The sequence below is a fragment of the Heptranchias perlo genome, chromosome 7, assembly GCF_035084215.1.
Source record: "Heptranchias perlo isolate sHepPer1 chromosome 7, sHepPer1.hap1, whole genome shotgun sequence".
Lineage (NCBI taxonomy): Eukaryota > Metazoa > Chordata > Chondrichthyes > Hexanchiformes > Hexanchidae > Heptranchias > Heptranchias perlo.
The window spans coordinates 38,749,527-39,037,884 of record NC_090331.1 but is presented as its reverse complement, the minus strand read 5'-3'; the positions used below and the strand labels follow the sequence as shown (position 1 = coordinate 39,037,884).

The 288,358-nt window shown below is 41.5% G+C and overlaps 3 protein-coding genes across 4 annotated transcripts; 2 read left to right on the top strand and 1 right to left on the bottom strand.

Moving 5' to 3' along the window:
• Positions 1-13,355: 13,355 nt before the first annotated feature.
• ttc21b (tetratricopeptide repeat domain 21B) lies at positions 13,356-125,076 on the top strand. 2 transcript variants are annotated; one of them, XM_067987356.1, is made up of 29 exons: positions 13,356-13,461; positions 16,157-16,286; positions 16,404-16,514; positions 18,217-18,383; positions 20,829-20,951; positions 23,156-23,313; positions 26,046-26,130; positions 26,754-26,852; positions 30,112-30,304; positions 32,165-32,262; positions 45,618-45,818; positions 49,409-49,538; positions 50,081-50,238; positions 54,458-54,682; positions 55,100-55,338; positions 56,412-56,484; positions 64,518-64,628; positions 66,412-66,550; positions 67,347-67,453; positions 78,238-78,426; positions 80,498-80,608; positions 91,027-91,108; positions 92,876-93,026; positions 98,523-98,684; positions 99,223-99,418; positions 100,780-101,004; positions 115,032-115,152; positions 115,244-115,311; positions 121,706-125,076. In XM_067987356.1, the coding sequence occupies exons 1-29, from the start codon at positions 13,435-13,437 to the stop codon at positions 121,781-121,783; spliced, it is 3,957 nt and encodes a 1,318-aa protein (XP_067843457.1). In that variant the 5' UTR covers positions 13,356-13,434; the 3' UTR covers positions 121,784-125,076. The 2 variants fall into 2 exon arrangements, with proteins under 2 accessions (XP_067843457.1, XP_067843458.1); XM_067987357.1 differs by lacking the exons at positions 13,356-13,461; positions 16,157-16,286; positions 16,404-16,514; positions 18,217-18,383; positions 20,829-20,951 and adding an exon at positions 21,261-21,356.
• Positions 125,077-156,632: 31,556 nt separating this feature from the next.
• Positions 156,633-195,693, top strand: galnt3 (UDP-N-acetyl-alpha-D-galactosamine:polypeptide N-acetylgalactosaminyltransferase 3 (GalNAc-T3)). Its single transcript, XM_067986779.1, has 10 exons — positions 156,633-157,237; positions 158,906-159,078; positions 160,486-160,635; positions 161,750-161,984; positions 164,160-164,277; positions 169,490-169,690; positions 182,973-183,104; positions 183,559-183,660; positions 190,794-190,943; positions 194,716-195,693. The coding sequence occupies exons 1-10, from the start codon at positions 156,741-156,743 to the stop codon at positions 194,827-194,829; spliced, it is 1,872 nt and encodes a 623-aa protein (XP_067842880.1). The 5' UTR covers positions 156,633-156,740; the 3' UTR covers positions 194,830-195,693.
• Positions 195,694-208,721: 13,028 nt separating this feature from the next.
• Positions 208,722-277,584, bottom strand: csrnp3 (cysteine-serine-rich nuclear protein 3). The gene is made up of 5 exons (XM_067986778.1): positions 277,519-277,584; positions 235,018-235,190; positions 219,793-220,052; positions 211,479-211,775; positions 208,722-210,242 (listed from the first exon to the last, which is right to left on the bottom strand). Exons 2-5 carry the CDS (start codon positions 235,163-235,165, stop codon positions 209,157-209,159), a joined length of 1,791 nt encoding a protein of 596 aa, XP_067842879.1. The 5' UTR covers positions 235,166-235,190; positions 277,519-277,584; the 3' UTR covers positions 208,722-209,156.
• Positions 277,585-288,358: the final 10,774 nt, after the last annotated feature.

Sequence of the window (288,358 nt, the reverse complement as noted above, 5' to 3'; positions counted from 1 at the left end):
AGCAAATTTGTCAGACATGACTTCCCCTTCATAAAGCCATGCTGACTTTGTCCTATTAAATTCTGTTTATCCAAATGTTCCGCTACTGTCTCCTTAATAATAGACTCCAAAATTTTACCCACCACAGATGTTAGGCTAACTGGTCTATAATTTCCAGCCTTCTGCCGACTACCCTTTTTAAATAAGGGTGTTACATTAGCAGTTTTCCAATCTGCCGGGACCTTTGCCGAGTCCAGAGAATTTTGGAAAATTATTACCAAAGCATCCACAATCCCTACTGCCACTTCCCTCAAGACCCTCGGATGTAAGCCATCAGGTCCAGGGGATTTATCCGCCTTGAGTCCCATTAATTTACTGAGTACCAATTCCTTAGTGATTTTAATCGTATTTAGCTCCCCCCCCCCCCCCCCTCTAGAGCCCCCTGTTTGTCCAGTGTTGGGATATTCTTAGTGTCCTCTACCGTAAAGACTGAAACAAAATATTTGTTCAGCATTTTTGCCATCTCCATGTTTCCCACCATTAATTTCCCGGTCTCATCCTCTAAGGGACCTACATTTGCCTTAGCCATCCTTTTTCTTTTTATATAACTGTAGAAACTCTTGCTATCTGTTTTTATATTTTTTGCTCATTTATTTTCATAATCTATCTTCCCTTTCTTAATCAATCCTTTAGTTGCTTTTTGCTGTCTTTTAAAGACTTCCCAATCTTCTATCCTCCCACTAAGTTTGGCTACCTTATATGTCCTTGTTTTTAGTCGGATACTCTCCTTAATTTCTTTACTTAGCCACGGATGGCTGTCATTTCTTTTACACCCTTTTTTCCTCAGTGGAATATATTTTTTTTGAAAGTTGTAAAATAACTCCTTAAATGAACACCACTGTTCATGTACCGTATTACCCTTTAATCTATTTTCCCAGTCCACTTTAATCAATTCCGCTCTCATACTATCATAGTCTCCTTTATTCAAGCTCAGTACGCTTGTTTGAGAACCAACCTTCTCACCCTCTAATTGGATATGGAATGTAACCATGTTATGGTCACTCATTCCAAGGGGATCCTTAACTAGGACATTATTAATTAATCCTGGCTCATTACACAGGACCAGGTCCAAGGTTGCTTGCCCCCTTGTAGGATCAGTTACATACTGCTCAAGAAATCCATCCCTAATACACTCAATAAACTCTTCCCCAAGGCTGCCCTGCCCAATTTGATTTGTCCAGTTAATATGATAGTTAAAATCCCCCATAATTATAGCTGTTCCCTTATTACATGCCCCGACTATTTCCTGATTAATACATGATCTGCCTCTGCCCTCATATTTACTTTACCCTTTTGGCCACACTCGCTGTTGCTTCTCATCGTGCATACAATGATAAGCGACCTTAGACATCTTGAAAACCCTTCAACATGGCTAACCACATCCACTTTTCTTGTCGGAAAAACTGGTTCACAACAGAAAGGAGAGTATGAGAACAGGAGGAAGTCCTACCTTTTATACACATCCTGACACTAATGGAAGAGGTTGCTGTCAGTATCATTGGCAGATAAAGGAGGATTTATTGAAGATGGCTAGGCTGGAGGTCCGGCACTACAGAGTGTTTTGGCATCTACCCTTCCTTTTCTCTTCTACTTAACTCTCCCGTTCACATGCTCGCACACTTAGCATGACAACATGCTTGTGCATTGCACTGCTACTCATCTGCTACTGCTTACCTTTGCCATTACGTGCCAACCATAGTCCCTCTCCCCTTTTTCTAAGTCCATCAGAATTTCAGGCCTTGCAAATGCACAGACTGAGGGTGAATACCATCTCTACAGTCACTTGTTCTTACCCTTCCAAGTACCAGCAGAGAAATTTCACCCCGCTTGGTGTGGACATGACTTAGTGAGATCTGCACTGTATAGTGATGCTGACTTTAGGGGTCAAGACTTTAAAAGTGCTTTCTGTGCACCAGCAGTTGCTGAACGCATTAGACTGTCTACCAGGGAGTCTCTGCTGCATGTTGGAGGGTGTTTTCGAGTCCACTACCAACTTGTGTGGGATTCTGGCAAATGGGATGCTCTAATTAGGTACCATGTGGGCTGTGGGCTCAACCATCTCTTCTGCTTTGGACAGACTGGGTGGCCGAATAGGTAGGAGCTTCAGTTGTATCATGGATCTCTTACAGTCTGTCCTCCTGCAGATTAGCAGGAGTTCTTATCTGAAGGTCGATAGCGGCAGTTGTGCTATGGGAATGGAACATATTGATAGCAGGATGATAGCACATCTGGAACCTCATCTGATGTCCACTTTGGGCCAGTGGTGCCCATCCTCCCCTTGGTCTTGGAAGAGTCCACCCTCCGCTGAGCTAATTTTACATCCCCAAGTCCACCAGTGTCTATAGAAGTAAATTAATATACATAAAATCATATACTCAAGATAATCATTATGCTAAGCTTTTATATTACTCAAAGTAGCAAACAGTCTATGGTTGTCACGTGACTGTTTTAACCCTATCAGGACCCTGCGGCAAATGGCAATTGCATCACATGGGCCCTGCAATATTTGAGCAAAGTACTATCACTGGGTGTACCTCATGTTTACTTAAATATCTCAAAAACTCAATGCTACGGTAGTACTGCAAAGAAAAGTTGACTATCAATAACTGACGAACACACACAACCAATTTTGAAACTGAAAAAGGAAACTTTGTGCCAGTTAAAACATGGAAAAGCTTAATCTTATCAAAAATTTAAGTACATCTCAAAACATTTAATTATTCAATGGTTGTCTTTTTACGATGATTGAGATTAAAATAATCTTTGAAGTCTTCCTCTGTGTGGTATATTTTAAATCAGAGGTGTGCACATAAATTTAAGTTGCAATCAGGGCAGTTTATGTGCATCTGTTTGTTCTGGTTAAGCCTACACTCTGGACAAACAACACAGTCTAAACTTGCCGCTGTTAACAGAGAAATGCCGCTCAATATGGCCTGTAAATTGACCATCTTTTAGTGATGCCAACTTGCTTTGCATGTGCATTTCTAGTAGGAAATTAATGAACTACATTTGGAAATCAAGCAATATAATTGGCGATGGGCCTGGGTGGACTGGATCTCACAAAAGGACAGGGGATTCTTTGGGATTCTCATGGAAAAAGGGGGCATCAGTAGTATAGCACTATGGAACCACTCACGGGGGGGCCAGTCTGCCTCTGCTTTGTAAATGAAGTAAACAAAATGAAAACATTTGTCCATACCCCACCCCGCCACCGCCCCCCCCCCCCCACCACCCCCTCCAAGAACTCATGGAAGCGTTTCTCTTTCTTCTCCCCCCTTGTGAGCACCAATGCAAGCTAGCTGGGTCAGACTGCCCTGGCAGCTACCGAGTTGCTGCAGTCTGCAGCGAGGCCCTCTTGGGCCAGAGCTCCTAGAAGTCACCAACCATGAGCATCTCAAGACCCCATGACTGAGCCACAGTAATCTTCTACCTTCCAGGCTGATAATTAGGAATTTGTATAAGGCTGTAAAATTAAAATCCTTTTTGAATTCTTTGTGTGCAGAGTGTGTTCCTGGAGTAGCTGGTGACTTTGCAATGTTAATTGACATGAATATCAATGTTGGTCTTTGGACAGATGCAGTTCATTTGAGGGTGGTAGGACTGGGACATTACTAATGTCAGGAAGCAGGGATTGTTCAGTTGAAGTTCTCATCAATGTGCTGCTGCTGAAGAGCTCTATCTGCAAGCAATTGTTGGAGCCGTCCTGCTTCCTCTCAACCTCTGTCATCAGTATCTTCTCCCTCATGCTGACGGTCCTTGTTCCCTATGGTAACTCTATGTTGTCTCCATTGCAAAGCAAAGGTATAACGCAAACCACTATCATATGGGGCACTCTTTGTGGCCTGTATTGGAGGAAGCCACCAGACCAGTCTACTCAGTGTAATCATTGCTTTAGCACTCCAATGGTCTGCTTAATGAAGGCTCTCGTTGAGCCATGGATCTGATTGTAGTGTAGTTCGGCCACAGAGCATAGATTCTTCAGGGGATTCATGAGCCAAGTATGCAGTGGATAGCCCTTGTCCCCAAGCAGTCAGCCTTTAACTTGCTGTCCAGAGGCAAAGAGTTGGGGGATGGAGGATTGTCACAATATAAAAGCATCATGATAGCTGCAAGGGAAGTGGGCACAGATCTGCTTGATGCATTGTTGGTGATCACAACCAGTTTCCCTTGTGATTCATAAATGCAATAAAGTCATGTGAAGGAGCCTGCAGAGTGCTGTGGGTGTAGTCAATGATGCCTGGGACTTAGAGGAAGCCTGCAATTTTAAAAACCCCAGAGCCCTATCTTGCTGCTTTCAGATATCCAATTATGAAAGTGTTTGTTGTAGCAAACATGGCATCAGTCACTTGCTTACTGCAACCATGAACTGCAGATGGTTAGATGTTTCTGATAGCCCCCGTGGAAACCTAGAAGTTGAGAGCTGCAACATGTTCCACTGCACCTTATGTTTCTTTTGTCTCCCTCAGATACACCAAATATTGAAATGAAATCTGGTTCAGTTAATTGTGAGAATGGACTTAGGAACAAATCAATACCATGCATTTGCTTTCACTTAAGCTTTTTGAAACTATGGTGGCATCCTTGCGTTATATTATTCAAATACTATTAAATGAAATTTGTCCTTAAAATATTTTGTGTTATTGACTTTTTTCATTTCAAAGACACCTAAATCCCAAATGAATTCTAGTACCCAAAAAATTATTTTTTTGTTAAATTTGTCTTTAACCCCAATTTCAACCTAACCCACCTTTCAAGAAAGGGGGAAGTTTGAGTCTTTAATGGAGTGTAAAATTATGCAGTGTATAAATCAGGAATCTGACCTGAATATGCCCTGTTCTCTCCAGGCGGATTAGATTAAAATTTGAGTTTTGGTGCTTGCAATGGAAAACACCAAAAAATATCATTTCCAGGAATATGCTGTACTTCAACAACTTGCGTTTACATAGCGTCTTTAATGTAGTGAAACCTCCTAAGACGCTTCACAGGAGCATTATCTGACAAAGTTTGACACCAGGCCACGTGAAGAGATATTAGAAGGGGTGGCCAAACGCTTGGTCAAAGAGGTAGGTTTTAAGAAGCATCTTTGAGGAGGAGAGAGAGGTAGAGAGGTTTAGGAAGGGAATTCCAGAGCTCAAGGCCTCGACAGCTGAAGGCACGGCCACCAATGGCGGAGCGAAGGAATTCGAGGATGCGCTCGAGGCCAGAATTTGACAAGCACAGAGATCTCTGAAGGTTGCAGGGCTGGAGGAGGCTACAGAGATAGTTTACAAGAAAATTTTAAAAATAATTTCCTGTATAAGAGCACTTTTAGTGAAATGTCTCCAACAATGGTTTTCATTAGAGGTCTGTACCTCGCTGGAAGGCCTGGAGCACGATTTCAGCTTCCCAAAGCTATCACGTCATCAGCAGAATGAAGAGGCTGAACAAGGTGGCAGGCTAAAACTGCCATAATGAACCAAAAGCTCATTGGACAAAACATGCAGAATGAAACAGTATGACTCTCTGCAAGTAATCTGTATCTACAACTCCTAGTACTTTTATACCAGCAGGAAGGGGAAAATTACTGTGTGAAAGACATTAATATCATTCACATATGACACAAAATAAATTAATGAAGTGGTTGGACTGTGTTTGAACTTTGTTCAGAGAATTTATTTCTGATTGTGGAGAATTAAGTAGCAGTACTGCAAATGGTGGATGGTGCTCTGCTTCTGTTCCTGGCTGTCCCAAAGGTGTCACTCCCATCTGGTCTCATTTTCTTTGTGTGGCACAGATGATTATCTTCAAATGAAAGCATACTGGATGCTGCCTGGGAAGCAGGCATTGACTCATGATATAGTGTTGGTGATCACTGACCAGCTGCACACTGGTAGAGTAAAATCTCTTCTGTTCATTTTTTAAATTATTTGTTCTTGGGATGTTTGTACTGTGTAATATTAATCAGGGCCAGATTGATCATCTGGAATAGTTTCGATTACCTAAGGGTATTGGAGAGGAATTTTCATGATTCCCCGCCGCCCCCCCAATTGGCCTGGGTTTTTATTTGGTTTTCCACCTCTTCCATGGGGTTATGTGGCTTTTGGGTGGGGTTGGGAGTGTATATATTGTGATGCACAAAGCATTGCAGTTGTGTGGGACAGGCTAGATGGACCAGTGGGTCTTTTCCTGTCCTTTATTGTTCGTATGTGGGTGACACTGGCAAGGTAGCATTTATAACCCATCCCTAGCTTCCCTGACAAGGTGGAGGTGGGCTTTCTCATGAAATCATTGGTAGCAATTATTTTACAAATTATTTTACTGGCTTGCTAGGCCACTTCAGAGGTCATTAGGAATCAACCACATAGTGTGGAACTGGACTTGTATGCAGGCCAGACTGGTTATGGGTGGCAGGTTTCCTTCCCTAAAGGAAATTAGTGAACCAGTTAGGTATTTTTGACAATTTGGTATTTTTCATGTTAATATTTTCCTGGTGCCACCCCACAAATTACCAGATTTATTAAATTCAATTTCACAACTTGCCACGACTTCTGGGTTATTATTCCAGTACCATAACTACTACATTACCAAGTAGGCCAATACATTGTGCCAAGGGGCCTGGATGTCCACATGGATGCTATCAATGACTCTCTGTACTTTGGGAAATTGAACACTCTTTTAAAATTGAGCAGCCCTGTCTTTGCTGCTGTTTTGGTTGAGTGGTCAAGTAGATGAAGACGTTGGCCCTGCTGAACAACGCAACCATCATCAATTTAATACCTCTGTGGACAGCGTATTGGTTGATATTGCTCATATGCCCTGCACTGGTCTGGAAGAGGATGAAGGATAAAAATTGAAGGCCTTAGTCACCCTGATTCCCAATGGCAGTACCACAATAGGCTATCGATCTCCTTGAAACAGATTGCACATCTTATTGAATCACTAATAGAGCTGTTTTACAACTGAGTGGCTTGTTGGACCACTTCAGGTGTCATTAAAAGTCAACCAGATAGTATGGGACAGGAGTCAGGAGTAGGCCAGCTGGATAAGGGTGGCAGGTTTTCGTCCCTGGACTGCTTCCCTGCTGAACTGGAGCCTGTAAAGGCAGTGCTCCTGCTTCTTGCAAGGTAGCTGGGCCTGTAGATACAGTTTATGGCATATTGGCAGATGCCAACAGTGTGTCTGATATCCCTGACATTCCTTCTTTGTTGCCTTAAGTCACTTTCCATTGAATCAAGTGAGAGGAGAGCACTAAAACCAATCCCAATACCTTACAGGTTGTGTGACAAAAATAAATAAATATTGCAGTTTTAAGAAATCTATTCCTGCCATATGTGAAGTGAGCTGCCCTTACCACCCATCGGAAATGGGCAAGATTAGCACACTACACAAGCCACAGGCCCACAGATGGTTCATTAAGTGGGACAAAAAGATGTCCTGCCTTATCTGGATCTGTGTGCGACTCCTTATTTAGGAAAGAACTAAGGAGTTAATGAATAAACAAGCAATCTGGTATGTCTTGAACATCATCGAGGGTACCAACAGGACTCTGTGAGGTGATCGATACGAGGAGGGTTAAATTCTTCTAACGTCACTCAGATTGATCAATAGGATTGATGAAACTAAGGATATTTGAGGTAGTCTTTTTGACATTAAAGTTCAGTCCTCAGTCTCAGCTCTTAGTTTAATTCTAGTATTTTGGTTGTTCTTGTTTTTTTTAGTGAAAGGTGTGGAAGTTCTACATCTTGTATAAGTAGTAGGGTGCCTCTGTTAAATCGGAACTTGCATCTCCAACAGAAAGGTTATAGAAGTTATGGCTATACCAACTAGGTACAGGCAGATATGTGTATCACTTAGATATATAAGTTTCCCTGAGATCAAGGGAGGTGAGATTTAAACCAGCTACTCCAGATACAGCTATGAGCATGGAAGGTGAATTTAACCAGGAGCAGAGGATCCAGAAAGAATGGATAGTACCTCTACAGATGGAAGTTCATCACCTTGACATATCAGACGGATAACACCATCCTCCCAGAGGAAGGTAAGCTAACCAGTTCATCCATGCCAGCTCATATAAGTTCTGGAAACATTATAGAGGGTATAATTTCAAAGTTTGCAGATGACACAAAACTCGGAAATGTAGTCAACAATGTGGAGGACAGTAAAAGACTTCAGGAGTATATAGACAGACTGGTGAAATGGGCAGACACATGGCAGATGAAATTTAACGCAGAGAAATGTGAAGTGAGGCATTTTGGAAGAATGAGGAGAGGCACTGTAAACTAAATGGTACAATTTTAACGAGGGTGCAGGAACAGAGAGACCTGAGGATGCACATTCACAAATCTTTGAAGGTGGCAGGACAAGTTGAGAAGGCTGTTTTTAAAAAAAAAAATGGGATTCTGGGCTTTATTAATAGAGGCATAGAGTACAAAAGCAAGCAAGTTATGCAAAACCTTTATAAAACTCTGGTTAGGCCTCAGCTGGAGTATTGTGTTCAATTCTGGGCACCACACTTTAGGAACAATGTCAAGGCCTTAGAGAGGGTGCAGAAGAGATTTACTAGAATGGTACCAGGGATGAGGGACTACAGTTATGTGGAGAGACTGGAGAAGCAGGGCTGTTCTTACAACAGAGAAGGTTAAGGAGAGATTTGATAGAGGTGTTCAAAATCATGAACAGTTTTGACAGAGTAAATAAGGAGAAACCTTTTCCAGTGGCAGAAGTGTCGGTAACCAGAGGACACAGATTTAAGGTGATCGGCAAAAGAGCCAGAGGCGACATGAAACATTTTTTTATACAATGTGTTGCAATGATCCAGAATGCACTGCCTGAAAGGGTGGTGGAAGCAGATTCAATAGTAACTTTTAAAAGGGATTTGGATAAATACTTGAAGGGAAAACATTTACAGCACTATGGGGAAAAAGCAGGGGAACGGGACTAATTGGATAGCTCTTTCAAAGAGCCGGCACTGACACGATGGGCTGAATGGCCTCCTGCGCATAACCTACTATAACTACAAGCATGTGGGGCATTTTTAACTCTTTCCCCCCCCCCCCCCCCCAACCCCTGCCCGGCAGAAACCAGATGGGAAGGCAGTTAAAATGGAATGGTGAAATTAGCCACTCAGTTCCCACTTAGCTGTGATTTTTATCTACCTGATTTAGGTAGGAGCCTCGTACATTCATACAAGTCAGCGTACCATTACATCAATAGGACCCCTATGGCATATTAACCCAAAGGAATTGGGGCGTCTGCAGCGGCCGGCCTGACAGCAGCAACCGGAGCAGAGCGACAAAGCGGTCCTGTAAACTTTCCTTTGTGGCACCTTTGTGCTTCAACTGTGTTTTGATTGAACAGCATATTTATCTGCTAAAAGTGCAAAAATTAAGGCCTGCGGGTTGAATTGAGACCACGAGATCATCTTCTTTGGCCTGCTCTACTCAGTTTTTAAAAAAAAGTAATAGTGAATCTCCCATACTGTCATTCATGGTTTATATCGATTAAGTTTAAGGTGCAGCTGACAATTTGAAGTTTGGATAGGGAGCAGCTGGTCCTTTGGCTCCACCTGGTGGAACTTGCATTACTCTATTCTGGATTGGCATGTTATTATGGAAAATAATAATTGGACATTATTTAATCAATAAATGAAAAAGCCATTAAATAATTACATTTATATTGAAATGCAATGATGACTAATCAAATATAACAAGGCTTTTAAACTTTGATGTAAATAGATATGATTGATCTGTTGCTCGCTGAAATATTTCTGTTACAACTTATGGACAATCTAATTGAATTTTGATGTTTTGTTAAAATATAAAGTGAAGTTGAGGGGTAAAACTTTTAGGTAAATTCTCTCCATACATGCCAGTGATGAGGTATTGACATCAAGGCAGCATTTGACCAAGTGTGGCACCAAGGAGCCCGAGTAAAATTGAAGTCAATGGAAATCAGGGGGAAAACTCTCCAGTGGCTGGAGTCATACCTAGCACAAAGGAAGGTGGTAGTGGTTGTTGGAGGCCAATCATCTCAGCCCCAGGACATTGCTGCAGGAGCTCCTCAGGACAGTGTCCTAGGCCCAACCATCTTCAGCTGCTTCATCAATGACCTTCCCTCCATCATAAGGTCAGAAATGGGGATGTTCGCTGATGATTGCACAGTGTTCAGTTCCATTCACAGCCCCTCAGATAATGAAGCAGTCCGTGCCCACATGCAGCAAGACCTGGACAACATCCAGGCTTGGGCTGATAAGTGGCAAGTAACATTCATGCCAGACAAGTACCAGGCAAAGATCATCTCCAACAAGAGAGAGTCTAACCACCTCCCCTTGATATTCAACGCCATTACCATCGCCGAATCCCCCACCATCAACATTCTGGAGGTCACCAATGACCAGAAACTTAACTGGACCAGCCACATAAATACTGTGGCTACAAGAGCAGGTCAGAGGCTGGGTATTCTGCGGCAAGTGACTCACCTCCTGACTCCCCAAAGCCTTTCCACCATCTACAAGGCACAAGTCAGGACTGTGATGGAATACCCTCCACTTGCCTGGATGAGTGCAGCTCCAACAACACTCAAGAAGCTCGACACCATCCAGGACAAAGCAGCCCGCTTGATTGGCACCCCATTCACCACCCTAAACATTCACTCCCTTCACCACCGGCGCACCGTGGCTGCAGTGTGTACCATCCACAGGATGCACTGCAGCAACTTGCCAAGGCTTCTTCGACAGCACCTCCCAAACCCGCGACCTCTACCACCTAGAAGGACAAGGTCAGCAGGCACATGGGAACAACAACACCTGCACGTTCCCCTCCAAGTCACACACCATCCCGACTTGAAAATATATCGCCGTTCCTTCATCATTGCTGGGTCAAAATCCCGGAACTCCCTACCTAACAGCACTGTGGGAGAACCTTCACCACACGAAGGCGGCTCACCACCACCTTCTCAAGGGCAATTAGGGATGGGTAATAAATGCTGGCCTCGCCAGTGACGTCCACATCCCATGAACGAAAACAAAAAAATTTGATTTCAATGGACAGAAAATCATGGGCAGCGTGCTCTTGGTGAATGAGGTGCCCTACTGCCAGTGCTTACTCAAAAATAGGCTAATTAGATCTCAGGTTTAAAACTGTTAAAAAGACATATTGAGTACTACGTTAGATCTCCTATGGCATTGTTCATGGGTAGTTTGAGACTTGAAACGTGGCTTCTGATGTTTACTACAGTCCTGTAGTAGCCCAAGCACGACAGTGATTTGCCAATCACTGTAATACAGCAAAGTTACTGAAGCATTATTGACGCAATGTAAAAATCTAATATATTACTCTTACAGAAAGATACAAGACCTCATAGATATATTTGTAATACTAACCAGCAATAAAACTTGCTTACGGAACAACTAACTTTGTTCTTCTCCGAAACTACTTCTTGTTGATTATTTTTCATGTTTTTTGCTTCATGTCCCACAGTGGATTTGCAACATTTACTTAAGATCCAAATACTTAATTTTTTTAAATCTACCCTCCTAACCCCCCAAGATCTTTTGCCTATTTCTCAGTTTTAGCTGGCCATGATCCAAGTCTATTGGACCTGACTGCAGCTATAACATCTCAACTCAGTATCAAATGCCTCATAAAGATCACCTTCAGCCTTACTGCCTGTCACCATCAGTGACACAAAATAATCTTCATCCTAATAATACCATTAGCTCAGAATTTTTATTCAAATACCTAAACTGCATACATGCTGATAAAGTGAAACCTTTCTTATTTTTAATGTTTTTTTCTTAATTTGCACCTTACAGTTGTTATTTGTAAATTTTCCCCATGGTTGCCTTGTTGATTGTTGACACACACACACACACCCCCACACACTACATACAGGATTTGTCAACAGGAACTGTAATTCCCTTGCATCCAAGGCCCAGGTGAGGTTTCTTGATCTGGGAATAAAACACAATTCAAGCTCCAGGCCTCAGAGAGATTGGCATAGCTGTGAATGGGAAACTTCTTGCAGCATTTATAACATTAAATGACTAATTTTATGGGTAAGTTTACTGATTTTTTTCTTCAAAATTGTGTATTTATTCATGTTAACATCTATGTTATGTTACAAATATTTCTTTTAGCTGCATGTACTGACTTAAGGGTGAAAGGAAAAATAGCAACCGAAAGCAGTTTGATAACATTGCTTCAGTGACGTTTGCCAGTTGCTGATTCCTGGTCAGCAGCTTTTAAAAGAAATTGAAAATTTTCATTAGTTGTTTTGTATACATTGCTGGTTGCGATTAGTAGCTTTTTTCCACTTCTTTATAGTTTCATGATTGATAGCTTTTGCTACTTGTCTATATGTGAGCAAATGAGTATGGTTAACTTAACAGATAGTGATTACTTGAGGCAATGGAACACAATGTGATAAACACTTTGCAGGGTAAAAATTGTGGTCAGCTGAAACTGTTCTTGCAGTGGGAACTGGGCAAGCAAGAACTGGAAAATAGTGAGTTCCAAAATACGCCAGCTCCCTGCGTGCAACATTACACAACTGGTTTCCAGTTTCTCAACCCACAAAGTGTGCCAATGCTTCATTAGTGATTGATAATCCATGCAAAAGCCTCAGCTTTCCTATTTTTCCTGTAGAGTTCCAAGCCAGTGCCCATTTAAAGTGGCTATTAAAGGCCAGTCACGTTCATTCCGTTTGGCAAGGAGTTCTTTAAGGTACGGCGCCATATTTTTAAACTTGCATTTTATTGCCAGATATCTTCCAAAGCACACAAGATCTCATACAAAATGATTAGGGAGAGAAAAGATGGCATGTCAGGGAGATCAACTGACACCTGCGACACCATTACGCCAGAATCATATCTGCAGGCCCAGGCATAGCTACCAGTCAACAACTGAGGGCAACTTCCTCCAACAAATAATGGCAGACTATGTAGTCCAGTTACCAACAAAAACAAGTCATCATTAATCTGCTTTTGGCTTTGCAGCTAGTATTTGCCTGAGCCTGTCAATCTGCTACAGTGCCTCAATTCTTAAGTACTGCATTTTCTAGGAGTTTTAAATACATTGGAGAAAATGTCACTATATAAAGACTTATATTACTGAAGAAAAGTATTTTAATGTTCTAAAAAGAATAAAATTGTTTGTTAGATTTTGTTTGACAAAAACTAACTGCTATGAACATGAAATGTTCTTCTGAGAAATGTCACATGGTATACAGCTGGCTAGACATTAGCTGTCGATTGACAGTTGCAGGATAACTTTGGCGCCCCCTGGCGACGGCTCGGGGCATGTCTCGAGTTGGTGCTCGATTGCTTGTGTCTCGGTTGACGGCGCTTGTTTTTGGTAACCAGGAGACGAGCAGCCCGCGGCTCCGACCGCTCTCAATCCGTGCCCAGTGGAGCGGGGGATGGCGGAGCAGGACTCGCCGACTTTGGTAAGGGAGTGAGGGGCTCGGCTTCGGCCGCTCCCGTGTTTTTGTGAGAACCGCTGTCGGTAAGTGGATGCGGCCGGTGGCCCGGCCCCTGAAGATGATCAGGTTCAGATCATGGACAGACCGGCGGGACAGTCCCAGACCGGGACTCGGGAGCAAGTATAGACCCTGGGCCCGGCCCGGCCCGGCTCAGCTAGCGGGCGGGCGGGCGGCTGGGCGCCGTCTCGTTGATTTTGGTCTCAGAGTTTTGATTGACTGGTTTCCCCGACACCCGCTTCGGTCTCCGAGTGCGACCCCGGCACTCGCCGCTTCATCCCCTCCGTCCACCCTACTCTGACCGGCCTGTCCCTGGCCTTTCCACTCCGCTCCAGTAAAACTCAAGGCCAGCTCGAACAACACGCTCGATCTTCATACTTGGCAATTTGCAGCCGTCTGGCCTTATTGACGTTGAACAGCTTCAGACCTTCACTGGTAATAAGTGCTGGGGGTGGGAGGAGGGAGTAGGTGGGGGTGGGAGGGGGAGGAGGGTGGTCCTTGGGATAGGGATTGCTTCAACTCGAAAAGGGTGATTTTAACCCTATCCGCTTGGCAGAATGGCAGGCATTTAAAATCGGCCGGGTGATTAACCCGCTGATGTCCCACGCCGATGCCTCTGTCTTCTATTTTAACCTGCTCTTCTGAACAGGGTCTTTTTAAATATCCAGATCGGGATCCGATGCGGACATCGGGCCTGACTGCAATTTTAACTGTGGCCTGAGCGGGGAAGCCATTGTGGCTTTCCCACCAGGTCAAGACTGTGAGAAGATGACCAGAAAAGGGCTCAAACAGCTATGTGTATTTTTTTATTGTCCTTGTGGGGCTAGGAGGGGCAGGAGTGCCACAAGGAAAGTTTAGGCTTCATCTGCCCTGAATCTCCCCTCCCATGGAACCTTCCCGGAACTCTCCTTGCTGCGAATTACCTCGTTGCTGGTAACCGCTCCTTTGGTGTAGGCCAATGGCCTCCTAGTGACTGAAATGCTGCACCTGCCTGATGGCCAGTTGCTGCTTCATGTCCGTTTCGGGCAAGCAGCTGATCGGCGACATGCAGTTGATGGCCTTGACTTAAAATCATTTGTAAACAATTTTACAACACCAAGTTATAGTCCAGCAATTTTATTTTAAATTCACAAGCTTTCGGAGATTTCCTCCTTCCTCAGGCAAATGTTTCAAGAGCTCCTTGAAGCCTACACATTTATACATATAGAACAATACATGGTGTTTACAGACTGCCCCTGCAACTGCCCGTTGCCAAGGCAATCACCGTGTTCAGACAGAGAGGTGTCACCTGCAGAACCCCCGAATACACATTCTCTGTTTTTTTTCCCTGTTTGTTTTTTTGTTGAATGTGTATTCGGGGGTTCTGCAGGTGACACCTCTCTGTCTGAACACGGTGATTGCCTTGGCAACGGGCAGTTGCAGGGGCAGTCTGTAAACACCATGTATTGTTCTATATGTATAAATGCGTAGGCTTCAAGGAGCTCTTGAAACATTTGCCTGAGGAAGGAGGAAATCTCCGAAAGCTTGTGAATTTAAAATAAAATTGCTGGACTATAACTTGGTGTTGTAAAATTGTTTACAATTGTCAACCCCAGTCCATCACCGGCATCTCCACATCATAAAATCATTTGGGCCTCATGCTCGCCTCACCCTCCACCCGGCTGAGTCCTGATCCCCGTTAATATTAAGGATTAGGATTGAGACTGTGCAGCTCCTTCTGCCACTTTCTCCCCTGTTCCTGCTCCTGACCATACCAGCTCCCTTCACCCTATTTCCAATTCGTTTTCAGTTTATAGTATATCCCATTTCCCCCGTTGCGCTCTCCAAGCTCATCTTTTCCATGACACTCACTTCCAACTCCCTTGACCCCCCCCCCCCCCCCCCCGCAATTGCTAACCTCTCAATTACCTTTCCTGGCTCCAATATTTGCTGATGTTGATAATTGTCTTCGCTCAGATACTTCTCTTTTTCAATACCAATGATATCAACCTGTTCCTCAAAAATCATGCCTTTGATCCATCTGTCCTCTCCAAGTACAGCCCTCTATCCTTTCTTTCCTCGTTAGCCCTCCTTTTCTTGCTAAGGAAATGCCTGACCATCATTTGGCACTTCCCCCCCCCCCCCTCATGTTAAATGTTAGATTCAAAACTTGTATGATGAATTGTAGCTGTTAACCAAGGTCCCGTCTCTCTCAGTACAGATTGTTAGATGGTACGGCATGCCAGTGCGTTGCTGTGAATGGGGTCAAAAATCTGGAAATAAGTAGCTCTGCGGTACAGTGGCTGGGTGTTGTGTCATGCTATTAGCGGGGGGTATTCTGATTAGTACCAGTATTTTCCTAAATCATGAATCTCTGATATCATCCAGAGGTATACATGGAGGGGTTTTTCATCAAGGGATGAGAACTGATTGGAGTTAGTGTCCATTTGTGTTGCTTATATGCATTTCTTAGTATCCTGTTGCAGAACATTGTTAGTGGGATCCGGGATTGGGGCACTATCTGTCCTCTTGGTGTGAGGTCATGAGGTTGTGAAAGGCAATCGAACGGAAGAAAAATGTCACACAAAAAGAAGGGCGAGTGGAGGAGGAGCTAATACTTTAGAGAAGACTATATACTAAAAGCAGGCTTCATTGTATTTACTTCAATCTTTTTATTTTGCAGGCTCTAATAAACTATTACTGCCAAAAAAAATACTTCAATCATATCCAGATTGCAGCAGATGAGGGTCTCAAAAAGTATGGGAATGATGCTGTGTTCCTATTTTTCCATGCTTATGGGATCCTTATGGAAGGTAATTAAGTGCAATGAAAATGCTTAATGTACTTCAGACTTTCATAACATTTAAAAACCAACTAGTAACCAGACTTACTTTATAATTCCAAATTTTGTCGTTATTTTGCACAAGTAGATCGCATTCAAGAAGCTATCCGTGAACTTGAGGCTGTTAGGGAGAAGCAGGATGTATCGCTGTGCTCTATAATGGCTCTAATTTATGCTCATAAAAAAAGTTTAGCTCCAGGTGAGTACACATAGCATACACTACTTGGCAAGGAAAGAATTGCACCATTTGTTCTACAGTAAAAACTGCATAAAGGATGAAGTAGGACTCAGTTACCAATATGTTTGATTAATTTAGTCTAGATGAGATTGATAACAATACAAATGCAACAGTTTGTTTCAAGATAATGTACAGCTTCTACATGTCTCCTACATGATTTCTAATTGTTTGGTTTCCTTAAGTACGTTTGAAACTCTGGAGTCTGTCTGCTGTGCCTGTGTTTTCACCTTGGTTTCATGACAAATATAGGACTACCACATCCAATTATTGTAAAGAAAGATTAAACTGAATTTTTATATTTTTATCTTTTTCCATTGTATAATGCAAAATAAAGTCAGTCTGGGAATTCTGCTAAACCACTGAATGATCCCTGCTGTATCCATTGCACTGAAACTGATGGCCACTATGTTGCTTCATCAAGATAAAACCAAAAATATCTCTCTTCTGTGCGAGGCTCCCTCATCTAAGATAAATCAGGAGAAAATATTTCACTCTGGATAATAACTATTGTTTCATTGAAAATGTATCTGTAACAGCACTAAACCATACGGAACAGAAGGTTGTGGATTTAATTCCTGGTGTGTGGTGAGTCAGCTGGGGCAGCAGTTGGGGAGCAATAATTGGGCAGGTAGGTCTCTGCATTTGGCATTGCGTTAGAGGATTTTAAAAAAAGGTTTATGGAAATTGATGCAATATGGTCCCATGATTAATTATCATTGTTTTGCATTGCAGCTCTTGATTTGCCGAGCGCATGCTTAAAAGAGAGGCCAGAGAGCATACAAACTGTTCATTGGAGAGCTCCATCACTTAATTTTAGGTTGCTTTATTTGTGAAACTTGTATTCTGACCGATGTTTTTGACATGGCAAACTGAACTTCGTGTAATATAGTAGTGCATTTTTTCTTGCTGCTTACTGCTGTTTTCCTTCAATTCAGCACTCCTTTAGTGCACATCTCCCACTGCAGCATTCTTGCTGCCACCATTTGCCCCCCTCCCCTTCCCAAACTCTGCATGGGCCTGCAAATGGCTGTCCTGGATTTAGAGGAGGAAAAGGTGGCCAAGACTAAAATGCCCAGTCACTTGTTCTTGTAGTTATTGTCCTGGCTTTTTTCTCTCTCCATCTTGCCGTACCAATTTTCTGTTCTTCCTCCTTGCACCCTCACCCCACCCCTAGGCCATTGATTGCTTGGATTTCATGGGTGCCAAGCACCTGGAGCTACTCTGTCTAAATGGCCATTATTCATGTCAAAGCCTTTAGTAAACCTTGAAGCTGCATGTAGGCATCACAGCTAAGCCCTATAATAATCAGAAATGGGACTCCTAGCTGGACTCTCCCCTCCCTAACACAGATGCTGTAGCCAATTGCAGTCTCCCTACTACTGCTGGTGCAGCTGAGATCAGCTATCTCAGCACAGACTGGGGATTAAACCTGCAACCTTCCTGCAATGTATGATTTGGCTGCTCACTGGGTAAACAAACTTGGCATCTAAATAAAATGTTGTTTTGAGTAAGCCGGCGTTTTAGCTGCAAGATTCATACAGTATTTTCTTTAAACAAAAAGTGCCATAAAAAGTAAAATTAATTAGATCAGATAGATAAGCATTAAAAGTACTCAATTTAATTACAGAAATCCTGAAATAGATTATTTTTGCATTGTTAAAAGATCGTGATGCCATTCAAGAACTTGACAGCAAACTAAAAGAGGATCGCAAGACTGCAGGACAGATGGCGTTGTATTTTGCGGGCCTCTTCCTTTGGCATATTGGACGTCATGACAAAGCTCGGGAATACGTTGATAGAATGATTAAGGTTTCTAATGGAGCAAGAAAGGTTAGTATACTTTCCATAGATAATATGAAGCTCATTGTATGAGGATGTTGATAACGTCACTAAAGGCAGAGTTTACACAAATGGATGTCCCATACTGCCACTAACTAGCAATTTTAAAGCATATATAAAATGCTAACAAAGAATGACTGAGACACACCAGTGAATGTGAAGATATCTGTTTTTGAAACATTTAGGATTTATGGCAATTCAGTGGAATACAATTACCCTTTCAGTTGTGTATAATATGTCTCATGATGTGAAATTGTCCTTGTAAAGTTAGCGTTATCAAAATGAAAATTAAGTATATTGTAGCATATTGTTCTCAAATGAGATGAATTCCATACACTGGCCACAATTTACTTGATAACTATTATAGCTTTTTGTAACAAGCAAGTGCTTCATATGTTTTAAAACTGCTTGTTGGAGGCAGTATGAGACAACCATTTGTGTAAACTCTACCTATAATGAATTTGCTCACAATTTTAGTTTCTATTCATTATGCTAAAATTCATAAAGTAGAAAGAGGAAATGCTGGAAATGCACTGCATGTTAGTCAGTATTTTGAGATTTTATTTCAGATTTCCAGCATTTGCAGATTTTTTTGCACATTAGAATTCATTATGATTTATTTTAGAGTTCTCTGTGTGCATATTGCAAAGAAAAACATACGTCATCTAATTTTTAAATTTCATTTTTATTATTCTTTGTAATTGGATTGCAGAGAAGCTTAAGTGGTACCAAATGATTTGCAGTATGTCATATTCGTGTTAGAGTTTTCGTCATTCACGGCAGCAGAATTTTTAGCTCTTGGTAACAAGGAGCCTGATTTTGCTGTGAGCGGCGCTGTTAGACTTGCACTGGTCCGTAGAGGCACTATGAGCTTTTGCACACCATGTTCCTGTGAATTAGAGATCCAAAAAGCACGGCACCCTCTACAGGGCATCTGGGATCTGTGTGAACAGGGCAAGCAACTGTGTATTTCCTTAACCAATCAGATTGAAGCATCGTTAATGAGCCGTGCAGACTGAAGCAGGAAGCATTAGAATAGTGAATTCAATGTCAAATCAGGTACAGAAAGCAAAATAAAGAGAGGGAAAGAAAGATTGGATTAAGAGACAGAGTTAAAGGAGACAAAGGAAAAAGTAAGAACATTTTGTTAAAAATAAATTTCAAATGTCCAACAATAATTAAAAGCTGAAGGAATGAGATGCCCCACTTGTAAAAGTTAATTTTCAGAGCCAGAGAGCTTGTTTGGCAGTAATTAAGACCTAACTAGCTGATAAAATGGTATTTAGACTTGAAATGACTTGACAACATTTGTAGAGGAGTTTTGTCTGTATCTGCGACATCAGTACAGGAACTTCACGCCTTTCAATACATTCGAAAGGGGAGCCAGCCAGTGAGATGTTGTTTCGCGCAGCTTTTGGAGGAGCAGGGCATCTGATACAGCAGCTTCTGGATATCCACGTTTAACTGCGCGTGTGCGGTCGCCAGAAGTTGCTGTCCCATTTGCACGTGAGTAACGGTGAGCCTAACCTATCAGCCTAACCATTATTTTCACAGCAAAAGCCGGCCCACAGTTTAAGTTTAAAAAATTCAGAAGCATTTTGAAGTATTTACTCAGTGTTTGTTTAAATTAAAATCAGTGCTCCAGATGAACACATGTTTGATCCAAGCATAGAATTTCAGTGCAGGGTACACCAAATTACTTCCCTTCTAAAGAACAAAATTCTTTATCCAAGCATAAAATGTTTTCCAATTATCTGGCCTGTAATACTTAACAGACTGAATAGAATCAATCTGCTGCCAAATGCCATCTAGAGTCACTAATGCATTTTATATATGTAATCAATTCTGTGTGATTGTCCAGTGCTTTCTATTTCTATTTAGATTTCATTGCTGAATGAATGATTAAATGGGCTGCAGTGCAAAATGTGTAAGTGGTTATTTTTGTCCCCACTTTATAAAAACCACAAACCCAGTATGAACTGTGCTTATCAGGATTCAACTGGACAGGGCCATTCTACAATAGAAATTGTCTGATAATTTGCTTTAGGTTTTTTTTCTCTGTGGTGTTAACCACGGTTTTTCTTTTAAAGAAACTAGTAGATATCATGGTGTGTTGGTCACAGTGATTCAGAAGATATGATGGAGGGCCCAGCTTATTATCTATCTCTAACTGAAATAGTTGCTTTATACAAACCAAACAGTAACCAATTACTGCAACTTTATTAACCCTTTGAACACTGTGCTTAACAATAATTATTCAGCCTCGAACTGATTTGAGTGCAGCTGAAGGTACCAAAATGTTTACATTCCAATCAAAAGGGAGACTACACTGATGCCTGAGAACTTATACTTTGTTTTCCAAATTTAATTAGAATGTGTAATGACTTAATATACAGCACATTCATCCGTGTGATAATTAGTGTAATGTCATTCCAGGGCCTGATTTTGAAAGGATGGATCGAACTAACCAGTGGGAGAGACGCATATGCTAAAAAGGCCATTAAATATTTCGATGAAGGAATCCAAGATGGAAATGATATATTTGCTATGATGGGGAAAGTGAGTTTAAAATTGGAAATAAAAAGGGTGAAACTGGTTTTCGGCACTAGCACAGAATGGGCAATCACTAATTGGCAGCCCGTTTTGCACCCCGCCCGATTTTCCTTTGTATTGACTTCAATGGAAAAGAAAATTGGCAGGTATAAAAGGTCTGCCAATTTGGCAATGCCTGTTTTGCGTTATTGCTGAAGACCAATTTCACATCCAAATTGTTTTAAAAGCAACTGTTTCATGAATTTGTTCAGTAAACACTGTCCATTGTTTCTGGTAATGAACAATTCACTATAGAAGATAATGGAACAGTTGACTTGAATTCCGAGTTCTGCAAACAGTAGCTGTTCTCTGAACCTGACCCAGGTCCTCCACCTCTCCCTCCTCCCCACCTTAACAAAGGAAAAACGTCATGTGAGTTTCTTTTAAAATTTGTTTTTCTTTCTCTTTCATGTGCTCTCTTTCTCTTAGGCACTTTTTTTTTCTTGAATACTGCAGCATATTTTCCCGTTGCATATACTTCTACATGATTTATTTTGGTTGTAACACTCTTTCAAAGCACAAAGTCTCACTGCCATACACAGGAGTAGATTTTCCTTCCACTTAAATTAATGGAAACAAAGTTGACTCATAACTAAGGTCAGAGCATGTGGAATCAGGGGACAAGTAGCTGACCACTAAACAGCAAGCTGGCTACTAAACAGAAACCAGAGAGTAGGGGTTAAAGGTAGTTAATCAGACTGGCAAAAGGTGGGAAGTGGTCTTCTAGAAGGATTGGTACTGGGACCGCTGTTGTTCACAATTTACATCAATGATTTGGACTCGGGAATCCAAAGTAAAATTTCAAAATTTGTGGATGACACCAAATTGGGGGGGCGTAGTTAATACAGAGGAGGACTGTGACAAAGTACAGGAAGACATTAATAAACTTGCAGAATGAGAATGTAATTGGTGAGGTATTACATTTTGGTAGGAAGAATAAGGGGGACACATAATGCTTGGAAAATAGAGACTAAATGGGGTGGAGGAGCAGAGGGATCGGCGGGTACAGATAAACAAATCACTAGAAGTAGCGACGCAGGTTAATAAGGCCATAACAAAAGCAAACAAAGCACTGGGGTTCATTTCCAGAGGGATAGAATTGAAAAGTGGAGAAGTTACGTAAAACTTGTATAGAACCTCGCTTAGACCACACTTGGAGTACTGTGAACAGTTCTGGTCTCCATATTATGGAAGGATATAGAGGCATTGGAGAGGGTGCAAAAAAGATTCACAAGGATGACACCAGAACTGTGAGGCTATCCTTATCTGGAAAGGCTGCACAGGCTGGAACTCTTTTCTTGAGAAGAGAGAAGGCTCAGGAGTGACCTAACAGAGGTCTTTAAGATAATAGGGTTTGATAAGGTAGATGTAGAGAAAATGCTTCCCACTTGTGGAGGAGTCCAAAACTAGAGGTCATAAATATAAAATAGTCACTAATAAATCCAATAGGAAATTCAGGAGAAACCTCATTACCGCAAGAGTAGTAAGAATGTGGAACGTGCTACCTCAAGGAGTTGTTGAGGGAAATCGCGTAGATGCATTTAAGGGGAAGCTAGATAAGCACATTAGGGAGAAAGGAATAGAAGGGTTTCCTGATTGGGTTTGATGAAGTAAGGAGGGAGGTGGCTCGTTTGGAGCATAAACGCTGGCATGGACCAGTTGGGCCGAATGGCTTGTTTCTCTGCTGTAGTTTCGATGTAACTGTAACACTTAAATTGTGTTCCTGTCTTTGTTTGATATAACATAATTTTGTTTAGTGTTTAACTGATTCTCAAAAATTAGTTTGGTTGTCAATTTAGCTGAAAATCATCATAGATTTCCCTATTCTTTCATAATTTTGCCTCTAGAGTTTTTCAGAATATGTTACAATTTAAATAACTAAGTTTTGATGCTACTTTTAAGCAGTTTGGATTACAAGGTGAAATGTTTCCTGTGTGCCAGGTGTAACGAAATCATAAACCTATCCTTTATAAACGCATTTACAATTTCACTACACCTAGTGCATAGAGGAAATTTTCAGCCAATATTATAACATAGGATTGGATGAAGAAAGCTCTTCAGTCCAGTTGAACTTATCCTCTGAAAATTATAACACAATTAAGATATGTAGATATTGTATCTGCCCAAGTTTCAGTTTTAGCTCCAGAACATTCATTCATTCTTAATTATAGGCACAGTATCTTGAGATGCGTCAGAACTACTCAGGAGCTTTGGAAATGGTAAACCAGATAATAGTTCATTTTCCTGGCTTCGTGCCTGCTTTTGTAAAGAAGATAGAGCTCCAACTTGCCCTGCAGGATTGGGAACAGACAATTGAGACAGTATACAGGTAAAGAAACCACCTTAATATGAAAGCAACCGTATTACGTATTAACAGTGAGTGGATGATTAGGGCTGTTACAATAGGCCAGAATGTAGTTTTGGACCTGCATATTACATAGCTTGTTTACAAACAAAAGTGAAATCTCAGGCTGCACTTATGTCACAGCTACTAGTCTCAGATCAGTATGTGTGGAGTGTGATCACAGAAGTTCTATGCATGCATTCAGTGCAGATTTTTAAAGTTGCATGAGTATTGCTGTTTCCTAACCGTAAAAACATGAAAATGTAAGTTTACAAAATGCCCAAGAAGACCAAGGGATGTGGATTCACACAGGGATAGTTATAATCCACCTGATTGAAGCTCATATGGGTATGAAACGGCTTTCTGGAAAGGCGGCTCTGAAGAAGTAACCTACTTGACCTCGTCCTCATTAATCTACCTGTTGCTAATATGCCTGTCCATGAAACAATTGGAAGCTGTGTGGCACTACTGCTGTCCTAAGTGGGACAGACTAAGGACATATCTAGCAGCCCAGCATCTATGAGGCACATCAGGCCATCGCAGCAACATTGTATACTACCACAATCTGTAACCTTACGGCCCAGCCCATCATTCCCTACAGCACCGGGCTACCTGCATGCAAAATACAAAAGGCAGCAAACTATAGACAGAGCCAAGCCAGTCAACAGACCAAACCTCTAGCCCTACCACGTCGAGTTGAGAATGGTGGTTGATGTACGAATTAAGAGCAGGAGTAGGCCATTCGGCCCCTTGAGCCTGCTCTGCTATTTGATAAGATCATGGCTGATATGATTGTGACCTCAACCCTACTTTCCCATCTACCTACTATAACCTTTGACTCCCTTGTTAATCAGGAATCTATCTAACTCAGCCGTAAAAATATTCAATGACCCTGCCTCCACCGTTCTGGGGGGAAGGGAGTTCCACAGACTCACGGCCCTCTGAGAGAAAAAAATTCTCGTCATCTCCGTCTTAAATGGGAGACCCCTTATTTTAAAACTGTGGCCCCTAGTTCTAGTCTCTCCTACAAGGGGAAACATCCTCTCAGCGTCTACCCCTTCAAGCCCCCTCAGGATCTTACATAATTCAATAAGATCACCTCTCATTCTTCTAAACTCCAGTGTATACAGGCCCAACTTGTCCAATCTTTCCTCATAAGATAACCCCCTCATCCCAGGAATCAGTCGAGTGAATCTTCTTTGAACCGCCTCTAAAGCAATTATGTCCTTTCTTAAATAAGGAGACCAAAACTGCACACAGTATTCTAGATATGGTCTCACCAATGCCCTGTACAACTGTAGCAAAACAACCCTACTTTTATATTCCATTCCTCTTGCAATAAATGACAACGTTCCATTTGCCTTCCTAATCATTTGTTGTACCTGCATACTAACATTTTATAGGCAACTAACAGGAGAAAGAAACCTCATGAACTTTCTATCCTTAATTGTGGCAGAGCTCAACACATGAGTGTAAGAGTGTTTTCAAACATCATTGGCTCAAAAATGTAGTGGGAAATCTCACTCAGCCATCTCCCAGGATCCCCACTGTCATAAATACCAGAGTCTAGTCAATTTGGTTTATGTCACATGACATTAAGAAATGGCTGCGTGCAGTGGTCACAGCTTGGCCTTGACAACATCCTGGCTGTAGTGCTGAAGACCTGTGCATTGCAACTAGCAGCCTTCCTAGCCAAGCTATTACAGTGCAGCTGTGATACTGGGATCTGCGTGACAATGTGGAAAATTGCTCAGCTATGTCCTATCCATAAATGGCAGGACAAGTCTAACCTGGCCAATTACTGCCCCATTAGCCTCATTCCAACAATCAGAGAAGTGATGGAAAATGTCACCAACAGTGCCATCAACCAACATTTAATCCTTAGTATCCTGTTTGCTGACACCAGAACCTTTCAGCTCCAGACCTCGTCATAGCCTTGATTCAGACATAGACGCAAGAGCTGAGTGCCCGAGGAGAGGTGAGAGTAGCTGCCTTCAATGATAAGGCAGCATTTGATTGAGTATAGCATCAAGGAGCCCTAGCAAAACTGAAATCAATGGGAGTCTAAGGGAAAACCCTCCAGTGGTTGAAATCATACCTGAAACAAAGGAAGATGCTTATGGTTATTGGAGGCCAATCATTGCAGAATTAGGATATCACTGCGAGTTGCTTAAGGAAGTGTTTCTTTACCCAACCGTCTTTTGCTGCTTCACCAACGACCTTCCCTCCGAAATAGGATCAGGAGTGGGGCTGTTTGCTGATGATTCTATAGTGTTCATCTCCCATCGTACAGCGTACCCACAACCCGAGAACAAAAATATAACAAAATGAATTGGAAAGCATAATATGGTGGTAGGAAATTTTATTGCCCCCTCGTGCACTTCGTTTTCAGTGATAGAAGCGGAAATGCATATCGTGAATATGATTACCATACTATTTAAGTTATTTCTGCTATATTCACACTTTTGCTGCTACAAGAAAATAGAAATTGGTTTGTGGTGACAACATTATACATTTTGTGATGTATAGCATCAAATAATGCAATTCCTTAAATGCTAAAACAAATTTCAAGCAAATTCTCTGAGCAAAGTTTAGTACAATAAGAGTTTTTCAATAAATATTCATTTAATCTATCTGGTACAATTTAGAGATTAAGAATCCATTCATATGACTAATTTAGCACTGTAACTTAAAATTTATTCTAAAATCTATCACAGACTCATGCAGAAAGACGGTCATAATTCTGAAGCACTAATGATGCTGGCTCTGCATTCATTATGCAGAGAGGGAAATATTAAGGAGGTAAGAAAAAAGTTATAATAATGAAGCACTAGTTAATAAGTGTTCAATTATTTGTCTTGGCATCACTGATTAGTTTTACCCCCTGGTCAGTAGTGTAACTTGGTAAGCTTTTCTTAAATCTATTCATGTTCATCACTTGTGGCAACATTCAAAGTCAATGGTTTCAGATTCCTGCCTCCTTCAACAAAAACTTTCATGATATTAAGATTTAAATTAAACCCATTCTGTGCCATATAAAGTTATGTGCCATTCCCTTACTGAATTAGAATCTAAACCTGTGGCAATTTGTGAATGAAATGCATTTAAAGAGATCATTTTTGGATCTCTAAGTGGGGGATGTACTAGATCCTCTGTCATGAGTAAGAATGATGGGGTTATCCAAAATGAAAATTTATATCAGTTTTAAGATCATAAGTCCATAATATCTGTATTAAGGGCCTATGTTAGGTCAGAATTTAAATGTGTGCTATTACCAATTTTTTGTGTGTGAGGAGAGCAAAGGTAATTGAAACGTTTACCAAATCTATTCAAGTTTTACAATAGTACATAAGTAAAGATTTTTAAAGTAGTACCATTCAAAGTCTGTGAACTGGAATTCATATTAGTTATTAACATCTTTTCAGGCTGGCACTAGACTTGGTGATCTGATCAGTGTACTGGACCGTTTTGAACCCCACAATCCCGATCTCTTCTATAAAATGGCACTGGCTTTCAGTAGGATGGTAAGTTTGTTGATGATATTTTAAAATAAAAATGTGCTAGATTTTTCTCCGATGGCTTAGGCAGTTTGATCCACTGAGTAACTGAGCTGTAAGAACTATGAAAGGTTCAAGTTTGATCCTGGTCTATGCTGAGTCAGCTAATTTCTGCCAAAGTGGCAGTAAGGGTGCAACACTTCACCTCAGGAGACTTGGGTTATGGAGTGGGATTTTGGGCAAGGTTCTTACTCTTGACTGATAACGAGCAAGCTCTCCTGGAAGTGTGTGTGAATATTGGGTGTGGTAAGGATCAAGCTTGGCTATAATACCAGTCATAGTTTGGTAACTTGATGACACTGTTCAAAACCAGACATGAATATTGGCCCTTTGAGGGTAGGTACTGGAGGGGACCTGCCATTGGTGGAACCATATTCCTTCAAGTATCAACGCCTTGAGGAGTTGGATAAAATTGGCTGGGGATGAGGGTTGGGGGAGTATGAGAGAAGGTTTTTCTTTTTTATAAAGAAAATGGACCTGACATTTTATGGGTTTTCAGGTTTGTTCTTAAGTTTAGCACCAGTTTATTTGGTCATAGAATCATAGAAAGTTACGGCACAGAAGGAGGCCATTCGGCCCATTGTGTCCATGCCGGCCGAAAAAGAGAGATCCAGCTTAATCCCACTTTCGAGCACTTGGTCCGTAGCCCTGTAGGTTACGGCACTTCAAGTGCACACCCAAGTACTCTTCAAATGAGTTGAGGGTTTCTGCCTCTACCACCCTTTCAGGCAGTGCGTTCCAGATCCCCACCATCCTCTGGGTGAAAAAAATTCTCCTCGGCTCCCCTCTAATCCTTCTACCAATTACTTTAAATCTATGCCCCCTGGTCACTGATCCCTCTGCTAAGGGAAATAGATCCTCCCTATCCACTCTATCTAATCCCTTCATAATTTTATATACCTCAATTAAATCTCCCCTCAGCCTCCTTTTGTTCCAAAGAGAACAACCCCAGCCTATCCAATCTTTTCTCATAGCTAAAATTCTCCAGCCCTGGCAACATCTTGGTAAATCTCCTCTGTACCCTCTCTAGTGCAATCACATCTTTCCTGTAATGTGGTGACCAGAACTGTACGCAGTAACCAATGTTGTATACAGTTTTAGCATAACCTCCCTGCTCTTATATTCTGTGCTTCAGCTAATAAAGGAAAGTGTTCCATATGCATTTTTAACCACCTTATCTACCTGTCCTGCCACCTTCAGGGATCTGTGGACATGCACTCTAGGGTCCCTTTGTTCCTCTACACCTCTCAGTATTCTCCCATTTATTAATATCTTTTTGCAATCTACAGCTTTCCTCCTCAATATCAGCCACACGGCCAAATTTTGTATTATCTGCAATCTTCTTGATCAAGCCCCCCCACATTCAAGTCCAAATCATTATATATGCCACAAAAAGCAAGGGACCCCACTGGGAACAGCCTTCCAGTCGCAAAAACATCCGTCAACCATTACCCTTTGCTTCCTGCCACTGAGCCCATTTTGGATCCAACTAGCCACTTTCCCTTGATCTAATCTTCATTCTTTAAATTAGGTATTTGCTAATTACATATCCGTTGCCTTTCCAGATTATTGACTTTTACTAAAAATGTTATGCTTATAAGTAACTCAGCTTTATACATTCTGTGTGACTGTGAAAGCTTACATTACTGATTTCTATTAGGCTACCTATAAAGATATCAAACAATATGTTATGCACGTATGCTTATTAATGTAACATCTTATTCCAAGACTACTCTAACCATGTTATTGTATGACCTTTAGAAAAATGTTACATGTGTGATGACAATAAGGTGGAGTTGCATGGTTAGAGTTTTAGTCATTAATGCTACTGTTTGAACAGTTCTATTTGTAAAGCTAATAGGACACAAATCTGGAGTTCCCGGGTGGGGCCAAAGCAGCTGAAAGATCCGCCACTAATGGGTGAAAGAAGCAAGTACAGTCAGCGAATGAAGGTGCAGGAGTGATATAAGGCTTGTGGGAGGCTTAAGAGATAGGGATGGACCCTGGCTGTGGAAAGATGGCTATGAATAATTTCAATTTAATAAGGTAGGACACAGGAAATTGGTGTAGGTCAGCTAGGACAGAGGTGATTGGCTAGCAGGATTTAGTAAGACAGGATATGGGCAGTTGAATTTTGGATAAGTTGGAAGTTATTGAGGTATAGGATGGGATGGAAGACCAGGAAGGAGGGCATTGAAATAATCAAATCCAGAGGTGACAAACATTTAGCTATGGTTTTCAGTGGCAGCGAGACTGAAATGGGACAAGCAGTGTTATTCAAGTGGAAACGGGCAATCTTTGTGACAGATGGGATGTGGGGATTAAAGCTCAGCTTAGGGTCAAACAGGAACCAAGTTCTTGCAAGGTCTGATTCAGTCTGAGTGAGTGGTCGGGGAAGGAGGAAGGAATCAGTGAAATGATGGTTTCAGTAACCTAACGTTAAGTTGGAAGAGATATGGTTCATCCATTGATGCCGGACAGACAGTCTGATAGCATGGAGGTGGTCGCTGGGGCTAGATGGCTGGTGAAGAGCTGGGTTTCATCAGCATTCATGTGACAACTGACTGTTAGCTATCCCATTAATCTTGTGTGTATTATTTGGCATCTACTGTACTGGTTAAAAACTTTGGCCTAGAAATTCCTCGGGGCAATTATGCTGGGGTTGTACCAGCTGGTGTCCTCCGCTGCTGACCCTGCTGATGTATGCGGAGTCAGAGGGAAGTTACCTCGTTTAAATTCGGGTGCCCACGCCATTACTGCAACATTGTCTGTACTCACCTGCCCTGGGAGGCTGCAAAATGCAGCCTTGAAGTCTAGGCCACGACCCTGGCTTGGACTGCAAAGCTGGGCCTCACACTACCATTAAGGTAGATATGCCTTTTCCCAATGGCCGTATCAGCCTCCAGAGATGTGCCGACCTTCTACAAGACCAAGGTCTTGGGAACTCCCAGAATATGGAGTTTCTGCCTCTTATAAGGCCCCATATAGTGTATGGGTCCTGGCCTATTTTTCAGCCCTTCTGCTGCACTCCCACCAGTGTTATGGTGGTGGTGACAGTGCACCAGAAGGGCTGAGGAAGTTCAGCCCCATTGTGTTTAAATTTGGTTACATGGTTGCTAAAGTAATATAAAAGTTTACCATACAAAGTAAGAAACATCAATACCTGAAGTATTTGAATTACGATTTGCTCATTCGTATAAATTATCACTCTTGTATGTTAACATAGTGTGGACGGAATCAGATTATCCTTCAGCAGACCTACACCTTGGTTGAAAGAGCATTCGGCATCTCTTCACATAATGCAGAGATTGCAAATGAACTTGGCTATCAGATGGTATTACAAGGGAAAATAAAAGAAGCTGTAAGATGGTACAAAACTGCAATGTCACTGGATGAAACTAGTGTCCCTGCGTTAACTGGTATGACACAACTTTTATTTGTATCCTTTGAGGAAATATTATTTCTATTGCCTGTGTGAGGTACAGTGATTGTTAGCAGCCTTGGCTTTAGGAAAGAGAAGACAGATATTGTTGGCTCCTCTGATCTAATGATGGCTATACAGCTTGCTCCTCTGTAAGGCTCTTGGAAGAGATTTCAAAATCCACTGCATTCTCAGCATTGATACTACTATTTTGCCTATCTTGGGTCCTGGCTCAAGCTTTCTAACTTTCCTGCCAATAGTTTGCAGTGAGATTATTTTAAACTGCCTACATTTGTCTTAACTTAGTTTTCTGTCTGCCAATGACCTACTGACTAACTCCACCTTCACTACCCAAACAACAACACTGCTGCTGCCTCTACCTCTGCCTTCCTGATTGAATTGTTGCTCAGTTACTACTATGGTCCTCCATCTCATTACAGTGGCCCATGCCCCATCTCATACATGGCTGTGTAACTGCCAAATTCAACATTCAGCCTCTGAAGAAACATCATAACTGCTACTACAAACAAAGCAGGAAGGGGGCAGACCATAGAAGGTTAAATGCCCAATTCTCAACGTCAACCAGCCAAGCCCTTGACCTTCAACCATCACTAGTCTTTGGCCCTTCTTCACTGGCCACCAGGACCTGGACCACTTTCTTTCTTTGACTGTCACCAGGCCCTAGTCTTTCTTCATCCACTGCTCGATCCCTGACTACTTCTAGTTCCCTAACCACTCAATCACCTACAGGTTCTGTACTCTTTCATCTGGGAGCAAGCTCTGTACCTTGTTTGTCATGGTTGATGAACTATTTCTTGGACTTAAGCCATCTGGTTTGTACCTGTAAGCCAAAGCCTCTATCCATGTCGATCTCATGTACATTTTGGCTGCTGTCCAGGACCAAAGTTCCCTCCCCCTTTCCTGTTGATCTCCTTTCAGTTCTGCTTTGCCCTCTTCTTTTATCAACATCTGGATCCTGTTTCATCATGTCCCAGTCGGTATTAACCTTACCCTGACCTCACCAGAGTCCCAGGATTGAATTTATCCTAGATGGACATGTGGCATCCCTTTGCTCTAGCCTAAATATCCATTTTTTGCCCACCATGCTTCCTGCCACTGGGTCCCAAAGCAGCACTATGCACTCCCTATTCTCTTCAAAGAGCGTCAATGAATTATAATAATTAGGATGAGACAGTTGAATCACTTTTAAGTATAGAAAAAAGTCATCTTTTTAAACTTTGGGAAGGATGCTGCTGCTATTTATTTCATATAACCCTTCCCCCATCCCCACAAATTTTACAGTTTGTAACATTAATTTGAGGAAATTTTCCTGCCATTCCATGACATCATTGGGTTATATAGCCAGTCACCACTCCACAAATTACAATCCATTTAGAATGGTATGATTTGCATCCTCACTCATGCAAAGTTCTGCGTTCCTATCGTGAAAGTTTTCAGCAAGCTGCACTGGCTCCCCATGTTGAAGGGAATTGATTTTAAAGTCCTTGTCTTCCCTTTCAGATGTCTCCATGGCTTCGGCTCACCATGCGTCAGTGATTTTCTCTGGTTACATCTCCATGTACGCCCTAAACTCCAGCACTAGTTTGCTTTTTGTTCTTCATGCTTTCAGCCCTCCAAACCTTTCTGTTTTCATCTTTCCTTCCTTCTTAGTGTGTACTGTTTTCATCTTCCCTGTAAAGTGTTTTGATACATTCTGTACTTATGGAGAGCTATAGAATGCAAATATATTGAGAAGTTTGTAGTTGATTACCCAAAAATTCTTTAGCCAATATATATTAAATGGAAAGCACTTTTTTATGAATGGGAAAATGATTTTGAGTGTCTTTTGTAACTCAAGGTATTATAAGATGCCAACTAATCGAGGGGCAACTAGATGATGCAGAGCAACAATTGGAATTTCTCAATGAAATTCAACAATCTATTGGAAAATCCGGGGTAATTACATTTTTGTTCTTCTTGCTGTTAATTTCAATTGTAGCTAACCTCTTAAATATAACCAACCTTTTTTACAAGCCTATATTCCTGCTATCCAACATGTGGCCTTCTTTTGCGTACTTGAGCATCTAGCCTCCTATAACACCTCATGCCCATGCTGATAAAATATATATATCCATATGAATGTCCAACCAATTGTTCATCTTTATTATAAGCCGTTTTTACTCAAATGTTATTGCTTGAGAACTGGAACACATTGGTTGTTTAACCCTTTGAAGATTACAGTAACATTTCAGTTGCGTCTATAAAAAGTGCAAATATTTAATTGTTAATACCATATATTAAAGTATGATTCAATGCTTATCTTTTTTTCCTTTTCAACACAACCAAGTCCTATATATAATAGTTTTGGTAGCTATTCTGTCCAAGGATGTGCTCCAACAATTTTCACTAATTAGCAAGTTTGCTTTGCTGCACAGAGGCCGGAATTATGTGTTAGAACAGTAGAAGTTGGTGCACAAATGGGCTAGGGATGGAAAAGCAAAAGGTACAAATTAGTTTAGACTATAGTAGCTGCATATTCAAGGAGCAAAGGTGATAAAGTAGGTGTGAAAATGAAAAAAAGATAGCATTTTTACGTTCTCCTAATTAAAAGGGTGAAAAATAAAATCACTTGAATTTAGTCTTTAGCATGCAGTGGACGAGTATACTCACCTGGGCAGGTTGGATTGTATAGGCTACTCCCATTTATCACATTTATCTGTCATGACCAGATCAATTTTAAGGTCTGTTGTTTTCAATCAGCTAGGAGTTCTTCAGCATATCGTATTTTTTTTGTTGGTTGCTTCCACCTCCGTAACAAAAAAGACACTAACTTTCACAAAACATTGGGGAGTCAGACTGAAGTGTGCTGTGCGCAGTCAGATCTGAGTCACCCTGGGTTGGCGGCAGCACACACACACATTAAAATCTACAAATTCAATATTACTGCACATTCGGTAACAGATGGAGCAGCTCTGCGGATCATAGGAAATTTGATCTGCCGATTTAACTGTAAATGTGGACATAGAACCAGTTGGCCAGCCAAGAGCGATATTGGCTTGACCCAATTGCCTTTGCTCAGTCAGGGTGGATGAATGACCGCAACTTGCCAGCTGGCGGCCTCCATATCTGCGTGTGCAGTTAAAACAGTGAATTCAAATTTCTCAAGCTTGTGGGAGCCACAGTGATTGATGGGACAAATCCCTGAAATCTGAATCTGTTGATTTAACTGCAAACACAGACAAAAATTCATTAGCTGGCAAGTTCTGGCTATGAGCCTGCCCCAGTTGCCTTTGCTTCAGTCAGAGTATCTCTCGATACATAAACTGTGCAATTTTATCGCAAACAGGTTCCAAACAATAATGCTTGTTACACAGTTCTGTACGCAGCTGATAGCTAGAGCAAGTAATTTAACATCCTACAACAAATCTGCAAATTTCTATATTCGCTGATGACTGCAATTTTACTGAAAAAATAACACCTTTAATGTGGTAAAACATCCAAATGCACTTCATAGTGACAAGCAAGCGTTAGGAGAGGTGACCAAAGGTACGTTCAAAGAGATTAGTTTTCAGGAGGTTTTTTAAGGTGGGGAATGAGGTTACATGTTGGAGGAATTGATGGAGATAGTTTAGATTGGGGCCAAGGTGGCTGAAGGCCCCACACCAAAGGTGGACCAGGAAGAATGGGGGTACATGAAGGAGGTCAGAGTCTGAAAATGCCCATTTCTGAACAGATCTGAGCTGTAACAAATAAAGTGCCTTACCTATAGTGTGGCTGGAATAATTACAAAAACTTTTAGTCTCCTATTTCACCAGCACATGTATTGAAATAAAAAGTGAAAGTAATTGTGAAGCTATTCATTTAATTTTGAAGAGTTGATTATAAACCAGGCAGCAGTGAATCAGATTGCAAGTTCTGCCTCAAATATAGAACCTATCCAATTGGCAACCATTTCAAAGTTGTTTAAAAATTAAACTAAGAAAATAAAGAACTTGCATTTGTAAAGTGCTTTATCATATCTCTCAGAAAAATCCCAAAGCATTTAACATACAATGAATTGTTTTGAAGTGAGTCACTGTAATGTTAATGAAATTATTGTTTAACGTTATGCTAAATAAATGTTTAAAATGCAGTCCTTCTAATGAAGAATCAGCCACTTGGTTTTTTGAGAACCAATAAAAGATACTATACTTTCAGCCTTCAAACAACTGGACATCAGCCTTACTAAACTAAATTACAGTGGATACTTACTTAAAAATGCTGACTGTTTAGGTTGGCTTCATGCCAAGTATCCCACAAATCTGATTATAATAGCAACTTTACAGAATCAATAAGATACCATAATTTGTGAAAGTGGTTCACTCTTAAAAGTCCATCTCCAGTATTTTATTAAGCTAATTTCAGATATTGAATATCTTCATAGATTGAAAAGTGTTAGCAATTCAGTGTTCACTAACTCCAGATATTGAAGGAAATGCTTATTTTTTGAGAAATAATGACATATTCAATAATAGTTTGCATTCTAACACAAACATAGCTACTGCAATGTCCTCGTGTTACTCAAATAAAAATGGCATATTCTAAACTGAGTTAAAGAGGTGGTACTGTAGCCAAAATTGTTCTTTCAGATTACTGCATAAAAAATGAAAACACTTGGTGAAAAGTTTTGACAGGAAGATGTACTTCAAACGATATATATTCCAATTATTTCTATTGCAACTACAATACACACCATTGCCTTGCAATTGTAACCTGGTGACACAAATGTCAGTGTTTGCAGTTAGGTCAACAGTTTCAAATTTCCTGCAGTCCAGGGAGTGGTGGATGCAGTGATCCCTGGGATGTGGGAAATTTGAACCATTGAATCCGCTGGTTTCACTGCAAACAGGTGCCGTACAATAATGAGCGCATCTTGACCAAGGCAAAAGCAGTCACCTCAGATTTGAGGACAATTGCAACCCCTGTATTAAGATTGGGAGGGAACAGATGGTTCCTCTGCATCTTTCAAATCAGTGTCTAAGACATTGGATAGTGTTACTCAGAAGAATCAGAAACGTTCCTGGGCACCAGGATGAAACATTAGAGAGGGGAAACAAGGCTTACAGAGAATTAGGAGGGACAAACAGCACTAGAGTAAAGAATAGTTTAGAAACAGGAGGGGTCAGTCAGGGGGCAAATGCGAGGCAATCTAAGATGAGCTTAGAGTGCATGTGCGTAAACGTACATAGCATGGTAAATAAGGTTGGTGAGCTGTGGGCTCAAGTCGCCACATGGGACAATGATATAGTGGCAATAACAGAGACCTGTCAAAGAAGGGGAGGATTGGGTACTTAATACTCCTGGTTACAAGGTATTAAGAAAAGATAGGGAAGGAAAGAAAGGAGGGGAGGTGGCAGTATTGATCAAAGAAATTGTTATAGCACTGGAAAGGGATGATGTAGTTGAGGGGTCAAAGGCAGAATCTATTTGGTTAGAATGAAGGAACGAAAGAGGAGCTAATATGCTACTGGGTGTATACTATAGGCCAGCAAATAATGGGAAGGAGATAGAGGGGCAAATTACAGAAAGATGCAAGAACTATATAGTGATAATGGGGTCTTCAATTATCCCAATATAGACTGGGACAGTCACAATGTAAAGAGTAAAGAGGGGGAGGAATTCCTGAAATGTGTTCGAGAAGTTTCTGGAACAGTGTGTTTCCAGCCCAATCAGGAAGGAAAGTGTGATGGATCTAGTTCCGGGGAATGAAGTAGGGCAGTTGGAGCATGTTTCAGCAGGGGAGCATTTCAGGCAGTGTTTAGAATAGTTATGGAAAAGTACAAGGAACAATCAAATGTGAAAATGCTTAACTGGAGGAGGGCAAATTTCAATGAGTTATAAAGGGATCTTGCCCAGGTGGATTGGAATCAAAAATTGGTAGGCAATACAGTAATTGAACAATGGGAGGCCTTCAAGGAGGAGTTGGTTCGGGTACAGAGAAGACCCATTCTTAAGAGGGGGAAGGAAGGGCATCTGAAGCTAGAGCTTCCGGGATGACTAAAGATATAGAGATTAAAATAAAACAGGAAAAGAAGGCTTATGACAAATGTAAGATTCATAATACAGTAGAGAACCAGGCTGAATACAGAGAGTACAGAGGAGATCTAAAAAAGGGAATAAGAGAGGCAAAGAGAATAGATTAGCGGCTAATATAAAAGGGAACCCAAAAGTCTCTTATAAACATATAAATAGTAAAAGGACAGTCAAAGGAAGAGTGGGACCGATTAGGGACAAAAAAGATCTTCTTGTGAAGGCAGAGGGCATGGCTGAGGTATTAAATTAATACTTTGCATGGGTCTTCACTAGAGAAGAGGATGCTGCCATTGTAGCAGTAAAGGAGGAGGTAGTGGCGATATTGGATAGAATCAAAATAGATAAATAGGAGGTACTTAAAATTTTGGCAGTACTCAAAGTAGAAAAGTCACCCGGTCCAGATGGGATGCATCCTAGGTTGCTGAAGGAAGTAAGGGTGGAAATTGCGGAGACTCTAGCCACAATCTTCCAATTTACCTTAGATATGGGGACAGTGCTGGAGGACTGGAGAATTGCAAATGTTATGTCCCTGTTCAAAAAAGGGGAGAGGGATAAACCTGATAGGCTAACTGGCCTGCAACTAACGTCGATGGTGGGGAAACTTTTAGAGACAATGGGCTCGATTTTAGGGTCAGGTTACCTGCGGGTTTCCAGCGGGGGGGCCCCGAAAATCCCGATCTCCGATCACGTGACCGGATTCGGACGAAATCCCGGCCACTTCCGGGTACCGCGCTGACGTGCGGGGCTGCGCGCGAAAGCCCCGCTGGTGGGAATCCCGCAGGCAATTAAAGCCAGCGGGGTTCCACTTGAGAGTACTTAACTTGCTCGTTGTGGTCAGTTAATGAGCTGAAGCAGCTGTCAAAAGAGGAAGTGTGGGATTTTAGGTTCAACGCAGTCAGTTTCCCACACTGGGGGAAACAGTACCCTTCAAACCAGGCGTGTTGCAGCCAGCAGCCTGTGGCAGGTGCCAAGGTGCGCTCCACGGGGGAGAGCCCTCACCCACGCAGGAGGCCACCGCGTCACATAGGGCAACCCCTGCCCTCCACCAACCCCCGCCAAGCCAGAGGACAGACACGAAACCGCAGCCCCAGTCCGAGGACCCACCCACCTACCCTGCACAACCCCTCACACCAACACCTGCCAGATGGGTGGTGCGTTGACATCGTCAGAGGACGAACAGGATGACCAGCCCCAGCAGCCTCGCAGTCCACGCCGTCCGCCTCGGAGAGGTGGGGCCCCCCAACACGGTGCTGCGGCACACCCACCTGCACAGCAGGAGGAAGGGCAACCGCAGAGAGAGATGCGTCGCAGGAGGCACTACCCTCCGCACAGGGTGTACAGAGCGAGGCTCAGCTTCATGGACCTCTCCGAGGAGCAGTGCATACGGAGGCTCAGAGTCAATCACCAGGTAGTTGCCGACATCTGCAGCCTCCTTAACGACGAGCTGCTCCCTGATGGACCAAGCAGCATCTTCTTACCTGTCGCCGTCAAAGTCACCACTGCCCTCAACTTCTTCGCATCCGGTTCCTTCCAGGGTGCCACCGGGGACATCACCGGGGTCTGTCAGTCCTCTGCACACAAGTGCATAAGGCAGGTCACCGATGGGTTGTTCCGCAGGGCCTCCCACTACATCAACTTCGCCATGGACGAGCGCAGCCAGATGGAGAGGGCGGTTGGATTCCATGCCATGGCCGGCTTCCCACGGGTGCAGGGTGTAATCGACTGCACCCACATCGCAATACGGGCACCTCCGCATGAGCCAGGGCTGTTCATCAACAGGAAGGGGTATCACTCCATGAACGCCCAGCTCATCTGTGACCACCGCCAGAGATTCCTACACGTGTGCGCCAGATACCCCGGCAGCTGCCACGATGCCTTCGTCCTCAGGGAGTCCACCGTCCCGCCCATCCTGCAGGCACCCAACGCCGGCAACGGCTGGCTCCTCGGCGACAAGGGGTATCCCCTCCACACGTGGCTCATGACACCTCTGAGGAACCCCATCACCGAGCCGGAGCGTCGGTACAATGACAGCCACACTGCTACCAGGTCTACAATTGAGCAGACCATAGGGCTGCTCAAGATGCGCTTCAGGTGCCTTGATCGTTCTGGGGGAGCGCTCCAATACACACCATTCAGAGTGGGACGAATCATAGTTGTCTGCTGTGCCCTGCACAACATGGCCCAACAGAGAGGGGTGCCGCTGGAGGAGGCCCCATCCACACCCGCCACCCACATTGAGGAAGGCGAGGGCGGAGGCGGAGGAGGAGGAGGAGGCGGAGGAGGAGGAGGCGGAGGCGGAGGAGGAGGACGCGCCAGAGGATGTTGGACGACCCATGCGCCGAGCCGCGACTCACCGGGATGGTCGCCGGGCCAGGGACGCACTCATACGTCAACGGTTCTCCTAGAGTCACACACTGCGAGGCGCTCGCATCTCCTCACCTGCACAGGCGAGCGGCCATACCAGCCCCCTCCACTGAAGAGTGCTGCCAGTAATCCTGCACCCACAGCAGTGTGCCCAATGGGTGGCAGCAGGTGTTCGCCGTCATGATGGCCTCCACGGAACGCAACTATTGCACAAGCCGCGGAAGAATGGACGAGAGGTGGCAGGAGTGGTGAGAATAGACTATTTAATATCTGGAATGTGACATTATATAAGAAACAAAGTACAAAATAATAAACACCCTGGTGTATTCCCTTTGTGATTATAAGGCCTTTGCAATTCTTCTCCGGGAACCCCTACGTGGTGCTACCCCTGTGGCTCCAGCAGAGGTAGTGGCAGGTTGCTCGTCTTCTTGCCTTGACCGGGTAGATGCTTTTGGCGGACGGCCCCTGGGTTTCGGTGCCCGTGAGGGCACCTCCACAGACTGCTCCTCCTGCACCAGGGCAGGGGCAGACTCGGCCACCTGGAGAGGAGGCACCATTGCGGGTACTGGTTGAGAGGTGGGCGACGGGTGGGACGTGGGGACGCCTTGAGAGGCGTCCCCGCTTCCATGTCCCCGGTCACCATCATCCCTCTCTTGGCCTCGGCCCACATCACCCCTTCCACCCTGCTGGACGGCAGTTTGGATGGCATGTGTGAGGCCTTGCAAGGCCACCCCTAGTGTATCCCTCAGCCTGTTGGTGGCGTCGGAATGTTGCTCACCCTGAATCCGTACAGACGTTGTGAGGGCCTGCAAGGACTCGAAGTGGAGCTGTGCGTGACGCTCGAGGGAGGCCAGCCTGTCCTCCACCGCAGACAGTCCCGCACCTACCCGCGACACTGTGTCGCCGGTACCCTCCTGTGCCTGCGCCACCAATGCCCACATGCAGGAGGTGGACTCCTCCATCGCCTGCGCTATTGTGGACAATGCGCGCGGCACCTCTGCCAGCACCTCAGCAATTAGCTGGTGGCCCTCGACGACTCTCCTTTTCTCTGGTGGCCCCCTGGGTTCAGCATCTGGGTCCGGCTGAGCAGAGCCTGGAGATGAGTGCTCCCTCCGTCGCGGACCCTCCGCGGCTGCCCCTGCCACCAGGGTCTGCTCATGCTCACTCGTGCGCAGTGACTCACCAAGTGCTACCCCAACTAGTTGGCGAGGGGGACCCACCGAGGTGCGTGTCTCTGCGCTGGTGGATGGTTGGCTCTGATGTGACGATGCACCCTCAGAGACCGCCATGTCCTCTGAGGAATCGCCCTCCACGCTCGCTTGACCCAAAGACGGACCTGCAAGAGAACAGAGGGCACTTTGAGGCATGTGGACCAACTTGACAGTGCGCCTGATGGCAGGTGATGAGACGGTAACTCGCGATCATGGGTGTTGAGTGTCAGCTTTCCCTTACCGGCCGTTTCGGCAGCGACACACTCGCCATCGGCCACCGACAGGCAATGTCGCGTGCGGGCGAGGTCGAGCGCCTCCACCTCTGCGTCGGTGAGCTCCACCACTTGCGGCGGCCCACCTCCGGTGCGTGCCCTTTCCCTATTGTTCTTGCTTCTCTTCTGTGAAGGCAAAACACAGATGTGTGAGTGGGTGCGTCTTGCATCGTGAGACGCATCGAGCATCGGTGTGGTTGGGTTGAGCGTGGCGCGGAACGGATGGGAGGAAGCGTGGGCCACGTGCCCATCCCATTGCATGGGGATTGGGGTGTGTGGTAGAGTTCGGGTGGGGTCATGGACGGTGGGTACTTGCGTGCACGGCGAGGATGGTGAATGAGTGGCTGTGAGGATTGCTGATGGAGCGCAGTGGTGGCTGTGCAGGAGGGGGTTGTGATCTGCTTGGCGTGATGGTGGGGACGGGATATGGGAGGGTGCGTTGGTGTACTCACCTTGCCAGACCTAGTCAGGTCATTGAAGCGCTTGCGGCACTGCTCCCAAGTCCTTGGGGTGTTGCCCCTGCTGCTCACCTCCGCCGCCACCTCTGCCCATGCCTTCCTGGTTGCGGCGGCAGGGAACTTGCGCCCATCTTCTGGGAAGAGTGTTTCCCTCCTCCTCCTCACGCCCTCCAGCATCAGCTGCAGTGCCAGATCTGAAAAACGGGGCGCTGCCTTTCCCCTTTGTTGAGCCATTCTCCCAGACCTCTTGCTTGCAGCAGGAGGGGCTTTGGGAGACTGCCCCTTTAACTGGAGCTCCTACATCGCGTCGACGGTACTGCGCATGCGCAGCCGGCCGGCACGCAGCTGGGGAGCGCAGAACCCGGAAGCAGGGCTTAATGGGTCCAATTATCCCGCGATCGCGTGGGGGACGCACACAATTAGCCGTCCGCGTTTTCCACGCTCCCGGAGGACCACCCGCTGGGAACCCGCAGGCCTGCTAAATTCGAGCCCAATGAGAGGTTTACATAACATGGTTACATTCCTTATCCAATTAGAGGGTGAGAAGGTTGGTTCTCAAACAAGTGTACTGAGCTTGAATATAGGAGACTATGATAGTATGAGAGCGGAATTGATTAAAGTGGACTGGGAAAATAGATTAAAGGGTAAGATGGTACATGAGCAGTAGTGTTCATTTAAGGAGTTATTTTACAATTTTCAAAAAATATATATTCCACTGAGGGAAAAAAGGGTGTAAAAGAAATGACAGCCATCCGTGGCTAAGTAAAGAAATTAAGGATAGTATCTGACTGAAAACAAGGACATATAAGGTAGCCAAACTTAGTGGGAGGATAGAAGATTAGGAAGTCTTCAAAAGACAGCAAAAAGTAACTAAAGGATTGATTAAGAAAGGGAAGATAGATTATGAAAATAAATTAGCAAAAAATATAAAAACAGATAGCAAGAGTTTCTACAGTTATATAAAAAGAAAAAGGGTGGCTAAGGCAAACGTAGGTCCCTTAGAGGATGAGACCGGGAAATTAATGGTGGGAAACATGGAGATGGCAAAAATGCTGAACAAATATTTTGTTTCAGTCTTTACGGTAGAGGACACTAAGAATATCCCAACACTGGACAAACAGGGGCTCTGGGGGGGGGGGAGGAGCTAAATACGATTAAAATCACTAAGGAATTGGTACTCAGTAAATTAATGGGACTCAAGGCGGATAAATCCCCTGGACCTGATGGCTTACATCCTAGGGTCTTGAGGGAAGTGGCAGTAGGGATTGTGGATGCTTTGGTAATAATTTTCCAAAATTCTCTGGACTCGGCAAAGGTCCCGGCAGATTGGAAAACTGCTAATGTAACACCCTTATTTAAAAAGGGTAGTCGGCAGAAGGCTGGAAATTATAGACCAGTTAGCCTAACATCTGTGGTGGGTAAAATTTTGGAGTCTATTATTAAGGAGACAGTAGCAGAACATTTGGATAAACATAATTTAATAGGACAAAGTCAGCATGGCTTTATGAAGGGGAAGTCATGCCTGACAAATTTGCTTGAGTTCTTCGAGGACATAACGTACAGGGTGGATAAAGGGGAACCAGTGGACGTAGTGTATTTAGACTTCCAGTAGGCATTCGACAAGGTGCCACATAAAAGATTATTGCTCAAGATAAAGAATCACTGGATTGGGGGTAATATTCTGGCATGGGTGGAGGATTGATTATCTAACAGGAAGCAGAGAGTTGGGATAAATGGTTCATTCTTGGACTGGCAACCAGTCGCCAGTGGTGTTCCGCAGGGGTCGGTGCTGGGTCCCCAACTCTTTACAATCTATATTAACGATTTGGAGGAGGGGACCGAGTGTAACATATCAAAGTTTGCAGATGATACAAAGATGGGAGGGAAAGTGGAGAGTGAGGAGGACATAAAAAACCTACAAGGGGATATAGACAGGCTGGGTGAGTGGGCGGAGATTTGGCAGATGCAATACAATATTGGAAAATGTGAGGTTATGCACTTTGGCAGGAAAAATCAGAGAGCAAGTTATTATCTTAAAGGCGAGAAACTGGAAAGTACTGCAGTACAAAGGGATCTGGGGGTCCTAGTGCAAGAAAATCAAAAAGTTAGTTTGCAGGTGCAGCAGGTGATCAAGAAGGCCAACGGAATGTTGGCTTTTATTGCTCGGGGGATAGAATATAAAAACAGGGAGGTATTGCTGCAGTTATATAAGGTATTGGTGAGACCGCACCTGGAATACTGCATACAGTTTTGGTGTCCATACTTAAGAAAAGACATACTTGCTCTCGAGGCAGTACAAAGAAGGTTCACTCGGTTAATCCCGGGGATGAGGGGGCAGACATATGAGGAGAGGTTGAGTGGATTGGGACTCTACTCATTGGAGTTCAGAAGAATGAGAGGCGATCTTATTGAAACATATAAGATTGTGAAGGGGCTTGATCGGGTGGATGCGGTAAGGATGTTCCCAAGGATGGGTGAAACTAGAACTAGGGGGCATAATCTTAGAATAAGGGGCTGCTCTTTCAAAACTGAGATGAGGAGAAACTTCTTCACTCAGAGGGTAGTAGGTCTGTGGAATTTGCTGCCCCAGGAAGCTGTGGAAGCTACATCATTAAATAAATTTTAAACGGAAATCGACAGTTTCCTAGAAGTAAAGGGAATTAGGGGTTACGGAGAGCGGGCAGGAAATCGGACATGAATTTAGATTTGAGGTTAGGATCAGATCAGCCATGATCTTATTGAGTGGCGGAGCAGGCTCGAGGGGCCGATTGGCCTACTCCTGCTCCTATTTCTTATGTTCTTATGTTTAGATAGGAAAGCTGTAGACTGCAGGAAGATAACAATGGACTGGTCAGGTGGGCAGAAAAGTGGCAAATGGAATTCAATCCGGAGAAGTGTGAGTTAATGCATTTGAGGAGGGCATCCAAGGCAAGGGAATACACAATAAATGGGAGGATACTGAGAGGTGTAGAGGAAGAGAGGGACCTTGGAGTGCATGATCGCAGATTCCTGAAGGTAGCAGGACAGGTAGGTAAGGTGGATAAAAAGGCATATGGGATACTTTCCTTTATTGGCCCAGGCATAGAATATAAGAGCAGGGAGGTTATGCTAGAACTGTATAAAACACCAATTAGGCCACAGCTTGAGTACTGCATTCAGTTCTGGTCACCACATTACAGGGAAGATGTGATTGCCCTAGAGAGGGTACAGAGGAGATTTACGAGACTGTTGCCAGGACTAGAGAATTTTAGCTATGAGGAAAGACTGGAGAAGCTGGGGTTGTTGTTCTTAGAACAGAGAAGGTTAAGGGGAGATTTGATAGAGGTGTTCAAAATCATGAAGGGTTTTGATAGAGTAAAAATGAGAAACTGTTTCCAGTGGCAGAAGGGCCGGTAACCAGAGGACACAGATTTAAGGTGATCAACAAAAGAGCCAGAGGCGACATGAGGAAACATTTTTTTACGCAACAAGTTGTAATGATTTGTTGTGCACTGCCTGAAAGCTGATAGAAGCAGATTCAATAGTAACTTTCAAAAGGGAATTCGGTAAATACTTAAAGGGAAAAAATTTAGAGTGCTATGGGGAAAGAGCAGCGGAATGGGACTAATTGGATATCTCTTTCAAAGAGCCGGCACAGACATGATGGGCCGACTGGCCTCCACCTGTGCTGTACACACTATGATACTATGAAGCCATGGTTTAAAAGTTAGTTTTTTAATTGAAACAATTGGGTATGAATAGGTTGATTTTTAAAATTAGGTAAATTTAAAATTAAAATCGTAGCCAGAAAGTAGGAAAGAAAGAACATTAGAAATAAAAGGAAAAACAGGGCACGCAGAAGTAAAGTGCTTATTTTTTATTTAAAAATTGTACTTTGTATTCTTTTTAATTGTATTGGGTTAATAGTACAGAAATGAAGATTCTCATGATACTTATTTCAGCGTTAGGGAGAGCTGAAAATTTAAGAATATATCAACCTAAGAAGGCTGGAATTTCCTTGGACCTGCCGGCAGTTACAAGGGTTGAAATTTTCTTTATGAAGCTGATCAACAAAAATGTTGGTCAAAAATTGGGTGCTAGTTGTAGCAACAATATCTTGAAACTTTGCTTTACGTTTGGCTACTTAAGTAATTCTTTAATTACATTAATCATGGACCACTCCTGTGTTGGCAGTAGACTTGAGGACTGATTCTGCAATCGGTCTCCCAGCATTTGCTTGTCACAGTTCAACGGGGAGCATGCAGCAGAGCTGTCTTGTCATCCCTTGTAATTTGGAGCCAGTGCAGGATTGTTCCTTTGACGGATGTAGAAGTGTATCTCTGCCTATAGATTCTAGTAAGAGAGTATCAGTGGGTGGGTGCAGCGTGGATCTGATGCAGCCTGGCCCTCCCCCTGTTGGTGCTTCTCTTCCTTGATAAAACTACAGGGGGATTCCCTTAGGGAAATCCATTCTAGCATTATTGCAGCTGTTGGAGGGGAAAAAAGGCTGCCCAATAATAATTGGCACAAAGGTTTCTGCACACTTGAGTGGCACCAATTTAAAAAAAAGGGCTTGAGGACTGGCTTGAAAATTTGAAAACCACCTTCTATTATGGGACTCTTCAAATGAACTTTCATTTACTGCTCAGTACTAGGCAAGCTCATTTTATATGGACAGTTAGAGGACTCCATGCCATGCACATGCAAAGGTTGGGAAATTGCATGCTATTTTAGGCAGGAGCATCCTTCTCCCATAAGATACCCCACTGGAAATATGTGGAATGTGCAAAATGGGTGCAGATCTTGCTTGCTGGATCTCTACCCAATTTCCGATTGGTAACATCCACTTTGCATCTGAAAATCAGGCATTATTTGATGAGAAAATTTTGTGTCTTAAAAGGAAAGATTATTCAAGTAGAAAAAGAAAATTAAATCACTTAAACTTTTCTTTGCAGGAACTGTCTTTCTTGCGTGCAGTTTTGGCAGTGAAGAAGCACAAGGGACAGGATGAAATAATTAATTTGTTAAATGATGCTGTTGACAATCATTTCTCCTCATTGCAAGGCCTGCCTCTTGGAGTTCACTACTTTGAAAAATTAAATCCTGACTTTTTGTTAGAAATTATTCGTGAATATCTTGCCTTCTGTCCCACACAGGTAAAAATTCAATATTCAATTAATATTTACAGAAATATACTTGGAAACATAAGTAAGGTCTGTTTTAAAGGACAGCATAGTTGGATCTGCAACTGAAAAGGAGAAAAATTGCCTATGTGGAGTTCTGTTTACTGGTCCTGCTATGTAACTTTAAGAATGATTAATTACTTAAAACAATATGCTTTTACTATGAAACTAGTAGTTATTTGAGCTTGTTTTTGAAATAAGGACTTTCAATTGTTTAAAGTTGCCAAGAAACTGATGAAAATGTTATTTACAAAGAAGTGTGGCAGTTGGAAACTGGGATGACTTTAAACTATAGTTCAACAAATTGAGATGCTGTCTGTTGTGACAGGCAACTAACTCTGCTAATGTTTTATTCAGATTAGAAATAAAAGGATTTTTTGGCGTAGAGTTGCATGTATCTCCAGGTGTAATGGAAATTGAAAAACACTGGAGCGAAGTACCTTTTGATCTGTCAGTGGTAAATTTCTGAAGGGAATTGGATAAATGCTTGAAGGGGAAAAAAATTACAAGGCCATGGGGAAAGAGCAGGGGAGTGGGACTAATTTGAAAGCTTTCAAAGAGCCAGCACAGGCACAATGGGCCGAATGGTGGCCTCCTGTGCAGTATCGTTCTATGATTCCATATCATCTTATGTGCCCACAAAATTAAGAAGTACAAAAAAAAACAATTCTAGGGAGAAACTACTGGCTATTATGGCAATAAGTTTTTTGGTGGAGTTTTTACTTCTGTGCTATGATATTGAAATAAATAGATTGATGCAAAGTTCCTATTATTGTATGTATCCTAGAATAGAAGCTGTCAGCCGTACAATATTTTTATAGAGTTTTGAGTAGCTTTCCTGTAGACCCTAGAAGTTGGATATTTTATATTTTTCTTTTATTTAAGCCACAAATCAGAACAAATAATGGTAAAAACAAAATATAAACACAATAAGGTTCAAATATCCTTTTGAAAAATGCTAACAGCATAAAATATTAAGTACAGAATGATTATTCTAATACTTGTAATGTAAACATGCCCTGAAATGACATGACATGGGAAACCTAATGGAATTCATTCATAAGCAAGTGCTGAGTTTCCGTAAAACAAAAGCAATGATGGAAATCTGAAATAAAAACAGAAAATGCTAGAAACACTCAGCAGGTCAGGCAGCAATTGTGGAGAGAGAAACCGAGTTAACGTTTCATGTTGATGATGTTTCATCAGAACTGTAATCCACTTGACGTGCTGAGTGTTTTCAGCATTTTCTGTTTTTAATGCTGAGTTTCAGGGCCCGATGTTACCAGGGCTGCGGGTTCTCGGTGGGGGGGCTATCGCGCCCGGCGAAATCAGTCAGCTCCCCGCGCGATCGTAGCATAATTGGATTCACTTACCTGGTCTGCGCGTCGGGGGGGCTGCGCGTGCGCAGTAAGATCTGTCAGCTGGAGGAGCTCTATTTAAAGGGGCAGTCCTCCACTGACAGATGCTGCAACAAATAGAAAAAAATTACAGCATGGAGCAGCCCAGGGGGAAGGCTGCTCCCAGTTTAATGATGCCTCACTCCAGGTATCAATACACGGGGTGAGGAGGAGGGGGAGGACAGAGATCTTCCCCCCCGGCGGGCAGGAGGAAGCGGCCTGCCTCTGCCACCAGGAAGGCTTGGCTCGAGGTGGCAGAGGAGGTCACCTGCACCACCAACATATCGCCCACCTGCATACAATGCAGGAGGCGCTCCAATGACCTCAGTAGGTCAGCTGAAGTGAGTACACTTACTCTTTCCCCTACACTCCGTCTGCCACATCACCGCCCCCACCCCACATCTCCTTCTGCACTGCCAACACTACTCTGTCACATCACCCCTCATACCCACTCAAACCTCATCCTCATCCTACCTGCACCTACTCACCTCGCCAGTACTCATCCCGCCACTACCACTCAACCCAATCCTCATACAATCTCATGGCTCTATCTCATACTCACCCTCTCGTGCATCTCTTTAACGGTCAGCCTCACTCAACCTGCCACTACCCGTGCTGTAGCCACAGGGCATGCATCACATATGTGCAGTAGGCAACGTAAGGCAAACGTGTCGTGAGCATGAAGGGGATGCACAAGGGTGTTTGAGGGTTTGTCACGGTTGTTACTTATATTTAATTTCTGAGCAACTCACATCACATATTATATTGGCACCACTACTGCCATGTCTTCGCGAATCTTTTCTGGTTTGTGCAATAATGCCCTTTGCTGAGGATCACTATGAGGACCCACAACTGATGCCACCCATTGTGTCACTGCAGAGTGGGTGTAGGTGTATTTGCAGGGCTCTTTTGTGCAGACGGCTGAGAGACGTTGGCGATGTCCCCGGTGGCACCCTGGAAGGATGCGGAGGAGAAGTTGTTGAGGGCAGTGGTGACTTTAACAGCGACAGGTAAGAAGATGGTGCTCGGGCCAGCCAGGAGCAGCTCGGCATGAAGGAGGCTGCAGATGTCCACGACTACATGTCGAGTGACTCTGAGCCTCCGTGTGCACTGCTGCTCAGAGAGGTCCAGGAAGCTGAGCCTCGGTCTGTGGACCCTGTGGTGAGGGTAGTGCCCTCTGCGACGCATCTCTCTCTGCGATAGCCCTCCCTCCTGCTGTACAGGTGGATGTGTCACAGCGCTCTGTTGTGGAGCTCCACGTGTCAGAGGTGGATGGTGAGGCTGGTGATGCTGTTCGTCCTCCGAGGAGGTCATGACTGCAGTTACGGCGGCCCCCATCCGGAAGATGTACATCTAAGGGGGTCCGCAAGGTAGGTATATATCTGGACCCCGGGGTAAGTGTGCAAGTTGGTGACTTTGATTGTCAGGAGGAGGGTGGTGGAGGCCAAACTTTGTCCCAAGTGACAGAGTGGCCTCCTGCAATGAGTGAGGGTCTTCCCACCCCCCACCCCCCCCCCCCACCCCCCACCCCCCACCTGTCAAATGGACATTTGCAGCTGCCACAGGCTGACCGCTGCAACAGGTCCATTTCAACTGGGAGTGTTTCCCCCAGTATGGGAAACAGTCCCAGTTTGCTTTAAAATCCCACCCCTCCTCACATAATCCCTTAATCAGGTCAGTTAATGACCTGAACAAGCAAAATAAATACGTTCAAGTGGCATCCCGCTGGCTTTAATTGCCTGCGGGATTCCCACCAGCGGGGGCTGCGCGCGCACACCGGCGTGTCAGTGGGGAACCCGGAAGTGCGCGGGTTTGAGGCGGGCTCCGGTCCCGCTACGGGATTTCCCGATTTTCGGGGCTCCCCCGCCAGGAACGCACCCGACAGCGGGTGCTAAAATGCTGCCCTCAATGTTCAGATTTAATTAAAAGGCTGGGAACTTAAATACTGATTTATTCTTGCAGAGTTTTACATTTTGGTTAAAAAGAATACAAAATTCAATTTGAAGATCTAAAAAGGTAGAAACTATGCATGTTTTGAAAGTTACTAAGGAAATTCAGTTCTTAAATCTTCCTGGTTTGAATTTGTTTTGTATATTTTAGTGAGAAGCATTGGACACTTAGTATACTCATGTTTTCTCTCGCCTTGACAGCTTCATTTTTTTTCAGCCTGCAGCTCCTGGTCAGTCTCTCTCTCCATTGCTGAAACATTGTGCGTCAGTGCTGGAGACTGTAGTGAAAACAGTGCCAGGACTACTGGAAGCTGCCTTTCTAATGGCCAGGGTCAAGTACTTGGCAGGTATTTATATTGTAATGTTACTTCTAAAACAAAAATGTGTGGGTTTTATTTATATCACAACAGTAGTTTTTAGTTTGTCTTGGGGGGGCAATAAATATTGGATGTTCTGGTGCTCTATGTAACACCTTCATTCTGAGATCACTAGCATTTCATGTTGTGCAAAAACATGAAGCTTCTAGCTCCTATGTTTTTAAATTTGTGTCTAACACAAAGGATTGACAGGACTTTATAAATTCAGATATAAAGATCGACAGCCTGTAGTTTGTTATACATATCTACAAATCCACAGAGTATTAAGAGTTTGACTGTTGCTTGTATGTGGAATTAAAAATGATAGAAAAAATGTTCCCCACATAGTAAAAACATCTTTGTATTAAATGGCATGTAAATGCAAAGTAGACTTGCAGAAATAGTTAAGACGAAAGACACAATCTAGGACTGCTTGCACAATAGTCCTAACTAATTCTGTCTCTAGAACTGAAAATGTTACTGCATGAACTGGATTAGAACATCTACATTTTATGCTTTTTCGTCTTTAAAAGGTGACGTTGATGCTGCCGAAAGCCATCTACAGCATTGCTTAGAACAGAATCCTTCATATGCAGATGCCCACCTACTGATGGCTCAGGTTTACCTGTCTCAAGAAAATTTTAAACTCTGCTCACATTCTCTGGAACTGTGTTTGAGTTATAATTTTGAGGTGAATTTAATAAAGCTCACTAAATAGTGTTTATAATATTTTCAAGAAGTTTAAATTGTATCAGTGCAGATTTTTAGTTTTTATCCAACTTTCCTTTTATTCTTAAAACACACAAGTACATGAAAATTAATTTAACAAGAATTTGAATTTTTAAAACTGATCGCTGACATCATGTCACTCTTTATAAAAAATTTTCCTCCTGCACCACCCATCGCACTAATAATTAGTAGAATGTCCTTATTAAATAAAGCAAATACAAGACGTATTAAGATTCTGTTATGTTAGCGACAGATATCATAACATGGTGTTACATCTAACAGTCCAGATGAGAACTGAACAAGCTCACCTCAAAGTAAACTGATAATCTTTTTTTTCTGTGCATATTTACTAAATTCTATAACCTGGATCATCATCTCATTCATTGTGACAGTGTAACTGCAGCGTGGCAGGACCACCACAAGGGTGTATCCCTGACCCAAGAGGATTTTCTGGCTTGAGAGTCATTTGAATTTTCCACGCAAGATCCCCATTCTCCCTGGAGCTCGAGATTTGCTGTGGCACAATGTGATTGATTGCATTGGCCTCTTGGCCATTTAAATTTTCATGAGCCATTCTGCTGCTAACCTAATCCACTTAGTTCCACATAATAGTCATCTTTTTCAAGCAACTATCTAAGGCCCTTTTAAAAGACTATATGGACTCTGTTTTAATAATGATATTTGGCAGAGAATTCCACATTATAACCACCCTCTGTGTGAAGCAATGTTTTATAACCTCTTCTTTAAGTCTTTTTGTGCTTATCTTATGTTTGTGCCCTATTGTTGTTTCCTCTAGTCAGTGAGATGTAACCTATTCCTAACTTCTATTCGGTCACCCTTTAACCTTCTCAACTCTAATGAAAAAAACTCTAATTTCTCAACTCTGTCTTAATACTACTGCAACTTTTCCTTTTGCTTTTATATTTTGTTGTATTTATTTGTTCTCAGAATGTAACAGTAACAGTTTCAGAAAGGAGAAGACTTTTGGTCCACCTAGCCCAACAATGTGGGTATCACTGGTAAAGCTACATTTGTTGCCCATCCCTCGGTGCCGAGAACATGGTGGTGGGCCTTTGTCCTTGAATTACTGTAGTCCTTTGACGGTGGTGCTCCCACACTGATGTTAGGATGGGAATTCCAGGGTTCTGAACCAGTGACTATGAAGGAACAGCGATTATATGTTGAGGTCAAGATGGTGTGTGACTTGGAGGGAAACTTGGAGGTGATGGTGTTCCCATAACATTCTTACCCTTGTCCTTCTTGGTGATGAAGGTCACAGGTTTGGGTGGTGCTGTCAAAGTAACTTTGGTGAGTTGCTGCAGTGCATCCTTGTAGTTTGTGCATACTGTAGCCACAATGTGCTGGTGCTGGACGGTGTTGATTTTGCAGGGGCACCGATCAAACGAACTGCTCTGTCCTAGATGGTGTTGAACCCCCGGGGGTTCTGTAGGTGACACCTCTCTGTCTGAACACGGTGATTGCCTTGGCAACGGGCAGTTGCAGGAGCAATCTGTAAACACCATGTATTGTTCTATGATGTATAAATGCGTAGGCTTCAAGGAGTTCCTGACAATTACCTGAGGAAGGAGGAAGCCTCCGAAAGCTTGTAGATTTCAAATAAAAATCGTTGGACTATAACTTGGTGTTGTAAAATTGTTTACAATTGTCAACCCCAGTCCATCACCGGCATCTCCACATCATGGATGTTATCTAGTTCTGCTGTGGACTGACATGAGCTGCTTCATTATTAGAGAATTTTTGAATGGAGCTTAAGTTTGTAGAATTGTCAGCAGAGACCCCCACTCCTAACCTTGTGATGCAGGGAAAGTCATTAATGCAGCAGCTGAAGATGGTTGGGCCAAGGACACTTCCCTGAGGAACTTCTGCAGCGATGTCCTGGGTTTGTGATGACTGGCCTCTGACAACCACAACTATCTTCCTTTGCTCAGCCACTGGAGAGTTTTTCCTTTGACCCCATAGGTTTCAGCTTTGCTGGAGCTCCTTGGTATCATACTTGATCGAATGCTGCCTTGATGTCGAGGACAGTTGCTCTCGCCTCTCTTCTGGCATTCAGCTCTTGCGTCTATGTCTGAATCAAGGCTGTTGCTATCTGGAGCCAAGTAATTCTGATGGAATCTGAACTGAGCGTTGGTGAGTGGATGTTGCTCGATGGCACTATTAATGACGCCTTCCTTCACTTCACTTATGATTGGGAGGAGGCTGATCGTTCTGTAATAGGCCGGGTTCGATTTATCTTTTTTTTTTCTCAATAGGACATATCTGTGCAATCTTCTACCTTGTGGGGTAGATGCCAGTGGTCATTGCTGTTGAACAGCTTGGCCTGGGGACAGTTAGCTCTTGTGCACGGGTGTTCAATATGACAGCTGGGGTGTCGGCAGGTCTACAGACCATACTGGGGTCCTACATTATCTTGTGCATAAAGTTAGGGAAAGAAAAGGCACAGAAACTTGGTGGGGAGGGTGCGGAAAAGAGTGAGAGGCTTGCAAACTCTCTCAGCGAGGTGTGGGCGAAGGACCCTTTCCCACCAACAGGCCAGTGTTGTCTTCCAAGCCATTGGGTGGGGTGTTGTGTCCAATGCTCTCAGACACTTGTTCATGTCATGTGGGGTGAACCAAATTGGCTGGAAACTGACATCAGTGATGGTGGTGACCTTTGGACGAGGCCAAGTAGCATCTTCCACTCAGCACTTTTGGCTGAAGACACTTGCGAAAATACTTCAGCCTTATCACTTGCACTTGCGTGCTGGACTCCACCATGGTTTAGGATGGGGATTTTCATGGAGCCTAGTCCTCCTGATAGTTGCCTGATTGTCCACCATTCTTAACAGTGCGGTAGGGCTACAGAGCTTTGCTCTGATCTCTTGCTCATGGCACCACTTAGTGCTTTCAAACCTTTTATATCCTTCCTATAATAGGGTACCCAAAACTGTACACAATAATCCAGCTAAGATCTTGTCAAATTTAAGCATTACCTGCTTGCTTCTACATACAAAACCAAGTATTCAATTTCCTTTTTTAAGGCCTAATCTACTTTAATGATCTGTACACCAAGATCCCTCTTTTATTCTAATTTAAAATCCTACAATTTAAGATGTATTTATTTTCCCTAGTCTTTCTTCTAATATGTACCATGTCACATTTTCTGCACTGAACTACATCTGCCACCTCTCATCTGCCCATTATGCTAGACTATCTATATCCTTCTGTGGTCTTTCACAATTTGCCATACCCTCCAATATGGGCAAGGTCTTTCTCTGCGTTTTGTGTAAAAACATCGTAAGCTTGATCTTTAGTAATGTGATTTTAATTTTGTTAACTTACAGTAGAAATCTTCACACACACACACACACACACACACACACCTCAATGGGTCAGCACATAGGGCTTTATCGTTATTTTTTTTTTCTTTTATTTATTTCTGTTCCTTTTGAGGATTTAGGCTATCATAATTGCTTCCTCCAGATAAGTTCCTGTCGCTTTCTATTGACAAGTCTGACTATTGTCTTGTATTGGTCTGGTCATCTCTCTTTTCCTTCTGGTTTCAGGACAGGCTCTTTTTTCAGTAGGGGCAGAATAATGGAGGGCAAACATGTCTCTTTATTTCTATATTGTGATGTGGAGATGCCGGTGATGGACTGGGGTTGACAATTGTAAACAATTTTACAACACCAAGTTATAGTCCAGCAATTTTATTTTAAATTCACAAGCTTTCGGAGGCTTCCTCCTTCCTCAGGTAAATGAGGAAGGAGGAAGCCTCCGAAAGCTTGTGAATTTAAAATAAAATTGCTGGACTATTTCTATATTAATTACTGTTGTGGGCCAGATGCCCTTTTACTGTCTTTAAAAAATTTTATATTCTAGATATAGAAATTTCAACACACAAATATGAATGTAATAGATTATATGGTGAATGAAGGTTTACATGGGAAGTAAGCCTTTTTTAAACTTTGAAATTTTAAGTGTCCTTTAAGTCCCAGGACATTGCTTTTTAAAATCACGAGGGAACTATAATAGTTGAAGTCCATTAAATGCTCTTTTGACTAGATACATTTGGTGTATATTATGAGTTATCGGCAGTAGGAGAAAGACAAATAATAAGCTGAAGAGAATTGGAAAAACCTTGATCTTGTTTCTCTTAGTTCAAATGATTTTCCATTCCAGATTCGTGAACAGCCCCTGTATCATTTGATTAGAGCCCAAACTCAGAAGAAAATGGGCGATGTTCAGGAAGCCATTAAGACCTTGCAGACAGCTGCAGGTTTACCTGCAATGAAGAAAACTGGAAGTGCAACCAAATCAAAAAGCAACAAAATTGAATTTAGCGCAACTGATCGTGTTTCTGTTTTTTTGGAGCTAGCAGATGCTCACCGTATGAATGGAGAACAGGTAATGGAAGAAGTAATTTTTATTGGTAGGAAGCACATTGCAACATGAAAGGTGATATATAAATGCAAGTATTATAATGAAAGTATTATTTGGATTTAACCTATTTGTAATTTCTATGGTAAAGTTATTGTAAAGTTAACTTCATGGATACTGGAATATTGATAAAACCAGCCTGTGTTATTACATCAATAAACATAAATATCTATTGAAAGCTTTATATTTACATAAAGCTGCTGTATTGGATTATTATTTGTAAACATTAAAGCATCCTCTACAGACCATACTGAGATCCTACATTATCTTGTGCATGACACATAATTTATCTGCAGCTGTTTCACTAGTAAATGTTATTTATAATATGTTATTGTTGATGATTTTCTGATAGCAATAGAAAAGCCTTTCTTTGTGTCTCTGCAGCATGAAGCTGCCAAAGTAATGCAAGATGCCATCAATGAATTTTCAGGCACCTCTGAAGAATTACGTGTTACAATTGCAAATGCGGACCTTGCTGTTGTACGTGGGGATATAGAGCTGGCACTCAGTATGCTTCGAAATGTCACACCAGAACAACCTTATTTTATTCAAGCGAAAGAGAAGATGGCCACCATATACCTAAACCAGAGGAAAGATAAGCAGTTGTATGCAAGCTGCTACAGGTGAAAGATTTTTTATTAGTACCATGAAACATTTTCTTTATTTATCTTTAATATATTAAAATGGGAAGTGGCTTCAGCATTCTGTTTGTATTTCACTTGCAGGTAGCACTGTGAGGGTGATGTTATTTGACTCATTAAATGCACTGGGGTCAAATAGTTATGTGACAGACCCACTGTCGTTGTCTCTTCCCTGTACTGGTAGTTAAAGAAAGTTAGACCTAGAGGCTCTCCCCACTGAGCAGGAAAGTAACTCCAAGCCAACTAAACCCTCTCTCTCCTGACAACAAAAATCGCCCAAGGCCCTCCCACCACCGCTCCCCCTCCATAGATGTCAGGAAAATCTTTTGGCTAACTCCCTGCCTACTGTCACACCTGAACAACCTTATTTTATTCAAGCGAAAGAGAAGATGGCCACCATATACCTAAACCAACCATTAGATACCACGATTCTCTCTTCCTCCATTCAGAGAAAAGTGTTGCCCTCTCTCCACCCATTGGCTTGGAAGACAACACTGGCCTGTTGGTGGGAAAGGGTCCTTCGCCCACACCTCGCTGAGAGAGTTTGCAAGCCTCTCACTCTTTTCCGCACCCTCCCCGCCAAGTTTCTGTGCCTTTTCTTTCCCTTTTATCCTCTTGTCCTCTTCCCGACATCCTCTTTTCCCCACTCTCTCTTCTCTTCCCCCTCTCTCCCCTTTATTGCTTTCCCCATTCCTATCCTCCTCCTCTCCTCCCCTGTCCCCGTTTCCCCTTACCCTACCTCCTCTTTCCCTCTCTCTCTATTTGCACCTTTTCTCCTCTCGCTGCCCCTTCTAACCCTACCACCTGCCTTTTCCCATCTGGATCCAGTTGACCCCACCCTCTAACCCTGCTTGTCCTGAATACTGCATTTTGTCTTGATTTACCCATGTGCAACATCATGAGAGGTTGACTAATACTCTTATTGTGTTCCTTAGATGAACATTTTAACATTATCTTGTTATAGCATTTACATAGTATAAAGATGGAGGTAAATTCAGCTAGAATGAATCTGACAGAACTATAACTTAAGTATAATTTTACACTCTTGTTTACAGAGACTTGGTTGACAAACTGCCTGGACCTCACACTTACCTTGTGTTAGGTGATGCCTATATGAATATTCAAGAGGTGAAACATTTCTTATTTTTACTAGTAAATTTTTGTTGGAATTGTTCATGGTCAGGTGATATTTATATGTATTTTTTTAACCAGATGGCAATGTTCTTGTGTAAGTGTGAATTTCCTGGCAACCTTACCATTATAAATTCCGATGTCAACGTTAATATTGGAAACTGCTTATGTAAACTTGTCAAGCAGTAATTATGCCCTCCCATCATTGGTGGTGTTGTAATGTCTCAGTTTTTTTTTCTCTCAGCCTGTACAGTACAGAAATTCCTACATTTCAACCAACTTTACTTTCCAAATTGCAGTTAAGTTTCCTGTTTAACTATAAGTAATATAAAATCAAAGTATTATACAAGAAAGAAGGGCAGAATATATGATGTGAAAATGGGGACTGAATTACACCTGTGTGTCTTGGTTCAATTATCCCTTGCCCTCTAATCCTATTTCACCCAAAGACTACACTTGGTCTTGACTTCCCATATCCAATACTATGAGGGATCGACTAGTATGTATGTATATTTAATAAACCTAAAGAATCTTCTGGTTAGTTAAGTTAGAACAGTATATTAAGTACAAAATATTTGACATCTGTTTGTCACCAAATATTTAATACAGAACAGAATGAAGTATTTCTGTTGAGACTAGAGAAAGTTTAACTTTGATGAATATGGAATTCAAAAATAGACTCTCAAAGGGATGTGAATGTTGAGCTAACCTTGGGTAGCCTCCACTGCAGTGTTCCTTTACTGCACTATTATTGATGTGACAGTGCTTCCGTTCATTTTATAGCATTTACTGAGATATCTATATTTAATATATTAACACTCTTGTATGTGCGCGTACTTTCTATCCGCAAAACCTTACTTCTGGTTGTCACGTTTGTATGTCAACATAGTCCACTGTAAATTCCTTCGTTAGCATTTATAATGGAAACCGCCTATGTAAATTTGTTATGCTGTAATTACCACCTCCAACCAGTGATGGTGCCATAACGCCTCAGTTTTGCATCTGTCAGCTCTTAAGCCAACATTACAAAGAAACTACAGCGCTCTCACCAATTCTTCTTATTCCCAAATAGCTGCAACTTTTGCTATTTATCGATAAATAAAATAAAATCAAGGCAATATCTATCTATAATATATTTAAAATCTTGCTTCTGTAGGTGCGTAACTGCATAATTTAACTTCCTGTTTTCATGTTTTTGTCAACCTTGTATCAACATTTCCCCATTATAAATTCCTACGTCCACATTTATAATGGGTTTTGTCAGCATAAATTTGTGGCTCTGCACAGTCTGAACACTGAATTCCCACAAATTGCTCAAAATTTTCCTGAAAATAGTTTTCAACGTCATTTTGATCTCAGTAACTAATATTTTCAATGACCAAAATAAGGATTCAAACAAAATAATAACTCTGCAACTGCAAGCAGAAGGCTCGAAGGCTGTGTTGCCTGCCTAGTGCCAGGGTTAAGGATATTTCCTTGTGGCTGGAAAATAACTTGGAGCATAAGGGGGAGGATCCAGTTGTCGTGGTCCACGTAGGACCCAACCACATCGGTAGAAGTAAGAATGAGGTTCTGCTGAGGGAGTTTGTGGGGCTAGTATCTAAATTAATAAGCAGAACCTCAAAGGTGGTAATCTCTGGATTATTACCTGAGCCAAGCGCAAATTGGCAGAGGGTTAAGCGGATCAGAGAGTTAAATGTGTAGCTCAAAGAGTGGTTTGGGAGAGAGCGGTTTCAATTCATGGGGCACTGGCACCAGTACTGGGGAAAGAGGGAGCTGTTCCGTTGGGATGGGCTCCACTTAAACTGGGCTGGGACCAGTGTCCTGGCGAATCGAATAATTAGGGCTTCAAAAGAAGGGGTGGGGGAGAGGGGTCAAGTGAGGAGAAATTTAGAAATCTAAAGAGAAAAGTCAAGGCAACAGAGCAGTGTAGCAATTTGGGTAAAGATAAGCAGAGTGTGACAGGAAAGGACATAGAGTTTAACGGTAATAGTGCATCAGGGAAAAATGGTTAAAAAGTTAAAATTAAAGGGGGTTCATCGTAACAAAATAGGCGAATTAGTGGCACAAATAGAAGTAAATGGATTTGATCCAATAGCCATTACAGGGACGTGGTTGCAAGGTAACTAAGGTTGGGAACTAAATATTCCAGGTTACTTGATGTTTCGAAAAGGAGAGGGGTAGCTCTGATAATAAAGAATGACATAAGGACAGTAGTGAGAAAGGATCTTGGCTCAGAAGGCCAGGAGGTAGAATCAGTATGGGTGGAGATGAGAAATAATAAGGGGCAGAAAACACTGATGTGAGTAGTTTATAGGCCCACTAACAGTAACTATACAGTTGGATGGAGAATAATTCAAGAAATTATAGGAGCTTGTAACAAAGGTAATGCAATAATGGTGGGGGACACTAATCTTCATATCGACTGGACAAATCAAATTGACAAAGGTAGTCTGGAGGACGAGTTCATGGAATGCATTCGAGACAGTTTCCTTGAACAATACGTTGTGGAACCAACCAGGGAAGAGGCTATTTTAGATCTTGTATTGTGTAATGAGACAGGGTTAATTAGTAATCTCATAGTCAAGGATTCTCTGGGGAAAAAGTGATCATAATATGTTCGAATTTCACATTGAGTTTGAGAGTGACATACATAAGTAGGAAACTAGAGTCTTAAACTTAAATAAAGCCAATTAAATGGGTATGAGGGGCGAGTTGGCTAAGGTAGATTGGGAAATTAGATTAAAAGGTATGGCGGTAGATAAGCAATGGATATAGAATAATAATTAAAGAAATATTTCAAAATTCTGAATGAATATACATTCCATTGAGAAATAAAAACTCCACAGGAAAAATGATTCATCCGTGGCTAACTAAAGAAGTTAAGGATAGTATTAGATTAAAAGAGGCTTATGTAGCGAAGAAAAGTAGTAAGCCTGAGGATTGGGAGAGTTTTAGAAACCAGCAACGGGTGACCCAAAAATTGATAGAGAAAATAGAATGAGAGTAAAGTAGCAAGAAATATAAGAACAGATTGTAAGAGCTTCAACAAGAATGTAAAAAGGAAAAGAATAGCAAAAGTAATAGTTGGTCCCTTAGAGGCTGAGACAGGAGAAATTATAATAGGGAATAAGGAAATGGCAGAGACGTTAAACAAATATTTTGTATCTGTCTTCACAGTAGAAGACACAAAAAGTATATCAGAAATAGTGGGGAACCAAGGGGCTAATGAGAATGAGGAACTTGAAGTAATTCATATCAGTAGAGAAAAAGTACGAGAGAAAGTAACGGGACTAAAAGCTGGAGCTGGACCCTGGAGCTGATGACCTACATCCTAGGGTTCTAAAAGAGGTGGCTGCAGAGATAGTGGATACATTGATTATGATCTTCCAAAATTCCCTGGATTCTAGAATGGTCCCAGCGGATTGGAAGGTAGCAAAAGTAACACTGTTATTCAAGAAAGGAGGGAGAGAGAAAACAGGGAACTTCAGGCCAGTTAGCTTGACATCTGTCATTGGGAAAATGCTGGAATCCATTATTAAAGGAGTGGTAATAGGGCACTTAGAAAATCATAATATGAGAGTCAACATGGTTTTATGAAAAGGAAATCGTGTTTGACAAATCTATTAGAATTTTTTGAGGGTGCAACTAGCAGGGTAGATAAGGGGGAACCAGTGGATGTCGTATATTTGGATTTTTAAAAGACATTCGATAAGTTGCCACATAAAAAGTTGCTACACATGGTAAGGGCTCATGGGTTGAGGGTGATATATTAGCATGGATAGAGGATTGGTTAACGGACAGAAAACAAAGAGTAGGAATAAACGGGTTGTTTTCAGGTTGGTGGTCTGTAAATATAGACAGGTGAAGTGAGTGGGTGAGAAGGTGACAGATGGAGTATAATGTGGGGAGGTGTGAGATCATTCACTTTGGTAAGAAGAATAGAAAAACAATATTTTTTTAAATGGTGAGAAACTATTAAATGTTGGTGTTTAGAGAGAGTTGGGTGCCCTCGTACAAGAAACACAGAAAATTAGCATGCAGGTACAGCAAGCAATTGGCATGTTGGCCTTTATTACAAGGGGGTTGGAGTACAAGAGTAAGGAAGTCTTGCTACAATTGTGCAGAGCTTTGGTGAGACCACACCTGGAGTACTATGTACAGTAATAGTTTTGGTCTCCTTATCTAAGGAAGGATATCCTTGCCTTAGAAGCGGTGCAATGAAGGTACACTAGATTGATTCCTGGGATGAGAGGGTTGTCCAATGAGGAGAGGTTGAGTAAAATTGGCCTATATTCTCTGGTGGTTAGAAGAATGAGAGTTGATCTCATTGAAAGTTATAAAATTCTTACAGGGCTTGACAGGGTAGATGCTGAGAGGATGCTTCCCCTGCTCGAGAGCCTAGAACTCGAGGTTGTAGCCTCAAGATAAGGGGCCATATAGGTCCGAGATGAGGAAAAATTTCTTCACTCAGCTGGCTGTGAATCTTTGGAATTCTGTACCCCAGAGGTTGTGGATGCTCATTCGTTGAGTATATTCAAGGCTGAGGTACATGGATTTTTGGACTCCAGGAGAATCAAGGGATATGGGGATCAGGTGGGAAAGTGGAGTTGAGGTTGATGATCAGCCATGATTAACAAAAAAGGGTGGGGGCTGGCAGTATTGGTTAAGGAAACAATTACAGCTGTGAGGAGGGATGATATGTTAGAAAGATCATCAAATGAGGCCATATGGGTTGACCTAAAGATCAAAAAAAGGGGCAATCTCACTGCTGGGAGTGTACTATAGACCCCCAAACAATCAGAGGGAGATAGAAGAGCAAATATGTAGGCAAATTTCTGAGAAGTACAAAAACAATAGGTCAGTAATAGTAGGTGATTTCAACTACCCTAATATGAACTGGGATACAAGCGGTGTGAAAGGTTTAGAGGGTGCATAATTCTTCAGTTGCATTCAGGAGAACTTTTTTTAGCTAGTACGTAGCAAGCCCAAGGGCTGGGTGGCTGGGTGGCTGGGTGGGGAGTGGTGGTGGTGGTGGTGGTGGGGGGGGGGGGTGGGGGCGGTGGGGTGCAGTTCTGGACTTAGTTTTAGGGAATGAAGCTGGGCAGGTGGAAGGAGTATCAGTGGGAGAGCATTTTGTGATAGTGATCATAATTCAGTTAGATTTAGCACAGTTATGGAAAAGGACAAAGATAGAACAGGAATAAAAGTTCTCAATTGGGGAATGGCCAATTTTACTGAGCTAAGAAGTGATTTAGCAAAAGTGGACTGGAAACAGTTCCTTGAGGGTAAATTAGTGTCACAGCAGTGGGAGGCATTCAAGGGAGAGATTGTGAGGGTTCAGAAGAAACATGTTCCCATAAAGAAAAAGGGTGGGACTACCAAATCAAAAGCCCCCTGGATGACAAGGAGCCCACACGGCAGAAAACCTGGAGGAGTATTGAAAGTGCAGGGATGAAATTAAAAAGAAAATTAAGAAAGCAAAGAGAGGGCATGAAAAAACACTGCCAAGTAAAATTAAGGAAAACCCAAAGATATTTTATAAATACATAAAGAGCAGGAGAATAACTAAGGCAAGAGTAGGGCCTATTAGAAACCAAAGAGATAATCTATGTGTGGAGGCAGAAGATGTGGGTACGGTTCTAAATGAATACTTTGCGTCTGCCTCGTCCCTCTCTTTAGTGAAGACAGATATTGTAGTTGAGCAAGAGTGTGAAATATTGGATGAGATAAACACTGAGAGAGGAAGTATTAAAGGGTTTAGCATCTTTGAAAGTAGATAAATTGCCAGGCCCGGATGAAGTGTATCCCAGGCTGTTAAGAGAGAAGCATGGGAGGAAATAGCAGAGGCTCTGACCATCATTATCCGATCCTCCCTGGCTACAGGCATGGTGTCGGAGGATTGGAGAACTGCTAATGTTGTACCGTTGTTTAAAAAGGGAGAAAGTGATAGACTGAGTAATTATAGGCTAGTCTTGGTGATGGGCAAATTATTGAATCAATTCTGAGGGACAGCATAAATCGTCATTTAGAAAAGCACAGGTTAATAAGGGACAGTCAGCATGGATTTGTTAAGGGAAGGTCGTGTTTGATTAACTTGATTGAATTTTTTGAGGAGGTAACAGGGAGGGTCGATGAGGGTAACGTGTTTGTAGTGTACGTGGATTTTAGCAAGATTTTTGACAAGGTCCCACATGGCAAACTGGTCAAAAAAGTTAAAACCCAGGGGATCCAAAGGAGAGTTGGATCCAAAATTAGCTCAGTGGCAGGAAGCAAAGGGTAATGGTTGACGGGTGTTTTTGTGACTGGAAGGCTGTTTGCAATGGGGTTCCGCAAGGCTCAGTACTCGGTCCCTTGCTTTTTGTGGTATATATCTGGACTTGAATGTGGGGGGCTTGATCAAGAAGTTTGCAGATGTTACAAAAATTGGCTGTGTGGTTGATAGCGAGGAGGCAAGCTGTAGGCTGCAGGAAGATATCAATGAACTGGTCAGGTGGGCAGAAAAATGCAGATGGAATTCAAACCTGAGAAGTGTGAGATAATGCATTTTTTGGAGGACAAACAAGGCAAGGGAGTACACAATAAATGGGAGGATACTGAGAGGTGCAGCGGAACAAAGGGACCTTAGAGTGCATGTCCATAGATCTCTGAAGGTAGCAGGACAGGTAGATAAGGTGGTTAAGAAGGCATATGGGATACTTTCCTTTATTAGCCGAGGCATAGAATATAAGAGCAGGGAGGTTATGCTGGAACTGTATAAAACATTGGTTAGGCCACAGCTTGAGTACTGCGTACAGTTCTGGTCACCACATTACAGGAAAGATGTGATTGCACTAGAGAGGGTACAGAGGAGATTTATGAGGATGTTGCCAGGGCTGGATAATTTTAGCTATGAGAAAAGGTTGGATAGGCTGGGGTTGTTTTCTTTGGAACAAAGGAGACTGAGGGGAGATTTAATTGAGGTATATAAAATTATGACAGGACTAGATAGAGTGAACAGGAAGGACCTATTTCTCTTAGAGGGAGGGTCAATATCCAGGGGGCATAGATTTAAAGTAATTGATAGAAGGATTAGAGGGGAGCTGAGGAGAAATTTTTTCACTCAGAGGGTGGTGTGGGTCTGGAATTCACTGCCTGGAAGGGTGGTAGAGGCAGAAACCCTCAACTCAATTTGAAAAGTACTTTGAAGTGCTGTAATTTACAGGGCTACGGACCAAATGTTGGAAAGTGGGATTAAGCTGGAAAGCTCTTTTTCGGCCGGCATGGACGTAATGGGCCGAACGGCCTCCTTTTGTGCCTTAACTTTCTATGATTCCATGAATAACAATCAAGTCACTGATTTACAATTTCCACACACATATGCACAGAATCATAGAATTCAAGCCATAAAATTTCACTGACTCCAACAATCACCTGTAATAAAAAGATAATTTGATTTATTCAATCACTGTAAGTCAAGGGCCACCACAGGTGATCTGTTCCTAATGCTGTAATTATAGCATAGGTGGAAGTGTTTACATAGGCAGTTTACATGGGAAGTTATAATGGGAAAAGTTGGCACAGATGTAAGATTTTTAATATATTAACAATAGATAAGATCAAATCAAACCATTACACCAAAATAAGGACAGAAGGTATGACTTTAAAATGGGGAGTGAATTAGGTGTGTGTGCCCTGGTCCAATTATCCCCCACCTTCCAACCTATGTCTTGATTCCCCACATGCAATAACACGAGATGTAATTATAATTTTTACTGAACTTTTGTGTCATCCTCTGTATTGCTATCATATAAAGATATTTGCAATTCCACAAAGTATATGAAAGATGAAGTAATTCTAGGTGAGAAATTAATGAAATGGTTAATGTGTACAAAATTTAAGGATAGAGTAATGCATCTACCAATTCCATCCATGTAGATAACTTAACATGCATGTAACATGAAGTTTAATTTGATATTCTGTTATAAATTTAATTGTCTTTTAATAGAAATTATAATTCTATGAAACTGATATTTTCGATTCCATTGCAGCCTGAAAAGGCCATTGATGTATATGAACAAGCTCTAAAGAAAAACCCAAGAGATGGAACTTTGGCTAGCAAGATTGGAAAAGCTCTAATTAAAACACATAATTATGCTAAGGTCTGTTATACGACTTATTTTTTTCTGAATTAGACTAGAATCTTCCTAATGGAATTCTTATTGCAAGCTATGTTTTTTTATTGTTCAGTCTTTGCGAATGGAAATCCGTTTCCAGTGGTGTGCCACACGGCTCAGTGTTGGGTTCCTTGCTGTTTGTGGTATATATTAATGATTTGGACTTGAATTTAGGGGGCATGATTGGCAAATTTGCAGATGACACAAAAATTGGCCGTGTAGTTGATAGTGAAGAGGATAGCTGTAGACTCCAAGAAGATATCAATGGGTTGGTGGAGTGGGCGGAAAAGTGGCAAATGGAGTTCAACCTGGAGAAGTGTGAGGTAATGCACTTAGGGAGGGCAAACAGTAGAAGGGGAATATGCAGTAAATGGGAATATATTGAGAGGGGTAGAGGAAGTGAGAGACCTTGGAGTGCATGTGCACAGGTCCCTGAAGGTGGCAGGACAGGTAGATAAGGTTGTGAAGAAGGCATACAGAATGCTCTCTGTTATTAGCCAAGGTATAGAATACAAAAGCAGGGATGTAATGATGGAACTGTATAAAACGCTGGTGAGGCCATAACCGGGGTATTGTGCGCAGTTCTGGTCACCACATTACAGGAAGGACGTAATTGCTCTGGAGAGAGTGCAGAGAAGATTTACAAGAATGTTGCCAGGGCTTGAAAATTGCAGCTACGAGGAGAGATTGGATAGGCTGGGGTTGTTTTCCTTGGAGCAGAGGAGGCTGAGGGGAGACTTGATTGGGGTGTACAAAATTATGAGGGGCCTAGATAGAGTAGACAGGAAGTACCTGTTTCCCCTAGCGGAGAGTTCAAGAACTAGAGGACATAGATTTAAGCTGATTGGCGGACGGATTAGAGGGGACATGAGGAAAAACTTTTTTACCCAGAGGGTGGTGGGTGTATGGAATTCGCTGCCCGAATTGGTGGTAGAGGCAAGGACCCTCAACTGTTTTTTAAAAAGTACCTGGACCTGCACGTAAAGTGCTGTAAGCTGCAGGGCTACGGACTGGGTGCTGGAAGGTGGGATTAGAATCGGCACCTGAATTGTTCTCCAAGCCGGCGCGGACACGATGTGCTGTATCTTTTCTATGGTTCTATAGTTGTTCCTACTAGACAATTAGAGTAAATTGTGTGAAATAATAAATTGTCTCCTGATCAAATGTTCCCATTCAGTAAATGTTCATCCATTGACTGCTGTTTACAGTAATGTGAAAAGATCAGACTATAATAAATCAGTTTAAAAAAAATTAATTAGCTGACCTCCCCAAATGATTTAGCAGGTAAAAACCTAGAACAGTACTGAGACACGCAAGCCAGGAAGGTCGCAGAACGTTTCAGGTTTGATACCTGTTCTGCATTGATCTCACCTAAGGTTGGGGTGGTGGTGCTACAGTTTGTCTCTACTACTGGGCTAGGGATGGGAAAAAATCAACTTGCGCTTCAGCTTCTGATTGGTATCTAATGATTCTCCCTGTAAAGAACACATGTCGATATCTGAGAAGGACAGGATAAAATTTAATTGTGATGTCCCCACAATTGAATAGCCCATCACCACTCACTATCTAAGATCACAAATAGCTACTGTGTAAGGTTCTTGAGGGCTCCTGTTATCTGTGGAACCCTACCTTGGCATGTGTTATGCCTTCACCGGAGGAGAAAAGGGGAGGAAATGGGGGGAAACTGACATAATGAATAATGCATTCGATTCCTGGCAGCAGCATGGGTTTCAATTAAGACCATGTCCATTTTATTTTATTCTCACAGGCAATTAATTATTATGAAGCAGCGGTGAAGTCTGGCCAGCAGAATTTCCTACGTTATGACTTAGCTGAGCTCCTTCTTAAGCTTCGACAGTATGAGAAGGCAGAAAAGGTTCTACTACAGTCATTAGAACATGATCATGGTAAGATGTTTTTATGAGGGGGTGAATTGTCCGCTTTCATTATTTGAGTTTAATAATGAAAGGAAATGATTTAAATATATTTAACTTTATAACTTCAAAGATTTACTTTTCATATGTTGCAAAAACAACCTGTTTATTTTATGCTGGAAGGGGGCGGGACTGCCCCCTTCTACTATATCTGACAATTTTTTAATATTTCAGTTGCTATAGATTGGGAGTTTAAAAGTCCCAATTGGTTGTTTTCAAAAATCATGAAAATGCAATTGCAAATTACAAAAATTCACAAATGCCCCTTTTTAATTGACTACTGGGGTAGATTTTCAACATACAGCCCAAGCATAAACTGGCATTGCAGAATGGCTACCTATTATAGAAACTGCCTCATTTTAATGGAAATGGAAAATCACGTGGTTTCTACAACAGGAAGCCAATCCGCTACAGCAGTTTTATGCCTGAGCGGCAGTTGAAAAACAACCCATGATTTCGCTAAAATACTAGATTCACAAACATTTTTCTATTAGACTTTAATAAGTAGTAAGTGATCAGTAGCCTGTCGTGTTCACAACATTCTTTTCATGATTTATTGCTGAATGGCACAAAAGTAGATACCTTCAAGACAAGCAGTTGCAAAGAAGGTTAAATAGGTGGTTAAAGGAAAAGGCGATTAAGGGAAATGGGATAAACATAATGTTTAATAAAATTTACAAAACATAGACAACCTCTGTTAGTGCGATTGTAAAAGAACGGAAATTCTTTTTATTTCGTATTTTAGATCTTTTTCTCCAATCTTTTACAGTAAGTGACCTTCAAGCTTTGATGGAAGATGCACGATATTTAATGCTTCTGGCAAAAATAAATAGTAAGAAGGAGAAGACTGATGATGCCATCCTTGCATTGCAGAGGGTGAATAGGCTTTCTTTTTGTTTTTATTTATTTCTTTGAGTATTGAAAGATAGAATCGTAGAGTGAGGCCATTCGGCCCATCTTTAGATTTTAGCAATTTCTGTTCAGTGGCTTTTCTTCCAATAATTTTGAAAAACAAGGACAAATCTCAAAAGCTATTAAATTTGATATTGTTGAGGCAATTTTAACCCTACCTGCCCACTAAGCAACCCACCCACCGTCCAATAATCCCACACCCCCACCACTGCCATCCCAGTATTGCCAAAGTCCAAATACATCTTTCCACCACTGCCATGCCCAACGTCCCTTTTCCACTCCTCCCGCAACTTGGGACACCCCATACTAATTGCTATATCTTGACACCTCGCCGAGCCTCCTGCCAGATCCTGGTGCTTCTTTCCTACAGCTCCCAAACTGCTTCAGATTGTCCCTCCCGTGCTCTTACATTCTGAAACCCTTTTGTCAATTCTCACAGACCTTCACACCCCGCTGCCCCCAAACAATGGTTCCAAACCATGACCCTTGCTCCCAAATTCCAACACTAACATTCCACACAGCCCCTTCTACTCTCCATTACTGATATATGCAGTTCCTGCAACCTAAATTCTACCTACCTGCAATCTGGAAGATCTTCCCCACTCTCTGTCTCCTGGACTTCAAAAACGTCCGGCTCTCTGTAAGAGCGATCCAGCTAGTCCCACTCCACTGCCCTATCCCCGTAGCCCTGCAAATTTTTTCCCTTCAACTACTTATCCAATTCCCTTTTGAAAGCCACGATTGAATCAGCCTCCAACACCCCCAAGGCAGTGCATTCCAAACCATAACCACTCGCTGTATACAAAAAGTTTTTCTTCATGTCGCCTTTGGTTCTTTTGCCAATCACCTTAAATCTGCATCCTCTGGTTGTTGACCCTTCCGCCAATGAGAACAGTATCTCTCTAGTCATTCTGTCTCGACCCCTCATGATTTTGAACACCTCTATCAAATCTTCTCTTAACCTTCTCTGCTGTAAGTAGAACAACCCCAGCTTCTCCAGTCTATCCACTTAACTGAAGTCCTTCATCCCTGGAACCATTCTAGTAAATCTTTTCTGCACCCTCTCTAAGGCCTTCACATCCTCCCTAAAGTGCGGTGCTCAGAATTGGACACAATGCTCCAGTTGTGGCTGAACCAGTGTTTTATAAAGGTTCATCATAACTTCTTTGCTTTTGTCCTCTACTCCTCTATTTATAGAGCCCAGGATCAGGGGGAAAACTCTCCAGTGACTGGAGTCATACCTATCACAAAGGAAGATGGTTGTTGGAGGCCAATCATCTCAGCCCCAGGGCATTGCTGCAGGAGTTCCTCAGGGCAGTGTCCTAGGCCCAACCATCTTCAGCTGCTTCATTAATGACCTTCCCTCCATCATAAGGTCAGAAATGGGGATGTTCGCTGATGATTGCACAGTGTTCAGTTCCATTCGCAACCCCTCAAATAATGAAGCAGTCAGAGCCCGCATGCAGCAAGACCTGGACAACATCCAGGCTTGGGCTGATAAGTGGCAAGTAACATTCGCGCCAGGCAATGACCATCTCCAACAAGAGAGAGTCTAACCACCTCCCCTTGACATTCAACGCCATTACCATCACCGAATCCCCCACCATCAACATCCTGGGGGTCACCATTGACCAGAAACGTAACTGGACCAGCCATATAAATACTGTGGCTACAAGAGCAGGTCAGAGGCTGGGAATTCTGCGGCGAGTGACTCACCTCCTGACTCCCCAAAGCCTTTCCACCATCTACAAGGCACAAATCAGGAGTGTGATGGAATACTCTCCACTTGCTTGGATGAGTGCAGCTCCAACAACAGTCAAGAAGCTCGACACCATCCAGGACAAAGCAGCCCGCTTGATTGGCACCCCATCCACCACCCTAAACATTCACTCCCTTCACCACCGGCGCACTGTGGCTGCAGTGTGTACCATCCACAGGATGCACTGCAGCAACTCGCCAAGGCTTCTTCGACAGCACCTCCCAAACTCGCGACCTCGACCACCTAGAAGGACAAGAGCAGCAGGCATATGGGAACAACAACACCTGCATGTTCCCCTCCAAGTCACACAACATCCCAACTTGGAAATATATCGCCGTTCCTTCATCGTCGCTGGGTCAAAATCCTGGCACTCCCTTCCTAACAGCACTGTGGAGAACCTTCACCACACGGACTGCAGTGGTTCAAGAAGGCGGCTCACCACCACCTTCTCAAGGGCAATTAGGGATGGGCAACAAATGCTGGCCTCACTAGCGACTCCCACATCCCATGAATGAATTTTAAAAAAGCCCAGGATCCCGTATGCTTTTTTAACTGCTTTCTCAACCTGCCCTGCACATGTACGCCCAGGTGTCTCTGTTCTTGCACCCCCTTTAGAATTGTATCCTCTAGTTTATATTGCCTCGCCTCGTTCTTCCTACCAAAATGTATCACTTCGCACTTCTCTGCATTAAATTTCATCTGCCCTGTGCCCATCCATTCCACCAGCCTGTCTATGTCCTCTTGAAGTCTATCACTATCCTCCTCACTGTTGACTATCTTTCCAAGTTTTGTGTCATCTGCAAATTTTTAAATTGTGCCCTGTATACCCAAGTCCAAGTCATTAATATATATCAAGAAAAGCAGTGGTCCTAGTACCCTCCCCTGGGGAACACCACTGTTTACCGTCCTCTGGTCTAAAAAAAACCGTTCACCACTACTCTCTATTTCCTGTCACTTAGCCAATTTCGTCACGGAAGAAGACACAAAAAACCTCCCAGAAATACTCGAGAACCAAGGGTCTGGTGAGAATGAGGAACTGAAAGAAATTAGTATTAGTAAAAAAAATAATATTAGAGCAATTAATGGGACTAAGAGTCGATAAATTCCAAGGAACTGATGATCTACATCCCAGGGTTTTGAAAGAGGTGGCTATAGAGGTAGTGGATGCATTGTTTCTCATCTTCCAAAATTCTATAGATTCTGGATTGGTTCCTGCAGATTGGAGGGTAACCTCACTATTTAAGAAAAGATGGAGAGAGATGGTTTTTTAGACCAGTACGTTTTCCAGGGAACAGGCTATCCTAGATTGAGTATTGTGCAATGAGAAGGGGTTAATTAACAATCTTGTTGTGCAGGGTTCCTTTAGGGAAGACTGACCATAACATGATAGAATTCTTCATTAAGAGGGAAAGTGAAGTAGTCCAATCTGAAACTAGGGTTCTAAATCTAAACAAAGCAAACTACGAAGGTATGATGAGTGAGTTGGCTATGATAGATTGGGAAGCTTCATTAAAGGGCTTGACAGTGGATAGGCAATGGCTAATATTTAAGGAACGAATGCATGAATTGCAACAATAATACATTCCTTTCTGGTGCAAAAACACAAAAGGAAAAGCGGCCCAACCATGGCTAACAAAAGAAATTAAGGATAGTATTAGATCCATAGAGGAGTCATATCAAGTTGCCAGAAAAAGTAGCAAGCCTGAGGATTGGGAGCAGTTTCGAATTCAGCGAAAAAGGAACAAGAGATTGATTTAAGAGGGGAAAAGTAGAGTATGAGAGTAAACTTGCAAGTAACATAAAAGTGGAATGTAAAAGCTTCTACAAGTATATAAAAAGAAAAAGATTAGTGAAGACAAATGTAGGTCCTTTACAGTCAGAAATGGAAGAATTTATAATGAGGAACTGGCAGAGCAATTAAACAAATACTTTGGTTCTGTCTTCACAGAAGAGGACACAAATAACTTCCCAGAAATGCTAGGGAACCAAGGGACTAGTAAGAAGGAGGAATTAAAGGAAATTAGTATTAGTAAAAAAATAGTGCTGGAGAAATTAATGGGACTGAAAGCCGATAAATCCCCAGGGCCTGATAATCTGCATCGCAGAGTACTAAAAGAGGTAGCCATGGAAATAGTGGATGCATTAGTTGTCATTTTCCAAAATTATACAGATTATGGAACAGTTCCTGCAGATTGGAAGGTGGCAATTGTAACCCCATTATTTAAAAAAGGAGGGAGAGAGAAAACATGGAACTACAGACCGGTTAGCCTAACATCAGTAGTGGGGAAAATGCTAGAGTCTATTATAAAGGATGTGATAACAGGACATTTAGAAGCTATCAACGGGATTAGACAAAGTCAACATGGATTTATGAAAGGGAAATCATGTTTGACAAACCTACTGGAGTTTTTTGAGGATGTAACTGGTAGAATAGATAAGGGGGAACCAGTGGATGTGGTTTGTTTGGATTTTCAGAAGGCCTTTGATAAAGTCCCACATAAGAGGTTATTGTGCAAAATTAAAGCACACGGGATTGGGGGTAATATACTGGCATGGATTGAAAATTGGTTAACAGACAGGAAACAGAGAGTAGGAATAAATGGGTCTTTTTCGGGGTGGCAGGCTGTGACTAGTGGGGTACCGCAGGGATCAGTGCTTGGGCCCCAGCTATTCACAATATATATCAATGATTTGGATGAGTGAACTAAATGTAATATTTCCAAGTTTGCTGACGACACAAAACTAGGTGAGATCGTGGGTTGTGAGGAGGATGCAAAGAGGCTTCAAGGCGATTTAGACAAGTTGAGTGAGTGGGCAAATACATGGCAGATGCAGTATAATGTGGATAAATCTGAAGTTATCCACTTCAGAAGGAAAAACAGAAAGGCAGAGTATTATTTAAATGGTGATATATTGGGGAATGTTGATGTACAAAGGGACCTGGGTGTCCTTGTACACCAGTCACTGAAAGCAAATATGCAGGTGCAGCAAGCAGTTAGGAAGGCAAATGTTGTTGTTGGCCTTCATTGCTAGAGAATTTGAGTACAGGAGTAAGGATGTCTTACTGCAGTTATATAGGGCCTTGATGGGACCAGACCTGGAGTATTGTGTGCAGTTTTGGTCTCCTTACCTAAGAAAGGATATACTTGCCGTAGAGGGAATGCAGCGAAGGTTCACCAGACTGATTCCTGGGATGGCAGGACTGTCGTATGAGGAGAGATTGGGTCGACTCGGCCTGTATTCACTCGAGTTTAGAAGAATGAGAGGGGATCTCATTGTAACATATAAAATTCTGACCGGGCGAGACAGGCTGGATGCAGGGAGGATGTTTCCCCTGGCTGGGGGGTCCAGAATGTGAGGGGTCACAGTCTCAGGATATGGAGTAGGACATTTAGGACTGAGATGAGGAGAAATTTCTTCACTCAGATGGTAGTGAACCTGTGGAATTCTCTACCACAGAAGGCTGTGGAGGCCAAGTCACTGAATATATTTAAGATGATGTGGAGATGCCGGTGATGGACTGGGGTTGACAATTGTAAACAATTTTACAACACCAAGTTATAGTCCAACAAATTTATTTTAAATTTCACAAGCTTTCGGAGGCTTCCTCCTTCCTCAGGTGAATGTTGTGGAAACATTCACCATTCACAACATTCACCTGAGGAAGGAGGAAGCCTCCGAAAGCTAGTGAAATTTAAAATAAATTTGTTGGACTATAACTTGGTGTTGTAAAATTGTTTACAAATATTTAAGATGGAGCTAGATAGATTTCTAGACACAAAAGGCATCAAGGGGTATGGGGTGGGAGCGGGAATATGGTATTGAGATAGAGGGTCAGCCATGATCATATTGAATGGCGGAGCAGGCTCGAAGGGCCGAATGGCCTACTCCTGCTCCTATTTTCTATGTTCCTATGTTTCTAAAACAGGGAACTACAGACCTGTTAGCCTGACATCAGTAGTAGGGAAAATGCTAGAATCAATTATAAAGGATGTGATAACAGGACACTTAGAAAATAATAACAGGATTTGGCAGAGTCAACGTGGATTTATGAAAGGGAAATCATGTTTGACAAACCTATTGGAGTTTTTTGAGGATGTAACATTCAAAACAGAGATCGATAGATTTCTGGATATTAAAGGCATCAAGGGATATGGGGATGGTGCAGGAAAATGACGTTGAGGTGGAAGATCAGCCATGATCTTGTTGAATGGCGGAGCAGGCTTAAGGAGCCGGATGGCCTACTCCTGCTTCTATTTCTTATGTTCTTATACCCATACTACCACTGCCCCTTTTATTCCATGGGCTTCAACTTTGCTGACAAGCCTATTATGTGGCATTTTATCAATCGTCTTTTGGAAGTCAAGTATACACCACATCAACCGCACTGCCCCAGATATATTAAGCTTTCAAAATTTGCACATCTTCAAATAATGTCTGCAAAAGTGATTATATACAGTGAAACAAGGCATCATGGCAGCGTTTGACCGAGTGTGGCACCAAGGAGCCCTAGTAAAATTGAAGTCAACGGGAATCAGGAGGAAAACTCTGCAGTGGCTGGAGTCATACCTAGCACAAAGGAAGATGGTAGTGGCTGTTGGAGGCCAATCAACTCAGCCCCAGGACATTGCTATAGGAGTTCCTCAGGGCAGTGTCCTAGGTCCAACCATCTTCAGCTGCTTCATCAATGACCTTCCCTCCATCATAAGGTCAGAAATGGGGATGTTCGCTGATGATTGCACAGTGTTCAGTTCCATTCGCAACCCCTCAGAAAATGAAGCATGCCTGCATGCAGCAAGACCTGGACAACATCCAGGCTTAGGCTCATAAGTGGCAAGTAACATTCGCGCCAGACAAGTGCCAGGCAAAGACCATCTCCAACAAGAGAAAGTCTAAACACCTCCCCTTGACATTCAGTGGCATTACCATCGCCGAATCCCCCACCATCAACATCCTGGGGGTCACCATTGACCAGAAACTTAACTGGACCAGCCGTATAAATACTGTGGCTACAAGAGCAGGTCAGAGGCTGGGTATTCTGCGGCGAGTGACTCACCTCCTGACTCCCCAAACCCTTTCCACTATCCACAAGTCACAAGTCAGGAGTGTGATGGAATACTCTCCACTTGCCTGGATGAGTGCAGTTCCAACAACACTCAAGAAGCTCGACACCATCCAGGACAAAGCAGCCCGCTTGATTGGCACCCCATCCACCACCCTAAACATTCACTCCCTTCACCACCGGCGCACTGTGGCTGCAGTGTGTACCATCCACAGGATGCACTGCAGCAACTCGCCAAGACTTCTTCGACAGCGCTTCCCAAACCCGCGACCTCTACCACCTAGAAGGACAAGGGCAGCAGGCACATGGGAACAACACCACCTGCACGTTCCCCTCCAAGTCACACACCATCCCGACTTGAAAATATTTCACCGTTCCTTCATCGTCGCTGGGTCAAAATCCTGGAACTCCCTACCTAACAGCACTGTGGGAGAACCTTCACCGCATGGACTGCAGCGGTTCAAGAGGCAGCTCACCACCACCTTCTCAAGGGCAATTAGGGATGGGCAATAAATGCTGGCCTTGCCAGCGACGCCCACATCCCAATGCGGTAACGGTGTCTCTTTCGTAGCATAATTTTGCTTTGCTCAAATTGGAATGCATCACTGGAGTGCATAAAGTACTCACATTAAAATAAATATCAGAAAAAAAATTACTTATTTATTATTTGACTACAATATCTGGCTTTTGTACATTTTAGTTGCTATCGATATCATACAGCACAGGAGTCCATTTGGCCCACCTTGATTGTGCTTGCTCTTTGAACGAACTATCCAATTGGTTCCACTCCCTAGCTCTTTTCCGATAGCCCTGCAAATGTTTGCTTTTCAAGTATATATCTGATTCCCTTTTGAAAGTTACTATTGAATCTGCTTCCACCACCTTTCAGGCAGTGCATTCCAGATCATTACAACTCATTGTGCAACATATTTCTCCTCATCTCCCCTCCGGTTCTTTTGCCAGTTACCTTAAATCTGTATTGTCTGGTTATCCACCTTCCTGCCAGTGGAAACAGTTTCTCCTCTGTGCTCCATGATTCTGTGTACACCAGTGGCTCGCTACAACATCTATATCCTCTTTCACCAATATTGCTGCTACTCTTTTCTTGTTTTGTCCCTCCTACAAATATTATAGCACAATATGTTTATTTTCCACTTCTGCCCTGTTTGCAGCCAAATTTTTGTTAGTGCTATTAAATCTATGTCTTCCTGGGACATAATTGCTTCTAATTCCCCCATTTTATTTCTTACACTTCGAGCTTTGCAATACATGCTATTTTTTGTTCATATTTAACACTATTCCATTTCTGTTGGGTTTTTTTGCCCACACTAACACCTCATTCTTTTTGTCTTTTCCCTGCTTATAACTGTCCAATTTGTCTGTCCTCTTTTACACCCTTTATTCCTTCTGAATGCTATCCTCTTTTCTAAATTCTTTATTTGTATACTAACCATAGCTATTTCTACCTTCTCTACTTGCTCTTACTGATTGCTTTCATTTTCCCTGCTCCCTTTCTTCCTAGTTTAAAAGACTTTTCACTTTCCTATTTATCAATTTTGCCAGTTCATTAGCTTCCTTCCTATTCAGATGTGGCCCATCCTTGTAGAATGGCTCCTTTTTCTGATGCCATCCATTTCAGTTATGTGTTGAGCTCCATAATCTTCCAATCATTTCCCTGTTTTAGCAGCATTAATACCCTTGAAGTCCTGCTCGTAAGGAACATTGGAACAGGAGTAGGCCATTCAGCCCCTCAAGCCTGTTTTGCCATTCAATTAGATTGTGGCTGATCTGTATAAATATCTTATATCTGTAAGCCTGCTTCCTAATCCTCTAAACTCCTTTTGCAGGACTTCAGGCCTTTCCATTCCTATGTTGTTGGTTCCCACATGGACCATGATGACTGGTGGTTGCTCTTCCTCCCCTTCCATTATCTTTTCCAGTCTTTCTGAAATGTCCCTTACTCTAGCACCCGGGAGGTAACAAAGCATCTGGGTCTCTTGGTCTGGACTACAAAATATAGTGTCCGCTCCTCTAACTACGCAGTATCCTAAAGGGAAGTGGAGAAATGGCAGGGGAAAGTGACTTAGTGGCTAGAAAGAATGAAAGAATTTGCATTTATATTGTGCTTTTCAAGACCTCAGGTCAATGAAGATGGTTCATTTTTGATTTGGATAACCTCAGCTGAGTTTTCTGTAACCTAGAATTCTCTCTCAATACTTTTACATTTCCAGGTAAGTCAACCAAGTCCATTCCTAAATTTCCGAGCTGTCTAAAACACTCCTGACCTATGATTGCTAATAGCCTCCTTGCTGGAAGCAACTATCATGTTCTAGAATACCGATTACCCTGGTGTTACAGATGCTTCACTACTTAAGGAGCTTATAGAACTTATCATTGTATTTATTGAACAGTTGTTCCTCCTGAATCCTGATTTCTGGACATGCAAATTCGCAATAAAGCCAAAATAGCAAACTTTAAACAAAATGTCAGCCAATGAGTTAGAGGAAGGGCAGGACTTACAGCAAACAAAATCTATTTACTCATCAAACAGCAAAGCAAACAGTCTATTTACAGAATCTATTTAAAAAGCGTTTCTACGAACTACAGCAAACAGAACTCATGAGCAAAACTACAGCAACGTCTCCTGATAAAAGCAGGGTGATTTCTCCAGCAAAGTGGGGGATAGTTACATAATACAAATTGTGTGTAAAATCAATCCCATTCACTTACAGCAGTGCGGTCTCCAGAAGTGATTGACGGAAGAATTACCCAATCATCTCCATTATAGCCAGGAATAGTGGTGTCACTATATGCAGCCAACTTTAAAAACCCATATAAAAGAAATTGCGCAGTAGATAGTCAAAGCTCAGCCCTCAGGTGATTTCAATTCAAAGATATGATCTGACTTCAACCTACTTACAATATGGGAGGGATGAGACGAGAGGCAATATTGACAAGATTAACAACAGGGCCGTTGGAGCAGAGTCAGGTAGGAGAGAGCAGCAGTAGCAACAAAATCAAAGATAAAATTTATTTCATTCTTGCAGTACGTGTCTGGTCTGGGCATGTGTGGTATGAAGTTGGCAGAAGCAAGTGTGAATCTCTGGAGATCTAACAACCAATGAAAAAGGACAACATGGGAAATCTCACTGAAAAATTAAGCATAAGTAGCTTGTCAGACAAAGTACAGCATTCTAGACCACTTTAACCTGTGTCTGCTGGTTGTTAAAATAAATCTTTACAAATGAACCCACAACCAATAATTCCCCCTGCATGGGACCCAAACAGGTACTTCTCATACCCATGTATATAGTTAGTTGGAGTTCATAGTTATTTTGGATCTCAATAGTATTCTGGAATCTGCATGGGTGTCCCTCTGAATTTTTTATTCCACAGTTCCATTGCTTACATTACCTATGTTATTTAGAGTACTTGTATCTTTATTTGGTTAATATAAATATGACTGAAGCTAAAGAGTAATCTACCTTTCCCTCTATAACCTCCCAAAAAGTTTTTGTTTATCAATAAGAATTGAAGGTTATTGTTACTTGCACCTCCTTATTTCCTACATTTGCTTGACTTTACTCTGCTTGACGGTATACTTAATAGCATGCTTTTAGAAAAATGATGACAGCATTGAATCTGCTTCAAATTGTAATTATTTCTGTATGTTATATTGAAGTGGATCTTTGTTTACAGCAGGCATTTGTTATTCTGTGTGAAAAATACCTATCGTTTACAATAGCCAATGTGTCTCACATCATAGATTTAGTATCCCACGTGCTTAGCAATTAAAATGTGAACAATGAGAATATTTTTGCGTGTATTTTATCTGTGTTCGAAGTATACTATCAATTTTATTTTCTGCCATTTTAGAATTTGACAACTATGCCACTCATTTTTTTGTTCCCGCCATTTTCTGAACAGGCACGGGAGGTCCAGGCTCAGGTGTTAAAACGAGTTCAGTTAGAACAGACTGAAGCAGTGCCTGCCCAGAAGCAACTTGCAGCAGAGATTTGTGCTGAGATAGCAAAGCATTCTACAGACCAACGCGACTATGAAAAAGCAATTAAGTTCTACAAAGAGGCACTTGTCTATTATGAGAATGATCACAAGGTTAGTTATGCAGTTGCTAGGTTATTGTATGCGGTGACTTCAAAAATCCTGGACTATACTTTCATTTCACAGGGGAAGAATGTGCTTGTTTACATAGTTATCCTGGAATATGAAGATTGTGATATCAAACACTGCTTTCAGAGATAATTAGAAAGCTTGAGTAAAGATTATTAAATATTCTACCTGATGCTACTAAAATGAAGTGCTTTAAAATAGTTTTGAATATATGAGATGAACTGTGCTTGTGAAAGCAATCAATTTTTTGTTTAGACCAGAGGAACAGCACTAAGTGAAAAATAATGACAGGCCTATAAAGCAGGTTTCTTTCCTCATCATTGTAAACCTCTAAATGAAATTTCTTGACCAAAGTAAAGGTGCTGAAAGCAATAATTAATATCAAGCCTTTGGTGGCTTTTATTTGGTCCTAATTGAAGAAACTAAATCTGAGATGTGGTCTATCTCTGATGTTTTGCATTTCTAAATTCTTTTTATATTACAGGTCTTTACCAGCTCCTGCAGTAGTTGTGTTTATGCTAATCATCAATAGAGTTTTAGTAGTTGCTTTTGTAGCATTAATAGGACCGGGGAGAAGAAAAATCAATCAGTCAGGGTTCCCACTTCTTATCACTATTCAGTGATCCTTACTGGAAAGCATGTGTGTCTTTATATTGGGTGAGGATGGGATTGACTCAGCTGTTATACCACCACAGTTGAATACTCTAATAATATTCATTTGCTTGGAGAGTGCCACTTGGGTGAGGTACAGGAGCAGCACTCATGGAAGTTTGAATCATTGCCTTCCGGAAGAAGAGAATGGGAGAAAAATCAGGAGGAGAGAATCCAAAAATGGACAGGGGGAAGGTGATGGGTGCATCCTCAGTGCACATTATCTCCTGTTCAGATTACAATGGGGTGGGGTTTCTGGTCTCTGGGCTGGGCTTGGCTGTTACTGGGCCTTGGTTGGCATACAGATTTTTTTTTTCCTTAATTTTCCATGATGTTGCAACATCTATGTATAATCGACATTACAATGAACACTCAACAGAGTGTAGTGATTGGAAAACTGCCATTCAAACCTCGCCTTTTGAATATATAAATAAACCTGGATTTCATGTGCTGGATTGGAGTCGTTTACCATCTTCTAATGAACTACTGAGGCAAAGTGTTCTACTTTATTTGCTTGCTTCCTGAGACCAGCACCCAGATATTTGTCTGTAATCTGAATGGGTACGAGTGGTGTAGAGAGGCCAATCTTCCTAATTCCTATACAAAAGAAAAAAGTGTTGTAAAATGCCTAGAAATTAAGAGGATAAAAGACAAATACTTGGCTGAAAATAACTGCTGTCTGTTTGTGTAGGGAGGGCATGCTGACTGCAGGCAGTATCACACAGGAAATCATATCCTACTGAAATCCTACGTATGTGTGGGAATTCAAACTAGAATCTCAGCGAATCTGTAGGAAATCTCAGCATCTCCAAAGTGAAGAAGTTGGTAATTTGGAAACATGGGGTCTTTAAGCTCACAGGTGGCCCTGAAAACCAGGCCACATGCTCTGAAATTAGATCTTTCCTGTTTGATTTAAAAAAAACACAACTGCCAAAAAAGAGGTGACTCTCGGAAGTTAATTTTTTCTAAAATCCATATTTTGGTACACTGTTGTATTTGAAATGACACATCATTTCACAATTACCACAGCAAATGCAACAATCCCAATTGGAAAATATGATATATGTACACTGATATTTTTCACTGGCCTCATTGTTGATTATTATTTTTGTTATATATAGAAAAATAAAAATCAGTGATGTTGACAGAAGATCATAAACTTGAATTTCATTAAGGGCCTTCTTATGAACCATCTAACAAGAAAAAGCAGTAAAAGGTATATTCCATAATTAAATGTTCCGATATATCCAAAATACAATTAATTACATTTTCTAGAAAAGAATAGTAACACCGTTTCCCCAAATGAGGCTTGAGAGCTACGGTCTTCCATACTTGTGGAATAATGTATCTTCCAAATATTTTGTAGTGTTATGTCATGCTGAATCCTTATTGTCTCCTGTGATAGGTGATGCTGGAGCTTGCTCAGTTGTATCTTGCCCAGGATGATATTGATGCCTGTCAGCATCAATGTGCAGTTCTGCTGAAAAGCGACCAAGATAATGATGCAGCTACCATGGTTAGTAAAAATGAAAGCGTAACGTAATAGGTAATGGAGACCTTTATGTCATTGCTGTTAACTGATTTTTTAAGTGTTGGAAGGTTCTCTGCCAATTATGTCACTAAATCTCCAGTGTTCATTTATTTTTGTTGCTACACATTTATTTGTGTGCCATTGAGTATCTTTCAGGACTCCCCTCTGATTCAATTTAATGGGAGAGGAATGAGAAAGGGATGCCATGGATGTGAGATGGCACCAGGTATGGCTGCCCACACCTATACTATGGCACTACAAGAAAATTGAGATTGATACCCTGACAAGAACATTCATCAAGGGCATCAGACGAATCCATACACCTTAACTCCTCGTCAAAAAAACCTCTGGGGTTTACCACTTAGCTTATGCATAGAAGTTAATGATGCCTAAATTTGGTTCACTGAACAGTCTTGCATTAATCAGTTCGGATTATATTAGCATTTACATTATCAACTTACCAACAGGATCTGCATAAGCTACTGAATTAACCCTTTCTTGCCATTATCAAAGGAAGTCAAACAACCAAGTCATGAACCAACAATTGTTAATCTTAGAATTATAGGTAGCACCACTAAAACATTGAGTATGCAAATAATTAGTAGTGGGGACAGAAAAGAAAATAACATTTGAGATGCAAGCTGGAGCTCATGTTTGAGTCATGCTGCAATATGGCTATGCATGGTAAGCACTAGAGCACTAAGGTTGTTATGAATAATTTGGATGTGATATCAGTAAAAGGATACCAGATTATGAGGAAATGCTGTGGAATGTGTACGTGGGGCAGCTATTTGACAGAAAAGCTGTTTGATGTCCTTACCATGCCAGTTTTCTTCAGGTCTGCCATCTTCTGGCACATATGGATCCTGGTCATTTGAATGTTGTTCACCCTGTTGGCTATTACCTGCCAGCCTAGCTGCACTTGTTGTTTCTGTGGAGTTGCCCTTCAGTGCAAAGGAGGACAGGCCTCTTTTCCCTCACTTCCTATAGCATGAGCTCCAGTGCAGCATCTGGTGGTGAATGGTTGAGAAAATTCCATTGTCCAGGAATTTGACAGTTTAAACACTTTCTTTTCAGTTGCAGTTGAGAATGCTGTAGTTTAGATGGTTGCTTGAACTATTTACATCAGCCTCAGCTGTTGACCTCATGAATGGTTCCTTAGGTAAGCAACCTGTGAAGGGGAGCTCACACGGAATGCATATTGCACAAATCCTAAATACCGTGAGTAGTCGCCATGCAAGAGCAATCATGGAAACCAATCGCAGCAAACAATTTATCCAAAATTAGTGCGAGAACAGGACTTTCCAGGCATGTCTTGAATTAGCTATGCTTAGAGGTCATTTAAGTGTTAAATGTTGCTCTCCACTTGTGCTGCAGTCTAATCTTCCTGATTGCTAGTCTGTCATTTTAGTGAGTCATCTTATAAGAACATAAGAAATAGGTGTAGGAGTAGGCCATACGGCCCCTTGAGCCTGCTCTGCCATTTAGTAATATCATGGCTGATCTTCTACCTCAACTCCACTTTCCCGCCCTATCCGTTGATTTCCGTAGTATCCAAAAATCTATCGATCTCAGTCATGAATATACTCAACAACTGAGCATCCACGGCCCTCTGAGGTAGATAATTCCAAAGATTCACCACCCACTGAGAGAAGAAATCTTTCCTCATCTCGGTCCTAAATGGCCGAACCCTTACCTTGAGACTATGACCCCTAGTTCTAGACTCTCCAGCCAGGGAAAACAGCCTCTCAGCATCTACACTATCAAGTCCTCAAAGAATTTTATATGTTTCAAAGAGATCATCTCTCATTCTTCTAAATTCCAGAGAATATAGGCCCATTCTACTCGTAGGACAATCCTCTCATCCCAGGAATCAATCTAGTGAACCTTCATTGCACCCCCTCCAAGGCAACTATATCCTTCCTCAGGTGAGGACACCAAAACTGTACACAGTACTCCAGGTGTGGTCTCACCAAAGCTCTATATAATTGCAGCAAGACCTCCTTACACTTATATTCAACCCCCTTGCAATAAAGGTTAACATACCATTTGCCTTCCTGATTGCTTGCTGTACCTGCATGTTAACTTTCTGTGATTCCTCTGAATACCAACAATTCTTGCTATCACCTTTCAAAAAATATTCTGCTTTTCTATTTTTCTTACCAAAGTGGATAATTTCACTTTTCTCCACATTATACTCCATCTGCTACCTTATCGCCCACTTACTTAACCTGTCTATATCCCTTTGCAGCCTCTTTGCGTCCTCCTCATAACTTACTTTCTCACCTAGCTTTGTATCATCAGCAAACTTGGAAACATTACACTCGGTCCCCTCGTCTAAGTCATTGATATATATTGTAAACAGCTGAGGCCCAAGCACTGATCCTTGTGGCACCCCACAAGTTACAACCTGCCAACCCGAAAATGACCTGTTTATTCCTACTTACGGTTTTCTGTTTGTTAACCAATCCTATATCCATGCTGATATGTTACCCCCAATCCCATGAGCCCTAATCTTGTGTAACAACCTCTTGTGTGGCACTGTTTCAAATGCCTTTTGAAAATCCAAATATACTACACCCACTGGTTTCCCCCTTATCTACCCAGCTAGTTACATCCTCAAAAAACTAATAGATTTTCAAACACAATTTCCCTTTCATAAAACCGTGTTGACTCTGCCCAATCATGTTTTGATTTTTCAAGTGCCCTGTTACTACGTCCTTAATAATAGATTCTAGCATTTTCCCTACTTCTGATGTCAGGCTAACTGGCATATGGTTCCCTGTTTTCTCTCGCCCTTCTTTCTTGAATAGTGGGGTTACATTTGCTATACATTTGCTACCTTCCAATCCACAGGGACTGTTCTAGAATAGGGGATTCTGGAAGATCAAAACCAATGCATCCATTATCTCTGCAGCCACGTCTTTTAAAACCCTAGGATGTAGGCCAACAGGTCCAGGGGATTTGTCGGCTTTTACTCCCATTAATTTCTCCGGTACTTTTTATTTACTAATATTAATTACTTTAAGTTCCTCCTTCTCTTTAGACCCTTGGTTCCCCACTATTTCCGGTATTTTTTTTGTGTCTTCTACTGTGAAGACAGATACAAAAGATTTGTTTAATGTCTCGTCATAATTTCTCCTGTCTCTGCCTCTAAGGGACCCACGTTTACTTTTGCTAATCTCTTTCCTTTTACATACTTGTAGAAGCTCTTACAATCTGTTTTTATATTTCTTGCTAGTTTACTCTCATTCTATTTTCTCCATCAATTTCTTAGTTATCCTTTGCTGATTTGTAAAACCTTCCCAATCCTCAGGCTTACTCTTTTTGGCAACATTGTAAGCATCTTCTTTTAATCTAATACTGTCCTTAACTTCTTTAGTTAGCCATGGTTAGATCACTTTTCCTGTGGAGTTTTTATTCCTCAAGGGAATGTATATTTATTGAGAATTATGAACTATTTCTTTAAATGTTTGCCATTGCTTATCTACCTTCATATATTTTAATCTAACTTCCCAATCTACCTTAACCAACTTGCCTCTCATACCTACATAATTATGTTTTTTTTAAAAATAAGACCCTAGTTTCAGACTTAACTACATCACTCTCAAACTAATTATGAAATCCTATCATATTATGATCACTTCTCCACATAGGCTCCTTAACTATAAGACTACCATTTGACCCTGTCTGATTACACAATACTAGATCTAAAATAGCCTGTTCCGTAGTTGGTTTCTCAACATATTGTTCTAGAAAACTGTCTTGAATGCATTCCATGAACTTGTCCTCCAAACTACTTTTGCCAAATTGGTTTGCCTAATCTATATGAAGGTTAAAGTCCCACATGAATATTGCATTACCCTTGTTACATGCTTCTCTAATTTCCTGATTTATACTCTGTCCAACACTTTAACTACTGTTAGGGGGCCTATAAACTACTCCCACCAGTGTTTTCTACCCCTTATTATTTCTTAGCTCCACCCATACTGATTCTACAACCTGATTTTCTGAGCTAAGATCCTTTCTCACTAGTCTCTTTATCTCATCCTTTATTATCAGGGCAATCCCTCCCCCTCCCTTTTCTATTTTGCCTATTTTTTCTAAAAGTCAAGTACCCTGGAATATGTAGTTCCCAACCTTGGTCACCCTGCAACCACGTTTCAGTAATGGCTACTATATCAAACCCATTTACCTCTATTTGTGCCATTATTTCATCTATCTTGTTACGAATGCTTTGTGCATTTAGATATAGTGCCTTTAATTTTAACTTTTTTTACTATTTTTCCCTGATGTGACTTTAGTCACTAATGCCCTATTGCCTTTGTTAAACTCTCTGTCTCTTCCTAACACACTCTCCTTGCCTTTACCCATATCGCCTCTCTGCTCGACAGCCTTGACTTTTCTCTTATAAATTTACCTTTGCCTGAACCCTCCCTCTCCTTATTAGTTTAAAGTCTTATCTACCGCCCTAGTTCTTCAATTCACCAGGACACTGATCCCAGCCCGGTTTAAGTGGAGCCTGTCCCAACCTCCTTTCCCCAGTATTGGTGCCAGTGCCCCATGAATTGAAACTCCTGCTTCCCACACTACTCTTTCAGCCACGCATTTAACCATTTAATCTGTTTGTCCCTATGCCAATTTGCACGTGGCTCAGGTAGTGATCCAGAGATTATTACCTTTTGAGGTTCTGCTTTTTAATTTGGATCCTAGCTCCTCAAACTACCTCAGCAGAATCTCATTCCTAGTTCTACCTATGCCTTTGGTTCCTACGTGGACCACGACAACTGGATCCTCCCCTTCCTGCTTCAAGTTCTTCACCAGCTGCAAGGAGATGTCCTTAACCCTGGCACCGGGCAGGCAATACAGCCTTCGGGACTCCCGGTCGCGGCTGAAGAGAACAGTATCTATCCCCGACTATACTATCCCCTAACACAACCACATTCCTTTTTGCTTCCTCCACTTGAATGGCCTTCTGTACCACGGTGCCCTGGTCAATTTGCCCATCCTTCCTGAGTCTTTGTTCTAATCCACACAGGTAGCAAGTACCTCATACCTGTTGGACAAAGGCAAAGGCTGAGGCCCCTCCACCACTGCATCTGGGGTCCCCTTAACTGCTGACTCACAGTCACATCCTCGTGACCACTAATCAAATCTAAACCACTACCTAACCTAAGGGGTGTGACTGCCTCCTAGGTCACAGTGTCGAGGTAACTCTTCCCCTCCCTGATGCATCGCTATGTCTGCACCTTAGACTCCAGCTCAACAACTCTGATCCGAAGTTCCTCGAGTTGCAGACACTTACTGCAGATGTGTTAAAGGAAAATCGTGTTTGACTAACTTGATTGAGTTCTTTGCTGAAGTAACGGAGAGGGTTGATGTGTATATGGACTTTCAAAAGGCATTTGATAAAGTACCACATAATAGACTTATTAGCAAAATTAAAGGCCGTGGGATTAAAGGGACAATGGCAGCGTGGATACAAAATTGGCTAAGGGACAGAAAGCAGAGAGTAGTTTTTCAGACTGGAGGGAAGTATACAGGGGTATTCCCCAGGGGTCAGTATTAGGACCACTGCTCTTTTTGATACATGTTAATGACCTGGACTTGGGTATAGAGGGTATAATTTCAAAGTTTGCAGATGACACGAAACTCGGAAATGTAGTAAACGATGTGGAGGATAAAAACAGACTTCAGGAGGACATAGATAGACTGGTGAAATGGGCAGACACATGGCAGATGAAATTTAACACCGAGAAGTGTGAAGTGGTGCATTTTGGTAGGAAGAATGAGGAGAGGCAATATAATCTTAATGGTGCAATTTTGAAGGGGGTGCAGGAACAGAGAGACTTGGGGGTGCACATACACAAATCTTTGAAGGTGGCAGGACAAATTGAGAAGGTTGTTTCAAAAGCATATGGGATCCTGGGCTTTATTAATAGAGGGATAGAGTATAAAAGCAAGGAAGTTATACTAAACCTTTATAAAACTCTCGTTAGGCCTCAGCTGGTGTATTGTGTTCACTTCTGGGCACCACACTTTAGGAAGGATGTCAAGGTCTTAGAGAGGATGCAGAAAAGATTTACTAGAATACTCAATAACCATAAAAACACTAACCAATGAATTAAATGGGGTACGGTAGCATAGTGGTTATGTTACTGGACTAAAATCCAGAGTTATGAGTTCAAATCCCGCCACGGCAGCTGGCGAATTTAAATTCAATTAATTAAAATTTAAAAAAAATCTTGAATTAAAATACTAGTATCAGTAATGATGGCCATGAAACTACCGGATTGTTGTAAAAACCCATCTGGTTCACTAATGTCCTTTAGGGAAGGAAACCTGCCGTCCTTACCCGGTCTGGCCCATATGTGACTCCAGACCCACAGCAATGTGGTTGATTCTTAATTGCCCTCTGAAATGGCCTAGCAAGCCACTCAGTTGTAAAATCTCGCTACGAAAAGTCATAATAAGAAAAAAACCGGACGGACCACCCGGCATCGGACCACTAGGCACCGGACACGACAACGGCAAAACACCAAGCCCAGTCGACCCTGCAAGGTCCTCCTTACTAACATCTGGGGACTTGTGCCAAAATTGGGAGAGCTGTCCCACAGACTAGTCAAGCAACAGCCTGACATAGCCATACTCACAGAATCATATCTTTCAGCCAACGTCCCAGACTCTTCCATCACCATCCCTGGGTATGTCCTGTCCCACCGGCAGGACAGACCCACCAGAGGTGGCGGTACAGTGATATACAGTCAGGAGGGAGTGGCCCTGGGAGTCCTCAACATTGACTCTGGACCCCATGAAATCTCATGGCATCAGGTCAAACATGGGCAAGGAAACCTCCTGCTGATTACCACCTACCGTCCTCCCTCAGCTGATGAATCAGTCCTCCTCCATGTTGAGCACCACTTGGAGAAGCACTGAGGGTAGCAAGGGCACAAAATGTACTCTGGGTGGGGGACTTCAATGTCCATCACCAAGAGTGGCTCGGTAGCACCACCACTGACCGAGCTGGCCGAGTCCTGAAGGACATAGCTGCTAGACTGGGCCTGCGGCAGGTGGTGAGCGAACCAACAAGAGGGAAAAACTTACTTGACCTCGTCCTCACCAATCTACCTGTCGCAAATGCATCTGTCCATGACAGTATTGGTAGGAGTGACCACCGCACAGTCCTCGTGGAGATGAAGTCCCGTCTTTGCACTGAGGACACCATCCAACGTGTTGTGTGGCACTACCACCGTGCTAAATGGGATAGATTCAGAACGGATCTAGCAGCTCAAAACTGGGCATCCATGAGGCGCTGTGGGCCATCAGCAGCAGCAGAATTGTATTCCAGCACAATCTGTAACCTCATGGCCCGGCATATTCCTCACTCTACCATTACCAACAAGCCAGGGGATCAACCCTGGTTCAATGAGGAGTGTAGAAGAGCATGCCAGGAGCAGCACCAGGCGTACCTAAAAATGAGGTGCCAACCTGGTGAAGCTACAACTCAGGACTACATGCATGCTAAACAGCAGAAGCAACATGCTATAGACAGAGCTAAGCGATTCCACAACCAACGGATCAGATCAAAGCTCTGCAGTCCTGCCACATCCAGTCGTGAATGGTGGTGGACAATTAAACAACTAACGGGAGGAGGAGGCTCTGCAAACATACCCATCCTCAATGATGGTGGAGTCCAGCACGTGAGTGCAAAAGACAAGGCTGAAGCATTTGCAACCATCTTCAGCCAGAAGTGCTGAGTGGATGATCCATCTCAGCCTCCTCCCGACATCCCCACCATCACGGAAGACAGTCTTCGGCCAATTCGATTCATTCCACGTGATATCAAGAAACGGCTGAGTGCACTGGATACAGCAAAGGCTATGGGCCCCGACAACATCCCAGCTGTAGTACTGAAGACTTGTGCTCCAGAACGAGCTGCGCCTCTAGCCAAGCTGTTCCATTACAGCTACAAAACTGGCATCCACCCGACAATGTGGAAAATTGCCCAGGTATGTCCTGTCCACAAAAAGCAGGACAAATCCAATCCGGCCAATTACCGCCCCATCAGTCTACTCTCAATCATCAGCAAAGTGGTGGAAGGTGTCATCGACAGTGCTATCAAGCGGCACTTACTCACCAATAACCTGCTCACCGATGCTCAGTTTGGGTTCCGCCAGGACCACTCGACTCCAGACCTCATTACAGCCTTGGTCCAAACATGGACAAAAGAGCTGAATTCCAGAGGTGAGGTGAGAGTGACTGCCCTTGACATCAAGGCAGCATTTGACCGAGTGTGGCACCAAGGAGCCCTAGTAAAATTGAAGTCAATGGGAATCAGGGGGAAAACTCTCCAGTGGCTGGAGTCATATCTAGCACAAAGGAAGATGGTCGTGGTTGTTGGAGGCCAATCATCTCAGCCCCAGGACATTGCTGCAGGAGTTCCTCAGGGCAGTGTCCTAGGCCCAACCATCTTCAGCTGCTTCATCAATGACCTTCCCTCCATCATAAGGTCAGAAATGGGGATGTTCGCTGATGACTGCACAGTTCCATTCGCAACCCCTCAAATAATGAAGCAGTCCGAGCCCGCATGCAGCAAGACCTGGACAACATCCAGGCTTGGGCTCATAAGTGCCAAGTAACATTCGTGCCAGATAAGTGCCAGGCAATGACCATCTCCAACAAGAGAGAGTCTAACCACCTCCCCTTGACATTCAACGGCATTACCATCGCCGAATCCCCCACCATCAACATCCTGGGGGTCACCATCGACCAGAAACTTAACTGGACCAGCCATATAAATACTGTGGCTACGAGAGCAGGTCAGAGGCTGGGTATTCTGCGGCGAGTGACTCACCTCCTGACTCCCCAAAGCCTTTCCACCATCTACAAGGCACAAGTCAGGGGTGTGCTGGAATACTCTCCACTTGCCTGGATGAGTGCAGCTCCAACAACACTCCAGAAGCTCAACACCATCCAAGATAAAGCAGCCCGCTTGATTGGTACCCCATCCACCACCCTAAACATTCACTCCCTTCACCACCGGCGCACTGTGGCTGCAGTGTGTACCATCCACAGGATGCACTGCAGCAACTCGCCAAGGCTTCTTCGACAGCACCTCCCAAACCCGCGACCTCTACCACCTAGAAGGACAAGAGCAGCAGGCACATGGGAACAACACCACCTGCACGTTCCCCTCCAAGTTACACACCATCCCGACTTGGAAATATATCGCCGTTCCTTCATTGTCGCTGGGTCAAAATCCTGGAACTCCCTTCCTAACAGCACTGTGGGAGAACCGTCACCACACGGACTGCAGCAGTTCAAGAAGGCGGCTCACCACCACCTTCTCGAGGGCAATTAGGGATGGGCAATAAATGCTGGCCTCGCCAGCGACGCCCACATCCCGTGAACGAATAAAAAAAAAATTTTTTTTTAAATACTTACTGACCTACCCTTGGCACTCCTCGTCTTGTGACGTCACTTTTTTTTACTTGATTTTTGACTCCTCGCCCAGCTCCCTTTATGCTCCGCTCAGTCTTGGTCTGTAGTTCTTTGGTTTAAATCACTTAGCACATCCGTCCCTCTTTGCACCTAATTCCCATACTCACCAAATTCCCAGTTGAACGTCCTCACTCTCTTTGCACTTCTCTCCGTCGGAGGTTCACTCTCTATCTTTCCCAAGCTCTGTGCTTTTGCAAAGATCCTTGTACTATATAGCTTTCCGACACACGCTGGTTACAGTTGGTTAGTGAACTTCCAGCCACAATCATTAACACCAAGTCAGGAATCGACTTAGAGCTGATTGTCTGTTAACTACTGACTTGCAGCTTTTTGAAGTTTTTAAACTAAGTTAAATTTCAGTTTAAAATAAAACACATTTACTACTTACCAATGAATTCCCACACTCCTGAAATTCCCAATTCAAAGTCCTCAGTCTTAGCACTTCACTGTGTTAAAGGTTTACTCTCTGTCTTTCCCAATCTCTGTGCTCAAGCTCTTAAGTATGACAAATATGAACCTGAAATAGATTTTGCAGTACAGTTCTCAACAATGATGTGCAATTTCTCCTGTACAGCATAAAAATGGAGAGCCACACAGTGATCCCCTGATGTCAGATGTCAGAAACATCTTAAAGCAGTAATGTTGTTGTGATTCTCCTTGATTCTCCCTGGGTTTACACCTGGTAGTATGTAGAGGATACCTGCATTCAAAGAACAGATAATGCCCTCCAATGTCTTACAGCCTCACTATTCTCATGAAATAAGTCTAAGCTTCGTTATTATGGACGAGATTACTGGCAAACATCTTTTATAGCACTTTTTTTTAACAAATCTTATCTACTACTGTTTGGCACATTTCTGTGTATTATTTATTCTAATTCGAGTAATTTTGATATGTTATAGATGATGGCTGATCTGATGTTCAGAAAGCAGGATTATGATCAAGCTGTATTTCACTTTCAACAACTTTTAGAGCGCAAACCAGGTAAACGTAGCTGTTTACTGCTTTACATTGATAACGCCTTGTAAGCAGGTGACCTTGCAAACATGCCAAAGAATATTTGGATCAGTAACCTAATACTTGTCATTATTTATCTATTTTGAAAACACTGGAATGAAAAATATCAAATATTTCTGACCAGCTAATATGTGAATTTCACCAAGGGGGTAGGCCTAATTGGCACCTGCATTGGATTTAATAACTGAGCAATGCATGTTCCATGTGAGTGCTACAAATTTGGGTCTGCCACTGATATCTAATCTGGCACAGTGGAGTCTGCTGCTCCCCTGGTCGCCATCATCTTCTCTATATCTAATGGAGTAGTTACAGGACCTGGGAGTGTAACAATGAGACGCCCGTCTGTTATGGACCAGATCTCTGTGTCTTACACAAGTGTACTCGTTCATTCTCTCCCAAGGAGGACCGAGTTATCATTAGGTAAGATGCCACTTGATTTGGTAGATCATACAGACAGAACACTGAATATGATTGTGAAACACTTGGTACAACCAGTATGACTTCTGTTCATGTCCTATTACAAAAAAATAAAGAGCACACATATGCTAGTCCACTTTGGTGGACCTTTCATGTGAAAGCATGAATTTGCCCTGACTGGGGCAGAGGTTGACCCCTTGCAGTCTGTTGCTGCCTGACTGACTTTCTGGTGTCCCTAATTTTATAAGCTGCTATTCCCTCATCAAACTGGTTTGTCAGCAGCTAGGTTCTAGATGTCTTCCAGAATAACTCGACAACAAATTGGCCATTGTTTGGAAGCTGTGCAAAACAACTTACCATCCTGCATTTTAAATACCTCTCAGCTGACGGGGCTGTCATTTTGGGCAAATTTTGCTCAGAATACATTGGGCCAGAAATCACGCAGAGCAGCGAGGCAATGCTCACCACAGCTCCTGTGAATTTAATTAACGAAAATACTTACTGCGGGATCTGTGGCGTCCAATTGCTTGAACTTGAAACAAAATGTGCGCTTTCAACCCAGCCTCTGAGCAGCGTGAGTTGCCACGCGGCTGGAAACGTCTGAGGAGAAGACACACACATAAAATCTGTCAGGAAGAGAAGTCACGCCCACAGATTCAGACTGCATTGCTCAAGCAGGCAAGCAGACTTCATACATTTAAAGATAGTTTTGTGGATGTCATAAAAAAAAAATATTTTTTTATAAAAAGCCAAAGAAATAATTGAATTAAATTGAAGAGACAGAGGGGAAAATAATTTAAATAAAAATTTTAATTACATTTTTTAATGACCAAAAACTATTGAAATAAGGAGTAATATGAAACTCCACATTTTTGAAAGTTAATTTTTAGTTGTTTGGCAGTCATTAAGACTAACCGCTGTTAAAACTTAGTTTAGACCTGGTATTTTTAAGCGTTCCTGTTTGGTGGCGTAATTAGTTACTTTCCAGCTAGGCAGATAAGCAAGTTGGTGTTTTTACAATGATTTCCCTGATTGCAGCGTGTAATATCCCTTTAATTCAAAGTTGTCATATCACTGGCGAACCACTATGAGCAAGTTCCCGATTTCCGCGTTTTTACTGCACATGTGCAAACACGGGAACTTGCTCCTTCAATTCACCACTAAAAACTGAGCGTGCTGTTGAGCTCCTCCGTTATTTTGGGAGCGATTTCTGGCCCAACTTAAGATAATTTCTGTCCAAGTCTTTCCTATGGGGAAGATGGCCAAAGAATCTCAAACTGTGACAGTTAGCATTTATACAGTTTTTTTTTTGTTTAGATAACTTTATGACATTAGCACGTTTGATCGATTTGTTGAGGAGAGCTGGAAAACTTGAAGAAGTTCCCAGATTCCTTGACATGGCTGAAAAACACACTCCAAGACCAACTTCTGAGCCTGGTTTTAATTATTGCAAAGGATTGTACCTCTGGTAAGTTGTCCTATAGCTATGACAATTATTTAAAAAATAAATGAACACTGATGGCTCATAGAACAAATGCACTACATGATGTGACATTGAGTTACAAAGACCAGGAAGATTCCAAATTTGATCTGATCTGTGCTGAGTTAGTCAGTTACTGCCAGGGAAGTAGTAAGAGTACTAAATTGGTCTTCACTTTCCTGAATGAAGTGGAGGGTGAAATAAGCTAGGATACCAGTTCTCATTTTCATAAAACATGTATGTGAATGACAGTAAATTTTTTTTAATTATTCGTTCACGGGATGTGGGCGTCGCTGGCAAGGCCGGCATTTATTGCCCATCCCTAATTGCCCTCGAGAAGGTGGTGGTGAGCCGCCTTCTTGAACCGCTGCAGTCCGTGTGGTGATGGTTCTCCCACAGTGCTGTTAGGAAGGGAGTTCCAGGATTTTGACCCAGCGACAATGAAGGAACGGCGATATATTTCCAAGTCAGGATGGTGTGTGACTTGGAGGGGAACGTGCAGGTGGTGTTGTTCCCATGCGCCTGCTGCCCTTGTCCTTGTCCTTCTAGGTGGTAGAGGTCGCGGGTTTGGGAGGTGCTGTCGAAGAAGCCTTGGCGAGTTGCTGCAGTGCATCCTGTGGATGGTGCACACTGCAGCTACAGTGCGCCGGTGGTGAAGGGAGTGAATGTTTAGGGTGGTGGATGGGGTGCCAATTAAGCGGGCTGCTTTATCTTGGATGGTGTCGAGCTTCTTGAGTGTTGTTGGAGCTGCACTCATCCAGGCAAGTGGAGAGTATTCCATCACACTCCTGACTTGTGCCTTGTAGATGGTGGAAAGGCTTTGGGGAGTCAGGAGGTGAGTCACTCGCCGCAGAATACCCAGCCTCTGACCTGCTCTCGTAGCCACAGTATTTATATGGCTGGTCCAGTTAAGTTTCTGGTCAATGGTGACCCCCAGGATTTGGGTTTGGTTGTGATGGCCTCTATGGTAGAATAGTTCAACAAAATATAGGAATGAGAGAGCTATTGTAGGGCTACTGTTGTGGAACTATCCCCATGATCATTTCTACTTTCAGGAGAAAAGGGACAAGGGAAAAAAAATTGGAGAGCCCCTCGTGCCTGTTGTGCCGTTCTATTAGATCATGGATGATTTGTACCTCAACTCTATTTACCCACTTTTTCTCCATATCCCCTTGAAACCCTTACCCAACAAAAATCTATCAATCTCAGTTTTGAAAATTTCATGATGTGGAGATGCCGGTGATGGACTGGGGTTGACAATTGTAAACAATTTTACAACACCAAGTTATAGTCCAGCAATTTTATTTTAAATTCACAAGCTTTCGGAGGCTTCCTCCTTCGTCAGGTGAACGATGTGACACATCGTTCACCTGACGAAGGAGGAAGCCTCCGAAAGCTTGTGAATTTAAAATAAAATTGCTGGACTATAACTTGGTGTTGTAAAATTGTTTACAATTGAAAATTTCAATTGACTTTGTATCCACAGCCTTTTGGGGGAGAGAGTTCCAGATTTCCACTACTCTTTGTGTGAAAAAATGCTTCCTGATTTTATACCAAATGGCCTAACTTTAATTTTAAGATTCTGCTTCCTTGTTCTGGATTCTCCCATCATAGGAAATAGTTTTTCCATGTCTACCCTATCGAAACCTTTTTATCATTTTCAACACTTCAATTAGATCACCCCTCAACCTTCGAAACTCGAGGGGAAAAAAAGCCAAATTTATGCAACCTGTCCTCATAATTTAACCCTTTTAAGCATTGGTATCATTCAGATGAATCTGCACTGCACCCCCTCCAAAGTCAATATCTTTCCTAAGATACGGTCCCTAAAACTGAATGCAGTACTCCGGATGGGGTCTGACCAAGACTGTGTGCAAATGAAGCATCACTTCCTCCGCTTTGTATTCCAACCCTCTTGAGATAAAGACCAACATTCCATTTCTCCCTTTGATTGCTTTTTGTACCTGTGTCTAGCTTTTAGTGATTTGTGTACATGGAAATCTAAATCCTGTTGCTCTCCATGGCTTCTAGTCTCTCCCCATTAAGAAAATCTTCTTCCTTCTTGGATTCAAAATGGATGACCTCACACTTTCACACATTGAACTCCATCTGCCGTAGTTTTGCCCACTCGTTTAGTCTGTCTATGTCCCTTTGTAACTTCCTGCTCCCATCTACACCACTTACTGTGCGTCCTAACTTAATGTCATCTGCAATCTTTGATGTACACTCTCTATTCCTTCATCCATGTCATTGATGTATATGATGAAAAGCTTAGGCCATTGTACAGATCCCTGAAGAACAACATTTGTTACATCCCACCAGTCAGAGAATTTTCCCATTATCCCTACTCTCTGTCTTCTACCTCCCAACCAATTCCGAACCCATGTCAGAAGGTTACCTCCAATTCCTTGTGCATTCATAAACACATACAAAAATGACGGACAATTCATTTTTGATAATCTATTGTGCGGAACCTTGTCAAATGCCTTCTGAAAGTCCATATAGACAAAACTCATAGATACTTCCGTATCCACGTTAGTGATCTCAAAAAAATTCAACTAGATTAGTCATACATGACCTACCCTTCACAAATCCATGCTGACTCTCTTTGATCGCTTGATACTTGTCCAAGTGTTCAGACACTCTGGTCCTGATGATAGATTCCAATAACTTCCCCACAACTGATGTTAAGCTGACAGGTCTGTAGTTACCTTATTTTTCTCTCCCTCCCTTCTTAAATAATGGAGGGACATTTGCAATTTTCCAATTCATAGGCACAATTGCTGAATATGGAGAGCTTGGAAAACTGATGACTAACACATCTACAATTTCTTCCCCTATTTCTTTTAACATCCTGAGGTGGAAACCATCAGCTCCTGGAAATTTGTCTATCTTAAGTCCCATTATTTTCTCCATTACTATTTTCTTACTTATATTAAATCCACTAAATTCCTCCCTTTGACTTATTTTTAGGTATCTTTATACCGCAGGCATTTTGTCCTCTTTCTCACTCTGAAAACTGATACTAAGTATTTATTTAACAAATCTGCCATTTCCTTATTGTCCAATATAATTTCACCTGCGTCTGTGAGTTTGCTTAGTTTTTCTCCTCAGTATATTATATTCCTAAATCATGGCTGTTCATCTAGAGACTTCCCTCTTCAGCCAGAAGTTTGGACTCTATGGACGATTTTTACTTGGAGCTGGGTACTCAGCGGGTGGGTAGATTTTCGCTAGGGGAGGTTAGGCTGTGGAGAAGATCGGGGGGGCGGGGGGGGGGAGGTGGTGGAGGGAAGGGAGTGCACCGTGGAGTGGTTCGGCAGGGAGATGGTGGGGGGGGTGGTGGAGTGCTGGTTGGGCCGGGCCGTGGAGAAGATCAACAGGTGAAGGGGGGGGGACTTGGAGAAAATTGGCGGGGTGTCGGGGGGCTTGGAGAAGATTACAGGGTGGGGGTGGAGAACACTTGGAGAAGGTTGCAGGAGCGGTGGGGGGGACCTTGGAGAAGATCACGGGCAGGGAGGTGATTGGGTCAGGCATCGGATGAAGAGTTCTTACTCCCAGGTATATATATAGTACCTTTAACGTAGAAAGTCGGCTCAGGGTGCTTCAAAGAGGCATAATCAAAAAAATGCCACTGAGTCAAAGATAAAGATATTAGGAGGGGTAACCAAAAGTTTGATCGAAGAGTTGGGTTTTAAGCAGGGTCTGAAAGGAGGAGAGAGAGGTGAAGGGATTTAGGGAGGGAATTTCAGAGTGTGGGACCTCAGTGGCTCCAACAGAGGCCAGCAACAGAGGAGCAGAAAGTTCTGGAGAGTTTGTAGGGTTGAAGCAGGTTATAGAGATAGGGAGGGGCGAGGCCATGCAACGATATGAACACTCTGATATCAGTGATGGGTGAGGGGACTTGGTGTGGGATAGGATACTGGCAGCAGAGTTTTGGATGTGCTGAAGTTTATTTAGGATGGTGAATAAGAGGCCAGCCAGGTGAGCATAAGAATAGTCAAGTCTGTGGGTCTGTAGGTAACAAAGGCAAGTATGAGGGTTTCAGCAGCAGATGGACAAAAGAAGACTATTTTACAGAGATGGAAGTTGGCCGTCTTTATGATGGAGAGGATATGGGTTTGAAAGCTCAACTCAAGATAAAACAGTCTGCTTCTGCCTGAGACAACAGCCATGAGGAAGACAGAATTGGTGGCAAGAGTACAGACATTGTGGCAGATAACAAAGACGATTGCTTTGGTCTTCCCAATGTTTAACCAGAGGAAATTGCAGTTCATCCAAGACTGGACATCGGACAAGCAGTCTTGACAACACAGAGCAGGTGAAGAGGTCGAGAGAGGTAGACGGCATCAGGGTACAAGTGGAAGCCGACCCTACGTCTGCGGATGATGAATCCGAGGGATAGCATGTAGATGAGGAAGAGGAGAGGCCAAGGATGGATCCTTGGCGGGGGCTCCAAAGTTAACTGCAGTGGGGGGAAGAGAAGCCATTACTGGAGATTCTCTGACTACGATCAGATAGGTACAGTGGAGATAATTGAAGGCAGTGCCACTTAGCTAGACAATGGAGGAGAGGCGTTGGAGGAGGATAATGTGGTCAGTTGTGTCAATGGTTTCAGAGTGGACGAGGAGGGATAATGCAGCAGTCACAGAGGATATTATTTGTCACTTTGATTGGGGTTGTCTCAGTGCTGTGGCTGAGGTGGAAACTTGATTGGAGAGATTCAAACAGTGAGTTGTGAGAATGTTGGGCATGGATTTGGGAGGCAGCCAAGGTCTCCAAATCATCACAGTCAGCTGTGCAGTGTTGTGCAGCTATGCAAAGAGAACTGAGCATACAGCAGGATGAAAAGGTGGCCTGTAGAACTGCAGGTCCACAGAAATAATGTGGAAGGGAAGGAGGTTAACATGGACGTAACTGAGGTCCAGACCAGGAGTTTGGTACGGCTCTCCGTGATAAATACTTCCAATAATTGGCACATCTGATTCCCAAACAACATTGCAATGAAACCCCATACATAGTTCCCCAAAAAACAGATCACTTTACCCTCTATTGGAGCTGAACTGCCATCTTTCTGCTCCGTCACATCATGTTATTCTTCCCTGACCCTTTCCAACAAACACTGCCTGCACGAAGGAGTAAGAAAATGATCACAAGATAATTACGGATATGGAAGGCAGTTTGACCCATCTTAATTCATCCATCCAGAAAGAACCTACAGTCTGGGCGCAGGCCTCCTGCCCCAGATTTTTGAGAGTTGCAGCAAACGATTTTCAAATGTCTAATGAAAAGAACTGAGAAGTCAAATCAAGATGTAATTTCCCAGTTAAAATACCACTTTGGCATCAGTGTACAGACAATGCCACTTACCATCAATAAAACATTGGCAGTTTATTGTACCCTTAAAGCTTTGTAATCATGTCTTCAATATCCACTCTCAATTTCGTCATGAAGGCATGTTTGTAATGCTTCTCTTTTTTGTAGGTTTACTGGAGAACCAAATGATGCACTCCGACACTTCAATAAGGCTCGTAAGGACAGTGACTGGGGACAAAATGCAATTTATAACATGATAGAGATCTGTATGAATCCAGATAACGATACTATAGGAGGTGAAGTCTTTGAGAACCTGGATGGGGATGTGCGGTGAGAGCACACTGCTATTGAATATTAGTCTTGTATTTTTACTTGAAAAGCTAGGAATAAAACATAATGTTAATTGATTTTAAATTGCATATTCAATTTTGCTTTATTATCGCTTTTAATTCTTATATAATCTGTAAATTATTGTATCAAACCTTTTGCTTTATCATGGTTATGCCTGTTCTAAAACCAAAATCTGTAACAAAATGAAATACATTTTTCCCAGTTCAGGTTAGGCTTGTAGGGGAAAATACTGTAATTTTATTTTAGTTTTCCCCTTGCACAGTTTAATTTTTGCTGTGTAGGATTTAGAGTGCCAAGTCATGAGTAAGTTGTCTGTAGGCAGATTACTGGTTGACCAGTGTAATTTATCAGGATTGGGTATGTTCGGATACCTTGTACATACTATTGAAATTGCATGTAAAGCTATCTTGCATTTGAAAAAAATATTTGTTAATGTAGTATAATTCTAAGACTTGGTCAGCAGGGATCAAAATCAGGCAAGAAACTTTTTTTTTCACATGTTTTCTGTTACCAATAGAAACTCAACTGAAAAGCAAGAGTCAGAGCAGTTGGCTGTGATGACAGCAGAAAAACTCCTGAAAGAACTTAAACCTCAGACTATTCAAGGCCATGTCCAGTTACGCATAATGGAAAGCTGCTGCCTAATGGCAACAAAGCAAAAAGCAAATGTGGAACGAGCTCTCAATGTCTTCACTGAAATAGCAACAGCTGAGGTTAGTCTTGTAATAATCACAAGATAATTATGGATGAGGAAGGTTTTTTGGCTCATCTAAATTCATGTTTCTGAAATTATTTCAAGGTTTTTGCCTCCATCACTATATCTGGAAGTCCATTCTGCATGCTAATCATACTTTGAAGCACTTCATATCAGTTCTGAACTTACTTCATACTAATGTGAACCTCTATTCCCTTGCCCTACTCTCATAATTCAAAATAATAGTCCAGATTTATTTTTCCCATTACCTTAACTATCTTCATGCTTCTATAAGATCACCTTTCAGATACCTTCTTTCCAGGCTTAAAAGAGCCCCAAGTCTCTCCAAACTTCCCTCATACACTAGGGATCAGCCTTGTGGCTCTCCTCTACACTGCTTCCAGTGCTTGAATTTGTTTCTTGGTTCTTGGCAACTAGAATTCGACAGAGTAATCAAAGGCATGGTTTGACCAGAGCACTGTACAGTTGGACATATTCTGTGTTGAGTCGACTAAGACTAGTATCCACTTCATCCTTATCTATTTCAATACCATTCATGAAGTACAGGAGTCACCTATTTGTCCTTCCTATGTGCAGTATTTTATACTTGTCTGCGTTACATTTTAACTGCTATTGTTCTGTACACATGCACATTTTATCTAACCTCATTTTGTAATTTTAAAGCCCCGATTCCACTATCTCTCCTAGTTCATCATCTGCAAATCTCTGAGTTTCAGAATGTAAATGAGGAACTGTATTCATCCAGACACCGTGCCCTGGGACACCATGCTCACTGCTTACCTCTATCCTGACATAACAAGTACCTGTTGTTTTCTACCTATCAGCCAATTTCTTATTCATTCCCACAATTTACCAGGAATCCCCAAAGCTTTGAGCTTAACTAATAGCCTTTTATGTAGAACTTTGTCAAATGCTTTTTGGAAAACCACATTGTAGGCTTTTTCACAGTCCACTTGGGTTCCCATTTTCTCATGATGTGAAGGACTTCGGTCAAGCAGAATATTCTTCTGAATCTACGTTCACTATTTATTTGATACATTTCTCCACAGCTTATAAAGATTTTAGCAACCAGCAGTTGAAAGAGCACAGGTCACATGCACTGTATTTTTAGGAGTCTCTGCAAAATATTTTCAGATGTCCAGGGGAAAAAAAAATCTGAAATGTAGTGCTGAGATAATAAATATGTTGCAAAATGAATTTGTTGGCAGATGCTTCATGCTCAAATTTCATTTATCTAAGCTCAGTTCAGTCCTGTGCAAGCCCCCAAGAAATTATTTTGAAGGCATCTGCAGGAGAACTACAATGTATTTTTTGAAGCACTAATGTGGTACAACTATTTTTAATTTTTTTTAAATACAGAAGGACCACATTCCTGCACTATTTGGAATGGCCACAGCATACATGATTTTAAAGCAGACTCCTCGTGCAAGAAATCAGCTGAAACGCATTGCAAAATTAAATTGGAATGCAATTGATGCAGAGGAGTTGGAAAAGAGTTGGTTGCTTCTAGCTGATGTTTACATTCAGTCTGGAAAATTTGATATGGCAGTTGAACTTCTGAAACGCTGTTTACGGCACAATAAGGTAAAAGCAGTTAATGATTCCAGTAGTGTGCCACTTAGAAATTAATAATGGACTAGACATGCATTGCATTTTCTGTTTACAGTCCATTCTTATTTTAACATGTGTAGTTCGTGCTAGATAATGATCATTGGGAGAACTCAAAAGAGGCACTGGGGTAAATTTTCGTCTTCACTGCATGAATAGCAATCTGTTGAAGCAGGTTACCCGCCTATTATAGAACCCGCCCAATTTTCATTCCACTGAAATCAATGGAATGAATGAAAATCGGGCGGGTTCCATAACAAGCAGGCAATCCACTCCGCCAACTTTACCACTCATGCGGTGAAGATGCAAATTTACCAGCCATTCATTTTAAGCCTATTCCTACTGTTAGTTTCATAAGAACATAAGAAAAACCGGAGAGACAAAGAGACTATTTGGCCCATCAAAACTCCTCCTTTTTATACCTTAATTTTCCCATTACAACATCCAATGATTTCTTGAATAACCCCAATGTTTTTGCCTGTACTACCTGGCAGACCATTCACTACAGAACAATTAAGAGGTTCTCCTAATGTATATAGGTTAAATTTACATTTAATTAATTTCCATTTCTTCCCTCTGGTCCTACTTTGCTGCTTATTTTGAACTAATCTGAGTAGATAAATCTATATTATTTAATTATATATATTTCAATGAAATGCTCCCATTATCACATTCCTTTTAGACTGTATAGCTTAAGCTTCTTTAATCTTTCCTTATAGCTTATCCCCTTCACACTTGAGATCAGTCTTATTGCTCTTTGCTGGAAGCTTTCAAATGAATCTGTGGCCCAGAATTTGCTGTCAAAATAATGGTGAGGCTATCGGCGCTCATCGTTATTTATGTGCAAATGGTACAGCAACTTCAGGCGAGGGCAGATGTGCGATTAAACACGGAAATCCAGAAATTGCTGTCTGAGTTGCGCCGCTCCACCAGTAGCTTCATGAAAAGAGCATCTTGCTGTGCCGAAATGCATTGAACAGCGTAAAGTTCCTGTATTTGTGTGGTAGATACGAACTAAACTCGCCACAAAGTTGTTTCAAGTCTAAGTATCCTTTTAACAATGTGATAAGTGTTAATTACTGCCAGTCAACCTCTCTGGCACTGAAAATTAACTATTACAAGTGTGGAGTCTCATTCCTTCACGTTTTAATTGTCCTTGGAGATTTTTTTAAAAAATTTAATTAGAAAAATATTTTTTTTAATGTCTTTTTTTCTCACTCTTAATCCAATCTTCCTTACCCTCTCTTTATTTTTCTTTCTGTACCTGATTTGACATTGAATTCACCCATTCCAACTTACACTTCCTTCTCAGTCCTTCCACTGTTAATTTCACAATCCTTCGATCTGATTGGTTACGGAGATACTGAGGTCGCAGATGGCCTGTAGAGGGTGCCGCACCATTTCCATCTCGCACTTCCAGCAACTTCCAGCACAAAATATCATTGAGATTTAAACGGGCAAGGGCCAATCTAACTAACAGCTGGCACTGTTCGTTGCCCTGCTGCAGCAAATTCTGGGCCTATATGTTTTTATGTAAAAGTGTGGTTAATCAGTGCATTTCAAAGCTTTGGTAAAACATCTGTAGACTTGTATCCTATTATTCTGGCTATATATTATAGTATGAGTTGTGGTATTTTATAGCATAGAAGGAGGCTATTCAGCTCATTGGCCAATTTTCCAAATATGTTATCTACTTAGTCCCATTTCACTGCCCTTTTGCCATATTCTTTCAGATTTTCCTTTTCAAATGTTAATACACTGCATTTTTAAAGGTTATGAGTTCTGATGGGGCATTTATCTCTCAACCAACACCATCAAATCATATGATCTGGTTATTTATCTCATTGCTGTTTGTGGGCCCCTGCAGATGAAAGACACAACATAAAAGCAAAGTTTTTCTTTTCTTACTTTCCAACTCCCACAAAAAATTTACATATCTAACCAGGTATCTCTAATATCTCCTCTCTGACATCAGTCAGCAGTCTAGGGTGACCTGGTGACTTGAACACTTTGAGTTCTCCTAATTTTTAAGAACCATGTCCTTTTCTACAGCTGTCTGACAATTTTTCTACATCCTCCTCTAGACTTACTTCTTAGACTTTTATCATCATTTGTAAACACTGATACAAAATATTTATTTAATATCTTTTCCACTGCCTTCATCCTCCACAACTAGATTTCCCCCATTGATTCCTCCGCGGTCCTGCCATCTCTTAAATTAGTCTGTTACTTTTAATATGCTTAAAAAGCCCTTACTATTTCCTTTAATATGAACTTCTATATGTTAATAACTTGCACTTAGGTATACAGGGTATAATTTCAAAGTTTGCAGATGATACGAAACTCGGAAATGTAATAAACAGTGAGGAGGATAGTAACAGACTTCAGGAGGACATAGACAGACTGGTGGAATGGGCAGGCAGATGGCAGATGAAATTCAATGTAGAGAAATGTGAAGTGATTCATTTTGATAGGAAGAATGAGGAGAGGCAATATGAACTAAATGGTACAATTTTAAAGAGGGTGCAGGAACAGAGGGACCTGGGGGTGTACCTACACAAATCTTTGAAGGTGGCAGGACAAATTGAGAAGACTGTTAAAAAGGCATACAGGATCCTTGGCTTTAGAAATAGAGGCATAGAGTACAAAAGCAAGGAAGTTATGCTGAAGCTTTATAAAAGACTGGTTAGGCCCCAGCTAGAGTATTGTGTTCAATTCTGGACACCACACTTTAGGAAGGATGTCATGGCATTAGAGACGGTGCAGAGGAGATTTACTAGAATGGAAACAAAAAGGAAAGACTTCAGTTACTTGGAGAGACTAGAGAATCTGGGGTGGTTAAGGGGAGATCATGGGCATGATTTTAGCCCGGAGCCAGGAAGGGGGCGCGGTTGTGGAATTCCTGAAGGGAAACCCGGAAGTACCGGTTTCCTGGAATGTAAGGACGTCCTTTTTTTTTGCTGGTTTCCCACCAGACAGGCCAGTCTGATTGACAGGACAGCCTGATTGACAGGCTGGCTCTCAGTCGGACGGGAGAAGAGTCAGGAAGCGGACCTGTTCAGGTAAGTGTTAGATTGGGGGGGGGGGCAGGGAGGGTGGGGACATCGCAGGGTTGGAGATCATGGGCAGGTCAGAGATCATGGCGAGGAGGGGGGGGTCGCTGCAGGTAAGCTTGTTGGGCCTGGGGGAAGCACTCCTGCTCCTCCGGGTCTACAAGTTGTGCTATAAAGGCACTTACCTGCAGTTTTGGGCCTTCTTACCTCCTTTCCCATGGGTCAGTCATGGGGGGGTTTTAGATTATTGTAATTGTTACTGCCCCCCCCACCCCCAACCCACCCGTTTTTCCAGACTAAAATCATGCCCAATGTATCCAAGTTTGCTGATGATACAAAGCTAAGTGGGAAAGAAAGCTGTGAGGAAGGTAGAAAGAGTCTGCAAAGGGATATCGACAGGTTGAATGGGCAAGAGGTGGCAGATGGAGTATAATGTAGGGTAATGTGAGGTTATTCACTTTGGAAGGAAGAATAGAAAAACAGACTTTTTTAAATGGTGAGAAACTATTAAATGTTGTTGTTCAGGGGGATTTGGGTGTCCTTGTACAAGAAACACACAAAGTGTGTTTACTGTGCAGGTACAGCAGGCAATTAGGAAGGCAAATGGCATGTTGGCCTTTATTGCGAGGGGTTTCGAATACAAGGGTAAAGAAGTCTTGCTGCAATTGTACAGGGCTTTGGTGAGACCATACCTGGAGTACTATGTGCAATTTTGATCTCTTTACCTAAGGATGGAAATACTTGCCTTAGAGGCGGTGCAACGTAAGTTCACTAGATTTATTCCTGGGATGAGAGGGTTGGCCTATTAGGAAAGATGGAGTAGAATGGGCCTATAATTTTTGGAATTTAGAAGAATGAAAGGTGATCTCATTGAAACATATAAGACTCTAAGAGGGCTTGACAGGGTAGATGCTGAGAGGATGTTTCCCCTGGCTGGAGAGTCTAGGACTCGGGGACATAGTCTTAGGATAAGGGGTCAGACATTTAGGACTGAGATGAGGAGGAATTTATTCGCTTAGAGGGTGGTGAATATTTGGAATTCTCTACCCCAGAGGGCGGTGGATGCTCAGTCGTTAAAAGTATATTCAAGATTAAAATAGATAGATTTTTGGGGCTAGAAATTTGGCCGTGTAGCGCCTGTTGCTTCGGCTGCACACCCACGTTTCTAGCGTGACGTGCGCCGGATGTTATCTTTGGTATAGGTAGTAGCACATGCGCAAATACCGAACGCGGGCAGCATGTAAAGTAAGGAGAAAATGGATACAATCAGTGCGCAACGCTGATTTAAAGTGATAAGTTCCAAAATGTTGTCTAACACTCAACGCACAATCTTTACCACGACCATCTGAACATGTCTTAGAGTGCCTGGAGGACCCCCCACCAGGGCTATTTATAGGGACCATGCAGGATTTACAAGTTAGTGGCTGGATTAATGCTTCTGGCTGCTGATGCATTTGTAACTGTTTTTGGAGGTCTCCTATACTTGAATACTAGGACGCGGGGACATAGCCTAACATTTAGAGCCAGGACATGCAGGAGTGAAGTTAGGAAACGCTGCTACACGCAAAGGGTGGGAGAAGTTTGGAACACTCTTCTGCAATCGGCAGCTGATGCTAGCTCAGACTGATAGATTTTTGTGAACCAAGGGTACTAATGTTCTTATAGTAAAGGGAATTAGGGGTTATGGGGAGCGGGCAGGAAATTGGACATGAAGCTGAGTTCGGATCGGTCAATGCCCTGTGGGTGGCGGAGAGGGCCCAGGGGCTATGTGGCCGGGTCCTGCTCCGACTTCTTGTGTTCTTTAGATTTGTGGTTGGGATCAGATCAGCCATGATCTTATTGAATGGCGGAGCAGGCTCGAGGGGCCGATTGGCCTACTCCTGCTCCAATTTCTTATGTTCTTATGTTCTTAAGGGATATGGGGCTAAGGCAGGTATATGGAGTTCGATCACAGGTCTACCATGATCTCATTGAATGGCGGAATAGGCTCGAGGGGCTAAATGCAACTGCCACTTGCTGCCTCCTGCTATGCGCCACCTTCTCCTGCAAGAAAGTGGGACATGTGTCTGGGTGATGTGCCCGTCATGGCTGAATAGTTCAGTTTGTGTGGCCTGTGAGTTGTGGGTGGACAGCTTGCAACAGTGGTAATGTATAAGGGTGAGAAAAAGCATCCGATTGGAAGAGTTGAGTACTGACGGAAAGAGTTTGTTGTTATGGGGGATGTAGTGCATGGAGCAGTTGATTTAAGCATTGAACTTATTCCTGCACTATATCCATGTTCATGGAGCTGTATGCCTGGCATTGACTTTGTCCACTACTGCCTCCCACTGCCTTTTGGGCATATGTCTGGAGGGCCTCGTGTCCCATCCCCACAGATATAGGATGTCCCTCCTTCTGTCCACCTCCTGCACCAAGGCCTTTAGTGCATCAGCAGAGAACCTTGGAGCACGCACTCTCACAGGCATGGTACAAACTCAGATTGGCAGATTGCTGAGGTCTGGCATGCAGATTGGAGGATGTGGGATTTAGTAGTGCGCAACCTTTATTCAATGTTTTAACATAACTCATCAGTTTGTAAACATAGCGACGAGACCTGCATCTGTGTTTTACGTGTGCAATGTCTGATCTCTGGTCTGACTCTGTGCAGACAGCAGACTGTTATTTTTAGCAAAATAACAGTCTGCTGTTATTTTGCTAATAACAGGTACCGGCTACCTTTAAGAGATTTTAAGAAACATCCTCCCTTTAAGAGATTGGGGCTTCCCCTGCTAGTGAAAAGTGTGCATTTACTTGAATCATCATATTAGGCCTAGTTTTTAACGCTGCTTGAAGGTAAGTCCACAGGCAGGAAGAATATCTTGTCCTGCCTACGCAGGAAGCACCGGGTGTGGGTTAATCGCAGATCGCGATACCCGCGCCCGGTTTTGGGGGTTATCCAATTTAACCCCCTTGGACTGTTAGGGAATCGAGGGATATGGGGATCAGGCGGGAAAGTGGAGTTGAGGCCAAAGATCAGCCATGATCTGATTGAATGGCTGATCTTTGGCCTACTCCTGCTCCTATTTCTTATGCTTCTAATGTTTCTTATTTGATAGAGGTGTTCAAAATCATGAAAGGTTTTGATAGAGTAAATAAGGAGAAACTGTTTCCAGTGGCAGAAGGGTCGGTAATCAGAGTCCACAGATTTAAGGTAATTGGAAAAGAGTCAGAGGCAATGTGAGGAAAAACATTTTTACGCAGCAAGTTGTTATGATCTGGAATGCACTGCCAAAAAGGGTGGTGGAAGCAGATTCAATCGTAATTTTCAAAAGGGAATTGGATAAATTCTTGAAGACAAAAAATTTGCAGGGCCGTGGGGAAAGAGCAGGGGAGTAATAGGATAGCACTTTCAAAGAGCTGGCACAGGCACAATGGGGGTCCTTCCGTGCTGTATCGTTCTCTGATTCTAGCATTTTTTATATTCCCCTTTTAGTATCTCTTTTTGCCTCCCCCATTAAACTATCCATATTCTTCAAGGTTTATTTCATATTGTTAACCCTAGTTTTATCATGTTTCTCCTTTTTAAGTTTGTTTAGTTTTAATTGCTGTTTATCCACAGAACTCAATCCTTTGATGTATCCCCTTTTTGCTTTTATAAGAATATATTCATTTTATACTGTATATATCTCAGATTTGAAGATTTTTTTATTGCTGATCTACTGTCACATTTGGTGACTCTTCTGCGCAGATAATTTGGGCATATCCCTTGTTATCCCATTGAACTGTGCCTTTTTCTAGTCCAGTACACTTAGCTTTGACTTTTCATTCTCCTTTTCTTTTTTTCACATTGAACCTAACTATGTTGTCGTCATCATTTCTAAATTGTTCTCCTACTTATACTTCAGTTTTTTGTCTGCACTCATCTCCAAGAATTAATTCAAGCAGTGGTTTTTTTCTTTATTGGACTAGAAACATCGGAAGCACTTTTGCATGCATTCTGAAAAGTGTTCCCCATTTTGATCACATGCATTACCTTTATCCCACTCTTGTGCTGATTAAAACCATGTGGAAAAGATAGAGTAGGGGGAGATGAGAGAGAATACAAAGTGACGGGATTCGGGATGTGGTGAGTATGGGGCTACAAGTTGGTTAGAAGGAAAGGGAGGTGGCAGCAGGGGTAGCTGCACCAATGGTCTCAATCTTAAGAGTAGAAGTTGATATTGCAGGCGAGGATGGAGGGAGTGGGGTTAAGGGGGGGAAAAAGCAGTCGTCATGGCGAAAAGGAGGTGTGGTTTGTCCTTGCCCTCCAGGATAATCATGTAATAAGAACATAAGAAATAGGAATAGGCCATAGGGCCCCTCGAGCCTGTTCTGCCATTCAGTAAGATCGTGGCTGATCTTCTACCTCAACTCCACTTTCCTGCCCATCCCCATGTCCCTTGATTCCCTTAGATTTCAAAAATCTATTGATCTTAACCTTGAATATACTCAATGACTGAGCATCTGCAGCCCTCTGGGGTAGAGAATTCCAAAGATTCACAACCCTCTGAGCGAAGAAATTCCTACTCATCTCAGTCCTAAATGGCCAACCCCTTATAAGAACATAAGAAATTGGAGCAGGAGTAGGCCAATCGGCCCCTCGAGCCTGCTCCGCCATTCAATAAGATCATGGCTGATCTGATCCCAACCACAAATCTAAAGAACACAAGAAGTCGGAGCAGGACCCGGTCACATAGCCCCTGGGCCCTCTCCGCCACCCACAGGGCATTGACCGATCCGAACTCAGCTTCATGTCCAATTTCCTGCCCGCTCCCCATAACCCCTAATTCCCTTTACTTCTAGGAAACTGTCTATTTCTGTTTTAAATTTATCGAATGATGTAGCTTCCACAGCTTCCTGGGGCAGCAAATTCCACAGACCTACCACCCTCTGAGTGAAGAAGTTTCTCCTCATCTCAGTTTTGAAAGAGCAGCCCCTTATTCTAAGATTATGCCCCCTAGTTCTAGTTTCACCCATCTTTGGGAACATCCTTACTGCATCCACCCGATCAAGACCCTTCACAATCTTATATGTTTCAATAAGATCGCCTCTCATTCTTCTGAACTCCAATGAGTAGAGTCCCAATCTACTCAACCTCTCCTCATATGTCCGCCCCCTCACCCCGGGATTAACCGAGTGAACCTTCTTTGTACTGCCTCGAGAGCAAGTATGTCTTTTCTTAAGTATGGAGACCAAAACTGTATGCAGTATTCCAGGTGCGGTCTCACCAATACCTTATATAACTGCAGCAATACCTCCTTGTTTTTATATTCTATCCCCCTAGCAATAAAAGCCAACATTCCGTTGGCTTTCTTGATCACCTGCTGCACCTGCATACCAACTTTTTGATTTTCTTGCACTAGGACCCCCAGATCCCTTTGTACTGCAGTACTTTCCAGTCTCTCACCATTAAGAAAATAACTTGCTCTCTGATTTTTCCTGCCAAAGTGCATAACCTCACATTTTCCCATATTATATTGCATCTGCCAAATCTCCGCCCACTCACCCAGCCTGTCTATATCCCCTTGCAGGTTTTTTATGTCCTCCTCACTCTCTACTTTCCCTCCCATCTTTGTATCATCTGCAAATTTTGATATGTTGCACTCGGTCCCCTCCTCCAAATCGTTAATATAGATTGTAAAGAGTTGGGGACCCAGCACCGACCCCTGTGGAACACCACTGGTTACTGGTTGCCAGTCCGAAAATGAACCATTTATCCCAACTCTCTGCTTCCTGTTTGATAACCAATCCTCCACCCATGCCAGAATATTACCCCCAATCCCGTGATTTTTTATCTTAAGTAATAATCTTTTATGTGGCACCTTGTCGAATGCCTTCTGGAAGTCTAAATACACTACGTCCACTGGTTCCCCTTTATCCACCCTATACGTTATATCCTCGAAGAACTCAAGCAAATTTGTCAGACATGACTTCCCCTTCATAAAGCCATGCTGACTTTGTCCTATTAAATTATGCTTATCTAAATGTTCCGTTACTGTCTCCTTAATAATAGACTCCAAAATTTTACCCACCACAGATGTTAAGCTAACTGGCCTATAATTTCCAGCCTTCTGCCTACTACCCTTTTTAAATAATGGTGTTACATTAGCAGTTTTCCAATCTGCCGGGACCTCTCCTGAGTCCAGGGAATTTTGGAAAACTATCACCAAAGCATCCACAATCCCTACTGCCACTTCCCTCAAGACCCTAGGATGGAAGCCATCAGGTCCAGGGGATTTATCCGCCTTGAGTCCCATTATTTTACTGAGTACCATCTCTTGAGTGATTTTAATCGTATTTAGCTCCTCCCCCCCGAGAGTCCCCTGTTTGTCCAGTGTTGGGATATTCTTAGTGTCCTCTACTGTAAAGACTGAAACAAAATATTTGTTCAGCATTTTTGCCATCTCCATGTTTCCCACCATTAATTTCCCGGTCTCATCCTCTAAGGGACCTATGTTTGCCTTAGCCACCCTTTTTCTTTTTATATAACTATAGAAACTCTTGCTATCTGTTTTTATATTTTTTGCTAATTTCTTTTCATAATCTAACTTCCCTTTCTTAATCAATCCTTTAGTTACTTTTTGCTGTCTTTTGAAGAATTCCCAATCTTCTATCCTCCCACTAAGTTTGGCTACCTTATATGTCCTTGTTTTTAGTCGGATACTATCCTTGATTTCTTTACTTAGCCACGGGTGGCTGTCATTTCTTTTACACCCTTTTTTCCTCAGTGGAATATATTTATTTTGAAAGTTGTAAAATAACTCCCTAAATGAACACCACTGCTCATGTACCGTCTTACCCTTTAATCTATTTTCCCAGTCCACTTTAATCAATTCCGCTCTCATACCATCATAGTCTCCTTTATTCAAGCTCAGTACGCTTGTTTGAGAATCAACCTTCTCACCCTCTAATTGGATATGGAATTCAACCATGTTGTGGTCGCTCGTTCCAAGGGGATCCTTAACTAGGACATTATTAATTAATCCTGACTCATTACACAGGACCAGGTCCAAGGTTGCCTGCCCCCTTGTAGGATCAGTTACATACTGCTCAAGAAATCCATCCCTGATGCACTCAATGAACTCGTCCTCAAGGCTGCTCTGCCCAATTTGATTTGTCCAGTTAATATGATAATTAAAATCCCCCATAATTATGGCTGTTCCCTTATTACATGCCCCGACTATCTCCTGATTAATACTTCTTCCAGCAGAGTTGCAACTATTAGGAGGCCTATATACTACGCCCACTAATGTTTTTTTTCCCTTATTATTCCTTATCTCCACCCAAACTGTTTCATTATCTTGATGCTTTGTCCCAATATCATTTCTCTGTATTACAGTGATTCCTTCCTTTATTAACATAGCCACCCCACCTCCCCTTCCTTCCTGCCTGTCCTTCCTGATTGTTAAATACCCTGGCATATTTAATTCCCAGTCGTTGTCACCCTGCAGCCATGTTTCTGTAATGGCCACAAGATCATACCCATACGTAGTTATTTGTGCCGTTAACTCATCCATTTTATTACGAATGCTACGTGCATTCAGATAAAGAACTTTCAAATCTGTTTTGTGACGCTTAGTTCCTGCTTTTTCCTTTTTTAACACTTTACCTATTACTCCATACCTTCTGTCCCTTCCTGTTACGCTTTCCTCTCTCTCCCTGCTCAGGTTCCCAACCCCCTGCCACTTTAGTTTAAACCCTCCCCAACAGCACTAGCAAACACTCCTCCTAGGACAGCGGTCCCGGCCCTGCCCAGGTGCAGACCGTCCGGTTTGTACTGGTCCCACCTCCCCCAGAACCGTTTCCAGTGTCCCAGGAATTTGAATCCCTCCCCCTTGCACCATTCCTCTAGCCACGTATTCATTTGAAATATCCTCCTATTTCTACTCTGACTAGCACGTGGCACTGGCAGCAATCCTGAGATTACTACCTTTGAGGTCCTATTTTTTAATTTACCTCCTAACTCCCTATATTCTGCTTTTAGGACCTCATCCCCTTTTTTACCTATATCGTTGGTGCCTATGTGCACCACGACAGCTGGCTGTTCGCCCTCCCCCTCCAAAATGTTCTGTAGCCGCTCCGAGACATCCTTGATCCTTGCACCAGGGAGGCAACACACCATCCTGGAGTCTCGGTTGCGGCCGCAGAAACGCCTGTCTATTCCCCTTACAATTGAGTCCCCTATCACTATAGCTCTGCCACTCTTTTTCCTCCCAGCCTGTGCAGCAGAGCTACCCGTGGTGCCAGGAAGTTGGCTGCTGCTGCCTTCCCCTGATAAGTCATCCCCCCCAACAGCATCCAAAGTGGCATATCTGTTTGAGAGGGGGATGGACACAGGGGACCCCTGCACTACCTGCCTGCATCTCTTACTCTTCCTGGTGGTCACCCATTCACTTCCTGCCTGTATACCCTTTACCTGCGGTGTGACCAACTCGCTAAACGTGCTATCCACGAGTTTCTCTGCATCGCGGATGCTCCACAGTGAGTCCACCCGCAGCTCCAGCTCCGAGATACGATCGGTCAGTAGCTGCAGGAGGACACACTTCCCGCACACATGGTCGGCAGGGACACTGGTAGTGTCTATGACTTCCCACATCTTGAGATCATGCCCCCTAGTTCTAGACTCTCCAGCCAGGGGAGATAGCCTCTCAGCATTTACCCTGTCAAGCCCTCTTCGAATCTTATATGTTTCAATGAGATCACGTCTCATTCTTCTAAACTCCAGAGAGTATAGGCCCATTCTACTCAATCTCTCCTCCATAGGACAACCCTCTCAGCCCAGGGATCAAACTAGTGAACCTTCACTGCACTGCCTCTAAGGCAAGCATATCCTTCATTGGTAAGGAGATCAAAACTGTACACAGTACTCCATGTGCGGCCTCACAAAGCCCTGTACAATTGCAGCAAGACTTCCTTACTCTTGTACTCCAACCCCCTTACAGTAAAGGCCAACATACCATTTACATTCCTAATTGCTTACTGCATGTTAACTTTGTGATTCCTGTACAAGGACACCCAGATCTCTCTGAACACCGTCATTTAATAGTTTCTCACTATTGAAAAAATATTCTGTTTTTCCAGTCTTCCTACCAGTGAATATCCTCACATTTCCCCACATTATACTCCATGTGCCACCACCTTGCCCACTCATTTAACCCGTCTATATCCCTTTGAAGACTCTTTGGGCTCAATTTTAACATTGAAAAACGGGTGGGTTGGGGGTGGGGAGGCATTGAAAATTGTCACCATTTCAGACCCGCCCCCAACCAGGGGTGGGCGATCAACCCGTTCCCAGGAGGCGGGTCGGGCCTTAAAATCTTTCAAGAAGGCTTGGGGCCTCCATTTTTCTGGACTTCCTGATTTCAACCCCGGAGGGCAGGGATTCCCGTGCCTTCTGTTTTATGTCTTGTGAAAGGAGGCAAGAAGGCCCGAGACTAACAGGTATGTGCCTAGAAAGACACAGCTTGTGGGCCCGGAGGAGCAGGAGTGCTTTCCCCAGACTCAACAAGCCAACCTGCACCGACCCCACCAATGATTGCGGACACCGGACCACTTCTCCCCCTTCCTCCCCCCCCCCCCCCCCCCCAGATCGTGGACCCGCAGCCACGATCCTCCCTCCCCGCCCCCCCCCCCCCCCACTCCGATCCTCTGACCTCCAATCATCCCCCCCCCGATCCCCGATCCTTCCCCTCAACGATCGCGAACCCCTGCATTGACCCCCGATCCCAATAGCCCCCGTGACTGACCCCCAATCCCATCCCCCATGACTCACGACCCCTGTGCCAACCTATGCCTACCCAAGCCAACCTATACCTACCCAAGCCAACCTGTGGCCCCCCCCCCCCCCCCACACAAACAAAATCGTACCTGTAGACCTACCTGAAGGCATCCTCACCCTAGCTGGTCTCCCGTCCGTCTAAGACCAGCCTGTCAATCAGGACGGTCAGACGGACGGGAAACCAACAAAAAAAATAAAAGACATCCTTATTTCAAATTCGTAAGGACATTCGGGAAACTTGTACTAATGGGTTCCCCGACCTCAATCTGACCCTCTGCCCCCTTCCTATCTCAGTTTTAAAGCTGAGCCCTTTGTGTCCTCCTCACAGATTACTTTCCCACCCAGCTATTGTCAGCAAACTTGGATACATTACACTCAGTCCCTTCAACTAAGTTATTAATATAGATTGTAAATAGCTGTGGCCCAAGCACTATCCTTGCGGCACCCCACTAGTTACAGCCTGCCAGCTTGAAAATGACCTGTTTATTCCTACTCTCTGTTTTCTGTCCTTTAACCAATCCTCTATCCATGCTAATATATTACCCCCAACCCCATGAGCCCTTGTTTTACAACTTTTTGTGTGGCATACTACATCCACTGGTTTTCCTTTATCTACCCTGCTAGGTACATCCTCAAAAAAAACTCCAGTAGATTTGTCTAATAATAGAAGGATTTGGCTGAGTGTGAAGCACGGTAGAGCTTAACATACAGTCTTATTATGGAGTCATCAGCAAATTTGAGAGGGCCAGGACGCATTGTATCCAGGCCTAATCATTGGGATTCTCGGATGGCCTTTTGAGGCAGAACCTCTGCCCACCCCAAATAAAGCCATCGGTATAAGAGGCGCTGGGGTTAGGTCTCCTTATGCCAAGGGTTCTATATCTTTGACCCTCAGAAGGACCTGCGTGAAGGTGAGAATAGGCCAAAGGGAAGATTTGAATTTCTGAAGAAAAGGTGTGAAATTTTTAAATGGCACCTGCCATGGTCATGTAAAACAAGGGGATGCCCCATACCTCATGAACTTTGAGGAGGACTGCGGTGGTAGATCTCACTGGGCATATCTTGGTCCCAGTACATTTTTAGAAATTTGTGTCCTCAGTTCATTAGTTCTTTCTTATGTCTCTGAATCTACTAACAGATGTTTGTTTCCTTAGTCCTGCTGCAAAGCGTACGAATATATGGGATATGTTATGGAGAAAGAACAATCTTATAAAGATGCAGCCATTAATTATGAGATGGCTTGGAAGTATTGTAACCAGACAAATCCAACAATAGGTAAGTTCAGAATTATTGGTACATGCCATGAACAGATATTATCATAGATTCTGAAATGCAATGAAACTTGATATTTATTTTCATTTTACAGGATACAAGCTCTCCTTTAACTACTTGAAGGCAAAACGATATGTTGATGCTATTGACATTTGTCATAAGGTAATATTTTTTAATTTAAGATTTATTGTTGGTTTCAGAATTTTAGCAGAACAATTACATAGATATTACAACACAGAAAAAGCTGTTTGACCCAACCAGCCTATGTTAGTGTTTATCCCCTACACAAGCAGTAGTTCTAATCCCATGTGACCGGCCTATTCCCATATCCCTTCGTCCCCCTTATCTAACCTATTTTTAAATGTTGACATGATCTCTGCTTCAATCAACAGTTCTAGTGGTGCATTCCACAGCCTCATAACCCTGTGTAATAAGGAAAGTGTATCCTGCTTGCTGTCCTAATCTTTTACATTTATGTCCCCCCGTTCTTGTTGCGTCAATCACTGGAAACAGTCTTTTGCTACCTACCCGATCCCATCCCTTCATAAACATCTCTATCAAATCACTCCTTGATCTCCTCAGTTCTAATGAAAACAGCCCCAATTTTTCAGCCCTTTCTTCGTGTTTATATTTCTTCATAGCGGGCAGCATCCTAGTGAATCTGTACTGTATCCTCTTTATTGCCTCAACATCCTTCCTATCATGTGGAGCTCAAAACTACACACAATACTCTTAACTGCAGTCTTACTAAGGTTTTATTTGGACTCATCATTGCATCTCTACTTTTATAGTCTTTACCTCTCGTCATAAAACCCAGTATTCCATTAGATTTTTGTGGCCTTATCCACTTTATATGTTGCATTTAATGTCTTGTGACCCTGAACTTCCAAATCTTCTGTTTTCCAAATCAACAGCCTTTCCCATCCAAAGTCTAATTATTTTACTTTTTCTAACCAAAATGTGTCATCTCACACCTCCTGACATTGAATTCCATGTGCCACTTTTTTGCTCATTCTACCATCTTATAAATATCTCCTTGCAGCTTCCTTTGGTTCTCAGAATTCAGAATTATTTACTATGCATCATTATTGTAATATTTTCTGTAAATTTGGACATCACTCCTAGTTCTTAATCCAAATCATTGATGTAAACAGTGAACAAAAACTGTCCCAGAAAGGAATCCTGTGGAACATCACTCTTTACTGCCAATCACTCTGAGAAACTGCCCTTAACTCCTACTTTCTAACCAACTTTTAATCCAATGTTGGCATCTAATCTCATTACATCTAATCTTGTATCTATGGCCCCTTGTTATTAACCCCTCAACTACTGGTAATCTGAAAGCAAACATGCAGGTGCAGCAAGCAGTTAGGAAGGCAAATGGTATGTTGGCCTTCATTGCAAGAGGATTTGAGTAGAAGAGCAAGGATGTCTTACTGCAGTTGTACAGGGCCTTGGTGAGACCACACCTGGAGTATTGTGTGCAATTTTGGTCTCCTTACCTAAGAAAGGATATACTTGCCATAGAGGGAGTGCAGCAAAGGTTCACTTGACTGATCCCTGGGATGGCTGGACTGTCATATGAGGAGAGATTGGGTCGACTCTCTGTATTCACTCGAGTTTAGAAGAATGAGAGGGGAGCTCATTGAAACATATAAAATTCTGACAGAGCTAGACATACTGGATGCAGGATGTTTCCCCTGGCTGGGGGGGGGTCCAGAACGAGGGGTCACAGTCTCAGGATATGGGGTAGGACATTTAGGACTGAGATGAGGAGAAATTTCTTCACTCAGAGGGTGGTGAACCTGTGGAATTCTCTATCGCAGAAGGCTGTGGAGGCCAAGTCACTGAATATAATTAAGAAGGAGCTAGATAGTTTTCTAGACACAAAAGGCATCAAGGGGTATGGGGAGGGAGCGGGAATATGGTATTGAGATAGAGGATCAGCCATGATCATATTGAATGGCGAAGCAGGCTCGAAGGGCCGAATGACCTACTCCTGCTCCTATTTTCTATGTTTCTATGGTTACATCAGTGCTATTTTAGCTGTCAACCTTTGTAGCAGTTGGTAGGAGGTTCTTTCGAATCACTTTTCACTTTGGGAACACAAAAACAACTTTAATTTTAAGTAACATAAATCAACTATAATAATTAAGTGATACTTAGTACTTGATGTTTTTACTTTAATTCCTAATTAAAGTCAAATTAATTCATTACATAGAAGTACATAGACAACACTGAAACGGGCCATTCGGCCCAACTAGTCAATGTTGGCATCTACTCTCGTTAGCAAATGGTTCTAATCACATTTACCCACCCTGTTCCGATATCCCTCCAACCCCTTTTCCTTCATCCATCTATCCAATCTAATCTTGAATGGTGATATTGTTTCTGCTTCAACCACTAACCCTGGAAGTGAATTCTACAGCTTCACAACTGTGTGTAATGAAATTTCTCCTGCCCTCTGTTCTAAATCTCATTACATTTAATCTTGTATCTATGGCCCCTTGTTATTAACCCCTCAACTACTGGAAGCAGCCTGCTTCTATCTACCCTGTCCCATCCTTTCAAAATTTTAAACACTTCTATTATATCGCCCCGTAATCTGCGTTCTAATGGAAAAAAAGGCCCAATTTTTTAAATCTTTCTCGTTAGTCTCATCAGGCAACTTTCTGAAAAAGGCGCTTGGTTGTATCCCTTCTGAGCTATATAATGGATATTTATTCAACAAGTAGTTTCCTTTTTATTGACCATTTTTAAATCTGCCAAGATGAATCTGCAATATTAGTATTTTTAAGGCATAGTAAATACCAGGAACAAATTTCAAAACGTGATCTTTTTTTTATTGTTATAATAAAGCAGTGTGTATATAGATGTATATCATTTTCAAACACCGATCCATTTAAGAATTGTACAGGAGTTACAGTTCCTGTTGTAGTAAATTAAATGTAGTGTAAAGTTCTATTCCAAACTGATACATTTTTGCATTGAAGGACTGGAACTTCAGTACATTCTAGTTCTTATTTCTAACCATTGTGAGTGCATGCATGCATGTGCGATGCACCAAGGAATTCTGTAGAAATTTTTGAGACTTGGGGTGTAATTTTTAATCCCTAAGGAGGAGTAGGTTGGGAGCAGGTGGGAAAGTAAAAATTGTAATAATGTAAAACCCGACCCCAACCTGCCCACTTCCATTTTTTTTAATCGGAGGCGGGTCGGGGAGCGGGCGACCAACCCGTTCTCAGGAGGAGAGTTGGTCAGTAAAATCTTTTAAGGAGGCTGCGTACCTCCATTTTAATAGCTTTTTTATTTTTAACTCGTGGGGGCTGGGATTCCCGGACCTTCTGATTCACCGTCACGTAAGAGGAGCCAAGTAGGGCCAGATCAATAGGTAAGCACCTTTATTGCATTGCTTGCGAGCCGGGAGGTCAGCACTCCACGATCGAGACCCAGCCCCATGACCGACACCACCGGTGTCCGACTCCTCTTCCCCGCCCCCCCCCCCCCTGGTACTGCTCTGTTCCACCCCCCCCCCCCGATGTCGGACCCCCCCCCCCCCCCCCCGATGTCGGACCCCCCCCCCCCCCCCCCGGATATCTGACCGCCCTCGCCCCTCCCCGATGTCAAAACCGCCCCTCCCCTCCCCTCCCCTCCTCCCCCCCTCCTCGATGTCAGACCCCAAGCTTCCGATGTCAGACTTATCTTGTGGCATCTGCTCCCTGGCCGTTTTACGTCTGACAAACTGGCTGGTTGTAGCGCGGGAAACCTGCAGAAAAAATTTAAAAGACGTCCTTGCGTCAAAATTTTAAGGACGTCCGGGAAACTCATACTTCCGGGTTTCTCATCTGGAAATGCTCCCCCCTGCTCACTCCATGGCTCGGAGTGAAAATCCAGGTCTTGGTGTATGCTAACATTAATTCTTTAACTAAAAGTCAGAGATATTTGAAATGTAGGCAAGGATTACAAGTCAGTCATCGTGAATTTTTAGCTTCAGAGTACTACATATATTGTAGGCTCATTCTTGCTCTCTCCTGATTTTATACCTTTAGACTAAAACAGTATAGACTGCCTGAAGAGGAAACACAACATAAAAGTTAGTTTTCACTATTGCCTGAGAATTAGAATCTACAGGCTTGAACTCCAATTTATAACATCCAGTAGATGTATCACCTTAGCTCTAGAGAATTTGTGCAGACTTACCATTCTTCTGAAATTTAACAAGAAAATTTAATATAGACATTTACCACATTATCCATTATAGTAAAACAATTTTTCTGCAAGTACACTACAAAGGATTCTAGACTTCCATTATTTAATGCATAGCAGCTCAGTGAATAGTTGATATAATGATTCTTCTTTGTGTAATCTTTTATCACAGATTTCAGTTTTTATCTCACTGAAATGCTGGTGATTTGAACGTCTCATTTTAAATATATATGCCTTGTACTAGAACTTTTGAGCTGTAAAATATAGTACCAATGTATTTAAATATTGTCCACGATGTGGAGATGCCGGATGGACTGGGGTGGACAAATGTAAGGAGTCGTACATCACCAGGTTATAGTCCAACAGCTTTATCTGAAATCACAAGCTTAAGGAGCAAAGCTCCGAAAGCTTGTGATTTCATATAAAGCTGTTGGACTATAACCTGGTGTTGTTACGACTCCTTACATTTAAATATTGTAAAATTGAAATCCATTTGTAAGAAATTTCCTCTGTGTAAAAAATTTATGTACTATATTCCATATCAAATATATTCTCTAGTATTTTCAGTTCCATGAGACATTTAACTTTGCATTATCTAGTCAAGTCTATAATTATCATAATTTGTACTCCCCTTAGGGGTAAGGATTACTGTAAAGTTTTTGATCAGTTTGTTTGAATGGACACCTTTTATAGAAGAAAAACGCTGCCTGGTTCTTACTAGTTTTTTTTAGAAAAACAAATATATGTTAGTCTCCAATTGCACATGATAAGTCTGGGCCTGTACAGTCTTGAAAAGTTTTATGTTGATGTTCCCAAATAATGACATTAAGCCATATGCATTACAACTTAGAACAAATGGATACGGATGTACATTGCAGCTATGTATGCACTACTGAATTAATAAAATAATCGAGCAGTCAGCACCACTTAATAAGTTCATAGAGTGCTGGGGACCAGAAAATTGGTAAACTAAGACAGCAGTGGACACCAACCAATCAATACAGCACAAGGTGCTAGTGAAAAAAAGAGAGTTGTGAGCAGCAGTGAATTAGTAAATTCATAAACCAGAGTGTATGTCAACAAATTAATTAATGAAGCAGCAGGTGCAGCAACTAATGAATAATGAATGGAGCAATGGGCACCAGTGAATTAATAAAGTCACAGATTAACAGGCATACCAACAAATCAAATATATGAAGTAGCAGGCACTCGTGCATTTATTCGTCAACGAGGCAGTGGGCATACCAAAAAATCAATGAGGGGTACACCAACAAATCAAGAAATTAATGAAGCATTGGGCACCAATGAATTAATGGAGCCTTCAACAGTGAATCAATAAATTCATAAAACAGCAGACACACCAACATATACCAGAGAATTAATACCTTAATGCAGCAGTGGACACACCAATATATTAAGAAGTTAATGGAGCAGCAGTCACAATTGATTTAATAAATTCATAGAGGAGTGGGCACCAGTGAATTAATACTGTCTTCCAACCGTTGCTGGCCTTTTGTAAATACATTGCCTGGATCTTAAAATAAATACAATAATGCCTACAATTGTTTTCCTACTTTATAAATAAAAGGCCAGTAGTGGGCATGTAATTTATAGGCATCAAGTTAGGCGCCATTGGTTTTCAAAGAGCAGAACTTGGAGTGGGTCGTGCAGTAACAGAGTTTCACCTGAGCAGAGCCTAGAGGATTGGGGCCTGAAGAGCTGGACTGGGTGATGGGCAGGGCCCACTGACAGATTGGGAGACACCTGGAATTCCCCAGCATGGAGTAAAACAGTGGGGCCTGAAGAACAGGGCTGTGTTGGTGAACAGGACCTGTCATTAATTGGGCAGCAGCTGGTATTCCTCAGAGCAGCACTGGGGATGAAAAATAAATAAAATTGATCAGTTTGCAGCTTTCTGCTGAGTGGGGCTGCAAACTTGAAAAAAGAGGTAAACGTCAGGAAGGAAATACATTTTATAAAATTTAATGTAATATGAATATGTAACCTACCTGACTTGGGAATAAGAAAAATTAAGTGGTGGGTTGACATGGGTGACTTGTTACAGTGTCACGCATGGTGGGAGGACTGAATAGCAGGAGATTAGTGTTACTTATTAGAAGTAATGGCAGCAAATGTTATAGTTACACTGTCGCTTATTACAAATTGGAACAGGCATTACTGTTGCACATTAGGTGTAGCTGTAGGTGTTAAGTAATATTCTAAAAGTGTTACCAAGTTATGATAACCAGAAATAGACATGACTAAGAGGAAGATTCAATCATTTTAATGTATTGTAGATATATATATATATATTTTCAAACTGCTAAATTATTTTGTTTTCCTTTGGCAGGTACTAGGAGCCCATCCTAATTATCCAAAAATGAGGAAAGATATTCTTGACAAGGCTCGAGCAGCTCTACGTTCTTAAGAGACATTTGATGCCAGCTTTTCTTTAGAAGATTTCTAAAGATGTGTATGTTGTTTGACATGTCAACCTTCCATTATGTACAATAAGTTCTAATTTATAATTAGTAGTTAGAAATATAACTTTTGTATGCTTTATAGTTCAAATGGTAATTTATATACAAAGTACTGTAACAGTATTTCATTGTTTTTACAACAATGTTATCCATTTTAAAATTACTAGTACTGTGCATATAAAATCGTTTATGTATTATCCCCTTTAGTTTTCTGCCACATCATCTCTAGTAGTATGGGAATTCAGTACCTGTCAATGATGTATTGAACAATCATTTATTTTAGATGATCCCCTCAAGGAGCTAATCTTTCTAGCCTCAGAATTTGAAGTCACCACTTGAACATGTGCTTTTGAGTATATTTTAAATATTTTGAGCACAAATTAATTTGAGATGTCTGTGTTTTTCGTCTTGAGCTTTTGGGGAGGGGTCAGTCTATTCTCAACGATTTAAGCTAATAAGTATGTAGTGAATCACGGTATCTGTAAATAAATTTTAAATACAAGAAGGGAAACTAAAATGGATATTTTACATTCCTGTAGTTGTCACTTATAATACATTCTATGAACCAACAAAACATACTGATTTTTTTCCATGGCATGCAACTTGGTTAAATTGGTAGCTATGCACAGTCAAAAGATTGACACAAACACATTTTCCACTTCAAAAATAGTGCTAGATTTTTAAAAGCTTTCACTTTTCAGTCCAATTTTTCTGCACTCTTGTTTTTGATTTTTTAAAATATTATTGCAAGTTACTCTATAAACATTTAGTGGAGTGGAGAGGATTTCTGTGATTGATGCTTTCTACATTTGGTGGTTGTAGTAATTCTTGTTTTTCAGGAAAGATACAATCACAATAACTGCTTTATTTCAGAGCAGATATCAATAAATAAGCAATATTTAACTTTTTCCACTAAATTTCAGATTAGTGTAATACGTAGATATCATTTTGCTTATACTATATAACTTGGGGTAAATTTTAACTCCAAGAACGGGTAGGTTGAGGGCAGGTGGGAAGGTAAAAAATGTAAAACCCTACCCGCCCACTTCCTGTTTTAATGGAGGCGGATTGAGGGGCGGCCAACCAACCTGCTCTCAGGAGGCGGGTCAGTCAGTGAAATCTTGTACAAGAGGCTGTATGCCTCTATTTTAACAGCATTTTTATTTTTAACTCCCGGGGGCCTTCTGATTTACGCCACAAAGGAGGAGGCAAGAAGGCCCGGATCAACGGGTGCCTTTATTGCACTGCTTGTGGGCCAGGAGGAGCATGAGTTTTTCCCCCAGGCCCAATAAGCTTAACCTGTGTGGGATAGCGGCAGGTATCGGCAGACCCCCACCCCCCCCATACACGTTGACCGCTCTCCCCCACAATCTCCGACCCCAACGATATCCTCCCGCCCTGATGACCGGCCCCAAGCCCCTGATGTCAGACTTACCTGCTGGTATCCGTTTCCTGGCCGCTCTCCCGTCCAACAGACAGACAGCCTGTCAATCTGGCCGGCTATCGCGCGGGAAACCTGTACTTTAGAATGTAAGGACATCCGGGAAACCTGTACTTCCAGGTTCCCTTCCGGAAATCAACCCCACCCCCCCTGCTGTCTTCACGGCCCAAGTAAATATCGGGGTTCGTGTCTAGCATGTGCCCATTGCACTTCAAAGTATCATACTTTGTTACAAGTACAAAGTAATATTTTGCAAAAAAAAAAGAGAATGGTAGTCATTTCATATTGAATTCTTCTGGCCTGGAGCCAGCAACTTATAAGCAGTTACAACTGCCCTGTGACTGACCAAGAGGTTAGAAGCAGTTATAATTATCGGGATTTGCCTATTTATACCATTTTCCCTCAGGGTGTGCATGAATAATGACCCTAATAGGACAGGCAAAGTAGTAGCCACATATCACAGCCATGGTCCAGACTATCCGTGCGCAACCTCACTAAAGATCAGTTGGTATATTAAAAATTTTGTGTGTCTGAAGTATTAATCACACCTCAATCGCCATACTTCAGCTGTCATACTTCAACTCCGCAATATTTTTTTAAAAGACAATTATTTGCTAGTTTTTCTGACCTTGCAGGAGTAAGTGATCTACAAGCCATAGCCACTACTGAAACTTCCCCCAGCAATTAACTTCTAGTTGGTCTGTTTAGACCACTTCCACAAAGGGAGTACATAAGCAATGCCTTTAGAAAGATAAGCCAGGTTAAATGTAGTTCCATCGTAGCAGCTCCAGACCCCACGACTGACCAACTATAAGTATAACTTATGTCATTGCTCACTGTGATTCAGAGGATCTATAAGAACAGGGATGCTTTGCCAATTATTTTCATTCATTAGCACTGGGATCGGAGAGCACTAGTAAAGAGGTCTGACATCTGGAAGTACTACATTGAGTTTTGTGATCTGGCAATACTTTGGGGGAGGAGGTCCCATATTCTGTTGAACTTCAGAAAGGGGCTCTTGGAGCACTAAGGCAGATCCTGAGAGGGAGCAGCATCATGGGCATTCCTGGAGTTTGAGAACACTGGAAGGGTGTTCTTGGAGTTTGTGACTACTGGGCTCGGGTCCTGGGAGGATAGTCCTTCAGTTCAGAAAGATTGGTGGGCCAGGGTTTGTCAATAATGGGTGATTCTGGGGTCTGGCATCTTGGGAGGGAAGAGGCTCAGGTCAATAAGACTTGTCTTTGTCAGGCACCCTACCCCCATGGTGTTACTGCCCCTAAGCCTCTTTTCCTGACCAGGTGCAGCCTCTTTTAGGCCACCATGTACCTTTCTCACTTTATCCATTGTTAATTGGTTCCTGCTTGTAAATTCCTCCCTTAATAGGATATATTCGTGTGCTCGGTGACTTATGGTCTTGAAAGAAATATCTACTTCCAGAAACAAGTTCATTACTTACAGTGTCCATGCTTTCATCTAGAAAATAATTTACCTTTAACCACCAAAAATGATTTGCTGTCCTTTTCAGAAGAGAAAGATTTATTTTAACTGAATTTGGAACCAAAATGAAAGGGGTTGGGTTTGCCATGAATGAAACACGTCAGGAGAAAGCCAATAATTCAGTAATTTAAAAACTGAAATCCTTTTCACTTTTAAGAAAAATCCATTCTTGATAACCAATCTTTTTGCTTTTTATATGTCAACAAAAGGATGCATAGGTTTAGTTTGATAGATAAAATGTGAGCATTTCATAATGGAAAAAGAGCAGTTGTTAATATTTTAAATATGAAACATGCCTGAAATAAAGCTTTGAAAATTCAATCACCAGTTTGTTTCAAAGTGTTTTGGAAAAAGCAAGGAAACTCTCAAATCCCCCTCAGGGATTAACTCAGAGAAACCTGATGTATACTGGGAATTTCTACAAACAGCACATGGTGAGAAACTATTAAATGTTAGTGTTCAGAGGGATTTAGGTGTCCTTGTACACGAAACACAGAAAGTTAACATGCAGGTATAGCAAGCAATGAGGAAGGCAAATGGTATGTTGGCCTTTATTGTTCGGGGGTTGGAGTACAAGAGTAAGGAAGTCTTGCTACAATTGTACAGGGCTTTGTGAGACCGCACATGGAGTACTCTGTACAGTTTTAATCTCCTTACCTAATGAAGGATAAACTTGCCTTAGAGGCAGTGCAATGAAGGTTCACTAGATTGATTCCTGGGATGAGAGGGTTTTCTTATGAGGAAAGATTGAGTAGAATGGGCCTATATTTTCTGGAGTTTAGAAAAATGAGAGGTGATCTCATTGAAACGTTTAAGATTCTGAGAGGGCTTGACATGGTAGATGCTGAGAGGCTGTTTCCCCTGGCTGGAGAGTCTCGAACTAGGGGGCATAGTCTCAGGATAAGGGGTTGGCCATTTAGGACTGAGATGAGGAGGAATTTCTTCACTCAGAGGGTTGTGAATCTTTGGAATTCACTACCCCAAAGGGCTGTGGATGCTCAGTTGTTGAGTATATTCAAGGCTGAGATAGATAGATTTTTGGACTCTAAGGGAATCAAGGGATATGGGGAACGGGCAGGAAAGTGGAGTTGAGATAGAGGATCAGCCATGATCTTATTGAATGGCAGAGCAGGCTTGAGGGGCTGTATGACCTACTCCTGCTCTTACTTCTTATGCTCAAAGTGCAGAGATGTGGTTGGTAACTCCCTTTAACTATTGTGATAGGTTGAGGCCTAGAAGTAAAAACTTTAATGAATGCATTACAGGACACAAAAGGTAAGCTAGAAGAGCATTGGAAAAATCAAGTTTGCAGGTGAGAAAGGCATGGATAAGGGTTTCAGTGGCAGACAGGCTGAGGTTGGGGTGCAGATGATCAATGTTACAGTGCAGAAGTCAGCAGTCTTTCTGATGGAGAGAATGTGGGGTCAGAAGCTTAGATCAGAGTTAAACAGGAAGCTGAGGCTGTGAGCATTATGGTTCAGTCAGGAAAGGGGATGGAGTTTGTGGTGGGAACCAAAGATGATGGCTTCGGTCTTCCCAAAGTTTAGCTGAAGAAAATTATATTTCATTCAAGATTGGATGTCGAACAAGTAGTCTGGCAGCACAGAGGTAGAGGGGGGGGGGGGGGGGGTGTCAAACGTGATGGTGGGGAAGTAGTGCTGGGTGTGGTCAGCATTTATGTGAAAGCTGACCCTATAATCTGTCGACAATGTTGCCAAGAGTAGTGAGGAAGAAGATGGGGCCAAAGATGGATCGTTGAGAGATTCTGGTGATGAAGGCATGAGGGTAGCAAGAGAAACCATTGCTTGAGATGCACAGCATTGAGAATACACCTTCCCCACACCAAACTCCTGCACTTCTTTCCTGAAATTGCTAGGGTATAGTGCCATGGTACCAACAGCCTTGAGTATCTCATCCATGTGACAATTCTGAATGTATGAGCTTAGACAGTGAGTGTTGGTAGGCTATTTTATCATGGAAGTCATCACACACAACCTGATCCTATTCTTACCAGATTACACTTGTGCAGTGCATTTTCCAGCTGGAGTCACCAGAAAGCAATCAGAAGCATCCATTGGTTTCAATGATATGTGCACTAAAATTATTTTGGTTTTTCTTTCTGAAGCATAGTTAACTTCATGCAATTGACACAGCTGTGACTAACTTGTAATAGCTTTCAGTTTAATAGGACAACCATCTTGCTACATCATGTTGTAACATAAGAAATAGGAGTATGAGTAAGCCATATGGCCCCTCGAGCCTGTTTTGCCATTCAGTAAGATCATGGCTGATCTTCCACTTTCCCACCCTATCCCATTATCCCTTGATCCCTTTAGTGTCCAAATATCCATCAATCTCAGTTTTGAATATACTCAATGACTGAGCATCCACAGCCCTCTGGGGTAGAGAATTCCAAAGATCCACAACCTGAGTGAAGAAATTTTTCCTCATCTCTGTCCTAAATGGCCAACCCCTTATCTTGAGACTATGACCCCTAGTTCTAGGCGCTCCAGTTAGGGGAGACAGCCTCTCGGCTTCTACCCTATCAAGCCTTGTAAGAATTTTATATGTTTCAATCAGATCACCTCTCATTCTTCTAAACTCCAGAGAATATAGGCCCATTCTACTCAATCTCTACTCATAGGACAACCCTCTCATCCTAGGAATCTGTCCAGTGAACCTTTGTTGCACCACCTCTAAGGCAGATAAGGAGATCAAAACTGTAAACAGTACTCCAGATGTGGCCTCACCAGAGTCCTATATAATGGTAGCAAGACCTCCTTAATCTTATACTCCAACCCTCTTGCAATAAAGACCAACATACTATTTGCCTTCCTAATTGTTTGCTGTACCTGCATGTTAACATTCTGTGATTCGTGTACAAGGACATCCAAATCCCTTTGAACACCAACATTTCTTAGTCTCTCACCTTTTTAAAAATATTCTGCTTTTCTATTCTTCCTACCAAAGTGGATAATTTCACATTTCCCCACATTATACTCCATCTGCCAATTTCTCACCCACTCACTTAACTTGTCTATATCCCTTTGCAGCTTCCTTGCATCCTCACAGCTTACTTTCCCACCCAGCTTTGTATCGTCAGCAAACTTGGATACATTATACTCTGTTCCCTCATCTAAGTCATTGATCTAGATTGTAAACAGCTGAGGCCAAAGCACCAATCCTTGCGGCATCCCACTCGTAACAACCTGCCAGACTGAAAATGACCCATTTATACCTACTATCTCTTTTCTGTCTGTTAATCAATCTTCAGTCCACACTAATACATTGCCCCCAATCTTGTGTAACAACCTCTTGTATGACACCTTATTGAATGCCTTTTGAAAATCTAAATATACGACATCCACTGGCTCCCCCTTATCTACCCTGCTAGTTAAACCTCAAAAAACTAATAGATTTGTCAAACACGATTTCCCTTTCATAAAACCATGTTGACTCTGCCTAATCATATGATTTTCTTAGTGCCCTGTTACGACGTCCTTAATAATAGATTCTAGCATTTCCCCTATTACTGATGTCAGGCTAACTGGCCTATAGTTCTCTGTTTTCTCTCTCCTTTTTTGAATAGCGAGGTTACATTTGCTACCTTCCAATTCAGGGGGACCGTTCTAGAATCTAGGGAATTCTGGAAGATCAAAACCAATGCATCCACTATCTCTGTAGCCATCTCTTTTAAAATATTAGGATGTAGGCCATCAGGTCCAGGGGATTTGTCAGCTTTTCATCCTATTAATTTCTCCAGTAGTTTTTCTTTACTAATCTTAATCGCTTTAAGCTTCTCACTTTCATTAGACCCTTGGTTCGCCACTATTTCTGGCATGTTTTTTGTGTCTTCTACTGTGAAGACAGATACAAAAGATTTGTTTAATGTCTCTGCCATTTCCTTATTGCCCATTAAAATTTCTCCTGTCTCTGCCTCTAAGGGACCCACGTTTACTCTCTGCCTCTAAGGGACCCACGTTTACTTTCGCTAATCTCTTCCTTTTTACATACCTGTAGAAGCTCTTACATTTAGAAGTTCTTATATTTCTTGCTAGTTTGCTCTCGTATTCTATTTTCTCCCTTTTTATTTCCTTGGTCATCCTTCGCTGATTTCTAAAACCGTCCCAATCCTCGGGCTTACTACTCTTTTCGGCAACATTGTAAGCCTCCAATGTAAGGAATGTCCAAATGTATAGACTGCGTAGTTGTAGTTTACATAGACTTGAAAAAAATGCACCCTTTAAATCAAAGTTTTGGATGCAATACATTGATGGTGTATATTCACTTTAGTATATGTAGTGTACTTGAGGTCAGTCAGTTATATGACTATTTCAAGTGATACATTCAACAGATTCCGTACATTTTTGGAACTTTTATTTTTAGGTATAACAACAAACTAACTTCCATGGTTTATAGATGAGCCTGATTCCTAGTATCTATATATGATTTCAACAAATCCTAATGTGTTATGAAAGATGATCACATTTTTTTCTACATAAATTGTACATTCCTACAACAATTTGAGGGAGTTGTTGACAGTTGGTTTGAATAATATTTTAATTATAGCTAAACTTGCCCTTCCTCCAAAATAAGTTTACAATGGCCAAACAATTGAGCTTGTCTTAATAACTTTAAAATATAGTTGTAATCTTATCAACTTCTATCCTCCATATTGATCATAACAGCAGTAAAATCTCTTAAAATCTATTGCTCGTATTTACTTATCTGACATGCTGAGTTTATGAAGATGGTGCACCACCTATGTATCTAATGCAACTGTAAGTTCAATGTCTTAATTTCATGAACCATCTGCCCTGATTATAGTTCCTTGAGTTGCACTCTGTTGCAATTCCATTACACACAAATAACAATTCTTGCATTTATATTACACCTTATCTCAAAGCGCTTAATAGTTAATTGCTTTGCAAACAGTGACATCCCAAAAACAGCAGTGAGATGAATGGCAAGTTAATTTGTTTTATTTTGCAGTATTGTTTGAGAGAGGAATATTATATAGAGAAATTAAAACACGTAAACGGGCCATTGGGCCCCAATCAATCCATGTTGGCATTTACACTCCACATAAGCAAATAGTCCTGATCACATTTCCCACCCTGTTCTCTTATCTCTTCATTCCTTTTTACTTCTTTCACCTATCCAATCAAATCTTGAATGTTGAAGTAGTTTCTGCCTCAACCAGTGACCCTAGAAGTGAATTCTCCTGCCGTACAACTTTCTGTGTGAAGAAATTTTTCCTGACCTCAGTTACAAATCTCTTACATTTAATCCTATATCTATGGCACTTCGTTCTTGACTCCTCAACTACTCGAAGTAGCCTGCTTCTGTTGACCCTGTCCCATCCTATCATAATTTCGCTCATCACTTTCTGAACCATTTCAGGATTCATCTCCTCTCTTATATCCTAAAGAAGTAACGACCAATGCGAAGCACATATTAAATACCTCCACTATTTTTTGATTATTATGTACAAATTGACAATCCTCTCCTCCTCACTTAATAATTTTCTTTTTACTGGTATACGTTACTGTTCCTTTTGATGTTTTTTGAATTTTGTTCCTCATCCTCCCTCTTAGCTTTCCTTATCTTAACCTCTTTACTTATTTTCTCCTTTAGTTTTTGTTTTAATTATTTTTTTCCCCTATAGTCCTCATGGGCCCCCTTCAATTTTAATTGGTTTCTGACTTTTTTATTCATAGCATCCTTAAACCACTTGTAGTTTCCTTCATTTTTAACAGTATATAGTTTTTTGTACCTTTGAAAATACTCAACTGTTGCTCCACAGTCCTGTGTGCCAATTTATCCTTCCACCTCACCTCACCTCAGCTAGCTCACTACTCCTCTTCCTAAAAGTTGCCCTAATCCAATCTAGTGTTCTAGTTTTCGTACTGACATTTTTCTTTATCTAGTTGGATCTTAAACCTTATCATATTGTGGTCTCTGCTCCCAAGGTGCTCACCCACATCTGGCTCACTGTCCTGATGTATTCCATAACTCTTAACCAGATGTAGAAATGCCTGAGCCCTTGAAGGCCTACTAACATATTGCTGGAAGAAGGAGTCCTATACACATTTTAAGAATTCCATTCCCCCTCTGTCTCAATGGACAAAGGAATAATTAAAATCTCTCAATACTATTTTTATTATTCCGACTCATCTCTCTAATCTGACTGCAGGTTTTCTCTTCCATTTCCTTCCCACAATTTGACGATCAGTAATACATGCCTAATATGCAACAAGCCCTTTTTTGTCTTTGAACTCCAACCATTTTGACTCTGTCTATACTCCTTTCTTGTCAACATCAACCCTGTCTACAGCATGAATTCCCTCTTTTACCAATACTGCCACTCTGTCTCTTTCCTATCCCTCCTAAATATATCCCGATATTTTCCATTCTCATCCAGTTTGCAGCCAGGTTTCTACTAATGCTATCAAGTCTAGATCTGCCTGCAAAATAATTGTTTCCAGTTCCCCCAGTTTATTTCTCACACTATACATTGCATTATATGTATTAACCTTTTTTCTTTTTTTTAAACACTCTTTTTCCCTTAAGATTTTTTGCCTAGGCTGCCTCCTACCTTTATTTTCCTCGTTTATAATTGGTCATTTTGATTTTATTCCTCTACTCCATATACCTTTTGCTAAATTATTTTCTACATGAATATTATCCTCATCTATTTCTCCCTTCACTATTAACTAATCTAGTTGGTTTAATTTTCCCAGACCCCCCTTCCGAGTTTAAATATCTTGTAACTGACCGATTTAACCATTTTGCCAGTACATTAATACCCTCCCTGTTCAGATGTATCCTATCCTTGCGGAATAGCTCCCATATGTCCCAGAACTGGTGCCAATGCCCGACAACATGAAATCCCTTTTCCTGACAACACACCTTTAGCCATGCATTGATTTTCCTAATCTTCCTGGTCCTTTCCTATTCTAGTGTATGACCAGGACACCTGGAGAACTCCTTACTCTTTTTTGAATAGTGTTTTAGGATACTTAATATGCAGCTGAATGAACAGACAAACCTCAATTTAACATCTCATCCAAAAAATATTCCCTCAGTACTGCACCAGAGTGCCAGCTCAAATTAACTCTAATCCATGGTATGGGATTTGAAACCACGACATTCTGACCCAGAGGTTAGAGCACTGTCAATTGAGCCAGGCTGACACCTAGCTTAAATAAGGTTTTCTTGCTTCATAAACTATATGGGTAAATATTACAAATTAGTACTTCTGGCATTGAGTGCCATGCGGCAAATACACATATTGGGAATTTGAATACAGAGGTCAGCGAGTCCCGCAAGGTTTTCCACGCGTTAGTTTTAATCTACCCTTCAATTCCTGCCTGATTCCCTCTACATATCTTTTATATAGTAATTAGTTCTATCTTGGGACCATAAAGAGAATACAGTATATATGTAAACAGCACAAAGTTCTTATGGAAGGGAATATGTTTTGTAAATACTCTAAAGAATCACTGGATTGGGGGTAATATTCTGGCATGGGTGGAGGATTGGTTATCTAACAGGAAGCAGAGAGTTGGGATAAATGGTTCATTCTCGGACTGGCAACCAGTAGCCAGTGGTGTTCCGCAGGGGTCGGTGCTGTGTCCCCAACTCTTTACAATCTATATTAACGATTTGGAGGAGGGGACCGAGTGTAACGTATCAAAGTTTGCAGATGATACAAAGATGGGAGGGAAAGTGGAGAGTGAGGAGGACATAAAAAACCTACAAGGGGATATAGACAGGCTGGGTGAGTGGGCGGAGATTTGGCAGATGCAATACAATATTGGAAAATGTGAGGTTATGCACTTTGGCAGGAAAAATCAGAGAGCAAGTTATTATCTTAATGGCGAGAAACTGGAAAGTACTGCAGTACAAAGGGATCTGGGGGTCCTAGTGCAAGAAAATCAAAAAGTTAGTATGCAGGTGCAGCAGGTGATCAAGAAGGCCAACGGAATGTTGGCTTTTATTGCTGGGGGGATAGAATATAAAAACAGTGAGGTATGGCTGCAGTTATATAAGGTATTGGTGAGACCGCACCTGGAATACTGCATACAGTTTTGGTGTCCATACTTAAGAAAAGACATACTTGCTCTCGAGGCAGTACAAAGAAGGTTCACTCGGTTAATCCCGGGGATGAGGGGGCGGACATATGAGGAGAGATTGAATAGATTAGGACTCTACTCATTGGAGTTCAGAAGAATGAGAGGCGATCTTATTGAAACATATAAGATTGTGAAGGGGCTTGATCGGGTGGATGCAGTAAGGATGTTCCCAAGGATGGGTGAAACTAGAACTAGGGAGCAAAATCTTAGAATAAGGGGCTGCTCTTTCAAAACTGAGATGAGGAGAAACTTCTTCACTCAGAGGGTAGTAGGTCTGTGGAATTTGCTGCCCCAGGAAGCTGTGGAAGCTACATCATTAAATAAATTTAAAACAGAAATAGCCAGTTTTCTAGAAGTAAAGGGAATTAGGGGTTACGGAGAGCAGGCAGGAAATTGGACATGAATTTAGATTTGAGGTTAGGATCAGATCAGCCATGATCTTATTGAATGGCGGAGGAGGCTCGAGGGGCCGATTGGCCTACTCCTGCTCCTATTTCTTATTGCCTTTTTTCTCCCCTCCCAGCTATCTTTCAGGAAGGATCTAATACAATTATATTGATTATTTTGTCTGTACTCATGCTTGTAGAGGTACATTATTTTGAGAGCTCCTTTCTCAAGAAAATAAAATATCTTACTGGAAACAAAATATGGATGCTGGAGTCTTTTATTAGGAAAGACTGCCCATAGTGACCTACCTGTAGGCAATAAATTCTTAATTGGGGAGCTTGTAGTTTTGGCATATAATTATTCAAAGATTTCTGGTCTGATTATGAAAAAAGTCAGCAATTTTCCTAGCTTCTGCCAGTTCAAATACCTTAAGTTGTGCTGGCCAAGGTACAATTTGGCTTCTAATGAAAGGCAGTTAAAAGACAATCCCTTTAATTGAATAAGTGTTTACGCATTCCAGACCAGAGGGTTTTATAAGAAGCCAAGAGGTTACTGTTCTGGCAAGGACTTTAAAAGCAGAGTATGTTTCCCCATGAATAAGTGTGTGTTTTTGGAATAGTTGGTTCAAGCACAGAAGATTTATTGCTGTTCTGTTAAGTAATAGAATCTACATGGTTACTTCTTCAATTACTTTGTTGAGGGATATTCCATTGTTGAACTTGAGTCACAGTGTTTTGCTTTGGCATATGCAATTGGATAAACTATTTGTTCTGCTAGAAAAGCATCTTGCTAGAAACTTTTGGTGCAGGCTTTTAAAGAGAAAATAAAAGACAGAAAGGAGTATGTTGCATGGAAATAAACAACGAAGCATGATTGTCATGCAGTAAATTAATGAGATGCTATCAACTTCAAAAGTAAAATTTGATCAGATTATAATTCTAATCTGACCCCCAAAATAAATAATAACCTTGAAATTATTCGAGGACTTTAATCATTTGTATAATATATAGATACTGAGAGGTTCATGGATATTCATGGTTTAGTTTTTGGCTTACTTTTTGATTGATGTCAGCTATTCTGGTTGGAAAGATGACTAGTGTGTACCTTACTGCTGATATATGATGGCATCCACATTGATTAAGATGCAATAAATTAAAATGTTTTTGAGTGATAATGGTTGATTAATAGGAACAATATAGATATATTATCATTCAGTTATAATTCATTTGAAGAAAGCTCACACAGTTCAGACAGTTGTCTGTACTTTGAATTGGTGAATACATTTCCAACCAGGATTATTTTTTAGAAGTTTTTTTTCACTAATTTGATCTTTCTCATTGAAGCTTTAGCATTAAAATCCATGCCCATTATTATCACCATTATCACTAGTTAGTTAAGTATCACAGCTTCATGTCAGCCATAGCTATAATAGGCTAAGCTTACAGGCCAAGAATGCCTGACTAAAAATGAAAATGTTCTGTTTCAACAAAGGTATGTTATTTCTATAGACGTTTCATATGTACAATAAGGGTTAAACATTTATTTTCCTAATCCCTTTTCTCCTGATCATGGGTGGGAGATGAATACATCTCTTTAAATCTTCATGAATTGATGTCAGGAATTTGAGGCACTTGACATTGTACAGGAACTATTTGACTACTCCTAGCACTTCCATTTTATGTATGATTTATTTTTTCCACTAGCAAGGTCTTGCATCAACAAAACAATCTGTCAATTATGTCAAAACATTAAAAGCCACTTTTTGTTAGATGATATGTTGTTATTTTAAAAGTTATAATACTGTAGAGTATCATTGATACTTGAAAATTCTTGTGTGCCCCATGAGCCTGACACTTAACACATTTTCAACTATTTTAAAAATATAGGCTTGATCAACATATCAACATTATTTATTTAAAGACTAAAGAGAGCAAATTTTAACTCCTGGCAAGAGTCGTGTAGACGTGGGCTGAGGCAGAGGCCGAGGCTATGGGCAGACCATCAGCCCTCCGCAGCGTGAGGCCCAGGAGATATTGACTCCCGGGCCTTGTCTGCTTTGGCCCTGACAGTCTCTCACCTGCACCTGACTGGAAGCGCTAGCTGGCCTGCGGGTGGGAGGAGGCCGCTGCTGGGGACCCAAACAAAACAGTCCTCAGCACTCGGGTAAGTGGTTGCAAGGGGGTCTGGAGAGGGATGCCTAGGGCAGGGGAGGCTCAAGTTTTCCTTGTGGGGCCTGGAGGAGCACTCGTGGGCTTCTGACCCAGTCTCCTCTTGCCGCCAGGTTGGTTTCCCAGCGCAGGCCTCCAGTTAAAATAGGAGTCGGGCCACGATTACATCATATTTAAAGAAGGACTGCAATACCTTCTGTCCTAATCGACTGCTCAAAAGAGCAGGTTATGATCAGAACCAGTGGGAAGATAGCAGGACTGGTGCAGGTAAGGCCCATACACCATTTTAACTGCCTGTCTGCTGGGTAATTGTAAACAATTTTACAACACCAAGTTATAGTCCAGCAATTTTATTTTAAATTCACAAGCTTTCGGAGATTTTCTCCTTCCTCAGGCAAAATGTTCCCAGGTGCGCCTCATTTTGCACTGAGGAAGGAGAAAATCTCCGAAAGCTTGTGAATTTAAAATAAAATTGCTGGACTATAACTTGGTGTTGTAAAATTGTTTACAATTGTCAACCCCAGTCCATCACCGGCATCTCCACATCATGTCTGCTGGGTGAGCAGGGTTAAAATTGGCAGTATAAACTTTTAGTTGGTTTCTGAGGAACAAATGTGTTTCAGCAGATTTTGTTTCTCAATTATCTTCTGGGGAAAATAAAACTATCATGCCAAATATTAAAAAATAAAAGATATTTTAAGATGATGCACATTAAAGCTGTTAATAAGGAACAATTTTTAGGTCGTTATTAGCACGGTTGGCAGAAGTGGACCTCCTGAAAAGAATGCAGCATTTATAGTATTTTACAGAATTTCTCTTTCACTATAGACATGCAAATGTGTCATTGAAGTATATACTATCTGAACCCTGTAGTGCCTTTCATTTTGGCTAGCCAGGATAAACCAACACAGATCAGCTCAGATCAGTCTGGGAAAATGTTTTGGAAGTTATCTGCTGTTTGCTAGGTCAAACTATTTTTTTTTGTGGTGATAGTGCTAATGAATGTAACATTTTGATACGCATTTGATACCCATGAAAGGCTGTTTCCCCTGGCTGGAGAGTCTAGAACTAGGGGACATAGTCTCAGGATAAGGGGTCAGCCATTTAGGACCGAGATGAGGAGAAATTTCTTCACTGAGAGGGTTGTGAATCTTTGGAATTTTCTACCCCAGAGGGCTGTGGATGCTCAGTCGTTGAGTATATCCAAGGCTGAGATCGATAGATTTTTGGAATCTAAGGGAATCAAGGGATATGGGGATAGGGTGGGAAAGTGGAGTTGAGGTTGAAGATCACCCACAATCTTAATGAATGGAGGAACAGGCCTGAGGGGCTGCATGGCCTACTCCTACTCCTGCTCCTGCTCCTAGTTCTTATGTTCTAATTCCCACATAAGATATAGTACAAAACAAATGCAAAATTAAGCTTTTTCTTAGCCATGTTCATGCCATCCCAGTGGCTGGTCTTAGAAAATCCTGCAAGTTTACTATGGGGTTGCCATCCATTGCACAAGATCCACCATCGAAAGCCAGTTACACTGATATGGCAGTTCGTCATGTAAAAAGTATCTTAAAGTTCTCTCCATTCTGGCTCAAAAGTACATTAATCTACCTTAAAGGAGCAGCCCCTACAACACCAGTTTGACATTTCAATTTCCTGAACTGTCCATTCTAACGGCCTCCCTGAGTGAGTTTGCCAAATTTTGTATTTAGTAGTACAAAATCTGGGTAGTTTTGTGCTGTGGAACTATGCACATTAGGGAACTGGGTTGAAATCGCCGAAGTATATTTCACTTAAAACTCTTATAAGCAACAGGGAGAAGGAACTTTTGTTCCACCGGCTTAGATCACAATTCAATCTCCATTGTCTAAGCTTACCGAAATGTCACTCTTAGTCATGGTAAATGAACATTGTAAAAGACTAGTGCAGATTTTTGAACCTTGATTTTGTGCTCCCAGAAAAATCGATGATGGGAATGGCTGGCAGCGTAAAGCTAGCCAATAGCATACTGAGGTGACTGTGTGCAACTTTGTAGGATCAGGTCTTTTTAATTTCAATAATTAGCATAAGCTCCCAGCACAGTTTTGGCCTTGCACTGACAGCTAGCCTAACGATGCTATTATATTTTTAGGATTTTCTAATCCATTTATCCAAGGTTATTTTGTCTCTTAGTTCACTCTCATAGGGTTAGTCCCAACTCCCTATAACTTCAAAATGTCTAGTGCTGCCTTGAGATCTAGGTAAGCTTTTAATAATGTGCCCAGAAAAATGAACGTAATCCTGTCTGATAATTGCTCTTGGCTACTAGATATATCTTATGCCTCCATATGCTCTCACTTCAGTTTTCAAAAGTGGGAAAGCACACATCAGACCTCATTTAAAAAATATTAAACGCAAGTTAAAGTCATGTAATTTAGTTATTTGTTTACAATAGACTTTCACCCAACTGAGTGGATAAAATAATAAAAAGATTGCAACTCTTAGAAATAAGCTAACTCCTTATAAATCATTTTAAATAATAGTGTTCCTTCTTCTTGAATTTCTTACCACAATGAGAGCCTAACTAATCCACACTGACTCTTTGATTTGAACGTAATTCCTTTTCATATCCCAGAAAAGAATTACTAGGATTTACTGGATTTTAAATCTCTGAATATTCAAATTTAAAAAGGAACTGTCAGTTATATACAAACTGAATCAAACAGACAAAACAATTTAGTCTGTAACCAATGACACTTGCAACAATATATTGATGTAAGTTTGGTACAGGAATTTGAACCATAGTCAATTTTAAACTCTTTATGTACTCTGGCTAGATTTAAAGGGACAATCAGACTTAGACAAAAATACCATACTTTAATCACAGATATATCTGGAAAATCTGGTCAGCAGCTCAATGTAATGGAATGTGCCCAATTAATATCTATCCATCCCTACTGAAACTCATATCCATGCATTTTTCACCAACTTGATTTGACCTTATGCATTCCTGAGCTTCTCTATACGTATATTCCAACTTGTCTAAAACTCCACCACCTACATCCTATCTCATACTAAGTCCTGCTAACCTATAACCCTGCCCTCTCCACTGGCTTTCCATTTCCCATCTTCAAAATTCTTGTCCACATTTACAAACCCGTTACGGTATCACGTCCTAGCTCTATATCTCAAATCACGCTGTCCAGTCTTACAACTCTGGCCTACTATGTGTTCCACTCTCCCTCCCATTGGTTGCAAGGCTCCTTCCATCAAGCCCCACCACTAGAATTCTCTTCCTAAACCTTTGCACCTTGCAACATTTCTCCCCACTTTCAAATCTCCCTTGACTATAACTTCCGTCACCTCCCCTAACTCTTGCTTGGTGTCCGTTTCTTGACTCTTCCCAATCCCCTCCCAACTTTATGAAGTATCTTGGGATGTTTTGCTACATTAATGATGCATTATAAGTGCAAGTTTTATTGTTGTTATTGCTATATAGGGATTATCATTTTCTGGTTATATCTTTCAACTGCAATAGCACCAGCTGCATTTAAATGGACAGTATAATAACAGAAAACTGCAGTAAAAGACACTTTTTTGGTAAAATGGTTTATGCTAACACCTCCATGTTTTACTATAAGAATGTGCAATTTATAAAAATACAATTCTCACAGGATGTTAGAGAACAAAGTACCTTGTAGATTATGTTAAATTTTCATGTTCTTATCCTATATGTTTTTAAAATATTTCCACTGGAAATTTCCTCTGGGTTCCTCCCGATCAGCTGCAGTAACTTCAGCGGAAGGTTGGTGCAAACCCCGTTGCATTCGTAAGTGGGATTTCTGACGAGCTTGTGGCGGCCAATCAGAAGAACCCCCGAGGAAATTTCCAGCATTTATTTTTATTTACGAAATGCACTTAATTAATTCTGCTGCTTTTAAATAAGTTAGAATTCTTGAACTGGTAATTCTTCACCAGTTTACCAATGTTAGCTATTAACCAGTGCCTAAAATTAATGATGTAGCATTACTAATATTGCAGCATAACTTATTGTTTTAAACACTTGTATTCAACACACAGACCTGGACACAATCTGTTCTCTGTCTTTGGACTAAATTAGCAGCATATCCCTGGAGAATTACTGCAGTATATCTTAAAGATAAGATCTGTTGGCAGACAGGCAAATGTGAGAATGGTTTTAATTTTTTTCTACAAAATTGTGTTTTTTGTGCATGGCATAAATCCATGCCAGAATTTTATTTTCCTTGTCACATAATTTAACTCAATATTTAATGTCTTGCATAAATGCACAGCAGCAACATTTATTTGCAGTTCACTTAGCTGTTTCAGTATAATCCAGTCACTAAGAGGCCAAGGAGGTATGCGGTGGTCACTGCAACTGTTGATTTAACGCTGCATGGGGGAGTGGAGGTGGGGTGAGTGGACAGAAACTCCCAATAAGCTGTGGCTTTTCACCCCACTGACCACTATATTTCAGTCTTTTACTTTCAACTTCTTGCTTTCTTTGTTAATGCAAGTTGGTATGTCTCTGACAATGTGCAAAAATTTGAGCTATGATTCAGTTACCGATGAAGTTTGGTAAGTCATTAAAAGACTAACAATTGTTGCTTTTCATAGGGGTCTGTAGAATACTGGAGAACTGAACGGGAGCTAATTCCATTTGTAAGATATCAGATGTAAGAAGCCCATGGTGTTTTAATTATCTAGCTTAACGAATAATGTGGTGTTTAGCTGCAATGCACAGAAGTAGAAGCCAGTACTGCAGCTTATGCTTCTCAGTTTGAAAAATATAAAGATTAGTTTCTTTCTTAGAATTTTGTATGTTTAGTGAATACATTAAAAGACATACGGCAGCAGTATGTTTGGTATAAAACTGAGTTATATATGATTATGAGGTTTTTTAGCAGATTTCTCTCCATGTACAAAGAGGCACATGGAACATTAGCTTAAAGCTAAGGCCAAGCAGTTCTGGTTCACAACCTCACTCTCAACAGTGCTGAATAAATATAGAAAAATGGTACAGAAAGTCAGCAATATGTAATGAGGGCCTTTTTAATACATTGATTATATTAAGAATTGACAAAATTAGATATTTTGAATGTGATCCCTTTTCAGCAGTAGGAAGTTCTATTTAGCAATCTATTCATTTTAATTGATTTAGTAATATAATTGTCAATAAATTAAAACAAATATTCTAAGTTTTTTGTGATAATTTTAAATCATGGGTGAAGATTTAAGATCCGTTTAAAGTTAAGAAATTCAAGGTTCATTTCTGCTGTGATGTCATAGTGAGGTCTGATTATGGTTAGAATGACATCTTTGTAAGAATTTTAAGGGCCTTGTGATTGTTAATGGAGAACTGTGTCTGCATAATGACTTACAATTATTATTAGAAACTATTGGTACATGCTTTAAAATCGTTTTGTATATGTTTTACGGCTGTAATAAAACAATTTTCTCCTGCAGGCATTTGTAATTCTGTTTTTTGTCACACCACAGCAGGAGATAGCCTAAGAATGAAATGGGCTTACATAGAAAAATCCCATTACATCAGTTCTGTTGCTGCTTAAAGGTCTTTTAGTATAGAACGCGGTAGCTTGTATTAAATTAATTCCTAAGAGTTTGAAAATGCATTACATAGGGATGTCATATGGTTATGTGAACAGGTTAAGCAATTTTCTGCAAATATCACCGAGAGTAATTTCTAACCCTTAATTTCTTTTACTTTTAATGCTGTTTTGTTTCAAGTTTTTATAATTATTTCTGTGGAAACTGCATTTGAAGAGACAATTTTTTTGTAGTTGATCACTAAACTCATTTAAGATTTGAGAATACATTCTTAAAACATCACTGTTGATTTTGTAATAAACACAGTAAATATGTCCATTAATGGCACTTACAAGTTAATCCCTAAAGTCAAACAGATAGGTAAATAATATTCTGGCCAATAACTAACTTCTTTAAAAGTTTCAGGGTAAAGTAGAAATGTAAAAGACAACATACACTGAACACTATTGCAAGACACATCAGTAGTCTGTTATACTACAAATAACAATTTTTAATCTGACTACACTAGGGATTACATTATAGTGCTGTCTATTATTAAGCACGAATTTGTCACCTCACTAGTTTAACATCATTTGCAGTCAACATTGGATGCCCCTCAAAACAACATACTTCACAATATCTTTTGAGTAAATTTTCCACAAAGATTGTGAAATGGACAGGAATGGAGCAGAGTGGGATTTGTATCCGTGCGAATGGATGATCCCATCAAATCTCCTGACGGCGGGCCTGTTAAAAAAAAGTTATATCAAGTTCCCAGCCGATATTGGATGCTTGCCAAAGGATAAGTGGCCACATATATGGGCCTAGATTTCAAAAAATGGCTAACAAAACCAATAGTAGCCAAAATAAATGTGGAAGCAGGATACAGAGTCTGTGAGCATGTGAAGGAGTGGTGCAGCACTCAAACACGCTGTTTGATGACTGGTGAAGTAGAGGTGCTTTTGCATGCAGTGAGTAAAAGGAGGGAGGGTTTGCCACTCCATTGCATCCTCCCCAAACAGCAGCATGCCTGGCAGGGGACGGTGACCAAGTTTAATGGAATGTTCACTACCCACAAGAACTAAGAACAGATGCAGAAAAAGATATCACATCTGAAGGAGGCTGCCAAGATAAGAATCAATGGCACAAATATGCATGCCATAAAGTGTTTCCTGCCAGCTTGTGAACTATGCCAAGTCCTCATGGAGCCTCTTTCATTGCTGACCATGCATACTCCATTCAAGCTGCAACTTAAAATTGAAAAACATGACATACACACATCTTTAAAGACTTTCATATAAATCCTACCTAGCTGTAGGATAAGGAATGGAATTTTGAACACTGGTACTGATGAAAGAAAATATCACATATCCTGTTTGAGAGTCAAGAATCATATCCATGTGTATTAACACAGAGAGAATAACCCTACACAATACGTTGGTGAAACACATTTAAAACAGCAATAGGGATGGGCAATAAATGCCGGCCTCGCCAGTGACGCCCACATCCCATGAACGAATATAAAAAAAATTACACAGCATAAAGATAATCATCAAAAATGATTTATTACAGAGACTTCAATTCCCAAGCAGCCTATTATTCTGCTACATATAATACATAACTTGTAATAAAAGTTTCAAGATTTATGGGTAAATTAAAACCTGATAATCGGAATTATTGTTTTACAGTGACTAAATGAGTTAAATTCTGTACTTATTACATGGGATTCTGGACGTTTACTGGCATTTTGAAGTGTGCATACTCTAATTCAGTCCATTTTTCCACAAAAACGGAAAACAACGTCCATATCTATGAGGTTGCTATTCCTTATAATCATGGTCACCAATGTATGATGGCTCAGTAAGGTAGACTTTCCCATTCAAGTGAAGTTCGGTCTAGAATGGATAGGAACTAGTGCAAAACTTGTCAGATGTACACTGAGCTTGTTACATACAATTTTCTATGGTCAGCTTGTTCGTATGATTATTCATTGCTCCATGTGCAGTTTTGTCCTTGTGCGGGAAACTAGACTAATAGAAGGAGCGGAAAATACAGCTTTTGGTGAAATTTAAAGTAATGCAGCTGCTTAAAGTAAGTGGCTATATAGGGCCCAAAAATAGTTCCAGCCTTTGGAAAGACTCAAAAGGCTATGCTTCAAATAAACAATTCAATAACCATGAAACATTTTGGAATATCTTGAGCATGCAGAAGACGCTATATAAATGATGAAGTAAGTCAAATTTTGTTTTTAATATATGGGATTCTGGATTTTTACTGGCATTTTGGAGTTTGCATACGACAGTTCTATCCATTTATAAGTCCACATCCGTAAACAGCAAGGTCCCTGACAACTCTGGACATCTATTTTGTGTGTGTGGGGGGAAGGAAGAACAAGCAATTCAGGAGTTGAATCTTGATGCATTTTATCTTAACTGTGCCAATATAATTTTCATTTTATACAGTCCTCCAAAAGAATATTCACTTTTTACAGCATCTTTTTGTTTACTAAAACCTTTATGTCTTGGACATACTTTGAAGACTTCAATGGTAACTGTCTGATTGTTCTATACAATGAAGCATCAAAATATGCATGTAATTTAGTTTATATTTGTCTGTTTTATAATGATTCTATATATACTGTAGCATTCCAAACATGATCAGTGGGAACCAAAGATATGGAAAGTACCAACATTACTTTGCAATTTTCTATTAAGATATAGATACTTGTTATAATAGGAATAATAGGACTGGAGAATTGCAAATGTTACACCCTTATTCAAAAAAGGGTGTAAGGATAAACCCGGTAACTACAGGCCAGTCAGTTTAACCTATTATTCCTATTACTTGTGAATTCAAACTTTAAAACAAATTCTCCATCTTGATAAAAGGGTAGGGCTGATTAGGGACCAAAAAGGAGATCTACGCATGGAGGTAGAGGGCATGGCTGAGGTACTAAATGAGTACTTTGCATCTGTCTTTACCAAGGAAGAAGATGCTGCCAAAGTCACAGTAAAAGAGGAGGTAGTTGAGATACTGGATGGGCTAAAAATTGATAAAGAGGAGGTACTAGAAAGGCTGGCTGCACTTAAAGTAGATAAGTCACCCGGTCCGGATGGTATACATCCTAGGTTGCTGAGAGAATTACGGGTGGAAATTGCAGAGGTGCTAGCCATAATCTTCCAATCTTCCTTAGATATGGGGGTGGTGCCAGAGGACTGGAGAATTGCAAATGTTATACCCTTGTTCAAAAGAGGGTGTAAGGATAAACCCGGCAACTACAGGTCAGTCAGTTTAACCTTGGTGATGGAGAAGCTTTCAGAAATGTTAATCCAGGACAAAATTAATAGTCACTTGGACAAGTGTGGATTAATAAAGGAGAGCCAGCACAGATTTGTTAAAGGCAAATCATATTTAACTAACTTGATTGAGTTTTTTGATGAGGTAACAGAGAGGGTTGATGAAGGCAAAGCAGTTGATGTTGTGTACATGGACTTTCAAAAGGCGTTTGATAAAGTGTCACATAATAGGCTTATCACCAAAATTGAAACCCTTGGAATAAAAGGGGCAGTGGCAGCATCAATACAAAATTGGTTAAGCGACAGGAAACAGACAGTAGTGATGAACGGTTGTTTTTCGGACTGGAGGGAGGTGTACAGTGGTGTTCCACAGGGGTCGGTACTAGGACCATTGCTTTTTTTGATATTTATTAATGATTAGACTTGGGTATACAGGGCACAATTTCAAAGATTGCAGATGACACAAAACTTGGAAGTGTAGTAAACAGTGAGGAGGCTAGTAATAGACTTCAAGAGGAGAGACAGGCTGGTGGAATGGGCAGACACATGGCGGATGAAATTTAACACAGGGAAGTGCAAAGTGATACATTTTGGCAAGAAGAATGAGGAGAGGCAATATAAACTAAATGGTACAGTTTAAAGGGGGTGCAGCAACATAGAGACATGGGGGTATATGTGCACAAATCTTTGAAGGTGGCAGGACAGGTTGAGAAAGCTGGTAACTACAGGCTAGGGATTTATAAATAAAGGCATAGAGTACAAAAGCAAGGAAGTTATGATGAACCTTTATAAAACATTGGTTTGGCCACAGCTGGAGTATTGTGTCCAATTCTGGGCACTGCACTTTAAGAAGGATGTGAAGGCCTTAGAGAGGGTGCAGAAAAGATTGACTGGAATGGATCCAAGAGTGAGGGACTTCAGTCACATGGATAGACTGGAGAAGCTGGGGTTGTTCTACTTAGAGCAGAGAAGGTTTAGAAGAGATTTGATGGAAGTGTTCAAAATCATGAAGGATTTAGATAAAGTAAATAAAGAGAAACTGTTCCCATTGCCAGAAGGGTCAAGAACCAGAGGACACAGATTTAAGGTGATTGGGAAAAGAACCAAAGATTATGTGAGGAAAAACTTTTTTTACACAGCGAGTAGTTATGATCTGGAATGCGCTGCCTGAAAGGGAGGTGGAAGCAGATTCATTCGTGGCTTTCAAAAAGGAATTGGATAAATACTGGAAGGGAAAAAAATTGCAGGGCTACGGGGAAAGAGTGGGGGAATGGGATTAACTAGATTGCTTTTACAAAGAGCCGGCAAGGGCTTGATGGACCGAATGGCTTCCTTCTGTGCTGTAACCATTCTATGATTCTATATACCATTACATTTGTATCCAAATTTTACTGCAATCTTCAAGTTACATCAAAATCAATCTATAGAATTAAAAGTGTTGAGTATGACTGATAACACATTAAATCTGTGGTGTAGCAAATTAATTGTAATAGAATAAATCAAGTGTCATGATTTTCTCATTGGCTGAGATTATTACCCTAAGGTATCGATTCATTGAAATATACATCACCGATCTGACAGAAAAGCAGTCACTTAAAAGGCTGCAATTTCAACCAATCTATTGCTGCACTAATTCCTAAAAATGTTATAATAACCCCACAAATCACAACAATTGCCCATATATTTGTCTGTATGGTATTCTATATTTTTTCCTAACTTTTATACTCAGAGGCTTGCCTGTGTCGGGGGGGGGGGGGGGGCTTGAAGCTCACTTTTCTTCTTTGCACGCAGTTTGATTTCTTTCTTTTGTTCCCTGTTTTTTTTTTGCATTGCATTTGGTTCAAATGCACATGCTAAATTACATTAGTTAAACAAAAGTTTCCCTTTTTGTTGTCTCTCTTTCTGATGTTGCACTGTGATCATTGATTTCCCACATTAATTTCCCTTTTTTTCTCTCGCCATTGAAATTTTGTGCAATCAAGCTCAACCTTTGTGACCTTCCATGCATATGCGTGCCTATTCCTGTTCTTTCTACCCATTAGCAATGCCAATGGACATTGTCTGGGAGTCCGATTATTGTTTTACTAGCCAGCTGAATTTAGCAGCTTCACAGGTTATATGCAGCTGAGAGAGAATAGCAGAGTTCGATTCCAAAGTTTTGGGACTACTTAAAATTTCTCACAGGAATTGTATGTGTTAAAGCATCAATGTCTCCTGCTTTTAAGTTCACAAGTCTTAAATCAATTAACTGCTCTTTTTTCTGTGGGGTGATATAACAAGACAATCAATATTTTCAAGAACTCCCAGCGCCTGGAATTTCTGAGCTTGGCAGTGATGAACTGATGACATCATTACCCTCAAACAAGATCCAACTCATAAGATGCCATTCCTTTCTGCATTTTAGTTGTAGCCACAAAAGGGTACAAATAATTTGACTTTGTGCTGACGTTCTCAAAACTAATTCCTGAAAGCAGTAAGTGCAACCTAAGTCTTACTCATTATCGTTCTACAAATTTACAGCTTATATTCTCAGTAAAAGGTGTTAAACAACATGACTATTTATTTTGATCCTAGGTAACATAGCTCCCATCTCTTGATAATGAATTTAACACTGATGACGTTAGATAGTATCAGGCTGAACTTCTTGTTCTTCAAATTTTGCGAATACTGAGAATTAGTGTCTCCCGCCAAAATAAAAAAAACAGAAATCTCATCACTAATATAAATATTGTTTCATTAGAGTACCCTATAAAAATAAATATAAAAGTCATCCTAATAAGCATCAAAGTTTATAATTGTTGTAACTAAGTTTTAATCAGCAGTAACCAAAAGGAAAAGAGTAAACTGCCCGTGCAGGCAATTTGAATTTTCTGTGATTATTGTATCCAAGCAACGCTTCAGCGAGACGGCTGAATGCACAGGACCCTGACATCAGCATACTATCCTGCTGCTATTCAAATAAACCATGGCAACTAAGCCTTTCAATCTCAATAAAGATATTTATATATAATACTAGTCAATCTCCTGTGGCATTGCATATGGGGAGTCAAGAACAAGTGCGCTAATTTTTTACTGGACCTGGTTTAATATCATAAGTGGCGCTCTTCATGCAGCGACTGTCGTGCAATTCAATTCACTACTTCACAAAGCGTCGCAGTAATTCCCACATTTTAATGTACCCGTTCAACAGGTGCATCAATCTGCATACTCCAGAAATTACTTTCACCTTCGTACACATTTATTCTCCTATTTCACATTATGATAACGAGTTCAGAAAACACTTAACCGATTCAAATGCAAGTTTCCCCATGTTACACACATGAATTTAGATGTGATTTGTTTTGTTATGGATATTACATTGTAACTTTTGGCCGTGTTTAACGTTCCCGGAGGGGGGGGGGGGGATTTTCAGCTGGGGTGGTGATGCCCCTTTAAATTTCCTGCACAGTGTAAACTCACCTGGAATTAGGGTTGGCGCATGCGCGCACAGGCCCGCGCCCACCTTGAATGAACACACCTGTTTCCAACGAGGCGGAAGTTGTTGCAGGGAGTGAGTCCGAGAGCGGTCCCGGGTGCTCGGGGGGACTGGAGGCGGAGTGAGGAAGGGGAGGGGGGCTGCGGGAATCTTGAGCCGCGGAAAATTCGACTGTGCCGCTTGAGGAGGGCAAGTTGGTCACAGCAGGCTGAGCGTATCACAAAGTTACACGGTTCCTTTTGTAGTCACAGGAAAGAGTGCTCTAAGTGACAAGTTGTGAGTGATGTCTGACGCTGAGACTCCTGCTTGCGTCACGGTATCGCACCGCCCTTGTGTCCGCAGGCAGTGAAATATGATTTATTTCAGTCGAGTTCTCAGTTAATTTCAAAACTGGTGAGTTAATCACAATCTGATGTTTAATTTTACGGGAAAAGAACCCCCCCCCCCCCCCCCCCACGTCCTCCCCAGGTATTGTATGCACGGTAATATCTTTAAGATCGTCTCCAGATCTCTTTTGAACTGAAGGCTGATTCCAAGACCGGTTATCCTGAGAGCATTACTGGGCTCAGGTTTTCGGTGGAATCACTTCGAAAGATCGTGGTGACTAGCCATTCATTCACCCACAAGTTATTCAGGCACTTCCAGAAACAAGCACGTGGGGTAAGCCACTTTTTACTCTTGTCAATTAAACATTAAAAAAGTTAAATCTATTTAATGTTTTTTAATACTGCACCACTGATGTTTAAAGGTATATTTATAGTTCAACTTTAAGCAGCTTCCACTTTGCTGTGATGCTAGAATTGCAATATAATTACAGTGTCAAGTTTGCGCTCAAAAGAAGTTGTGTGGGACATTGCTTGGGTTTGACGTTGCATGGAGTATAACAACATCAAGGAAAATAACTCAACATCATTAAAACATTTGACCCAGTTTAGCACCAAAGAGTTCCAGCAAAACTGAAGTCAATGGGAATCTAAGTGAAAACCCTCCAGTAGCTGGAGTCATACCTGACACAAAGGATGGTTGTGGGTGGTCAGTAATCACAGCCTCAGGACATCACTGCAGGAGTTCCTCAGCAAAGTGCCCTCAGACCCAACCATCTTGAGCAGCTTCATTAATAACCTTTCCCCTGTCATAAGGTCAGTAGTGGGGTTATTTGCTGATGATTCTGCCGTGTTCAGCTCTATTCACAACTCCTCTGTTAACAAAGCAACCCATGTTATCCTACAGCAGGACATGAATAACATCTAGACTTGAGCTGCTGAAGGACAGGTAACACTTGAGCTATGTAAATGCCAGGTAATGACACTTGAACAAGAGCCAGCCTAACTGTCTCCCCTTGACCTTCAATTGCACCACCATTGAGACCCCATCATCGTCTTGAGGGTCACATTTGACTTGGCTTCACTGCGTCAGTTGTATCAACACCATGGCTACAAGAGCAGAACAGAGGCTCTGTGACCAGTGGCTCACTGCCTGACCTCTCAAAAGCCTATCTATTATTTACAAGGCTCAAATGGAATACTTGCCTGGATGGGTGTGGCTGCAACAACGCTCGAGAAGCTCAACACCATCCAGGTCAGAGCAGTTTGCTTGATCAGTGCTCCACTGTGGTTGTAGTATATACAGCCTACAGGACACACTGCAGCAACTCACCTTTGTTACTTTGATAGCGCCTCTCTCCTCTGCGCCCTCTACCACTGAGAAGGACAAGAGCAGCAATGCTGTGGGAATAAAATCCTCTCCCAAGTCATGCACCATCCTGATTTGGATGTACATTGCCATTCCTTCATCAGTGCTGGGTCAATATCCTAGAATTCCCTACCTTGCGCAATTATGGGAGCACCATCAGCATAAGGATTGCAGTGGTTCAAGGAGAATGCCCATCACCACCACCTTAGGGCGACTAAGGATGGGTAATAAATGTTGCCTTGCCAGTGCTGTCCTTGTCTGGAGAAAAGTTTTAAAAAAAACTTTCGTATGGTGTCAAATTTGGTTTAAAAACTGTTCAGAAGTCCCACTAAACGTTTTGAGCCCTGTTTATACTTAATCAGAATTGATTTAAATGCTTAGAGAGTGCAGACACTTCTGCCTGTGCTCTCAAAACATTTAAATGATAATGGTCGGGAGAGGAGCTTAGCACAAGGCTTTGAATACACTTGCACAGAGTTCCTCTCCTGGGTAGAAAAATTGCAGTGTCACCCAGGCAGTATAAATGGGTAACTGCCTGGCTATCACCACCACTGCTACCAGTTTTTGATTGATTAACTACAATCTAATACACTGTTAACTTTATTACTGTGTTTATAGGAATTGATTTATTTTTGTGTAGAGGTGCTGTTTAGTACACTTAAGCAGTAGCTAAAACTTTCAGCATTGGAATTTCAGCACAAGTTGAAAATCATTCTATATTTTACCTTTACCATTGCCAGTGAATTGCATTTGTATTAAAGGTAACAGCTGTTTGAAAATCTGGTCACAGTTTGTTCCTTTTTATTAGACCAAAAAGTGACCCAAAGTGTACATGATGTCAGCTGTGGCTCAGTTGTAGCACTCATGCCTCTGAGTCATAAGGTTGTGAGTTCAAGCCACACTCCAGAGACTTGAGCCCATAATCTAGGCTGACAGTGCAGCACTCCCTCCGTATTGCAATGAACTGTCGGAAGTGCTGTCATTCAGATGAGACGTTAAACCGAGGCCCCGTCTGCCCTTTTTGGTGGATGTTAAAGATCCCAACGCACTATTTGAAGAAGAGCAGGGGAATTCTTCCTGGTGTCCTGGCCAATATTTGTCCCAAAACTAACATCACTGAAACGGATGGTCTGGTCATTATCTTATTGCTGTTTGTGGGACCTTGCTGTGTGCAAATTGGCTGCTGCATTTCCTACATTACAACAGTAACTACACTTCAAAAGTACTTCATTGGCAGTAAAGAGCTTTAGGATGTCCTGAGGTCATGAAAGGTGCTATATAAATGCAAGTTCTTTCTTTACGTGATCTATATTAAAGGAGCAATATTTTTTTTAATTCATTCATGGGATGTGGACATCGCTGGCAAGGCCAGCATTTATTGCCCATTCCTAATTGCCCTTGAGAAGGTGGTGATGAGCTGCCACCTTGAACCGCTGCAGTCCGTGTGGTGAAGGTTCTCCTGCTGTGCTGTTAGGAAGGGAGTTCCAGGATCTTGACCCAGTGATGATGAAGGAACGGCGATATATTTCCAAGTCGGGATGGTGTGTAACTTGGAGGGGAACGTGCAGGTGATGGTGTTCCCATGTGCCTGCTGCCCTTCACCTTCTAGGTGATAGAGGTCGTGGATTTGGGAAGTGCTGTCGATGAAGCCTTGGCGAGTTGCTGCAGTGCATCCTGTAGATGGTACACACTGCAGCCATGGTGCGCCGGTGGTGGAGGGAGTGAATGTTTAGGGTGGTGGATGGGGTGCCAGTCAAGTGGGCTGCTTTGACCTGGATGGTGTCTAGCTTCTTGAGTGTTGTTGGAGTTGCACTCATCCAGCAAGTGGAGAGTATTCCATCACACTCCTGACTTGTGCCTTGTAGATGGTGGAAAGGCTTTGGGGAGTCAGGAGGCGAGTCACTCGCTGCAGAATACCCAGCCTCTGACCTGCTCTTGTAGCCACAGTAATTATATGGCTGGTCCAGTTAAGTTTCTGGTCAGTGGTGACCCCCAGGATGTTGATGGTGGGGGATTCGGCGATGGTAATGCCGTTGAATGTCAAAGGGAGGTGGTCAAACTCTCTCTTGTTGGAGATGGCCATTGCCTGGCACTTGTCTGGTGTGAATGTTACTTGCCACTTATGAGCCCAAGCCTGGATGTTGTCCAGATCTTGCTGCATGTGGGCATGGACTGCTTCATTATCTTTATTTATTTATTACATTTATCTGTCTATCTATCTATCACATTTTATAGATAATTTTTATATCAATTTTGAACGTGATCTGTGTGTAGTAAATACTCCATTTGTTTTTACTGGAGACTTAGTATATGGTCAAGCCCAGCTGATGTAAGTGAATTAGTATCCGTACCCGTTAATATTGTTAAAATTTGATATTATGCTAGGTTAAATTAGTCAGTGTTTCAGTATTTAATACTGCACTTGTGTGGATTGTATAATGTAAAAACAAGCTAATTCATTTGGTGTCAAAGTATTGTCAATCAGCCATATAATGATTATTAAAGAAATTTACAGCAGTCAAAATTTACCGTAATAGTGTAAGCTCTTTATAACCTTATGTTTTTGAAATATTAAAACTTTTTTCTCCTCTGACCGCCCCCCCACCCCCCCCCATTTTTTTTCTCACCACCTAACAGCTGAACTCTCATTTCATGCAGTGCATTTACCAATATAGCTGTTGGAGGGAGACTTCAAAGTTCTTGTACTAGGTTTTAAATTTTCCTACTGAGCTACATATGTTTCACATATGTCTTATTCACAATGTGTTCCACTGTTAATTATGCACAGAAATAAATGGCAGTAGTAACTGAGGTTTACATTATCTTGAGACATTTTGTTTAAAACTGTGAGGTTTACATTACCTTGGAGGCAGTTTGTTTGAAACTGCATGCAGATTTGGTCAGTCATGGTGTTTTTCATTAAATTTAGATGCTGTAAAGTAGAGGGGAAAACAATTTATATTATGTCTCCTGAATCAGATTCAGGAGGGGAAGAAATGTCAAGGAAATGTGTGCATATATATTTTTTGGAAAATACAATATCAACTTGATTCATGTAGTTGCAAACAGATCAAAGTCAGTATTTTTATGCGACAAACTTTTATGCTTCTCTGTGCTCTAACCCGGACCTATGTCATACAAAGAACATATGGACAGAACATGGAAACAGTAAGGTTCCGTTTCTCGTCCCTCCAGATCATTAGCTATGTAATAGTGAAGCACCAAGTAGACACTAAACATCATCTAAAAACAGCACAAAAATCGAGTATGGTGCCCCAACTGGTTTTGCATTCCTAGTTGTCAGTTCTGAGTAGCATTGGTTGAGATCTAGGGTATATTTGGTATGTGGCCTGGAAATCAGGGGGACTTTGTATATCAAACAACGACTTGCATTTATATAGTGCCTTTAATGTAGTAAAACAGACCAAGGTGCTTCACAGGAGCGTTATCAAACAAAATTTGACACCAAACCACATAAGATGATAGGACAGATGATGTTTTAAAGGAGAGGTAGAGAGGTTTAGGGAGGGAATTTCAGTGCTTAAGGCTTAGGCAGCTGAAGGCACGGCCGCCAGTGGTGGAGTGATTAAAATCGGGGATGCGCAAGAGGCAAGAATTGGAGGAGCGCAGAGAACTCGGAGGGTTGTAGGGCTGGAGGAAGTTAGAGATAGGGAAGGGCGAGGCCATGGAGGGATTTGAAAACGAGGATGAGAATTTTTAAAATGGAGGAGCTCCCAGACCGGGAGCCAATGTAGGTCAGTGAGCACGGGTGATGGGTGAATGGGACTTAGTGAGTTAGGATACGGGCAGCAGAGTTTTGGATGAGCTTAAGTTTATGGAGGGTGGAAGATGGGAGGCCTGCCAGGAGAGCATTGGAATAGTGAAGTCTAGAGGTAAGAAAGGTATGGATGAGGGTCTCAGCAGCAGATGAGCTGAGACGGGTGGGAACGTGTGATGTTACAGAGGTGTAAGTTGGTGGTTTTGGTGATGGCGTGGATATGTGGTTGGCAGCTCAGCTGCAGGTCAAATAGGATGCCAAGGTTGCGAACGGTCTGGTTTAGTCTCTCAGTGGCTAGGGAGAGGGATGGAGTCGGTGGCTAGAGAACTGAGTTTGTGGCGGGCACTGAAGACAATGGCTTCTGTCTTCCCAATATTTAGTTGGAGGAAATTATTGCTCATTCAGTACTGGATGTCGGACAAGCAGTGTGCCAAATCATACAGTGGAGGGGTTGAAAGTGGTGGTGGTGAGGTAGAGTTGGGTGTTTTCAGCATACATGTGGAACCTGATGTTGTGTTTTCAGGTGATGTCGGCGAGGGGGAGCATATAGATGAGAAATAGGAGGGGGCCTTGGATAGATCCTTGGGGTACTCCAGAGGTAATGGTGTGGGAGTGGGAAGAGAAGCCATTGCAGGTGATTCTCTGGCTACGCCTGGATAGATAAGAATGGTGCCAGGCGAGTGCTGTCCCACCCAACTGGATGATGGAAGAGAGGTGTTGGAGGAGGATGGTGTGGTCAGCCATGTCAAAGGTTGCAGACAGGTCAACAAGAATGAGGAGGGATAGTTTACCCTGGTCACAGTCACATCGGATGTCATTTGTGACTTTGGCCATTTCAGTACTGTGGCAGGGGCAGAAACCTGATTGGAGGGATTCAAACATGGAATTGCAAGAAAGATGGCCACGAGTTTGGGAGGCGACAACACTTTCAAGAACTTTGGAGAGGAAAGGGAGGTTGGTGATGGGGCAGCAGTTTGCAAGGACAGAGGGGGTCAAGGGTGGGTTTTTTGAGGAGGGGGTGATGATGGCAGATTTGAAGGGGAGGGGGACAGGACCTGAGAAGAGGGAACAGTTAACATGGGGTCCAGGAAGGGAAGTTGGGTGGTCAGTAGTTTGGTGGGAATAGGGTTGAGGGAGCAGGAGGTGGGTCTCGTGGTCAAGATGAGCTCGGCGATGGCATGAGGGGAGATAGGAAAGAAACTATTAAAACAAATCTAAATTATCAACTTCTAGCTGTAAATTATAGGACTAAAAGCAAAACCAGTATTTTCCATAAAATATTTCTTTGAAGTAGCAGAAAGTTGACTGAATTTCACACTCTGTATTTGAGTTAGAGATTTGCATTTGCACTCTCTCAAAGCACTTCACACACAATGAACGATATGGAAGTGCAGTAATTTTATATAGGCAAATGTGACATTTTGTGTGTGGTAAGATCCCACAAGTAGCAGTGAGTTAAATAAGCAGTTGATCTGATTTTGGAGATATTGATTGAAGGAGTAATGTTGGTCGGGTAACTGGGAGAACTCCGTTCTTCACACAGTGCTATAGGATCTTTAATGTCGACTTGAACCACTGGGACCGGGGGGTTGGACTGGCAATGCAGTGACAAAGCATGAAAACTCTGAAAATGCAAGTCACAGGGTGAACAATTACCAGAGATACACACTGGATAAATGTCAATGCAGCCTTCTTGGGCCGAACAGCCTTTTTCCATTTCTGTATTTTCTGTGTAATTTTTTGTATGTGTAATTCCACGTCAGTGTGAAGCAGTTGTAGCTTCTCCCTGATGCTAAGCTGTATAGTGTAAATCAGATGTTAAGTCCTGACTCCAAAGCAGAATGGGACATCTTGGAGGAATTTCCCTCCACTCCAGGAAGTCTCATTCCATATTGCTCCAGTGTCAAGCTGGACCCTGATTGTGGATGCAAAATTGCTTCATGTTGGTACTGCAATTGTGGTGTAAATGCCGCCTTAGAGTAAATAATTGTAGAGGATACACTCCATTCACTTGGGTGTATACAGGACATGACTCATTCAACTGAAGTGTTTAATCCAAAACTCTGTTGGCGTAATTAGTGGGAGTGGCCAAAAGTGTGTTATATTTAAGATTTGTATGATTTTTCAGAGGCATATATCTATCCAATGCAGGGAAATTATGATGTTAAAACCAAAATTACAACTTTTATTTTTTTATTCAAAATTTACAGAAGAATTTTGTTAAATTTTGTGAGACACAAGTATCAAGAGTGCCACATCTCTTGCAGTTAAGCCAACGGTGTTTGGTGGAGTAAGTTTTCTTTTTTTTGAAAATCCTCCCATCTCCATGAATTTCTATATGTAAATAGGAATTAATTCCTAAAATTATGCTCTTCTGTAGATTTTTGTTGCTTTCCGAAATGCTGGGGGAAACTTGATTTTCGTGGCAGCATCAGTGACTGAACCAAATACTTTAGATTATGGCAACAATATAGGAAAATGTGTGCTCGTATCAGCAGATACAGAGAATGGATCTTTAAATTGTGGGTTGTAATGTTACATGATACCATCTTTCAGTATGCCCTCTTAATTGGAGAAATGCATTATTATACATGTTCTTCAGGCAAAGGAGGGGATAAAAGACTAAGAATAGACTTGAAAGAAATGAAAAATGATGAGGGAAAGGGCTGCAAGCAGACACATAAGCAAAATATAAATAACAAGGAGCAAAATAATAGAAAAAGGAAGTAGTGTGAAACTCTGCTTTAGATTTTGATTGCAGTGGTATTACTCTTAGTTGGTGCTTATGAATTTCCACTCTGCATTCAAATAGATTTTCAGGATTTAAGCTGGATAAAAAAGAATCTTTTAATTCTTGTAATTGTAATTAACTCCACTTAAAGTTTATTAACAAAATCATTCCCAGAACTTTTGTATAAACACAATACATATGAAGTATAACAGAATACATACTGGAGCATAATCAATTTATTAAATCTGCTAAGCCATTAATTGGCCACAGAAGTGTTCCTCATTAATGGAATGTTTTTTTCCACTGTCCTAAAACTCATTAACTTCTCGATCACATGCACAACATTCCTGATACTTTTACTTATGATTCTCTTTCTTCCTTCCCTCTTTTTCAGTATTAAGAGGCCCTCTTATTTTTCAGTTTCCAGTTCTGACAAAGGATTTACACCCAAAATGTTGATTTGTCCTTTCTCTTTACAGATAGTGATGGATTGGTTATGTTTTCAATTTTTTTTGCTTTTCTTGCAGATTTCTAGCATTTTCAGTTTTCATTTTTATCTGTAAAAAAAAATTAGAAAAATATTCAGAATTGGGCCTGAATTGTACCTGAGGCTAGCATAATATTTATTGACACTTTATTTTTCAGATTTAAGATTTTACTACTTCATGAAAGTTTGCGCAGGTCTCTTTGCTCCGGGGAGCTGGATGTTCTTATAAACTTTAAAACAACATTTCTGGAGTGGATTTTTCAAAATAAGAATGCCTGCAATTAGAAGGCTCTTAAGAAGACGTTACTTGCCCTGGAAACTTATGTTTGTAGCTCTTGTTTTTATTACATTTTTATTTCTGATGCAAAGGGAAGTAGTCCGGACTGCTACACAAGAGCCATGGCTGAAAGAAATGGCAGTAAAGAAAGACAAAATGTTGTACATGATGATAGGAGCAGTGAACAATTTAAGAGATGCAATTCCAAAAATGCAGATAAGAGCACCTAATAGACAGCAAGTCTCTATGGACGTCAAAAAGCCCTGTTTGCCAGGACATTACACTGCAGTAGAATTGAAACCTTCCATGGAGCGGACACCTCAGGATCCAAATGCCCCTGGAGCTTCAGGGAAGCCATTTCATACTGATAATCTGTCTCCAGAGGAGCAGAAGGAAAAAGATCAAGGAAATGAGAAACACTGCTTCAATGCTTTTGCAAGTGACCGAATTTCTTTACACCGAGACCTTGGACCTGACACACGACCACCTGAGTATGCTTAATGTTTGCATCTAATTTCAAGCAATCCATAGCTTTTGTGAATTATGGTTTACATACCTACATTTAATTTGAACTTGACATTAGTGTTCACATTTGATAAGGTTAAAAGCAATTTAAATATTTTTAAATGAATCTGAAATTAGGTTGTAGGCTGAGCATGTGTACATAAGAGTGGCCATGTGTGCGTCAAACTTGTTAGAGAATGCATTTACATTGCAAGTTTAGCATCATTGCCAATTTAGCATTGCTTTGCAGTGTAAATCAGGGGTCAGAGCCCAACCTAACACTGCAGTGATGTGGACTGAAACTCCACATCACTTTGGTTTGACACCGTATAAGAGTGTAAATCCAGTGTGGAGTTGATCCTTGTTTGCAAAGTGTTCAGATGGTCTAAATGACCTTAATTCATATGTTTAGAATGCAGAGATTCTCCCCATTCTGTTCTCCAGATGTTTACTTTTCTATCTTTTGGGAGACACCTCTGTCCATTCATGAATTCAGGGATATGAAAAGCTCTCCCCTAAACAGGACAGTTAAAGTTCCAGCAGGAGCCAAAACTGCGTTCTGCCTGAGTGGAACCTGAACTGCAGCTATTGGTCTTGGATCGGTGACTGCAGTTAAATGCACTCTTGTGTATCACTTGAATATAATCTGATCGCCTTCCAAAGTTCTGTACACTTACAGAATTCATGTAAGTCCTTTAATAGAGTAATCCATTTAAGACTATTGATGGAGTCTAAAGATTTTAGTTAACTTAATTCAAAGTAACATTTTATTATTCAGTTGGATATCTAAACAGCTAAATATTTAATTTACATAATTGATTTTACAGTTTGTATTAATAAGGCTTAAAGGATTGTTTGTTTTAAATGTACTTTTTATTATAAAAATTTGCACTTTTAAGAAGTTATATTCCATTCCCCACTATGAATCAAGACTAATTCTGAATTGTAAAGACCTTGTTTATAGAGTTCAAAGTTATTGTACAGTACACTGAATTTAGTTTCTATTTAAGAACTCAAAGTATGTATATATTGATCCAATAAGATATCAAGTATTTTCTTTCCTTAAAAACATATAAAAGTAACTCACTACTGAACACTAAATATTCTTTTCATAAGTGTAAGAAACCCAGAATAGTCTTTAACATAAATATAAACAGTCATCCAGAGCTGAGCTGTAGCTATTCCATAGTATTTTTACGGTTAGAATGGATGGAAAGTTTGGATGCAAAATAATTTTCCTCTGGTTGTAAAAAGTAGGTAGTGTATGATTGATATTATTTTGAGCTTTAGAAATAATAGTAAACTGTTGTTTATTTCCAACTGTTGCATAGATTATAATCTCAATATTCCATTTAACTGGAATCTGTCCAAGATTATATGTTGTTCTGAAGGTCTGCAATGAGAAATTAACAAATAAATGAACCATCAATCACTGTTGCTCAGCAGCAGCTATTAATGGAGCTTGCTTCAGACTAGATATACTAAACATAGGATGAAATATTTGACCTTTTCCTGCAGTTGTGCTGGATATAGAAGTAAAAGGACAAATAAGGTGAAGACTCTAGTGTAATAAATATGTAGCCGAGAATAACATTTTTGTCTTCATGAATTTCAACAAGTCTTCAAAATCCTTATTAATTTTTTTTTCTGTCTAGATGTATTGAGCAGAAATTTAAGAGATGTCCTCCCCTGCCCACTACTAGTGTGATTATAGTGTTTCACAACGAAGCTTGGTCTACGCTACTCAGAACTGTTTTCAGTGTAATGCATACTTCGCCTGCTATATTTTTAAAAGAGATAATTATGGTGGATGATGCAAGTACAGATGGTAAGTACAAGCTGCCATCAATACTTTTATTTCAAATGAGTGATTTAAAATGAAGCATTTTTGTGCTATCCATTCAGTGGCTCAGTAATTTACATCGTATATATGGCCAAAATAGCTAAACTTCTACTTCTGTTTTTAAAATAATATTTGAGTATAATTTTGAAAAGATTTAAACTGACTGTGTATATCCTGAAAATGTGAGTGAATACTACTAATTTGAGATTAATCTTTAGATAAGTGTTTGCATCAATTTACTTAAAATATTTTTGTGACATAAATGGTCATCATAATAGTAACATTCAAACACTGAAATTAGAAAGTTTTACATTTATTTTGTAAGAAAAAAAAATTGCAAAATGAGACCATTTTGTATTTTAGGATCATAGGATCATACAGCACAAAAGGAGGCTATTCGGCCCATCGTGTCTGTGCCGGCTCTCCAAAAGAGCTACCAATTAGTCCCATTCCCCTGTTCTTTCCCTACAGCCCTGCAAATTTTTCCTTTTTTAAGCAGAGATCCAATTCCTTTTTGAAAGTTACTATTGAATCTGCTTTCACCAGCTTTTCAGGCAGTGCATTCCAGATCACAATAACCTGTAAAAATATTTCTCCTCATCTCCCCCTGGCTTTTTTGCCAATTATTTTAAATTTGTGTCCTCTGGTTAATCCTCCTGCCAGTGGAAACAGTTTCTCCCTATCTGCTCTCTCAAAACCCCTCCTGATTTTGAACACCTCTATTAAATCTCCCCTTAACCTTCTCCGCTATAAGGAGAACAACCCCAGCTTCTCTAGTCTTTCCAGATAACTGAAATCCCTCATCCCTTGTACTATTCTAGTAAATCTCCTCTGCATTCTCTCCAAGGCCTTGATGTAATTTCTAAAGTGTGGTGCCCAGAATTGGACACAATACTCTAGCTGAGATCTAACTAGTGATTTATAAAGGTTTAGCATTACTTCCTTGCTTTTGTATGCCTCTATTTATAAAGCCAAGGATCCCATATAGCTTTATCAACTTGCCCTGCCACCTTCAAAGTTTTGTGTATGTGAACCCCCAAGTCTCTGGAGCTCTTTTTAAAATTGTACCATTTTGTTTGTACTGCCTCTTCATTTTTCCTTCCAAAATGCATACCAATTCAAGGCAAGTTTCCTGATTGACATTCCAATTCCATTATGATCGCGTTAAATCTATTCAGACAGTGAGTAATCTCGTGAGAGTATATATATTTTTTTAAAAAGACTACATTTCTTTCCCTAAGTGTTTTTAGATTCATGAAGTAATAACTTTGGATGTAGAATAAATGTCTTTGTTCAATGCTTGTAGTTGCATCCATTAGTTTTTTCAACTGATGGTGCTCCTTGAAATGAATGCAGTGGGAATGTAAGGTAACAAAATATTTCTATCTACAGATTACTTAAAAGATCAATTAGATAATTATGTGAAGCCATTTCAAATAGTTAAAGTTGTTCGTCAGCGGGAAAGGAAGGGGTTAATTACTGCAAGATTGCTGGGAGCCTCAATAGCCACAGGAGATGTTCTGACCTTCTTGGATGCCCACTGTAAGTTGACCAGTTTTGACTTAGTAAACTGATTATGATTATTGTTCATGAAATTGTTATAAACATTACCTTTTTATCTGAGAAAGTAAGTTGCAATTTGAGCTATGTTTGTTTAGACTAATCCTTATTAAAGAGTGCACAACCTTAGACAGGCTTTCAATTTACAAATATCATTGATATAAATTGCCTGCAGGAGGTTAGCAGCCTCACTGGGCTAATACAGTTAAACTTTACAATGCTAGTTATCATAATCCATGAATTATATTTTCTGGCAACTATGACCATTCCAAGTTACTCTTTTTTTGGTGGTGATACAAAAGCTCCTAGTCCAACAATACTCCCAAGAGTAAAGTGAACTCAAGTATTAAAATTAAGTGAAGCGAGGAATAAAGTAAGAGGGGTCAAAAGACAAGTCATATAAGTTTGATTTTTCTTTTGACATATTATACTGAAAATAAACTGAATTTATTATTGACTTAATTGACCACATTTACTGTTCTAGTCTATATGATCACTGCCATTTAAAGATTGGTTATAATACCTATGGGGCACTCTGCTTATGGAAATTGTGGCCAAGCCATTTACACAAGGAAAAAATGTTCAGAAAAGCATTAACCATAAGAGATTAAATGTAAAATTGCATCTAATGGGAAATCTCTTAACTTTTTTTCTTTTCACTTGTTTATGCTAATCCAATCCAAAATTGAAGGGGATGGGAGAAGAGTATGTTATATTGAAAGTACTTCTCTTCCTCTCTCCAAATGATTTACATCTTTCATATGCTAAGATGTGTTTTTTATTGAACTTAATTTCCCACTAGTTTATATTTCAGTGTGTAATATATATTATATCATATGATGTTGTTAAATAATGAACATCTGTAGAGGAAAACAAGAAATTTGATTTTTTTTTAAAAACTATTCATAATTAAGAAATCTGCAGAGAGCAATGAAGTGTCTTAGAGTTGAAAATTGATTTGTTTGATTCAGTATTCTGAGATGGCTTAAAAGTGTAAATGATGGTAAGTCAATTGGAATTATTTGGACTCTGCCAGATATTTACCTAGAATCAATGTAGCACAATCATTGATTTGATATTAACTTTTTTCTGTTAGGTGAATGCTTCAATGGTTGGTTGGAGCCTTTGTTGAGCAGAATAGCTGAGAATTACACAGCTGTGGTGAGCCCTGATATCTCCAGCATTGAACTCAATACATTTGAAGTGATGAAACCAAATCCCTATGGACAAAATCATAATAGGGGTAACTTTGACTGGAGTTTGTCATTTGGATGGGAATCCCTTCCAGAACATGAGAAAAAAAGGAGAAAAGATGAAACTTACCCCATCAGGTAAGTTTACATTTTCAAAATTATCAGTTAATATTATACTAATACACTGCAATGCAATAATTACAAGGTAATTATTCTGATAGATACTAGTCGATTTCCCCCACGGCATTACATAAAGGGAGTTAAGACTCTTGCAGTCTGGAAAAGTTCTTGATCTTAAACAAAATGATGACCGTGTACCGTAAAACAGAAGATAACAGAAATTAACAGTAGAATAAGATTAAAAACAAACTGAATAAATTGGAAAACTTGAATCACATATTTTGGTTTATGTGATTCATGTTATAGCAGGAAAATGTAAAGATTTATGGAAATGTATAGAACCACATGGATGACAACCTATTTAGAGGAAAAGGTGAACATTGCAGAACAGTGTAGGAATAAATTAATGAGGATTGGCTACTATTGAATGAATGAATAAATTGATAGAGTAGGAAACTAATAGAGCAGTAGGCACAGCAGGAAACTAAAAGATTAATGGAAGTTTAACAAGTAGCAGAAAATTAGTAAGTTATTATAACATGAGCACAATTTAATTATTGTGATGGAACGATGCGCGGTAGTGAATTGAAGACTTAATACAGTACCGGGTACATATAAATTAATGGTACAGGGGGCACCAGTGAATGAGTAAATCAATAGGGAAGTAGTAACATAGCTTTTATAACATTTATGCTAACATTGAATAACCATAGCACTTCCATATAAAATGTTATTTTGATATCTTACACAATTTCAAATTCAATGTAGAAGTTCTTTGCATTAATAAAAACATGCTTGGGTCGCATTGATGCAGAAGAACTTGTAGAGGGCCATAACAAGGATTTCAATATCCCATCCAAATGAATTTCAGTTCAAAAATTTGAAGATTGTTTTTATTAAAAAAAAACTGGTTCCATCTTGTATGTTTTCAATTTCCTGCGTGTATATAGGGAAAATAACAAAGTAGATCTTGTGTAGAAAATATTTTTGTTGTGGATCCCAATTACATGTTGTGAAAACAAGTTTCTACTGCATGCACAGTGATATCGTCAATTAATTCACTGACTGATATGCAAAATCAATGCTATATTATTTTGTACACATTCTTTCACCTGATACCTGCCTTGAAATACCCTCTCTTTTTCTCCTCTCCCTGCCCCAACCCCCCCCCCCCCACCCCCCAAATTTGTCTGTCTAGTGATTATATTAAGGAGGGAAGTGCAGGGACTTGGAAATGTACTAATTAACTTTTGAATTTGTTTCTTCAACTCTGATGCTTCAATATTTTCTTTGTGTAAAGATTTGTTACCATCAGCTTTCTTTCAACTTATTTCTAACCATACATAGTGATTTTTGTTTTAGGTAATATAACCCTCCACATCACCCAAAGAAGTATTGAGGATGGAAATTACTTGCATAATTTTTAATGTATTTATTTTCACGTCAATAATGTCTGGAGCTTCTCTTCACGTTTCAGCTGGCTAAGGCAGTGAATACCTGAGCCATACAGACCAAGAGGCCCCAAATTCAATCCTCAATCTGAGTTAGTTTATCTCGGCCAAGTGCATTTTGCATCTGTATTCCCAAATTTGGGAGTTGAAAAATCAGCCGGGGTTCCTGCTCCTGATCGCATTCAGTATCTTCGCCATGAATGTAGATGTCAGTGCATAAGATTGGGTTTTACTGTGATGCTCTACGGTGAGATACAGGAGGCACCTGGTGCTGGTGGAATTCTACCTCATAAGTAGTCAAAATATTCAGAAGTAGTGGAAGGGAGAGAGGAAAATTGTTGGACCAAGGAGAAATAAGTAAATCATTAGTACCATCTTTTAGCTGGTTCTCTCTAAAGCTTTCGTCCAGATAGCTGGTGGTCCCTACTACTTTATCTATCTCATGTATATAACACCATGGTGGGAACACTACCACCACAGGGACTGCAGCAGTTCAAGAAGAAGGTCTGCCACCTACTCATGGCACAAAAATGCAGTCTTGCCAGTCGCTCACATCATGATTGTTTCCTTATTAATGCTATCAAGAGAACTGTCTCTAATTTCACCACAGATAATGCACAAACTAAATGACATTTCATTGGACACAATTTTTTTTTGGAGTGGAAGATGTCTGAATCTTGGCAAAATAAACTTCATAGCCTACAAGATACTTAATATAATATCTCTTATTCTTATTTTGCAGGTCACCGACATTTGCTGGTGGGCTATTTGCTATCTCCAAACAATACTTTCAACTCATAGGTAGTTATGATGACCAGATGGAAATCTGGGGTGGTGAAAACATAGAAATGTCTTTCAGGGTAAGTGTTGGTGTTTTTTTTTGCAAATGCTGTGCATGCAAATTCTCAAATTAGAATATTCAGGTGGCTTTTTAATGCTGTTCCAGTTTAAAAGCTGCTGTGTCCCATAATTTTAATCTGTTAACATATTGCACCTTGTATGTCAGTTTGCTAAAATTTATGTGCGTTAACCATTTCTTTTTTCCACTTGCATCTCTTTCTTCTAAGGAGGTTAGAACCACCTCCCTTGACCCCTCCACTGTCTGATTTGTCACACTGCTTGTCTAACATCCAGTACTGGATGAGCAAAAATTTCCTCCAACTAAATATTGGGACGACTGAATCCATTGTCTTCAGTCCCCGCCACAAACTGCGTTCTGTAGCCACTGACTCCATCCCTCTCCCTGGCCACTGTTTGAGGCTGAACCAGACTGTTCACAACCTTGGTGTCCTATTTGACCCTGAGATGAGCTTCTGACCACATATCCACTCCATCATCAAGACCACCTACTTCCATCTCCAAAACGTCACCCATCTCCGCCTCTGCCTCAGCTCATCTGCTGCTGAAACCTTCATTCATGCCTTTCTTGCCTCCTAGACCACTATTTCAATGATGTCCTGGCTGGCCTCACATCTTCCACTCTCCATAAACTTGAGCTCATCCAAAACTCTGCTGCCTGTATCCTAACTCGCACCAAGTCCTGTTCACCCATCACCCCTGTACCCACTGACCTACATTGGCTCCAGCTCCGGGAATGCCTCGATTTTTAAAATTCTCGTCCTTGTTTTCAAATCCCTCCATGGTCTCGCCCCCTCCAGACCTACAACCCTACAAGACCTCTGCGCTCCTCCAATCCTGCCTCTTCCGCATCCCCAATTTTAATCACTCCACCATTGGCGGCTGTGCCTTCAGCTACCTAGGCCGTAAGCACTGGAATTCCCTCCCTAAACCTCACCGCCTCTCTCTCCTCCTTTAAGATGCTCCTTAAAACCCTACCTCTTTGACCTCTTTTGGTCACCTCCTAATATATCCTTATGTGGCTTGGTGTCAAATTTTGTTTGATAATGCTCCTGTGAAGCGCCTTGGGATGTTTTACTAATTAAAGGTGCTATGTAAATGCAAGTTGTTGTTGAGGTTAGTCTGGAGTAGGGTTTTCCATAGCACTCATCACTGGGGACTGCGTTCAGTCAGCAAAAAGTGAAATTTGAACACGGTGAGATGACCACTCGGAGCATCTCACCAGCAAGTGGATGGTTGGGACAGGCACTGAATTAAATTCAGAGCTATAAGTAATCTGGGCTGGGATGTTTTTGCTTTACGTGTAGATGTACAGGTTTTGTTTATTATGGGCCTTTCATTTTGGTTTGGTTTGGACTGTCTTCCTTTTGTATTAATTAAATCTTAATTGTAGTATATTTGCTGAAGATTTCAGCCGAATGTATTGTACACATCACTCAGGATAACTGGTGCAGAACAAATTTGATTTGCAACCTCATAACTATACAGTGGAAATTTTATTTATGTGCAGCTGAATAACCATAGTGGAATGGCTGTTTTACAATATTGTGCAGCATGTAATGTACTACATTAACCTTGGTCAGGCATGTGCACAGGGGATATTATATAATGCATTACACTTTTTTTTTCCATTGCCATACTGTAACCTATAACATTCACCACAACAACTACTTGTATTTGCACTTTCGACATAGCAAAATGTTCCACGATGCTTCACAAAGGAAGTAGATAAATATTTGAAGGAGGCTTTTGAAGGAGCAGGAAGTTTGTAGCAAGGTTAATGGGTTTGGAAAGAGCATTCTGGAGTGCAAAGATTGTGACAGCTAAAGCTTTGATACCAATCGTGGAATGGAAAGGGCAGGATGCACAGTAAGCCAGAATTGGAAGAGCAGAGGATGCAAGTTGGGAAGGGGGAGTTTCCAGATGTAGGATAGGGCGAGACCATTGAGGGATGAAGCTTTTTAAAATGAATGTTTTGGAAGATGGGTAACCAGTACAGGTGGGCAAGGACAGCATGATAGGTGAGTGGAATAGGTCAGCTGAGAGAGATGTGGGTGAGTGGGTTTGAAAGTGGGTTACAGAGTTTTGAACAAGTTAAAGTTTGCGTAGGATGGAGGTTGTGAGGAAAAGTATTAGGAAAGTTGAGCCTGGAGGTGAAGAAGGTATGAGTGAGAGTTTTAGTAGTAGTGGGGGAAAAAGTAGGGATGGAGTAGAAGATGTTAGAGATTGAAATATGCAGTCTTAATTATGGTTAGGATGTATACTGGGGTTATGCACTGTGGTTCAGCCTGAGTGAACAGCCAGAATGGGGATGGAATCTTGGGTGATTGTGTGTGGTTTCTGGTGGGAATTAAACAGAAAGCTTTTGGTCTTGTCATTAAGTTGGAGAGTTCTGACTCGTACAAGATTTGACGTCAAATAAGGCAAAAGCATCAATACCAATTTTTGAAAATATAATTTTCTAAAACTTTTGTGAATTATATTCTTTAAAACACACAATCTACAATTGTGTAGGTGGTATTGATATTGAAACTGAAACCAATCGTACAACCTAATGTGCAAGGCTCCTTAGACCACTAGGCAATAAAGATGCAGACACATTATTAGACACTTTCCTGCAGACTTTAGACAAAATGTTTCCAGGTGGGGCATACTTGTTCTCTTGCAAAAAAAAAAAATAATGGGAGTTCTGGCATTAAGTTCCAGCTGAGTTGTGGCCAATTGCCTCTCATGTTATTCAAGGGAGCATTGTGGTGTGCAAATCTTCAAAAAATCTAAATGGCATAATTGGAAAAGATTTCCATTGTGGTGTGATAATTTTGAGGTTAAACTTCACTCTATGAAGTGGTTGAAATCCTGAACTGCTTGATAACGTTTACATTATCAGAATGTGTGCTGTAGCTTTGTCCACTTTTCAAATACCTTCAGATAAGGCCATTGGATAGAAACACCTAATCATCTGGTTAATTAAAGAGGTCTGAATAATTCAAAATCCTTGGCTCCTGTATGAGACCTAAACGCAGTACTACATAAACTATCGAATTCTGTTCTCCCTTTGCATCTGAAAATATAATCAATCTCAAGTTAATATCCTAGAAAGGCTGACTTCTTCTTGGCTCTAGTCCTAGATTAGCAAGTGAACTGAGTGCTCTGGTTGCTGAATCACCCTATTCGACTTGGTACATGATTCTTTATTCAGATCTAAAATTCTTTCTCAAGCAATTCTTTCTCTAAATCTGCCTGGCTCAGGAAGTTTTATTATCCTATCCTGCTTCTGAGGGGTTTCAGAAGGAACATAATTTCTACGATGTAGTTGTGAAGAAGGAATCTCAATTATGACACAAAAGCTATGAGTATGGGATGATAGTTACAGTATCCTACAAAGCTTTATATACATTTATGTTGAAACTTGGACAAAATTATTGGTTGTTTGATTGTCCATTTAAAATGTAATACCTACTCAATTGAATTGTTTTTAATTGGAACTATTTGGTTCTATTCCTAAAATTAGCCAGCGGCAGTTAAAATAGTATACATTTATTGCCTAAACCATGGATTATTTATTATATTTCAGTATATTAAGTGCTTGGTCCTAACTAACATTGCAGTTGAAAGAATTGCACATGGCTACAAAAACTGGGTGTTTTCATCAGATGTAGTGTAAGAACTAGTCATCTTCTGTTTTGTAGAACACTTAAATATCACTGACTGTTGTTCACATCAGATTAGTAATGTTAATTCTGGATTTGGATATTAACATTTGTGATTACTATAACATCAACTTGCTTTTATATAGCGTCTTTACAGTCACCCGAGCTATCTTCCACTTTGTCTGGAGGTCCAAGGTTGAATGCGTCCGCAGGACCACCATGCACGAGACCCCAGACGAAGTGGGGAAGAGCGTCCCAAATGCCACTCTGATCCTGATGGCCACCTTTGTGTGGTTGCCTCAGGATATGTGTAGAGCCCCAGTATGCGAACACCAAGTGTCGCTACGTGCTGGGTTTCTACCTGTTCAATACAAAAGGCTGGGTCTGGCCATGTTGGCCGAGCAGGCGAAAGACGTCCCGTCCAGCTGGACCGTGTGTTTCCCCCCCCCACCCCCCCCCATCCCCCCATCCCACCTGTCTCAGATGGAGAAGTTCCTGAGGAGGAACCCCTTTGACTACAAGGCCGTCAGGCAGTGGTCGACACAAAACGTTCAGAGTCCTGTAAGGAACTGAGGGGGAGGACTCGATCGGCTTCTTCCCCGACCAGACAGTCGATGCCATTTGGCAGAACGTCTTGTTGCTGGAGCTGATCAACAGGCATCAGGATGTAGCCTGGATGGTGGTGAGAAAGGCCCTCCCAGTGCGGTCCTTCCTACAGGCACAGAACTTCAGCGCCACCGCAAGCTGTCCTCAAGGCTGTGGCGGGGAGGAGACAGTCTCCCAGCTCCTGATGGGCTGTCCCTTTGCGCAGAGGGTATGGAGAGAGATGTGTTGGTATCTGTCCCGGTTCATCCCATACATTTTGGTAACACAGGACGCTGTGCTCTATGGATTGTTCCCCGGGACGCATACTGAGACAGACATCACCTGCGACTGGAAGACCATCAACTCGGTGAAGGAGGCCCTTTGGTCCGCCCGAAATCTGTTGGTCTTCCAGCTGAAGGAGCTGTCAACAACAGAGTGTTGCCACCTGGCACACTCTAAGGTGCAGGAGTACGTACTGAAGCGAGGCGCTATGGGGAAAGGCCACTGTTTAGAGCCCTCCCGCCATTGTAGAGAGGGAGGCTGGAATCGGGGGGGAGAAACCCCCTCGGGCAGAATGTAAAATGATAAATGAATGTAATGCAATGTACTGTATCTGTAACCTGTAATGACCTGGGCTAGGTCACCTTTAGGGTGCCATGAACTGTATGTACAATGTATGGTGCGTGAGTGTTGAATTGTACTGTATGTACTGTTGCAAATTGTATGAATAAAGTTTATTTTGAAATATGAAAAAAAGTTTGGGCTTGAACCAAACAGCGTTGTGATTCAGGTGAAAGTGCTACCAGCTTAGGCATAAATTGATCTAATAAATTACTAACTTTAGTAACTAGTGAACAAATAATTTACATTGCTTAGCTGTTTCCAGTTATCAATCATGTGTTAGCTGACAGTTAAGTGCAACGATCTCTGCTTAGTTTAAGATTATTTATATGTCAATGCCTCCTTTTTTTACTAACAGGTTTGGCTATGTGGTGGACAATTGGAAATTCTGCCATGCTCTGTAGTAGGTCATGTCTTTCGCACCAAAAGCCCACATACGTTTCCCAAAGGTACTCAAGTGATAGCCCGCAACTTGGTCCGTTTGGCAGAAGTATGGATGGATGAATACAAACAGATATTTTACAGACGAAACCAACAGGCAATGCAGATGGCTAGAGAGGTAAGTGGCATTGTTAAAATGAGTACTTACAGAATACCTTAAATTATAGCAGTTTATAAAAATTTGCCTGCCAATTGTTTTAGCTTCATTCATTTTTGGGGTTTCGAATTGTTTGAAGATTTTCAAATAAAACGGGTAACAAAAATACTTAGAGAAATGTTTAATACATGTACTCACAAAAATACATTTTCTTAATAAAATGATTCCTTGCTTGACCTTTTGTGCTTGAAATGAAGTTCAAAACATGCTGTATGAAGCACAATGGAGAAATAACTGGATAGCGGCAGTAATATTGTAGGATTAGATTGTTTTTGGGATCTGTGTACGTTTTTATTAAAGGTTCAAATAAGTGCATAGCTGCAGCTAACTGAATTTATGTGTCATACTATAATTTCTGTAGCATCACAGCCTTTATTCATATTTTAAATCTTGTATTTGAGTTGCCATCCATTTTGATTAGAACATGTAAAAGAATTGCAAGTTTTACTGCTGGAGGAAGCTGGTTCAAATTTCTATTTGGATTTTTGGTTTCAAAATTTCAAGCTACTATTTGTCTTTCCATTTGAGAAAGTATGGAATTGCTTCTCTCGAGGGAAGGGAAGGAATGGAGTCTTCCTTGTATTGTAATGTTTCACTAGATTCAGAGTAGGTTCAGCAAAGTCTGCAAAGGACTGCGAAATGAACTGAAGTTTACTACTCTCTTATAAAGGTTCTCATTTGAGATCTGTACAATTGATAAGATTTTTAATATATTCCAAATGGCAATGGCGTAGGGAGGAAGAATTCATAAACTTGCTCCACTGAGCTACATAGTGGCTAGAGCCTACACTGTTGGCTGAAGGCAGGTCCGGCAGTATGCAGTTTCCCAGAATGCACCATAGCATTTAAGCTAACCAAAATTATCGATTTTTGTTGGAGAGAAGCATTCTTTGTTTTCAAAATTATTTGAAGAAAAACTAGAGGACAAATTTCAATTTTCTTCAGGCATTGTATTTTTTTTAAAACAGGCTGTGTATGTACATGTGGCAGAGAGAAATAAGTGTATTGATTACACACCTGTTGTAGCTTTTATTTTGTGCTCTAAGCTTCAAAAAGCATCTTTAGCTGAGAATCTTTCCTTATCCTAATTTTAGTTCATTGTTTTTAAAATGAGTTGTATTTTGAAGCTCGACGATTTTGCGACGAAAATCGTCGAGCAGAAATTGATAGCCAAGTTCTGCCCCCATGAGAACGGCCGACGGCCTCAACCGGGATCTTGGGTTCATGTCACACTACACGTAACCCCACCAGTGAAAAGAGTTATCTGTTTTTAGTACAACTGATCATTCTCTCTCTCTCTTTCTCTCTCTTCCTTTCGGATGTCTGTCTGTCTGTCCCATTTGTATATTCAGTAGTCCTGTATGTAATGTCTCCCTGTCTGAACACTATTCGACTCCTTTGATTGCCTTGACAACGGGCAGTTGGAAAGATTATCTGCAATCATCAGGCATTGTTCTCTGACTATATATGTGGTACCTTCCATGGAATCCCACACTCACCTGACGAAGGAGAAAGCCTCCGAAAGCTTGTGATTTTCAAATAAAACTGTTGGACTATAACCTGGTGTTGTAAGATTCCTTACATTTGTCCACCCCAGTCCATCACCGGCATCTCCACATCAACTCTTTTTTAAAGTGATGGATTGGCATCCTATAAATCATACTGTTATTCATATCTATCATTGAAATTAAACACACATCTAAGGCTGGTGGTTTACACAAATAAGATACTTAGTGAGTGCTGCAGGTATGAGTGAATTATGTCAGTGGGTTATTTTCTGCAAACTGCCAGCTTCCAACACATAATATGCATGGAGGATTGCATGTCTGAACTCAAGTGGTTTAATTCTGGTAGACTATTAAACTTGGCTTTTTCTCAATTCCTGACATCACATGATGCCCACACACACACACCCATATTAACTTTAACTTTTTAGCTGCCCTATTTCATATTGATTTATAAATTATGGATTTCAGAACTTGAGCTTCTCGGCATTGTAGCAAGAGCCATTAAAACATCTTTTTACATCACATTGCATAGAGTCTTCAGTGATATCTGAGAAGTCATAAAATAAAGCATAAGGTTCAAACAGCAGTCAGCAGAAACTACTACAATGCATATTACTGTAATATTTAATAGTTATAATGAAAACTCTTCCGATCACATTCCAGAAATTTAAGAACATGCAGGGTTATGGGGAAAGAGCAGAGGAGTGAGACTAAGTGGATAGCTCTTTCAAAGAGCCAGCACAGGCACAATGGGCTAAATGGCTTCCTCCTGTGCTCTATGATTCTGTTATTTAGAGGAACGGAAACTTTCAAAAAGAACCATAAGAAATAGATAAATTACAAATTTCACAATGGAGAGAAATTGCCCAAATAATGAGTACTCATACGAACAGTGATGGACAGGAGAAGACCCTCTGGTCCACCCAGCCTGTCCCATGCAATTGTGAGACCTTGTGTATCACAATATATATGTGATCTCCTGGGAGAGGCGAAAAACCAGATTAAAAACCCAGGCCAATATTGTGGGGGAAACATCTGGAAAATTCCTTTCTGACCCTTTTGGTGATCAAAATTAGTCCGGCAGATCACTCTGCCCCTGATAATTCTATGCATTTTGTAGGGTATTCTTACTTCCTGTGATTCTTGGAACTGGACGAATAGTCAAGCAAAGAAAGTCACCCTCATGGTAGTTTCGTTAATCAAAAATAATTATTTAATATTCATATGAGCATTCATGAAGCAAAATCAAACCATACATATGACTTTCCTCAATAAAATCCTGTTATACACTTAATGATTCACAGTGTTGTTATGTAATGACTTAACAATTCATACACAATTCAGGCAAATCATGTAATGTATATAATCTTTAAACCAAGGCTTTTACTCATCCAGCTTCTTGTGTCTTGAGGTCCTCTTCTTATGTGGTGATCGACTGCATTGTGCATTGCTTGTGACTGCCATGTCGTGAAGAGACTGTTCTGTCTTTTTATATGATTTTTACCAATAGGACGTAGGATTGAGGCGTGCCATTCATTTTGTCCAATCGCTCCCTGTTGCTATTCCTTAATCATTAACATAACTCAATGATTGACAGTTTAGGCTGTGATCATATGACTAGAGACCCTTTGATGTAGAAAAAACCACGTGCTCGCACCATGGAACGTAAAAGGCCCCTTTACTATTTCTGTTTATGGCCTTTCATGTAAAGATAGCCCCTTTCATTTCTATGCACAGACAGTCTTAATGGTCCTGATGTCTCCAATTTTGATTGCTTCACTGATTTCAGATCCATTCCTTATGCCATTTAATCATATGCTGGATGTAATACTATTTGATGTTTTACAAATCCCAGTTTTTTGAACAGATTACCAGATAGGAATGAGAGGCTTATGCCCTTTTCGCACCTATCATTGCTTTCCCGATCCGAAGCCTTTGATGCATGCCTTTGTTGCCTTTTCTTACCTTACTCCATGCTGTGTTGAAAAGCTTGTGTTTACAAAAGACTGTGTATTAAAAGCCTGACAACGCTTCAAGCTCAATATCATCCATATCGCTTATTTATTTAATAATCTAGGTATTTATCCGCATTACATAAGAACATAAATAGGAGCAGGAGTAGGCCATGCCACCCCTCGAGCCTGCTCTGCCATTCAATAAGATCATAGCTGATCTTCGACCTCAACTCCACTTTCCTGCCCGATCCCCATATCCCTTGATTCCCTTAGAGTCCAAAAGTCTATCGATCTCAGCCTTGAATGTACTCAATGACTGAGCATCCACAGCCCTCTGGGGTAGAGAATTCCAAAGATTCACAACCCTCTGAGTGAAGAAATTCCTCCTCATTTCAGTCCTAAATGGCCAACCTCTTATCCTGAAACTATGCCCCCTAGTTCTAGACTCTCCAGCTAGGGGAAAGTGCCTCTCAGCATCTACCATGTCAAGCCCTCTCCGATTCGTATATGTTTCAATGAGATCACCCCGCATCTAAACTTAAGAGAATTTAGGCCCATTCAACTTGATCTCTCTTCATAGGACAACCCTCTCATCCCAGGAATCAATCTGGTGAACAATGTCTTCGATCCTGAAACTCATACTTCTCCAATGCCATCAGCGTAATTGAGGGAAAACAGTTTACTACATTACTCTGTTGGCAGATTTTCAAATGTCTTTGTTTAAAAGGGGCACGGTTAATCCTTTCCTTCAAATGTCTTTTGTCACAAAGGCGTTTTGAACCCCACAATTACATTATCTACCTTTTTTATAAGAGGTGATCTCTTCCCCAGCAGAAACAGGTCCAGCTCTTCCTTGTATCCCTCACCACTCGCATCCCTATCACCCTTCCAACCCTTCTGTGTCCTCACCTGGGGGGGAAAAAAAGCTCTCCCGAAAGTCACTTAGTGACACTTTCAAACTCTGAACTGTCTAGCCTTTGGCCCTCCGTTCACCATGATACTTCTGCAGCTGTCGATCTGCTCAATCATTCCCTCACCTCTGCTTTTGATGCCCTTGTCCCCATTAAAACTCTTACTCTCTCCTATCCAGGCTGTTCCCCCTAATACGGCCGCCACCTTTGCTCCCTTAAATCTAAGAGGTGCGTTCTTGAACATATTACGGTGCACAACTGGTTTAGCCATTCATCGTCAGTGCTTAATGTGGTCCAGTCAGATCTATCAGGCCTTGCTCTCCTCTGACAAAACTGCTCTCTACTCCAGGATCATCCTGGAATGCAAAGATAACCACCACTCCCCACCCACACTTCTTTTCTCCACTATCAACCGGTTCCTTAAACCCCTCTCCCCTGCCTCCTCCACCTTTTGCAAGTTTGAGGAGCTCATGGATTTCTTTGGCCCCTGCCACAAACTTCATTTCCTCGCCACCGATTCCATCCTCCTCCCCGGCCACTTTCTCGGGCTGAACCAGACTGTTTGCAACCTCAGCGTCCTATTTGATCCTGAGCTTCTGGCCCCATGTCTTCTCCATCACAAAGACTGCCTACTTCCACCTCCATAACATTGCTTATCTTCACCCTTGCCTCAGCTTACCTGTTATTCAAACCTCATCGATGCTTTTGTTACCTCTAGACTTGACTATTTCAGTGCTCTCCTAGCCGGCCTCCCATCTTCGAACCTCCATAAACTTAAGCTCATTCAAAACTTTGTTGCACGTATCCCAACTAGCACCAATTCCTGTTTACCCATCACCCGTGTGCTCGCTGACCTACACTGGCTCCTGTCCACCAACGCCTCGATATTAAAATTCTCATGTTCAAGCCCCTCCCTATCTCTGTAACCTACTCCAGCCATGCCTTCAGCCATCTAGGCTCTCAGCTCCAGAATTCCCTTCCTAAAGCTCTCTGCCTTTCCACCTCTTTTTCCTCCTTTTAAGACCCTCCTTAAAACCTACCTCTTTGAGCAAACTTTAGTCACCCTTCCTAATATCTCCTTTATTGGCTTGGTGTCAATTTGTGTCTGATCACTCCTCCTGTGAAGCACCTTGGGATATTTTCCCACATTGAAGGTGCTATGTAAATTTAAGTTGCTGCTGTTGCAAACAATGATTAGAACTCAAAATTTGCAACAAATCCTACAAGGCAGTCAGCCAAACAAGTAAAACCATACAAAAGGTGTTGCTGATTCATAAAGCAGTGCAATCACAACAATACAGGCAGTTTCTCCAATACTGTAGTCAACCAAAAACAAAACACAGCAACTGCCTCAATTCAAACATAGTAAAGATGACGTAAGTCTCTTAACAAAGAAAAGGGGCAAAGCATTAGCACAGCAACTTAACTTGGAATATTTTGGTAATAGTATATCTTGGTAATAGTATATCTGTGGATCAGATTCTGTCTCAACACACTTCACTGCTTCACATATTGCCATTATATCAAAAAAAAATTATGGTTTTGAATGTGAACCTTTATTACTGGCTGGAAAATAGAATAATATCATAGACATTTAAAATTAACAGTTCTCATATTTTCAAAGAAGTATTCTTAGTAAGACTGGATACTATAAGATGAACTTCCTTAAGTTATCAAATTACCTGCTTAAATGTTAAATATTGAACTACTGAAATGAGAGCTTTTCACCGGTTAATGTACAGTAAATAATTTGAAATGTTATAATGTGTATTTGTTGGATAGAGAAGTGTTAAATTATAAATATTATCCTGATATTGCAAAGTTTAGAACATTTCCAATCGATCCCAATCTTTTGAATACAGGAAACTCATTGAATATGATTCATTACCATTTGGATTGCTGTAAACAGGATTTTCAGCTGGCAAAAGTACAAAGGAACACATTGTGCTTCAAACCCTCTGTTGGCAAACAGTTTCTATTGGGATTTGAGAAGAGGACCTGGCAGTCCAAGTTGTGGTGGGTCAAGTGACCCCATTTAAAAAAAATTTTAGCCAGTCAATACTGAGATTGAAAATATTCTTTTAAAAATTGTTTTATATGGTTTTAAATAGGGTAACACCGTGTATAAAAATTGGATCATCCAGCTGTTATTATGATGTCTTCATGAAATTTCCTTTGTTCTTTGACAAAATTTTAATCTGGGAATGATCTTGTGGCTGGCTGGAATGCAATAACCTTAAAACACTGTTCACTTATCACTTTGTGTTAAATGTTCACCTGAGCGATTTGCCCTTTGATTTCATTAAACCATATCAGTTTATTCATTATTGGACGTTTGACCTAAATTATTGTGTTATGTCCATGTCTGGCTGCTAAAAACATAGGCCATTGTTTGGTTCCGTGGAATCCTCTAAAGGGCTATTTTGCATGAATTCATCCTGGTAATAGCAATCTAAAAATGTGTAGTTATCCACTGTTATTGTTTTTTTTAAAAAATAGACCAGATGAAGTGTAGGAATTACATTGTGAAGAGACAGAATTCTTAGGTCATTATCCCATTGTTTTCTGAGATGTTAGTTTGTTCATATTCTGATTTTTAAAGTTGTTCATCCACAAGGCTCCTTCTACACCAAACAGTCAGGCTTAATGACCATTCTTTAAGTTCTATTCATTGTTGCTTTTAAACATATGAAGGATGGCTAGAGCTCCGTAGGTTGCATAAAATCACCAGAGATTGTTTTTGACAGAGTTTGCTGAGAAAAACTCAAAGAACTAGATTCTGTCAACCCAGTTATTAGGTAGTGTAAATTGCTGATTGTGCTGTATAGTATCTTGCCTATCTTTTTGCACCTGTGAATTATTTTCTTAAGTAAATCTGGACAATATTTTAGTCTGTATAAAGTGGTTTAATATTTTCCACTATCTTGAGATGGTGGGCATTCTACATATTCTCCAGTATGCAATTTAGTCTGATGTGGGTTCATTGTTAGACCAGGGTTGCATTAACTAATTGTGGCAGAGAATTAAGATGCTGGTTTCAGTTCATTGGAAACTTGGTCTGCCTACAGAATTTGGCAGCAATATTTTTGGTTCCTGCTCCATTCTTGCTGTTGTCAAGGGGTGGGTTGGGTAGAGAGGAGGAGCCATAACTGGAAAATGTGACCATCCTTCTTCCTAAACTATGCACAGTTTTAAAAAAAAGTATCTGACAGGATCAATCGTCCATGCAATTTCCCTGCCCTCTCTTCTCCCCCCCCCCCCCCCCCCCCCCCAATAAGTGGCCCTGTAATATAAAAGGGCTGTTTCATGTACAGGCAATATGTGCAGATTTTCATTTGATCTTTTTGGCCTGCATCTGAACCTGTAGTGAAAATTCAGCGTTCTAGCTGACTTGTGCTTACAAAATAGAATGATTAGCGCTGTATAACTTGCACTCCATAAATGCTTGTTGCACAGGTGATGTTGCTTGTTTTTTCTGCTTTTTAAAATATATATGTTATAAATTAAATTGTTCTGGATAATTGAGAAAGCAGAGCTTTCATCCTGCGTTGAATGTGGGAAATGTTTTTTTTATGACTTTTTAGGTAGGTTAGATGTGACTTTAAAAATTGGTTTCAGCTAGTTTTGTCTGTCAGGTCAACACATGAGACTGACCGAGTTGAGATGGGTACTAACTTTTCTTATGCTACTTCAGGATGGTGGTCTGGAGATAAATTGACCAACTGACTCAGACCAAGTTCTTTACATGTATATTAGGATGAAGAAGCTTTGGTCGAGAGGCTAATTAAATTCTACATGATGAAAGCATTATTAGATATGGAAGATCAGGATGAGGTGTGGACATCTCATTTAGTGATTATATGCACAGAAAGCTCCATTCTGGATTTGAACTTGAGTGATTGACAGCTTTTGATTTGGAGGCGTATGGACTGGGATAAATTCTGAAGATTTTCCTCATCCAGTTCAATTTGTTTGCAAAGTTGAACTACATGGGATTAATCTAAGCAGTCCCCACATTCAAGTTCAAGATTCTCACTATCCTTGTGTGAAAAAGTGCTTCCTAATCTAACTCCTAAATGGCCTAATTTTAGATTCTGCCCTCTTGTTTTTGATTCCCCAGCCAGAGGAAATATGTATGCACCCTATCGAATCACTTAATCATTTTAGACACCTCGATTAGATCACTTCACAACATTCTAATGTCCAGGGCATACAACCAAAGTTTATGCAACCTGTCCTCATAATTTAACCCTTTTAAATCCTGGTGTCATTCTGCTGAATCTTTGCTGTATCCCTTCAATGGCCAATATATCTTTGAGATTTGGTGCCCTAAACTGAATGCAGTACTCCAGATGGGGTCTGACCTATGTTCTGTACAACTCAAGCATCACTCCTCACTTTTGAATTCCAACTCCCTTGAGATAAGGGCCAACGTTCTATTAGCCCCTTCGATTACTTTTTTTTAACCTGTGCACCAGATTTTAGTGATTTGTATATGTGGACACCTAAATCCCTTTGCTCTTCCACAGCTCCAAGTTTCAGCATTAAGGAAATATCCCGATTTTGTCTTTCTGCCATCCAAAGTGGATAACCTCTCACTTCTGCACATTGAACTCCATCAGCCGTAGTTTTGCCCACTCGATCTGATTTCTGTACTTGGACTCCTAAATCTCTCTGCTCTTCCATATTTCTTAGCTTCTCGCCATTTAGAAAACACTCTGATCTATCTTTCTTGGGTCCAAAGTGGATGGCCTCACACTTGCCCACATTGAGCTCCATCTGCCACAGTATCGCCCATCACTTAATCTATGTCCCTTTGCAACTTCCTGCTCCCATACAAACAACTTACTGTGCCTTCTAACATAGTGTCATCTGCAAACTTGGTTATGCAACTCTCTATTCCTTCATGTAAGTCATCAATATATATGGTGAAAAGCTGGGGCCCCAATGCAGATCCCTGGGGAACACCTCTTGTCACATTCTGCCAATCAGAACGAACCCTTTATCCCTACTCTGTCTCCTGCTGCGCCATATCACAAGGTTACCTCTAATTCAGTGCACTCTCATTTTGCCTATTAATCTCCTGAGCAGAACCTTATCAAATGCCTTCTGTAAGTCCATATAGACAACATCCATAGAAACTTGTCTATCCACCATGCTACTGATCTCAAAAAAAAAAAAAAATTCAAGTAGATCAGTCAGACATGAACTACCCATCACACGTCCATGCTCCTTGATCAGTTGATATTGTCCAAGTGCTCAGTCACTATCTCTGATAGATTCCAGTAACTTAACCACAATTGATGTTAAACTGATAAGTCTGTAATTACCTGGTTTCTTCCTCCTCCCTTTTTAAATAAGGGAGTGGCATTTTAAATTTTTTAATCCTAAAGCAGAATTCCTGAATCTAGAGAGTTTTGGAAAAATATGACTAGCAGATCTGTAATTTCCTCACCTATTTCTTTTAATACTCTGGAATGGAAACCAGCAGGTCCTGGTGATTTGTGTATCTTAAGTCACATTATTTTCTCCATTACCACTTTGTACATATATTAAATCCACTAAATTCTTGGCCTTGAGTTATTTTTAGGTTTCCTTGTATTCCCAAAATACCACTGGTATTTTGTCATCTTCCTCCACTGTGAAAACAGATACACAATTCGCATTTAACAATTATGCCACTTCCTTATTATTCATTATAGTCTCGCCTGCATCCATATTTAATGGGTCCACATTCCCCTTTACCATTCTTTCTCATCATATTTATAAAAATGTTTGCCGTTAGCTTTGATATCCCTTATAATTTTTCTTTCATATTCCCTTTTTTGTGCCTTTTTTATTACTTTCTTTGTAACCCTGTTTTGCTTTTTGTAGCTCTCCCAGTTTGCTGGATTTCCACTTTTGCGTACATTTGTGTAAGCCTTTTAGTTTAGCTTGATACTGTCTCTTAACTCATTTGTTGGCCATGGTTGCTGAACCATACAAGTGGAGCCTTTGCATTTTGCCACTGGCATTGGCATTGGCATTGGCCTTTCCTGCCCTACACTATCCAGGATTTGTGGACGGGTTTAGCAAGCAGCCGTGTAAGGAATCTAAGGAGTGTGCCATTTGTCCTGACTAAACTATAGTTGGTCAGCTAAGTATTAAATGGATGTATTTACATATTATATGATTGAGTTGGTTGCAAAAGAGAGAGCATAGATATGCAATTTGATGCTGCATATGAACTACAGACTCATTTAATGTTGCTGTATACAATGGACAACTTAATGCAATAGTGTGAGTGAATTATGCTTATGTTGCCCTGTAAAATAGTGGGTTTTACAGGTCCACCATTGTGCTAATCCAGTTTCCTCCACCACTCTGCCTCCAGGTACATATCACCACTGCATGTGGAATGGTGTTTTGAGGAAATTGGAGCACCTAGTATTTGAGTGCTCATTCCACCTGTCTGTACTCACTAAAATCTACTTGTTAGTATAATTCTACCAGCCCAGAGGCCATTTGGGTAGAGTTTCTCCTTCTACTAGTAAGTAGATGACTGGGTTGCTAGCCACATCATTATGCATATTCGTTTCTAGGCCATGGAGTCATCTTCTCCAGTTATATTGGAGCTGATACATAACGAATGTGTGGTCAGACTACCACTTTACCTGGGTCTGACTAGCATCAGTAAAGGAGCACCAATTTGTAATGCAGTGGTAGACTATGATTTTTGGGACCAAAGGTACACCGTATACACAGTATGTATATGACATCCTTCTTATAACAGCATAAATAAAACATTTTTCTTTCCAACATATACTTCGAAGTGGGCCATTCAGCCAGCCAGAGAGATGAATGGGAGAGGCAATTTTGAATTTTGAACATCTGTTTGCCTGTATTGCATACATTTAAATGGTGTAGATCTCATATTTTAAGTTGTACATTACATTTATCAACCCATAAGTGTTGTATTAAAATCATTTTTGAATATTCTTATCCATAAAAATGTCTGCAATTATGTTTCTTTTTTTTTAAAAAAGGGAGAGGGATAAACCCGGCAATTACAGGCCACTCAGCCCAATGTCAGTGGTGGGAAAAGTAATCTGGGACATAATTAATTGGCACTTGGAAAAGTATGGGCTAATAAATGAAAGTCAGCATGGATTTGTTAAAGGAAAATCATGTTTGACTAACTTGATTGAGTTCTTTGATGAAGTAACAGAGAGAGTTGATGAGGGTAGTGCAGTTGGTATTATGTATATTGACTTTCAAAAGGCATTTGATAAAGTAACACAAATAGCTGTAATTGTAAGCAAAATTGAAGCCCCTGGGATTAAAGGGGCAGTGGCATTGTGGATACAAAATTGGCTAAGGGACAGAAAGCAGAGAGTAGTGGTGAATGGTTGGTTGTTTTTCATACTGGAGGGAAGTATACAGTGGTGTGGTCCCCAGGGGTCAGTGTTAGGACCATTGTTCTTTTTGATATATATTAATGACCTGGACTTGGATATACAGGGTATAATTTCCAAGTTTGCAGATAACATGAAACTCAGAAATGTAGTAAACAATGTGAATGATAGTAACAGACTTCAGGAGGACATAGTCAGACTGGTGAAATGGGCAGACACATGGCAGATGAAATTTAATGCAGAGAATTGTGAAGTGATACATTTTGGTAGGAAGAATGAGGTGAGGCAATATAAACTAAATGGTACAATTTTAAAGGAGTGCAGGAACAGAGACCCAGGGATGTATGTACACAAATCTTTGAAGGTGGCAGAACAAGTTGAGAAGGCTGTCTTTTTAAAAATAAAAGCATATGGGATCCTGGGCTTTAATAGAGGCATAGAGTACAAAAGCAAGAAAGTTAAGCTAAACCTTTATAAAACACTGGTTAGGCTTCAGCTAGAGTATTGTGTCCAGTTCTGGGCACCACACTTTAGGAAGGATATCAAGGCCTTGGAGAGGGTGCAGAAGAGATTTACTAGAATGATACCAGGAATGAGGGACTTCAGTTATGTGGAGAGACTGGAGCAGCTGGGGTTGTGCTCCTTAGAGCAGAGAAGGATGAGGGGAGATTTGATAGAGGTGTTCAAAATCATGAAGGGTTTTGATAGAGTAAATAAGGAGAAACTGTTTCCAGTGGCAGAAGGGTCAGTAACCGGAGGCCATATATTTAATGTGATTGGCAAAGGAATCAGAGGCGACATGAGGAAACATTTTTTAGGCAGAGTTGTTATGATTTGGAATGCATTGCCTGAAAGGGTGGTGGAAGCAGATTGAATAGTAACTTTCAAAAACGAATTGGATATATACTTGAAAGGAAAAAATTTACAGGGCTATGGGGAAAGAGCAGGGGAGCGGAACTAATTGGATAGCTGTTTCAAAGCACAGGCACAATGGGCCAAATGGTGGCCTTCTGTACTGTAACATACTATGATACTATTTTCCTGATTTGCATGGATTAATAGGTGATTACAGTGTATAAACAAATTGGATCAGCTACATGGTAAAACTGAATGGAACAAAATAAACTTTTATTTTGTTCATGTATTCTGCAAAGTTACAAATGACCTGTTATGCACTGTGGAAGAACTGTAGTTTCTAAAACCATGACCTTGAATGAATTGTGTCTGCATGAGACATAATTAAATGGTATTAACCATACTGAGGTCAATTTAAAGCTTTTCAGGAAAAGCTGATAAGTAATTAGATTTGATATTAAAATCTGGTAATTTTCTGAAGAAAACATTTTATACAAAGCATATTTGGTCATTAGTTTTTGTCCCTCAGGCAATTTGTATTTTAAATCCTTTGCTTGACTGTGATAGTATGTTGATTCAGTTAGTCATCGTTCACTTAATAACTTATTGCTTTTTAACAGAAAACATATGGAGACATTACTGAGAGGCTAGAGTTGAAACAACGTCTACATTGTAATAACTTCACTTGGTATTTGAAAAATGTTTATCCTGAGGTGTTTATGCCTGATATGTCTCCTGCACATTATGGTGCAGTAAGTACAACTTTTTTTTCTATATTACATTCTTGTCAAGAATGAATTCTCTTTTTAAAAATAATTATTGTCCTGTTTTATGAATACAGGAATTCATCTTGGGCATTTAAAATTTGGGGATATTTTTGATTGTAGCCTGGCTTTATTTAGTAGTCTATTAACATTTCTATCTTTCCTAATGTTATGTTTCAGCTATTAGTTGTTTGTAAATCTGAGATTTTTACACATTACCAGATTATACTTCACTGATTATTTTATGGCTGTAATCTTTTCAGTTAAGTGTCTTTAACGAAAACCTAAATTCCGCTAAGATGGTTAAGATAGGCTCTTTTGAATTAAAAGCTCATTTCTCTCTCAAAGTAAAAGGTAATTTAAAAAAAAATCTTTTTATTTGATCAAGAAGTAGAATAGGGTCTACATATTGAATGGTTTTTTTTTTCCCCTTCAATTTCAGATTAAAAATCTAGGTTTGGAAACTTGTCTTGATGCTGGAGAAAATAACCAGGGTGGAAAAAATTTAATAATGTATACTTGCCATGGTCTTGGAGGAAACCAGGTAATAAAATCAATCGTATTGAGTTTAATAATTCAATGTTAGATCACTTTTGGACAAGCATTGCTTCTTATATATTTTGAGTAAAGCTATTCTATAAAATTTCATATTTATTTCCCTATAAAATGATAAACTGCAGCAAAATATTTTCATCTGTCACCATATCACTTGGATGTATTGGCTGCATACTCTAATTCTGTTTACAGTATGCTTCTCTGTTGCTTTGTACACCATTCAGTAGTAGGTGACATGCTAGAATCTATTATTAAGGATGTGGTAACAAGGCACTTAGAAAATAATATGAATAGGCAGAGTCTACACTGTTTTATGAAAGGAAACTGTGTTTGACAAATCTATTAGGAAGTTTTTTGAGGGTGTAACTAGCAGGGCAGATAAGGGGGAACCAGTGGATATAGTATATTTGGATTTTCAAAAGTCATTCGATAGGTGCCACATGAGGTTGTAACACAAGATTAGGACTCGTGGGATTGGGGGTAATATATTAGCATGGATAGATGATTGGCTAATGGACAGCACAAAGGAAGATGGTAGTGGTTGTTGGAGGCCAATCATCTCAGCCCCAGGGCATTGCTGCAGGAGTTCCTCAGGGCAGTGTCCTAGGCCCAATCATCTTCAGCTGCTTCATCAATGACCTTCCCTCCATCATAAGGTCAGAAATGGGGATGTTCGCTGATTGCACAGTGTTCAGTTCCATTCGCAACCCCTCAGATAATGAAGCAGTCCGAGCCTGCATGCAGCAAGACCTGGACAACATCCAGGCTTGGGCTGATAAGTGACAAGTAACATTCGCGCCAGATAAGTGCCAGGCAATGACCATCTCCAACAAGAGAGAGTCTAACCACCTCCCCTTGACATTCAACGGCATTACCATCGCCGAATCCCCCACCATCAACATCCTGGGGGTCACCATTGACCAGAAACTTAACTGGACCAGCCATATAAATACTGTGGCTACAAGAGCAGGTCAGAGGCTGGGTATTCTGCGGCGAGTGACTCACCTCCTGACTCCCCAAAGCCTTTCCACCATCTACAAGGCACAAGTCAGGAGTGTGATGGAATACTCTCCACTTGCCTGGATGAGTGCAGCTCCAACAACACTCAAGAAGCTCGACACCATCCAAGATAAAGCAGCCCGCTTGATTAGCACCCCATCCACCACCCTAAACATTCACTCCCTTCACCACCGGCGCACTGTGGCTGCAGTGTGCACCATCCACAGGATGCACTGCAGCAACTCGCCAAGGCTTCTTCGACAGCACCTCCCAAACCCGCGACCTCTACCACGTAGAAGGACAAGGGCAGCAGGCGCATGGGAACAACACCACCTGCGCGTTCCCCTCCAAGTCACACACCATCCCGACTTGGAAATATATCGCCGTTCCTTCATTGTCGCTGGGTCAAAATCCTGGAACTCCCTTCCTAACAGCACTGTGGGAGAACCGTCACCACACGGACTGCAGCGGTTCAAGAAGGCGGCTCACCACCACCTTCTCGAGGGCAATTAGGGATGGGCAATAAATGCCGGCCTTGCCAGCGACGCCCACATCCCGTGAACGAATAAAAAAAAAAACAGAAAACAGAGAGGAATAAACGGGTCATTTTCAGGTTGGCAGGCTGTAACTAGTGGGGTACCGCAAGGATCAGTGCTTGAGCGTCGCTGTTTACAATCAATATTAATGACTTAGATGAGGGGACCGAGTGTAATATCCAAATTTGCTTACTTTCCCATCTAGCTTTGTATGGTAAGCAGTGAGGAGGACAGAGGCTGCAAAGGAATATGGACAGGTTAAGTGAAGGACGAGAAGGTGGCAGATGGATTATAGTGTGGGGAAATGTGAAATTATCCACTTTAATAGGAAGAATAGAAAAGCAAAATCTTTTTAAAAAGTGAGACTAAGCAGTGTTGGTATTCAGAGGGATTTAGGTGTCCTTGCACACGAATCACAGAAAGTCAATATGCTGGTACAGCAAGCAATTAGGAAGGCAAATGATATGTTAACCTTTATTACATGGGGGTTGGAGTATAAGAGTAAGGAGGTCTTGCTGCAATTATATAGGGCTCTGGTGAGACCACACCTGGATTTCTGTGTGCAGTTTTGGTCTCCTTACCTAAGGAAGGATATACTTCCCTTAGAGGGGGTGCAACGAAGGTTCACTAGATTGGACAACCCTCTCATCCCAGGAATCAATGAGTAGAGATTGAGTAGAATGGGCCTATATTCTCTGGAGTTTAGAAGAATGAGAGATGATCTAATTAAAACCTATAAAATTCTTAGAGGGCTTGACAGGGTAAATGCAAAGAGGCTGTTTCGCTTAGCTGGAGAGTCTAGAACTTGGGGCCATACTCTCAAGATAAGGGTTTGGCCATTTAGGACCGAGATGAGATTTCTTCACTCAGGTGGTTGTGAATCTTTAGAATTCTCTACCCTAGAGGGCTGTGGGTGCTCAGACGTTGAGTATATTCAAGACTGAGAGTGATAGTTTTTTGGACATTAAGGGAATTAAGGGATATGGGGATAGGATGGAAAGTGGAGTTGAGGTAGAGGATCAGCCATGATCTTATTGAATGGCGGAGCAGACTCGAGGGGCCATATGGCCTACTCCTGTTCCTATTTCTTATGTTCTTTAAATCTGTGATGATTACAATTTTCTTGCACATTTCTTTATCACTTTTTTATCCTCCTGCTTTTTACTGTTAATATGACAGTGGAATTTGCTACTCTGCTTTTCTTAACAGGGTAATATTTCAGAAAAGCTTTAAAATCTCCTCTGAGCTCCTACCGCTGGAACTGTGGCGGAAACCCGTTTGTGTGTGAACTGAGTTCCCACCACACTTCTGGTGAATTTACGGTGGCGGAGCGGAATCAGCTCCAAGGAAATTCCCGACTTAGTCTCTTTTGTAGTGCATGCAAAAAGATAACCCTAGAAAGTAAATATAAATTGACAATCAACTTGAATTTACTTGAGCATTAGAACTGTTAAAGTTAAGAAAGCATTGATGCAATATTCCTTTGCTTTACTGCGAGTCCTTATCCAATATTGTTTTGACCTTTATTGGAACACAGTAAAACAGACACAATTCTCATCAAAATTTGAGGGGAAAAAAGTGCAGAATTTCTACAAAAGTAGGTTAGGAAATGCATCCATGCTCTTGATGAAAACAAAGATTAGTAACAAATTGGTCATTTAAAGAACCAGATGGAATACCCCTTTGGAAAAAATATATAAAATTAAGGGCACAAATCTTTCATCAATTGGGTTACAGTTAATAACTGAAGAGAGGAAAATATTAATGTTTCAATCTTTGAAGAGGTCAAATCCAGGATCCTAGCAACTATAATGTTTGCATTGGGAAAAATATTGGAGATAATCAAAGCAAGCAGTTCAAGTATTTAACAAGTGTGAAGGCCAGAAGTTCATTCTAGTGTGAATTTAGTGAAAAGCAGGCACACCTAGCACATTTATTGGAATTCATTAAGGATGTGTGGAGGTGGTAATGTGCTTGGTAATGTATATCTGGACTATCAGGAAGCACTTCATGTGGGCCAACACTAGAATTACATAACATTGAAAATTATATAATGGTTTGATTAGGTAACAGGAAATATATTGTGATTAACTATTGTATTTCTATTAGTGCAACTATGATGAGCAAAGTATGTCAGGGTTGGTATTATTGCCCTTTCTCTTTATAATATTTTAAAATAACCTTAATGAAGGTATTGTTAAAACATTATCTAAGTTGCAGACAATTCCAGGTTGTGCATGTTGTTCTCAGGAGAGGGATAGAATCTGAATGAAATTTACATAATGCTATCCATCCAGTTGTCAAGATTTAGTACTGAGAAATAAAAGACAATAAACATTTGTTGTAACATAAATAAGATTACAAAATTAAAAGTAATTAGTGATTCATTAATCTGATAATTGACTAAATAGAAAATAAGTTACACCAAGTTTAAAGAAGTGATACCCTACAAAGCATAACTGAGATTGCACATTAGGTATTGTGGCTGATTTTGGTTGTCATATTTAAATTTGAAGAAGGACAATCAGATGGTTTCAGATTTAATTATGGTGAGTAGCTATGAGAAATAAATGTGTTCTCATTGGAAAGATTACAGCTAATGTAGTGAAGGCATTCAATAAATTGGGTGTAGAAAGGATTATTTGAATAGAAAGAAGCTACTAGTTAAACACATTTGAATTATTTCTTCACACTTGGCGCAGTTGACTTAAGGAATTAAGTGCCACAACAAAATGATTGCTGACTCCACTGAACATGCAGTGTTAAAATTATCAGATTTATGGATTAGTGGGTTGAGAGGCAAAAAGGCAAGTTAAAGAGTGAGCTATAGTGGTAGATTAGGAGGGAGGAGAAAAGTAGTTGGTGTGAAAGAAGACAGACGAATGGTAGGGTGAGCTAGATTTATCCTTTTTGGAACCTTGTTTTACTAAAATGTCAGCAAAAACCCAAGAGATTAAAGGGGCAATGGCAGCATGGATACAAAATTGGCTAAGAGACAGAAAGCAGAGAGTAGTGGTGAACAGTTTTTTAATCATGCTGTAGGAAAGTATACAGTGGTGTCCCCCAGGGGTCAGTATTAGGACCACTGCTCTTTTTGATATATATTAATGACCTGGACTTGGGGGCACAATTTCAAAGTTTGCAGATGACACAAAACTTGGAAATGTAGTAAACAGTGAGGAGGATAGTAGTAAATTTCAGGAGGACATAGACAGTCTGGTGAAATGGGTAGACACATGGAAGATTAAATTTAATGCAGAGAAGTGTGAAGTGATTCATTTTTGGAGGAAGAATGAGAAGAGGCAATATAAACTAAATGGTACAATTTTAAAGGGGGGCAGGAACAGAGGGACCTGGGGGTTTACATATACAAATCTTTGAAGGTGGCAGGACAAGTTGATGAGGCTTTTTTTTTTAAAAAAAGCATATGGGGACTCTTGGCTTTGGGTACAAAAGCAAGGAAGTTAAGCTAAACCTTTATAAAAGATTTGCAGGACTATGGGGAAAGAACAGGAGAGTGGGACTAATTAGATCAAAGAGACGATGGGTGGAATGATTTCCTTCTGTGCTTTAAGATTCTATGAAAAATCATGAAGAAAAGCTTAATTTATAACAATGTTAACCCATTGGAAAAATATAAAGGTAAGTGTCCCATTACTAAGATTCAAAAGTGCATGGCAAATCTTATTTCAGTTGGCCGTGTGATGACAAATAATTGAAAAACGGCATTCAGATGGAAATGATGCTCTTCTGCCTCCCTGAGCAAGGGAAGCCTGCTAAGTAGTACCTTCTCGTGATGACATGATGCATTTTGGTAGGAAGAATAAGGAGGCCACATACTGCTTGGATAATAGTCTAAACGGGATAGAGGAGCAAAGGGATCAGGGATATAGATACGCAAATCACTAAAAGTAGCGACGCAGGTTAATAAGGCCATAAAAAAGGCAAATCAAGCAGTGGAACATAAGAACATAAGAAATAGGAGTAGGCCATACGGCCCCTCGAGCCTGCTCTGCCATTCAATAAAATCATGGCTGATCTTTGACCTCAACTCCACTTTCCTGCCGGATCCCCATATCCCTTGATTCCCCTTGAGTCCAAAAATCCATCTATCTCAGCCATGAATGAACTCAATGACTCAGCATCCACAGCCCTCTGGGTTAGAGAATTCCAAAAATTCACAACTCTGAGTGAAAAAATTCCTCCTCATCTCAGGCCTAAATGGCCGACCCCTTACCCTGTGACTGTGCCCCCCTAGGGTTCATTTCTGGAGGGATAGAATTGAAAAGCAAAGAAGTTATGTTAAACTTGCATAGATCCTTGGTTAGACCTCACTTGGAGTATTGTGTACAGGTTTGGTCTCCATATTATAAAAAGGATATAGAGGCATTGGAGAGGGTGCAAAAAAGATTCACAAGGGTGATACCAGAACTGAGAGGATATCCTTATCAGGAAAGACTGAACAGGCTGGGGTTCTTTAGAAAAGAGAAGGCTTAAGGGTGACCTGACGGAGGCCTTTAAGATAATAGGGTTTGATAGGGTAGACGCAGAGAAAATGTTTCCACTTGTGGGGGAGTCCAAAACTAGTGGTCATAAATATAAAATAGTCACTAATGAATCCAATAGGGAATTCAGGAGAAACTTCTTTACCCAAAGAATGGTAAGAACGTAGAAGGTGCTACCACATGGAGTAGTTGAGGCAAATAGCATGGATGCATTTAAGGGGAAGCTGGATAAGCACATGAGGGAGAAAGGAATAGAATGGTACCTGATAGGGTCAGATGAGGTAGGGAGGGAGGAGGCTCATGTGGAGCATAAACACCTATATAGACCAATTGGGCCGAATGGCCTGTTTCTGTGCTGTAGTTTCAGTGTAACTTGCTGTAACAATTGGGGTGATTTGGAGTGGGAAATGGCAGCTGCAGATTGACTTCAATGGAGAGAAAAGTTGGGTGGGTGTATAATGGGAGGCTGATCCACAACCGCCAGTTTTCTGCCCATGCTCAAAATGAAAATTATCCCAATATTTCTTTAAATCATGAAGAGAAAAAAAAAAGTGAGCATTTTAGTTTGTGTAAAAAGGAAATAAGTTGCCAAAAGTGCAATATATCAAGTTAGATTTCTTCGCAACATTTTGCAACATGTGTTGTGGACTATTAAAAGTTGCCATTATTTCAAAGAGCAGTGGAGTTCTCCCTGGTGCCCTGGCCAATATTTATCCCTCAACCAACATCACTGAAATAGATTATCTGGTCATTATTACATTGCTCTTTGTAGGACCTTGTGTGCAAATTGGCTACTGCTTTTCCTACATTACAACAGCGACTATTCTTCAAAAGTGGCTGTAAAGCGCTTTGGGACTTCCTGAGGTCGTGAAAGGTGCTATATAAATGCAAGTCTTTTATTATTTAACATGGAGTTGAGGTCTAGTTTAAGTTCAAAGTAATTCAACATATATCTCAAAACCTTATAATCTGGAGTCTGTTTTCAAGGGTTAATATATGACCGTGTGAATTTTAAGATTCTGCCTGAATTCACTAAATACATTCATAATGCCATTTATTAACATTCTTATTATTCTTTTCAGTACTTTGAGTATACCTCACTGCATGAAATTCGTCATAACATTCAGAAGGAGTTGTGTATTCATAACGTACAAGGCGTTGCTTTTCTTGAGGAATGTGCATATAAAGGTCCAAATAGCGTTGTTTCAGCAGAGCAGAAATGGGAACTTGAGGTGATTACTCCATTTCTTTGCTGAGATTGTAATTGATTCCGTTTAAATAAATGCGATACTATACTTTGAAACTAGCTTTAAAATGATCAATATGGTGATTATTGAAGTTAACTGTTGTATCAAACTTTTTTAAATGAATTATAGCTATGTTATTAAATGGTGCATGGATTTTCCTGTTTCTATCGTTCTGAATTATATGATTTAAAAAAAACAGCTTTAGGGACATTTCCCCTTGAGGGGGATGCTTCTTGCTTTTTAAAATCCTAATGTAAGAGTCCCCCTAATGGCTTAGTGCAAAAATGCAGCATCTGGAATAATACTGAATCATACAGAGCAGGAATGTCCCTGTTCAACCCCAAGTCTGTGCTGATTTAGCTAATCCCAGCCAGAGCAGCTGTTGAGGCAGAACAATTGGATCCCAAAGATGAATGACTGAAGAGTGGAAGGTAGCAAACAGGCAGGTCTAAGCACAATAACGCAGATATTCAGAAGCCAAATACGAATAACAGGTAGACACCGGGGACCAAAAAGGGAGTAGATCTACAATAGATGAACACTATAAAACTATTAAGAATAAGATGCCCCAACTTGTGACAGTTGTGGCAATAGGGAACAATTAAGTAGGAAGAGTATCAGAAATATGAATGACCGCAGAAGGTCAATAGAACATACAGGATTATAGAATGTTCAGGAAAGATAGTGTAGAGAAGAATAGAGGTGGGGTCACCCTATATATCAAGGACACCTGAGAGATTAATTTTTTTTTTACTATTGGTGGTGGAAAGCTACTCAGCAATCTACTTTGGGCATCTTTAATGTGAAAGCTGTACAATTAACACTAAGGTTATACTTAAAAAAAAAAACACAAGGTCAGAATGAGGAGGATGACAGTTTGCCCTATGAATAGATAAGAGGGTGTATGAAAACAACAAGGTTATTTTAATGGGGGACCTTCTTCAAACAGATATAAATTATGAATAACCAATTGGTTGAATTCAAGTTGATAAACAATGTATCTTGCTTTGTGACCCAGTGCATTCGAAGTATTGAACATTTTGACTTGGTAAGTGAACAAGATATCATGTAGAAAATGGAATTCTTGACACCCATGGGGAATAGTAAGCACAAAATGACTAAGTTGAACAATGATTTGAAGATTCAGAACTACTGAGGTCTCTGGTGTATAATTTTAGAAAAAGATAGCTTCAAGCAAATGAGGAAACTGATTAACAAAATTGGTAGTGGTGTGTTGAAGAGGAGGTTTGTTCAACAGTACTTCTGCATAATGCCTTTTAAAGGTATCCTCTACTGAACATGCAGGATAAATACATGCTTAGGATTACCAAGCATAGAATGAACAAGCATGACCACAGTTGGATTAACAAATGAATCAGAAGCAAAATCAGGAAGGAAAACAGCTTCTATGGATCATGCAGTGAAAAAGTTTAAAGGGTTCACTGTGAGGACTGTAGGAACTTGCAGAAATGTTAAGAGCAAAGAAGAAACTAAAGTGTATAACTGCAAATGCAAAACAAATCTTTCAGTACTGTAGCAATTAGAAGGCAATCAGTGAAGATTTGAGAACCGTAAACACAAATGGAGGATGACTATAAGATATTTAAAAGGCTAAATTGTTTGCGCAAAGTATTCATTATTGAAGAGAAGAGCTCTTTCTAAAAAGTGATAATCCAAGTAGAATTAACAACTTTCCCTTAAATGAAATGTAAGTTCCAGATGAGTTAAAGGATTCAAAAATAAATTGCCATTATGGATGGTATTTATCCCCAAGTATGAGAGATAAGGGATGACATTTCTGAAGGACTAATGGTAATTATGATGGAATTGATAAATGTACGGGAGGTCTTTGCAGATGATAAACTGATTCAAAAGGAGTGACGAAACAGATTCAGCGAACTACCAACCCATTAGTCTTGTATCAATAACAGATAGAAAAATGGACCGAATTTTCAGGAACCTGAGAACTCTAGAGCTTAGTGTTGGGACCCCTACTGTTTCTAATTTACACTAACAACTTGGACTCAGAAGCTCATTGCAAACTGGTCATAATCAAAACAATACAAAAATAGAAGGGGCAGTTAAATCTCAGAAGGCAGCTCAGGAAATATAAAATGTGTAATACAACATATGTAAATTAGTAGAACAATAACAGATGAAATGTAATGCAAAAAATGTAAAGTGCTGCATATTGGAATAAAAGTTGGGCCATATTACTACTCCATGAATGTTCTAGAAATGGCTAAGGATGAAGTTAACAGATTTAGGTTTAGTAAACTTGGCACACTATAAATGCAATCACTGCAAAGGAAAAATCCTCAAAGCCAATAGAATGCTGAACTATATAACTAAATCAAGGATGTAGAAGTCAGAGGAAGTTATACTCAAATAATTAGTGTTCTGGCCAGGATACAACTTGAGTAGTGTGTCCAGTTCTGTCCACTGTGACACATGGGAGAACATCAAGCCCTGGCGGTGGTGCAGACAAGAGGTGTGAGACTGTTCCCTGGTCTCATAGGACTGAGTTATGAGGAAAGACTGGAGAAACTTTAAAACTAAGTGGCTGAGAGGTGATCTTGGCAGCATGTATGGTGATAAGTAATATTGATGATTTAAATCTGAAATATTACTTCAACAACAATAATGTGCATTTATAGAGCACCTTTAATGTATTAAAACATCCCAAGATGCTTCACAGGAGTGATTATCAAACAAAATTTGACAACAAGCCACACAAGGAGATATTAGAAAAGGTGGCCAAAAGCTTGGTCAAAGAGATAGTTTTTAAGGAGTGTCTTAAAGGAGGAGAGAGGGGTTCAGGGAGGGAATTCCAGAGCGTAAGGCCTAGGCAGCTGAAGGCATGGCCGCCAATGGTGGAGTGATTTAAAATTGGAAATGCGCAAGAGACCAGAATTGGAGGAGCGCAGAGATGGCGGTGAGTTGTACGGCTGGAGGAGGTTACAGAGATAGGGAGGGGCGAGGCATGGAGGGATTTGAAAACCAGGATGAGCATTTTATAATCGTGCAATACCAGACCAGGAGCCAATGTAGGTCACAAACATGGGTGATGGGTGAATGGGACTTGGTGCGAGTTAGGATGCAAGCACCTGAGTTTTGGATGATCCAAACTGCACCTTGACAGAACAAGGTGATACAAATTCAAACTGGTAAATGGGAAATTTAGGACTGTCAAGGACTTTGCACAGGCTATTCAACACATGGGATGGACTCCTGCAAAGAGATTTGGAGACAAAAACAATGGAATCATTTCAGAATTATTGCTTGTGGGGGTGGGGTGGAGAAACTGGATGATTTTTCTAGATGGATGAGCTAAGATGTGCTGAATGGCCCTCCTTATCTGTAATATTTTGTGAATTGGCCTAATTACTCATGGGCTAGGGAGGGGAAATACTTCATGGGTTGCCGCTGCTGATTGCAATACAATGATTAATTATGCAAAGTGATAGTGTTGCAAAGTGCACTTGTGTGGACATTGTTTGCAGACATGTCCAGTTTCTGCAATGGAGGAGGACATAATCAGTCTCCACAATCGAGTGCTCGGCTTATTCATGACAGTCACTTGAGCCAGCTGCAGCACAACTGCTAGTGTCTGTGATTCTATACCCTAGCAAATGTTAATGCCTTCAGGAGAGATGGTAAAATGGGGAGATGGGAACATTAATGTAATTTTTTTTTAAGACATTCAGGAAAAGATGATGCAGATGTACCTTTTTGTAAATTATGTTTTGTCTTACAGGATATGCATCTGGTAAATCATGTTTCAAATAAGTGCTTAACTGCAAGAGGGGGAAAACCCAACTTGATCCCATGCAATCCTTCTGATCAATACCAAAAGTGGATTTTCAGCTAACATACAATATTGTTACTAAACAAAATGAAGAACAAGTGCATATTTTATATCAGAAATCAGGAAATATTTGCACGGGTTGTAAGACACGGGAACAGCAGAAGAATTCTAGTTGTTGTAATTTAAACTTATTTTCAAGACATTCTTACGGTTTGTAATGAAGCAAATTGCACTTGAATGTGTTAGATGGTGCTAGGGTTATCTTCCTGTTTTTCTCTTCTGGCGATGGACATTTTTTAATCGTTTTACAAATTTTTTTTATTTCAGTGCGTAAAAATGAATGCAGCGAATGTATGAGATTTTGATTACTGAGATGATGATTACATATGCTAGTAACATTTTTAATGTGTGTATAAGTTACAGAATAAATTACAATTTACTTCTGAAAAACAAATATTTACTAGAAATTTTTACTGTTGTATATATTTTGGGGATTTAGATAGGTATTTACTGGGAATGATCCTTTCCCTTCCCGTGATACTAAAATGTGTTCAGGAGTGTTTTTACCAGATGAACTGAGAGGAACTCTATATATTTTTAAAAAAACAAATACAGAAGTTTTTTTTTTGCGATCCCTCATTTATTTTCTCAGACCACTTGCATGATTTCATCTTTTCTGGTTTGAAGAAATTTATAAATTTAACAATGCTGAAAGCAGATGCTTTCAGCAATCTTTATCACAATTATTTCCTTTAGTATTTAAACTGAGAGCTTTTCAAGTTTTATTGAGATAACTAGAAATTGGGTTAAAATGGTCATTTTTTAAAACTGAAATGCAACTATTGTTGCAGGAGTCTTTTGTACAGAGATGTTCAAATTTCAGTAAATAATACTGTTAAATCAGTCTTTCCAGAAACTGTGTATATATTTTACAAGCACTATTTTCAATAAAATGTCTTGACTTTTACTGTCTTTGTCCAAGATTTATTTCCTAATGATGCTTGAGTCAAACATTAGCAAAAGGAGAACAATCCGGACCTGTGGAACTGTACCCTAGCAAGGAGTTGATGCCTTGAGGTGAAAAATTGCAGGAATAAGAGAAGAAAACACAGTTTTTGGAATATAGGGAGAGTAGTTTATAGCAGTGAGTTTTTATTGTGTCTTATTTCCCCTCTGCCCCCCCCATATTGCCAAAATTTTGGCTCCAGTTTGGCTTTTAACACCTTGACATCTCTCCTAAAACAGAATGATGACAGGGGGGTGGGGGTGAGAGGTTGGTACGTAAGGCCTCAAAGCAAATTTAGTCTCAAGTAGCTGGGGATTATGGATATTCTATTCCCTATTAAGGTGACACACATTGGGCATAAATTCTTTCTTTTATTACCCCTTCTCCTTTCTTCTGAAACCGACTGGCTCGTTAAAAGCCTGTACACTTATGTTTACCCATCAGAATAGATGGCCCAGAGACTGCTTATAAGCTGGGTGAAGGGAACAATATAGAAGCCTTAGGCATTTAGGTGCAAAACCTTTTGGGTCGATTTCCAACAGGAGATGAGCAATTTTGTGGATAAGTTGAATTTTTTTTTTGTGAATTACTTCAGTTTTCATGTGTTTCTTACAAATTATATACTTTTTTAACCTACATATAGTCAGCTGACTGAGGAAACAATGTGGCACCCAAAAGAGCTGTGAGGGTGAAGGGAACCAATGAATTAACTGCACTGTTTTTGGTCCAAATCAAGCCTAGAAATGGAATTAAAGTTCTTTTTACAGGCTTTAAAAGCCCTGTATGGAAATGACCAAGAAACCATAACTTGTATGAATAGTTTACAGCAAATTGCTAAAGTTTAAATCTTATGTATTTAATTCCTTCAGCTAAAATTAAAATTCATGGCTTATTATTTTCCAGTGTTAAGACGCACTGCTCAGAAGCTTTCAAACTTGACTGGGTCACTGGCATTCTTAATAAATTATATAAGAAGGTTCTATTCTTGCCTGGCAGGAAATAACACTTGTTTAGTGCTTTCAGTCATGCTGCAGGATCTAAGTTGATGTTTCTAGTGGAAATGGACAGATGCCTAATGGAAATCTCTTGTTTCGCAGTCCAGGTGAAATTCTGGGTCAAGTGTTGAGTTTTTTCCTGAAATATGAAGAGAAAAATGGGGGTGGGGGGGGTGGGGAGATGAATCTCTACACCAGTTGTTATGTTTAGCCATTTAAAATGATTCAGCTGCAAATTCACAAATATTGAAAATTTAAATTTTCAGCTCAAGTATAAATGGAGCTTTATACTACATGACTTATGAAGGCTGGGAACTGCAACTCTCCAGTTCTGACATTGTCCAAATAGGGTTGGCAATGCAATAGAAGAATTAAGTAAGAAAGGGTAGACAACAAATGAGAAATGAAAACCAGATTGCTGAATAAATCTATACCTTCAGGGCTGGATAAATGGATTTAAATTGTTTGAAAAACAGAATGTCATACTTCTAAATATATTATCCTGCTACTTGGTGTAACTGTCTGGAGGACAAAGGATCAAGGCTAAGGTAGAGGCATAAGTTTATGGAATATGCAAGACCAGGAAATCTGTAGTTTACTGACAGCATTTTAATATTGTCTTGGTACTTAATTCAAAATGCAAATGAAATAATATCCAGAGGGCAGCATTCAAGCAGAACAACCACGGCTAGCAGTATGACCAAGTTTAGCAGTGTAGACTGAGGCATATGCTTTGTGTGGTATTTTATGCTTTTAAATATGCAGTGTTTTTTTGCAAAGCACTTTGCAAACAAATAACTTTGTTATGCATATTATAATTTGCATACTACAACACTGAAATCGAGCAATGTTTGTTTGCCTCGGGTATCACACTGGTATTCATAATGTTGCAATTCAGTGGACTGGATCTAATTTATCAATTGCCAATGCTGGAATGAATTACTTTATACTCATTAGTGTGTGATTGTAAGGGTGTTCATTTATCTATCTGGATGTGGGAGTGGTTAGTGTGTGTTTATGATAAGTGTGTGTAAATGTGTTTGAATGTATGTGTATGTTTATGTCTGGTCAACTGTTGGTAAATGTGTGAGAAACTGTATATGTGAGTGTGAGATTGTGCTTGTCAGTGTATGCCCTTGCTTTGCTCTACTCTTACTTATTCAATCACAGGAGTATCTCTAGCATTGTCTTTTCTTCTGCTCCTGTACCATCATCTCTGGAATCTCAAGGATCTGCCTCCTCTTCCTTGTCTACATCCTGCCCCTTATCAACATCATCTGCAAACACAGAGGCAGTTTCAACATGTACACTAACATTCAGCTGTGTATCTGCACCACCAATCTCAACCCCTCCACTGCCTCTGCTGTCAGACTGCTTGTCTGACATACTCAATGTTTAGCTGGAGAGACCCAACCTAAAGAAGACCAAAGCATTTGTCTTTGACTGTCTCAGGCTGAACTAGACTGTTTGCAACTTTGGCATCCTGTTCTGAACTGATTTTCCAGTCACACATCCTCTCCATCACAAAGACCACCTACTTCCATCTCCGTAATGTAGCCCGCTTCTGACCCTACATCAGCCCATCTGTTACTGAAATCAGAATGCATATCTTTGTCCCTCCAGACTCGACGCGCTCCACGTCCGCTTCCCATCATCCAGTCCTTATAAATCCTTGTCCAAAACTCAGCTGCTCGTATCCTATCCTGCACCAAGTCTCACTCACCCATAACTTCCATTCTCATTGACTTACATTGACTCCCAATCTCCCAAAACCTCATTTAAAATTCTTGTCCTTGCCTTTAAATTCCTCCATGGCGTTATCCTTTGCTATCGCTATGACCTCTTCCAGCTCTACAGCCCTTCCCCTCCCAACTCTCCGTTCCTTGAGTCTGGCTTCTTGTGCACCTCCCTCCCTTTACCCCACCATTAGTAGCAGTGCCTACAGCTGCCCATGTCTCATGCACTGTAATTCCCCCCTTAATCCCCTCTACCTCCCTCTTTTTCTTTAAGATCCTCTTTAAAACCCACCTCTTTGATAAAGCTTGTAGTCACACATTCTACATCTCTTGTTCTTTGGCTCTGTATTTCGTTCACACAACTCTAAAGCATCCATGGACTTATTTCTGTTAAAGTCACTGTATAAATGCAAGTTGTAATTTTGGGGCTTTGCTCCATGTTATTTTTAATAACTTCTAATGGATTTAATATCCTTACTAATTTATTAAAAATATTTGAAAGGATTTAATTAAACTTCAACATAGCAAATTGTCTTTACAGCATTTTTATTCTGTTACTTTTGCCAAAGCATGCATCTAAGCCTAGAAATTACTGTGGCTCCCTATGACTGTCCTTTTCTGCTGTTTTAGTGGTAATGCTTGCTCTTTTAAAATAAATAGACTTATGACTGCATTAGTATTGTGGACAAGGGAATGTATTAGAAACACCTTAAGCGTATCAGAGGAGTCTTGCCTTTGCTGCTTCCATTTCACAAAACAGGATGCTACAGCGTTATGCCATCTGCTGCCCAATGATCTATACACAACATCCTGATCTGGCTTCCTGTAGATGTGAAGGTTAGCATAGCTTAAAACTTCATGCCACTGCATCCTTCCAAGCCACCCTAGGAGACATCTGCCACATTGCAGTCTGCAATGCACACATATATCGGTAAGTGACAACTGAGTGCTGGGTCCACATTTGTTCTTGATACCTATAGATGATTTGGACGTGGGCATCAGGACCACAATATTGAAATTTGCTGATGATGCTAAGGAGCTTGGCAAATGACCAGAAAGATTGTAAAAGACTTAAGGATGACGTAGACAGGTTAGCGAAACGAGCAGACAGGTGGCAGAGACACTTTAATGTGGAAAAGTGCCATAATTCATTTTGAGAGGAGAAACAATGGATGCTGAACAATATGAATGAACAGAGAAATCTGGAAGTTAAAATATATAATTATTTGAAAATGTGACTGCAAGTGAATAAAGCCCAAGAAAAGGCCAATTTTGGGTTTATAGAATACAAGAGCAAGGAAGTAATAGATTTGCAAGAAGCAATGATTAGGCCATAGTTTGAGAACCATATGCAATTTTAGGTACACCAGCTCCATCAGAGAGAGGACATTAAAGCCATAGTGAGCATACAGTATAGGTTCATAAAGGTAATACCAGGGATGAGCAACTATTGTTATGGAGAGACTTGAGATACTGGCACTATTTCCACTAGCGCAGAAAAGACTAAGGAGATTTTACCTTGAAAAATACACAAAGAACAATGGCCTTTTTCTTTCAAGAATTTTTGCAATAGAAGAATTCATCTCATTCCGAACAGCAAAGTTAAATCTAAAAAGCAGGGAAGCACTATTAGCTAATTAGCCTGAGAGAGTGTTTGAAGAGGGAGCTGGACTGAATGACCAAGGGGGTGGAGTTTGTGGGACTTGAAGATGAAGATTTCAGTTTTCCTGTTTGAATCTGGGATGTTCTTAGTGTGCATAGATCAGCTAGTAGTTATAACTCACTAGGGATAATGTTCTGATTTTTGCATTGTAGATGGGGAAACCTCACCTGCTGGAAGCTCGTATCTAACTTGAGGCAAAATTCTGAGATTTTCCTGGCCATTTAAACGGTCGCAAAATTGGGTGCATGCACACCTGGATTTCTAATTTCTGCTTCTGGCAGTTGAAGCTCCCCACTGGTTATAAAGTTGGAAAATTATCTGTAATGAGTCATCAGGAGAACTTTGGGGTAGAAATTGGTTATGGCTTTGTTTCAGGTCCATAACCAGCTGGGACCCTATAGCAGCATCCCAACAGAGAGGCCCAAGGCTGGCCTTAATTTAGCCCTTGAGCCTCATTATTGTGATTTGGGCAAGTCTGTCACGTGTCCACATATAGCTTGCTCCTTTTCTAAAGATGAATGTTGGGTCGCAGCCCAAAGGTTAGTCTTGGTGGGGGGGGGGGGGGGGAGTGGTAACGGGGCCGGAGAGATACTCTTGCTCCTGATTTGACAGCAGCGATTTCTGAATTTTAAAAAAAATGTACCTTTTCATTGACTGAAGAATCCTGAGCTGAGCAGTTCTGTCGTCCTGCATCGCTCATTGCCAACCAATTTCAAGAAGGGGACCTAAAACAGGTGCTGGGCCTCTCATTCACCTATGTAAGGGGCCTACCACGTATTTTAGGTGGCCACCACGGACGTGTGAAAAATAGGCCTGACGAATTTACCAGTGGCCCTAACGAATGCGCAGATTGGCCGGGGGCAGAGTGGTAAATTTATCATCTGTTAGGTCCATTTCACACCTGAGAAATGGGTGTAATGTTGTGGAATTTAGACCCCCTTGATTGTTTCCCTTAACTAACCATAGATTTTTGAATTATTTTGAGATTTTTCTTCACATTTTTATTTCTGGAGCTGACTCTCTGGTTTTCCTTAATTCACATACCTTCACAGATTTAACTTTGACACAATTAAATCCAGTTGAAATATATGTGTACATCACGACATATATACACACAGCAACGCCCAGGAGCTTGAAAGTTTCAGATTTTTTAGAAAAAAAATGTTTGTATTTGGTATTTCATATTCGCATTTCCTTTCTTAATTTATTGGCTATATTATGCTTTACCTTCAAAGGAAGTTTTCTATTTGATTTTAACAAACTATTGTATTAAATAGTATGATTTCAATGTAGTCCTTTTACTTCAGTGTCTAAATATTCTAAATATTTGTGGGATTAATTCAGTTGTATTTTTGTTTGATTTTTGCAGCATTTTGTAATTTCCATGAACTTTCACTTTCCTTTATCTGCTTCATGAAAGTACGTTTTATTGAAAAAAAAAGTTTGATTTTCTAGGAAAGCCTAGTTAGAAAGTGTATGAGGTTGGTATGTTCTTGAACAATAACGATCCAGAAAAATCAGTTTGATCCCTGGGCATGCTTAATTAGTTTGTTTCTGTCAGGGAGATGATGTAAATATTCAGCCTGTGAAAGTGAAGTTTGGTTCAAATATTTTCTTGGACGTTTAATTTTTCCAATTTTCCGGGGGCTCCTTGAATTTCAGAGAGGCTTTTAGTTATTTTGTGGATTTTCATAGTTTAATTTCTCATGCATTTTGTGATTTCACTTCTCAGAATTTTGGTTCCCTTGATAGTTTTTCCGCTTCAAGTTAATGCAATTGAAATGGATTACCTCAGTTTTCCTGGTTAAGTGTGTGAGTTGATGTGCTTTTTATCCTTTTGGCCTCAATAACCCAAGAAGGTCCTGCAGGATTCTTTCCCCAGAATGACCAAAATGATTTTTTTTAGAGAAGGGAGTAAAATTCTCTGGTTTACTGAGTCGCTCTGATTTTTCATTTTATTTTCCATAAGTGTTCTTGCCCAAGCATGTTTTTAAATTACTATTAGTAATGGTTCCCTTATTGCCCAGAAGTTTTTAATTGAGATTCTTGGATTTTAAAAAAAAATTTCCTCTTTTTTCAGTTTTTTGAATTTCTCAAATGTATTTTTGAGGCAGACTCTGAACTTTCCTAATTCCTACATATTTTGAGCATGATTTTGACACATTAAATCTAGGTAAATTTCCCAGATATCAACACGTTTGTGTAGAATTTTGTGAAATTCTCTTTTGTCTGACTGTATTTTAATCAAAACTGAAAGTTTACAGGAAAATTCTGACTATCGTGTGTGTGTGTATGAAACAATTATTTCCTCTATATATACATTTGTATTCTGCTTGATTCACTTACATAACTGCAGGCATCAGACCTTTTCCAATCTAATTAAGCAGGTGCAGAAGAAGGATGGTAATGTGATTTATTTTAGCCCACTTGCATCTCTTGTCTGACGCCACTGTACACAGAATCTAGGCTTCCTCTGCTGTCAGAACATGCAATTCTTTACAAAAAAACAGTATGAATATGGCATGAAACCTATAGCTAGAGTGGTGGCTTTTCATAGGGGTAAGGGATTGTACTGCAAAGTGGTGTCCATTCTGGAGTGACTGGAACTGAACATGACATTAGAAAATGGGATTTAGTATCCTTTTAAAAAGAGACGGTTGCACATTTTAAGGCAGTGTGATCTTAATACTGGTAAATGATGCATTGAATCTTCATTATTTCATAATGAATTTCTGAATGAAGGTGAATGCTTATTCATCCACTCAGCCTATTGATACTGATTTCATTACCAAACTGTTAGATGCACAGTTCAAGTACATACAGTATGCAATATTGTATGTACTTTACATATTAGAACATATATATGGCCCACAACTGGTTTAGCCATTCATCGCCAGATCTGGTTAGGCCACATCAAGTACTATCAGGGCCTGCTCACCACTACCAAAACAGCCCAGAATAATCCTGGAATGCAAAGATGACTTCTTCACCAACAATCAGCTCCTTAAACTCCTCTCCCCTGCCCCCTCCACCCTCACCTCCAACAAATGTGAGGAGCTCATGGACTTCTTTGTCACTAAGACTGAGACCATCCATTCAGTTGCCTCTACCACATCCCTCCCTTCTCCTTGCCCAAAACTCTAATCTTTCTCTAGTTTCTCTCCTGTTTCCTCATATGCTATCTCTGAGCTCATCTTATCCATGAGACCCATTTCCTGCTATTGCGACCCTATTCCCACTAAACTGCTGACTACCCAACTTCCCTTCCTGGCCCCCATGCGAGCTAATATTTTAAATGGTTCCCTCTCCTCTGGTACTGTCCACATCCCTTTCAAATCTACCTTCATCACCCCTCATCAAAAAACCCACCTTTTGACCCCTCTGTCCTTGCAATTTATGACCCCATCTCCAACCTCCCTTTTCTCTCAAGTCCTTAAACATCTTGTTGCCTCCTAAATCCATGCCCATCTTTTCCGCAACTCCGTTTGAACCTCTCAGCTTTCCGCCCCTGCCAAGCACTGAAATGGCCCTAATCCAAGTCAGAAATGACATGTCAATGCTTCTCCATTGTACAGCTGAGTGGGGTTGCCCTCTCCTCGTTCCACTTTTACCTATCCAGTCATAGCCTGAGAATGTCCTGCAGTGGCTTCTCTTCCCACCCCTGCATCGTTATCTCTGTTGTCCCCTAAGGATCGATCTTTGGCCCCCTTCTGTTTCTCATCTGCATCCTGCCCTTTGGCAAAATCATCCAAAGATATGACGTCAGGTTCCACATGAACTTGACGATACCCAGCTCTACCTCATCACCATCTCTCTTGACCCCTCCACTACCTCTGTTGTCAGACTGCTTGTCCAACATCAAGTCCTGGATGAACTGCAATTTTTTCCAATTAAACATTGGGAGGACTGAAGCCATCACCTTTGGCTTCCGCCACAAACTCTGTTCCCTCACCACCGATTCCCTCCCCCTCCCTTGGTACTCTCTCAGGCTAAACCGGACTGTTTGCAACCTCGGTGTCCTACTTGAGCTGAGCTACCAACCCCATATTCTCTCCACCACAAAGACTGCCTAATTCCACCTACGTAACATCACCTGTCTCCGCTCCTGCCTCAGCTTATCTGCTGCGAAAACCCTCATCCTTGCTTTTGTTACCACCAGAATCAACTATTCCAACGCTCTCCAACCGGCCTCCAATCTTACATCCTCCGTAAACTTGAGCTCGTCCAAAATTCTGCTGCCCATATCCTAATTGCACTAAGTCCCGTTGACTTATGTTGGCTCCCAGTCCACCAACGCCTCAGTGTTAAATTGCTCATCCTTGTGTTCAAATAATTCCATAGCCTCGCCTCCTCCCTATATCTGTAAACTTTTTCAGGACTGCAACTCTCTAAATTCTGCGTTCCTCCAACTCTGGCCTCTTGTGCATCCCCCACTCCCTTTATCCCACCACTGATGGCTATGCCTTCAGCCATCTAGGCCCTAAGCTCTGGAATTCCGTCACTAAACCCCTCTGCCTCTCCACCTCTATCTCCTCCTTTAAGACGCTCCTTAAAACCTGCCTCTTTTGACCAAGCTTTCATTCACTTCTAATATCTCATTCTTTGGCTGATTATGCTCCCGTGAAATGCCTAGAGACCTTTTACTACGTTAAAGGTGCTATATAAATGCAAGTTGCTGCTGTTATGTAGCACATCTTAACATTTATGTATTGGTATTGCCATTGTTTAAAATCAAGAACAACTAGAATGTAATTTTTGTCTCCAAATGATTGTTGCTGAAAATACAAAAAAGACAAAAGCACCAGTTGGCAATGATAAATTCATTCAGTACTGTATTTTGGCCTCATTTTCTACAGCGATGTGGAATAATTAAAACATAGAAATTTCACATTCTGACCATCTATAAGCAACAACTGTGTGTGCAAAGAAGGCAAAGAACTTCTGAAACAATATATTGTCCAGTTTTACAGGCCCCAAAAATGCAAGTTAATTGGACAAATGTTAAACCTGCACCTCTCAATAGCTGGAATACAAACAAGTAGGCATCAGAAAACTGGAGCTCATATAATACAGTACAGCCGTAACAATTAGCACTAATATACTAGCAACAAAAAAGATATTACAATAAAATTTGAGAAAAAAGTGTTTGCACTATACTGTTGCAACAAACCACAATAAATACATCGAGTGTTTGTATCATCATTCATAATAAATACTGCACAGATAAATACTACCAAGGATACAGCTACTGTGAAAAACTTTATTACAATATATAAGACCCAGGTTGAATTCAGTTGTTGGGATTGTGTGGCTTTGTAGCCTACCTTCCTCTTCTGTTTTGGCACAACTAGGGTCACAGGTAGACTGTATAAATTCTTGCATTATCCACAGTTATCTAAAATAGCAATGCAAAATATTGCTTGTACAGTAGGATCCTGGACGAGACAATGAAACTGCCTGTCAAATGTGAGTTGAGAAACTGCGAATGTGCATTTTAATTCCACTTTCAATAATGGAAAATATTATTTAATGTAATTTCCAAAAATTAAAGCTGAAATAGCAACCTGCCTGGAAAGTACTTGCCCATGTAAACTTACACTGTCTATTTGAGCCAAAAGCCTCCCATTTCTGTTAACTGTATTCATAACGCAAGCTGTTTTTCTCAATTTTTTTCCTGGATGAATTACCATTCAACTAATTTTGATCATCAGAAGTAATGGACTGAAGAGCTTTTGCGATTACACAACTCTATATTACTTGTGTCACCACCAACAACTTGAATAACATGTTTTTTGTACATCTTGTCCTTTCCCTGATGGTATTTTCTCAAAATACAAACAGCCTCAATATACTATGCCAGTTTAAGCCCTAGTGCTTTAAGTGTTTTCATGATTGCTGATAATTCAATAAGGTTAATTTTAAAAATTACTTAATGACATCAGTCCTATTTAGGGGACACCACCAATGTCACCCAGAGCTATTGACTAACCTGAATTAGTCACAAATTTATCTTGTTTATATGCTGTGTTACGACAATGCCTGACTGCTGCAAACTTAAAGCATATTCTCACCTTTATTACTGTATGGCAACTAAATCTGATTCTGATGACTGACTTTTCAGGGGCAATTAGGTGTTTTCAATTAAGTACAGCCATTTAGGCTACTCATAAGACCTCAGTAGATGTCCACATATTTGAAAATTTAATTTTTCTGTTTTTAAGTGTTAATTTCAAGGATGATTTTTAGAGATTTGCAAATGCTGCAACACAAGATGCACGAAGAACAGCAAGTATGTTTAAAAAGTGCTATGGCCTTGGTGGTGTCCAAGGAAGTACATGAAGAAATCTGCTGGAAAAAATGAACCTAAAACTACAAACCCTTTGAGAAATCAACAGACATTAATATGTAAACTCAGCTGATGTCTTTATTATCAGTGTATATATCTAAGCATTAGCTGTGTATATTGGATGTCAAAGTATTAATTAATTATCCATTGCTTGCCTACAAATAGAAAAACACTCCAGTTTCTTCAACAGGCTTTAAGAAGATATGAATCTGTAATTAAACCATCTCAATAGCCTGAATGATCACTGTTCCATTTGCTGTTAATATTTGCATGTTTAAGTAAATTGGTAATGCACAATTATATTTAAAAAGTTAGACTCCAACTTGATCATGTTTTTGTAATGTACAATTCCAAGACTGTACTAGTATTAACCATAACGTACTTTACTTTTGTCCCTGTGGCCACATGCTGAAGAAAGCTCAGAATGAAAGAAAAAAAGTTTCATATTTTGTCTTATCAAAGCTGTATTTTGGACATGGACTGTTTAAATAGTTATAGTAATTTTGGCAGCTCTTTTTAACTAATCATAAGCCTATAGTAAACATATCCAGCACCAAGTTGTGCCTTTAACAACCTGTGCACCCAACTCTAAGTAAGTGTAGGTCTTGAATATTGGAGACCTGCTGAATGCAGTTGTGAATCTTTATTTTGGGCAGTATGGAGGTAGTGAGGAGGTGTGTAGTTGGAGGCTGGTTATCAAAGCCTTTCCTTTGTTGTTACACAAACATATTGCATGCTACAAGTAAATTTTATCCAAATGGATAATTGTGATTTATATTCTATTTACACAACACAATTTAAAATAAAGTTCAAGTAGATCGGTATAAATCCGAACAAAATGAAACCACTGGGTTTTCAATTCGACAGTGATCTGGATATTATGTTATAATTATCAAATGATCGATCCATGCATTAGCAGAGTATGTTGGGTCTCCTGTTAGAATTTACAAAATAAGACATTTTGAATGATTTTTAAATAAAATCACACGTGGACTTTCTGAACCTTTCAATTTTATATTTGTTAAATTCTAAACCTGAAATCCAAGCATTTATTCACGAATGTAACTGCTGATTAGGAGCAGAGTTTAAAGTAAGATGCATTGTGTGAAATGATCATTCCACCAGGGAACCATCCTCCTCTCTTCAGGTATAACTTATTCCCTCTGAGTGCAGTCAGAAGATATCAGGAACTATTTAATGGAATGTTAAAATGAGGTTCTGATAATTAATGACCTTTTGACCTGAGCATTTTCTTCCCAAATATATATCCTAGCACACCCACCTGGGAATGTATGAAGTGAAGTAAAGTAAAGAGTGTTTTCCTGGAATGCCTTTTGAAAAGCTACCACTAGATTTCTATGTTACTGCAATTGAATCGCTGCACAATTTCATTTTGTAGGCCACTTTGTCTAGTGTTAGAAGATATTGGCAAGTGAGAGCAAATACATATATAAATAAATTATAAATCATAAGAAGCTTAAAATAGCAAAATAAGTTCAGGTCCTCAAACATGTAGCCTGACAAAACATCAAGATTTTTTTAAAAAAAGAATTGAATTTTAACTGGAAAATAGAACAGTAGTTAGAAAAATGTTGCGAGCTCTTTGTGAAAGGTCTCACTTTAGTCTGCCTGCTAGAAGGAATGTGCACCTCTTTTAGCTATTAATGGCAACAGGGTGGATTGTCTCTTCAGCTCCTCCACTTTGTGTTGATAGTATGACTTTTTTTTTGCTACAATAGATGGTAATTTCTATATGTCCAATGTAGTCAGTAGAGGAGTGGTAATGCAGGATTTCTCATTCAGTGCAGTGGACCTAGCTCAATTGCACAGGATATAGGCTGAAAACACACCAACCTGTTTTAGGATAATTCCTACAGCTGCAAGATACATTCATACAGAGCTTTACTTTTATGTTAGCTGTTCTGGCTCCACAACTCTATAGAGTACTGAATTAAAAACACAGAAAAGAATGAACTACCCACTTATCAAGCTCAAAATATCACCTTAATTGAAAATGAAATCTACATAATTTCAAACAAAATCTTTTGTTGCTAGCCATGGATTGGATCATCAGCTCCCAGCTGTCATAATCAAACAGGAATATTTAACATATACTTCACATAATTGCACACTAACTGGTATAAATAAATTCACAGATGAAACAAAATTATTTTCACATATACAGTACGTAAAAAGTTCCATCCACATGTTTTGTTGAAAACTGGGACCTTATTTAAATTTTTGAGATTATGTGATGCAGACTAAAAGCCAAGAGTAAAGTTTGTGATATAAATTTCAATCTGGCTGGTTTGGTATCCTTCACCAGTAATGCTTGTTTAACAGTTAAAATACTTATGCAAGTCATATAAATTATTAGTGACTAGGTTGGCTTATACCCCAAATCACGCAATGTCTAATGCAGCATTTCATAGCTGTGGATAAAGAATTTGTATAAAGTCTGCTTCTGATCACACCTTGCAGTCTTTAAAGCATTGAAAGCTAGTGGCATCGACCACCATTTCTGACCAGTCGTCTTAAAGACGGTGACTGTTAAAAACAGATAAACCATTTAAGTTATACTCCTTCCCATTCTGAATAACTGGTAAACTGTAGTAAAGGACTAAAAATGGAGTGACTGAACACACTAAACAAACACAGTTTCCACTACTGATGTTTTGATAGTCTCTTCTAACAGTGCATTGCCCTCTGGGAGGATGATAGTATTTTCTAGTGCCCGCTCAGGTGCATAAACATCCCCATTTGAAGCAGCAACATAGTCGTCTTGAACATGGTTAGTTAAATAGCTTTGAAGCTCTGCTTGAGAGTGGCTAGGTTGTTGCTCAGCATATAAACTGTTGCACTGAGCATTGTTTTCATGTGCTGAAGGACAACAAACTATCACAGAGGGTGTTGTCACAGGATAGTGAGCACTGGTAAAGCTTCCCTCTGGCTGCTGTGCATATTCAATATATTGCTCTGCAGCTGAGCCATAAGGCACCAAGGAAAGTGCTCCATTCTCCTGACTCCTCTCTGTATAGTTTGAAGTTAAAGTGGCTTCTACACAGAAAGGCTCATTGCCACAATCTGTAGTAGCAGTTGTAGTGCTGGTAGTTGTGGTAGTAGCAGCAGCGTTACCCTTTATCTGATAATATAGTGTTGAAGAGTTAGTATAATAAGAGGCATCTTCTGGTGGCGTGCTATCATGCACAGAAGTGCCATCAGCATAACATAACACAGAAGAAAGGGGAATAGCTTCAGTTTGTGTCACAACAGGGGCAGCCAATACTTCGCTAAAGCTTTCAGCTTTGCTGTCTGCCTCTTCGTCCGACTCGCTGGCTGCCAAGCTCTGAATGCTGGAGTCCGTTATGCCACTGCACAAACTACTCCCATCATCATCCTCCTCCTCTTCCTCGTCTTCTGCTTGCCAGTCCAGCTCCTCTGCTGATTGAAGGTGCATCACCGCAGTTTCAGGTTCATTTTCAATGTCAAAACTGTCCCCAACAGAATATTCGTGGGGCTGCTGGCTTTGTACCAAATGGCTAGCATGAGCATTCATGTCTCCTGAGAAACCGTTCTCCATCCCAACCTGCTGCTGATTTTTCTCCAACTCCAGCTTCATTATTGTGTGCAAAAAGTGTGTCCGTACTCTGATAGGGTTGAACTCAATCCTGCCTGCAGTATTGCTGCAGCCTTCTTTTGTGCATCCACATGGGAAAGACATGCGGTCCACCTAGGGAAAAATTGCACAGACCAATTATTACACAAGCAAATGCATATGTTGTATCCCAGGTTACAGGTACCAAGTAATGTGTTGGTGTCTGATATATTGTACTACGTAGTGACTAAAGCTCACTGTTGTCCTGATTTTATTTATTGGCACAAAATGCATCACCAGCAAAATAATCAAAGGTCCTTTTTCATCCATTTCTAATGTCACACAAGACTTCCAAATCAGCATCGGGGAGGAAACAACCTCATGTGGTGCAGGACAAATGCAAAAACTATTTACTCCTCAGGATGAAAAGATAAAGGCAGCAGGTCAGAACATTGAATATAGGAGTTGGGATGTCTTGTTGAAGTTGTACAAGACATTAGTAAGGCCACACTTGGAATACTGTGTACAGTTCTGGTCACCCTATTATAGAAAGGATATTATTAAACTAGAAAGAGTGCAGAAAAGATTTACTAGGATGCTACCGAGACTTGATGGTTTGACTTATAGGGAGAGGTTGGATAGACTGAGACTTTTTTCCCTGGAGAGTAGGAGGTTAAGGGGTGATCATATAGAAGTCTATAAAATAATGAGGGGCATGGATAAGGTAGATAGTCAAAATCTTTTCCCAAAGGTAGGGGAGTCTATAACGAGGGGGCATAGATTTAAGGTGAGAGGGGAGAGATACAAAAGGGTCCAGAGGGGCAATTTTTTCACTCAAAGGGTGGTGAGTGTCTGGAACGAGCTGCCAGAGGCAGTAGTAGAGGCGGGTACAATTTTGTCTTTTAAAAAGCATTTGGACAGTTACATGGGTAAGATGGGTATAGAGGGATATGGGCCAAGTGCAGGCAACTGGGACTAGCTTAGTGGTATAAACTGGGCGACATGGACATGTTGGGCCGAAGGGCCTGTTTCCATGTTGTAAACTTCTATGATTCTAGTGCCCATTTGTTCTAAATACTTTTACTTAAAGAAAAAAACTTCTGACAGTAATTCCACTCCTCTGTACAGCACACCTTAAAGCCAAATACTGTTGTTAGCACAGGCACCACATTAACATTCTCCCTTCTCCCTGCAGCAAATCACAAAGGAAATATGCTGTAGCAGAGAGGGAGGGGGAAGGGACAACAGCTCATTAGATTTGCATCATGACAAAATGTGTTTGTGTCAAGAATTGGGGCAGCACTTGGTAAAAATTCACTTGCAACTAAATAAAATCCAATGTTCATATAAATGACACAGTTATCCCCATACCTGGCATTTAATCCCTGCTTGACTACAAGCACAAAGCTCAGGATCACAGTATATTCGACAATCACAGCCACAATCTTCCCTGGATACACGAATTGCACGGAGCTCATGTTTCTCCTCTCCATCGATCTTTTTAACCCCAGAAGCGCGTAATAGTGCCCGTCGCTTTTTGGTTGGCAATGGTTGTAAAAAGAAGTAGTCATCAACCTCCATGTTATCTAGGTCAATGTCGTCATCAGAAATATCATCTAATGTGAGTGTATTGGCTTCTTCAGACTCTACTGTACCATTTTTTGTTAGCTGCAAATGCAAAACATGACTTACATTAATAATATCTGATCAATACCTATCTACAACAGTATTCCAAATGCAGTTTTAACATTTACTGAATAAATGAAACACTGTAACTAACATCAAAAGACCAAAGGTTACATTTATTATAACTATTTTTACTCAAAACTTTGATTATTTCAGAAACAGATCATACAAATTTCAATGCAAGAAATTCTGGAGAAACATGTTTTAAAGGGTCACAGTCTTCAGGATGGAAAGAATATTTGTTTATATAGAAAAACCACACTATTTGTTTATATAGAAAAATGTCACAAGCAAGGAAGGATATTGATGCTTTAGAGAGGGTACAACGCTGATTCACTAGGATGCTGCCTGGTATGAGGAAATATAAATACAAAGCAAGACTTGAAAAGTTGTGTCTTTTTTGGTTAGAACAATGCAGATTATAGAGCACTATAATAAAAGTTTTTTAAATTATGAAAGGTTGGGATAGGGTAGATAGAAGCAAACTGCTTCCAGTACTTCAGGGTCAAGAACAAGGGGGCCATAGATACAAAATTATATGCAACAGAATTAGATCAAAGAGCAGGAGAAACCTCTTCACACAGAGAGTTGTGAAGCTGTGAAATTCACTTCCAGAATCAGTGGTTGAGACAGAAACTATGTCAACATTTGAGATCAGATTGGATAGGTGGATGAAGAAAAGGGGGCTGAAGGGATATGGGAACAGGGTGGGTAAATATGATTAGAACTATTTGCTCGGGTGAAGAGTAAACATCAACATGGACTGGTTGGGCCGAATTACTTGTTTACGTGTTGCAACTTCTAAGTGTTTCTATGCTGTGATAATGTGTTTAGACACAATTAATATTATTGCAATATGTCTTTGCAAACAAATGAAAAATGTTACTTTTTCATGAAGACAGTGTACCTCTAAATACAAGGCACTTCTGTGAGCAGATATTAAATGTACCATCAACATAAACAACATAGACACATCATCAGTAAAATCACTGTAGATTTCAAGAGTTCTGTATCCTGTAAGTTCTGGGAACAAAATTCATGAGCAGAAAATACTGGCACTGATCTATCAATTGGAATGATTCATGCCTTTTTACAGAAGCAAAGATTTGCTTTGAATACTCCACAAAAGAGACATGAACAATGCTTTTGATAGCCGTACAAGATTATGTTTAAATTTACCCACATTTCATATTTTCCTTTTTGTTCTATCGACGGCTGTCCCATGTATCAGGATGGCTATGGCCACATGCACTCACCCTGTGCTCAATTCTGTAATGCTGCAGCACCCTTAAATGATGTGGCAGAGCAGTATGCTGGAGGATGAATGGAGAACATTCCTAACTTCAGTGCTGAGCTGAAGCTAACTGAAAATAAATCTTTTTCATATTCACAACTGCTTGCCCAGCGTTTCATTAATCTTATGAAAAGTGAAAAAGTACTGCCTGCTGGGAGAAGTGTGTATCAATATAATATTTTACTTTGATTCAGTGTCAAAGTCAGGACATAGTGGATTTAGTGTTGTCTGTACTCCTGCATCATTTTAGAGTACCACAGTGTCAGGACAGGGATGAGGATAAATATAATTGTAAACAATTTTACAACACCAAGTTATAGTCCAGCAATTTTATTTTAAATTCACAAGCTTTCGGAGGCTACCTCCTTCCTCAGGTGAACGATGTTCACATCGTTCACCTGAGGAAGGAGGTAGCCTCCGAAAGCTTGTGAATTTAAAATAAAATTGCTGGACTATAACTTGGTGTTGTAAAATTGTTTACAATTGTCAACCCCAGTCCATCACCGGCATCTCCACATGATAAATATAATGGCTTCAATCATATTAATATGTTGGGCAGCCATTAGTGGAATAAAAAGTCAAATATGAAACACTGGTAAGTTTGAATGTAATTTCTCACAGAATCAAGTCTGAGATATTGGAGCAAGACTCACAAAAACATTTTTGGAATCTTCACTGGAGTATTAATTTAATATCTCCAATACCAAATACATGATATCTCAAAACATATCCCATACAAATTAAAAATATATATTTCTCAAATTATCAACATAACAAGCGGTCATTTTCATTGCAACTCCAAAGCTTTCAAGCTCTGGCTACCGCTTTGAATCAGAAAAGCTACTGGTGGGATGAAAAGATCATTGTTGTAGAAAGCAAAATCTGGGCTGCAGAAAGTAGAATGTTCATGGCTTCAAAGCCTCAAGCCTTTGGGATTTCACTACACCCTAAGTTTTAATTATTATATTTATAATCCACCGACTTAGCTTCTGCAATCAGTCTACTTTTTCCATTATTTCCTCCTAGGCAGGCTTGTGCTATCTAATTTCTAGAACTAGAACAAATGTCTTATGACACATGTTATTTTAGTTTGAAGACCGGGTAGAGAAGTTTGCTTCACAAATTGGTACAAAACCCACTCAAGTGCATGATCTCTGTGATCTCTTTCCTTTAGAACTAATATATATGGAATTTGACAGTGTGAAAACCTTAAAATTGCATTATATCATTGCTAAATTGGAGCAGATTTGAGAAGTGATACTGATATGAAGTTGCAGTCAGATCAATGCAAATCATTTTATTTTCACTAGTACAGTATTACCTGTGATTACTCAATGGTTTGTGGCAAAGGTTGGTACTGACTGTGAACAGTTAGGACCCAGCTGTGAGCAGAATCTGATGTTTTCAATGCAATGAATTGCTGTAGCAGTTATTGTATACAAAATGGACCAAATTAGTTGTTTGCTGAACTAATTCCAATGTTTAGCATTAACAGTCAACCACATAGTGTAGGACTGAAGGACATTAGTCGCCAAGTTGGGTTTTTATGACAATCCAGCAGCTTTCATAGCCATTTTTTTCTGGTGCTAGCGCACAAATTTACAAGATTTATCATATTCAGTTTCACAACCATGGTGGGAGATCAATTCATGCATTCTGGGTTGCTAGCCCAGTACCATAACACTAGACAACCACGCTCATTTGATGCCTTTTCTTTGTCTTTAACTACTGATAGTTATTTTGATTATAATTCTGTTTGGTACTAAAGCAGGAACCCATTGTATCTTGCCCTCACCTTCAGCTTACTAATTTCAGAGAAATAATACATTTTATAATTCTGTTTGGTACTAAAGCAGGAACCCATTGTATCTTGCCCTCACCTTCAGCTTACTAATTTCAGAGAAATAATACATTCTATATAGATCGAGCAAGCACACTCTGGGGGTAATTTTGACTTTGGAAGATAATGTAAAACGGGCGATATCGGATCAGCTGGCAGTTATACATCTCTTCATAAAAAAGTATTTGGTAAAGCTGCTTTTCATTGTTTCTGAGTATACAATCACATGAATCATATCAAAACTCATCATCACATCACTTGAATGTGGCATCACTATGATGAAAAGGATGCCTGACTCCTCTGGCTTTTCTCCTCCCAAAATACTGTTCATAAAGACTGAACTTTAAGAGGTTCTAGCACATCTAACTATTCAAATTGCCATTTAAAAATTTATAAAATTATCGGTTGGTGTTTTTTTGGCTAATGAAGGTTTGCCTAACTTTTAATAGAATCGAATTTGATCACATTCCTATTGGGTTCATTGTTGTGGGTGCCATATATATATGGGTTTGATTTGCCAAAACCTAAACAAATAGCCTTTAAAGACCATAGCATGGAAATTCCTGGGTCCCCGATAACACGATGTAACTGCGGCATATATAGCTGCCAAACTCCAAGGAGGCTGACCCAGTCAGAAATCCAGGAGGCAGCTAATTTCAATAATGCTTGTGGAACAAGAGCAAGAGTCCCGCTAGCAAGAGGCCACATACAAGGGCTTATTTAAAGGACTGCAAGCAGTTAAAGGGCTGCGCAAGCTTTTGGAAGATTGACTGAAATGGCTGCTGCAACCGAAGGAAAAAGACGAGCATGTAACGTTTCAGAGGTTGATGTGGAATTGTTGCTATCTTACATTAGAGAACAGGGGGATGCCATTGTTGGAGTACCAGGGAAGAAGCCATCACATGCAGCAGCACGGCCATGTGGAAGGAAGTGGCTGTGAGTGGGACCTCCATAAGCCCAAGGACCCCCTTGTAGTATTGGAAGAAGTTTGCTGACCTAACTGGGTCAGTGAAGGTAAGAATGCTTTCAGATGAATAACAGGCTATATAACTGAATCATAGACAAACAAATCGGTATTCCCTAATAAAATAGTCAATCAATGCCCTTTGGGGAATCTTCTTGTCTCAGAAGCAAAGTAACTTGGCAGCATTCACATTAACTGTCTCACATCATGCAATACATGTTTTCACATTGAAGTCTCTCATCCCTGGTCCTTGCTCAGGTAGGTGCTCAGCTGGGAGGGGGCTGGGTTTGTAGGGTTCTAAGGGTCAGCCTTGGCTCAGTGTGTATCACTCTTGCCTCTGAGTCGGAAGGTCATGGGTTCGAGCCCCACTCCAGAGACTCGACGCACATAATCCAGGCTGACATTCCCAGGGCCTGAAGGAGTGCTGCACTGTCGGAGGTGCCATCTTTTGGGTGAGATGTTAAACAGAGGCCCCGTCTGCCTTCTCAGGTGGACGTAAAAGATTCCACATCACTAAAATAGATTATCTGGTCATTATCTCATTGCTGGTTGTGGGACCTTGTTGTGCGCAAATTGGCCGCCGCGATTCTTACATTACAGAAGTGATTACTCTTCAAAAGTACTTCATTGGCTGTAAAGCGCTTTGGGATGTCCTGAGGTCGTGAAGGCGCTTTATAAATGCAAATCTTTCTTTCTTTTTGGCTGTCAATTTTCAGCTATTACACTCCAGTGAAGTACCTTGGGACATTTTCCTATATTAAAAGGTGCTATATACATGTGAGTACATATACAGAGAGACTAGAGAAGCTGGGATTGTTCTCCTTAGAGCAGGGAAGATTAAGGGGGATTTAATAGTGGTGTTCAAAATTATTAGGGGATTTGATAGAGTAAATAAGGAGAAACTCTTTCCACTGGCAGAAGGGTCAGTAACCAGAGGACACAGATTTAAGGTGATTGGCAAAAGAACCAGGGGGGAGATGAGGAGACATTTCTTTTACGCAGCGAGTTGTTACGATCTGGAATGCACTGCCTGAAAGGGTGATGGAAGCAGATTCAATAGTAACTTTCAAAAGGGAATTGGATATATACTTGAAATGGAAAAATTTGCAGGGCTACGGGGAAAGAGCAGGGGAGTGGGACTAATTGGATAGCTCTTTCAAAGAGCCAGCACAGGCACGATGGGCCAAACGGCCTCCTTCTGTACTGTACGATTCTATGCTCCCTGATACCTACCATTATCACCATTTATTCCATAAATCCTGAATAATTTTGACTGCAGGATTTGGAGATTGCAACAGACAATTAGCACCATGCATTTACTTTGCAGGCGGTGATAACACGCAGTACCAGGGAACACCATGGCACTGGGGAAGGATGTGCTATCACGAGGGGTGTGCACAGTGACAAAACCAAGTAATGTTTTTATAAATAGTTACAATAAATCATTGGATAATTTGATGTAAGGACCGTTTGGTGTTTGGTACTCTTATAATGACAATGAAGAACAGGTAATATGCTGACGTTAAGGCTCCGAATTACAATGTGATAGCTAGCTGTGAGAAGCAAAGATTTTACCTAGACCATAGAAAGGTTGGTAAAAGGACGCAAATCTTTGATGGGTGGAGTCTTCTACATAATGCTGATTTATTCATCAATGAGTGTTGAATGAGTCTGTCTCTCAGCTGTCTTGCAGTAGTTGCCGCTGCACCCCATCATGAGCCATGGGAGCAGCAGGTATCTTTTGTCACCCAGCAGCTACCTTGAAACAAAGCTGGGAAACTGGACTGATGAAGTGTTGAATTATCATGGCAGCTCCCAACATACTGTAAAATCGCATGCAAGAAGTTATGCTTGACATTGCAAATGAGATGCACATTTGGGGAATGGAAGCCTTTGCGGTTCATATGTTTCGAATAATTCAAGGGTTCAGAACGAGGGGGCCATAGATACAAGATTAAATGTAAAAGATTTAGAACAGAGTGCAGGAGAAACTTCTTTACATAGAGAGTTATGAGGCAATGGATTTCACTTCCAGAGTAAGTGATTGAGGCAGAATCTATTGCTAGAAATTTCCTTAGAGCTCCTCTCGCTTCATCCCGTAATTTTTGACGGAAACTCCATTTGCGCATCTAAATGAGGAAATTCCTGGCTTATGTTAACCTCCAAGATTAAATTGGATAGGTGGCTGAAAGAAAAGCGGATAAGTGGATATGGGAACAAGGAAGATAAATATGATTAAGACTATTTGCTCGCGTAGAGGGTGGACACCAACAGGAACTGCTGGGGCTGAATGGCCTCTTTCCATGTTGTAACTTTTATGTATATCGATGAATATGGGGGTTTACATTTGAGTCATGCAATGCTAAAGGGGTGCAATCAATAACCCCTATAATCCTAAGGAAGTCAGCAATTCTAAAAAATGTGATGGTTCTCTCAGTCATCTGTGTGGGAGCACTGTTGAATTGTATAAATTGAGATGCTCTGGCAAAGAGGGCATTGATGACTTGCGTTATACAGGAGTGCACAGCAAATTGGCTGATCTGACAAAAGTCTCCTGTGGCTCCTGGAATAAACCTGTGGTCATTTTCCCTGCCACAATCACAGCTCTATATGCTGTGAACCTTGGTTGCAGTTCTGGCAGTAGCAACCAACAGAGCTGCTCCAAAGCTTCATGATTGAAGCACAGCCTCCTGAGACAGCTCCTGGGAATGTCTCAGAAAGTGCAACATGGATCTGTACACCCTCCTAGGTGGATAGAGCTGGAATGATCAAGCTCTACTCTGGTTCTGCCTGCTTAAACTGGTTTCCCTTCTTCCTCCAGCATATAGATCATGTAAAGTCATTTCCCATTGTGAATCCCATTGCGCAGCCCTCAGATTCTAGCTCAGTAGCTGTGTTGAAATAGAATGCTTTCCAACGGTAGTGCAGAAAGTGGGGGAAGGTTTCCTGCATATGATGGTGATTTTTTTTCCCCAATATCTGTAGAGAGTCCCAAGATATGGGCAAAAGTCTCCACAAACAATTTTAATTCAGTAGTGTCTCTCTAACCAAGTATGTCCACCTTGATAGTGGCACACATTCCCAAGGGTGGATGGAAAGGGGAACTAATGGAATTTAGGACATGTGATGTCATCCTGCCCTTGGAAGGGTGGGCGCTTCTTCAGCATGTCCTGAAACTCAATGGAATTTACACCAGGCCGCTTGTCAGTGGAACCCGACATACATCACCCTGGTCAAAAATTCCTGTCCTGCAAATTTGCAATTGCTGACTTACACCCTTCTCCAACCCAGGAATTTCAGGGCCGACTGGATTACCATTGCGCCAATCAGTATCAACATTGAAATTCAGCAAGAAACCACCTCTGGTCAAACTTGCAAATAATCCCTTGGGCAATTAAACTTTTCTCGTGATATGAATTAATACAGAGTTGAGTATTAAGGCTATTTATAGAGAGTGGAGAAAAAGAAGTGATGTGGGAAGATCTTTCTCTAGGATATGTACCATCTTGCAATCACTGTCAAGAAGTCAAATAACAAATATTCACAAGCTACAGAATCAGTCATAACAAAAGATAGAGAAAAGGTTTACTCTTAATTCCTGAGAATGCTGTTTAATTAAAGGAGCTGCACTCTCAAAAATCTCTGTCTTGTAATTCATGTTATTTCCTTAACATGAATTATTACCATAGTGACAACTGCATCATCATATTGACATTCATGCTCAAATAGTAACCAGTTTTTGTATTATCAAGAAGGTGGAAATTGCTAATCTGATATCATTTTATTTTGTAATCAAATGGTTTTAAAAATGTGATCTCCACAAACAGTGGTATGAAGGCTGTACTCACCATTGCCAGCTATAAATGTTTCTGAGTAAGGATAAATAAAGGATTCATCTAACCTTCAGTTTTAGTGAGTTGAGCTTTTCCTCCTTCAGGTGCTCTTTCAGCATCTCTCCGTGGAGTCTTTCTTGCTCCAAGGCAAATTCCCCAAGTGTGTACTGTCGTACACATTTGTGCCGATTGGACATACCTAGTGTGCTGCCACCCTGGCTGGGAACACTAGTGAAGCCCTGTCTCCGTGTGAAGTAATACACAGTTACGTAGTCAAAGCGAACATTCTTTGTCCTCATCCGCTTCTCCCTTTTTAAGATTGATGATGCTGTAGATGTAAAAAGATAAACTAGTTTAGACACTGTGGGGGAAAAAATTGGATAGGGCCTATTACTGGGTGGGGGTAGCGCGATCCGCTATTACCCCACGCCCAATGGCCCCTGCGCAGGCAGGATGATACTTCCATGAGATCTGACGACTTACCTTCAAGCAGCGTTCCAAATCAGCGTTAACATGAGGATTCAGTGCAATTTGCATTTTCCACCAGCAGGGGGAGCCCCAATCTCGTAAAGGCAGGCTGTCTCTTAAAAATCTCTTAAAGGTAGCTGGTACCTGTTATTTGCTAAAAAAAACAGTCTGCTGTCTGCACGGACTCTGAACGGAGATCAGACATCACTCATGCAAAACACAGATGCAGCTCCAGTCCCCATGTTTACAAACTGATGAGTTATGTTAGAACATTGAATAAAGGTTGCGCAACACTAAATCCCACATCCTCCAATCTGCATGCCAGACCTCACCAATACGTCGATCTGAATTTGAACCAGGCCTGCGAGAGTGCGTGCACCAAGGTTCTCTGATGATGCACTAGAGGCCTTGGTGCAAGAGGTGGACAGAAGGAGGGACATTCTATATCCATGGGGACGGGCGGGAAAAGGCTCTCCAGACATATAACCAAAATGCAGTGGGAGGCAGTGGAGGACGAAGTCAATGCCAGCGCACAGCATCACAAACATGGATGCAGTGTAGGAAGATGTTCAATGTTTTGACATGAGTGGTCAAGGTGAGTGAGGTCAACTGTCAAGTGGCGTCTCCTACCAACTACACCACTAGCCGTATCCACTGCTCCACGCACTACACCCCACATCACTGACATACCAACAAACTCTTTCAATCAGTACTCAACTCTCCAATCAGATGTTTCCTCTCTCCCTTACACATTACCACTGTTGCAAGCCGCCCACCCACAACTCTCAGGCCACACACACTGGCAACTATTCAACCATGACAGGCACATCAGCCAGACACATGTCCTGCTTTCTTGCAGGTGAAGGTGGAGCATATCCGGAGGCAGTAAGAGGCATTTAGCCCCTCGAGCCTGTTCTGCCATTCAATGAGATCATGGTTGATCTGTGACCTAACTCCATAACCCCGCCGTGGCCCCATATCCCTTGATACCTTTGGTTAACAAAAATGTATCAATTTCAGATTTAAAATTAACAATTGAGCAAATTAACAACTGCCATGTGCAGAAGAGGGTTCCAAACTTCTACCACGCTTTGTATGTAGAAGCATTTCCTAACTTCACTCCTGCACGTCCTGGCTCTAAATGTTTGGCTATGTCTCTGCGTCTTAGTATTCAAATATAGGAGACCTCCAAAAACAGTTACAAATGTCTCCGCAGCCAGAAGCAATAATCCAGCCACTAACCTGTAATTCCTGCATGGTCCCTTTAAATAGCGCTGGTGGGGGTCCTCCAGGCACTCTAAGACACTTTCAGATGGTCGGGGTTAAGACTGTGCGTTGAGTTGAGCGTTAGACACCATTTTGGGACTTATCACTTTAAATCAGCGTTGCACACTGATTGTATCCATTTTCTCTTTACTTTACATGCTTCCGGTGTTCGGTATTTGCGCATGCGCTAACTCCTATACCAAGATGGCTTCTGGCGCATGTCATGCTGGAAACATGCATGCGCAGCCAACATGCCATCTCGGATGTTGGAGAGGCCGCGTAGCGGCGAAACAACGGGCGTTACACGGCCCAATTTTTGATTGATTAGTATATTTTTAGGAGCACATTGTGACCATCAGACAGGGAAAAAAAATGAATTTATTTTATGCAGCTCTGACATAAATGACTGAGTCCTGTTGGCATTTGTTACCATTATTCTTTCAAACTTAGCAATAAGTAGTCTTAAGGGGTTTTATAAAACTATGATCAGACTTTGTTAAAAGTATATTCATATTTCCCTGATTGTTTAGTGGATAAATATACCTTCCAGTGTGCATTTAGCCATACAGATCATGACGGTTCGAGGCTCAATATCTGGTTTATGCTGAGTTTGGTGATCTCAACCAGGACAGTAATAGGGGATATAATTGGCCACAGTGTCCTTAGGCTATGGAGAGGAAAATCCACCAGGATTCCCCTTCAGATTGTTATTCAGGGGCCCATCCTGGAAAGTGTGCTTTTATGGGCTTCATGTAAGGACAGGATCAGACACAGCTAAAACGTTCTGTCCACATGCTTTAATAGCCTGATGATACTCACCATCATGGCTTATGAAGTATGGCTGCTTCTGTTAGGCCCCAGAGACTGCTTGCATCCACGAACTATACCAAAATATGAGTCAGGAGGAGAATAGTTGAAAATAAGGATATGTACAGGGTGAAGGTGCTTACCAGTATCCTCTAGTGGCTCAACTGTGCAATAAGTTTCACTACATATATCAACATTCCCATCAAAAACACCAGAGTTATGGGGGAAGACTGGGAGAACCCCACCCCCTCCAAGGAATTTCAGGGCCATTGATGTATAATGACAGTCCCAGCAATAATTGGAAGATTCAGACTTTAACATGTATGGGAAATCCCTTGTCAATAAAGACTAGACAAAAGTGTTTCCCGACGGTTGTCAATGGAAACAGCTTTACTGTAAATGGTTACTCAATAGATATTAGGGATTGTGCATTCCTGTATGTCTGGATAACAGATGCAAAACTGATGCAGAAAGAAGCTGAATTTGGAGGAGCAGGCCCTGCATCAACTTCCTTCTGGCTTGAAATTCTGTTCACTTCTATTTTTAGTGGGCTGAAGTGCTTGCATCTATTTCTGGTGTGAGCCTCATTAAGACTTCAGGATTTTTACAAAAATATTCAAATACACACAGTTCAGCAGTATCTGTGTGCCAGATTTGCTCTTTTTTTTTGCTTTGTGCACCTATTTGGAATGGGATCAATGGAAGTTCTATGGATGCAGGAGCTCTTAAATAGGCTTTGGAAAGATTTTTTTGTAATGTTTACAGTACCTTTATATTGCAATGTTTTTGTTAGATTTTTTTCTATATTTCTGCAATTTTTATTCATACATCTTAATTATTGGGGAAAATGGTGGCCATTCACTCCTTAAGGTAAGTTCATTTTTAAAGCACCTTCAATACAGTATTTCATGGAGGAGGTGGTACAAGATGCAAGAAGGCATGCCAGGGAGATCAGCAGGCCCCTATCATTCTGCAGATATTAGTACACCTAATTGCCAGTGACCAGTGATAGAGCAAGGCCTATATTGTGTGTAAGATTAGTTATTATGTTATATAATGGCTAGCAAAGGGAATGCTGTAACAATAGAGAAACTGGGTATAATCCAGTATGGGGCAGTGTATAGTGGCAGTGTTTTCATGGAAACTAGAAAGCTCCTGAAAACATGTAAATAAAGTTATGTTATGACTCTCTTGTGCCTGAGGCCATCTTGAGATGAATCCATAATGCCTTCCTATTGACTGGCATTATGCCAGCTCAGTTCTACAAAAAGACAATGATTAATAGAGCAGGGCAGTGAATGATTTAAATACTTTTTTACATTCAGCATTTAGTTTAACTGAACAGATTTCACTAGTTTTTTTTTTAACTGACTTGTCTCTTAAAGGAACTGTTAAGTCTTATTTGGCATTACGCATGAATGAGACCCAGCCCCACTGTTGGGGCCTCGCACTGGTTTCTATGGACAGAAACATTTCAGGCAGTACACATCTATGATTTTAGAATAAACAGTTGCGTGTGATCATGTGCCGATGTCATGGAGTCCCATAAAATTTCGCCCTTTATGTAATTGAATGATTTAGAGTTATATTTTCTGCATTTCTTTTATTCGTTCATGGGATGTGGGCGTCACTGGCGAGGCCGGCATTTATTGCCCATCCCTAATTGCCCTTGAGAAGGTGGTGGTGAGCTGCGTTCTAGAATCGCTGCAGTCCGTGTGATGAAGGTTCTCCCACAGTGCTGTTAGGAAGGGAGTTCCAGGATTTTGACCCAGCGACGATGAAGGAACGGCGATATATTTCCAAGTCAGGATGGTGTGTGACTTGGAGGGGAACGTGCAGTTGGTGGTGTTCCCATGTACCTGCTGCTCTTGTCCTTCTAGGTGGTAGAGGTCGCGGGTTTGCGAGGTGCTGTCAAAGAAGCCTTGGCGAGTTGCTGCAGTGCATCCTGTGGATGGTACACACTGCAGCCACTGTGCGCCGGTGGTGAAGGGAATGAATGTTTAGAGTGGTGGATGGGGTGCCAATCAAGCGGGCTGTTTTGTCCTGGATGGTGTCGAGCTTCTTGAGTGTTGTTGGAGCTGCACTCATCCAAGCAAGTGGAGAGTATTCCATCACACCCCTGACTTGTGCCTTGTAGATGGTGGAAAGGCTTTGGGGAGTCAGGAGGTGAGTCACTCGCCGCAGAATACCCAGCCTCTGAACTGCTCTTGTAGCCACAGTATTTATATGGCTGGTCCAGTTAAGTTTCTGGTCAATGGTGACCCCCCAGGATGTTGATGGAGGGGGATTCGGCGATGGTAATGCCGTTGAATGTCAAGGGGAGGTGGTTAGACTCTCTCTTGTTGGAGATGGTCATTGCCTGGCACTTGTCTGGCGCGAATGTTACTTGCCACTTATGAGCCCAAGCCTGGATGTTGTCCAGGTCTTGCTGCATGTGGGCTCGGACTGCGTCATTATCTGAGGGGTTGCGAATGGAACTGAACACTGTGCAATCATCAGCGAGCATCCCCATTTCTGACCTTATGATGGAGGGAAGGTCATTGATGAGGCAGCTGAAGATGGTTGGGCCTAGGACACTGCCTTGAGGAACTCCTGCAGCAATGTCCTGGGGCTGAGATGATTGGCCTCCAACAACCACAATCATCTTCCTTTGTGCTAGGTATGACTCCAGCCACTGGAGAGTTTTCCCCCGATTCCCATTGATTTCAATTTTACTGGGGCTCCTTGGTGCCACACTCGGTCAAATGCTGCCTTGATGTCAAGGGTAGTCACTCTCACCTCACCTCTGGAATTCAGCTCTTTTGTCCATGTTTGGACCAAGGCTGTAATGAGGTCTGGAGCCGAAGCATTACATTAATTTGGGAAGCAAAATAATTCCTTTATGGCAAAGAATTGATTAAATTACATTTTAAAAGGTTATATATGTGTTTAAAATTACTTGACAATCTATTACAGATATTGGTTTCAGCTTCATCTGGCAGGTGGGCTACATCCATTCTGCTACCACAAGAAGCTTTTCATCATTAAATGTTAATGGCCTTGCTAACTGATGAAACCTATGCTGAATATGACTTTGGAAAAACAGTCACAATTTGAAGATACAAACATACAAAATAAGGGACAGGAGAAGACCAGATGGTCTATTTAGCCTGTCCCACACAGTTGCGATGCCTTTACCATCGTGATTCACAACACTTCCCACACACCAGCAGCATGTAATCTCCTGGGTGAGACAAAATCCAGATAAAAGACCTAAGACCAATTACTTTCTGACTCCCCAAGGTGGTCAAAACTAGTCCAGGAGACCACACTGATCATGATTTATATTACCTACCTTTTGTACTCCATGATTTCTGCCCCAGCCAGGAACTGGTCCAGCTCTCTTTTGAAGGTATGCAGAGAATCATCATTCACTGCATGAGCCAGCAACTTGTTCCAAATGTTTATGATCCTCTGAGAAAAGAAGAACTCCCTGACATCTAACCTAGTTGAACCCTTATGTAGCTTACATGCATGACCCCTGGTTCGCCTGAACCAATCTAATTGAAATAATCCATCCATACGAACACGGTCTAGTCCCATCATATTTTAAACACTGACATTCAATAATGCTTGTTATGAAACAATACACTTTAAAACTAATATTTTGGTTCATGCCTGTTTCTTAATCTTATGGAGTAGCGACAATTTTTACCATTTTGAGAATAAACTTTCACCTTGTCTAATGTCACCATCTGAAACTCCTCCTAGTGTATCTTCCCTTCAAATCTCTTTCCCCTAAGACCATCGCCTGACTTCCCCAAATCTTGTAGAACAGAAAAAAAATTCACGGATGGTCATACTGTAGACTGAGGGGAAGAAAGAAACGGAGTGGAGATGTGTCAGAAAAAGTAAAAATAAAGAAACAGGGTGGGGATTGTCGGGATCATTTTCAAAAATTAGTTAGGCAGGAAAGCGTGACAGTGGAATCAGAGAGGGAGAGAGAAAAACTGGTGAAACAGGAAAAAGAGAGAAAAACTGGTGAAACAGGAAAAGAGAGAGAGAAAGAGACAACACAGTCAGGAAAGAGAATAAGGAGTAGAGAAAAAGAGACTGGGGAAATGGAGATGTGAAGGAAGATACTAGAGTCTGGACCAATTAGGCTTCTCCATTGTTAGCTCAGTTATCAGGATGTCCCTTCTATTTCTCTTGATAGTGGCAATGTTGTCTGTATAAAGTACACTGTCCTAATTTATCAGTGCTGGCACGTAATGAAGTGTTACCATCTACGTGTGCTATAAAAGTGCAGCAAGAGAGAAAAATAGGCGTTCACCCAGTTTTTGTTAAGAGAAATGATTTCATCCCCCAAAAAGCAGAGAAAGTTTAGCTACTTTTATATTCGGCTTAAATATAGCTAGCTAGGGTCTTGTGCGGCCAGCAGCAATTCAAAATACTTGCCTGATTTGTTAAAGTTAGCAGCTGAGACATTTGGGTCATCCCAGCTGCCATCTTTCGCAAACTAGGCAAGTTTACGTTGCCTTAGTTTGTGAATCAGACTCATCCCCATAGCAATATTTCCCCGCTTCCACCCATTTTTTTTAAATGTAAAAAAAGGTAATTGGAAGTTTGATTTGACTGGTGTGACTGCACGTGCATCACATAAAAGAGTTAACACAGTACTCTGTTTCAGTGCCTGATCATTTAAGGTATATGCTGGAGCTAACCTATCAATTTATCTCAAATCCTGTAACAAACAAATCTACTTTTATGTCTTTCCAGGTTTACAAAATTAGTTGAAATATGCATTTTCCAATAGATTCTCTTTCACAGTGTTAAAAATTCTACTGCATGTGAAATATGCAGTGAAAAAAATTTCATCTCATTTCATATGTACTATCATGACACTGAATAGCAATCCATTATTTCATAATTAGACTGCTGGGTACTGAATATCTGACACAGTGTGCACCACAGCAGTTATCTTGGGTTACTGTTTGGTGTTACAATTTTGCTGAAATAGAAATGGTGCGGAAACATATTGATTCATTTAGAGCAATTTGGCTCTTTCTCCACACGTATGTATTGCAGAAATGGAATTGTAAGCTGTGATACGAGGTGTAAGAAACCATCTTTTGAACAAGAAGAACAAGGTGCCCTAAAGAAATAACATCTGCCAAGCATAAATAATAGCAGAGCTGGCTGAACTCCAGAATGTAAGCACTTTCTAGTGCTTTCTCAGCTACGTTAAAAAAAGAATTAGAGCATGTCAAAAGATTGATTAAAATAAATGTAAAGCATCTGGTTTCTCAGCAAAATGCTAGCTGAGCTACACCAAAGATAATATTCAAAATGTGTTCCAAGATTATGAACTTTACAAGGAGATTATAAATCCTGAGCTTTCATTAACGAGCAGCACATTGTGAATTCAAAGCTCGTTCTTCCTGAAGCTACTGCTGGGACACCGTTTGAGGAATCATCTGTCAGCTAGTTCAAGAGAATTGAGTCAGTGACTTGACAATTTTATCTCATCACCTAGGTATCACTTGCTAAAATAGCATTTCCCTCTCTCCTTCCCATGGACATCCCAACAGTGAGCAGCAATCTCACTCCCAAGGGAAGCCCAAGTACAAATACCAGACGAGACTGCGATTTCAACTCCTAGTTAAGAATCCAATATTGTTGTGGGCATTGTAGCTTTCCAGCTGCATTTCTGTGGCTTAATGTAACCTGGCTATTACTGTGGGTCCACACAATCTCCCAATTACAGTATTAGTCATTTTGAAAAACTGGATATATAAACAAATTCCACTTCTTTCCACTACAAATGTGTCTCAAACGCTAAACAGCACATTGTATCAGTTTATACAATTATTTCAGACATGAGAGGCAATGGGAGCAATAATTTAATTTAAAACATGACCTCACTGTAAACTTTGTGATGTTTCTACTACAAAACACTGAAAAGTGCATGCTAGCCAGGCATATTATTTTATGTGCGGGGATAAAGCTCATTTTTTTTTTAACAGTACTTGCGTCTTTTTTCCCTGGTAATGTGCCAACTGTGGCTGAGTGACCTGCTGCCAGGCCTGTGCCAATACTGAAGAGAACCAGCTGTTAAGAACGGCATGAAAATGGCCTGAGGAATACTCTCTCTGAGTGCCTCTTCATAGTGAACACTGGAACTTTTGTGGTATGAGGGATTGTAGGTCCATGCTCCATGTGTTCACTATGCTGCGCAGAAGTGTTTCATACTGCCAGTCAGGACTTCCAAAAAAAATTCAGTAATCTGTTGCAAAAGCATTATTTTGCCTACTTATATTTAACAGAGGGGTTCAGCTCTCATTCTGTTCTAACAGTCTTTCAGTGCTGCAGGGAGCTGTGGGTAAAGCCAGTAAGCACACTGAAAAAATGTAGTAAGCAGGGTATAGAGTGAGTAAATTAAACCAGCAAGCACTATACAGAGTAGGAACTGTTTAATGATGATAAAGTCCATTAATTTTATACTGATAACTAATTCAATTCAGCTTTCATCTTTCTGACAGTTACCATGCATAATTTCTAAGAAATGGATCATTAGCAGTGGAGTAATGACAGACTGACAGGAAAACATATTCAGACATTCTAAACCTTCATAATGTTTGTTTCTCATTTTGATATCTGCAATTACCTCAACTTTGGAGACATAACATGCTTTTAGTCTATATTTAAAATATCCAGGCCCTTCCATTTGGATCATTTTTTCTTGAGCACATATTCATGTAATTCTGAGATGTGTGAACTAAAATTCTATCTCATCCACAATAGTTAGTTGGTGCAGAATGTTCTAGATTCTCAGTCTCAATATTTGATTGTAAACAATTTTACAACACCAAGTTATAGTCCTACAAATTTATTTTAAATTCCACAAGCTTTCGGAGGCTTCCTCCTTCCTCAGGTGAACGGTGTGGAAATGAAATTTTCGAATCCTTCGCATTTGAAAATCACAGAACAATGCCTAGTGGCCTTTTAGGTGACACCTTTCTGTCTGCTCACTGTGATTGCCTTGGCAACGGGCAGTAATCACCAGGCATTGTTCTGTGATTTTCAAATGCGAAGGATTCGAAAATTTCATTTCCACACCGTTCACCTGAGGAAGGAGGAAGCCTCCGAAAGCTTGTGGAATTTAAAATAAATTTGTAGGACTATAACTTGGTGTTGTAAAATTGTTTACAATTGTCAACCTCAGTCCATCACCGGCATCTCCACATCAATATTTGATAGTTAGGCCTGTGTTAGTCATTAGCCATGCTCTTCACAGACTACAATAGCAATTAACATTTCTATACTGCTTCACACATTTTAAAAATGCCTCAGAGCACTTAACAAGGTGGAAAAAAGACACCAAGTAGTTAAAAAGGAAGAATAAAAAAGTTGATGGAAAGCAGAAGGCACAGTTTTTAGAAGGCTGTTGAAAAAACTCATACCCTTAAAAAAAAATACCTCCCAGCTTCCTCATCAACTCCTAACTTATTTTCCTCTGCTGTCCACCCGCTATATGTTGCTGTTTCCATTGATTTACTCAACAGCTCTTTCACTTCCACATTTTCCGCGCTCGTTCCCACCCAAAGATGTCGGCCCAACGCCTGATCGAATTTGGGGCTCAGGCCTCATCTGCATGAAACTGGAGAGCACCGGAGGCAAATTGGTTGCAACTCACTGGTCAGGGCCTTAGGAATTTAGGCTAGCAGGTAGGTACTGCGGGAGGAGACGAAGCGGAGGGGGGTGAGCCAGGTCCGGCAGCAACCCACAGCATTTTTATGGATGAAACTATAAAAAGGCTTCCATACTGTTTTGTGGCCAGCCTGCAGCAGTTATTTTAAGGACCACTGGTTGGGCCACTGAAGACTTGGAACATGCTCTGCTCAGTTAATGGCCAATTTTGCACTGGGGTCCTAAAACCAGTATTAGGACTTATACTTGTATATTCAAGGCACCTAGCACCTATTTCAGGAGGCACACACTTGCTTTTTGGCAGCTGACGTACTTCCGGGGGGAGATCGGGCAAGAGAGATCGCTTGGGAGGGTGCAGACAGGAGGCCAGATTTTGAACTCCAGAGCAGATGGAGAACAGAACCACAGTGCCACCTATGTTGGAGATACAGCTGGAAGGCCTCAGAGATAAGCAAGGAACAGTACTGCCTTTCTTGGAGATCAAGCTTGGAGGAGTAAGTAAAATGAAAAGCCAGGTTTAATTGTGACAGAAGAACATGATAGATGGGCATGACAGAAATAGTGTGACAGAAACAGAAAGTGATTAATTGTTACTTGACCAGAAGTGTGTGCATATGCAAGATATATTTTAATACATTATAGATCTGGTAAAAATCAGGATGGCATCAGAACCACACATAATGGATCAAGAGGGAGAAAGGAAAAGACTGAAACAGAGATAATTGTGGTAACAGAAAATAAATAGAGCGAACAATGCAGCAAGTAAGATACAGACTAAAGAAAAACTAGATAAAGGAACTGAAAGAAGTTGACGGAATTGCAAGAAACAAAAAAGGAAAGTGAAGGAAAATACTTTAAAAGCATACTTTAACAAAACAGAATAGATTGTGAGACTAGAGCATCAGCTATACACTGTAATGTGAGCTCAGGATGCTGATTACATACTCTCCCACTTTATAATTTGGATTGCATTACACCATCATTAAATCATCATCATACACCTCCACTTTACAATTTAGAATTATGAAGAATATTGTACTAGGAAAGAATATAAGTGTAATTTCATGCTCACATATTGAGGGACATAAATGCTTGCCTCTCACAAAAGAAAATTTTCATTTAGTGTGCATTATTAATAAAGCTGTGTAATTATTTTAAAAAATGATTCCTGAGTGAATGTAGCCTTCATCACAACCATTAATATATCTAATGCACATGATGGATAATATCTCATAAGTTTGTCAGTCAATTTTCAGGACTGCCATGTAGTTCTCCAAAATTTCCATCAGCGTCCAGGGATGAGGGTCTTGAGTTGACAGAGAGAGGGACTCATTTGGCTCAAATATGTGTCTTTTGTTCAAAGTTTAGGCCAGTATAGCCAGGGTGGTGATAGTATGTTGGGATGTTAACTTGCTGAGTCAAAGATTAGTTTATGCTTATGATTTATGCTTATGAACCAAATGTAATATTTCCAAGTTTGCTGACGACACAAAACTAGGTGAGATTGTGAGTTGTGAGGAGGATGCAAAGAGGCTTCAAGGCGATTTAGACAAGTTGAGTGAGTGGGCAAATACATGGCAGGTGCAGTATAATGTGGATAAATGTGAAGTTATCCACTTTGGAAGGAAAAACAGAAAGGCAGAGTATTATTTAAATGGTGATTGATTGGGGAATGTTAATGTACAAGAGGACCTGGGTGTCCTTGTACACTAGTCACTGAAAGCAAACATGCAGGTGCAACAAGAAGTTAGGAAGGTAAATGGTATGTTGGCCTTCGTTGCAAGAGGATTTGAGTATAGGAGCAAGAGTGTCTTACTGCAGTTATACAGGGACCACACCTGAAGTATTGTGTGCAGTTTTGGTCTCCTTACCTAAGGAAGGATATACTTGCCATAGAGGGAGTGCAGCGAAGGTTCACCGGACTGATCTCTGGGATGGCAGGACTGTCCTATGAGGAGGGATCGAGTCGACTTGGCCTGTATTCACTCGAGTTTAGAAGAATGAGAGATGATCTCGTTGAAACATATAAAATTCTGACAGGGCTAGACAGACTGGATACAGGGAGGATGTTTACCCTGGCTGGGGGGGGGGGGGTCCAGAACACGGGGTCACAGTCTCACGATACGGGGTAGGACATTTAGGACTGAGATGAGGAGAAATTTCTTCACTCAGAGGGTGGTGAACCTGTGGAATTCTCTACCACAGAAGACTGTGGAGGCCAAGTCACTGAATATATTTAAGATGGAGCTAGATAGATTTCTAGACACAAAAGGCATCAAGGGAGAGAGCGGGAATATGGTATTGAGATAGAAGATCAGCCATGATCATATTGAAAGGCGGAGCAGGCTCGAAGGGCCGAATGGCCTACTCCTGCTTCTATTTTCTATGTTTCTATCGAAAACTTCTAATCTTAGTGATACCACTGGATGCCAGGAGGGTGGGAAAATTTGGGGAGCCCAAAGGTGAATTATTCCAAGGCGCTTTGCACACCTTTTAGTGACTTCTTTAAAAGTGTCACTATCAGAGACCTGGGGGGAAATTTTAAACCCCAAGAACGGGTGGGTTGGGGCAGGTGGCAGTTGAAAACAGTTGTTTTTTGGGTCGTGACCACATCCTGGCTTTATTTCTGGGTTTAACGTCGGCGCGGAAAAGTACAGGCTTCCCACTGGGAATGCCAAGTCCAAATATTTTGCGGTTGCGACCCGAAAAAGCAATCGTTTTCAACTCCCACCCGCCCCCAACCCACCCGTTCTTGTGGTTTAAGATCACCCCCTGGTCACAAGATACAAGTTACATGCCTGCCCTCTTAGCTGGGATATGGTATGTGGCCCAATGAGATGGGAAAAAGTTAAAAATAAATAAAAACTGGATAAAATGACTGGGATAAAATGGGGACAAATCTAAACATGCTTGCATATTGCCGGACTGAAAACAGAATTCAAACTGTGTCAATATCCGTTGGCGAATAACTGGAGAAAACGGAGGTAACGTGGAAAAAATATGGAATAAGTCAAGTGGAAAAAATGTGGAATGAGTCATCTATACATAGGGTGGTTGGGGTCTGAAACTCACTGCCTGAAAAGGTGGTAGAGGCAGAAACCCTCACCACATTTAAAAAGTACCTGGATATGCGCTTGAAGTGCCATAACCTACAAGAGCTGGAAAGTGGGATTAGATGCATTCCCCAGGGGTCGGTGCTGGGACCACTGCTTTTCTTGATGTATATTAATGACTTGGACTTGGTTGTACAGGGCATAATTTCAAAATTTGCAGATGACACAAAACTTGGAAGGATAGTAAACAGTGAGGAGGATAGTGATAGACCTCAAGAGGATATAAACAGGCTGGTGGTGTGGGCGGACACATGGCAGATGAAATTTAACGCAGAAAAATGCGAAGTGATACATTTCGGTAGGAAGAACGAGGAGAGGCAATATAAACTAGAGGGCACAACTCTAAAAGGGGTACAGGAACATAGACATCTGGGGGTATATGTGCACAAATCATTGAAGGTGGCAAGGCAGGTTGAGAAAGTGGTTAAAAAAGCATCTGGGATCCTGGGCTTTATAAATAGAGGCATAGAGTACAAAAGTATGGAAGTCATGATGAACCATTATAAAACACTGGTTAAGCCACAACTGGAGTATTTGTGTCCAGTTCTGGGCACCGCACTTTAGGAAAGATGTGAAGGCCTTAGAGAGGGCACAGTAGAGATTTACTAGGGGATGAGGGATTTTGGTTACGTGGATAGACTGGAGAAGCTGGGGTTGTTCTCCTTGGAATAGAGACGGTTGCGAGGAGACTTGATAGAGGTATTCAAAATCATGAAAGGTCTTGACAGAATAGATAGAGAGAAACTGTTCCCATTGGCGGAAGGATCAAGAACCAGAGGACATAGATTTAAGGTGATTGGCAAAAAAATTTCAAAGTGATTAATTGCATGGCCAAAGAAGCAAAGATCGGCTTTTAAAATGTTTTGGCCTAGTTTCTAGAGCCCAGGGGCCTGTTAACACTATGGAATTGGGGCCACAGTGAATTCTCTGCACCCCCTGCTCAGGCAGTGCCCCAGTTGTGCTGCAAACAGTGTCCACTTAAAACATTTAAAAGACCCTGAACCCTGGAATCTGGACAGAGTCAGGGTCACATGCAACAGGCAAGTAAAAGCTCCACTTCACCCTAGACCCATTCCCTAGCTTCTCCACTCAGGAATTTCAGGGCCTACGAGGGTAATTTTAACTTGTGGCAGTAGTATAAATTGGATGATATTCGATTGGCCGCCCGTTATAAACATCTCCTGATTTTCCTTATCACTGAAGTCAATAGAATGGAAAATCGGTAGACGTTTAAAGTGGGTGGCCAAAACATATAAAGACTGTTATACATTATTGCCAAAAGTTAAAATGATCTTCTATGTATCTACATTATTCATGTTTGACTAATCACATGTATAGCACAGATCATTCAAAATGACAAGCTCCTTCAATGAGATGGGGGGAGGTCACCACTTATGAGGACAAATTTTCATATATTTAGATGATGTATGCAAAGCTGCTCTGTTCTATATTGTATGGTACTTATATAGTAGAACCATAAAATGTTGTACCTATGCCACCTCTCTGAAAAAGCTATCTACTTAGTCCCAATCCCCATCTCTTTACAAATTTTCTTTTTCAATACCTGCCATGGTGCCAGGAAGTCAGCTGGAGCAGACTGCCCCAGCAACAGCCAAGATGTAGCAATCTGCAAAGGAGCCCTCATAGGCTCAAGCATCCAGAAGTTGCTGGCCACGAACATGAAGAACATCAGCCTTCCATCAACTCTGCTGAGGCCACCAGGGGAACACCTCATAGGAATAGTAGACTTAGACTGGCCCTGATTTTAACTAATCTGCCTGCGGAAACCAGGCAGGGTTGCGGGGGTGGGTGGGGGTGGTTAGTTAAAATGAGGCCAGTCACTTACCTGCTCTGATCCCTTGCAACTGAACTGCAATTTGGCAACAGCTAAACAAATTTAATTTCAGTTACACCATCATAATAACAGAGAACATTAAAAAATATACTTACGAGTAAAATGGCTAGAAGTGGACGGGTTCACACTGTCACCACTCTCTGCACTCTCGCTGCCAGAGATTTCATCATCCGATTCCCTTACTGAGGAACAGGGTGAGGCTCCTTCAACATCTTCAAACTTTCTCTTCAAAATCCCACTCATGGTGTTTTCAAATTATTAACTGCAACTGTAACAAATATGTATATGTAATTGAATAATGTATCTCACTTTAACTTAAACAAGAAAAAAAACACTGAACCCATCACTGATAGTAACTGGAACGTGTGAGTAATTAGTTGTAATGATAAAGAGTAATTAAAGCTGCAATGACCCACACATTTCTCAATTACAGGAAGAACTAAACAAGTTTATCTTCAAAATAATAGGTTTGCTTTTGTGCCATCTATTTTCAGATCTGTAACTGAAGCAAGAGTTAAGTAGTGCAGGATTTGACACATATGGCACTGACCTTAGCTCTTTACTCTGGTTTCAGGTTCCACGATTAGCAAGAACTGCAGGCAAAATGCAAAGGTCAGCAGTATGAGTCTACTAACTGTGCACAACTGTTCTTGATCCCCTCTGCGGAAAGTTAAAGCTCTTAATAATGGGTGGTGCAGCGAGCAATGTTTCCCACAAGCAGATATCTAGGGCTCTGAGGAAAAATACGTATAATCCTGAAGCCCTGCACCATTATATTTCTTTTGTGCACTCCTAGAAACTTCTGATTATTTTTTAGTAGGTTCACAAAGGCATGTGTTGGGTTGATTCATGAAAAAGGATTAACTTTGCGATTCATAAAAAATAACTGGGTTTCATTCTGCCATTGACAATTAGTTTCAGATTGGACACATGTTTGGTCAAGGAGGTGATTTGTGTTCTACATTACATTTACAAAGAGTAGTAATTAAAAAGCACCAAGTTGGGCTAGCAATGAAATGAATGTATCTGCCGCTATTGTCTTAGTTTTAACTAACCTTCCACATATTGCTTACTAAGCAATTAAAGCTACTCCAGACCCCGAGGTAAGATGGTTAAATGTGTGCAAATTACAAATTAAGAAGGAAATTGTTGACTACTTTATCTGGAACTGAACATTTGGATTAAATGTTTACTTTAATCCTCTGGCTGTCCCTTATAGCTTTCAAAATATAAGTTTTCAATCACACAAATCTACATATTGGATATTTGGAACACTTTAAATTTGTAACAATTCCATAAATGAACGCCCGCTGACTAAAATTGGCACTATCATAGAAAGTTACTGCACAGAAGGAGGACATTCGGCCCATCGTGTCCGTGCCGGCCGAAAAAGAGCTATCCAGTTTAATCCCACTTTCCTGCACTTGGTCCGTAGCCCTGTAAATTACGGCACTTCAAGTGCACATCCAAGTACTTTTTAAATGAGTTGAGGGTTTCTGCCTCTACCACCCTTCCAGGCATTGAGTTTCAGACCCCCACCACCCTCTGGGTAAAAACATTTCTCCTCAGCTCCCCTCTAATCCTTCTATCAATTATTTTAAATCTATGACCCCTGGTCACTCACCCCTCTGCTAAGGGAAATAGGTCCTCCCTATCTACGGTATCTAGTCCTGTCATAATTTTATATACCTCAATGAAATCTCCCCTCAGCCTCCTTTGTTCCAAAGTAAACAACCCCAGCCTATCTAATCTTTTCTCATAGCTAAAATTCTCCAGCCCTGGCAACATCCTCGTAAATTTGTACCCTCTCTAGTGCAATCACATCTTTCCTGTATTGTGGTGACCAGAACTGTACGCAGTACTCAAGCTGTGGCCTAACCAATGTTTTATACAGTTCTAGCATAACCTCCCTGCTCTTATATTCTATGCCTCGGCTAATAAAGGAAAGTATCCCATATGCCTTTTTAACCATCTTATCTACCTGTCCTGCTATCTTCAGGGATCTGTGGACATGCATTCCAAGGTCCATTTGTTCCTCTACACCTCTCAGTATCCTCCCATTTATTGTGTACTCCCTTGCCTTGTTTGCCCTCCCCAAATGCATTACCTCACACTTCTCTGGATTGAATTCCATTTGTCACTTTTCTGCCCACCTAACCTTCTTTGATATCTTCTTGCAGTCTACAGCTTTCCTCCTCACTATCAACCACACGGCCAATTTTTGTATCATCTACAAACTTCTTGATCAAGCCCTCCACATTCAAGTCCAAATCATTAATATATACCACAAAAAGCAAGGGTCCTAATACTGAGCCTTGCGGAACCCCACTGGAAACGGCTGTCCAGTCGCAAAAACACCCGTTGACCATTACCCTTTGCTTCCTGCCACTGAGCCAATTTTGGATCCAACTTGCCACTTTCCCTTGGATCCCATGGGCTTTTACTTTTTTGACCAGTCTGCCATGTGGGACCTTGTCAAAAGCCTTGCTAAAATCCACATACACTACTTCAAACGCGTTACCCTCATCAACCCTCCTTCTTACCTGCTCAAAAAATTCAATCAAGTTAGTCAGACACGACCTTCCCTTAACAAATCCATGCTGACTGTCCTTGATTAACCCATGCCTTTCTAAAAGACGATTTATCCTGTCCCTCAGAATCAATTCCAATAATTTGCCCACCACCGAGGTTAGACTGACTGGCCTATAATTACTCGGTCTATTTCTTTCTCCCTTTTTAAACAATGGTACAACATTAGCAGTCCTCCAATCCTCTGGCACCACGCCTGTAGCCAGGGAGGATTGGAAAATGATGGTTAGAGTAACCTTTAGAAATATAGTAATAATAACTTGACTATTCAGATTAATTCAGGATATACTTACACTACAATGGTAGTGTCAATTTGGGTTTTCTGTTTCAACCACTATATAACATCTAGCTTGCATTTTGGGGAGGAAAATACTCCCAAAATAGCAAATTTATTAAATGATTCCTTGATTATAGATATAATATGTAGAATATAATCATTTACATTCTTCACAAACTTTAGCAAGCATGTTGAACTCTATTTAATCTGTACTGGGGTAATTTTAAATTAACCCGCCCGGCGGCAAACTGATGTGATCAGATCGGCCGCCTGATTTTACTTTCCATGGACGAAAAAGCTATATTTTTCAAAAATGAACATTTGGTAACTTATGCCATATAAAACTGTCTATCACCTTACTAAATGAACTGTTGAGACAGTAGACAGCTGGGCAGCAAAATAAAAGGCTTGTTATTAATTGGACACTGTTTTAATGAAAGTGCTTCCATCAGTCTGAGCTGGATTTGAAGCCAGGTCCCAGAGCTGAAAGGAATCAAAGATTTATAAAAATCTTGGCACAAATGCCCATCGTGCCTTTGCAGTTGGTAGCTTCGCATTGGAGCTATGTACTCTAATCCCCTCTCTAGACTTTTTGTACCTTTTAATACTTTTCTTTTTCGAGTATCTATCTAATTCTTCAATGTCGAGATAGAATGACCCCAACCAGCAATGTCTATGACAACAGATGTGGCTTCCTGGGCCTCACAGAGAAGTACTGCCTGAGGAGGCTCATGCTCGGCAGGGAGCTTTGTCTGAGACGTGCCATCTGGCCCAAGAGGACCTGCAGAACAGTGAAGCACCCACTACCAGTGGCAGTGAAGTTACCAATGCCCTCAATTTTTGTGCCTCAGGGACCTTTCAACCATCCTCTGGAAGTCAGCCTGTTTGCTGAGTACCTCTAATAAGAAGATCACTGAGTTTCACCGTACAACCACATATGCACACTTCAGCAACAAGCAGCACAGCAGAGGCAGCGAAAGTTTTTGAAACAGTTGGCAAGCTCAAGGTACAATATATCAATGACCATAGATAATGCACCTACCAATAACCCTATAGCACAGCAAAAAAGGAAGGGCCATTATATATTAATATGCAAATAGTATGCGATCATCACTAGAAAGTAACACTTCAGTGAATGCTATCGGTACCCATGGATGCCCATGATGCTTTCATTCTAAAGCAATCAAATGAGCTACAACACTTTAGAGGAAAAGGAAAGATGGAACACTGGCTCCTAAAAGATGTAGACCACACAGTACAACCATAGCCACTGATGTATCAGCACAATCCTGTACCTGTGCAGAGAAAGGTACAACATTGCACATGGGTGAACCAGGTGGCACAGAACTGCCATGAGTGTCAACCAGCTGCTATTGTATTCATGCCTCGCTTGATGGCATTTCCTCCTAAAGCCAACTGATCAGTTGGAGTGTAGAACACTCGGTCTCTATGAGGCCCTTTCTTGTTGGTTCCCTCTATTCTTTTTCCTAGAGAGTCAAAGTTGACTGAATGCTTCATGGGTTTTGAACCCCAAAGCTTCTGTAGCAGCAGCAGGGGCATTCATGAGAGATGTTCCTAATGTGCCCATGGCCTGCACAACTGCAGTCCCCAATCCAAATCTTACAGTTGTTTTATTCTTAAAGAAGACTGCAGTCCAGACAACCGTTCCTCCATGACAGCACATCTCTGGATGTTAGACTCCTCCATATAATCCAGACTACCTTCCACCATCATGTGCATGGAACCAAGTGTGCTCTCATGCTGCTGTAAGTTTCAGTTTCAATTCACAACCATAATGGCCTGCATTCTCATGCAACTTAGGAGTGGCAGTCATGATGGGACAGACTTCCAAGGGGGGCTTATCATCAGTGCTCTATGTTTCATGCTCTGATCTTCCATCAGTATATATGCCTCCTTTTGTGTCTGTATCTGTGTTGCTAATTGGTGTAAATGTGGATGTAGATAGTCGGTATTATATTCATAACTCTTCTGATTTTGTTGGAGGTGACTATGATTTCTTAGCTCTGTGAAGAGAGCAGATGATACATTATGATTAAAGAAGCACACATAGCCATATAGGTCTGCTCTATTATGTGCTTGTGTACTGTGTGCATGGATAGGTTCATGAAACATATATAGCAAATTACTGAATAGTTTAACTACCACAAGCCTTGTGCTCTCCTCCAGCTTCCAAAGACACCACAGCCAGATTATACTCATGTTACTGCCCAATTTTTAGTTGGTATTCAGGCAGCTAGTATCAGAAAATGGGCAGAAGTCCTGCCCCACTGGAAACGCAGTGAATTCGATTCCCAGCACATTTTCTGGTGGGCAGAAGTACCCACCTCAAGCAGACGGGCCTTTTATTTACATCTTAATTTGTGGGCACATCAGTTCCAAATGACATTTCCCGCTGTTCTGTGATGCACTTAAGTTCTCTTTTGCCCTTGTGCCAATAGTTGTAAATTATTAATTGTTTCCTTCCAGTACCATTACTGGCATCAGTCAGTTTCCCAATAGGATTCCAACTATGGAGGATGTGTGGAGGGAATCACAAATCTGCACAAGGGAAGCTCTGTGCCCATCTGCTGGTACTCACACTCAGGTAACTGGTAAAACATACCTCACTTTGGCAGATGATTAGTGCTGCTGGAGACTCCTCTTCCAAAAGCAAACCCAATGTTATCACTAAGCTATGTAAATGCCTGACTAATTGTAATGTTGGATGCTTCTTCGGAGGCACCCTGATCACAGTATGTCATACTTTCAGTCTCACTGCAAGAAAGAAAGCCTGTCAGGATAGTGAAGAGCCAGCATTGCCTGCTTGGCTGCATCCACTAGGATGCCAACAGCCATTTCTGCAGGTGCTAGCATACCCACCAGGCACTAACCATGAACAATTGCCTTCTCATGATCTGAATTAGCAGAGAGGCAAATGCAGTGATGTACCATATGTGGCAATGACGAGGCTTGGTTGTGAGTTCCCTGCTACTTGGTCAACTTATTAGAGGATGCCCAGGAAGAATGCTTTCAGGACAGGAGATGGAGAGAGGAGAAGCTTGGCTAACTACTGAAAGTCCAACCCTGAGTAAGGATTTCCAGTTTTCAAAGAATATATTTTTAATTTATATTTATTTATTTAAGCATTGAACATTTTTTTTGAACTTTTTTGGTAATTTTCTTCGGTGCTCTTCAGGGTGGGGGATATCAATGTTGACGAATGAAACACTTCTGCACTTCTGTAACCAGTGTCAGCACCAAACACTCGCAGGTCAGGTATAGCATGGGCCAGATGAAGAGTAAGGTTCTATTTACAGTAATGTGCTCTAACTTCTCCCTCCCTCCAACTCAGACCACCACCTATTAATAATGCATAAAATTTTCCTTTCCTCAAAGCAGCAGCTCTTGTGACATTTCAGAATAAGATTACCAATTATTGCCACTATAAGAGCAGTTTGTGCACTGGAATTTAACCTACTAGGAACTAGGGTTGGAACTTCCCAAGCTTATTTCTCATAGAATCTTTAGTCCTGGGATGGATTTACATCTAGGTATCAGAAGAGAAAGGACAGTATTTTGTCCTTTGTGTCATCCACATTCTCACAGTAAAATTATCTGAGCAATCACTTGTACACAAGGTACATATTCTGGTGTGAAGGGTAAATGACTAAACTTGCCCATAATAAAAGAAAATCAAATACCACAAAAATAGTGACCTACAACAAACACCTCACAACATTATCTGTCTGTGGAACTTCACCAAATGACCATGAAAGTGAGCTAACGACGCTGTTTACTTAAATACATGGCAAACACAGCACATTTAAAAAACAATGGCCAAGCAGGGGTACAGTTGCATGTAATTTAGGAGCAGGCAAGATAATGGAAGGATAAGCTGCAATTCTCTATTGCATCCTACTCATATTCAAGTTTTGTTTTACTGCTATTTGAATACTTGGTTTTTCTTATAGAACCACTCTCATTGTCGAAAAACAAGTGTCCGCAAATTTTCTTTTCCATTTTATTTTCTTTATTATGATGCTGCTCTTGCTGTACGCCATTAAGTCTTCCTAATTATTTAGCCACTCTGCATCTGCATCCTGTATTTACTGTAATGCAAACCAAATTGTATGAGCTGTATTAAAACATGTGGCACAGAAAAATTAAAGTCATTCTGTCAAGCATGTAAAACTGAACTGAATAATGCACCTTTCTTGCTTTGAGCAGCCATTTGTAAATCTCTCCTTTCTGTTCTGCAGTGCCTTGCTCAGGCTTGCTCGGTCGCACTAGTTAAGAGGATCTCACGAGAGCACCGCCTCCTTGTACCACCAAAAAAGCTGACACTACACTTACAGGCCCTGAAAATCTATGTTTGTAGTGGCAAGTAAGGAGAGCAATGGCAGCGTAACCCAGTTTGGAGGATCATCATTCTCGGTGGGTCATTTCTGTCATTGTTCCACCCATTTTTCATTCCCCAAATTTTCTGATTTGGTGGGAGATGCCACTTGCCACACACACCTCTTCACCAGCACACTGCAAATGATTTGGATGGCTTAAGGAGTCAGATGGGGTGATTTTCAAGTCACGCCCAAAACTGGCGTGAAAATGTGGAGCAGCCACTTCACCCACTCATTGATGCCAGTGTGAGGCCCGAGCCACTTTGAGGCCTGGGCCTCATTAACATGCTCCAGTTCGCTAGCACTAGGAGGGCGGGAAATTGGTTGCTCCTATACTGAGCTGGCTGGCAGGTCAAGCCTAGGGGGAAGGGGGAGGTGATCCTGAAGGGGACCTCGAATGGGCGGCAACAGGCTGGAGATTTTTTTGGAGGCCTTCTCCTGGGTCCACCAAAAAAATTAAAAGCCTCCTGGGTCATTTTTTGAGTGACCACCCTTTAAGGACCGCTGGTTAGGCCACTTAATGCCTAGTACAACAAGTGCATTGCACTCTTTGAACAAAAGGGAATAATTTTTCAGACACTGAATATTCCTTCATTTACAGTTCACAGTGAAGAAACTCAAAATGCTTCATGCAGCCCACAGCAGCTAAAAATACTTTGGTTTCTAAGGAGACAAATCCAACAGTTCCTTTGTACCATTCAAGCTATTAGGAACCTGCCCAAAATATTATGAATGTATTCATAATATGATAGATAGCTCTGCTCTTCAATCTTTTCCTTTTACCTTGAAAATTTCACTTAGTTGTGTTTTATTGTTGAGAAATTACTGAATTATTTACTGTTTAGTAGGTCTCCTTTTAATAGATGGTAGATTGAATTTTGTCAATAAGATGAACCACGATCTATACATTACATTATGTTTTGGATAACAATGAGGCATTTTGACATTGTGAATAATATGTGCATTTACCTAAGGTTTTAGAACACTGGGGACAAGCATGAGGTAAAACTGTGGTGCTAAAATTCAGATACACACACTCCTTTGAAATTATTATTGTCATTAGGTTGCAGACATGATTATTTTTATTTGCTTGTAAGTTTCTGAATTAATTTTAAGTTGCAGTCTGTAAATCGTTTGACTTTCCAATAGTACTTCTGATACAAATAATAAGACTCAAACTCTATGTATATTGAGCTTTATAATAGTTCTCAACCTCTCCTGTTTCCCTATTCATAATTTAATTAAGAAAATGAGTGACAGTTCTTTTATCAGACCAGTGATTACTTGTCATAGGGGCAGCAAGCATATCACTGTACAATTATCTAATAGATATATCGAAGGAATCATCCATGAATGTGCTCGGGAATCTGAAAATACATTGTGGCACTGCTGTTACAAAAATGACACAGAGGAAGAAACAGCTATGCCATTGCATTCAATGGATTGCACGTCAAACCACATCATGTTAAAGCACCATTCACAGACGGAACATAGAAATGGTGATTATGTTCAATGGTGCACAGTGTTCAGACTTACATTTCAAAATGATCAATGAGTGAAGGTTATAATATTTAAAAAATATAATGACGACTAGCAAATGAATTTTAGATCACCAAGCTATTCCCTGGAATATTTGTTCAACACAAAATACTGACCTACTAACAATGTGCCTGTTCAATACAACATGCATTGGACCTACATTAGTTTCAAAATTAAATGATTCTATTTCCTGTTACCAATACAATTTATGGTACAATTCAAGGCCACACTGTGTTTTCTAAAAGTAAGAAATTAGAGCAGAAAAAATAATTGTGAATAATCCCTCATTAATGTATATCTTTAATAAATATTATTAACTTCATAACCTATGAGCAAGAAATCTATTTTTTTAAATAGCAGTTTACAAGACTCTCCTCTCATTAAATTATTTTGTACAGATAAGATCTTGTTTTTGATAAGTTTGTATAAGTGCAGTTAAATTTAAAAAGTGAAACTTCTAAGATTTAAGAACAGAAAATGACAGCTGACCCAAACTGCTAGTCCTGATCACTTTAAAAGGAATAATTTGCTTAATTGAATTATTGGTAGTAATCGCGAATACCACCAACAATCTACTAATTGAATCCTTTTTAAAAAAGCATTTGTAGTGGAGTGTTACACAAGAGACACTGCCATGGTAGGCATTTTTGATCTGGGCAGGTTGAACAGACAATCGCTGTACGTCCTTTCCATTTGCAGCTGGCTTTTCCCAAGGCAATGTGTGTGATGGCGTTGGTGGTAGTAGCCTCACTAACGTGTCTGTCATTTCAGCTGATACGGAATGAGACACAATTGGCTGGGCTAGACCAATCATTTTTTTAAAAATAGATGTTAAATATTATCACCTGAGGGATGAGAGCACACTTATTTTTGTTATTCTTAAAGTCACGCTATTGCTTTAAAATGGAATCATTAAGATGAATGAATCCTTTGGGTCTGCTTTATAATCACCAAGTTATTCCCATGATGAATAACAATTAGTTGTGATCTTGATCACTGCATTTCAGACAGAAAATTACAAGGAAAATGTAAACTTATACTCCACAGCAAGGCCTTATGATTGTCAGTATATGTGAAAACTACATTTTACACAACAAATCTTATTAATTGAAAAAAATACATATAATTTTTTTTATGCACCCTATGTGGTGGTTGGCCTCTCTTTGAAGATCTTTGTTTATTTCATGTTCCAGAGGCTAAGCACAAAAACATGACTTTTCTTCACCAAAGCTCCCAGCACCCCCAATTTGCACAGGAGTTACAAGCACCACGTTTTTAAACTCAAACTCAGAAACATGCCATAGAATGTACTTCCCTATCAAGAGGCCAGACTTCATGTTGTGAGCTTTTTAAAATAGAATTTTTAAAAAAACTATTTTTAAATGAGGCAATGGGTGTGCATTTCTCAGACAAATACTTGAGGATAAAACCATTATTAGGCCTTACTGTGAAGTATTCCTTTAATGGCTAAGTTTCTTCTATCTTCAGTATTTATAAGGCAAGTCTTTAGAAAATCAATGAGCAATTCGACAAAATGTTGCCAAGTTGCATGATGTCTTTTAGTAATTGCTGGTTTGTAGCATCTTGTATAATGGAGTTAAGTAAATTGGAATGAGCTTTGCTATCTCCAGTAGAATAGTAACATTAGAAAGGGTAATAAACACTGTTTTCACTATTCATGACATCTGTGGCAAAATGTAATCTCATCAGTCCACAGCTAATGAAATAAATAGGCATACATGTAGTATGCAATAAAAATACCGCAAATAGTGACTCATGGCATTTTCCCCTGGGCTTAGATGATAAAACACATCAAGAACAGTGTTGCACGCAGAACTTGCAATGTGAAAGGATCTATCAACCATTATGCACAGTGCGAAACTTGCATGCAATGTGCTGTATCATTTTTATAACACCTAGTGCATACTAATTGTCTGCTTTCTACTGTACTGCTACTGCAGAATTGCTACAAGCTAATTACCAATGTTTTGATGCTAATGTAACATTGTTCGCAACTATTTACATCCAAACTGCACACCATAATGTTTCCCTTCTTTTGATACTTCAATAATACTGCATAACAGTTGCTGCGGATAGCAAACAGCATCTCTACTTTTATTAGTTCTTTAATACAATCTTTTGCTTTACCAGATATCAAACAAAAGAGATGTACCTTGTGTAGCACACGTTCATTCAGTAACACCGGTATCTCCTTAGATCTGAAACCGTTATGCTTCCTAGCATTGAGAGAGGAATACTAGCACCATATGCTTTCATTGTTTAATGACAACAGCAGCGCACTCTACAAAGGCTCATTAGCTTCTGTTGGCTGAATAGCTCCAGTCTGACTCAGACTCCCTGTGCAATCACATGGGAGGAATGTCTGAAGCAGCCAGGCGTGCCAATGTTTTACTGTCTGGGGATATTTTTATCAGCTGAGAAAAAGATATGACCACATGCCAGCCTGATTTCGGCCATTATTACATGTGAATTAATGGCACAGGCTTCTTACAGTGTGTGTTAAACCTTGGACCCATGAGTAGCCAGCCTGATGCTTGTAATTGTGTATGAGTGCCGGGGGAGGGGTGAGGAGGATCGTCATCTTACAGTACTAGTGCAAAGGAAATTTGCTTCTGTAAATGTTTCTCTTTTGTAAAATTGTCTTGGTAAAGTTGAATATACTACATTGTTATGATTTATAAGAATATTCCTGTCAGCCAGAAACCATCAGATATTCATTTGCATTTTAATTTATTCCTTAAGTATTTTTTAAAGAGTTTTTACATTTTTCTTATTCCCCTTTTTGTTGGTCTTCTATGTGAAACATCTCTAGCCAAGAGGACCATTTGGTAAACTGCTCCTAACTTCCGTTTCCTGGGCTGCCTTGTTCAAGAGGGACACTGGGGGCCACGGATCAACTGCCCTCCTTCCCAGTTAGTGAATAGTGTAGAAAAAAAATAAAATGTTGTAAATTGGGGGTAATAAAAATAAATAGTCAGTGGTGTTTTCTCTCTTATGTCCTTTAGAATTTTTTTTGTTCACCTGAGGAAGGAGGAAGCCTCCGAAAGCTTGTGAACTTAAAATAAAATTGCTGGACTATAACTTGGTGTTGTAAAATTGTTTACAACTTTAGAATTAGAACTTTACTATAATCATTTGATATTTGGTTAGAAAACTGCACGTCAGCTCCCCCAATGATAAAAGCAGCATTTAACTTAAGCCACTTGGACCAAGAAAGTGCCAAGTTCAATATCGAATTAGCTGATCTCAGATGGAATGGCAGTGGCAATGCCACAAGTGGTCTGTGCATCTTTGAGCTAAATAAAATAAGCCAGGCTGCTATCCAGTGTCCCTGCTGGAAATTGTGTATGGACATTTCATGAGGACAAAATCAGGTTTGACTGTGATGCCCGAATAGCCTTCTCTGTGGTTTGAATAGCCTGCCAATGCTCACTGTTTAGGCTCACGCATAAAGAGCTGCCATTTGGGCAAGGTATTTGATTGATTTTGATCTTCCAGAATTCCCTAGATCCTAGAACGGTCCCGGTGGATTGGAAGGTAACAAATGTAACCCCTCTATTCAAGAAAGGAGGGAGAGAGAAAAGAAGGGAACTATAGGCCGGTTAGCCTGACATCAGTAGGAGGGAAAATGCTAGAATCTATTATAAAGGACATAGTAAAAGGGCACTTAGAAAATCATAATATGTTTAGGCAGAGTCAACACGGTTTTATGAAAGGGAAATCATGATTGACAAATCAATCAGAGTTTTTTGAGGGCATAACTAGCAGGGTAGATAAAGGGGGACCAGTGGATGTAGAATATTTGGATTTTCAAAAGGCATTTGATAAGGTGCCACACAAAAGGTTGTTACACAAGATTAGAGCTCATGGGATGGGGGGTAATATATTAGCATGGATTGAGGATTTGTTAACGGACAGAAAAGAGAGGGTAGGAATAAACAGGTCATTTTCGGGTTGGCAGGTTGTAACTAGTGGGGTGCCTCAGGATCAGTGCTTGGGCCTCAGCTGTTTACAATATACATCAATGACTTAGACGAGAGGACCGAGTGTAATGTATCCAAGATTGCTGATGATACAAAGCTAGGTGAGAAAGTAAGTTGTGAGGAGGACACAAAGAGGCTGCAAAGGGATATAGTAAGTGAGTAGGCGAGAAGTTGGCAGTTGGAGTATAGTGTGCAGAAATGTGAAATTATCTACTTTGGTAGGAAGAATAGAAAAGCAGAATATTTTTTAAAAGGTGAGAGACTAAGAAATGTCAGTGGGATTTAGGTGTCCTTGTACACAGAGTACAGAAATTTAACATTCTAGTACAGCAAGGAATTAGGAAGGCAAATGGTATGTTAGCATTTATTGCAAGGGGGTTGGAGTATAAGAGTAAGGAGGTCTTGCTGCATTTAAATAGGGCTCTGGTGAAACCACACCTGGAGTACTGTGTACAGTTTTGGTCTCCTTATCTAAGGAAGGATTTTTTTTTTTTTAATTCGTTCACGGGATGTGGGCGTCGCTGGCAATGCCGGCATTTATTGCCCATCCCTTGCCTTAGAGGGGGTGCAACAAAAGTTCACTAGATTGATTCCTGAGATGAGAGGGTTGTCTTATAATGAGAGATTGAGTAGGATGGGTCCCTATTCGCTGGAGTTTCGAAGAATGAGAGGTGATCTCACTGAAGTGTAGAAAAATCTTAGAGGGCTTGACAGCATAGATGCTGAGAGGCTGTTGCCCCTGGCTGGAGAGTCTAGAACTAGGGGTCATTGGGAGAAAAATTGGATAAGGGTCCATTCTGGGCGATGGTAGATGCGCTACCAGCCCGCGCCCAACGGAACCCTCCGCAGGCAGCACGTGAACTTCGTGCTGCCTGATACTTACCATGAAATCTCATAGGAACATAGGAACATGAGTAGGCCATTCAGCCCCTCGTGCCTGCTCCGCCATTTGATAAGATCATGGCTGATCTGTGATCTAACTCCATATACCTGCCTTTGGCCCATATCCCTTAATACCTTTGGTTGCCAAAAAGCTATCTATCTCAGATTTAAATTTAGCAATTGAGCAAGTATCAATTGCCGTTTGAGGAAGAGAGTTCCAAACTTCTACCACCCTTTGTGTGTAGAAGTGTTTTCTAATCTCACTCCTGAAAGGTGTGGCTCTAATTTTTAGACTGTGCCCCCTACTCCTAGAATCCCCAACCAGTGGAAATAGTTTCTCTCTATCCACCCTATCTGTTCCCCTTAATATCTTATAAACTTCGATCAGATCATCCCTTAACCTTCGAAACTCTAGAGAATACAACCCCAATTTGTGTAATCTCTCCTCGTAACTTAACCCTCGAAGTCCGGGTAACATTCTAGTAAACCTACGCTGCACTCCCTCCAAGGCCAATATGTCCTTCCAAAGGTGCGGTGCCCAGGAGTGCTCACAATACTCCAGGTGCGGTCTAACCAGGGTTTTGTATAGCCCTCGCTGCTGAGAGGCTGCACGGAGAATGAGAACGTTGGAAATGGGGCGTGGACAGCCCATGCCATCAGCAGCCTGCACTATTTAAAGGTGCAGGCGCATTTCCAATGGCAGATACACAGCCAAGTAGGAGAAGGGAGAATGGCATCATGAGCAGCAGCACCAGCAAGAGAGCGGGCTCCAAGATTCTCGGACGATGCTCTGGAGGACCTGGTGGAAGGTATGGACCAAAGCAGGGTGGCTGGAGACCATCTAGACTACAGCTACGGAGGCATTGGCAGGCAGAGGCACAGGAGTTGAATGGCAGGAGCATTGCACCACACACGTGGGTGCAGTGCTGCAAGAAATTTAATGATTTGACACGAGTGGTCAAGGTGAGTGAATGCAAGTGTCAAGTGGCACATCCTATCAACTGCACCAATACTCCATGCACGACACCTCCCGTCACCCACCCACTCACCCATCAACAAACACTGCCCATCCATACGCAATGCTGCATCTCACACGCACATAATACCACACTTGCAGGCCTCACAACCACCACTCAAGTCACACAAACTGGCAGCTATTCGACCATGACAGGCACATCACCCACACACCATGCAGGACACTCATTGACACACTGTCCTCTGTCGTGCAGGAGAAGGTGGAGTATAACACCCGCCAGCAGGAGGGACCGGAGGCTGGACGGGCATGTCTACACGTCCTCACCCCACCCCTAGAGACGACAGTGCTGCGGATCATTGGGCGGCCGTCGCTGCAGCCGTTACAACGTGCCGCGCTGGAAGTCCTGGTCAAGGGGGTCTCTGCATTTCTAATGATCCTTCTCCTTTTCCACATCTCCCTGCTCCCATAATCTTTTCTGACTCACGTGCTGCACATGCTGTCAGCACGTACCTCTTACTTGCTCCTCTCCCCACTCCACAACTCAACCTGTTTCCCTTTTTCATTGCAGATACCCAAGAACACTTGGTGGTACCCGAGGAGGAGGAGGAGGACACTGAAGCCACATTGTCACTCGATCTGACACTTGCTTCCACCAGCTCCCACCAGCTCAGAGACTGACATTATGTATCCTTTAGAGGTTGGGTTAGAGGAGGGATCTGCATGTGGTGAGACACCGAGCACAAGTGCACAGGAGCCGGGGTGGAGGGAACAGATACCACAGGAGCCAGCTCGCCGGAGGGCGAGGTCACTCACTAGTTCTGCTGCAGAGGAGTCAGATGAGGACTTCGATGGGCCAGGCTACAGGAGACGGCTGATGGGCGTACACCACAAATTATTGGGGCACTGGAAAGCCTGCTAGAAAGCCTGCGCATAATGAGAAGGGGCATGGGGGAGTCCAGCTTCAATTTGGCGCAGGGCTTTGCGCAGAGCTTGGAGCCCATCCTCCAACATGGAACGGGTGGTCACCTCCATCAGCGCACCTGTGGAACCCACCATGATGCAGCGTCTGATGACCGATGTCACAGCATCCATTGCAGCACAAACATCTGCCATCCAAGGTCTGACTGCTGCATTTGCAGCTCAGACTGCTGCATTGGAAGCTCAGACTGCTGCTATCGTGGCTCTGGGGAACGGGGCTTCCAGGGCATCACAGCACTCCAGCAAACTGTTCTCCAGCTGAGCACCAGGAGTGCTGAGGCGCCACCCCGGGAGCATGGCAGTGGCGCCATGGCAGTCGGACCTACTGTCCTCTCTCAGGACGACAGCATTCCTGCTCCCACCCACCACTCCGCCAGTGCCCCTGTTGGTGCCTCTCGGCCAGCCAGGCTAGACTGCTGCAGCCCATGCTGAGATGGTACAGTCTGAAGCCGGGCCCACCAGGCCCAGAGCTGCTCGAGGTCGTCCTCCAAGGCCATCTGGACGTTCCTCCATCGAAAGCCAGCAGCCTTCCACCACCCATGCTCCAGCCACTGGGGAAGCACCTCATAGGAGCACTAGGATAGGTAAAGGCACAAGGAGAACAGGCACTAAGGGAATGCACAAGGGTGAATAGTTCTGTTACGTTTGCATATTTCCATTTATTAATCCATAAATCAGAGTTTGATTTTGCATTTGATGGTGGTTTTTATTCACTCAATGAGCTGAGAGGGACACCAATGCGTAATCTGATGGAGGGCGATTTGATTGTCTTGTGGGAGAGGAACGGTGGGGAATGTAGGACTGTTGGTGAGTTGGGGGATGTAGTTCCAATTATTGATAGCGGGCATGGATCAGGTGAGCACGCACAGCCCTTGCAGACAAGGCATGTGGTTCCTGTTGCAACTTTGCATCTTCCTCCACCTCCTCTTCCAGCTCCACCTCCTCCTCCTGCTGCTCCTCAGCTTCTTCCTCCTCCTGCTCCTCCGCCTCTGGCTCAGGATCTTCTGCAGTCATTGGTGGCAAAGGCTGGTCCCTCATGATGGCGAGGTTGTGCAGCATGCAGCAGACCACCACGAATCTGCCCACCCACTCAGGGTAGTACTGCAGGGTTCCTCCAGACCGGTCCAGGCAGCGGAAGCGTTCTTTGAGGAGGCCTATGGTGTGGCTCCACGATGTTGCGTGTGGCAGCATGGCTCTCCTAAAGGGCCTGCTGTGCACGTGTGCGTGGATTCCTGACCGGTGTCATGAGCCACGTCGTGAGGGGGTAGCCCTTGTTGCCCAGTAGCCAGCCTTTGACTTGCCGAGTCGGATGAAAGATAGCTGGCACGTTGGACTGCCGCAAGACGAAGGCGTCGTGACTACTCCCAGGGTAGCGGGCATCGACCTCCAAGATGCGATGTGTGTGGTCGCACACCAGCTGCACATTGAGAGAGTGGAAGCCCTTTCGGTTGACGAAGAGAGCCGATGTGCGGGGCACGCAGGGCAATATGTGTGCAGTCCTTGGCACCCTGCACCATGGGGAAGCCAGCATTGCAGGCGAACCCCCGTGCTCGCTCGTTCTGATTGTCTCTGTCGAGAGGGAAGGTGATGAACCTGTTCCTCATGTGGTACAGTGCGTCTGTGGCCTCCCTTATGTAGCAGTGCACTGCATACTGCGAAATGTTGCACATGTCGCCAGCAGAGGCCTGAAATGCTCCTGAGCCATAGAAATTCAGTGCCACGGTGACCCTCACAGCCACAGGCAATGCTGTCCCCTCCCTGCTCTGAGGCTGCAGTTGTGGCCGCGCCAGTTGACAGATCTCGGTGACGGCTTCCTCGGTGAATCTCAGGCGTCGGATGCAATCCTCCTCGGTCATGTTGAGGTAAGAGAATTGATCCCGGAAGGCCCTCATTGGGTAGGGCCTCCTGCTCAGTGCCCTGTGCCTCCTCGTCCTCCGTCTCCTCTCAGCTTGACCTGCTGGGCGTGGCCTCTCTGCATGCTCCCGGTCATGCTCAATGCCCAATGGGAGCCCTAGCAGACCGCCTATGTTGTTCCTCCAGGGTCGTAACTTTACGACCCGTAAGGCAATACCTGCCAAAGCACTCTCAAAAGTAATGTAGGAACTCTCAATAAGAATAGGGAGCTTCAAAAAACACTTCCCACTCCTCCAGCAGCTAGAAGCAATAATCCAACAACTAACCTGCAACACCTGCATGGCCCTTTAAGTAGCGCTGGTGAGGGGTCCTTCAGGCACTGTAAGAAACGTTTAGATGGTCTGGGATAAGACTGTGCGTTGAGTTGAGTGTTAAGGTCCAAAATTGTGTGTATCACTTTAAATCAGCGCTGGACACTGATGGCAGCCATTTTCTCCCTACTTTACATGCTTCCAGCGTTTGGCGCTAACTCCTATATCAAGATGGCGTCTGGTGCACGTCACGCAGGAAACGTGCGTGCGCATCCAAGACGCCATCTTGGATGTCGGAGAGGCCGTGTAGCACCGAAACAATGGGCGCTACATGGCCCAATTTCGCGCCCACTGTCTCAAATAACGGGTCGGCCATTTAGCACTGAGATGAGGAAAGATTTCTTCACTCAAGAAGGTTGTGACTCCTTGGAATTCTCTACCCCAGAGGGCTGTGGATGCTCAGTCGTTGAATTTAATCAATACTGAGATCGATAGATTTTTGGACACTAAGGGGAATCAAGGGATATGGGGATAGGCTGGAAAGTGGAGTTGAGGTGGAAAATCAGCCATGATCTCACTGAATGGTGTTGGAGGCTCGAGGGGTCGTATGGCTTACTCCTACTCCTATTTCTTATATTCTCATGTACCAAAGGTGCCCGCCAACTGTAGAACAGTAACCCAGCAGGAGTCGACACATTCAGGAGATGAGGAAGGAAGAAACTGACAAAAAAAGATTTCTCTGAATGCCGTTTTAGAAAGCCCTGTAGTTCCTTGGTCTACATAGTTATGCAATGAAATCAGGAATGCGCATAATAAGCACACAATTAGCATACTGTAGCCTTCACCAGAAGATCTATGAGATCACTTTCAGAATTTAATTTAAACACTGCAAAATTATTCTTGTGCACCTCAGAATAACTGTGAAGCCCAGATCCTGCAGTACATGTTTCATATTGAAAATTTATTTGAAGCAGATTAATCAAACAATCAGGAAAAGGATTTATTTCATTAAATGTGTGAAGGCTTTAAATTATTTTTAAACTTCAACTTATTCAGGTCAATAAAATGAATACAGGAATATTTATAAAGCTGAATTTTTGACAATTAGATATTTCAATTTAAAAAATAATTCTTAATCTAGTAATATATTAAAAAGTTTGCTTATGATGTACACTGTCACACACTTCCCATAATACCCTTCCTGTAACACTTCTGTGTAACAGTCTGTGTCACACTTGATCACAGTCAAATCTATAAATATATTGAGGAAATGATAACTCTCTCCACTCAGCAGGAATGGAGCAGGCAAGCAGTTAAAATGAGCTGCTCCATTTTCCACTCTGTTCCTGCTAATTTCCAATATTAACGCCGCTGGTTTGGCGGTGGAGGAAGTGCCCCCCCCGGGACTCGGGCGGTGTCTCATGAATTAATGCGATCAGGGTCCCATGACGTCAACGGTACTCCAATCGCATTTTAACCTGTGCCTGAGTGGCTTTCCCGCCTGGTAAAACCAGATCGGCAGCTGTCAGGAGGACGATTAGACCCTTCAGGACAAGTTAAAAACCTTCCTTCGTGGGCCCAGGAAGAGCAGGAGTGCTCCTCCATGTCCCACAAGGATAGCTGCAGCCTTCCCTAACCCTAACCCCGACTTATGCTCCTTCCCTCCCACGAGACCCCACTGTAACATGGCCCATGCCTTACTTACTGGCAGGTTAGTCTTCCTTTGGTGCCAGCCGCTCATCTCCGGCCACCCAACATCCATTGCTGCTCGCCGGCCAGCTTCTGCTTTCCGCCCGTTTTGGGTGGACAACTGACCGGCCTCATGCAGATGAGATCTGGGAGTTAAAATACCCCAGGCCTCAAACTTAGGCCTGCGGCTGCGTTTTTGGACTGTTATATATTACAGTCACACACAAACATATGGCTAAACAATTGAATTTAATGCACACTGGGATCCCCTTACCAACTATGCATATATAAGGGCAGATTTTCCTCTTCTTTGTACCTGGGGAATGAGACCTGTTGTGTTAGGTCTCCACACCCACAACAGGAATTCCTGGGTTTACACAATTCAACACAACTGTGCCTACACTTGCAAGAAGCTTAGGCCTAGCAGAATAATGCAGGGATCTGTCTTGGGGCCTCAATTATTCACAATATTTATTAACGACTTAGATGAAGGCATAGAAAGTCTCGTATCTAAGTTTGCCGATGTCACAAAGATTGATGGCAGTATAAGCAGTGTAGATGAAAACATAAAATTACAAAGTGATATTGATCGATTAGGTGAATGGGCAAAATTATGGCAAATGGAATTCAATGTAGGCAAATGTGAGGTCATCCACTTTGGATCAAAAAAGGATAGAACAGGGTACTTTCTAAATGGTAAAAAGTTAAAAACAGTGGATGTCCAAAGGGAGTTAGGGGTTCATGTACATAGATCATTGAAGTGTCATGAACAGGTGTAGAAAATAATCAATAAGGCTAATGGAATGCTGGCCTTTATATCTGGAGGACTAGAGTACAAGGGGGCAGAAGTTATGCTGCAGCTATACAAAACCCTGGTTAGACTGCACCTGGAGTACTGTGAGCAGTTCTGGGCACTGCACCTTCGGAAGGACATATTGGCCTTGAAGGGAGCGCAGTGTAGGTTTACTGGAATGATACCCGGACTTCAAGGGTTAAGTTATGAGGAGAGATTACACAAATTGGGGTTGTATTCTCTAGAGTTTCAAAGGTTAAGGGGTGATCTGATCGAAGTTTAAGATATTAAGGGGAACAGATAGGGTGGATAGAGAGAAACTATTTCAGCTGGTTGGGGATTCTAGGACTAGGGGGCACAGTCTAAAAATTAGAGCCAGACCTTTCAGGAGTGAGATTAGAAAACATTTCTTCATACAAAGGGTGGTAGAAGTTTGGAACTCTCTTCCGCAAATGGCAATTGATACTTGCTCAATTGCTAAATTTAAATCTGAGATAGATAGCTTTTTGACAACCAAAGGTATTAAGGGATATGGGCCAAAGGCAGGTATATGGAGTTAGATCACAGATCAGCCATGATCTTATCAAATGGCAGAATAGGCTCGAGGGGCTGAATGGCCTACTCCTGTTCCCTTATTCCTATGTTCCTATAATATCCAATAGGTGGGAAGGGGCGTTCTTGCATCACTTTCTCCTGATTTTGCTCATGGGTCACCCAAACGGAGTGGCACCCCAAGAAACCTGGAAGTGGGACTTGTGCCAGGGCCTGTTGCAAACTGCAGCGGTTCTGGGGAGCAGCCCAAAGATGAATGGATGCAAAATGTACTGTTGATCAAATATTCCCCCCCTTCTGCAGCAGCTGGAAAGCCCTGCTGCCAGCAGCCAAAGTGTAGCAGGCAGCTACACTCCTGTTTCCACCCCAAATCCCAGCCTCGGGATGGGATGGTGTCTGGGCCATGCAAATGGCTCAGGCCAGGAGCATTGGGTGCATTTTTCCCCTCACAGGTGCAATGCACCTCCAGTACATTAGGCCTGTCTGCAAGATATGTTGGGAGTGGGGGGATTATTAGGAACTGGGTTTTGCAGCCCATTTTCAGTTACCTAAATATCTACCTAAGATCGGTGAGGCTGAAAAGGGACAGGCAAAACATTATTAAAGTTGCTGATTTAACCAATGATGTTGCTTATCTACTGTAGAACTAACAGATGGTCAATGCAGAACGATTAACAAAAAATCATTCTCTCTCTATAACATATATTCTCTCTCTTGCTTTTCCAACTAATGGTTCTGTGACAGAGTTTATTTGTAAATCAGCTGATCAAAGCACCACCTGCAGGCATAATTGGTACTGCAGATAAATGTTGACAATTTTAAAATGGGTTTCCCATTGACAAAGCCTGATACAGCAAGTTTCAATGTATTTTGTGCTGCAATGTTGTAGCTCACTCTTCATTTTTAATATGTAATAGGTCTGAAAATTCTAATTTAATAATGTTTACATGAACTTTGTGTGCATATTCATTTGAGAGTGTGTGCACATAAGTGGGGATGGTCCGTGACCAAATAAGGGTCAATTCATTCAGATTTTACGGGTTTCATTGTCTCAAAATCTCCTGAGTTACAAGCCAGGTCTGGACCCCCCCCCAACTGGATGCAGCTCTGGTAGGACAGATGCCTCCTGACATCAGTTGACATTGTGGGCCTGGGGTCATTTGCATGCTGGAGGTGGGCTTCTCAACTCTAAGGGGAATCATGCTGAAATGAGGCCAGAAGCTTGTCTTCCACTGTTCAAACAGGGTAAATGGTGGGAAATACAGGTGGAGGCTGTATCTCTTTCCCTGTAGTCTGATTTGTTTGTTCCCGCCCATTTCGTGGCAGGTGAATTTTATACTACTGGGCCTGCCCTCCAGAAAAGGGGGATGTATGCGCGGGGCTGCGTTGTAGTGCATTCTGGAGCACATTTCTGGGTCCATCTGCCTCAGATCAACTTGGAAACCATCAGGAGAGGGTGAAGGTGCGAGTGGCAAACCCAAATAAAAAAATTTTACCTTTTCCAACGCGATTGCGATGTAATTGGTGGTGATTAAAGTTGTTTCTGGGTTTCGTGCCCGGCAGCCAGCCTGATTGACAGGCTGGCTGCCGACAGGGGCTGCAATGCAGAAGTTGGGGGGGGGGGGTGGGGGGAGAGAGAAAGAGAGAGAGAGACATCGTCCGGCGTTGCAACAGAGAGTGGAGGGCGCTGAAGATCGGGGGTGGGGGGGAGATTGGGGGTGGGGGGGGGGAAGAGAGATCGGTGAAGAACATCGGGGGGGGCGGTAGAGGGGGAGATGGAGAGGGAGACATCGGGGGCTGAGAGGGACATTGGAGAGGGAGACATTGGGGGCTGAGAGGGACATTGGAGAGGGAGACATTGGGGGCTGAGAGGAACATTGGAGAGGGAGACATTGGGGGCTGAGAGGAACATTGGAGAGGGAGACATTGGAAGCTGAGAGAGACATCGGAGAGGGAGACATTGGGGGGAAAGGGGGACATCAGAGAGGGGGACATCGGACATGGAGCAGGGTGGAAAGGTAGGTTTATTTTGTTTTTTAACTTTGTGCAATGGTTTTTTAATTTAATTTATTTTGTTTCTTTTTGCCTGAAACGGCCCTGGTTTCACCAGGCATGAATCGGAAGCTGTGGGAAAGCCGCCCAGGTAAGCTTAAAATTGTTTTAACTATCTACTATGTCAGAAATAAAGTTCCTTAAGTACCTCAATGAGGTACATTTGGTTCTTTAACTATCATCCCGCCGGCTTTAATTGCCGACGGAACTTCCGTATTCAGGAAGCGCGGGCGGACACTGGCACATCTGTGGGAAACCCCGAAGTTGGCAGGTTGGGGCCGGCTTCCTCACCCGCTCGGGATTTTCCCGATTTTCGCAGCCCCCCCACCCCCAACACACCCGCAATTTCCTTTGAAAATCGGGGCCCATATCTCTCAATTCGGGATCCTGCTCTCAAGAACATGTCATGCCAGACACAAAACCAAACATCCCTTCTCTGGCAATCAGTACTTCCAGTAAATAAACTTAGAATAACTTTTATTCACTGCAATGCTAACATCAGGATTGATAAACAAAGAAAGGGTTTAAAAATGGTATTAATAAACAACCTGAAATATCTCAACTGCTAAAGCTACAACTCATAACAAAAGATATAAAAAAAACCTGAAAAGTGGTCAGGTACCATGAAATATTTCAGACTGAAGTGGAAAGAAGTATGAATTTTTAATATCACAAATCAGTTGTTTTGTTTCTACTGTATGCTAGTAAGGTAGAATCATTTACATTTATAAACAAACTGGGAATGTTCTAATGCCCAGTTATCTGGGGTCAAATGACAACAGCAACACTATTTCCATCATACTCAGTTCCTGGAAAGGCCTATGTTCAGGGTCTGAGGGAAGGTTGGTCCACTGTAACACAGACCTATGGACCAACATGAATGCATATAATGCGTGTCTGTCACCTTGCAGCACAGGGAGATTCAAAAAGGAGGCAGCAGGCTCCTTCTGGTGCACATGGCGCATTCATCTGTTGGGTTTATTGAAGGCTCATGTGGAGCATAAACACCGGCATGGACCTGTTAGGCCGAATGGCCTGTTCCTGTGCTGAACATTCCATATCAGGTGACCCTAAAACTTTTAACCCTCAAGAGCCAACATTTCCACAGATTTACTCAATAGTCTAACCATCAGGAATCAAGGTCACTAATGAGGGGAAGGGACAATAAGGTGAGAGTTATAAAGGATGAGATTATGAGAACTGTGCACCATTTTTGCCCATATGCTCAATCTAGTGGTGTGTAACACCCTGGAGAAATACATTACAATCTACACCTGCAGCTGTAAACATCTGTCCACATTCTAATTCCCTCTAAAAGCCAACAAATAAACTGACAACATCAGGCAAATAAATGTTCTGATATACAATGTGCAACTCCTTTAGTAGAGGTGTTCACTTTTATAATCACGTGTTTATTTGTGTGGTGATGGCAGGTTTGGACGAGACCAATTCTTAACATGATAGCGTAAAAACAATATTGCACTATTCTCAGAGAATTGTAGACAATTTTACAACACCAAGTTATAGTCCAGCAATTTTATTTTAAATTCACAAGCTTTCGGAGGCTTCCTCCTTCCTCAGGTAAATGTTCAGGAGCTCCTCGAAGCCTACGCATTTATACATATAGAACAATACATGGTGTTTACAGAATGCCCCTGCAACTGCCCGTTGCCAAGGCAATCACCGTGTTCAGACAGAGAGGTGTCACCTGCAGAACCCCCGAATACACATTCAACAAAAAAACAAACAGGAAAAAAAACAGAGAGAGGCAGAAACATCCGGAAGGCAGAGAAAGCCAGCAAATGACCCATTATATTAAAAACAGATAACATTTGTTCGCTGGTGGGGTAACGTGTAGCGTGACATGAACCCAAGATCCCGGTTGAGGCCGTCCTCATGGGTGCGGAACTTGGCTATCAATTTCTGCTCGACGATTTTGCGTTGTCGTGTGTCTCGAAGGCCGCCTTGGAGTACGCTTACCCGAAGGTCGGTGGATGAATGTCCATGACTGCTGAAGTGTTCCCCGACTGGGAGGGAACCCTCCTGTTTGGCGATTGTTGCGCGGTGTCCGTTCATCCGTTGTCGCAGCGTCTGCATGGTCTCGCCAATGTACCATGCTCTGGGGCATCCTTTCCTGCAACGTATGAGGTAGACAACGTTGGCCGAGTCACAGGAGTATGAACCATGCACCTGGTGGGTGGTGTCCTCTCGTGTGATGGTGGTATCTGTGTCGATGATCTGGCATGTCTTGCAGAGGTTACCGTGGCAGGGTTGTGTGGTGTCGTGGACGCTGTTCTTTTGAAAGCTAGGTAATTTGCTGCGAACGATGGTCTGTTTGAGGTTGGGTGGCTGTTTAAAGGCGAGTAGTGGAGGTGTGGGGATGGCCATAGCGAGGTGTTTGTCCTCATTGATGACATGTTGAAGGCTGCGGAGAACATGGCGTAGTTTCTCCGCTCCGGGGAAGTACTGGACAACAAAGGGTACTCTGTTGGTTGCGTCCCGTGTTAGTCTCCTGAGGAGGTCTATGCGATTTTTTGCTGTGGCCCGTCGGAACTGTCGATCGATGAGTCGAGCGTCATATCCCGTTCTTACTAGGGCGTCTTTCAGCGTCTGTAGGTGTCCATCGCGTTCCTCCTCGTCTGAGCAGACCCTGTGTATTCGCAGGGCCTGTCCATAGGGGATGGCCTCTTTGACGTGGTTAGGGTGGAAGCTGGAAAAGTGGAGCATCGTGAGGTTGTCCGTGGGCTTGCGGTAGAGTGAGGTGCTGAGGTGCCCGTCTTTGATGGAGATTCGTGTGTCCAAGAAAGAAACTGATTCTGAGGAGTAGTCCATGAATCAGTTTCTTTCTTGGACACACGAATCTCCATCAAAGACGGGCACCTCAGCACCTCACTCTACCGCAAGCCCACGGACAACCTCACGATGCTCCACTTTTCCAGCTTCCACCCTAACCACGTCAAAGAGGCCATCCCCTATGGACAGGCCCTGCGAATACACAGGGTCTGCTCAGACGAGGAGGAACACGATGGACACCTACAGACGCTGAAAGACGCCCTAGTAAGAACGGGATATGACGCTCGACTCATCGATCGACAGTTCCGACGGGCCACAGCAAAAAATCGCATAGACCTCCTCAGGAGACTAACACGGGACGCAACCAACAGAGTACCCTTTGTCGTCCAGTACTTCCCCGGAGCGGAGAAACTACGCCATGTTCTCCGCAGCCTTCAACATGTCATCAATGAGGACAAACACCTCGCTATGGCCATCCCCACACCTCCACTACTCGCCTTTAAACAGCCACCCAACCTCAAACAGACCATCGTTCGCAGCAAATTACCTAGCTTTCAAGAGAACAGCGTCCACGACACCACACAACCCTGCCACGGTAACCTCTGCAAGACATGCCAGATCATCGACACAGATACCACCATCACACGAGAGGACACCACCCACCAGGTGCATGGTTCATACTCCTGTGACTCGGCCAACGTTGTCTACCTCATACGTTGCAGGAAAGGATGCCCCAGAGCATGGTACATTAGCGAGACCATGCAGACGCTGCGACAACGGATGAACGGACACCGCGCAACAATCGCCAAACAGGAGGGTTCCCTCCCAGTCGGGGAACACTTCAGCAGTCATGGACATTCATCCACCGACCTTTGGGTAAGCGTACTCCAAGGCGGCCTTCGAGACACACGACAACGCAAAATCGTCGAGCAGAAATTGATAGCCAAGTTCCGCACCCATGAGGACGGCCTCAACCGGGATCTTGGGTTCATGTCACGCTACACGTTACCCCACCAGCGAACAAATGTTATCTGTTTTTAATATAATGGGTCATTTGCTGGCTTTCTCTGCCTTCCGGATGTTTCTGCCTCTCTCTGTTTTTTTTCCTGTTTGTTTTTTTGTTGAATGTGTATTCGGGGGTTCTGCAGGTGACACCTCTCTGTCTGAACACGGTGATTGCCTTGGCAACGGGCAGTTGCAGGGGCATTCTGTAAACACCATGTATTGTTCTATATGTATAAATGCGTAGGCTTCGAGGAGCTCCTGAACATTTACCTGAGGAAGGAGGAAGCCTCCGAAAGCTTGTGAATTTAAAATAAAATTGCTGGACTATAACTTGGTGTTGTAAAATTGTCTACAATTGTCAACCCCAGTCCATCACCGGCATCTCCACATCATGACTATTCTCAGAGAGATAGTTATTGGAATTCAGATAACATCATTTAAAGTTAGTTTTGTTTCAGGTACATACTTCAAGTTTGAAGTATCTTAAATGTTCGTATTGATAGATATGAAGCTATTCATGTCAACTGGGCAGTGCACAAGCATAACTTTTAAAAATGTTTGTTTGCTGCTGCTTCAACTTGTGCTTTGACTATCAGCTTTTATTTATTTTTCAAATCTAAATGTTATTTTTTGTATATTTCAAGGAAAGGTACTGGGAAGCAGAACATTTTGCAGTATTACTAGTGTAAAAGATATTTTGTTGTCTCACCTCTAATATACAGTGGAACTCACTAATTGTGAATTTAGATAATAATTCAGTTCATTACAGTGCCAAAATTTCAATATTTCAATTTACTTAATAGACATCTGAATGGTATTTTCTTCCTTTTACAGTGAAAATATGCATAAATCTTTCATTGTTTAGCCCATTAGGAGCAATGGGAAGTATCTCACAAATAAAGATAAAAGCAATGCCTCAATTTGAAGCATTTGATTTTCAATTGCATTCTAAGCATATTTGCAAGGCATGTGTTCCCCCCAATCCCAGCTTTGCCATCAAGAGAAACAGCAAGTTGGAAGCTCAACACAGCTCCACATTGAGGGAAAAATCAGTGAGCAAGCCATCCTTGTGTACCTCCTAGCAGCTGGCTCATGAGCATCATGAGCAGAGGCTTGGGATCACATCATCTTTTTGGTGTCTCAGTTGATGAATGGCATATGGTGAATATTTATTTACCGAACGGAAATAAATGAGACTTTTCTCATACAGGAATAAAATTCCAAGTCAATATAGGTCAATATTATGACTAATTCACTGAAATGCACTTCTGGATATGGGAACTTTCAGTTACTGGCTCAATGGTAACACTCTCTGCGCAACCTAGTGTCCTATTTGACCCTGAGATGAGCTTCCGACCACATATCTGCTCCATTACCAAGACAGCCGACGTCCACCTCCGTAACATCGCCTGTCTCCGCCCCGCCTCAGCTCATCTGCTGCTGAAACCCTCATCCATGCCGTTGTTATCTCTAGACTTCACTATTCCAATGCTCTCCTGGCCAGCCTCCCACCTTCCACTCTCGATAAACTTGAGCTCATCCAAAACTCTGCTGTCTGTATCCTAACTCTCACCAAGTCCCGTTCGCTCATCATCCCAGTGTTTGCTGACCTGCATTGGCTCCTGGTCCGGTAACGCCTCGATTTTAAAATTTATCGTCCTTGTTTTGAAATCCCTCCATGGACTCGCCCCTCCCTATCTTTGTGATATCTTCCAGTCCTACAACCCTCCGAGATCTCTGCGCTCCTCCAGTTCCGGCCTCTTGCACATTCACGATTTTAATCGCTTCACCATTGGCAGCCGTGCTTTCAGCTGCCCGAGTCCTAAGCTTTGGAATTCCCTCCCTAAACCTCTCCGCCTCTCTCTGTTCCTTTAGGATGCTCCTTAAAACCTAACACGTCGGCCAAGTTTTTGGTCACCTGTCCTAATATCTCCTTATGTGGCTCGGTGTCATAATTTGTTTGATAACCCTCCTGTGAAGCATCTTGGGGCATTTTACTATGTAAAAGGCACTATATAAATGCAAGTTGTTGTTGCTGAAGTTGTTGTTGTTGGTTCAAGTCACACTCCAGACACTTGGGCCCCGATATTACCAGGGAGGCGGGATGGCAGCGGGAGGGCGACTGGGCGCATGGGTAACCCGCTCAGTGAAATCGGTCCATTGCCCACACGATCGCTGGTAAATTGAAGGCACTTACCGTGGCTTCCGGGTTTCCCGTCGTCAACCTGCGCAGCGGGTGGACTGCGCACCCGCATCACAGGCTGTCAGCTGGAGGAGCCCTATTTAAAGGGGCAGTCCTCCAATGCTGCTCCTGCAGCAACCAACCAAAAGTACAGCATGGAGCAGACCAGGGGAAAGGCTACTCCCAGATTTAACGATGCCTCACTCCAGGTCCTACTGGATGGGGTGAGGAGGAAGAGGGAGATTTTCTACCCAGCGGAAGGGAGGAAGTGGCCTATCTCTGCCACCAAGAAGGCCTGGCTCGAGGTGACAGAGGAGGTCAGCAGCGGCAGCAACGTATCCCGCACCCGGATCCAGTACAGGAAGCGCTTCAATGACCTAACTAGGTCAGCCAAAGTGAGTACACTTACTCATTCTCCGACACTCCGTCTTCCACATCATCGCCCCCACCCCACAACTCCTTCTGCATTGCCAACACTGCTCTGTCACATCACTCCTCACACCCACTCAAAACTCATCCTCAACTTATCTGCACTTACTCACCTCCCCAGTACTCATCCCACCACTACCACTCAACCCAATCCTCATACAATGTCATGGCTCTGTCTCATACTCACCCTCTGATGCATCTCTTTCACGGTCAGCCTCACTCAAACCAATGCATTCAGCGGTTGGCCACGTCACAATCCCTCACTCACGCCTCTCTACTTTCTCCCCTTATAGGAGAAGAGAGCCCAGAATGCACAGGAGAGGGTGAAGACTGGAGGGGGGCTGCAACATCAGGTCGTCCTCACGGAACCAGAGCAGGAGGATCATGAATTGAGCTGCACCCTCGAGTGCCTGTCCGTCGGGGACGCCGAGACTGCCACCCGACAAACGGCTGATGACAGAACTTTAACATTCAGCACTCACAATAGCAAATGATGTTAACATGCCTTGCCGTCTTCAGCACCTCAATATCTGTCATCATGCTTAATATTGCCTTCTGTTCTCTTATAGGGCCTTCAGCGACTGCTGTGACGGCGGAGGGAGATTCCTCAGAGGACCTGCCGGCCTCTGAGGGGGCACCGTCACATCTGAGTGAGCCATCCACCAGCGCAGATACACACAGCTCAGTGGGTCCCTGTCATCACTTAGTTGGGGTCGCACACGGTGAGTCACCACACACGTGAGCACGAGCAGACACTGGTGGCAGGGGCAGCTGTGGAGAGTCCGCCTCGGTGGGAGCATTCTTCTCCAGGCTCTGCTCAGCTGGACACAGATGCTGAACCCTGGGGGCCATCCTTTAAAAGGAGAACGATTGAGGGGCTGCAGCACATTTGCGAGGTGCTGGAACAGGTGCCACGCGCACTCTCCGCAATCGCGCAGAGGATGGAGGAGTCCAACTCCCGCATGAGTGGAATGGTGGCACAGGTACAGAAGGGGATCTCCGAGATACTGTCACAGGGGCATGAGGGCATCTCTGAGCTAGTGTCACAGGTAAGTGCGGGAATGTCTGTGATGGAGGGAAGGCTAGCCTCCATCGAGCTTCAAGCACGGCTCACCAATGAGTCCATTGAGGCCCTGACAACGACCCTTCAGACTCAGGGTGAGCAACTTTCTGCCGCCTTAAACAGGCAGGCAGATACACTAGCACTGGCCTTACAAGGCTTCACACGTGTCCTCCAAACTGTCGTCCAGCAGGGTGGTAGGAGTGATGTGGGCCTGGTCCAGTAGAGGGATGATAGTGAAAGGGGACATGGAAGTGGGGACGCCACTCAAAGCACTCCCACGTCTCACCCGTTGCCCCCCTCTCAACCAGTACCCGCAATGCTGCCTCCTCTCCAGGTGGTCGAGTCTGCCCCTGCACAGGTGCAGGTGGAGCAGTCTTTGGAGGGGCCCTCACGGGCACCGAAACCCGGACGGCGTCGGCCCAAAGCATCTAGTCGGTCAGGGCATGACTAACAGCAACCTGCCACTACCTCTGCTGCAGCCACAGGGGATGCACCACTTAGGAGTACTCGTAAGCGTACGGCAAAGGTTTTGTGAGCACAATGGGGATGCACAAGGGTGTTTGACAGTTTGCCATGTTTTTTATTTCTATTTGATTTTTGTTAATGGCACATCAAATATTATTATTGTCACCACTACTGCCACGTCTTGGCCATTCTTGACTGGCTTATGTAATAAGTCCCTTTCATGAGGTTCTCCATGAACACCCACACTTGATGCCACCCATTGGGTCACTCTACAGTGGGTGTATGTGTAGTTGCACCACTGTTTTGTGCAGGGGGTGGGGGAGGGGGCTGGTGTGGTCGCTCCTCTGTCCAGGTGGTGGGACTGGACTCTTCACACTGTCTGATGTTAGGAGAACCGTTCACATAATAGTGACTCCCTGGCCTCACGAGCAGTCAGATGAGCCGCTGTGCTGCCCATGGGTTGCTCCTCCTCTTCTGCCTCCTCCTCAATATGGGTGGCAGATGTGGATAGGGCCTCTTCCAGCGGCACCCCCCTCTGTTGTGCCATGTTGTGCAGGGCACAACAGATGACTATAATGTGTCCCACTCTGTCTGGTGCATAATGAAGCGCTCCCCCAGGACGATCAAGGCACCTGAAGCCCTATAGTCTGCTCAATTGTACACCTGGTAGCAATGCGGCTGTTGTTATATCAATGCTGTTGCTCGGTGGTGGGGTTCCTCAGAGGTGTCATGAGCCACGTGTGCAGGGGGTATCCCTTATCCCCGAGGAGCCAGCCCTTGCGGATATTCGGTGCGTGGAAGAAGGGCGGGATGTTGGACTCCCGGAGGATGAAGGAATCGTGGCAGCTGCCAGGGTATCTGGCGCACACGTGAAGGAATCTCTTGTGGTGGTCACAGGTGAGCTGAGTGTTGATGGAGTGATAGCCCTTCCTGTTGATGAACAGTCCTGGCTCGTGTGGAGGTGCTCGTATTGCTATATGGGTGCAATCGATTACACCCTGCACCCATAGGACCATAGAAGAGATATAGCACAGAAGGGGGCCATTCGGCCCATCGTGTCCGCGCCGGCTCGAAGAACAACCAGGTGCCCATTCTAATCCCACCTTCCGGACCCGGTCCATAGCCCTGCAGCTTGAAGCCAGCCACAGCGTGGAATCCCACTGCCGTCTCCATCTGGCTGAGGTCATCCATGGGGAAGTTGATATAGTGTGAGGCCCTGCGAAACAAGCCGTCGGTGACCTGCCTTATGCACTTGTGTGCAGACGACTGAGAGACCCCGGCGATGTCCTCGGTGGTACCCTGGAACGATCTGGAGGCGAGGAAGTTGAGGGCAGTGGTGACTTTGACAGCAACAGGTAAGAAGATGCTGCTCGGGCCAGCTGGGAGCAGCTCGGCATGAAGGAGGCTGCAGATGTCCACGACTACCTGGCGACTGACTCTGAGCCTCCGTATGTACAGCTCCTCAGAGAGGTCCAGGAAGCTGAGCCTTGGTCTGTAGACCCTGTTGCGAGGGTAGAGCCTCCTGCGACATCACTCTCTCTGTTGTTGCCCTCCGTGCTGTTGGGCAGGTGTCTGTGGCGCAGCATTGTGTTGTGGAGCTCCATGTGGCGGAGGTGGACGGCATGCCTGACGAGGCTGGTGACGTTGCTCGTCCTCAGATGAAGTAATGAATGCAGCTGTGGCGCCCCCCATCCTGGCAGTGTGAGTTTGAGGGGGTCCGCAAAGTAGGTAAATGTGTTTGCACAGCAGAGTTTAGGGTATAAGTTAATAACTTTGAGTGGAAAGACAAAGGTGTTGTAGCCAAAAATTTGTCTGCTGCAATAAATGAGATATTCCCCCCAACTGTCAAATAATCCTTTGCATCTCCCACTGGCTGCTGGCTGAAACTCGTCTGCTCCAACAGGGAGTGTTTCCCACAGCACGAATAACACGCTGAGGATCCCTCAAAATTGCACACCTGCCAAAATCTCCAGTCAATGAGGTCTGTCAAGTACCTCAACTACCTAAATAACTATCTAAATTATCATCCCGCCGGCTTTAATTGCCGGTGGGAGTCCTGCATGCAGGAGCGCCGTGCGCACCCAAATGTGTCATTGGGGAACCTGGAAGTGAGCGGGTTGGAGCCGGGCTCCGAACCCTCTCCGGGATTCAGCCATTTTAGGAGCTCCCCCGCCCCCAATGCACCCGCTCGGCCATCCAAAAATTGGCCCCTTGAGCACATTGTCTGGACTGAAACTTCAGTGAGAGTTCTGAGGGAGTGCTACATTATTGGATGTGCCTTCTTACAGATGAGGTGTTAAACTGATGCCCCATCTATCCTCTCAGGTGGACGTAAAAGATCCCATATTCCAAAACAAGCAGGGGAGCATTGTCCTTGGGAAATACAGCTGCTACAATTGACATGTGCAATTCATTTTTGAAAAACTTTTTAAAGTACATGTCTAGTTACTGTGCTTTTGTGTTGCTGACTACTAATTCTGAAAAGGGCTATTTGCAAGATCAAGGCTGTGATCTCATTTGAACGATGAAAATAAAGTTTAATATTATATTTCATCATTAGCTGTGGCTCATTTGGTAGCACTCTTACCTCTGAGTCAGAAGGTTGTGGGTTCAAGTCACATTCAGAGAGTTGAGCACATAATCCAGACTGACAATTTAGTGCAGTACTAAGGGAGTGCTGAACCGTTGGAGGCGTCGTCTTTCAGATGAGACGTTAAACCGAGACCCCGTCTACCCTCTCAGGTGGACGTAAAAGATGCCATGGCATTATTCAAAGAAGAATAGGGGAGTTATCCCTGGTGTTCTGGTCAATATTTATCCCTCAACCAACATCACTAAAACAGATTATCTGGTCATTATCTCATTTTGTTTGTGGCACCTTGCTGTGCGTAAATTGGCTGTCACATTTCCTACGTTACAACAGTGACTACACTTTAAAAAAAGTAGTTCATTTATTGTAAAGCGCTTTTGAACGTCCAGAGGTCATGAAAGGTGTTATATAAATACAAGTCTTTCTTTCTTTCTTCTATTATATGATTTTGCATAAAGTACTTGCATAGCCAAGAACTCTCCTTGAATAGAAATGAAACAGACTGGCTGCAGACAAAACCATCAGACCATGTAGAGATTCATGTCCTTGTCTCACTTGTCTCACTGCGCACAGGCCAACAGCTGCCTCTTTTTTCACATGTAAGAGCATCAACTCTTTCATCACAGATTCAAACTGCCAATTACAGTAGCTTGTCATTATAACAATCTTATATATATATATATAATAATAGGCATAGTTTATGACTCACACTTTAATAAATATACTAAACCATATGAAACACTGCCCATAACATACTATTTGTTCCCTGTAACATGATTAATGGTCACATATTTTCAAAAAAAGTTTTTCCAACTTTCCACCCTTTTTTCAAATTTCCCTCCTCTTCTAAAGGCCTCACCACTTACTGGAGTACAGTCCCACATGCACTGGCAGCTCTACAGCACCTCACATAAGTGGCCATTCTTCATATGTGAACCTGGACACTGAATATCAGCAGGCTATTTTATCATGGGGGCATCGCATTCAATCCTTTTGCTGTTATCACCTGATGTCTGTAAAAAACAAACCACTGGATAGCAATCAGGAGTGGATATGTTACCTGGCTTTCCCATCCCTAGGCTAGGGACACTGAAATTAGTTGTCGTGTCCCAACTGTTGCCCCAGCCGAGATCATCTAATTTAATACAGACTCAGAATCAAGCAGTGACACCAGTGCAATGCCTTTAACCATTAAGTTGTCACATTTTTAATCTGCTCTCAGAAATGTTGAAAACCTTAGACTTGTCTTTAAGATCAGATAGTACAAAGTACACGATCACAAATACACTTCCCATTTGATCCTGCCCACTTTATTTCTGAATCAGGACAGTTGAAAAGCAACTCTAGAATGCCTTGCTTATCATATTACCAACAACAGAAAGCTCCATTAGATCACTTTGTGTTCTAATTGCATTAAGCATTTCAGTGATTGCAAAATACTTTGCTTCCTAAGATATGCTGCATCATGTGACTGAACAATACATTATTTTACATAAATTAGACATTAGCACCTCTAAATAGAATGATTATTTTGAGTAGTTTGTGTACAGAAAACATTTGCTAATATTTTGCTGTAAGTAGAACATTTTACCATTTCACGGGTCAAAGCTTCTATCATCTATATGCTTGACTGACTATTCCAGAGTTTCATTCCGACACATTGCCAGCATCCCATGGGTAAATATGCTTCATGTCCTGCATAATTTTCTATTTTACTTCCCTAGGAAAATGCCAGAGGCATTGGCAATAAAGAATATTCTGGCTTCCAAGACCTACAAACTTGTTTTCACTGATTTGTAGAATTGCTTGATTGGAGCAGTTCAGTCTGCATGAGGCAATTAAACAGAGTCATATGTCTGTTTGGGAGGCAGAAGAATTGGAAGCATTCTCAATTAAATTCTTTCTAAGACCGAATGCAAGTGCATTTTGATCTGCCAGTATGTTGTTGTCCTATAAAGCTCACAGGGGAATCATTCATTAGTACATACCTCATGATATCTGTTTGTAATAAATGAGTAGAAATAATGGATTTCTTTTACTACTCTATAACTTTGATTTCAACATTCCATACTATTCATAGGTCTGAAATAATTATGTAATTTTATAAAATATATAATACATTTTTGCGGTGTCACTTCAAGAAAAATTTTAATTTCCCTGTGCCATGCACAATCTAGAAGAGGCATCTACCATATGACTTCTGGAGCAAGGGGTGGCCAAAAGCCACTTCCCCGAGAAATAGAAAAAGAGAGAAAGAGAAAGAGAGAATCATCTGGGGTGTCTCAGATATCTAAATGCCACATTAGCTGGGGACTGGTGCACTGCATAAAGAGACCTCTAATGGGGAGAAAGTAAACAAAAAATAGAACATTCCAGATGCTTGCGCAAAAATTGGGGAAAAATGAATGCTTGCCTTTAATTAAACTGAGATTACAGAGTACTATCAAGAGCAAAGCAGAGCAGAACTTCAGCCTATACCACCAAAAACAGGTTAACTGGGTCATTCGTGGCATTGTTTGTTTTTGGGTATGTTGCTAAACCAAAATTCTGTAACATTCACTGCACTTTAAAAAAAATGCATTGTGTGAAGTGTTGTGAGATGTTTTGGCATGGTAGGGTACTATATAAATGAAAGCAGGATTAAAGTAAAAATAGTTGAAAAATAGTGTTTCAATCCATCACATGTAGATCACACTAATAGTGGTTACCACTGTTAGACATTGCTCATGACTACACTAAAAATAATCTGTGTACCAGTGTTCTGTAATCAATTTCCTCGCTTTCCATTAATATACTATCCAGCAAGGGGTCCCATCATTCATTGCGAATAGTTAGGTCAAACTCATCTCTAGAGTATTCTTAGTGGCAAAATCCAGAACCATCAGAATTTAACAAGCACAAAAATTCCTTTTATAGCTTTGAAATAAAGTCCTGGGGATATGTTTCTTCTGTTCGATATTTGTAGTGAAAGTATAAAAGCCTGTAAAAAGAACACATTTATGATTTTGCTACAAGTAACAAACAGAAGAAATCTTCCCTCACACTGTCCTGAACTATGTGGCTTGACCCTTCACTTTCACTTCTAATAAAAAAATACAGATGTGAATTTTACATGGGGCGGGTATCGTGCATGCGGGGGCCGGGGGGGCCGCAAGCCCCCATGACATTGTCGGTGTGAGGCCTGGGCGATTTTAACTTCGGGGCATCATTAACTTTTGAAGGACGGGCTGTCCTCCCAATCGCCTGCAGAATTGGCCTTGGCTCAGTTTTAGCATTCGTGCTTCTGTCAGAAGGTCGAGGATTCATGCCCCACTCCAGAGACTTTGAGCACACAATTCAGGCTCATACCTCAGTGCAGTACTGAGGGAATGCTGCACCGTTGGAGGTACTATTTTTTGGGTGAGACGTTGGGCCGAGGCTCAATCTGCTTTCTCGGATGGACGAAAAAGATCCCACGGCACTATTCGAAGAAGGGCAGTGGCGTTCTCCCCGGTGTCCTGGCCAACATTTATCCTTCAATCAACAGCACTAAATACAGATTATCTGCTCATGTATCTTATTGCTGTTTGTGGGACCTTAGTGTCTGAAAATTGGCTGCCACGTTTCCCTACATTACACTTCAAAAATACTTCATTGGCTTTGGGAATGGTAAAGCGCTTTGGGACATCCTATGGTCATGAAAGGCGCTATATAAATGCAAGTCCTTTCATTTCCTTGTGATGCTCGTGTTTGGCAGGGTTGTGCAGGGGTGTTATCAGCTATGTCTGCATGGGGTATCCTTTGTCCCCAGCAGTCAGCCCGTCACATTCCTCCCAGGGTCGGTTAGCAGAGGGATGGTAGAGCGTCTGAGAATAAAAGCATCGTGGCAGCTCCCTGAGTACCTTGCAGAGACCTGCATGATGCTGTTCCTGTGATTGGCCACTATCTGTACATTGATAGTGTGGTAGCCTTTTCTGTTGATGAATATTGTTGGCTTGTGCCCCAGTGGCCATGTGAGTAGTCAAACACACCCTGCACACGAGGGAAGCCAGCCGCTGCTGCAAAGCCACGAGCTCTATCCTGTTGCCTGCTGAGGTCGGTGGGGAAGGTGATGTACTGCTCGACCCTTGACAAATATGGCGTTAGTCACCTGCTTAATGCAGCTATGAACTGCAGACTGGGAGATGTGGCTGGGGTGACATTGAGGGCCACTGGCATGGCATGGCCCAGCCCTGATCCAGCAAGCAGCAGATTGTGTTGCAGGAGGTTGCAGAGGTCTGTGGCAGCCTGCCTGGAGAAGCTCAGCCTCCTCCTGGACTGCTCCTCAGTTAGGTCCAGAAAGTCTTGACCTGTAGACCCTGTGTGCTGAGTATAGCCTCCTGTGCACAGTTCCCCACAACTGTTGACTTCTGAGAGGCTTGCGTGCTGGTGATGGTGGCTGTTGAGGCTGCTGGTTCTCCATCCAGAAGAAAGAAGCAAGAATGGCAAAGTAGAGAAAGCTTACTAAAGGGTTATAAGGCATTAAAAGTGCAGTATTCACGATCTGTTTGCTGGAAACACTCCAGGCAATCCAGACAGCAAAACATCCAGTGATCCAGTGAGCTGCAGTTGAGAGCCCCCTTTTATATTGCTTCAAGAGTTCTCAGACACCAATCCTGCTAAAGTTTTGCTGGTGGGTCCGAAAGTGGGTGCAGTATCCACAAATTCAAATTAAAATGCAGTGGGGGCATGTATAACGTCATCAGAGCGCAATTTTGACCTTTTAATTAGGACCCCATTTGTCTGGGGCGAGCAACTGACACCACAGCTACAAACAGGTCAGTTAAAATGGTGGGGGACGAGGTGGGAGAGGGGGGTAAATTCGGCCCTTACAGTGCAACTATAGAGACCAACTTTGCTGAAATAAGCACACTAAAAAATATGCTGTGTTAATGGGAAGTAGGGGAAGAGATCGCACGGGACTGTCAGGTTAGCAGTTAGCCACTTTAACAGTAATCACTCAAGCAGTTAAACCACTATGGGCTCTGCACATGACAGGCCTGAAGATTCATTTTTGCATTATTTATGCAGTCAGAAAATGGTTTGAGAAAACCTGGCTGTCTTAGATTTATAACAAGTACTCCATGCTTTCATTTTGAATCCGGCAACTGGAATATATTCCATTTGAAATAGGCAACAAAAACCAAAAGATTCTGAGGAAATGATATGACCTAAAAGTGTGTGCCGGTAAAGCCAATTTAGGCCAGTTTAAAATAGTTTAAATTTATTTTTGGAAACAGAGGGTGGAACTTTTAACTTCAGCGGATAGGTAAATGGGGTGAGGTATGTAATGGGCTGCCGATCCGATAACGTATGGTTTTATGTCCCAGCCGATGTGACATCTGAGTTGCAGAAGGGATGGAATGTCATGTGCTTAATGTGTTAAAGGCCATTTGTCATAAGCATGGGTGGTATGTGTATTTGTCTGGATAGTGTATCGCCCAGCATCTTCAACCTGCATCAGAGAACACTCCCTTCACAGAAGCACAAAGATTCCTCTCAAAAGTCTAGCCTCACTTTTGTCCCCATAATATCCACACTTGGGTGGTAAGAGGTTAAGATCAGATACTTCCTTTCCCTGAAAGATGCAGAATGTTCAATGACCCCATCATCTAAGTGTCCATGTTACTAAGTAGTTAAAGGGACTATGGACCCAGATACAAAAAGCATCTCATCCAAGCTCTAATAACTGACCAGGCCCTACTGTATTGAAATTCGGGGTGTGCTCAGCTAACATTGTCTGGGCAAAGCTGCCCTTTAATAGGTCACGCCTACTATTATTTCCTCCTTTGTCTTGGCGTCCATTTTTGTCTGATCATTCGCCCCTTGAACAACGTACCCATCTACTGTCTCATTTTCAATCTCGAATGCTCTTTTCATTGGCTCTCAGTGTTCCACTCTCCAACTCATCCAAAACTCTGCAGCCTACATTCTATCCCACACAAAGTATTATTCACCTATCCTCATTGACTCCCCAACCCTCAGTGCATCGATTTAAACATTTTCACCCTTGCCTACAAGCCCCTCTATGGTCTCGGTCCTCCTTACCTCTACAACCCACCTCCAGCTCTATATCCTTGCTCATGTCATTCCTTCTTCCAACTTTAGTCTTGTGTATGTTCCCTTCTCGCTGCGCTGCACCTCTGTGGCAGAACCATTATCCATCTTACCCCGGCATTTTGGATTTCTCTCCCTAAATCCATCTACCTTGCTATATCCCTCCCTAACTTCAAGAACCTTCTGCAAACCTACCTCTTCAATCACACTTTTTGTCATCTCCCTAAATTCCCTTCCTACAGCTGCTTGGGTCCAACCATAACTGTGAAGTGCCTTGCGATTTTTGCTATGTTAAAGATATCATATAAATGGAAGTTGTTGTTGTGGTTCAAACATCGCATGGCATTTTACCCAATTAGTTTTTTTTTGGAAGGTGTTCAATGACTGTTATATAGACAAATAGAAGTGTCATTATACAAACAAACACCCCACAAACAGGTATGAAATGAACATGCAGTCTATCTGTTTATAGGTGGTATTGACTCAGCCAGGAATGTTAGTTGGGACATCAGGGCCTCACTATTCCCCTCCAGAGCCCCTGATGAATGTTCAGTTCCCAAGTGCTACAGATGCAAATGCACGCACTGAGCATGGAGGCTCAGCTGTAGGAGCACAATTTCATAATATCAGCTTTACATGGTTTTATTTGTTTATATTTTCATTTTTCAGGTGACAACAGTACTATAAGAATAATTCATCCACTACCACATCTGATCTTGAGAGGACAGCTCCTTTTAAGTAGAGTAAGTAAAGTTAATTTGTTGACTGTGGAGAGAATTGTTCGAGACTCTAGCAAAAGTAAGCCCAGGAGAAGGCTGTGATTTCAGGCCTGCAGTCTTTCATTGTGACAGTGCTGTAACCTAAATGGGGTGTTAGATTGTTCATGTTATGTGTGCATATTTATTTTGAAGATCAGGCTAAGAACCCTGATGCACTGTTTTCCACAGTGTGCCTGTATCACCCACCTCATTTGATTAGAGGATATTCACAGTACACAAAACATAGAAGATGACTGGCACATATAACTTGAATACCATGCATGTATCTTGAATGGGCTGTCCGATATTTTACAGGAGACCTACTCCAACTGACAAGAGAGTACAACATTTACACAGTGCCATATCAATCTGAAATGTTGGGTCAATGCAGCTTGAACTGCTCCTTCACTATGGCGGCCATACGACTTTGTTCCTTTACTTCACAGCAGACATATATAGGAGTCGTATATGGCCCACATAATTGACAATCACTGCGTGTTGGATTGTGACATATTAAGTTACAAGAATAAGCAACTTTAAAGGCAATCACAGTCGGAAATAATGCAACTTCCTTTGCTTTCTCAGTGAGAAAATATAAAATAATAACAACACGTAAGATTGTATCGTACAGCTCCATGGCACGTTATGTTACAGCTCCAACATACTGTGCCAAAGTTCATCATATTATAGTTAAGCTCCACTACTGACTAAAATGGAGCTTTTTCCAAGACCAAGGAATACATTTACTGCAATGAGGACAATTCTATGTACAGAATATATTTCAGATCACACTATTTAATAATTCATTTTTCTTCTGTCAGTGAAAACAAAATCTCAGTTATCTGTGCTCACTAAGAAACAGAACTTCAGTTTCTACCAGTTATTGTTTCACTCAATTACTATTGAGCTGATATGTAATAATTTAAAAAATATTTATTTTTTCCCAAATCCTTTGTTTCTTCACTTTAAAACAAAAAATACATTTTTTGTGAAAGGCCATGGATCTATTGGCAGTTATAAAGGAATTATTCATGCAAGGAGTTCCTGAACCATTGCTAATTAACACAATTTTTGATGTGCCAAAAAAAGCCTGTGAAATTTTCAAAGATCAGAAGCCTTGTCATTAAAGACAAGAGGAGCTTACAGTGCAATACTGTAAAAAAAAACCTGATGACTGTAAAGGTCAGCTTTGTCTTCATTTCTCTCTTGCTTTCTCTTTGCAGGCGTGAAGGGTTATTCTGCCTGTCAGAAAGCCAAGTTGTTCCCACAGGCAAAGCTTTGGCGCACTGCACATGCTGTATACTGTAGAACAAGCTGAGAGTTGCTGAGCAAAGCAGCCCAGCACTACAGTGAATTTAGTCAAAATATAATTCCTTGTGAATCAGTTAGGGGTCTGACTTGTGACCCTTTGGGCTGCCTAAGCCTATTACATTCAAATTTAACAGCTCTTCTTCAAAATATTAATCTAGTTAAACCATGCTTCATTGCCCAGTACGCTCTTGAAACAAACGGACTGTAGTAAGAGGTTGGTATTACAGCAACTACAATATTGACTTCTGCCAAAACAATGAAAAAAACCACCCAAAGCTATTCCTTTTCTAGTATCAAATTAATGACACTCTTATGTCGAGTTTAAACTCTTTTTAGTCTTCTTTCATACAAAATGACACTGAAACAGCCGTTTCAAGTTAATCTGTCTGTAAACACAAAAACAATTCTTACTATGCCATGCTTAGCAATAGGGACATTCAGGCCTGCGTTAAATATTGGCCCATCCCTATCTTCAGCAAACTTGTAGGTCACATTACTTTGCCAGATGATGGTGACACAATGAGCTGTTGTGCTGAGGTTTACTGAATGGCATTGTAACATCATTGCAGTTCTGGTGCCGACTGAATTCCAATCTTTGTATAGTTTCTAAACTTCACTGTATAATAGATAAGTTTCACTTTATCTTTCAGATCCACCTGCGCACAGCTTCCCAAGACAATGGGTTGGATTTTTTCTTTCTGGCAGTGTAAACACAAGGCAGGACTTCTGCCTGCCCCACTGACTATGCCATGGCCCCAGCCTATTTTCCTGGGTTGAAGGTCACTTAACATGCAGGGTGGGCTCCAGCGGGATTCTTGCCACCAAGGGGAAGCCCATTTCTGCCAGGAGGGAAAGCCTGGTGATGTTCCATCAGGACCACTGCTGCAGCATGAGAAGAGATGGACATGCCACTTAAAAGGACAGAAAAGCCCTTTAGAAGAATTTAGGAAAGTTATTGGGGCTGAAGACCACTGCAACACATTTGAGGTTCAAAGTAGGCACATCATTGATATGTCTTTAATGTGCACTCACCTTGAAAACTTTTGTAACTTTAATCTGGCAGAGATTTCCTGGTTAGTTCCTGATTTTCTTTGCCATCATTCTTCCGATCTCAGGTTGTGTCTTAGTTTACCTAAAATAATAAGTTAAAAATTAGCTAACATGCTGGCCACTTTTAAGCTCTTTTGGATAAGCAGCAAACAGATTACATTTTAAATAGTTTATTCATCTGCTCTAGAAGTTGTTTTGATTTTTGCTGTGTTCCTTCAAAGCTGTTTAAAGTACCCATTACCTGCTGAGGCTTCAATTTGCTGCATTGCATTTCTAAAATAGGCAAATTTCTTAAAGGCAAGTACAGAATTAAACATGGAGGTTGATTTTGGTTTCCATGGGGAAAGTGGGCTGGACAAGTGCAATGGCCACTCACCCTAATGTTCATGGTGGAGGTTAACTGTCAGCATGAAACATGGTCCCTATAGGCAGTTCACTGTTGCAGGTTTTTAAGGGCCTACAGCAGCTTAAACTGGGGTGTATTTTTTGTTGTCAAAGCAGAGAAACACTATGGATCTGCAGGAAGATGTCTGGGTGTAAGACGAGTTCCAGCAGGGCTCTAAGACTTTCAGATACAGCTGGTGGAAAAATTCAGAATAGAAAAGCGAGCCTCTTCTACTCGGATGGTCAGCAGGTGCAAAGAGAAATTGGTGAACATGTATGGCGAGAAGCAGCACTAGCAGAAGACAATCAGCAACAGCTTCAGGACCTGGTTGCAGTGCAGAAATAAATTTAACGATCTTACTGGGAGTGGCAAGATAATACACCCCTTCACATCTCCCATACTTTCTGGACAGTGCTGCAAGACCCTACCTTTGTCTCAGTGCTATCAATCCTTCCCTTCCCTGCTTCCCATGGTTGTTCCTAAATCAGCAGGGTAGATATCACTGTACATCCTGGTTTCCAAGGAGCCAGCCTTTGCAGGGGCAAACAGTAGAGGGATGAAGGATTGGTGCAATATAAAAGCATCACAGCAGCTGACAGGAAAGCATACAGCATGATGTGCTGCTGATCATCACATACCAGCTGAACATGGAAACCCTTACAATTCATGAAGACAGTTGTGTTGTGTGAAGGAGCCCACAAGGCGACATGGGTGCAGTGAATTACATTCTGGGCTTGGGGCAATCCTGAAATCTGTGTGAACTTCAGAGCCCTAATCCGCTGCTTCCGGATATTCATGAGGAAAGTGATTAATGTTTCTGTTCTAGTAAATAAGTCTTCAGTCACCTATTTAATGCAAACATGGATTCCAGATCGGCTGATATTACTGACACCCAATATGGCACTTGGAAGGAGCTGGAGACAAAGAAGTTTTATGCTGCGGTAACCTTGACTGTAACAGACAATGCTGTGCTAGCTGTAGCAATTGGTTGTAGTTCATTTTGCAGAATGTGACACGACTCTGTCACTACTTCCCCGGAGAATCAAAAGCCTCCTTGCGCACTATTCCTCAAAGACTTGCGGGTATGTTGCGCGGGGCCTACGAAATCTATTGAGAGATAAGGATTCCTCTGAGCACACCTCCTTCGACTGGCACACCCTCCAGCTGCAGCTCTGTTTGCTCCTTTCTCCTGCCCATCCTCCTCCTCCCAGAGTGGGATTCCTAGAAACAGCTGCAATGCCCAAAGTGCCTTAACAGTTCAGAACCTACAATAGTGTCTTCAAGCACTTTGTCGTCAAAAAAATCCACGAGCCACTGTAAGTACTCCAAAAGCTCCATACAGCTTTACCTGAGAACAGCTAAGATCACTTTAAATAGCATTTGAAATGGCTACCAGGAGCAGGAAGTGACTTCCATCAGGCGATAAAGTTGGGAAGCAGCACTGGCTTCATAATGATGTCATTTGACCCAGATATGAATATATTCATGATGCTTCCACCTGTTTCAGACAGGAGCTCTGGCCACCAGGAATTATGTCTCCTGGGAAATCAGGTGTGTTGTAAAATCAGCAATAACTGGGCCCGTGCAACATACATTCTGCTCGCTACCGCTCAATTTTCAAGTGCATAATTCTAGTAGTCCCACAGTCAAACTTCTGACAAACGTCCTGTTCACTTGGTAGTGAAATCGATACAGGAAGACTACAGCAAGCACAGATTGATGAAATAGAAAGGGAGGCATAAATGAGAAGCTGGAATAAATTAACTGAAGTCCTGCTATTTCTTATCAATTCTGACATATGAATGAATATCAATATTTACTAGATTTTCATCACATCTTTTCTGACGAATACAACAGTTTAAGCTGCAATTAGCAAATACTTTGGAATAATTTGAATTGTCTGAAGACTGAAAGTTTATATTTCCTTTTTTATTTTTATTTTCATCTGTTTTTTTCTATAGTATCCTTGGTTACGAGTCACATCACAAAACAGGCCCATGCAGCTCCTCAATTAGCTAATGGGGGACGCTTTTGGAACTCACAGGGCCATTATGCTATTCCTCCCTTCACTCTGTGGAGGGAGCAGTCTGGCACAGCATTTCCCTCTCTCTGATTTAGAGACTGCAATGCTAGTTCACAAGAAGATGCTGGCAAACCCAAGTGAAAGGTAGCCCTGATGATTTAACACACAACCATCTGGTTTGATCGCGGATGCACTGCCAGGTTGCATGTTCAAAAATACAGTTTGACTAATTCTTCAAACTATTTTCAATCTTCTTTACATTCCTTGAAAAGGCTATGGCCTAGTAATCAATTTAACGAGGATGAGTAATGAAAAAAAAACTGGCCAGTAATTATACAGAGGAGTTTAATAATTTTAAATCTGAGATTGATAGATTTTTACTAGCCAACGGTATTAAGGGATATGGAACCAAGACGGGTAAATGAAGTTAAAATATCAGCCATAACCTCAGTGAATGGTGGAACAGGCTCGAGAGGCTGAATAGCCTAATCCTGTTCCTATGTTACTATTTTACATAATTCCATGTTCTGTTGATTTTAAAAAGATAAGTTTATTCAAGTTTTGCAATATACGATATATAAAGCATATGAAATACAAACAAATAAAACGCTATAACCCAACACAGCCTCTATGTGCAGTTTGATAAAGTTCATACATTTTTGAGACATTCTGTTTAACCCCTTCAGAGAGGATGCTTTTGTGCAATATCCCTTGTTCTACCACTCATAATCCTATCATCAAGATGGATATGGAATATTATAATTATCCAGGGGACAGGGGAAGGGAAAAGGAAGAATCCCACAATACTCCTCAGTTTCCTGCAAGAACCAAGGCTCTTGGAGAGAAGTTTATCCCTGCATTCAGTGGTCAGTCTCTGTATCCTCTTGTAAAGTTCTAAATATACAACTATACAGTTTTCATTTTGAAATAAGAGACAGAATTTATTTTTTATTCATTCATGGGATGAGGGCATCGCTGGCAAGGCCAGCATTTATTGCCCATCCCTAATTGCCCTTGAGAAGGTGGTGGTGAGCCGCATTCTTGAACCGCTGCAGTCCGTGTGGTGAAGGTTCTCCCACAGTGTTGTTAGGTAGGGAGTACCAGGATTTTGACCTACTAATGATGAAGGAATGGCGAGATATTTCCAAGTCGGGATGGCGTGTGATTTGGAGGGAATGTGCAGGTGGTGTGTTCCCAGGTGCCTGCCGCCCTTGTCCTTCTAGGTGGTAGAGGTCGCGGATTTGGGCGGTGCTGTCAAAGAAACCTTGGCGAGTTGCTGCAGTGCATCTTGTAAATGGTGCACACTGCAGCCACAGTGTGCTGGTGGTGGAGGGAGTGAATGTTTAGGGTGGTGGATGGGGTGCCAATCAAGCAGGCTGCTTTGTCCTGGATGGTATCGAACTTCTTGAGTGTTGTTGGAGCTGCACTCATCCAGGCAAGTGGAGGTATCCTATCACACTCCTGACTTGTGCCTTGTAGATGGAGGAAAGGCTTTGGGGTGTCAGGAGGTGAGTCACTCGCTGCAGAATACCCAGCCTCTGACCTGCTGTTGTAGCCACTGCATTTATGAAATCACAGAATTCTCTAATATGCTTGTTGTTTCCAGCAGTGCTAACAACAATCTGGTGTACTATGACAAAAACATCAGTCTGATATACTATAATAAGATGGTACTGGATTTAATAATTCTCAACACATATACATTCCCTTGAGGAATTAAAATTCCACAGGAAAAGTGATCCAACCATGGCTAACTAGAGAAGTTAATGATCGTATTAGATTAAAAGAAGATGCTTACAATGTTGCCAAAAAGAATAGTAAGCCTGAGGATTGGGAGGGTTTTAGAAATCAGCAAAGGATGACCAAGAAATAGATGAAGAGAGAGAAAATTGAATGAGAGTAAACTAGCAAGACATATAAAAACAGATTGTAGGAACTTCTACAGCCATATAAAAAGGAAGAGATTAGCGAAAGTAAACGTGGGTCTCTTAGAGGCAGAGACAGGAGAAATTATAATGGGAATTAAGGAAATGGCAGAGACGTTATACAAATATTTTGTATCTATCTTCACAGTAGAAGACACAAAAAACATACTGGAAATAGTGGGGAACCAAGGGTCTAATGAGAGGTAGGAAGTTAAAGTATTTAAGATTAGTAAAGAAAAAGTAAAAGGAGAAAGTAATAGGACTAAAAGCCGACAAACCCCCTGGACCTGAAGGCCTACATCCTAGGGTTTTAAAAGAGGTGGCAGCAGAGATAGTGGATGCATTGGTTTCGATCTTCCAGAATTCCCTAGATTTTAGAACGGTCCCAGTGGATTGGAAGGTAGAAAATGTAACCCCACTATTCAAGAAATGAGGGAAAGAGAAAACAAGGAATTATAGGCCAGTTAGCCTGACATCAATAGTAGGGAAAATGCTAGAATCTATTATGAAGGATGTAGTAACAGAACATTTAGAAAATCATAAGGCAGAGTCAATATGGTTTTATGAAAGGGAAATCGTTTTTGACAAATCTATTAGAGTTTTTTGAGGGTGTAACTAGTAGGGTAAATAAGGGGGAACCAGCGGATGTAGTATATTTGGATTTTCAACAGGCAGTCGATAAGGTGCCACACAAGAGGTTGTCACACAAGATTAGGGCGAATGGGATTGAGGGTAATATATTAGCATGGATAGAGGATTGATTAATGGACAGAAAACAAAAAGTAGGAATAAACAGGTCATTTTTGGGCTGGCAGGTTCTAACTAGTGGGGTGCTGCAAGGATTAGTGCTTGGGCCTCAGCAGTTTGCAATACACATCAATGGCTTAGATGAGGCTCCAGACCTCATTATAGCCTTGGTCCAAACATGGACAAATGGGCTGAATTCCAGAGATGAGGTAAGAGCGACTGCCCTTGACATCAAAGCAGCATTTCACCGAGTGTGGCACCCAGGAACCCTAGTAAAAGTCAATGGGAAACAGGGGGAAAACTCTCCAGTGGCTGGAGTCATACCTAGCACAAAGGAAGATGATAGTGGTTGTTGGAGGCCAATCATCTCAGCCCCAGGGCATTGCTGCAGAAGTTCCTCAGGGCAGTGTCCTAGGCCCAACCATCTTCAGCGGCTTCATCATAAGATCAGAAATGGGATGTTCGCTGATGATTGCACAGTGTTCAGTTCCATTCGCAACCCCTCAGATAATGAAGCATTCCATGCCCGCATGACAGCAAGACCTGGACAACATCCAGGCTTGGGCTCATAAGTGGCAAGTAACATTCGCGCCAGACAAGTGCCAGGCAATGACCATCTCCAAGAAGAGAGAGTCTAACCACCTCCCCTTGACATTCAACGGCATTACCATTGCCGAATCCCCCACCATCAACATCCTGGTGGTCACCATTAACCAGAAACTTAATTGGACCAGCCACATAAATACTGTGGCTACAAGAGCGGGTCAGAGGCTAGGTATTCTGCGGCGAGTGACTCACCTCCTGACTCCCCAAAGTCCTTCCACCATCTACAAGACACAAGTCAGGAGTGTGATGGAATCCTCTCCACTTGCCTGGATGAGTGCAGCTCCAACAACACTCAAGAAGCCCGACACCATCCAGGACAAATCAGCCCGCTTGATTGGCATCCCATCCACTGCCCTAGGCATTCACTCCCTTCACCACCAGCACACCGTGGATGCAGTGTGTACCATTCACAGGATGCATTGCAGCAACTCGCCAAGGCTTCTTTGACAGCACCTCCCAAACTCGCGACCTCTAACACCTAGAAGGACAAGGGCAGCAGGCACATGGGAAAAACAACACCTGCACCTTCCCCTCCAAGTCGCACACCATCCCGACTTGGAAATATATCGCAGTTCCTTCATTATCGTTGGGTCAAAATCCTGGAACTCCGTACCTAACAGCACTGTGGGAGAACCTTCACCATATGGATTGCAGTGGTTCAAGAAGGCGGCTCACCACCACCTTCTCAAGAGCAATAAGGGATAATAAGTGCTAGTGACACCCACATCCCATGAACAAATAAAAAAAATTATCCAAGTTTGCTGATGATACAAAGCTAAATGAGAAAGTAAGCTGAGAGGAGAACACTTAGATGCTACAAAGGGATACAGACAGGTTGAGTGAGTGGGCAAGAAGGTGGCAGATGAAGTATAGTGTGTGAAATGTGAAATTATCCACTTTGGTAGGAAGAATAGAAAAGCAGAATATTTTTTAAAAGGTAAGAGACTAAGAAAGGTTGGTATTCAGAGGGATTTGTATGTCCTTGTATACGAATCACAGCAAATAATTAGGAAGGCAAATGGTATGTTAGCCTTTATTGCAAGGGGGTTGGAGTATAAGAGTAAGGGGGATTTGCTGCAATTAAATAGGGCTCTAGTGAGACCACACCTGGAATATTATGTACAGTTTTGGTCTCCTTACCTAGGGATGGATATACTTGCCTTACAGGCAGTGCAAAGAAGGTACACTAGATTGATTCCTGGGATGAGAGTGTTGTCCTATGAGGAAAGATGGAGTAAAATGGGCCTATATTCTCTGGACTTTAAAAGAATGAAAGGTGATCTCATTGGAACGTATATAATTCTTAGAGGGCTTGACAGGGTAGATGCTGAAAGGCTGTTTTCCCTGGCTGGACAGTCTAGAACTAGGGGTCATAGTCTCAAGATAAGAGGTCGGCCATTTAGGACCAAGATGAGGAAAAATTTCTTCACTCAAAGGGTTGTGAATCTTTGGTATTCTCTATCCCAGAGGGCTGTGGAGTATATTCAAGATTGAGATCAATAGATTTTTGGACGCTAAGGGGATCAAAGGATATGGGGATAGGGCAGGAAAGTGGAGTTGAGGTAGAAGATCAGCCATGATCTTATTGAATGGCGAAGCAGTTTCGAGGGGCCGTATGGCCTATTCCTGCTATTTCTTATGTTCTTATGTTTATAAATCCCAATTTCTCTATCTGCTGCCATGTGCATTCTACAGTGCCAGGGAGAAATGGGCAATTCTATTATGATTAGCTAAAGGGCAATTCCCCAATATGAACATTAGATTAAGTGTACTGTAGAACTCAGCAAATGTGAGGAACTGTTGTGTTGTCTTTTGACTGAGCAATAATAGTCCAATTGTGCCTTCACTGCACCACTGCCAAGGTTGTGGCAATGAATTTAAGCTTCTGCAATGGTAAACTTTCAGGAGAATTACCATTACAGAATTTACTATAAATTAACATAATTGTAATGTTCCTGACCCTCACATTAAGTCAAGCACTAATCTCTGGTGCCACTGTTAAAATCCACAAATGGGACGTTGTATCATTTTGATGATACCATAAACCACTTTTGCAGTACACATCATGCTGCAAATTTATTTTTACTCAATTGCAAAAAAGTTCTGCCTATCAACTATCTGTATCTGTCACACTACATGTGGTTCTAACTGAGTCAGATGAAAACCTACTTTATTGAAACATGATGCAATGTTATAAAGCATTGACTTTGAAGCGACAATTATATTGGAAACACTGAATGACAATAAGCATAGCTACGTGGGCCAGAGGGAGCTAAAGTACACTTACTATACATACATGTGGTGAGTACAATCTGCATGTTACAATGACCATTGTCACAATATTGGAAGAACTGAACTAAAGAAAAATCATCAAACAGGTGAGATTAGAAATCAGTGGCAGTATCAAATCATTGATCTGGTCTATGAATATACCTCTTCTGATGAAGCCAGGCAACAAAGACCCCTGAAGCTTCATCTCCAGTATAAGAAGCAATGACAGGATGAGACACATTATAGTCTGGTATTAATCCAACTTGTCCAAAGATTACTCTTTGTCTTTCATAGTATGTTATGACATTTTATATCTCATTTACAATGACTGATCTTACTTTGCACAACTTTACCAGATACCAGTTAGATGTGGTATGGTATCTTGTGTTGCTATAAAAATTAGACAGCACCAATCTATTCAGGACTTGTTACTCTGTTGAGGGCTCATATTACATAATAATACACTTGGGTTACAGTACTCAGCCGCATAGCATAGCTAAAAGAATCTTGAATTCTGTAACTCTGTCAGTTAGATTAATAAGAAATTATAATTCTCTAGAAATGTAACAAAGTGAGAACAGGGAGCCAGCCAAAGTTTCCCAAAACAGCAAACTTGTTTACATGTCCCTTTAGGCTAGGATTTAGACTAAATTAAATGGCTGCATTCTAATCATATTTTTCTTTAACTATTTAAATTACTGTTATGCACTTTATTTGCATGGAAACTTCTGCACCAGCTCATCAACATTATGGTTTTCATTAACTGTTTTTAGCTGCCACACCAAGCTTAATTAGTCAATCTGCCTTTTATAGGGTGGGGGAGGAGAAAGCGAGAATGCACATAAAAGTAGCTGAGTCATGCCTGGTTTTATTGACTGGTTCATTTGTTTGGTTACTAACTGACTTTCCTCTCTTGTTTTTCTACCATCTCTCAGCAACATGTCCTTGTTCAACAGGGAGCGACGGTCAACAGATTTCACAATGGGCCTGCAAAATGTTATCTACCAGATGATGCACTTCAGTAGGTCACAACTGTACTGTTAGTTGCTCCCTAGTCCCCACACAGCCAACGGCGGAGCATTCTGTGCAACGCAACGCACCATCTAGTATTGGCCTGGCAGAGAAAATGTTTCATCCACAGTTCGTACTTGTTTCTTAAGAAAGACCATAGGCCAATGTAAGTCAATAGGTTATCGTAGAGAATGTAAATTATGTTTTATCAAAGTTAATTACTATAAAGTAGGGAACTCTTAATCAATTTAAAATCAAGTTTAAACCAAGCATGGCTTTACAATACTTTATCTCAGCCTTATCTATAAATGTGTCTTCCAGTTGGAATGATCTCAACATTGTCTATAAAACTAGAAACATTATTTAGACTAAATCAAAGAAATGATCAAAGATTTTAATTAACAACTACAGCACTGAATACATATTGGTGTGAATTTTATTCTTGCCAGATAATTAACGTGACATTTTACAGTTGTGAAATTGTGTTGGAAGAGTTAGCCTTTTAAAATATATAGATTCAAAAATGGATATTAATTAGCATAGCGTGTGATCAACTCTCTGCAAGGTGCAGTTTAATTATTTTAATATTCTTAATGATTAATCTTGCACACTCCTATCCAGCTGGTCCTGCCACCCTCGAGTAATCTGTGTTATAAGTAGAACCACCATCAATTTTAATTTGATATTGTTACATTTTGCACAAATTACTAACATACAAATTAAAAGACTGTTACTGGTGTACTTATCAAACTGTTACATGGCTTGAAAGGGAGTTATTAGATAATATTGCTAAACCTTGGATTACTCCTTTCAACTGATGTTATAAATTGATGACTTTTATGTAGGTAAGTTTATATAATTTCTTTCTCCTGGTTTAATTTAAAGATAAATACAGTCTGGTGTCCAATGTCTGGAGGAAAATCGAATAAAAATCCTCCATTTTACTTTAGCTGACACAGTGGCCTGTCGGTTGCTAGGTAACACAATACACAGCCAATACCACCAAGACAGTGTGTAAATTTTGCAGAAATTGTTGGTTCTGATACATCATTTGTTATTCGAGCTAAGCAATCAGTTTTCCTGAATGGTCAGAAGAGTTTTAACATTTTATGTAGAAATCTAATGCGCGCAGCAATGGTATTACAACCCTGCTGGTACCCTTTTGATTTAAGACCTTCGGTGAAGATCTATTTACTTGTAAAATCATGAGATTTTAGATGGTTGTGTGTGGATCTCCAGGACTCCTTAGTTTAGTTATGGATGCTAATATCTGCAGCTATGTAGAAACTGAACACATCCTGAATGAAGTGATTGATGGATTGATCCTGAGCACATTGATGACGCAGCATCGACTGCTATGCTGCAGCATATGGTGCCTTACTGATTTGTGCACGTTTTAACATTCCTTTTATTCTGGACTCAGAAAAGTAATGCAATGGGTGATAATTATTAACTTCAGTGTCACTTTGCCTTTTATAGCTGTAATGTCCAGTCATTTACGACAACAAAAAATAGATTCAATTGAAATACTTTTTATAACAGAAGCCATCTCTGTAAGATAATCGATTACTGAGCTATCCTTTAGGAGACAGAGATTTCATACATATGCTCTGCATAAAAAATACACTGACAATGATTCTGTAACACTGGTCTTACCAGAAAAAGAAACGTAAACTACCCGTATTTAATGTTTCTTTTAGACCTAGGAAATGATTAAATATAAAACTATAAAGCCTCTTGACAATATAGCCCAATACAGAATCATTTGTGGTAAGTAGAATACTTCAATTATTAGGAAATTATGATATTATTCTGCATGGGGATAATGAAGCATTTTTGCTGATAACTATGTAC

Excerpts from the sequence above, each read along its gene's own strand:
- ttc21b (XM_067987356.1), top strand. The coding sequence starts at position 13,435 with ATGGCGGAGCAGGACTCGCCGACTTTG. Across the intron at positions 20,952-23,155 it reads TATTTGCTATGATGGGGAAA|GCACAGTATCTTGAGATGCG; the intron begins GTGAGTTTAAAA and ends TCTTAATTATAG. Across the intron at positions 56,485-64,517 it reads CCTATATGAATATTCAAGAG|CCTGAAAAGGCCATTGATGT; the intron begins GTGAAACATTTC and ends ATTCCATTGCAG.
- galnt3 (XM_067986779.1), top strand. The coding sequence starts at position 156,741 with ATGCCTGCAATTAGAAGGCTCTTAAGAAGACGTTACTTGCCCTGGAAA. Across the intron at positions 164,278-169,489 it reads ACATAGAAATGTCTTTCAGG|GTTTGGCTATGTGGTGGACA; the intron begins GTAAGTGTTGGT and ends TTTTACTAACAG. Across the intron at positions 169,691-182,972 it reads CAATGCAGATGGCTAGAGAG|AAAACATATGGAGACATTAC; the intron begins GTAAGTGGCATT and ends GCTTTTTAACAG.
- csrnp3 (XM_067986778.1), bottom strand. The coding sequence starts at position 235,165 with ATGAGTGGGATTTTGAAGAGAAAGTTTGAAGATGTTGAAGGAGCCTCA. Across the intron at positions 211,776-219,792 it reads TCAACTCACTAAAACTGAAG|CTAACAAAAAATGGTACAGT; the intron begins GTTAGATGAATC and ends TTGCATTTGCAG. Across the intron at positions 210,243-211,478 it reads AAGCAGGGATTAAATGCCAG|GTGGACCGCATGTCTTTCCC; the intron begins GTATGGGGATAA and ends ATTTTTCCCTAG.